At 45.4% G+C, this 288,358-nt stretch overlaps 4 protein-coding genes across 9 annotated transcripts; 1 reads left to right on the top strand and 3 right to left on the bottom strand.

The window, feature by feature from the left end:
* Positions 1–118,586: 118,586 nt before the first annotated feature.
* SPHK2 (sphingosine kinase 2) lies at positions 118,587–202,152 on the bottom strand. The gene is made up of 6 exons (XM_073552088.1): positions 201,996–202,152; positions 193,505–194,226; positions 154,765–154,914; positions 154,581–154,675; positions 132,154–132,269; positions 118,587–123,394 (listed from the first exon to the last, which is right to left on the bottom strand). Exons 2-6 carry the CDS (start codon positions 193,917–193,919, stop codon positions 122,383–122,385), a joined length of 1,788 nt encoding a protein of 595 aa, XP_073408189.1. The 5' UTR covers positions 193,920–194,226; positions 201,996–202,152; the 3' UTR covers positions 118,587–122,382.
* On the top strand, positions 202,153–235,415 carry RPL18 (ribosomal protein L18). Its single transcript, XM_073552095.1, has 7 exons — positions 202,153–202,286; positions 205,881–205,967; positions 206,047–206,154; positions 211,665–211,763; positions 229,584–229,707; positions 233,749–233,818; positions 235,293–235,415. Exons 1-7 carry the CDS (start codon positions 202,284–202,286, stop codon positions 235,366–235,368), a joined length of 567 nt encoding a protein of 188 aa, XP_073408196.1. The 5' UTR covers positions 202,153–202,283; the 3' UTR covers positions 235,369–235,415.
* Positions 211,854–218,390, bottom strand: LOC141055091 (uncharacterized). The gene is made up of 3 exons (XM_073552047.1): positions 217,333–218,390; positions 215,999–217,117; positions 211,854–211,963 (listed from the first exon to the last, which is right to left on the bottom strand). Exons 1-3 carry the CDS (start codon positions 217,532–217,534, stop codon positions 211,854–211,856), a joined length of 1,431 nt encoding a protein of 476 aa, XP_073408148.1. The 5' UTR covers positions 217,535–218,390.
* A 372-nt stretch (positions 235,416–235,787) lies between the features above and the next one.
* Positions 235,788–285,794, bottom strand: LOC141055122 (uncharacterized). 6 transcript variants are annotated; one of them, XM_073552089.1, is made up of 5 exons: positions 285,579–285,794; positions 277,925–278,078; positions 277,536–277,795; positions 265,730–266,257; positions 235,788–238,752 (listed from the first exon to the last, which is right to left on the bottom strand). In XM_073552089.1, the coding sequence occupies exons 1-5, from the start codon at positions 285,669–285,671 to the stop codon at positions 238,228–238,230; spliced, it is 1,560 nt and encodes a 519-aa protein (XP_073408190.1). In that variant the 5' UTR covers positions 285,672–285,794; the 3' UTR covers positions 235,788–238,227. The 6 variants fall into 6 exon arrangements, with proteins under 6 accessions (XP_073408190.1, XP_073408192.1, XP_073408191.1 ...); XM_073552091.1 differs by having other exon boundaries at positions 265,730–266,254; XM_073552090.1 differs by having other exon boundaries at positions 277,536–277,792.
* Positions 285,795–288,358: the final 2,564 nt, after the last annotated feature.

The following is a 288,358-nucleotide window of genomic DNA, read 5'->3' as shown; positions in this document are numbered from 1 at the left end:
CAGTGGTGTCATTCTTACTTAATCATGACAGATTGATCTCCAGCCCTGTCCTCATCAACACCCACACCTGTGTTAATGGAGCAATCACTGAAACGATGTTAGCTGGTCCTTTTAAGGCAGGGCTGCAATGATATTGAAATGTGTTTTGGGGGATAAAGTTTATTTTCTAGGCAAATATTGACTTTGCAAGTAATTGCTGTTAAGCTGATCACTCTTTATAACATTCTGGAGTATATGCAAATTGCCATTAGAAAAAATGAAGCAGTAGACTTTGTAAAAATTAATATTTGTGTCATTCTCAAAACTTTTGGCCATGACTGTATCTCAAAGGCAGGACTTCTACTTTGAAGCTGAGCAGAGAATCAGACTGCAACTAAAAAAGTGAGGCATAGTTGGAATCAGTAGGCCTCACCCTACATTACACTATCCTCAAAGTTTCCCTTTTAGGTAAAATAATCACATAGTATTCTATATCAGCACTTTGTAATAGATAATTTTTCACATTTGTGCAACATAAGCTTTGCAATAATTCTATATAATGGAAATGTTAAATGCTTACCAGAGTCATGCAGAAGGAACTGCTGCTGGATACCATCAATATTGATCCCCTGGAACTCCTGGGGAATAACAAGTTGATCAAGGGTTTGGGGCAACCTTGGAATATTGCCAAGTTGCCTTGATAATCGTATTGTTCTCTTCAGTGATGCTTTCTTTGGGAGAAGTGCTACAACATTAGAATGGGCTCCTGAAATGACTTCTGTGAGAATCTGTGGTGGTGTCTCCTGTGTTGTCCTTGCCCTGGTGAGCGCCTCATTGACAAGTCGGTTTGCTTCAGGTCTTGCTGCTTGTGCTGCGAGGTTGTGGGGATTGGTTACTTGCAAGTCAACTGTTTTTCACAGACCAAGATGGAATGGACATCGTCAGCCGTCCGTTTGGAAAATACGTAAATGTGATTCTCGTAGACCAACTTGTTCTTCCCACGTTTGGATAGAACTGAATTCATACTTGTAGAAAGTGAATTGCTGTGGAAGCTGACTGATGTTTTGTGCTAGTGCTAGTACACCTCTCTCTTTGTAGAGATTTTAGATACTGCTATATTCTGATGTAAAGATGGAATAAAAGTTAGTCTAATGTAACTTGCAGGACACCTGACATGAAAACTGTTACATCTGCAACAAAACTTGCAAAAAAGCAGCTCAGTGCTGGGTCAGGTAAAAGTTCATAAAATGTTTTGATTTTAGAGTGGTTTACATTCCCCACCTAAATCAGGCCTCATTCACACTACATTTTTTGAATCCGTTTATTTTTTTCATGTTATGTTTATGTAACACAAAAACGTTTCAGAAATGTTTTGGAAAATGTCTTGTTAAAATTGTGGCAAAATGCTCTGACACTAAAATGCAATCAGTTGTGAGGTTTACAGATGGAAACAGTTGATTTAAAATGTCACAAAAGTGCAGCACTCTATACAGTACTTTTGTGACATGTGAATTGATGACGGATGGGAATTCATGAACCACAAGGACAAACTGGCGAAACATCCAAACACAAAATTCTGGGGGCAAAACAGGGTACACACATCCGGGGGCAAACTACCGGGGAGAACTGCTGGGGGCGAAACATCCGGGGGAGAACTTCCGGGGGCGAAACATCCGGGGATGAACTGCTGGGGCGAAACATCCGGGGGTGAACTGCCGGGGGCAAAAAATCTGGGGGCGAAAAATCCAGGGGCGAACTGCTGGGGGCGAAACATCCGGGGGCGAAACATCCAGGGGGGCGAACTGCTGGGGGTGAAAAATCCGGGAGGTGAAACATCCGAGGCCAAACTGCTGGGGGCAAAATATCCGGGGGCGAAAAATCCGGGGGCAAACTGCTGGGGGCGAAATGCTGGGGGCAAAACTTCCTAAAACCGATTATTTTGGGGAGGAGGATGCTTCTCAGGGGGCAAGAGAAAATGTGGGCGTGCCAAGGTCAGGTACAGGGTTTGTGCATGACTGGAGGGATGTGGATTTGACAGAAAGTGCTCCTCCACCCACCACTGGCAGTGCAGCATTGACACCTTGAACATTGGCCCACATGTGTGATTATGCCTTGCAGATCCTAAAAAGGGACCCCCGCATTGCCAAAATGATGAGGGATGACGACTACTGGTTGGCCAGCATCCTCGATCCACGCTATAAAGGCAAATTACACAACATCATGCCACAGGAGAACCTCGAGCTAATATTGGATAACAAACAAGCAACTCTGGTAAACCGTTTGATTGAGGCATTCCCAGCACACAGCAGCAGAGCTGGTTCTCCCATGAGCCTTAGTGGGCAAAATGGAAGAGGTGTTCGTGGTGCACACAGCCGAACTGGCGTTGGAGACAGGGGTTTCCTGACCATGTTGTGGTCTGATTTCTCAAGTACTGCGCACACGACAGCTAATACAGAATCGATTGCAAGTGACTGGAGACAGCAGTTGTCAACTATGGTTACAAACTACTTCTCCCATATCGAGGTTCTCCCTCACAGGTCATTCCCCTTTGATTATTGGGCCTCAAAACTGGACCCCTGGCCTGAATTGGCACAATATGCCTTACAGGAACTCGCTTGCCCTGCTGCTAGTGTGCTATCTGAAAGAGTCTTCAGTGCTGCTGGATCAATCCTGACAGAAAAAAGGACCCATCTGTCAACCCAAAATGATGATCTAACCTTCATTAAAATGAACCATGCATGGGTTTCAAAGGATTTCGTCCCACCTTCCACTGATAACACATAGGTTACCAGAAAAAAGGCTTGCTTTTGTCCTCCTCTTCCTTGGACTTCTCCAATTCCTCCATTTGCAGCTGCTGAAAGTCCAGCCTACACATCAACATATGCCATTTTTTAATCCTCCCTAACTGGGCTGCCCCCCCAAGACCGGGGTCACCACCTGGTGCACCCGCCGGGGTTACCACCTGTCGCACCCGGGCAAGTGCTGTTGCCCTGAACAGGTGTGTGTCCCCACCCTTGGGTGACGGCACTGGCACAGGGCCTCTCATAGTACAATAAAGTGTCTCTGACGGTGGGGGGGGCCCACTCGCCGTCAGACACACTGGCGTACTATGAGGGGCCCTGTGCCAGTAACAGCGCCCATGAGTGGGTCCCTCCTGCTTGCTCAGGGACACAGCACTTGCAATACTTACCTCTCCCTACTCCACCGCTGTGTAGTCTGGCCAGTTAAGTCCTTCACAGGGACGGCCACTACAAATTTGGTGTACTGATCGTTGATGGTTAAGATGTAGCTATGTCCTGTCCTGCTGGCCTCTACCTTCAGATTACCAATGGCTACCATTTGTAATAGGCGTCAACTCACAATCGGATGCAGTGGTGCTTTATGATCTCCTTTCAAAGTTTTCATAGTCACAGACGTGTGACATTCCTGCCACCATTTTTCAATGTCTCCTCTCATGGCAATCCAATAGAATCCCCTACGGCCTGTGGCTTCTGTGTTTTGCATTCCAAAGTGACCAGACAGATCCTGATAGGCAGTGAGGACCATGTCTACAGCTCTTCCTGTGATCACAATTTGATGGAGACGAGTAACGGTGATGGGATTGACGCTACTGCGATATAGCAACCCTTTCTTCACTAATTTCCATTTTTGCTGTATCCACAGTAAAAGTAATTGAAGGTCAGCATCGCCTCTGCAAATTCTCCTGGGAGGTTTTAACGTGATTAGTAATTCAAACATTTCTGAAATCACTCGACTTTCTGTCTGTACTTTTATCCATCTAGCTTCCTGTAGCGGAGAGTCTGGACTGGCTTACTGAGACTGAAATATATACAAAGATTTCAAAGTACCCCAACACTGTATACTGGTGTACGTTTCAAATACATTTCCCTTTTTCTCATTTTTATATTCTGGTGTAATCCATACTGAGCCTGTGAGAGTTTGTGTCTTACTCTGGTAAAATATAAGGAGATTTAAAATGACACCAACACTGTATGCAGCTGAACGCTTGTAAAACATTACCCTTTTTCAAGTTTTTATATTCTTGTCTAATCCATACTGAGCCTGTGATTGTCTTTGTCTGAATCCTGAGTTACAGATGGAGATTTACAATTACCCCTAGACTGGAAACACCTGGGATCTGCTAATACAGTACCTTTTTCCTACATTTTGTATTACGGTTAAATCCATACTGACTGATTGATCGACCAAGTAATAGAAGACAGAGATGCCCATATGAAAGGTTCTGCAGCCCTGAGACCACATTCCAAAGCCCGGCTGGACTCAAAGAAACCTGCTTCTTCCGCATCCGGGGACAATTACCGAAAATGCTACCACTGTGAACGAGATAAAGAATCAAAAATGGAATTCCTAATACCTGCCACCTGAGAAGCCGTCACATGAGCATTAAGCGATAAACAAGTCAAAATTAACTGCCACAGGACTCGAATCAATGGAGGAGAGGACGCTGTCAAGCTGTTAATGGAACAAACATCTCCCACGTTGTCACAATTAAAACGGATCCTTCTGTCCCGAAACTCCTCCTTCCATAGGTTCACAGCCACCAGCATAGGCAAAATATCCAACAAAGCAATATTCCTAGCAAGGCCCAGCTGAAAACACTCCTCAGGCCACGCAGCTGCGCACCACATGCCCCTAAAATATGACCCAAAAGACACTCCATCACCCGCATCTGTGAATAACTCCAAGTCATCATTTACAACTGCCTCCTCCATGAGCAAAAAACGTCCATCGTATTGCTCCAAAAAATAGTCCCACAATTCCAAATCAGCCTTATTTTCACTGTAAAGCCGAACAAAATGATGCGGAGCCTGCACTCCCGCCGTAGCGCTCTCCAACCGCCGAGAAAAGACCCGACCCATTGTAATAATGCGACAAGGAAAAAGTCAAATTCACAAGTAGTGACTGCACCTCTCTCAACGACAATTTCTTCAACCGTCTTGCCTGAGACACCTCATCCCGCAACGCCTTTACCTAATCCTCCGTCAAACGGAACTCACATTTTACCGAATCAATCACGATTCACAAAAGCGATAGGCACGTACAAGGCCCCTCTGTTTTACCGGGAGCAAGCGGTACAACAAAACGCTTCGCCACCCATTCCACCGCTCTAAGTAACCTCTCCCAACAACCAGAATTAGCCGGACCGATACACAATCATCCAGATAATGGATCAAGGAATCAAAAGCCGACACTTCATGGACAACCCATTCGAGAAAAGAACTGAATGCCTCAAAAAACGCCCACGACACCGATCAACCCATTGTCAAACACCTATCAACCCAAAAAACACCACCCCAGTAACACACCAACAACTTAACACTATCCGGATGAACAGGGATCAACATAAACGCCGACTCAATATCCGTTTTAGGCAAAAGTGCCCCCTTCCAACATTTCCGGACAAACTTTGCCGCCTCATCAAATGACGTAAAAAGCAAAGAGCACAGCTCTGGGTCAATTCCATCATTCACCGATCTACCACGAGGGAAAGACAGATCAAGAATGAGCCTGAACTTATTCTGCTGTTTCTTAGGCACTACACCCAGGGGCGAGACTACCAAATCCTCAAACGGAGGATCCCTAAATGGCACAGACATCCTTCCCAACTTAACCTCCTTCCCCAACTGTTACGACACCACCTCAGCATATTGATCAGTTAACCTCAGATTGTTAATCACCCGTGGTATCTCAAAAGGAGGGGCAGGAATTTTAAACCTGTCACTGAAAATGGACAACAACAGTTCCGACTTAACCCCATCTGGAAACCTACTTATATAAGGGACCATCACGACCAGTTTCACTGGCGTCTCCCCCTTTGGAATTAGCACTCTCTGCTTCTCCTTTCTACTTTCTAAAGCATCTGGAAGCACCAGGCGAGGCACCTTTGCAATGGGATCAAAGGTGCTTGAATATGCAGCATTCTAGCCCCAAATGTACACTGGCCATCATTCAAATGGCAGCAGAGACCCTGCTTCTGGCTGACCGATTGCCCCGACTGACCCCCTTGCCCCTTGTCCACTGCTTTGTGCATTTGACAAACCGGCCCCCCCGCGCCCCCAGGAAAGGAATAGCCGAACTTAGTCGGCGTCATAACCTTGAACCACAGACGTATGTCTTTCTTGTCCCACCGAATTGCCGGACGAACTGCCTTCCTATGCCTAAACTGTTTGTCGTAACGGAACAAGCCTGAACCCCCTACATCCTATAAGCCTACCCAATCGAATCCAAACAACAAAAAAGAGAACAATTCTCAGGCGCCTTCTCTCCAACCATGCTAGCCAAAATATCGAATGCCTGTAGCCAATTAGCTAATCTGTGCGAAATCAATCGCCATCTCTGGTTTTCCTCCTCCTCTTTTTGGCTATCATCCTTCTTCCCTTTGTCAAAGTTCAACTTTTCCAAAGGAAGCAGCAGTGAGAAAAATCGCGACATATTCGTCCTTCTATATCTTTTCCCGCACCTCCTCCTTCTTACGATTAGCGCCCAGTGGGCCCTCAAAGCATACATATACCTCTCCATGCACCCTGTCATCTACATGGATCCGACATTCCTTTTCCTTCTCAGTCTGAACCGAAACAGACACAAGGTCAGTTCGGCCAACTGACACTCCGGTAACCGCCCCCGACAAACTGGTCCCTCGCTCCTGTGACCCCACCCAAGCGGCTAAATGCGCCGGGGGCATTCCAAATCCCTCCATCCGTGCCAACAAATCATGCATGGAAGCCAACATCTCCCCCAGCCCCCCAATCCATGAAGGAACTTGGTCCACAACTCCCTGACCTAACGCCACCGGCCGGCCCCCCAACCCACTCCCGACCGCAGGGGACCTCACTAGAGATGAGGACAAACAAGACATGGAGCCATACTCACCGGGCTGCAATGACGCTGTGACTCCTCCAGCCACCAATCCCGTATCCCACTGTGCGTCGACTCCGGAGCTTCCCCTCAGACCCTCTGTCCCCAGAGGTCTGCCATCTTGTGAAACAGGCTTTCTCGATGCCGCCGCCCTTCCGGGGAACTCCGCTCTGGGCTCTTTGCTTCTCTGGCCCCCGCTGAGGCAAGTGGGCTGCACAGCCACGGGGGCTTCCGCCTGCGGACACCCACCACCGCCTGACGCATCGTCCATGCTGATCCACTGCCGTTGTTCCGGTCAGGGTGCCTGAGGTACTGGGTATAGCTAACAGCCTTGGGCGACGGGGGCTGCTGCCCAACGACCCCCCTCTGGGTACCTCCCACCGGCGCCCCAAGAAGAGGAGGCAGACCACCCGGCTTCATGGCGGCCTGCCGTGACGTCATTGTTCATAGCCGACCCGGCCCCGCCTCCTGCTCTGCTCGGGGAGAAGGGCTTGCAACTGCTACTGGACCCAGCCCGGCTCATGGATTCCTCCCAGCCTGGGGCCGGCCCGCACACTTACCAGCAGGCACCCGACCCTGAGGGTCCCTGGAAGGGGCTCCGTCGCCAGCGCTGGGTCCTGGGATCTGTGTCGGGGGATAAACGCTCCATGGCTCTTGACCCCCGCCTCGCACAGGAAAAGACACCAGTGGCCGACCCGCTGCTTCCACCGATGATCCCTGATCCACCCAGCAGGCTGCATCGCGCAGCTTCTCCAATCCAGCTGATATGGACTCCATGCCGTCTGGGCATGGGACAGTCTCTGCAGCTCGTAGCAGGAACTGAGGTAACCACCCCATAAGCCCACTTCAAATACCCCACCTTATTTCCATACTCCACCCCCCAGGGACAGGTAACCCCCTCCCTCCAACCCACTGTCATGTGGGACTCCATTTACACCTCTGGGGAGGGGGGGATTTGGCTCACTCTGGCCCCTGTCTATAGGGAGACACTGTAAACAGAAGTTCTTATGTGCTTGTGCTGAATGCAATTGTTGGGTACAGTTACTGTGCAGTGACAGAGGAGGATTTTCTTGTGTGCAGCAGTGCTGATTATTAGCCTGCCTTATAGGAGTATTGCTTGTGTGTACACTGCTGTGCAGACTGCTTTTTACACAGCACTAATACTTTTATTCTTTTTTTCTGCACAGTGAACGAAGGTTCATTATTTCCCACACCGTATAGAGCTGTACGCTCCTCACACAGTACCGTGTCCCAGCTGGTATCACAGAGAAATGCATGCTGACTATCTTTATGTGACTCCGGAAATATAGGGCGATTTACATTTTCACTTATACTATATACACAAGGTATCTGCTGATAGAGTACCGGTTAGGCGTCAGGTTCCTGCCACTGCACAGCAGGAATCCAGAGCCTTGCACCCAGCGGTCTCCCATTCTTCGACCGCAGTGGAGCCTGCTCTGCAGGTTCGTCGGTCCCGGCACTCTGCCCAGGCCAACTCCGTGGGTTTGCTTGCTGCTGCCACCTCTGGCACAGCTATGACAATGCATGCTGCTCAGCAGCGAGATTCTACAGGTACTAAGTCCTCATGTCGGGCCATTGAGCATGCCCGTGGAGTGACCTCCCATTGGAGATCGAGGCTCACATGCTCAGGTCCTGCTCGTGTTCGGATTGGCCCATTCAAGAAGCCAGGAAGGTCCCAGACGCCCCCGTGGCTATAAAAGGTTTGCATGGCTGCTAACCCATGCGCTAGGATAGACTGTATTTACAGAATATAAGGTGTGAGAGATGTATGCACGTATGAATGTATCTGGTGACTGACTCATTATGAAACCCATACCCTTAGTACCCATGTGTTGTGCAGCCTAGCCTGCCAGCGCCCAGGCTTAGGTGTAGGTAGGTCAGGGTTTGAGTCAGACATTGGTCCTCACCAGTGATCCAGCACGCCTCAGTGCACGTGCTCCACACTCCACTGCCAGCGTCTTTAGCGGCGCTCGTGGCAGTGACGCCGCGTGCTCAGTGGGCCTAGAGGGACTCTAACCCCGTGTCCTTGGGGTAGCGTTCTGTGGCCGTACACTGTGCGCTCTTTTAGCCGAGCTCTGTGAGCACAAACAGGCTCCAGCGTTTATGTTCAGCGGTAGTGCGTCTCTGTGAAGCAACAGAGTCCGCCCCCGTACACACCGGGTGATAACCCGCGTGTGTTTTTATAGTATACCGCCATATAGCATCCGCCATTACTGAGCAGCAGGTTACCACCCCTGCACGGTGGACCCCGGGCTGCGAACGCACCTTATACCATCTTTATTATTTGGTGCGTTCCGCCAGCCCTAACAGTACCTTTGTTCTAATTTTTTTACTATGGTATAATCCTTATTGAGTGAGTGTGTGGGGTTTAGTCCTTCAATATATACATAGATAAAAAGTTTACCCTATACTATATACACCTCCTATCTTGTGATACAGTACTTTTGATCGACATTTTGTATTACGGTCAAATTCGTACTGAGTGAGCGTCTGAGGGTGACTACGGAAATATATACGCAGATTTAAATTGTACCCTATAATATATATACACTTGCTATCTGCTTATCCTGTACCTTTTTTCAACATTTTGTATTATGCTCAAATCCAGACTGAGTCAGCGTGTGAGGGTGACTCCGGAAATAGATCCCGAGATGTAAAATTTGCCCAACACTGGATACAGCTGTACGCTAATGATACAGTACCCTTTTTTGCTATTTAAATTCTGGTGTAATCCATAATGAGCCTCTGAATGTCTGTCTGTAACTACAGAAATGTATTTGTAGATTTAAGATTACCCCAGCACTGTATACAGCTGTACGCTTGTGATATCTTACCCATTTACTGCTTTTTATATTGTGGTCAAATCCATACTGAGCCAGTGAGAGTCTGTGTCTGTCTCCTGAAATAAATATGGAGATTTATAATGTTTAAACAATACTATATCTACCTTATATCTGGTGATACAGTACCCTTTTTCTACTTTTTATATTCTTGGCTAATGCATACTGGGACTGAGAGCGTCTGTATCTGCCTCCTGAAATGTCTACGGAGATTTAGAATGTTTAAACTATACTATATATACACCTTGTATCTGGTGATACTGTACCCTTTTTCAACTTTTTAGATTATTGTCTAATCCATACTGAGCCTGTGAGCATCTGTGTCTACCTCCTGAAATACATACGGAGATTTATAATGTTTAAACAATACTATATCTACCTTGTATCTGGTGATACAGTACCCTTTTTCTACTTTTTATATTCTTGGCTAATGCATACTGGGACTGAGAGCGTCTGTGTCTGCCTCCTGAAATGTCTACGGAGATTTAGAATGTTTAAACTATACTATATATACCTTGTATCTGGTGATACTGTACCCTTTTTCAACTTTTTAGATTATTGTCTAATCCATACTGAGCCTGTGAGCATCTGTGTCTGCCTCCTGAAATACATACGGAGATTTTTTCAATTTTAAGTATACTATATATACCTTGTATCTGTTGATCCTGTACCCTTTGTGCCCGAAAGTCATCCCCCACCCACCACTCTAAGTGCATCATTGACACCTGGAACATTGGCCCACATGTAGGATTATTTATTGCGGATATTCTTTTTATATTATGGTGTGATCCATACTGAGCCTGTGAGAGGCTGTGTGTTACTCTTGAAATATACACTCACTGGCCACTTTATTAGGTACACCATGCTAGTAACGGGTTGGACCCCCTTTTGCCTTCAGAACTGCCTCAATTCTTCGTGGCAGAGATTCAACAAGGTGCTGGAAGCATTCCTCAGAGATTTTGGACCATATTGACATGATGGCATCACACAGTTGGCGCAGATTTGTCAGCTGCACATCCCTGATGCGAATCTCCCGTTCCACCACATCCCAAAGATGCTCTATTGGATTGAGATCTGGTGACTGAGGAGGCCATTTGAGTACAGTGAACTCATTGTCATGTTCAAGAAACCAATCTGAGATGATTCGAGCTTTATGACATGGCGCATTATCCTGCTGAAAGTAGCCATCAGATGTTGGGTACATTGTGGTCATAAAGGGATGGACATGGTCAGCAACAATACTCAGGTAGGCTGTGGCGTTGCAACGATGCTCAATTGGTACCAAGGGGCCCAAAGAGTGCCAAGAAAAAATTCCCCACACCATGACACCACCACCACCAGCCTGAACCGTTGATACAAGGCAGGATGGATCCATGCTTTCATGTTGTTTACGCCAAATTCTGACCCTACCATCCGAATGTCGCAGCAGAAATCGAGACTCATCAGACCAGGCAACGTTTTTCCAATCTTCTACTGTCCAATTTCGATGAGCTTGTGCAAATTGTAGCCTCAGTTTCCTGTTCTTAGCTGAGAGGAGTGGTACCCAGTGTGGTCTTCTGCTGCTGTAGCCCATCTGCCTCAAAGTTCGACGCACTGTGCGTTCAGAGATGCTCTTCTGCCTACCTTGGTTGTAACGGGTGGCAATTTGAGTCACTGTTGCCTTTCTATCAGCTCGAACCAGTCTGCCCATTCTCCTCTGACCTCTGGCATCAACAAGGCATTTCCGGCCACAGAACTGCCGCTCACTGGATTTTTTTTCTTTTTCGGACCATTCTCTGTAAACCCTAGAGATGGTTGTGCGTGAAAATCCCAGTAGATCAGCAGTTTCTGAAATACTCAGACCAGCCCTTCTGGCACCAACAATCATGCCACGTTCAAAGGCACTCAAATCACCTTTCTTCCCCATACTGATGCTCGGTTTGAACTGCAGGAGATTGTCTTGACCATGTCTACATGCCTAAATGCACTGAGTTGCCGCCATGTGATTGGCTGATTAGAAATTAAGTCTTAACACACAGTTGGACAGGTGTACCTAATAAAGTGGCCAGTGAGTGTATATGTAGGTCGCAAAATGACCCCAACACTGTATACAACAGTACACTTGGGATCTATTCCCCTTTTACTGCTTTTTATATTGTTGTGTAATCCATACTGGGCCTCAGAGCATCTGTGTCTGCCTCCTGAAATAAATACGGAGATTTTGAATGTTGAAACTATGCTATATATACCTTGTATCTGGTGATACTGTACCCTTTTTTACTTTTTCGATTGTTGTCAAATACATACTGGCCATGACAGCATCTGTGTCTGCCTCCTGAAATATATACGTAGATTTAGAATGTTGAAACTATACTATATATTCCTGGTTTCAGGTGTTAAAATGAAACACCACGCAGGGCTGGGAGTTACTCAGTACCGGGCCTTTCAGGCTCTTTTAAGGAGGAAGTATGTCACAGTGGTGACTGGGACCAGGTGCGTGGCCCTGGGTGTCCAATAAAGATGACAGTTCAGATGAGGGGGAAGATGGTATGATAATTAATTTGGAAAAGGGGGATCGTGACGCCACCCTTGGTACTCGGCTAGGGTAGCTGACGCTGCAATGCAGATCCTCTGGGATGGTGTTAAAGCAGTCAAGATGATGAAGCTCTCCACGGGCAGAGCTGTATCCCAGGGCAGTTGAGATGGTGTTTGTGAGCCGTTGACGGTGATGGTGAGTGTAGCAGGTGAGTTGTAAAAGACACCAAGGACACAGTTGGGTGCAGTTTCTGAGTTTTTCCTCAAAAGTTTTGTGCACAAGATGACCGCTTGGTACTGTGTCCTCCAAGGGAGGGGTCCGGCAAACTCCAAGGTAGATCAGGAATGCCTGTTCAAGACTCCTCCTTGTGTATCCTTTCAAGTCCGTGTCTCTGCGCTGATCTCTCCCTTCCTTCCTGCTGTGCGCCTTCGCAAACAGTGTCCCAAGCCGGCAGCCACGGATCACACCGGGCGACGTGGGTCAGGCCCCGGGGTCCTTTATTCCAACTGCTACCTTTTTGAGTATTGAATGCAGCTGCGACTGAGGCACTTAAAGTTACCTCAGCCTCCATCTTTCTAGCTGAGCACTGTATTTCTCCACTACCTTCAGGAGCCACCTTCCCCAATGAGGCCTGGTCCTTCCTTCTCCAGAAATGGGCTTCACAGGTGGCTTATTGCACTTCCCGTGCCCCAAGGACCCCTTCCTTCCAGTCTAGGAGCTTGGACAAGATGTTTCTCTCTTCTCTGACCCTCAGCCCTCTCACAGCAATCCTGCTCTTACTCTGTCCTGTCACCGACTGACAACTCTCTAGAAAGATCCATTTACCTCAGACCAGCTCCTCCCACCAACTGTCACCTTGCTCTCTCTGATTGGATGCCCACAATCACTCCACTACCTAAGCTCTTCCCACTGTACCAACCTTCCACACTAACACCCAACACCCTTTCCTAGTCAGTCTGGGATGAGGCCATCCTCCCGCCGGGTACATCCAGAAAGCACTGACTAACTAGTGTGTGTGTTGAGTGCAGGGTTAGGAGTCCTTAGTGGTGATCCCTCCTTACCTGAGGGTGGGATACCACATCTTTGGATGAGGTGCAGTACCTCTGTGGCAAACGTACCCTCAGGGGAGCCATAGTACCTTTTCTCAACTTTCTATATTGTTGTCGGATCCACACTGGGCCTGAGATCGTCTGTGTTTGCCTCCTGAAATGTATACGGAGATTCAGTATGTTTAAACTATACTATATATATCTTGTATCTAGTGATACTGTACCCTTTTGCAAATTTTTATATTATTGTCTAATTCATACTGAGCCTGTGACCGTCTGTGTCTGACTCATGAAATATATACGGAGATTTGCAATTATCCCTAGACTGTATAGAGCTGTCCACTTCGGAAACAGTACCTTATATCTGCTGGTATTTTGAGTCCATTTTCACAAAAATTATTAAGTATGGTGGAAGAGGCCACGGACGTGGGTGTGGGGGGCCAGCTGGTACTGATGGTGGTGGTGGTGCATCTGCTTGTAGTGCCAAAAGCACAATAGCAACTAAGGCAGGAGGTGTTGAGCCTGCATCATCGTCTGGCTCAAGAAGGCCTTTAAGGCTCCCTTTTCTGGGAGTAGGTAAACTGCTTTTAAAGCCGGAGCATCAGGAACTGGTTTTGCCTTACATTGCCGAAACAGCCTCCAGCTCTATCACCTCCTCTTCTGAAGTTTAAAAAAATACAAGCACTGAGACGTCAGTGCAGGCTTCTGGTCAGGAACCACCCCTTTCCTTGTCTCCTTCACCCCCACCAAAAGTGAAGGATGCGTCAGCCCACACTTCAGATTACTCTAAGGAGCTCTTTTCACATGCCATGCCTGTGTTATCAAGTGAAATCCTGAATTCCCCAGTCCAACATGAATCGGAGATGAGTGCCCTGATGCACAGCCACTGCTACATGATTCTGCTGGTACATTCATCACACAGCACTACATTCCCCTCGCACTATACAAAGCCAGAATGTGACACTGATGAAATTCAGGTGCCCCTTCCCGCATACTATACCACCTTACACGGTGACACAGAGGAAGGTGCAGATGAAAGTGTCGGCTCCCTGAGCAGGTGGGGGGTCATATTCGTGCGCGACGGCAGTGACACAGGGCCCCTCACTCATAGTACGCAAAAGTGTCTCTGCCAGTGGGAGGGCCCACTCACCGTCAGACATACTGTCGTACTATGAGGGGCCCTGTGCCAGTGCCGTCACCCACGAGTGGGCCCCCCATGCTTGCTCAGGGCCACAGCACTTGCAATACTTACTTCTCCCTGCTCCACCTCCGTGACGTCTTCCGCCTTTCCTGACAGTGACATTCAGGTTAGAGAGCGCGATGACATCACGTCTGTATGCCCTCTACCGAAACAGTACAAGTGCAGAGAGCTTGAAGATGGCAATGCTAAGGAGTCCTGAGTAGAGCAGTGCCCATCGAGGAGAGGTATTTAATTTTTTTAAATGTTGGGAGCATTTTTTGGGGAGCAATATACACTGGAGAATGATATATGGGGCCTATCATACACTGGAGCATCACTCATTTGGCCCATCATATACTGGAGCATTCCAAATGGGTGACATCAGACACTGAAGCAGCATTTACGGGGCCCATTATACACTGGAGCATTAGAAATGGGGCCCATTATATATGGAGCATTATTTGGGCACATAACACACTGGAGCATCGTCCATAGAGACCATCATATACTGGAGCATTCCAAATGGGGGACATCAGACACTGGAGCAGCATTTACAGGACCCATTATACACTAGAGCATTAGAAATGGGGCCCATAATATATGGAGTATTATTTGGGCCCATAAGACATTGCAGCATCATCCATGGGGACCAACATATACTGTAGCATTATGTGGAGCTCATCATATACCGTATGGAACATTATATGTGACCAATTATTCTGTATGGAGCAATATATAGGGCTCATTATTCTGTATGGCGCACTAGGTGGTGGCCATAATACTGTATGGAGTAATATACTGTCCGTTTTTTGAGCTATTGTAGAATTTAAAATAGATGTCAGTCATGTCATGTAAGCAGTGAAGTATTTTTCATTGTACTATACCTATATTTCTGTGCCGTATCGGAGCATTATGAATTGTGGTATGTGTTAACCGCTTCCCGACCGCCCACTGTAGATAAACGTTGGCGCTTGCTGGGCTTTGTGCAGCGCCGACTTTTATCTACTGTCGGCGGTTTTGTGCCCCCCGGGACCCCCACATACCTTACAACGCGGGGATCCCAGTGCATAATGCATGCTGGGACCCCCGACGTCATCGAGACCTGATTGGTTCAGGTCCTGATGACGTCAGCATCACAGCAGCCAATGGGAGCGATCGCTGGGAAAGCTGCTTGTTTCCCGGCGATCTTACTCATTGTAACGCGGCTTCTCCTCTGATCTCAAACTGACAGATGATTAGAGGTGGAGCAGCGTTACTGTGTGACTAGATCGCTGCCTGGCACAGCTGATCGCTGCCTGACACAGCTGTGCCAGGCAGCGATCTTGTCACACAGTAACGCTGCTTCCCCTCTGATCATCTGTCATTGTGAGATCAGAGGAGAAGTCGCGTTATTATGTGCCAGGCAGCGATCTTGTCACATAGTAACGCTGCTTCACCTCTGATCATCTGTCAGTGTGAGATCAGAGGAGAAGTGGCGTTACTATGAGTCAGATCGCAGGGCAGCGATCTTGTCACAAAAATAAAAAAAAGTAAAGAAAAAAAAAGCAGGTACACAGGTTAGGGCTAGGGCTAGGGTTAGGGTTAGGGCTAGGGTTAGGGTTAGGGCTAGGGTTAGGGCTAGGGCTGGGATTAAGGTTATGGGTGTGTTGGTGTTAGGTTTGTGGTTAGGGTTATGGTTAGGGCTGAGATTAGGGTTAGGGGTGTGTTGGGGTTAGGGTTGGAATTAGAATTGGGGGTTTCCACTGTTTAGGTACATCAGGGGCTCTGTAAATGCAATATGATGCCCGCAGACCATTCCATCAAAGTCTGCATTTCAGAACGTCACTACTTCCCTTCCGAGCCCCACCGTGTGCCCAAACAGTAGTTTTCTCCCACATATGGGGTACCAGCGTACTCAGGACAAATTGGACAACAACTCTTAGGGTCCAATTTCTCCTGTTACCCTTGTGAAAATAAAAATTGGGGGCTAAAAGTTCATTTTTGTGGAAAAAAAATGATTTTTTTATTTTCACGCCTCTACATTATAAACTTTACTGAAACACTTGGGGGTTCAAAGTGCTCACCACACATCTAGATAAGTTCCTTGGGGGGTCTAATTTCCAAAATGGGGTCACTTGTGGGGGGTTTCCACTGTTTAGGTACATCAGGGGCTCTGCAAACGCGACATGACACCCGCAGACCATTCCATCAAAGTCTGCATTTCAGAACATCACTACTTCCCTTCCGAGCCCCACCGTGTGCCCAAACAGTAGTTTTCTCCCACATATAGGGTACCAACGTACTCAGGACAAATTGGACAACAACTTTTGGGGTCTAATTTCTCCTGTTACCCTTAGGAAAATAAAAATTGGAGGCTAAAAGATCATTTTTGTGGAAAAAAAATGATTTTTTTTATTTTCACAGCTCTACATTATAAACTTTAGTGAAACACTTGGGGGTTCAAAGTGCTCACCACACATCTAGATAAGTCCCTTGGGGGGTCTAATTTCCAAAATGGGGTCACTTGTGGGGGGTTTCCACTGTTTAGGTACATCAGGGGCTCTCCAAATGCGACATGGCATCCGATCTCAATTCCAGCCAATTCTGCATTGAAAAAGTCAAACGGCACTCCTTCCGTTCTGAGCTCTGCCGTGTGCTCAAACAGTGGTTTAGCCCCACATACGGGGTGTTGGCATATTCGGGAGAAATTGCACAAAACATTTTGTGGTTCATTTTCTCTTTTTACACTTGTGAAAATAAAAAAAAATGGTTTTGAAGTAAAATGTTTGTGAAAAAAAGTTAAATGTTTATTTTTTCCTTCCATATTCCATTCATTCATGTGAAGTACCTGAAGGGTTAATAAACTTCTTGAATGTGGTTTTGAGTACATTGAGAGGTGCAGTTTTTAGAATGGTGTCACTTTTGGGTATTTTCTGTCATATTGACCCCCCAAACTCACTTCAAATGTGAGGTGGTCCCCAAAAAAATGGTGTTGCAAATTCTGTTGTAAAAATGAGAAATCGCTGGTCAACTTTTAACCCTTATAACTTCCTAAAAAAAAAATTATGTTTCCAAAATTGTGCAGATGTAAAGTAGACATGTGGGAAATGTTATTTATTAACTATTTTGTGCGATATCACTCTCTGATTTAAGGGCATAAAAATTAAAAGTTTGAAAATTGCAAAATTTTCTAAATTTTCGCCAAATTTTGATTTTTTTAACAAATAAGCGCAGATCATATCTAAAATATTTTACCACCATCATGAAGTACAATATGTCATGAGAAAACAATGTCAGCATCAGTAGGATCCGTTGAAGCGTTCTAGAGTTATGATCTCATAAAGTGACACTGGTCAGAATTGAAAAAATTGGCCCGGTCACGAAGGCAAAAACAGGCTCGGGTGCGAAGGGGTTAAAGGGCGCAATGACACTCTTTGGCCCAGGGCACACGAAAACCTGGCGCCAGCCCTACCCCCCCACAACTTTAGCCAAATAACCCCCAGTTTTCAATGCGTAACTATTATTGTAAAGTAAATTAAGTTTGACAAGCTTAAGTAATAAGAATTGATGTGGTTGGCATTGAAATGGGCATTGTAGGTGAGTTTACTGTTCTCCACTCCCTGCCGACTTTGATTCCCCATTGACTTGCATTGTGTTTCTTGTGTCAGTCGGACCCCGACTTTTCCCTATAGTCAGCCGATTTCGTTCGACCCGACTTTTAAGAAAGTCGGGTTTCATGAAACCCGACTCGACCCGAAAAAAGGCAAAGTTGCTCATCTCTAGTGGTCATAACTCTGGAATGCTTCAACAAATCCCAGTGATTTTGAGAATGTTTTTTCTTGGCACATTATAATTTATGATAGTGGCAAATTTAGATTGATATATTTTGCGTTTATTTATAAAAAAAAATATCAGAAACTTGACAAAAATGTAAAAAAAATTGCAATTTTCAAACTTTGAATGATTATCCCTTTAATCCAGATAGTCACACCACATAAAAACATTAATAAATAACATTTCCCACATGCCTGCTTTACATCAGCACCATTTTTAAAACGCTAATTTATTTTGTTAGCTTTTTAGGAGGTTTAAAAATGTAGCAATAATTTTTCATTTTTTCAAGGAAATTTACAAAATTTATTTTTTTGAGGGACCGATGGAAGTTTGAAGTGACTTTAGGGGTGCTATATATTGGAAAACCCCAAACATGATACCATTTTAAAAACTGCACCCCCTGACATATTGAAAACTGCTATCAGGTAGTTTAATAACCCTTCAGGTGATTTTCAGGAATTAATGCAAAGTGGTATAGCCGGAATGAAAAAGTGTTTGTTTATCACCTAAATGTCACTAACTTCTGAATTGGCCGCTGTAGCCGGCAGACTCTAAGGCCGTTATTTGGCCATGAGCTGCTATGGCAAACATCAGGATCACACAATCATGATCTCGGTGTGTCAATTAGATTGAAGTGCAAGCCCCCACAGTCTATTAACCATTTATTTGATGTAGTCACTTTTGACAGCAGCAACTAAGGGGTTAAACAGATATGGACGGTAACAACACCGATCATTTGTGATACAGCAAGTTGTCAGCTATAGTGGACAGCTGACAGCTGCTGGATTATCACCTGTTTGTGGATGATATTCCCTTGTATCTCAGGTCAGTAAATATATGTATTGGCTGTCATGAAGGGGTTAACCATCATTATTAATTATTATTTTTTAAGTCTTAGTGGTGAAATCTACAACTATTGTCCAGACGTGGGGTCACATAGGAAACCTAAATAATGTAAGACTTTGGTCTCATTCTTATTGCATCCACTTGGGCTGAAAGGTGGCAGATGCGGTTTAACAATGATAAATGTAAGGTTATATACATGTGAAGAAGGAATAAATATCACCATTACATGCTGAACAGGAAACCACTGGGTAAATCTGACATGGAGACGGACTTGGTTAATGATAAACTTACCTGGAGGGCAGCCAGTGCCAGGCAGCAGCTGCCAAGGCAGACAGGATCATGGGGTGCATTAAAAGAGGTCTGGATACACATGATGAGAGCATTATACTGCCTCTGTACAAATCCCTGGTTAGACTGCACATGGAGTACTATATATAGTTTTGGGCACTGGTGCTCAGGAAGAATATAATGGAACTAGAGTGAGTACAAAGGTGGGCAACAAAATTAATAAAGGGGATGGGGGAACTACAATACTCAGAGAGATTAGCAAAGTTAGGATTATTTAATCTTGAAAAAAGACGACTGAGGGGCGATCTAATAACTATGTATAAGTATGTAAGGGGACAATACAAATATCTCTCCTAGGATCTGTTTATGCCAAGGAAGGTGACGGTTACAAGGGGGCATTCTCTGCGTCTGGAGGAGAGAAGCTTTTTCCACCAACATAGAAGAGGATTCTTTACTGTTAGGGCAGTGAGAATCTGGAATTCCCTGTCTGAGGAGGTGGTGATGGTGAACTCAGTCGAGGGGTTTAAGAGAGGCCTGTTTGTCTTCTTGGAGCGTAACAATATTGTATCTTACAGTTATTAGCTTCTTTAGAAGGACGTATATCCGGGGATTTATTCTGACGGAATATTGGCTGAACTGGATGGACAAAAGTCTATTTTCGGCCTTGCTAACTATGACTATGACAATGACTATGACACTTATCAGAGAAATGCACTAGTATAATCTCTGAATGTCTCTACGAGCTGATAATGAATATTACATTATATGACGAGCCATCTGTAATCAGCAGTTCACGACATGTGACCTTTTTGACCTTTTGGAAATTGCACAATTTAGATGTCTTTACTTAGGTGTTGTGGATTGTCAATGTCCCTTATATATACAGCTCTGGCAAAAATTAAGAGACCACCACATCAAAACCCTGTCATGGGCAGCCCATTCTCCAGACCTGAACCCCATTGAAAACCTCTGGAATGTAATCAAGAGGATGATGGATGGTCACAAGCCATCAAACAAATGAGAACTGCTTACATTTTTGTGACAGAAGCAGTGTGAAAGACTATTGGCAACATGCCAAGACGCATGAAAGTTGTTTTTAAAAATCATGTTTATTCCACAAAATATTGATTTCAGAACTCTTCCTGAGTTAAAACATTAGTATTGTTGCTTCTAAATGATTATGAACTTGTTTTCTTTGCATTATTTGAGGTCTGAAAGCACTGTTTTGTTTTGTTTTTAATTTTAACCATTTTTCTTTGTCAGAAAAAAAATACAAAATTTATTGCTTGGAAATTCACAGACATGTTGTCAGTAGTTTATAGATTAAAAGAACAATTTACATTTTACGCAAAAATATACCTGTAAAGAGAAAAATCAGACAAACTGAACATTTGAAAGTGGTCTCTTAATTTTTGCCAGGGCTGTATGTATCTGCATGTGAAGACGAGGTGTGATACCCCAAGGTGTGCACTCTGTATGACTAATGAAGGATTAAGGCCATCGCTAATTAATCTTGTTCTCTGTTTGCATCCTGTTTTTTGGTGGACAGTCCACACGCCCAGTATCTAAAGAAGCAGAAGACGCAGGTGAAAACTCTAAATAACGTTGTCGGTGAGAACAGGATAAAAAAAGATAAAGATAAAAAAAAATTAAAAGATACACTTGTTCTATGAACGTTCCACTGGACAAAAATGCCATCTCCACTGTTCAGAAAAAAAATGTAATGTGAAGGTTTGGGAGCCGTACTAATAGAGAGAAAATAATGTATCAGCCCATATGTACCAGTCCTCCATAGAGCAAGCCCTAAGCCCTGCATAGAAGATAAAGGTAGCGTTCAATGAAAACATGACTTGTACTGCCATCTGCTGGAAACGTAACCTATTACATGAGCGTATACATATCGCATTAATCTTCATCCATTTAACTGCAAAAGAAAAAATGGTTGGAAAATGGAAAAAATGTTAACATTTCTTTATTTTATTGATAAATTCATTAAAACAGAAGCACGGCAGGAAGGAAAGTATCACATCAAACCTGTATGATCTTATTCATAACATACAAGTCCAATGCCAACAAATCATTAAAAACTTGTTTCCATCCTCGATTGATGACATCAGAACATTAACTACATGAAATGTAAAATTTACGTTGAACTATCACAAAAAGAAGGAAACAAACTTATGAATAAATATACATTGATTCATAATGAAAATTCAACCATGAGGAAATCTAGTATATAATTTCATTAACTGTGAAGCCTCTTTCTTTCGAAGGAACATCCTCCAATCACCTCCACTTTTGGGTTATCAACCCTTTTGAATCTAAAAAGGCAAAAAAAAATCTCACTGCTTATATGATTATTAGCACCTGAAGTATTGTTATCCTTTTCTTATTAATATCAGCCATTCTGCTTCTTAGTTTCCTGTAGTCCACCCTATGTACATTGCATCACATTGTGTATGCCACGTGTGTAGGGTCGCAGTTGATGAATAATTGATATGAAATGTTTTTAGATTATTCATTATGTATAGTGGTAATTTTAGTGCCATATTTGCATTTGTTTCCACCACTTTTAAAAAATCCCACTTGGGACAACCAGGGATTTGGAAGAGCTACCTTTAAAAGGCTTGAGGACACTAAATTCGCCAGAGATTTGCCTTTCTTGGTGACAACTCCAAAGCCTTGTTTGAGATTATTTTGTAATAATTTTGGCTCAAAATAGGATTATATTTTAAAATGACTCTTTTGGTTGCATCATATCGTTTACAGAAAATAATTTGTTATTGCATTTAATCTGAGTTTAATAATACATTGTTTAGAAAAGAAGAATGTGTCAGCAAAATTTTGGTCCATATGGTATTGCACAGATTGTGTGTTTGGGGTGACAACTGTCAGCCTTCAACATAATTTTGGCAAAACAGGTATGAATTTTATGTTGATTCCCAAATAAGAATAAATCCAAGATTGGAATTTGATCAGTGAGGCCAGAATTGGTAAATCATAAAATTGTAATGATTATCATTTATATGAAAAAATAATATCAAGTGGGCACCATCATATAGTGACGAGAAAAGTAATACCTCAGGGATCACTAAAATACATGTTTAATGAGTAAAGAATGAGGTAGAGAAAGACCATGCATATATTAAGGATCACCATAAAATACAAATAAGTATAACAAAAAATAATGCAAATAAATATTTTATTGTTCACAAAACAGAAATAGGATACAATACACAATAGTAAAAACACTTAAAAAGGGACAAACAAAGCCCCTACAGATCAATACAGGATGATCAGTACAAATACAACCACTGGCTTCTAATACTTGATTAGAGAAACGATGAATATTATATATAGAAATGCTGCTAATATAGCCCTGACTGAAACAGGCAGATATAATCCATTTCCACCGGGGGGGTTAAATTCTCCGACGTCCCTGTTCTACCCTATACTCATATACACCACAAGGGGAAATAGTATGGTGGAACTATAATCATATAATATTTCAGCAGAGAGAACCCCCTACTGCAGTCAGGATTCAAATATACTGAATAGGGAGATAGCCTGAACTCAATAAGGTGGAACAATACGTCACCACAGACCAGTCCTGTCAGAGAAAAGGAATCAGTCGCCCCCATCATGTAAGTGCAGCCAAAGTGGTGTATGATGACCCACGTGTTCCGACACTCTTGTACAGACGTCTCACCATCAACCCGCACCATAAGTATATCATCCATGAAACCTTACCAGACTAATTGATCAACAAATGGATTGGTTGTAGATGAGATATGTGAAGAGCTGGCCACAAATTAAAAATTATTGGACCAATGCACGTAGAGCGGAGACCACAGCTCTAAGGGATGCAGACTTTTTTCAGCACGGAGCACCGCTTATGATGATCTTGTTGTGTTTTATTAGAGATTTGCTTGCTGTGTTTTATTTGCGATTTGATTGCTCGTCAGATTAAGTGCACTAATTTCAGCTGGAAAGTGTTCAACTTCAGGATTCAATGTTTCCATTCAGTGACAGTAAGCAAAGGAAAATGTGCAGGCTAGATCTTATGTGTATCTAAGGCCAGAAACGAGATGGGTAAAACAATCATTCCATTACTATTGAAGTGGTATGTGCACCATTTCTGGATCTCTAAGCAGGAAATAAGAAGTAGATGGTGGGTGTGGATCGCCCACCAGGGCAGTGGGGAATACTCGGTACCAGGCCCCTTCTTAAAGGGGCACTGTCACGGCAGCGATGACCCGGTCCATGGCCCTGGGCGTCCAATAAAAGGGGATATTTACAGGGGAAAAATAAAGAGTTTGTAAAGTGTTCGTGACACCACCTGTGGTTTCTGGTCAGAGGCAACCAGCACTGCAGTGCAGATCCTTTGCGACTGATGGTGATGCAGCAAAGTTGGTATAGCTCTCCACATGCAGAGATTTGTCCCAGGGCAGCGGTGATAGAAAAAATGTTGTGTTTGGCAATGGTAGATATAGCATTTCTGAGTAGGTGTTGTAGAAAGAAATGGGTGCAGTTCCAAAGCTTTACTCACAGTTCTGGTGCACACAGATGCCCACTTGGTGCTTCGTCCTCCAGTTGAGGGGCTCAGTCAACTCCCAGGCAGATGGAGAACACCTTTCTAGCACTCCCTTCAGTATGTGCCTTTCTTGGCTGTCTCACTGTGCTGGCTTTTCTACTCCTCTTCCTTCCCAACAACTCACAGTCAGTGTCCCAGGCCAGCAGCCACGGACCTTGTTGGGTAACATCCTCATTGCGTTCCCTTGCTCCCTTATGGCTGCCTTTCCGGAGAAGATAACTGTGGCTTGTAGCTAAGGTACCTAAAGGTGCCTCTGCCTCCAGCTTGCTATTTGAGTCAGATGATATCTCCACTAGGCTAGGGGGCTGGTACCCCTCTGCGACCTGATCCCTCCACCCGACATTGTCAGCGTGGAACGAGCCCCACAGGCAGTATGGACGCTGCACATTGACTCTAGGATCCCTTCCCTCTTCAGGGAGCTTCCTTCTGTTTCTTTCCTTCCTGCAACTCCTCTGACCAGGAGCTGCTTGACACACACATCCGTTCACCTCTTTCTTCACCTCTACGGGAAGACTCTCTAACTCTAACTCTACTCTCCTGGTCTGAACCTTCAAACTCCACCCACCTCCCAAAACCCTTTTCCACCCAGGCAGGGTTGAGATCCTCCTCCCGTAGGATCCATCCAGGGTGCCCTGCTGCTCTAGGGTGTGCGTATGGTGCAGGTATAAGAGTACTGTCAGGTGTCTCCACCTTAACTGGGAAGTGGGATACCACACCTCTGGATGAGGTGCAGTACCTCTGTGGTGACTGAACCCTCAGAGGCGCCACAGGTGCACTACTAGTAAAGTTGTAGGATAGAAGTAGGGTGTTGCATCCTGCATGAGGCACAATGTATACAGCTCTGGCAAAAATTAAGAGACCACTGCAAAATTTTCAGTTTGTCTGATTTTTCTCTTTATAGGTATGTTTTTGAGTAAACCGTAAATTGCTCTTTTATTCTATAAACTACTGAAAACATGTCTTCAAATTTCCAAGCACTAAATTTTGTATTTATTTTCAGAAAATGAGAAATGGTCAAAAGAACAAAAAAATGCAGTGCTTGCAGACCTCAAATAATGCTAAGAAAACAATTTCATAATCATTTAGCAACAGCAATGCTAATGTTTTAACTCAGGAAGAGTTCTGAAATCAATATTTTGATTGACCTAGCTGTGTGGCATGGCACATTGCCCTGCTGGAAAAAACAGTCCTCAGAGTTGGGGAACATTGCCTTAGCAGAAGGAATCAACTGTTTTCCCAGGATAACCTTGTATGCGGCTTGATTTATATGTTCTTCGCAAATATTAACCTGCCCAATTCCAGCCTGAAGCATCCCCAGATCATCACCGATTCTCCACCAAATTTCACCGTAGTTGCAAGACACTGTGGCTTGTACACCTCTCCAGGTCTCCGTCTAACCATTAGACAACCAGGTGTTAGGCGAAGCTGAAAATTAGACTCATCAGAGGTTACCTTACTCCAGTCCTCTACGGTCCAATTCTTATGGTCTTTGGCAAACTTCAGCCTGGCTCTCCTTTGCTTCTAATTGATGAAAGGCTTTTTTCTACCTTTACATGACTTGAACCCTGCCTCTAGGAGCCTGTTATGAACTGTTCTTGCCATGCACTTCACCCCAGCTGCCATTTATTTTGTAGGTCACTTGATGTCATCCTGTGGTTGCTGAGTGACATTTGAATAAGATGATGGTCATCCCGGTCAGTGGACAGTCGTTAACGCCCTCTGCCGGTCTGTAGCTTTGTTGTCCCCAATGTCTGCTGCTTGACCTTGTTGTAATGGACTGCCATCTTAGAAATTTTAAGGATGGAGGCAACATGACGCTTACTGTATCCCTTTGCTAGTAAAGCCAGAATTGATCCCTTCTTTTCCTCACTCAAGACTTTTCTTTTCAACTCCTTTGGCATGGTTAAAAGTTATTTTTTCATTCCTATTACTTTTGGGATATTACTAGCACTTGTTTTGCCATCCAGCTTGTCCTAGTGCAAGAGGATTGTGAACACCACAGCAGGGTTTTTTATACTTTCCTTCGTTAAATAAGATTTGGTTCAGGTGATCACCTAATCAGAAGCACATTAAGTAGAATGAGGTGTACTCTGGTTGGAATTCAACTGCCACTGGAATGGAATGGCTGTCAGACATGTAGAGAAGCTGATTTTTATAAAACTGTGCAGTGGTCTCTTAATTTTTGCCAGAGCTGTATATATTGGCTACAATTGTGATTTCTCTTTCACAGATGTTGTGACATACTGTACTTCACTTGCCGCAATAGCACACTTTCTGTGCTATGCATGGTAGGCCATTTACTTTATGGATAAGATATATTTAACAACCCTATGTTATTCCAATTCTAATGTAGATAATCTGTACATGAAGTTGTTTGGTGATTGCTTTTTTGAGTTGTTGTAGGGTCGCACACAATTACATTTGTACACACATTTATGCCACTACGGCTGGGGTCACACTAACCGACGATAAATACGGTCCGTACTTTCCATGCGTAATACGGAGAAATGTCCCCTAAATAGTGATCTGTATGTCATCCGTAAGCAAGGTGTGGTCACGTATTTTGCACATGTAAGCATCAGTATGTTATCCGTATGGCATCCGTATGGCATCTGTATAGCAAGATTTTCTCGCAGGCTTGCAAAATGGACATTTATCGGTTTTGAGGCCTGCAAATTATTTAAATCATCAGCCTCCACCCTATTTATTGGCTCAGTAACAGGTGCCTGCCTCCCATCTCTCCATTTTTGACCTTGCCTTGTCTTGGTGTGTTGTGGTTGTTTGCCCAACATGACAGACACACTTAGTTTCAACCCTACTGAGCAGGTTCTCTTCAACTGGCTTTTGTCACGCCGCTTTGGGCATCCATACCCTGTGATTGTGGATCCGAAGAGGAGGAGACGAATGTGGGTCCATCCGCTTTTGAGGTAACGCCTCACAAAAGGTCATTTCCAACGGCTCTATTCTTCTCTGTGGACTCATCCGGAAAAATTCTTCCAATATTGTCACATGAGCCTGGACACCTTAGATCTACTTTTGGAGACAGTGCGCCCTGAGATCACGTTTCAGGATAACAAGATGTGCAAAGCTATATCTGCTGAGGAGCGACTTCTACTTACATTACGGTATGTATTACTCAACCATATTCTCTATCTTCATGATGTTTCGCTCAAAGTATGTTTCTTTTATTATTTTTTAAACATTTGTTGCCCTCATCTTTGGCCAGATATCTTTTACATCTCATACCAGATTGTTATGTTTAGTATTAAATGTCTAGCATACAGGCATTAGTATTCGAAAAAGGTGTTTTTTTTTCACAGATTTAAAGTGATACTGTGTTCTATTAATATAGCTCTTATTTATCTATTGTTTTCATACCTTTTTTTCACCTTTTTGTTGTTATTCAGCTTCCTGTCCACTGGCATGTCCTATGCCGCACTCCATCATGAGTTTCTCATTGGAAGATCTACCATTTCGGGCATAATGAGGCCTACATGTAGTGAAATATGGTCAAGACTACATCAAGTCATCATGCCCGAGCCCAGGATGGAAGACTGGTTGAGGATCTCAAGGGCCTTTGAGGAGCAATGACAGTTTCCAAATTGTATTGGGGCCCTGGATGGTAAACATATCTCCAGGTCCAGATGAACTACACCCCAGAGTACTGAAGGAGATAGCAGAAGAAATTTTTGAACCCCTCTCCATAATCTTTGAAAATTCTTGGAGAACAGAAGTCCCAGAAGACTGGAGAAGAGCAAATGTTGTTCCTATCTTCAAAAAGGGGAAGAAGGTGGACCCAGGCAACTATAGGCCGGTGAGTCTGACTTCTATACCAGGAAAGATCTTTGAACAAATTATTAAATAACATGTATGTCAGTACCTGGATAAGAATGAAGTGATTAAACAGAGTCAGCATGGGTTTGTAACTAATAAGTCATGTCAGACTAACTTAATTTCCTTCTATGACGGAATCACTGATTGGGTGGATCAGGGAAATGCTGTAGATATAGTATATCTTGACTTCAGCAAAGCATTTGATAAAGTATCTCATACAATCCTTATTGAAAAAATGACTAAATATGGAATGGACAAGGCAACTGTTAGGTGGATTCATAACTGGCTTAGTGATCGGACCCAAAGAGTGGTCGTAAATGGCTGCACATCCAGTTGGAAGAATGTCTCAAGTGGGGTACCACAGGGCTCTGTCCTGGGCCCTGTATTGTTCAACATCTTTATCAATGATTTAGATGAAGGAATTGAGGGTAAACTGATTAAATTTGCTGATGACACAAAGCTAGGAGGGATAGCTAATACTAGAGAAGAGAGAGAGGATTCAAAAAGATATAAATAAACTGGAGAAGTGGGCAGCAACTAACAGAATGGTTTTTAACAGGGAAAAATGCAAAGTACTACATCTGGGCAATAAAAATGAAAAAAGCATATACAGAATGGGAGGAATAGGGCTAAGCAACAGCACATGTGAAAAAGACTTGGGTATACTAATAGATCACAGACTGAATATGAGTCAACAGTGTGATGCAGCAGCAAAAAAGGCAAATGCAATTCTAGGATGTATTAACAGAAGCATACAGTCTAGATCACGTGAAGTCATTATTTCCCTCTACTCCTCTTTGGTCAGACCTCATCTGGAATATTGTGTCCAGTTTTGGGCACCACATTTTAAAAAAGACATCAACAAACTGGAGCAAGTTCAGAAAAGAGCGACCAGAATGGTGACTGGTCTGAAAACCCTGTCTTATGAGGAAAGGTTGCAGGATTTGGGAATGTTTAGTTTGCAAAAGAGAAGACTGAGAGGAGACTTAATAGCTGTCTACAAATATCTAAAGGGCTGTCACATTGTAGAAGGATCAACTTTATTCTCATTTGCACAAGGAAAGACTAGAAGCAATGGGATGAAACTGAATGGGAGGAGACACAGATTAGATATTAGAAAAAACTTTTTGACAGTTAGAGTGATCAATGAGTGGAACAATCTGCCACGAGAAGTGGTGAGTTCTCCTTCAATGGAACAGAGGCTGGACAGACATCTGACTGGGATGATTTAGCGAATCCTGCTTTGAGCAGGGGGTTGGACCAGATGGCCCAGGAGGTCCCTTCCAACTATACGATTCTATGACTCAATGTTCCGGGTGCGTAAGCCGCCAAACTCAGGCTCACAATTCTTCAGTTATAAGCAATATTTTTCTGTTGTTTTGTTGGCTTTGGCAGACACTGAATACAAGTTTATTATTGTAGACATTAGGGCCTATGGAAGGACGGGAGACTCTAAAGTCTTCAATACTTCCATTATGGGTCGGTGGCTACGCACCAACCAGTTGGATCTACCCCCTCCATGGCAGCTACCAGGCTCAAATCAACAGTCTGTCCCTTATGTCTTTGTGGCCGATGAGGCTTTTCAATTAACGCGCCATGTAATGAGGCCATATCCCCGCCACAACCTGGACCATTGGTGCAGGATATTTAACTTGTGTCTATCACGTGCCCGGTGACTGGTGGTGTGTGCCTTTGGTATTCTTTGTGCCAAATGGCGTGTTCTCCAGTCAGCCATTCTGCTGAGTGAATAAAATGTCAATGAGGTAATCAAAGCATGTGTGGTCCTACATAATTTCACCAGGATTCATGATTGCTCTGCCTCTGATGGTGTGGTACGTGTGACGGACAATGTGTGCAGGGCGAGAGCACAGGTCAATCCTACCCGTCGTCCACTCTCTGGTCTCAAAGTGCGTGCGTTACACCAATTCTTTTATGTCACCTGAGGGGGAAACTTCATGGCAAGAGCATGCTGTTTCTATGTCGTAATTTTTTGTTTTTTGCCTTTGTGAAAATATATACTGTAAATTATAACCCCTTATGCATCTCCAAATTCAGATTCAGGTAGGGTGCCATGATGCTGTACTCCGCGGAGGCGTACTTCCTGGATGTCTGGAGCGCTTTTTGTGCTAATTAGCATGTCTAAGCTTCCTGATAATTGCTTGGACCATTTTCTCTCACATGCCAAAGTCGTGCATATTTCTCGCAAGTCACATGTGTGGGGTCGATGTGTAATGCGGTTTTTGCGCACCCATAGACTTGCATTGGCGTATTGCGGGCGGAATACTCAGACAATCGCAGCATGCTGCGATTGGCATGGACCGTAAAATACGTGCAAGAAATATACGGCTGATGGGAGCTACCCCATAGAGAATCATTGGTCCGTGTGCAATGTGTGGTTTTTACGCCTCTCACTCGTCCGTATTTCTCTCTAGTGTGACCCCGGCCTAATACTGTTTTACATACTGTGCATTTATGCTCACATGTACCTCTATAAAGAAGTGACATGAGTCACCCTGCTTTTTGTCTACCATTGGATCTTATTAACTCCCATTTAGTTTACCATTTTTTAGTATCCCATTCATTGGCTGTATTGTATAACAAGGAGTGTTAAGCACATCACATCCTGTGTGGGTTTTTATGTGTGTTTAATTGTCAGTAGATGTAATAAACTTGTCATTTTTTGCTACTGAATTATTCCAAGTGTGTGCATGTAAAGGGCTGACATTGCTATGGACAGCAGAGACACGCTGCCCCTTTAAGAGACAGCAACCCCTTGGCTGATGCGTTGATACATTCTATTCTACCCTTCAAAAGACTGCTTTGGTTTGCTCTTCCAGCTATGGAGAGGGGAGAGGCTGTTTTCCCAGTGAGTGTTTTTGGAGCTGGAAGTCTGCAGGACACTGACGTGAGGAGAAAAGCATGCAGCTTAGAACTGACTGAACTTGTGGGACTGTGTATACCCTTCTGGGGATAACGAAGGTGGTTTTCCTGTGATACTGCGAGGAGCCACAAAGATCTACAAGGAAGGAATTCAGAAGAGGGAGTTCACCGGTTCTAGGAACAGGTTTGGAATCTTCACACAAGGTCAAGACCACGTTGCACAGAGTTGCCAGGAAGACGTCGCATCATCTTGCAGAGAACTGCAGGGGGCCCCCAGGAAGGAACTGAGACACCAACTTTACCATGAGTGTTAACCCCGTGTGCACACATGTTTAGGGCTTATGATAGGCTGCAATAGACAAAGCACGGTATCCGTGCGGCAAGAGTAGCAGTTGTTTTTCCTTTTGAATGAATACACTGATCTGCAATAGTTGGTGCCATTGGTTGGTGACATTGTAAAAGTAGAAATAACAGAACAAAGATAAGGTAGTGAACAGCAGAGTGACAGGCAGTCAGAACAAGCAGGCAGGAGGATAGACAGGGTAGGCACTGGTAATTGGTTGGATGAAATGTAGTAGGGCTGGCAGCAGAATCAGGATAAACAGGTGCACAGCAGGATGACAGACAGGACAGGTAACAACTACAGAGAAAAGTAGAGAAGCAGGTAGCAGAAAGAAATTCAGCAGGTGGACAGAAGAGTGACAGGCAGATAAGGCAGGATAAGCATTTGGACAGCGGGGTGACATGCAGATAGGCAAGACAAGGAGGACAGAAAGGGAGGGAGAGAAGTGGCAGACAGGTATAACAACCATGAGTCCAGGCAGGGTGACAGCACTATGACAGCCAGGGGCAGGGTGACTGCTATGACAGGTAGGGTGACAGTGCGGTGCAGGCAGGCTGACAGCCAGGATGACAGGCAGGGGTAGAGTGACAGTGCAGTGACAGCCAGGGCAGGGTGACAGCGCTGTGACAGGCAGGGTGACAATGCTATGACAGGCAGGGAGACAGTGCGGTGCAGGCAGTGTGACAGCTGGGTGACAGGCAGGGTGACAGCGCAGTGACAGGTAGGGGCACGGTGACAGGCAGGGTGACAGCAGGGTGACAGGCAGGGGAAGGGAGACAGTCAGGGGCAGGGTAACAGCACTGTGAAGGGCAGGGTGACAGCACTGCAACAGGCAGGGTGACAGCAGTGTGACAGGTAGGGGCAGGGTGACAGCACTGTAACAGGCAGAGTGACAGCTCCCTCCCCTCCTCCTGCAATCAACAAGTCAGCAGCGCAGTGATACAGTGCCAGACAATAACAAGTTTGTGCCCCCTCGCATCCCTCCTCCGTCACCTGCAGCAGCACGGAGCGCACGGCTGCCATTACCTTACCAGGGCATGCGGGGCCACATTGCCATCCCCGGGGACGTGGCTGCTGCCGCCTCTGGTGCTCTGCAGCTGCTTTGGGCACTAGGGCAGTTGTGCTGCACCTGAGGGTAATCCAGCTCCTACTTCCTCCATGATCTGCACAGAGCCAGGCAGGGGTTAGCCAGGGACAGCTAGTCAAACCCAGAGAAACGGATGAAGCAGGCTGCAGCAGCCTCCCCAGACACATGGCCAATAAATACAGGCTGGCAGCTCCAGGCGCTCTGCAATCAATTACAGTACAGTGCACTTGATCCGCTGCTCTAGTCTGAATGTCTCCAGTGATCTCAGCAGCTGCACTGTGCCTCCGCGCTTCTCCCACAGAGGAGACGAATTGCTGCCGCGCCGCCCCCACACACGTGCCACCTGGGGCGGACCGCCCCCCCGCCCCCCCCACGCTACGCCACTGAGATTACTCCATGGAGCTGTTTTCACATACCATGCCTGGGTTATCAAGTCAAATCGTGAATTACCCAGGCCAAGATGAATCTGACATGGAGTGCACTGATGCACAGCCACTGCTAGATTTTTCTGCTGGTACATTCACTCAGAGCACTACATTGTCCTCGTAGTGTACTGAGCCAGAATCTGACCCTGATGAAACTCAGTTGCCCCATCCCGCATACTATACCACCATACATGGTGACACAGAGGAAGGTGCACATGACATTGAAGAGGAGGTGATGGATGACCCAGTTGTTGACCCAGATTGGCATCCATTGGGGGTAGAGTGTGCCGCTGCCAATAGCTCAGAAGAGGAGGAGGAGCATCCACAGCGGGCATCGACATTGCAACAGTTGTTATCTGGCAGGCCCGGAGCAGTCCAAAAACGGGTTACAAAAACCCAAAGAATTGAAGGACAGCTTGGCCAGACGGTCAAAAAAGCACAGCGTGCAAGGCCTCAAACTGTCTTCCCTAGTAGGAAGAGTGCAGTGTGGAACTTTTTTGAACAAAATCCTAATGATCAGGCAAAGGTAATCTGTAATAAGTGCGCAAAGACCTTTAGCAGAGGGAAAAATCTGAGAAATTTGAATACCAGTTGCATGCTAAGACATTTATCCACCATGCTCTTGCAAGCGTGGATGGACTACCAAAACTCACCTACCACATGTGCTACTGCTCCCAAAGAAGGTAGTCAGCAACGCATCATTGTTTCCCCCACTGTAAGTCCACCGGTTAGCACACCACCAGCAGCAAATGTTGAGTTGTCGTCGCAAGGGCAAATCATTCAGGGAATCACACTGTTATTGCAACGAAAGACTGAATGTAGGCCATCAGAAAGAAGACCAACTCCATCACCATCATCAACCCTCTCTCAGTCCGCCATGTCCACCGCTACTTCCACCATATCCAGCTCTCAAGTCCAGCTCACCCTACCAGAGACTATGAGTAGGACAAAAAAGTACTCATCCTCTCATCCGCGTACACTGGCTTTGAACACCCACATTGCCAAACTAATCTCATTAGAGATGATGCCCTATCGGTTGGTTGAAAGCGCAGCTTTCCGTGAACTAATGGCCTACGCAGTTCCACGCTATGAACTACCCAGTCGCCACTTCTTTTCTCGCAAAGCCATCCCAGCCCTCCACCTTCATGTGAAAGACCGCATTGTCCATGCACTCAAGCTGTCAGTGAGTGGAAAGGTGCACCTCACATGCATGGTCCAGTAGGCATGGCCAGGGCGTTACGTGTCCATCACTGCGTACTGGGTTAATGTGGTGGATGCAGGGTCCACAGGGGACAGCGGTGGTGGCACAGTGCTGCCTAGCCCACTGTATAAGAAATAGTTGGCTGTAGGTGTTCGACTCTCCTCCTCCTCCTCCTCCAGAAGCGAAAGCTGGTCCACAGAGCGCAGTCGCACGAGCACTGCATCCGCAGTCGACAGTGTTGCAAACAAGGTGTCCCCCTATCGATTAGCTAGTGGAAAGCGTCAGCAAGCTGTGTTGCAGATTATGTGTTTGGGCGACAGACACACCCCGCAGAGGTACTGGCCGACTACTTTCAGCGACAAACTGAGTCATGGCTGGGCAGTCTACATCTTGAGGCAGGCAAGGTAGTTAGTGATAACGGACGGAATTTTGTGGCAGCCATAGCCCTTTCAAAACTCAGACATATACCTTGCTTGGCTCCCACCTTGAACCTGGTGGTGCAGTGCTTCCTCACTAATTATCCGGATTTAACAGGCCTGCTCCTTAAGATTCGAAGACTGTGCTCGCACATCCGCCGGTCGTCGGTACACTCCAGTCGTATGCAGAAGCTGCAGCGATTGCTCCACCTTCCCAAGCACCGTCTAATTATCGACGTTGCAACAAGGTGGAACTCCACCCTGCACATGGTTGAGCGGCTGTACGAACAAAGGCAGGCTGTAATGCATTTGTGGGAGGATACACGGGCAGGCACTTTGAGGGCAGACATGGAGTTGACAGGTGTGCAGTGGTCGAAGCTGAAAGACCTCTGTAAAGTCCTTCAGTGTTTTGAGGAATGCACACGGCTGGTAAGCGCAGACGACGCCATCATAAGCATGAGCATCCCACTTATGCGTCTGCTCATGCAAACTTTGACGCACATTAAGGAGCGGGCGTCTGCAGCCGAGGAGGAAGAGGAGGAGGGAAGCCTTGATGACAGTCAGCCATTGTCTGGTCAGGGAACTGTCGTGGACGAGGTGGAGGAAGAAGAGGAAGAGGAGGAGGATGATGATGGGGATGATTATTTAGGGGAGGAGGATGCTTCTCGTGGGGCAAGAGAAAATGTTGGCTTTGCAAGGTCTGGTACAGGGTTTGTGCGTGACTAGAGGGATGTGGATTTGCCAGAAAGTGCTCCTCCACCCAGCACTCGCAGTGCATCATTGACACCGGGAACATTGGCCCACATGTCAGATTATGCCTTGCAGATCCTAAAAAGGGACCCCCGCATTGCCAAAATGATGAACGATGATGACTACTGGTTGGCCAGCATCCTGGATCCACGCTATAAAGGCAAATTCCAAAGCATCATGCCACAGGAGAACCTTGACCTAATATTGGCTAACAAACAAGCTACTCTGGTAAACTGGTTGGTTGAGGCATTCCCAGCACACAGCAGTGGTGATGGTTCTCACACGAGCCGTAGGGGCCGGGGGCAACTTGGAAGCGGTGTTGGTGGTGGACACATCAGAAGTGGCGTTGGAGACAGGGGTTTCATGACCATGTTGTGGACTGATTTTTCAAGTCCCGCTCACACGACTGGTAATACTGCATCGATTGAAAGTGACAGGAGACAGCACTTGTCAAGTATGGTTACAAACTACTTTTCCTCCCATATCGATGTTCTCCCGCACAGGTCATTCCCATTTGACTATTGGGCAGCTAAACTGGACAACTGGCCTGAATTGGCACAATATGCCTTACAGGAGCTCGCATGCCCAGCTGCAAGTATGCTATCGGAAAGAGTCTTCAGTGCTGCTGGATCAATACTGACAGAAAAAAGGACCCGTCTGTCGACCCAAAATGTGGATGATCTAACCTTCATTAAAATGAACCATGCATGGGTTTCCAAGGATTTTGTCCCACCTTACCCTGATGACACATAGGTTGCCAGAAAAATTGTTTTCTTTGGTCCGCCTGTTCCTGGGACTTGACCAATTTCGCCTTTAGCAGCAGGTGAATGTCCCACATCAACATATGCCATTTTGTAAACCTCCCTAACTGGGCAGCCTCCTCCCCCCAATGGCCAGGGTCACCACCGAGCGCACGCAACCGTGCGAGTGCCATTGCCCTGGACAGGTGGGTGGGCTGACACGTGGGCACGGGCACTGGCACAGGGTCCCTCATAGTGCAATCAAGTGTCTCTGACGGTGGTGGTGAACACCCGCCGTCAGACACACTGCCGTACTATGAGGGGCCCAGTGCCAGTGCCGACGCCCACGAGTGGGCCCCCCTTGCTTGGGCAGGGCCCCAGCATTTGCAATGTTTACCTCTCCTTGCTCCTCCGCTGTGTAGTCTGAGCTGTCAAATCCATCACTGGGACTGGCACTTCAAATTTGGTGAACTGATAGAAGATGATGGTTGAGACATAGCTATGCCCTGTCCCGCTGGCCGGGATACAGCTTCAGATGATCAATGGCTTCCATTTCTTATGGACGTCAACTCACAATGAGATGCAGTGGTGGTTTCTCATCAGCTTTAACAGTTTTCCTACCCACAGACGTGTGACATTCCAGCGCACATTTTTAAATGTGCCCTCCCTCTCATGCCAATCCAATTGAATCGCCTATGGCCTGTGGCTTCTGTGTTTTGCACTCCAAAGTTACGTGTACGTGACAGATCATGATAGGCAGTGAGCACCATGTTTACATCTTTCCCTGTGATCAAAATTGGATGGATATGAGTAACGGCGATGGGATCAACGGTACTGCGATACAGCAACACTTTCTTCACAAAGAAAGGTTTTTGCTGTGTCCACACACTAATTAATTGAGGGTTAGCATCGCCTCTGAGAATTGTGACGGAAGTTGTTCCCGTGATTAGTAATTCGTAGATTTCTGCAATCACTAGACTTTAGGTAAATAATTGTATGCATCTAATTTCCTATTGCAGAGAGTCTGGGCTGCCTTACTGAGACAGAAATATAAATGAAGATTTAAAAATACCACCAAAAGTGTATCATGGTGTTCGCTTGAAATACATTTCCTTTTTTCTAGTTTTTAGATTGTTGTGTAATCCATGCAGAGAGCACGGAGATTTTAAATGTTTAAACTATGCTCAATATACCTGCTATCCAGTGATAATGTACCCTATCTCAACTTTGTACAATCTGGTCTAATCCATACTGGGCCTGAGACCGTCTGAGCCTGCCTCCTGATCGATACACATAGGTTTTTAAACCCCTTCACCCCCAAGGGTGGTTTGCACGTTCATGACCGGGCCAATTTTTACAATTCTGATCACTGTACCTTTATGAGGTCATAACTCTGGAACGCTTCCATGGATCCCGGTGATTCTGACATTGTTTTCTCGTGACATATTGTACTTCATGTTAGTGGTAAAATTTCATTCAAATAACTTGTGTTTATTTGTGAAAAAAACGGAAATTTGGCAAAAATTTTGAAAATTTCGCAATTTTCCAACTTTGAATTTTTATGCCCTTAAATCACAGAGATACGGCACACAAAAAACTTGATAACTAACATTTCCCACATGTTTACTTTACATCAGCACAATTTTGGAACCAAAATTTTTTTTTGTTAGGAAGTTATAAGGGTTAAAAGTTGACCAGCGATTTCTCATTTTTACAGCACCATTTTATTTTTAGGACCACATCACATTTGAAGCCACTCTGAGGGGTCTATATGATAGAAAATACCCAAAAGTGACACCATTCTAAAAACTGCACCCCTTAAGGTGCTCAAAACCACATTCAAGAAGTTTATTAACCCTTTAGGTGCGTCACAGGAATTTTTTTGAATATTTAAAAAAAAATGAACATCTAACTTTTTTTCACAAAATTGGACTGCAAAAGTTATTGTGCAATTTGTCCTGAGTACGCTGATACCTGATTTGTGGGGGGGAACGACTGTTTCGGCGCATGGCAGAGCTCAGAATGGAAGGAGCGCCGTTTGACTTTTTCAATGCAAAATTGGCTGGAATTCAGATCAGACGCCATGTCACGTTTGGAGAGTCCCTGATGTACCTAAACAGTGGAAACCCCCTACAAGTGACCCCATTTTGGAAACTAGACCCCCCAAGGAACTTATCTAGATATGTGGTGAGAACTTTGAACCCACAAGGGCTTTACAGAAGTTTATAACGTACAGCGGTACAATTAAAAAATCATATTTTTTCCACAAAAATGATCTTTTCACCCCAATTTTTATTTTCCCAAGGGTAACAGGACCCTTAAAGTTATTGTGCAATTTGTCCTGAGTACGCTAATACCCCACATGTGGGGGTAAACCACTATTTGGGTGCATGGCAGAGCTTGGAAGGGAAGCAGCGCCATTTGACGTTTTTGGCTGGAATTGAGATCAGACACCATGTCGCGATTGGAAAACCCCTGATGTACCAAAACAGTGGAAACCGCCCACAAATGACACCATTTTGGAAACGAGACCCCCTAAGGAACTTATCTAGATGTGTGGTGAGCACTTTGAACCCCCAAGGGCTTCACAGAAGTTTATAATGCCCGGGCATGAAAATAAAAAAATCGTATTTTTTCCACAAACATGATCAATTAGTCCCCAATTTTTTCATTTTCCCAAGGGTAACAGGAGAAATTGGACCCCAAAAGTTGTTGTCCAATTTGTCATGAGTACGCTGACACCCCATATGTGGGAGAAAACTACTGTATGGACACACGTCGGGGCTCGGAAGGGAAGCAGTGACGTTTTGGAATGCAGACTCTAATGGAATGGTCTGCGGGTGTCATGTGCATTTGGAGAGCCCCTGATGTACCTAAACTATTGAAACTCCCCACAAGTGACCCCATTTTGGACACTAGACCCCCCACGGAACTTATCTAGATGTGTGGTGAGCACTTTGAACCCCCAAGTGCTTCACAGAAGTTTATAACGCTCGGACGTGAAAATAAAAAAATCATTTTTTTCCACAAAAATGATATTTTTGCCCCCAATTTTTTACTTTCCTAAGGGTAACAGGAGAAATTGGACCCCAAAAATTGTTTTGCAATTTGTCCTGAGTAGGCTGATACCCTACATGTGGGGGTAAAACACCCTTTGGGTGCATGGCAGAGCTTGGAAGGAAAGGAGCACCATTTGACTTTTTCAACTCAGAATTGGCTGGAATTGAGATCAGACGCAATGTTGCATTTGGAGAGCCCCTGATGTGCCCAAACAGTGGAAACCCCCAATTCTAACTCCAACCCAAACCCCAACACACCCCTAACCCTAATCTTAGCCCTAACCCTCACCCTAGCCCTAACCCTAACCCTAGCCCTAACCCTAGCCCTAACCCTAACCCTAACCCTAACCCTAGCCCTAATGGAAAAATGGAAATAAATACATTTTTTTTATTTTATTATTTTTCCCTAACTAAGGGGGTGATAATGGGGGGTTTGATTTACTATTTATGGCGGTTTTTATGTTTGGCAGCTGTCGCACGCTAAAAGACGCTTTTTATTGTAAAAATAGTTTTTGCATCACCACATATTGAGAGCTATAATTTTTCCGTATTTTGACCCACCGAGTCATGTGAGGTCTTATTTTTTGCGGGACGAGTTGATGTTTTTATTGGTACCATTTTCGCGTACGTGACATTTTTTGATCGCTTTTTATTCCGATTTTTGGGACGCAGAATGAACAAAAACCAGCGTTTCATGAATTTCTTTTGGGGGAGTGCGTTTACAATTGATAAAGCGGTTTTATTCTTCGGGTCAGTACGGTTACAGCGATACCTCATTTAGGTCTTTTTTTATGTTTTGTCGGTTTTATGCAATGAAAACTATTTTATATAAAAAATAATTTTTGCATCGCTTTATTCTGCGAGCTGTAACTTTTTAATTTTTTTGCTGATGATGCTGTGTGGCAGCTCGTTTTTTGCGGAACAAGATGACGTTTTCAGCGGTATCATGGATATTTATATGCGTCTTTTTGATCGCGCGTTATTACACTTTTTGTTTGGCGGTATGATAATAAATCATTATTTTTTGCTTCGTTTTTTATTTTTATTTTTTAAGGGGTTCGCTAAAGGGGTTAACTAATAGGACAGTTTTATAGGGCGGGTCGTTACGGACGCGGCGGTACCTAATATGTGTACTTTTACTTTTTTTTTTATTTCCAAAAAATGGATTTATTTGGGGGAATATTTTTTCTAATTTATTTGGCGATTTTTTTTTTATTTATTTATTTTTTAACTTTATTAAATAGTCCCAGGTGGGACATCACTGTCCTGTGACAGATCGCTGATCTGTCACATCACAGATCACTGTGACAGATCAGCAATCTGTCACAGGCATTGAAGAAGACTTCCTCTTGCCTGCGCTTTGCATGCACTGAGGAAGCCAGCTTCCTGCAGGCCCCCGAAGGCCCCCGTCGCCATCTTGGATTCGGGGGCCTGCAGGAAAGGAGCCCCCCGCAGCAGCGCTGCACATTGCACTGCCGTGGGGGGCTCAGGGAAGCACGGAGAGAGCCCCCTCCCTGCCGATGCTTCCCTTTAACCCCCGGTACACCGCGATCGTGTTTGATCGCGGTGTGCAAGGGGTTAACGTGTCGGGGGCGGTCCGTGACCGCCCCTGACACATTGTGCCGGGTGTCAGCTGTGATAATCAGCTGACACCCGGCCGCGATCAGCGGCGCTCACCACGTGGGCGCCGCTGATCGCGGTAGACGTACTATTCCGTCCATGGGCATAGGGGCCCGGGTCCCATGGACGGGATAGTACATCTGATGTCAGAAAGGGGTTAATGTGGAAACTATGCAACATATATACGTGTTATCCGGTGAAACTGTACCCTTTATCAACTTTCTCGAATCTTGTAAAATCCATACTGGGCCTGAGAACGGCTGCAGAGCTGTTAAGCAAGCTACAGCACCTGTGGTTTGGACACGTAATGTTTTGCATTTTTTCTGGAATGGCGGTTAGGCAGAAATTAGGAATTGCTGTTGACCTGCACTTACTGGGAAATCATCGTTCACGGCGAATTATTGGAATCCCAGATCCCCATCACTAACGGTGTTCAGCGGGTTATCTGCACCTGTAAGCGACAAAAGATGGTCCTTTCAGTGTAGCGCGCATGTAGCCCCGGACATGGAAGGCCATGATAGCCCTGTTATTGCTCGATTGCATGTGCCAGAGCCTCACGTATCCCTCTAGTAAGCTTTACGCGTATCGCAGGGACATGCCGGAGTCTCGTTCGTTAACGGAATAAAGCTGACAAATCGCTAGCACAACTACAAACGGACATACCATACCACACACACACAATCGACAAAGCTTTCAATGTGTGCATCTTTTTTTGAGGTGGCATGGTTGTGGTTTCCCGGGTGGAGTCCAATTAAGCCGCAGGCTCCACTCCTGGTGGTGCCCTTTTGGACATTCCTTTAAGGTTCAGCTTTGCAATAATACTGCTCCCGGAAAGCAAACACTTTGGCTTCATGGACGCTGTTTGGAGGTTCATGGGAATAACGCCGCCTGATCGCCAGTTGCCATAATTTATTGGTGGGAAGTACGACGGTATATGATCGTGTTCGTTTTCAGATTTTGTTTTTTTGGGTTTGGTTTTTACATTTTTAGTCCAGACTTTCTGGACTTCATAAGGGCATGACAAGCCTTGATCTGTGTCTCCTCCACCTCTTTTGTAAATGTAGTTGACCTTTTCCATATGTTATTTTTGGCTTCTGAGCATTTTGTCGGCTTTGGGACACCTTTTAAGGTGTTTTGTAATTGTTTTGTATGTGTTAGTATGTGTTTGTGTTTGCCTGCCATTGTTTTCAGTGTGGTTCGACGAACATTCAATGAACTTGCCTCCTGTGCGACAAACCAAAACACTAGCGGGGTGGCTCAACACTACTCATGATATATAGACGTACATTGTTAATGTTTAAACGATGCTATATATACCTGTTATCTGATGATACTGTACACTTTGTCTACTTTTTATATTCTTGTCTAATCCATACTGAGCCTGGGAGTGTCTCTGTGTGACTGATGGAATATATATGGAGATTGACAATTATTCTTTGACTGAATAGAGCTGTACGCTTCTGAAACAGTACCATATATGTGATGTTATTTTGTGTCTATTTTGTGCTAAATTTGGAAGTTTGGTGGAAGAGGCCGCGGACGTGGGAGTGGGGGGGCCAGCTGGTGCTGATGGTGGTGGTGCATCTGCTGGTAGTGGCAAAAGCACAATAACAGCTAAGGCAGGAGGTGTTGAGCCTGCGTCATGGTCTGTCTACGGAACGTCTGGAAGGCTACCTTTTCTGGGAGTACATTAACCGTTTTTAAAGCCGGAGCATGAGGAACTGGTTTGGGCTTACATTGCCGAAACAGACTCAAGCAAATATGCCCTCCTCTTCTGAAGTTTCAAAAAATGCAAGGACTGAGTCGTCAAGTGCTGGCTCCTGGTCAGGAAGAACCCCTTTCCTTGTTTCCTGCACCCCCACCCAAAGTGAATGATGCAGCAGGCCACACTTCACATTAGTCCATGTAGCTCTTTTTATCATACCATGCATGGGTTATCAAGTCAAATCGTGAATTCCCCAGTCCAAGATGAATCTGACATGGAGTGTGGGTGGCCAGACAGGGCAGTGGGGTTAATCGGTACCGGGACTGTGTCTCCCTGGGATGTGTCACAGTGGTGGTGACCCGTTCCGTGGCCCTGGGCGTCCATGCAAAGGGGTGAATTACGTTTATAGGTGAATGATACGTGACGCCACCTGTGGTTTCTGAGTAGATTGACCAGCGCTGCAGTGGCGCTTCTCTGGGACAGAAGTTGTGGTGCAGCTAAGATGTAGAAGCCCTGCACAGGTATGGCCATTGTCACAGGGCACATGAAAGAGTTGGTAGATGGTGTGCAGTGCAGGATGTAGCAGAGCCGTGCGCCAGGCGCAGGAGAAAGAGGACAGACACAGTCGTGCAGTTCCTTTACCTGTACTTGGTAAGTGCCATCCAGGACCCAGAGTACAGATGGAGAAGGAGTTGGTCAGCCTGGAAGCCAATTTGGAATTCTCTCTCTGCAGATAGGTAGTGTGGCCTCCGTTCTAGCACTTATCCGAGGTACTCGCAGTGCTGAGTTCAATGAAGTTCCCCCTGTTGACTCTCTCTTGGAACTTTCTCGTATGGCAGGCAGCCGTTGCCTTTTCCTTCTGGCTCCCACACGTTGCTGCTGGGGCCTCTGAGTCTTAGTTGGGTACAGAGCATTTACAGCTGCTACTTCCTCCAGTTTCTGCTGCAGGAACGTCAGTGTCCCTACAAACTCTGAGACCGGAATCCGGACCATGCGCTCTAGCTAGGAGTGAGCCTTAACTCTGCTCATCCTCCAGCTCTGTTAGTATATAGCAAATTGGCTTGGATATTTATTGCAGAGGATAATAAAACTTAACTTTTAATCACAAGTTTAAAACCTGTATAGTGAAAAATGTGGTGCCATACATAAAATAATAGTGCCAGTGCAAAAGTGCCAATAAAAACAAGTTGTATGAGACGCCTTATTTTATCCAAATATAGAAGGAATATTTCTCTTTTTTGTGTCTATATGTGACCAGGTATTATTATTCCAGATGTATTAACCATATAACATCTCAACATATAAACCGACACTTTTTAGTTCTTACAGTATCCAATTTAGGAAACTATAACATTTCTTGTTTCCATTTCAAACCTTATAGAACAGTTATAGAGACAAGGCGAATCAATAAGGAGAAAATTAACTCTCCACCTCCAATATATCTATATTATAGCCGCATATTTTAGATCAAAATGAATCATAAAATACACTCATGGAGTACAGTATATTATATTGCCCTTTATTCCACAATATTACTACCTAATAAACCCTCTCATGGTGCATTATTATGACATTATACTCATCTCATGTGTATTAGTCCTATACACCGATGCCTGTATATGCGCTCTTGTATGGGAGGCCCCCACTCTTAGCATATCCTATTGTCTGCATTCATCTGGGCGGCCTTTTTCATACACCGTTCTCCCAACGCGTTTCATCTATTCAGTACTCATCAGGGGAGTTTATGGAGTTCAATCAGACTCATCCTCCAGCTCCCCTTCTCACGTTCACACACTTCCCCTTCCCTTCACAGACTGCTCTAACTTACCTCCTCCCGACCACAGACAGCAGCTCCTCAATAGTCAGGTTCAGAGGTCTCCCTGCTGGCCTGGAGTGGGAAATGTGTTGTGTGTTGGTTTAACTGCTAGAGAGATCCTTCGTTGCTCCCAAGCATGACATCACACTCCCTAGGAGGAAGGTAATGCCACTGTGGCAACCGTACTCCTGGGGGCGCCACAAGTGCACTGAGGCCCAGCCACTGCTAGATGATTCTGCTGGTACATTGACCCAGACCACTGCATTCCCCTCGCACTCTACACAGCCAGAATGTGACCCAGATGAAGCTCAGGTTACCCTTCCCATATACTGTACCACCTTACACGGTGACAAAAAGGAAGGTGCAGCTGAAAGTGCAGGTTCGGCCCACCCGCCGTCAGACAAACCACCGTACTGTGAGGGGCCCTGTGACAGTGCCGTCGCCAACGAGTGGGCCTCGCCTGCTTGCTCTGGATCACAGCACTTGGAAAGTTGAAATACTTACCTCTCCCTGCTCCACCGCCATGACGTCTTCCGCATTTCATGAGTGATATTCTGATCAGAGAGCGCAATGACATCACGTCTGTACGCCCAGACTAGTACAGGGATTCCCTAGCGAGTAGACTTATTTGAGGAGATTTATTTAATTGTTTTCAACGTTGGGACAGCAATTTTTTGGGGAGCACTATACTCTGGAAAATGATATAAGGGGCCCACCATACACTGGAGCATTCCAAAGGTGGACATCAGACACTGGAGCAGCATTTACAGGGCCCATTATACACTAGAGCATTAGAAATGGGGCCCATTATATATAGAGCATTATTTGGGCCCATAAGACAGTGCAGCTTCATCCATGGGGACCAACATATACTGTAGCATTATGTGGAGCTCATCATATACTGTTTCAAACATTATATGGGACCAATGATTCTGTATGGTGAAATATATGGGCCTCATTACTCCGGTGGCCATAATACTGTATGGAGTAAGATACTGTCCGTTTTTGGAGCTATTGGAGAATTTAAAATGGATATCAGTCATGAGATGTAAAAAGTGAAGTATTTTTCATTGTACTATACCGCTATTTCTCTGCCGTATCGGAGCATCATGAGTTGTGGTATGTGTTAAAGGGGCGCTCTTTGGCCCAGGGCACATGAAAACCTTGAGCCAGCCCTACCCCCCCCCCACAAATTTAGCCAAATAACCCCCATTTTTCAGTGTGTAACTAGTATTATGAAGTAAATTAAGGTTGAAAAGCTTCAGTAATAAGATTTGATGTTTTTGGCATTCAAAAGGGCACTGTAGGTGTGTTTCCTGGCCTCCACTCCCTGACGACTTTGCTTCCCCATTGACTTGCATTGGGTTTCGTGTTTCAGTCGGCCTTCGACTTTTCACAAAAATCGTCCGATTTCGTTCAACCCGACTTTTGCGAAAGTCGGGTTTCATGAAACCCGACTCGACCCAAAAAAAGGCAAAGTCGCTCAACTCTAGTCATGAACCATTCTATAAGTGTCAGCAGAGGCGTAGCTAGGGTTTTGGTTCAGGGGGGGCGAAACTTCTGAGTGGGCCCCTAACTAGGTAACTTTGATTACAACTCGGTGACGCCCCTAATAGTGGATGTAGGAGATGACTGCGCTGTTACTGAAAATAATCTCTATATAAAGACCAACATAGATATTACCGCCATATGGTCAGTGGTAAATACCAGTCCTACAAAACATATAAGTGATTACTGCACAGTTATAGTTGGTGACTTACCACTGACGATCTTTCTGATGGAATCGCTCACTTTTCACGTCTTTTCCATCTGGCCCTGACCGACATGACAGCTCCTACAGCAAGAACTCGGCTACAGAGAATACAACAACGACATGTTTCACGTCTCATATTCCAGCCCCATCACCATCTATCCCCAACCTGCACAAACCCCTCATCCTGCTGATACCCCAATGCTGAGCCGCTGCTGCCGTATGTGTTCCTATTACTGCACCTGATACCCCAATGCTGAGCCGCTGCTGCCGTATGTGTCCCTATTACTGCACCTGATACCCCAATACTGAGCTGCTGCTGACGTATGTGTCCCTATTACTGCACCTGATACCCCAATGCTGAGCCGCTGCTGCCGTATGTGTCCCTATTACTGCACCTGATACCCCAATGCTGGGCCGCTGCTGCCGTATGTGTCCCTATTACTGCACCTGATACCCCAATACTGAGCTGCTGCTGCCGTATGTGTCCCTATTACTGCACTTGATACACCAATGCTGAGCCGCTGCTGCCGCATGTGTCCCTATTACTGCACTTGATAACCCTATACTGAGCTTCTGCTGCCATATGTGTCCCTATTACTGCACCTGATACCCCGATACTGAGCCGCTGCTGCCGTATGTGTCCCTATTACTGCACCTGATACCCCAATGCTGAGCCGCTGCTGCCGTATGTGTCCCTATTACTGCACCTGATACCCCAATGCTGAGCCGCTGCTGCCATATGTGTCCCTATTACTGCACCTGATACCCCAATACTGAGCCGCTGCTGCTGTATGTGTCCCTATTACTGCACCTGATACCCCAATACTGAGCCGCTGCTGCCGTATGTGTCCCTATTACTGTACTTGATACCCCAATGCTGAGCCGCTGCTGCCACATGTGTCCCTATTACTGCACTTGATACCCCAATACTGAGCCTCTGCTGCCGTATGTGTCCCTATTACTGCATCTGATGCCCCCTATACACACACGGCTCTGCTCCGCACCCCCTATACACACACGGCTCTGCTCCGTGCACCTTGTACACACGCAGCTGTTCCGTACACCTTGTACACATGCAGCTCTGCTCTGTACGCCTTGCAAACACGAACCTCTGCTACGTACATGCTGTACACATGCAGCTCCGCTCCGTACACCTTGTACACACCTGGCTCTGCTCCGTGCAGTTGTACACATGCGGCTCTGCTCCGTACACCCCGTACACACGCGGCTCTGCTCCATACACGCTGTACATACGCGGCTCCGCTCCGTACACCTTGTACACACCTGGCTCCGCTCTGTACACCTTGTACACTCACGTCTCTGCTCCGCACACCCCGTACACACGCGGCTCCGCTCCATACACCTCGTACACATACGGCTCCATTCCGTACACCTTGCACACACAGCTCCGCTCCGTACACCCTGTACACCCCGCACACACACGGCTCTGCTCCGTACACGCTGCACACACATGGCTCTGCTCCGTACACCCCGTACACACACGGCTCCGCTCCGTACACAAGCGGCTCTGCTAACCCCATACACACGCGGCCCCACTCCTCTGTACACCTCATACATGCATATCTCTGCTCCGTACACCTTCTACACACAGCTTCGCTCTGTACACCTCATACACACACAGCTCTGCTACATCCACCCTGTAAACCCCTCCTGACCCCACACAGAAACTTACTTCACCTCATCCAGCACCATGACAACCAGCACAGCAGAGTCATGCAGCCACTGAAGCCCCTGATCATATGACCCCCTGACTCCGCCCCTCCTGTGACCTCATCACTGGTTCTCTGCACACAGAATAGCCCAGGACAACGACATTGCTGGCTGTGAGGTGGGGGGCCCACTGCTGGCATCGGGGCCCCCCACTGCCTTCTCAGGGTCCCATAGCGGCTGGGCGGCAGAGTAGGGAGATCAATTCTCCCTGCTCTGCCGCAGAATGTAACTGTATGGGCGCACTATGCACGTAGATACAGGTACAATAGTGTAGCTCCGGTGGGGCCCCTCAGAGCGCGGGGCCCGAGGCGACCGCCCCCTCAGCCCCCTGGTAGCTACGCTACTGAGTGTCAGGGTAACCCTCTTCGGTCCTTTTTTCTTAATGGGATACAAAGGGGTGTTGCAGGGGGAAGATCTTTGCACCAGAACTCCTGCCTTAACATACTCTTCAATATCTCTGCTCAGGGCCATTGATTTGGCTAGGCTCAAGGGGTATTGCTTTAAACAAGGAGGAGTGGTTCCTTTTTTCAATTTAATAATGACAGGAGGAATGGGCAGCCGACCCACATCAGTTTTTCCCCTTGCCCAAACAGTGTCTGGCACCAGTCCCATTTCCTCATCCTCAGGCATTTTGGTGTCAGGTGTTAGTTTCACTGCTTTTGTCATATACACCATTGCCGCAATCTTACACAAATGTTTATCTGAGAGGGGACTTGTGACTGTAATACCCTCAGGAGAGTACTGTATGGTGGCCTGGATCGCACTCAGCACATCTGCTCCCAGTAAATTCATAGGGGTATTGTCACTAACAATAAGCTTTGTAAACACCTCTTGGCTATCTCGTAATTTTAGTCTTATTTGTTTAGTCATAGGGGCTTCTGTCACTTGCCCCTCTACCCCCACAGATTCCACAATCTCATTAGTAATCATGTCATTATCAAATCTTTGTGTACCACAGTCCCGGCTGCCCCAGTGTCAATCAAAAATTCTGCCTCTTTCCCTCCCGGCATTGTTACGGTGGTAATCAAGGCAGGACCAGGTCCGGAGGGGACAAGAACAGGACACACATTTGTCACTAGGTTGCCAGTTTCCTAGTCTGTATGTGGAGGAGGTGGAAGATTGGTCTTCTTACTCTCCTTTATAGGGTTTTTGCAATGGTTGGCATAGTGCCCATTCTCAACACAATTCCAGCACCTCACTGTTTCTATGTCCCTAGGTCCCTTGCTACGTCTCCACTGTTTTCCTTGTGTTCAAGCATACATGACAGGTCGTCTTGTCGTCCTTGTTTGCTCAACTACTTTAGCCACCTTAAGGAGGTCTTTCGGATCTACATATCTCCATTCAGGTCTGGCTGTCTGTACTGCGTCTCGTAAGTCTTTGTTAATACCGTCAATGAATGCATTCACCAGTATTCTAACATCAAGTGGGTTTATGCAAATGTACCCCATGTCTGCCCATTTCAGCTGTAACCATCCAAAGTACATCTCTACACTCTCTCCTTTTTGCTGTGTCACGTTAGTCAGGAGTACAGACTGCTCTGTTTGTTCCACTGTAGCCCACTGTTTTAGTGACTCACAGTATGTCTCCCCAGACCGTGCAGATTTATCATCCATGCCCCGAGCTTGATCCTTTGCCACATCTGTATGTGTCTTAATTATGTGTCCTAGTACATCACCTGCCTTTGAACTCACCAAGCTCTCTAGGTCTGCTCAGGTACATTTATATGCCCGCTGTATTTCCTTTATTTGTCTATAAAATGGGAAAGGTTGGTTTTCAGGGTTAGGCAGCTGCTTCAGCAAAGCCAGCTGGTCAGAGGGGCTCCAGGATTAACATACCTGCATCTTTCTTACTCTAGTCACCCTTCTAGGTCCTGATGGGGTTGGTCGTCTGGTGTCTACTGTCAGCTTACTCCTCAAAGGTCAATGACCCCACTACCCACACTATTATGTCAGTTTCTTATGTCACTACATATGATCTTGTCCTGACAGGATTTAGTGCAATTTGCTTTGGTCGGGTTGCAGCACAGGTCACACAAGTAGCTATTCAGTCTGGGTTTGTCTGAGTCTGACCACAGTGTTTACAAGTCCATCTGTTTTGTCTGGGTCTCTGGTTAAACTTTGTCACTCAAAACATTCATAATACACCTTACTTCCATACTGCTGCACATTCTCAAACATCATTTATTCACTTGCTATTTTCTTCCCTTGTCTGTGCCTTTTTGTACATCCAAACATTCTCACTCCGGTATTTTTGCCTTTTTCAATATTGGTTCCACCTGTTTTACTGCTTCCTTTCTTCTTTGTCTTTTACAATCTGCGTAGCGGTGGAATCCCATTGGGAGGCCCTGACTGCACACAGAAAAAGTTGCCCATGGCTTCAACTTTTTCTCCCGACAGCTCACCTTTATTCTGAAATGCCCTCTCAGTGTGCCTGGACCACCTTGTCTTACAGGCCACACATAGCAAGTCAGAACGAGCCTGCCAAGGTGTAGTGGGAAGGCTCCTTGCCTCTCACCCGTTAGACCTACAGGATGTAATGAGAAGGCTCTCTGCCTCTCACCCGTGAGATCAGCTGGCTAGAATAGGAATAGGCCTTTTTCCTTCCAGCCCAGCTCCATGGAACGTGGGAAGGCTGCTTCAACTTAGACAGCTCACCTCTCTTCTGAAATGGTCTTCTAGTGTGCCTGACCTTGTCTTACAGGCCACACATAGCAAGTCAGATTGAGCCTGCCAAGGTGTATCCAGAAGGCTCCTTGCCCTCACCTCTCAACCACAACAAAAAAACCTGCTGACTAAAGTAAAAAGGCCCAGGTGTGATAGGCCTCTAGCCTACTTTATCAGCCGGGCAGTTGGCTACCTCCTTCTGCTGATCCTCAATTTGCTATAAATTAATCACACAACTAGAAGCAGGTTCAAACACATTAATGACCAAACAATCACTTACAATTTCCTTCTAAATTAGGCACCATATTTTACTTTCAACTTCCAACTTCAACTTACAAAATTTCATTACACTTCAATTAAGTACTGTTGCTTTAAAATGCACAAATCTCCTAGCGAGTAGAGTTGAGCGACTTTTGGTTTTTTAGGGTCGCGTTTCGTTTCGTGAAACCCGACTTTTCCAAAAGTCGGGTCGAGCAAGATCGTCCGATTATAGGGAAAAGTCGGGGTCGTCCCGAAACACGAAACCCAATGTAAGTCAATGGGGAATAAAAGTCGGCAGTGAGAGGAGGACAGGAAACACACCTACAGTGCCCATTTGAATGCCAAAAGCATCAATTCTTCTTACTTAAGCTTGTCAACCTTAATTAACTTCATAATACAAGTTACGCACTGAAAAATGGGGGTTATTTGGCTAAAGTTGTGGGGGGGGAGGGCTGGCTGCAGGTTTTCATGTGCCCTGGGCGAAAGAGCGCCCCTTTAACATATACCACAACTCATCATGCTCCGATACGGCAGATAAATAGCGGTATAGTCCAATGAAAAATACCTCACTTTTTACATCTCATGACGAGGCCCATCTATTTCTCCATACAGAATCATTGGTCCCATATAATGTTTGAAACAGTATATGATGAGCTCCACATAATGCTACAGTATATGTTGGTCCCCATGGATGAAGCTCCACTGTCTTATGGGCCCAAATAATGCTCCAAACATAATGGGCCCCATTTCTAATGCTCTAGTGTATAATGGGCCCTGTAAATGCTGCTCCAGTGTCTGATGTCCACCTTTGGAATGTTCCAGTGTATGGTGGGCCCCATCTATCATTCTCCAGAGTATAGTGCTCCCCAAAAATTGCTGTCCCAACATTGAAAACAATCAAATAAGTCTCCTCGCTAGGGAATCCCTGTACTTGTCTGGACAGGTGCTGTAGCTTGCTTAACAGCTCGCCAGCCGTTCTCACGCCCAGTATGGATTGCACGTGATTGCACAAAGGTTAGAAAGGGTACCGTATCCCCGGATAACATGTATGGATAGCGTACACATTCAAAATATATGCCTCAGGAGGCAGGCTCAGACGGTGTTAGGCCCAGTATGGATTGCACGTGATTGCACAAAGGTTAGAAAGGGTACCGTATCCCCGGATAACATGTATGGATAGCGTACACATTCAAAATATATGTCTCAGGAGGCAGGCTCAGACGGTGTTAGGCCCAGTATGGATTGCACGTGATTGCACAAAGGTTAGAAAGGGTACCGTATCCCCGGATAACATGTATGGATAGCGTACACATTCAAAATATATGTCTCAGGAGGCAGGCTCAGACGGTGTTAGGCCCAGTATGGATTGCACGTGATTGCACAAAGGTTAGAAAGGGTACCGTATCCCCGGATAACATGTATGGATAGCGTACACATTCAAAATATATGTCTCAGGAGGCAGGCTCAGACGGTGTCAGGCACAGTATGGATTTGACGGCCCAGATTACACAGCGGAGGAGCAGGGAGAGGTAAAGATTGCAAATGCTGGGGCCCTGCCCAAGCAAGGGGGCCCACTCGTGGGCGTCGGTACTGGCACTGGGCCCCTCATAGTACAGCGGTGTGTCTGACGGCGGGTGTGCACCACCGCCGTCAGAGACACTTGATTGCACTATGAGGGACCCTGTGCCAGTGCCTGCGCCCAAGAGTCGGCCTACCCACCTGTCCAGGGCAACGGCACTCGCACGGTGTCGTGCGCTAGGTGGTGACCCCGGCCATGGGGGGGAGGCAGCACAGTTAGGGAGTTTTAGAAAGTGGCATATGTTGATGTTGGACATTCAGCTGATGCAAAAGGCGAAATAGGTGAAGTACCAGGAAGAGGTGGACCAAAGCAAGCCATTTTTCTGTCACCCTATGTGTCATCAGGGGAAGGTGGGACAAAATCCTTTTGAAACCCATGCGTGGTTCATTTTAATGAAGGTTAGATCATCCACATTTTGGGTTGACAGACGGGTCCTTTTTTCTGTCAGGATTGATCCAGCTGCACTGAAGACTCTTTCCGATAGCACATTTGCAGCTGGGCAAGCGAGCTCCTGTAAGGCATATTGGGCCAATTCAGGCCAGGTGTCCAGTTTAGCGGCCCAATAGTCAAAGGGGAATGACCTGTGTGGGAGAACATCGATATGGGAGGAAAAGTAGTTTGTAACCATAGTTGACAACTGCTGTCTCCTGTCACTTTCCATCGATGCAGTATTACCAGTTGTGTGAGCGGTATTTGAAAAATCAGTCCACAACATTGTCATGAAACCCCTGTCTCCAACGCCACTTCTGCTGTGTGCACCACGAACACCTCTGCCAAGCTGCCCCCGGCCCGTACGGCTCGTGTGAGAACCATCACCGCTGCTGTGTGCTGGGAATGCCTCAAGCAACCGATTTACCAGAGTTGCTTGTTTATTAGCCAATATTAGGTCAAGGTTCTCCTGTGGCATGATGTTTTGTAATTTGCCTTTATAGCGTGGATCCAGGATGCTGGCCAACCAGTAGTCGTCATCGTTCATCATTTTGGCAATGCGGGGGTCCCTTTTTAGGATCCGCAAGGCATAATCTGACATGTGGGCCAATGTTCCCGGTGTCAATGATGCACTGCGAGTGCTGGGTGGAGGAGCACTTTCTGGCAAATCCACATCCCTCCAGTCACGCACAGACCCTGTACCAGACCTTGCCACGCCAACATTTTCACTTGCCCCACGAGATGCATCCTCCTCCCCTAAGTAATCATCCCCATCATCCTCCTCCTCCTCCTCTTATTCAGCCATTGTCTGCTCAGGGACCTCTCCTGGACGAGGTGGAGGAAGGTCATCAAGGATTCCCTCCTCCTCTTCCTCCTCATCAACATTGGCTGCAGACGCCTGCTCCTTAAGGTGCGTCAAAGTTTGCATGAGCAGACGCATAAGTGGGATGCTCATGCTTAGGATGGCGTCGTCTGCGCTTACCAGCCGTGTGCATTCCTCAAAACACTGAAGGACTTTACAAAGGTCTTTCAGCTTCGACCACTGCATGCCTGTCAACTCCATGTCTGCTCTCAAAGTGCCTGGCCGTGTATCCTCCCACAAATGCATTATGGCCTGCCTCCACCCTGCACATGGTGGAGCGGCTGTGCGAGCAGAGTTCCACCTTGTTGCAATGTCGATAATGAGGTGGTGGTTGGGAAGGTGGAGCAATCGCTGCAGCTTCTGCATACGAACGGAGTGTACAGGCGACCGGCGGATGTGCGCGCACAGTCTTCGCACCTTCTGGAGCAGGGCTGTTAACTCCGGATAATTTTTGAGGAAGCACTGCACCACCAGGTTCAAGGTGTGAGCCAAGCAAGGTATGTGGCTGAGTTTTGAAAGGGCTATGGCTGCCACAAAATTACGGCCGTTATCACTAACTACCTTGCCTGCCTCAAGATGTACACTGCCCAGCCATGACTCAGTTTGTCGCTTCAAGTACTCGGCCAGCACCTCGGCGGTGTGTCTGTCGCCCAAACACATCATCTGCAACACAGCCTGCTGACGCTTTCCACTAGCTGCTCGATAGGGGGACACATCGTATGCAACAGTGGCAGCTGCAGATGGAGTGCTCGTACGACTGCGCTCTGTGGACGAGCTTTCGCTTCTGGAGGAGGAGGAGGAGGAGGGTCGAACGCCTACAGCCAACTGTTTCCTATACCGTGGGCTAGGCAGCACTGTCCCACCACCGCTGTCCCCTGTGGACCCTGCATCCACATTAACCCAGTGCGCAGTGATGGACACGTAACGGCCCTGGCCATGCCGACTGGACCATGCATCAGTTGTGAGGTGCACCTTTCCGCTCACTGACTGCTTGAGTGCATGGACAATGCGGTCTTTCACATGATGGTGGAGGGCTGGGATGGCTTTGCGAGAGAAGAAGTGGCGACTGGGTAGGTCATAGCGTGGTACTGCATAGGCCATGAGTTCGCAGAAAGCTGTGCTTTCCACCAACCGAAAGGGCATCATCTCAAACGAGATTAGTTTGGCAATGTGGGCGTTCAAACCCAGTGTACGCGGATGAGAGACTGAGTACTTTCTTGACCTACTCATAGTGTCTGGGAGGGTGAGCTGGACTTGAGAGCTGCATATGGTGGAAGTAGCGGTGGACAGGGCGGACTGAGAGAGGGTTGATGATGGTGATGGAGTTGGTGTTCTTTCTGATGGCCTAGAATCAGTCTTTCGTTGATATAACAGTGGGATTCCCTGACTGCTGTGGTCTTGCAACGACACCTCAACATTTGCTGCTGTGCTAACCGGTGGGCTTACAGTGGGGGAAACAATGTAGCGTTGCTGACTACCTTCGTTGTGATCAGTTGCACATGTGGCACTTGAGGTTTGGTGTTGTGTCCACGCTTGCAAGTGCATGCTGGTTAAATGTCTAAGCATGCAACTGGTATTCAAATTTTTCAGATTTTTCCCTCGGCTAAAGGTCTTTGCGCACTTCTTACAGATAACCTTGGCCTGATCATGAGGATTTTGTTCAAAAAAGTGCCACACTGCACTCTTCCTACTTTGGCAGACATTTTGCGGCCTAGCACGCTGTGATCTTTTGACCCTCTGGACAAGCTGTCCAGCAACTCTTTTGATGTTTGGAACCTGTCTTTGGAGTGCTCCGGGCCTGCCAGATAACAGCTGTTGCGATGTCGATGTCTGCTGTGGATGCTCCTCATCTGAGCTATTGGAAGCAGCACCCTCTTCCCCCAATGGATGCCAATCTGGGTCAACAACTGGGTCATCCATCACCTCCTCTTCTATGTCATGTGCACCTTTCTCTGTGTCACCGTGTATGGTGGTATAGTGTGCGGGAAGGGGCACCTGAGTCTCATCAGGGTCAAAATCTGGCTCTGTACACTGCGAGGACAATGTAGTGCTCTGAGTGAATGTACCAGCAGAATCATCCATCAGCGGCTGTGCATCAGTGCACTCCATGTCAGATTCATCTTGGCCTGGGTAATTCACCATTTCACTTGATAATCCAGGCATGGTATGTGAAAACAGCTCCATGGAGTAATCAGTAGTATGGCCTGCGTCATCCTTCAATCTTGGTTGGGGTGAAGGACACAAGGAAAGGTGTGGTTCATGAACATGAGCCTCCAATGACGACTCAGTGCTTTTACTTTTTACAACTGAAGAAGAGGAGGCGATAGAGCTGGAGGCTGAGTCAGCAATGTAAGACAAAACTTTTTCCTGATGCTCTGCCTTTAAAAGCGGTTTGCCAACTCCTAGAAAACTAAGCGTTCGAGGCCTTATGTAGCCAGACGATGACGCAGGGTCAGCACCTCCTGCATTCGGTCCTATTTTGCTCTTGCCACTACCATCAGATCCACCACCAACACCATCATTACCAGCTGCCAACCCCTGCCCAATTCCACGGCCTCTTCCACCAGCCTTCCTCATTTTTGGTAGAAATGTAGACAAAATCCAACAAACTATATAGTAATGTAAAACAAGGTACAAGGTGTCTATAGGACAGGGGAGATTTAGAATTTCTGCACACACTTGTGGACAGTGGACACTTTTGGATTGTGTGAGGCCCACTGATATCTGAGTGCTATGTGACAGGCTCGATGGCACAGCTGCCTGTGACCAAAGTGACGAGAGGATAATGGAGATTTTGAATCTCTGCGCACACTTTTGGACACTGGACACTTGTGGATTGTGTGAGGCCCACTGATATCTGAGCGCTATGTGACAGGCTCGATGGCACAGCTGCCTGTGACCAAAGTGACGAGAGGATAATGGAGATTTTGAATCTCTGCGCACACTTTTGGACACTGGACACTTGTGGATTGTGTGAGGCCCACTGATATCTGAGCGCTATGTGACAGGCTCGATGGCACAGCTGCCTGTGACCAAAGTGACGAGAGGATAATGGAGATTTTGAATCTCTGCGCACACTTTTGGACACTGGACACTTGTGGATTGTGTGAGACCCACTGATATCTGAGCGCTATGTGACACGCTCGATGGCACAGCTGCCTGTGACCAAAGTGACGAGAGGATAATGGAGATTTTGAATCTCTGCGCACACTTTTGGACACTGGACACTTGTGGATTGTGTGAGGCCCACTGATATCTGAGCGCTATGTGACACGCTCGATGGCACAGCTGCCTGTGACCAAAGTGACGAGAGGATAATGGAGATTTTGAATCTCTGCGCACACTTTTGGACACTGGACACTTGTGGATTGTGTGAGGCCCACTGATATCTGAGCGCTATGTGACACGCTCGATGGCACAGCTGCCTGTGACCAAAGTGACGAGAGGATAATGGAGATTTTGAATCTCTGCGCACACTTTTGGACACTGGACACTTATGGATTGTGTGAGGCCCACTGATATCTGAGCGCTATGTGACACGCTCGATGGCACAGCTGCCTGTGACCAAAGTGACGAGAGGATAATGGAGATTTTGAATCTCTGCGCACACTTTTGGACACTGGACACTTGTGGATTGTGTGAGGCCCACTGATATCTGAGCGCTATGTGACAGGCTCGATGGCACAGCTGCCTGTGACCAAAGTGACGAGAGGATAATGGAGATTTTGAATCTCTGCGCACACTTTTGGACACTGGACACTTGTGGATTGTGTGAGGCCCACTGATATCTGAGCGCTATGTGACACGCTCGATGGCACAGCTGCCTGTGACCAAAGTGACGAGAGGATAATGGAGATTTTGAATCTCTGCGCACACTTTTGGACACTGGACACTTGTGGATTGTGTGAGGCCCACTGATATCTGAGCGCTATGTGACAGGCTCGATGGCACAGCTGTGACAAAAGTGACTAGAGGATAAGGGAGATTGGATTGCTTTTAAAAAAGCAGTTTGCGGAGCAGTGGGTAAACAGCAATGCCAGCGTGTCAGGAAGCCTTAAAAGGCAGCCCAACAACCAACACCACTGATACACCACAATATAGCCTCCCCTTGCACTGCACACACAGTGACTTGTGTGTTGTGCAGGCCAAATCGCTAGCAGCAGAAGCAGTTTTTTTGTCTTCTTCCCTGCCTAACGCTCTCCCTACAGAATCAGCAGCAACCTCTCCCTATACTAAGATCGGCAGAAGTAAGATGACGGTCGGCGTGCACGCCCTTTTATACCCCCTGTGACGCCCACCAAAGCAAGCCAATCACTTGCATGCCCTTCTGAAAGATGGTGGTGACCCGTGCCTATGTCATCACGTTGCCCACAGTGTCCGTGGATCCTGATTGGCTGAAAAAGAGCGCAAAACAAACTTTTGAAACGCGACTTTGGCGCGTAAGTCGCCGACCTCGTGGCCGACCTCATCCTAGGGTCGGGTTTCGTTTCATGAAACCCGACTTTGCCAAAAGTCGGCGACTTTTGAATTTTTTCGACCCATTTCGCTCAACTCTACTAGCGAGTATTTACACCAAGGACAGAAACACAGAGAATCTTGAGCGCAGCTCCATGAATCCTCCCATTAGATACTCAGCAGAGATAACAACGGAGACGAGAGGAGAATCGCGCAGCCTTTTCATTCCCCCCATCAGAATTTTAGAAAAGTAGTGTCCTTCACACTAACAGAATGCAGCAGTCCTTTAGACTTAATCAAAATCAATTTCTACAAAACTCTCAAAATCATGGGATTTCACTGTAAGAGCAGGTAACTGTATAATGTGAGTAACCGAGCCTTGCCCTTTTCTGGCCCAGTACTTCCAGAAAACTCTCCAATGTCATACCACACATAACACGAGCTATATCATTACTCAATTAATTCAATCTCAGGTGTAGATTGAAATATCTGTAACGTACCCGTCCTGGACCTTCCACAAGAACTGGAAAGGTAACAATATTAGGAGTCCATGAAAAAAATCTGTAGGGCTCTGCCCCTTGACTCAGTACCCCTAGAAATCCTCTGCAATCTTCACAGAATGGTGATGATTCAGTCATACGTGCTCATTCAGGGATTTTTTTTCCCTTTCACTTTTCAGTGGTCATTTGATTTTGCAAAGAGAAGATAACAAAAATCCCTTATCTCAATCAATCCACTTAATTCAAGTGAGTTGAATAATGTCCTCTGTCACATACAGAGGACCATTCCTAATGGGAACCCCTCATCAATCAGGAATTTATTTATATCCCTTATACTCAATTACTCATCTCTCATCTCATTCAAAGGTTCTCATAGACATACATACAAGGATTCACACCGCCTGCCTATTTTGCACTTTGAAATTAACACCTGTTATGAAACTACAGCAGTGTCCACTGACACTCTGAGAACACCAAAGCCAACTTCCTAAACAACAAGAACAACAAAAACCACAAAGACCAAAAACCACAGCCCTATACAATTTTCAGCCTCATATGATTTACTGCCAATCCAAAATCAACACTGCACGGAGTCTATCCCAGCTCTGTGCTACACAGTACACCAGTAGACAGCCAGTTAGTGTATTAGTATATTGCCAGAACAGATTGACAGATAATACAGATGACAATTATTATCTTATTACTCTATTATTCAACTCTCATACGGACATACTCACTGCTCACTGGTGATGTGGGTTCTTTTGAACCGTGTTGTACAGCCTTACCCAGAGATATGTAGAGATCCTTAGAGAGAGATTGCCAATGCAAAATCAATGTAAGAATAAAATTTTCTCACCTGCTGCAGCTGCTGGATTTTGCATGTTCAACCTCCCAGGAAGCTCCCACATACGGATTCCGAATTGGCTGGTTTCCACGGCCCCATGTTGGGCGCCAAACTGTTGTAGCTGTTTTCATTCTGACCCAAAGTCAGGCATGCCAGATCACCAGTGAGGCTGAATTAGGAGTTTTACACCCTTAATTTACAAGCGCTTGGAGACAAAGGAGACTGCACACACACACACGTCATGGGCAAATCACTTTATCTGACGTAATGAAACACAAGGCAATCTTTTATACCATTTACAACAATATGTAATTCTATGGAGCTCATGTGGCACCCACCATCACTTCAGGGTCATACCTTGTTTATAATGTACCCAGAACACTTTGTGGCTGACTATTGAGAACATATATGATAAGAAGCGTATTTCCCTTGAAGAGGAGACAGCCAAAACTGCAGTGTCATAAGAATAAATGAAAGGCAAAAGGCAAATGAAGAATTAAAGGCAGTTAGGCATTTAAAGGCAAATCATTAACCCTTCTATATCAATACCGACCATCTCCCAGGGCCTGTCCGCTACCGGCAGGGGGTAAAGTAACCCAGCGGGCCGCTGCCGAGAGGACCTATTCTGGGCGCAAGAGACGCATGCCTGTATATAGTCCCTGACGTCACGGGCCATATGCGGCCACCAGTACGTCCTCGCCAGAAGCTCAGAGGTCCATTTTGTCCCGAAATGTCCACCCACCCTGGACGAATGAGCCCAAGAGAGGACCTCCGGTCGCAGATGGGCAGGGACAAATGTCTTGCCTGGAGGTACTGACTCAAGGGCGACCGAAGCCATGGTCCTCAGGGTCTCAGACAGGACGATCAGCCGAGGCTCCTCCTCCGATGACACCACGGAGCAGGAGAGAGCATCGGCCCGGACGTTCTTCTCACCGGATAGGAAATGGAGGGTGAAGCGGAACTGGGAGAAGAACAAGGACCATCTGGCCTGGTGAGAATTTAGCCGCTGGGCTGTCTGCAAATATACTGTACCAAGTTTTTGTGGTCTGTGAACACCTCCAGGAGGTGTCTCCACTCCAAAAAGGCCAACTTCATCGCTAGGAGCTCCCTGTCCTTGATGGAATAATTCCTCTCCGCCGGTGTGAAGGTCTTGGAGAAAAAGAAGCATGGGTGCTTCTGACCTTGCGTGTACTTCTGGAACAGGACCGCTCCAGCACCGACGGAGGAGGCATCCACTTCCAGAATGAAGGGTTTATCTACATCGGGGCGATGTAGAATGGGAGCACTAGGGAAATGGGACTTAATAGCTGTAAAATAATGCATATCCTGTAAAATACTCAGGACTAGTTACCAGATAAAAATATAGTGGTTTATTTGGATTCTTCCATCAAAGAAAGGTTATTACAGAAAAACAGGTGAATAAAAATAAGTGAAAGAGATATTGTCCATTGTTCATAGCAAAGCAGCATGTATTCTTCTTTCTCTCCGGGATCTCACATGGCAAATGGCGTCTGTCTCTCAGTTCGGCTTCTTCGTAATAAAGTAACATACCAGCTGTTGAGTTATGTCATCTTGCGTCTGTGTCTCATGATGGTGAGGGAAGAAGAAGAGCGACCTCTACAGTTAGCCATGAATTATATACGTCTCCTAAAGCACGTGGTCTCTACATATATGGAGTTTGACATTTACCTCAAGGCTAAACTTAAATATGTAGTGAGCTGACATTTCTACCATGAGCCAAGCTTAAAAATAGCCTATGTCATGTAAGCTAAAGCATTCTACAGAACTGGGTGTAATAAGAAATATTTAACGAATTATTAATATTTAACAATTCCCCCTTTTGAGGGAGACAGACATTAATTGGAACCCTCAAATATAACGATCTTTTTTCTTCTTTTCTTCTTCTTTGACAAAATAATTTAATATCAATAATAATAATAATAATAATAATAATAATAATATTAGATTACCGTTATAAGTACTCAATGACATAATTGATGTGAATTCATGTTATGGTAAGCCGTGAACAATATTCATATAAAATATGTATAATTATACTTCCCTAAGTCTAAATTGAAGCATCTCAGGTCCAGTCATCAACATCTGGTGTCATCTGGTCTTCATTTTGATGTCTTCTGTCTTCTTCTTGGTTCTTTTAAAAACACCGTTTTTCTATAGCATATAGAAATTGTGTTGTGTATCAAATCAAAGTCCATAATTTCAAATGTTAATACGAAAACAAAGTCTATGCAGCTTTAATATCTGTGCAGTGTCATCTTTAAAAACCTGGGCTTATATTGGCTCGCCTTGGATATTCTGGAATCCTCCATCGGTACTGGTCTTTGAACAGGTGTGACGTCTTTGGTCAGCAAAGCAAGGGTTAAAATGACTCTTCCTTGCTAAACATAGCACCATAACCAGTCCTTGTCCTAATGCACAGGACATATGTCAGGGTTGTAGCTTCCTGATAATTACCTTCATTGTTCACCAGCTTTCATCGAAGCTTTTCAGGTGATTGAAAACCTCTGGAACTTGATAAGAACGTGATAACACCGTTCATCTCAGCATCATAGGATCATCGTCCTCTGGTTGTCAGGTTAGACACTTTAATTGTGACTGTCGGTGGTGGATACTGCACTTGTGACTGTCAGTGGTGGATACTGCACTTGTGACTGTCAGTGGTGGATACTGCATTTGTAATTAACACAGTCTATTACTCAGTAATCATAGCTTTGTTACCTTCTGGGACTTCTGGATCGCGGCATTCTTCTTCTTGCAACTGATAAAAATCAATGAAGTTTAGAAATGTGAAAAGTCTTTATTAACATAATTTCAGTATCTTGCTTGAAGTCTTCATTCCCTATTCTATACCAAATCTGGTAATTTCCCTATCCCATAATATCACAGCGTACCATAGCAATCAGTAATATCCATATAATTATTATCAGAATTTGTACCATATATGGATTTCAATATTTGAAATAATAAACGATAATACATTATTATCCGCATTTTTCATGTGATAGAACATTTTTTTATGTCATAGGTGTAATTACCTTTTTCAACCCATAGGTGTCACTGTGTTTTATGTAACCAGTGTTATCATCTTTATTAATAAGGAATATATTCATTATACTAATAATATGTAGGAATGTAAAGCCATGAACCAAAATAAGAATATATGAGTGAGCGAATGAATGAATAAAAGAATTGTTGCATATAACTCAGAAGTGAAACATTTTCCTTAGTAATAGAACCATATAATTGCTATATTTAATGAAGCAATATTCTCAGTAGATATTACTTTACTAAATATTGGTGAAAGAATTAAAAATAATGAAAAATAAGAATAAAAATAAAAATAAGAATAAGGCCTTTATGTTGATGCAGAGTAGTTATGTCTTCAGTAACATATACCCTTAATATTTCCATGATCTGGATTATTTCATAATTGTCATAAACTTGTGTTACCAAAATATTCAAATTATGCAACTTTGCATGTAATTCCTCTTAGTGTAAAGAAATGAATCCTTATAATACTTGTTATTATACCCAATACTTATACCATTGCACCTTATTAATATTTTTTCCTATTAAAATGTGTGAAGAAGAAGTATTAATCAAATGTGATGATGTAGTCAGGATCAAAAACATATTTTCCCCCTTAATACCAAAAAATATTGTTCTATGAAATAATTCATTTATCAAAACCAAAATTAAAAATAATTAATGTATAAATTATGTAAATTTATACTTGCTTATACCATTATTTGTCTGAAGATGTGTAACCATTAAAATTAATTTGAATATCATAAAATTATCCTTTGGAAAAATTAATTTGCATAAACCATTTTGATGTGCGATTGCACTTTGCACTTATCCACAATTAACTAAATCAAGAAATAATAATTACTATAGAAATATAGAAATATATGTTGTATAGATAATATTTCATTATATATCCTAATATTCTAATAATTTAACTGATCTGCATATTTCTCCTAAAGATAAAAGCTTTTGGGGTTTTTTTTCTTTCCTCATTCAGAATCCTGAGGCCTCATACAAACGTATCACATTACTCGCTCAGCAGCTGCTCATACACTCAGTCACTGTCACTCAGACTGTGTCACATATTAACTTTAAACCAAATACCTCACATATGAAGGTGTGATGAATACACGTATTTTAACCCAAATTATCCTAATTATCAATGCATTGTAAACTATTTCAATTTAGTCTCTTAATATTTCTTTGAATATTCCCCAAATACACATGACATAAATATATGTATATGTATAGCTATACTTGACATTTAGGCCTGGAAAAAAAATTCCATTGGTTTGCAAAAGTTGAGACCCCCTTAAAAATTCTTTTCCTAAGGAACAGGGACATAGTATACTGGTATACTTGTATTATTAGAACAAGGTTCAAATTCCCCTGCTGTGGTTGTCATTCAAACCATGCAGTAAAGCACACACCCAGAACATTTTAAAAAGCAATTAGTTATTTCCTTTTAAGGGTTAGATATATAAAATCATGCAATATTGCAACTTCCTGTGTAAATAAAGGCATAAATCCTTGGAAGAGAATTTTTCTCGATTAAGTCCTGCTTTGAAATGAAAATTCTAAGGAAACATAAAAAATAAGGTTAATATCATATTCATATTCTAAATATTATTACTGATGTAGATTTTAATTTTCATTAAAAAATACAGTTCTACTATTTCTACTTCTACAAACACTCTATATATACTGTATGACTATGTATATATCCACAAACCATAAAACTACAGGATTATACTCTATAAAATAATTACATATAACTCACTAATTGTATAACACTGTTACACAATATATATTACTTTTTCTAGCCAATTCCTAAACCCATACTTATTTCTCTGCAAAAAATATCCTGAAAGGTTCTTGCCATTTTAAAGCTGATAGATTCTTGGAGCAGAGTATTCAGTTTACAGGCCATGATGTCACTCACCACCTGTTTCTGTCTGTTAAATTCGGCCATCTTTGTTACAGAAAGAAAATCAGAACTCATCATTTTTCTTAATTCCATTTGTGTCTTTTCGGTGTTCCTTTGCATCATTCCATATGGCTTATAACAAACATGTGATTTTCTTTTTCTTTCTTCGTAGATTTGATTTTGGGGAAATCTCATTTTAGAAGGTTTTGCTAATACAGGCTTCTGATAAGATTTTACTCTGCCTGTCTTTACAAAATTAGCACAATTTACTTTCCTCTCACGATTCTCGTGTTTTCTGGCAAAATCAAGGGATTGCGCACATTCAAACAAAGAATCTTTTTGTGACGCAATAACACGAGATGCAGGATTTAGAAACAAAAATTTGCTTACAAAACTCCTTATGAGGGACGGTGTTTTGACATTCTCACTCAGCATTCTATACAAACGTTCATATATGGACATGAACGTAAAAATACATTCCTTCCGACCAATTCTTAATTTTTGAAGAATATCAATATCTGGATGATTTTCATTTGATGAACAAAAAATGAGAATTTTTAATCTGTCTTTATCAGTTAAATTCTCATGTGTTTCACCAGATAACTTTAAAGACAATCTCCTAGCAAAATTTACAGGGATCCACATTTTGAACAACTGATTCTTCTCCTCGTTAGATAAATCAAATTTATCAGCACAACTTTCAAAAATCTCAGAGTTTCTACAAACATCTATTTTGTTGTCATAAGCAGGAATTATTTGGCATATCTTTATCAAAGTTTTCCTTCGGATTTGGGCCTGTGAGTCGTCTATTTTTAGTGGTACGTCTTTCCCTTGTACGTCCTCTACGTCAGTTCTGAAGTCTCCTCCTACTTCTCCATCTTGTTCCACGTCTGCAAGGTCACCTTCAATAGCTGCTACTTGTAACTGTTTCTCCACATTACAGTGAATCTCGGGAACATCACAACAATCATTTTTAGATTTCTCTGACACAGATCTATGAAATATATCTACCATCTGTAGAATATTTTTTAATCTCTCTCTTTCTCTATTGAAAAACTTAGAATCTAACCTCTGATTCTCGAGTTCACACTCGGCATATAAACTTAACCATAAAACTTCTGAATTAGAATTGTCTACAGACTTAAATTTCAATTTACTCTGCTTAGCAAGACAATTAATGACATCCATTTTATCTTACCTTGAAATGTCTCAGCTTGTTCCTTTGATGGACAACGCTGGGTTCCTGTTGTCTTGGTTTCAGCACGTCTGGCACTTTGGCACTTGTAGTACTTCTCAATCTATCTGGCAATTCTTACTTCTAGGTTCTGTGTGATTCTTGTAAGTAGTGGAATTCCCGATAACTTGCACATATGATTTGACGTTAGCAAAGTCCAATCCCCCGTGTGGGCAAGTTGAGGGAAATCCGCAAAAAAGTACAAAAATTCAGATCTGGCTGGCTCTCCAATGTAAAATAATGCATATCCTGTAAAATACTCAGGACTAGTTACCAGATAAAAATATAGTGGTTTATTTGGATTCTTCCATCAAAGAAAGGTTATTACAGAAAAACAGGTGAATAAAAATAAGTGAAAGAGATATTGTCCATTGTTCATAGCAAAGCAGCATGTATTCTTCTTTCTCTCCGGGATCTCACATGGCAAATGGCGTCTGTCTCTCAGTTCGGCTTCTTCGTAATAAAGTAACATACCAGCTGTTGAGTTATGTCATCTTGCGTCTATGTCTCATGATGGTGAGGGAAGAAGAAGAGCGACCTCTACAGTTAGCCATGAATTATATACGTCTCCTAAAGCACGTGGTCTCTACATATATGGAGTTTGACATTTACCTCAAGGCTAAACTTAAATATGTAGTGAGCTGACATTTCTACCATGAGCCAAGCTTAAAAATAGCCTATGTCATGTAAGCTAAAGCATTCTACAGAACTGGGTGTAATAAGAAATATTTAACGAATTATTAATATTTAACAATAGCGGAGAAGGCCTCGGAGACAGGTTCAGATCACAACTTGGGATTTGCATCCTTCTTGGTGAGGGCCACCAAGGGGGCTACCAAAGTCGAGAAGTGGGGGATGAATTGGAGGTAGTAACTTATGAACCCCATAAAGCGCTGCACTGCTTTAAGAGAATGGGGCTTCTGCCAATCCATCACCGCTTGTAGCTTGGCAGGATCCATGGCCAATCCCTGGGCGGAGATGATATAGCCCAGGAAAGGCAAGGACTCCTGCTCAAACACACACTTCTCCAACTTGGCATAGAGGGAATTTGCCCACAGGAGGTTAAAAACTTTGCAAACATCTCTCCGGTGAGAGTCAATATCTGGAGAGTAGATGAGAATATCTTGGAAGACAGCCGGGGCATTACAGAGCCCGAAGGGCATCACCAGATATTCATAGTGCCCATCCCTGGTGTTAAATCCCATCTTCCATTTGTCACCCTCACGGATGCGAATCAGGTTGTAAGCCCCCCGCAGGGCAAGTTTGGTAAACACTCTTGCTCCCCGTAGCCAATCAAACAGTTCCGATATCAGGAGCAGAGGGTATTTATTCTTAACGGTGATGGCGTTAAGACCCCTGTAATCGATGCAGGGACGTAGTTCTCCGTTCATCTTCTGGACGAAGAAGAATCCCACCCCAGCTGGTGACACCGACTTCCTAATGAATCCTCTTGCCAGATTCTTCCTGATATATTGAGACATGGCCTCTGTCTCCGGGAGAGAAAGGGGATAGACTCGACCCCGAGGAGGCTCAGCACCAGGCAAGAGGTCAATAGGACAGTCGTAGGGGCGATGGGGTGCAAGGGTCTCCGCCACCCTCTTGGAGAACACATCTGCATACTGTTGATAGTGCATTCAGGTTGCTTCCACCGAAGTCCCCGCAGATCTTTCTTCTCTCCCCAAACACTACCTCTGACATCTACCCTCACAGGCCTTACCCCAACCGAGAATCCTCCCCGAGGACCACTCTATATGGGGATAGTGGAACCATAACCAGGGAACCCCTAAAAGGACCTGATTGATACCCTTGGGCATGACGAGGAGGGATATCGTCTCCTGATGATACGGTAGGCCTCCTCCAACAGCCATTAGACGCAAGCATTTTTCTAGCCGCTGTGGGCACTTGTTGGCTGGGTGACCAGACTGCTGGCAACTGTGACAAACCACGGGTATTCGCACGGACTGGGACCTGGATCCCGTGCGAGAATCCCCCATGGGCTTTTGGAGCTCAGACGCCTGAGCGGGAGATTCCAGAGGTTTAGCAAAGCTGGGTGCCAACCTAAACCTCTGCCTACACTGGGACCGCTCCAACCTTCGCTCCGAAAAACGAAGGTCTATGCGGGTGGAGATGGTGATAAGTTCCTCAAGTGTGGCGGGAATCTCCCTGGTGGCCAGAGCGTCTTTTACATGGCCAGCCAGACCTCTCAAGAACACCGGAATGAGGGTCTTATCTGACCATTCCAGTTCTGAAGCCAGCGTCCGAAACTGGATGGCATAATGGCTGACCAGAGACGAGCCCTGCGATAATGCCAACAGCTGGAGCGCGGTATCATAGGTGACTCACAGTCCCAAGAAGACCTGTTTCCGAGTGCCCAAGAACTGCGAGGCACTCTACACTGCAAGATCACCACGCTCCCACAGCGGTGTGGCCCACTCCAGAGCCCTGCCCGACAGGAGTGAAATAACAGGTCCTTCTCCAGGGCTGGATGTGGCAGTGTAATTCCATGAGTCCCTGGATACAGCTGGGGCAGGCTGTCTCACAGGGCCCTTCACAGGCCATCAGTCAGGAGAGGAAAATGGCCAATGGAGGAAGTGGGCAGTCCATGGAGGTGCAGCGCAGAAGGCGTTAGGCCTTGATAAGGCTGCAGAAGGGATCGCCCAACAACGTCGTGCGAAGTCCTTAGGCCAATGGGGAAGAAGGAGAGATTTCCCCAGGAGCGTCAGATAATTGACAAGTCCCATCTGGAGATGCTGTGGCTGGTCTGAGAATCTCTCCAAAGCAGACTGGGTAGGAGGCGTCGATTGTTGATAACTTACCTGTTGTGGGTTTTTTCGGGGTGTGTTGGTAATTGCTAGAAATAGTCAAGGGGGGGGCGCTGATTTATGGGGTCAGTTCTTGTGGTTGCTACAAAGTTTGGCATCTTAGCGGGCTGTAGTTAGTGTTCTGAGGTATCCGAAAGGGGCATGGATAGCCTCTGTGGGTTCCAGGTTGGGAGTTGGACAGGTTGGAATAGTCACGCAGGATACTGCAGTGAAGCAACAGAGTGGTTCTTCGGGTGTAGTGTTGGAAAAAGGTTCTAGTGAGAAAAAGAGCGAGGATGAGGTTGTGCGTTTGGACGATAAGTCCAGGAGTGAGATGTATGTATGCTTTGAGGTCCTGTTGGGGGCGCACTTGAAGAATGAGGTTGGGAATAAGATTTGGAAAGGAGAGTATACTGGAAATATACTCTTTACTGCAGCTAGGAATATTCAATTTGGATAAGGTTAAGCCTAGTGATTCAAATAAGGAAAAGGATGATGAAGAGAAACGTAGGTACTGATTAATTCCGAGGACATTTGGTGAATTGGTTACAGGAGTCCGCAGAATTGGCAAGTGTGATTGGGGAAAAGGAGTCAGAGCACTGTTGTGTTCTTTTCTGGTTATATGGACACGATAGGGGAGGCGTATAAGGTTTAAAGTAGCTTGGCGTGGCTAAGGTACGATGAGCAGTTAAGGCAGAGAAAGGCCATGAGGCATGGCATGCTGTGGGAACATATGAATATTTCCTTATGGATGCAATTGATGGCGGCTCACACATCTCATCCCTTTCGGGGAGGTGCCTAGGGTTCTAGCTCAGCTAGTGAATCCTCGACGACACATAGTAAAGATTTCTATTGGCAGTTTAACAAGGGGCAGTGCAAGTTTGGGGCAACATGCTAGTTTAAACATGAGTGTTCCGGTTGTTGGGGCAGTTATGGTCTCACCAGGTGATTCCAGAGATCAAAGGGAAAGTCAGGTGACACTGGAAAAAGGGAGGACTGCGGCAATGCTTCCATTTTTAAATAGATACCCGGATTCAGAGGCTGCAGCGTTGCTTTTATTTTTTAGAAGGACACAGGATCACATTTGATCCTAGGGAGCCTATTTTTCAGCCAGGAAATTTGAAGTTCGCAAGGGAGCGTCCAGGGATAGTGAGGGAAAAGATAAGCAAAGAAATAGAACTGGGGCACATGGCGGGTCCATTTCGGGTGACAATTTGCAACTCAGAACTGATAACGATCTTGATTTTACAGGTGCTGAAGTGGTGTGAGGTTTGATAATGTACCTAGAGGAATACAGAGCAGTCATCAAGTTCCTTTACTTGAAAGGCCGCACACCAAAGGAGATTTTTGATGAGATGAAAGAGGTTTATGGTGATGATTCACCATCATATGATGTAGTCAAGAAATTGAATCGACAATTCAAATGTAGTTGGACTTCGGTGCAAACAGCTTCAATTCCAGGGTGACACCACTCTGCTATTGATGAATACACCATCCAGCAAGTGGAGGTCGCCATTTTGGAAAATTGCCGCGTAATAATTCGCCATCTAGCCCAAAATGTCAAGATTAGTGTTGGGTCCGTGGAAAAAATCATCCAAGACCATCTTCACATGCATAAGGCATTAGGGCTGGCGGAACGCACCAAATAATAAAGAGATGGTAAGATGTGCGTTCGCAGCCCGGGGTCCATAATGCAGAGATGACAAATGCTGCTCGGTAATGGCAGACAATAACTGGCGGTATAACTAGTACACACGGGTTAACTTCACCCGGTTAATAGGAAGCAGGCCCTGTTGCTTCACAGGACCGTGATACCGCTGAGTGACCACTAGTGTTGTGGTCACAGGACCCTGCCCCAAGGACACGGGGTTAGAGTCCCTCTAGACACACTAGCGTTCGGCGCTGCTACTGCGGTGCCTGGACATACACAAATTAAATATGCACACTAGGTGCATATAGCGCCGCACTGGCGGACGCCACTAACCAGCCTAACCTTATGGCTGGAAAGCGCAATGTTTGCGCATGGCACCACTCTGGCGGTTGCTAACACTCTATGCGGTACGATAGTGCCCTAGTCAGATTGGCACCATCGGATGCTAGCATGTGCTGATGACTGGGAGTACGGTGGCGAATGCAATGCCACTACTGGGCGCAGACCCTAACTCCTTTTCCCTGAACCCAAGCACAACCAGAGAGAGGGGATCATAATGAGTCAGTCGCAGTATCAAGTATCCGTCATCATACACACAAGCCACAAGAGTCTATACTAGCGCATGGTCATGCGGCCATGTGACTCTTTTATAGCAGTGTCCTTCCAGGACCTTTCTAGTGGTCCAATGAGAGCACCAATAGGACCTGAGCATGTGACCTCAGACCTCCAATGAGAGGACTTCCCATGGGCATGCTCAGTGGGCCGAAAGAAGGACTTAGTCCCAAGAGCTGCTCGCTGCTGGCTATTGCAGGTTACTATAGCTGAACCCTGATTGGCAGCAGCAACTAAGCCAACAGCAGTAGACTGAGCTAGATGCAGGGAATGACGTGTTTGCTGTGCAGGCTCCTCTGCGGCTGGAGAAGAATGGGAGACTGCAGAAGGCAAGGCACGGGATTCCTCCTGTGCACAGGCAGGAACCCGATGCCTAACATAAGATATCTGCTCGCTGTGTTCCCCGGCTGCTCAAACCTTTTCAGAAGCAGGAACGAGTCGCATGCTCTCAGGTTCTATTGACGATGTGCCATGATAACCAGGAGGACTTTTTCAACAGACTGAACACACAGGATGAAAGCTGGGTCCATCCATCACTATGATCCTGAGACTAAATTCCATTCAATGCAATGGAAACATCATGATTCACCGCCTGCAAAGTAGACACATACCCAACCCTCGGCAGGCAAGGTCATGCTCACAGTATTTTCGGACCAGCACAGAGAAGTATTCATGGATTTCCTAGAAAAGGGTACCATGATCACTTGGCCATACTATACTTCACTGCTGTGGAAATTTTGGGAGGCCATCAAAACCAAGAGATGTGGCATGCTCACCAAAGGTGGCTGCCTTCTGCAAGACAATGCACTAGTTCACAACTCACATGTTGCCCAAATGGAAGCATGCTCCTGTGGCTTTGAAATTCTACCGCATCCCCCTTATTCTCCCGACATCGCACCATCGGACTTCCACCTCTTTCCAACAATCAAGTTATTTTTGAAGGGTAAGCATTTTCCAGATGATAAGACTCTGATTTCCAAATTCACAACGTTTCAATTTCTACAAGTGAGGGGTTTATAGTTGCTTAAAGAGATGGGAGAAGTCACTAGGAGGCACCTATGTAGAGAAGGCCTTAGAACTGTGCCAAGTTTCATTGCTCTCAGTCCACAGGAAGTGGGTCAGGGGAAATCTTTAATGAACGCCCCTCGTATGTCTCGTTTGATAGGGCATTGGATTTCGTAAGGACAGCAGGGCAGGGGTTTTGATAGCGAAATACGACATTGAAGCGGCTTTTGCCTGCTCCCAGTGCACCCTGACAGTCTTCATTTGTTGGGGTGTATGTGGGATGGGAATTTTATGTTGATCGATGTTTACCCACAGGTTGCTCCATCCCATGTTCCTATTTCAGGGCTTTCAGTTAATTTGTTGAGTGGGTTATACGGAATGTGCCAGGTGTTTCCTTGATAATTCACTACTTGGACAATTTATTTTGTGTTGTTCCTCAGGTTTGATGGCTTGTTTAGTTTTATTGGTAGCGTTGAAAAGGTGCCTTCATTATTGGGTATTTTATTGGCTTCAGAAAAGACTGAGAGCTTGGCTAATGTGATGCATTTTCTTGGCATAAAGATCGATAGTATAGCCATGGAGTGCAGGCTTGCAAAGAAAAAACTGGTTGATTTGCGGCTTTCGGTAGCAACTTTGAGTGGAGCCAAGAAAGTTAGGTTGAGGGTAGTACAGTCTTTATTGGGTAAGCTTAATTTTGCTTGCTGGATTATACCAAGGAGTCAGGTATTTTTCAGGCGGTTATTAATGGTCATGTCAGGGAAGTTTGCCCGGCCCCAATTTGTTCGCATTAATCAGGAGATCAGGGCCAATTTGGAGGTTTGGGATTCCTTTTTAAAGAAATATAGTGGTCCCATTTTGTGGATGTGTAAGAGGAGGGCAGGACAGTAGTCGCAGCCGAGGACACCAGGCTCTGGTGTCCTGACCTCCTCCCACAGAAATATCTCCAGCATCTACTGACATACCTGTTCTTATTGCTGGTCTACGGTCAGGAATTTCACTGCAGTGTGACCCAGCTCTTGCACACTTGATTCCAGTGCATAAAGATGAAATAACGGACACAGATACCGGTTCTGATGCAGAACGTTTTTACTTTCTTCTTCAACGGTCCCGGACACATCAGTTGCATTACAGTCCACACAGCATTCCTCCTGCACTTTCCCTTGCTAACTCTCTGTATCCTCATGTATATTCCGGGGTAGTAGCGCCCTTGGCGGTACCGCAACTTCACTATTGAAAGACTGAGGTCTTTCAATAGTGCATAGGGGATCCCGCTCATCCTTTTTGCCCCCGGATTTGCCAGCTTCAGCCCTATTGAGAATCTGCCACATCGTGAACGTTCTGCACCCTGCACAGCTTTTGGATCATGTTTCCTTCTCTGCTCCTGCTGCTGATGTGTACTGCAATTCCCTGGGTGTTCCAGTCTTATCCAGAACCTGTCTGACTGTGCCCGTGCTTCTTCACTTGAATAAGGTTAAGTAGCTGCTATGTCATCCTGGGCCTAGGGTCCTTGTGGACTTGTCGGGCATGGTCACCCTTCTGCCTATTTCCTACAACCTTCACTAGCTTAAGTCATAGCAGTTCCTCCTACAGTTAACTATGTGTGTGCTCTATTTAAACCTTCTAGAAACTTCCTACAGCTATACCTAATAAGGCCCACTAGTATGCCCCCTTCTAGTGGCCTGCAGCAGTACTACACTTACCCAGTCTATGGAACTATATATTAACAGTGCCCTCCACTAATGAACCCTAAGGATGCACTATCTTACCCTAATCTGTACAGAAATACAATACAGTATAAAAGACATAATGAAGCATAATATCCTACAATATGTACTGTATGGTAACACATAAAATGTGGCAATACCGATAAGACAGTTGGTAATACACAGCCTTGTAGCAGTACTGTGGCATAATCATATTTACACAACATTTACAATATATTATTAATAGGAACATCTTAAAGGGGAGGAGGCATTAAAGTGACATTTTACCCAATCCCCTACAGATGGATAACATGGTGTCCAATGGCTACTTGCAGCTTTACATGGATGCTGCTGGCTCTGGTGCATTCTTTCAGGGGAACTGGGGTGCTGGGGGTTGGCCTGTGTCATAGCAGGCAGAAGGTTTAGTGAGGAACCAAACTCCAGTAGTACCTTATCTGCGTCATTTGGTTTTTTTTTTTATGTGTTTGGAGTGTAATGTGTACGAAATGGCTAGACATGTTCCCGGGGTATACAATGATGTGGCTCATGTGCTGTCTTGTTTTCGGTTTGACATGATTCAATATCTGGTACCCTGGGCAGATGAAGTGGGAGCAGAATGTCACAATTGGCTATGGAACCTGGTAATGGTGTAGTGTTTGAGTAAAGTAGGCTGTTAATTATACCTCATGCCAATGATATCCTTTGGGGTTTGCTTTTTATTATATAGATAACTAGCTGAAGAGCCCAGGATTGCCTGGGCATAGTAACTAACTGTGGTTAGTTATAACAAGTTATATTTCCCCCTCACATCTCTCATTTCCCCCCCCTCTCTCCTCTCATTTTCACCTCACACCTCTCATTTTCCCATCACTCCACTATTTTCCCCTCACTCCTCTCATTTTCCACTCACACCTCTTCATTTTTCCCTCACACGTGCACCACAACTTCCTGTTATGAGCACAGCAGTGTAATCAATGAGGCTCCTCCCTTTCCCTTGATGTCATGCCTCACAGGAGCAACTCCATTCTAGACCCAATGGAGCTAGATGTGGCCTGTACCTGCTGCGCAATGATACTCTGAAGGCGGTGGCCTTGATTGTAGCTCGCAGCGGCTGGGATGTCGCAGCCGGTGAGTTTTGCAGGGTGGCTTTCGAAGTGAATGAGTCTCTGCCTGTGTGCGCTAACAATGTGGGCCATGTGGACGGGGCTTTACGCGTGGAGTGAGTGTGGCTATTTGGAGTGGGTGGGGCTATGTAGAGTGGTCGTGGCTTGATACATACACACACACATACATACAGCTTTATATCTGTATGTAGATAGGTGTTTAGAGGACATTATACAAAGATATATAATGAATTGTGGGGTGGGAGGATGCTGTGTAGAGACTTAAAATTAATTGAGAGTTGAGGTTGCAAAGTCTCTAACAGCATCCTCCCTCATTCCCCAATATATTGTACAGTTGAAACCAGAAGTTACATACACTATATAAAAATTCTTTTCTCAATATCTGACATGAAATCAGAATAAACCTTTCCAGTTTAGGTCAGTTAGGATTTCCATTATTATTATTTGCAAAATGCCAAAATAATGAGAGTGTGTGTAAACTTTTGACTTTGCAGTAATAAAAATGCCTTAACCATTCTCTCTAAGATTACTATGCCTTTAAACCCTTAGCGACAGAGCCATTTTGCAGCTTAATGACCCGGCCAATTTTTACAATTCTGACCACTGTTATTTTATGAGGTTATAACTCTGGAATGCTTTAACGGTTCCCATTGCTTGAGATTGTTTTTTCGTGACATATATTTACTTCATGTTAGTGGTAAAATTTCTTCTATATGACTTGTGTTTAGTTATGAAAAAAAGGAAATATAGCGAAAATTTTGCAATTTTCAAACTTTACATTTTTATGCCCTTAAATCAGAGAGATATGTTACACAAATTTCTTAATAAATAACATAACTTCCTAACAAAAAAAATTTTGTTTCCAAAATTGTGCTGATGTAAAATAGACATGTGGGATATAAGGGTTAAAATTTGACCAGCGATTTTTCATTTTTACAACAAAATTTACAAAACCAATTTATTAAGGGACCACATCATATTTAAAGTCATTTTGAGGGGTGTACATGACAGAAAATACCCAATAGTGACAGCATTCTAAAACCTGGACCACTCAAGGTGCTCAAAACCACATCCAAGAAGTTTATTAACCCTTTACGTGCTTCACAGATACTGAAGCAATGTGGAAGGAAAAAATTAACATTTAACTTCTTTCTGCATTAAATTTACTTCAGAAGAAATTACGCAACAAATTTTGTGGTTCATTTTCTCTTTAACACTTGTGAAAATAAAAAAAATTGGTTCTGAATACGCCGATACCCCATATGTGGGAGTACACCACGGCAGAGCTCGCAAGGGAAGAGCGCCATTTTACTTTTTCAACTCAGAATTGGCTGGAATTGAGATTGGACGCCATGTTGTGTTTGGAGAGCCCCTGATATGCCTAAACAGTGGAAACCCCCAACAAGTGACCCCATTTTTGAAATTAGACCCTTTAAGGAACTTATCTAGATGTGTGGTGAGCACTTTGAACCCCCAAGTGCTTCACAGAAGTTTATAACGCAGAGCAGTGAAAATAAAAAAAATCATCTTTTTTTACTCAAAAATGATTTTTTAGCCCGCTATTTTTTATTTTCTCAAGGGTAACATGAGAAATTGGACCACAAAAGTTGTTGTTCAATTTGTCCTGAGTATGCTGATACCCCATATGTGGGGGGAAACCACTATTTGCGCACAAAGGAGAGCTCGAAAGGGAAGGAGCGCCATTTTGGAATGCACTTTGATGGAATGTTCTGCGGGCGTCATGTTGCATTTGCAGAGCTCCTGATGTGCCAAAACAGTAGAAACCCCCCACCATTGACCCCATTTTGGAAACTAGACCCCCCAAGGAGCGTATCTAGATGTGTGGTGAGCACTTTGAACCCCCAAGTGCTTCACAGAAGTTTGTAACGCAGAGCCGTGAAAATAAAAAAATCTTTTATTTTTCCCACAAGTGATTTTTAGCCCCTAATTTTTTTATTTACCCAAGGGTAACAGGAGAAATTAGACCCCCAAAGTTGGTAAATAGTGGAAACCCCTCAATTCTAGCTCCAACCCAAACCCTAACCTTAATTCCAGCCCTAATTCTAACCCTAACAGAATAAATGAAAATAAATATATTTTCTTTATTTCATTATATTTCCCTAACTAAGGGGGGTGATAAAGGGGGGGTTATTTACTATTTTTTTTATTTTGATCACTGTGATGGGGTTTAACACAGTGATCACAATGTACATTGAATGAATGGAATCTGCAGTCCGGCAGACTCTGTGGGTGCACTGCATATGTGCCCACCATTTTCTTTCTGGACCAAGATGGCGGCGCCCACCGGAGAAAGCAGGAGGGCCCGAGGACCACCGGGAGGTACTGGGGGGGATCGGGGACCCTATTTCTTTCTCTTCTGATGTGCGATCACATCAGAGGAGAGAGAAATTAAATGCAAGATTGAGGCTTTTTTTGCAGTCGACGTTAGGCTGGAGTCACACTAAACGATAGAAAAAAAATCGGTCCGATTTTTACGGTCCGAAATCGCACATGGTTTCTTGACCATGGATCCGTCTGTCATCCGAATTTCCAGCGTTGATCCGATTTTATTCGCATGTAAGCATCCGTTTGACATCCGTCTGGCAATTTTTTATCGGAGCCTTACAAAATGGACAAATAATGGTTTTTAGGCCTGAAAATAATTTAAATCATCATCCTGCCCTATATTTATGGGCTCTCCAACAGGTGTGAGCCTGCTACCTTTGCCATAGAGTCAGTGCTTGGATTTTGTTATCTCTGCTTTGTGCTAAACATGACAGACAGCCTGACTTTTAACACCACTGAGCGTGTTCTTTTCTATTGGGTTATATCCCGATGCTTTGGTGAACAATACCCTGTGATTGTGGATCCGAGGAGGCGTAGACGAATGTGGGTCCATCCGCTTTTGGTGCACAGGATATCTAAAGGCCATTTCCACCATCTCTATACATCTCTGCGCAGCCATCCGGAGAAGTTCTTTCAATATTGTCGGATGAGCCTTGCTACATTTGATCTTTTGCTGGTGATTGTGCGCCCTGGTATCACGTTTCAGAACACGAGGATGCGCAAAGCTATTTCTGCAGAGGAGCGTCTTCTCCTCACCTTACGGTATGTCTTCAAGCAATATGATGATGATATGTGAAGCAGCATATTTCATTTCCCAACCTTGAACCTTATTTATTATTGCCATTTTACATTGGATTTCTTCAACAACATTTCCCAAGAAACATTATATGCTTGTGTATTACTGAACCAAGCCATGGCATGTAATTGAATGTTGATCATGCATACTTTAGCACTGATAGACTTTAAGGCTATGGGCCCACGTAGCATTTTAAAACGCACAATGAAAACCGGACTCCTTCCCAGAAATCGCGCTGTTTTTTCCGCGCGATTTCACTGCGATTCTGTTCGCGATTTTGCCGCGATTTTCTCAAGCACTTTCCAAGTTATTTGAAGCATCGCTTGGAAAGTGATTGACAGGTTGGTCACACTCGTCAAACATAGTGTTTGACAAATGTGACTAGCTTTTTACTATTGAGGCGGCCTATGCGGCATCAATAGTAAAAGATAAAATGTTAAAAATGATAAATAAAAAATCGGGGTATATTTACCTTCCGACGTCCCGCGCTGCCATCCCGGGCCTCAGCGTTCCCAGTGATGCCTTGCGAGACCTGTGATGACTTTGCTCTCGCGTTACTATAGCGATCTCGCGAGACCGCTAGAGTCTCGCAAGACTACGTCATCACAGGACCTTGCCGCAAGGCATTACTGGGAACACTGAGGCCCGGGAATGCAGCGCGGGACGTCGGAAGGTAAATATACCCCAATTTTTTATTCTTTTTTTTTTTACAGGGGTATGGTACCCAGGGCCTGGAGGACAGTCTCCTCTCCTCCACACCGTGGGTACCAACCGCACATGAGACGCTTAACTTCTCGCATGGTGGGCATAGCCACATGCGGGAAGTAAGCGATACTCATGCATTCCTATGGGTGCGGAATTGTGGCAATTCTTTGCGATTCCGCACAAAAGAATGATCATGCTGCGATTTTTTCCGCGATGTGATTCCGCCACGGAAAAAAGCGCAGCATTAGCACAGCATGTGCAGAATGTCATAGGAATGCATGGGGTGCATCATGTACAAGATTTTTAAACGTTTTCGCAGCGTTTTCGCGCCGAAAATCAATCGCATCGTGGGCACACAGCCTAAATGTTATTTAAGCTTTATCTGTTTGTTGGGCTGTGCACTCATGTTTTTTTTTGTTTGCATTTTAGCTTCCTTTCAACTGGCCTTTCATATGCTGGTCTGCATTTAGAATTTTTAATTGGGAAATCAACAATCTCTGGCATTGTCTGGTCTACATGCTCCGAAATCTGGTCCAGACTCCATCATGTGGTAATGCCGAAGCCCAAAATGGCAGACTGGTTGCGTATCTCCCGTGGATTTGAGGCCACGTGCCAGTTTCCACAATGTATTGGAGCCCTGGATGGGAAGCACATCCGTGTGCGTAAGCCGCCGAACTCAGGGTCCCAATTCTATAATTATAAACAATATTTTTATGTATAATATAAACCACCGATATACATCCATTACTCATATAGGTGATAAACCTTCATTTTGGACATTAGAATGACTTAGGAAACTCCACTATACTATAAATCCTACACAAAACACGGAGATATATTCCAAAAAGTATGATAAAAATACATTTTATTGTTACAAATACATAGATAATTGTACAAAATACAGACAAATGACAAAAGTGCTCATACAAGGCACACATGTGGTAACCGCTAGCAACACCCTATATAGCAGATTGGGTAATGTATATATATGAAGCAATGAATCTCAATGCTGCCAATATGTTCATATCATAACGATATTGTATATGCATAATGCATAGGTCACCATATAGAGAAAACAGAGCTATCACACTCCAAAAGATTAATTAAATAAGACACAGTAAAAAGAGTTAATATCATACCCATATAGTAACTGCAGATGAGCGCGGCACTAGAAAGAGCAGCCCCGACGCGCGTTTCACGTGGGCTTCCTCGGGGGGCTGTGTCTGTGTGTTGGACATATGGGCATTTTATGTAGGGGATCCAGGTGTACATAATTCTCAGCGCCATTATCGGCGCATGCGCAGTGTTAAGCAAGACGCCACAAAACAACGCCCACAGCCGCCCATGTGACCGGAAGGCAGAGGAAAATCCCTCATGAGGTCAATGGCCTCCCATGTCACCGCTAGCCGCCGGAGAGTTGAATCATAGGAGCCGCCACACTGGGCATGCGCACACACTGAAGCCGCCATCTTTAATAGGGGCAAAAAAGAGGGCATAGATATCGCAATATATCATGTTGATAAAAACAATAATATAGTGAGCAAAAAAGAAGACATAGATATCGCAATATCTCATGTTAGTAAAAACAATAATAAAGTGAAATCATGTGACTATTATGATAGCAGGGGCCATGAAAAATCACCCCTACTAAACAGACCCACATAAATATAATTATATAATTAAAAGTAATATATATACAAAATTGTGTATGAAAACACAATGTATGTTTTCATACACAATTTTGTATTTAAAAGTAATTTAATTACTTTGAATTACTTTTTGTCTCTTTGCTCTGTCTTCAGAATTTACCTGAGTGCTGATATAGTCTTTTTGAAGTCCTAGCGACTTCAGGGCCTGTTTTTCCTATCAGAAGGTTGGGACATTTTTTGGTAGGGTTTTTTACGGATTGCAGACAGCAGCTTTTCCTTCCTGTCCTTTTTCGTTAGCTTGGGCCCCATCGTTTGCTCAACCTATCTTTCTATCTGTGTTAGTGTTTTCATCTTGCTTCACCGTCATTATATGTTGGGGGCTGCCTATTGCTTTGGGGTCTGCTCTGGGGCAGTTTAGATTTCCCCTTTCTTTCTTTAGGCCTATTTAGTTCTCCGGCTGTGATCGAGGGGTCTAGGGCATCGTAGGAACCCCCCACGGCTACTGTTAGTTGTGGATAGGATCAGGGGTCTGCAATCCGATAGCTACCAACCTCTCCGGTTTTCTGGACTTAGCTTGTATTTTTGTTTTTTCCTCCTTCGGTGACTCATTCATAACAGCGAGGATTATTGGGTGGTGTGCTGGCATCCAAAACGATTTGGAGAGCCCCTCTGGTATGCAGCCTGTACCCATGGGGAATTGCCCTCAAGTACTGTGCCAGACTGCACCCATAAGCCTCCTCCCCATCATCATGAGCAGCTGTGGACAAGTAGTCTAAGACACCTCGGTCAACCTGCATCCTTGTTCCCGAAGCTGCTCCTTCTCTCCTGCGCCTGCCTCGTCGTGGTAGGGCAGAAGGCTATGGAGAGGGATCCAGTGGCATGGTGAGGCTGCTACAGTTGCCCTGCTCATCATGTTGTGCTGCCTGGCTACCAGATTCTGGTGGTGGTGATCTTGGTGGGGGGGGGTGTGTGGCTCTGGGAAGTCCTACAGATGGGCCTGACCCTGCAGCAACATCAGACTCTGGATCTATGATCACCTCAGAGTCGGAACCAGTCTCCCTCTCTGTGAGGTTTGACTTGGTGCTACAATGAGAAAAAAAAAAAATTATATTTTGCATTGATAAAATACAAAGTACAAAACTAAACCCTGCACTTACGGTCGCAAATCCATCACAGGAGCAAGGAAATGTAGGCGGTCGAAGTAGAGGTATTTCCTTAGGTGGTTCCGGCCGCTCCACTACGGGCCCTCAGCTGTCTCTCCCTCCTATATGTGTCCCTACAGCTGTGCCAACGCCTCATCACATCAGACACTACAATGTAAATCAAAACCCAGGATTTCATAAGACCATACATATGGCTATGTTATCAACGGGTTACATATGCTTAGGCACCCATTTTTAAAATTATATGAATACGATTTCTGATGGCTCTACACCAATACTCCAAAAATGAGTAACAGGTTGAGGCCTACTACAAAGGACCTTCTAACCAACCTACTTTAAAATAAAATGTAGAAAAAACCTGTGGTAATGATGTATGGATGCGAACATCTATTATATTTTGATTTTCCAAAAAAATGTATATATACTGGCTAAGATACGGACAAAAAAACAAGAAGAGCACTGCATTTGGTGGCAGAACAATTAGCTAAGGATTGGACTTTTTGGGACAGAAAATCCTAATGGGGCCAAAAGTCAGGGAGGTGTAATTTATATGTTGAAAATATGCACACATTAAATGGCGTAGGAATTTGTTAAAGATATGTGAGCAATGACGCCACATATTGTACCGTACATTGAGCATATTACATTTGGCTTTTTTATTATGTGTCCACATTTTTACAGTCCAATCTATTTTTTGATGGATTATTTAATTTACTAATTTGCTCCTGCTCCTCCCGAGGTCTTGCCGCATAACCACTGAACATATGGGCACAGATTCTTCTCCACGCTGCTTCCTTGCGTGTCCGGTCAGCATAGTGGGGATCTCTCTGGTCCCATAGTTCTGGCCTCTCCTGGACCAGAACTATCAGCATTTCCACATTCACTGGCATGAACATGATGGAGGACTCCGTGGAGGCTTTCTTCGTGGTTTTTTTTATGCTGCAAGTGAAATTTGCATCCCAAAGCTTCCTGCCAATGCCTGATGCTATTTCCTGTTGACCAGGAGATGTGTTGCGATTTTATCGCAAGTCACACGTGGTCCGTTTTTAAGCCAATTTTTAATCGCACCCATAGACTTGCATTGGCGAATCCGATCCGAAAATCGGTGACAATCGCAAAATTGGATGATGGGAGCTAAACCATAGAATAATATTGGGACGAATGCAATGCGATTTTTTCGCTAGTGTGACTCCAGCCTAATAACGGCGATCACAAAAGTGGGGTCGGTGACAAACGATCCGAATCATATTCTCTGGGGCCTCGGCTACCCCCGGCAGCTGAGACCCCAGAGAAAATCCAACTCTGGGAGGTGCTATACACTTTTTCCACAGCGCCGTTAATTAACTTACGCTGTGCTTTAAGTACACCTTTTAACGGTGGTAGTTAAGGGTATCGGAGGTCACTAAGGGGTTTAACAATTCTGGACTGCCTATATGATGTCATGTTTTTGAAAGTTTCTGATTTTCTGGGTTTTTTTTTTTTAAACATCTGAGTTAATTAAAGACACACCTGTGCATGTATTTTAATGCACACCTGAAACACACTGCTTCTTTGTGTAGCATCATGGGGAAGTCACATGGTCATATTGACTGAAAAATAAAAAAAAGTTACGGCTCTGGGAAGAAGGGGAGCAAAAAAGAAAAACACAAAAACTGAAATACCCCAGGTCATCAAGTGGCTAATGGGTGCAGAAAATCTGCAACATCAAAAACTCACCAAAAGCTCATCGTGTGAACGTAGCCTTATAAGAGAACATTTTGATAATTTCGTAAGGTTATATTCCCACTATGAGCTCTTGATGTGGCAGATTATCTGAACTATTTCTGCACCGATCAAGCAAAATAGGTCACTTGCATTTTTTTAAAAATATGCAAAAACTCACCAAACGCACACTGTGGAAACATAACTTTACATTTTGTATTGATATCTAACTTTAAGGCTTTGTTTCCACAATGAGTTTTTGTTGTTGCAGATTTTCTGTGCCATTTCTGCACCTATTAAGTAAAATAGGTTACTTGCATTTTTTTTAGAAATACGCAGCATAAAACAACTCAACAAAAACTAATTGTGGGAACATAGGCTTACCTTTTGTATTGATGTCTAATTTTAAGGCCACGTGCACATGTTCAGTATTTGGTCAGTATTTGACATCAGTATTTGTAAGCAGAAACCACGAGGGGACAATCAGAGGAACGTATGATAGGAGCACGTCCCCACTTCTGTATTATTCACAAACTCCTGGTTTTGTCTTACAAATACTGAGGTAAAATACTGACTAAACACTGAGATAAAATACCGACCAAACACTGAGGTAAAATACTGACCAAATACTGAGGTAAATTAGTGACCAAATACTGAGTTAAAATACCGACCAAACACTGAGGTAAACCACTGACTAAACACTGAGGTAAACCACTGACTAAACACTGAGGTAAAATACTGACCAAATACCTAGGTAAAATACTGACCAAACACTGAGGTAAAATACTGACCAAGCGCTGAGGTAAAAAACTGACCAAACACTGAGGTAAACCACTGACTAAATACTGAAGTAAAATACTGGCCAAAAACTAAAACACTGAGATAAAATACTGACCACACACAAAGGAAAAATACTAAAACACTGAGGTAAAATATTGATTAAATACTGAGTGTGAGGGACGAGGGAGAATCCATTTTGGATTATAGGTTCAAGACATCTCCATCCACTCCTGGAATGTGTCCCCACCCTTGCATTCCCCCAGGCCATAAAAGGCAATGCAATGTTTTCCTTAATTAAAACTCCAGGGACAAGCTCTTTGTAGCTTGGTCCCTACCAATTAGCACAGGGGTGTGAATTCATGTGCAGCTGCAGCCAAACAGGATTTTTCTGAATCAAGCACATGGAGGCAGCATGGCACTATAGATCACAGCAAGGCTCTGAGATATTGAATCTGGAAAATGACCTATAATAACAGAATGCAATATCTCTGAGCCTAGCCGAGCATATTCTCAGAACCGGTATTCATTTCCCCACACGCCCATGTCCGGCAGCCACCTGTAGCACTCTGCGTTATGGATTTATGAAGCATAGCTACCAGGAATTACATACAGTAGGCATATTTAGTCTCTATGCAGAGATACAATCCAGCGGAATCCAGTGGCATTACTGCCATTTCATTCAGAGCTTTGGGCGCATAGTTATTGGCCATCCAAGGTTCTGGACAGAAAATCATACTCTCAGATGTTGGAGGAGAGAGGCTGCACAAGCCCAGGGGCGGGCACAGCGTGTTGGAGAGGGCACCCTAGGAGATATAAGGCAGACCTTCATTTTGGACTGAGTTTTCTACTGGGAAGAGGATACGCTAGCCGATGCAGCCAGGAAAGCCTGTAACTAAGACCTGTGATCAATCAGCGCTTCCCTGTGGGGTCACATGCTACATAACACGGTAATTTCAATCTATACCTTTACCTTTGTACTACACTCCTAACTGTATAACTGTATATTGTTCTTGGAAATATATGCCTGTACATTTCTAGTGTGCCTTTTCGGCAATTAAATATAACATTAATTTTGGGTTGCTCTTTTATCTCGATTAACAAATCCCCACATCAGCAAGCTCCATTGGTTATATTATATGCTACCCCGGTTGGTTTCTGCAGCGATATAAGCCTCTTGCCGGACGGAGCTTATGTCGAACGAGGAACTGGTGGCAGAATACCGTAGTGTGTTAGTGAGGAAGTGGCGCTAAAGAACCGATCCCTGCTGGGTCCTTCTCTTCCCTCCCCCAAGGTGAACGAACTCGACATCCCCTTCCCCTCTGCGATCCGTAACAGATTGGTGGCAGAGTAGTGGGATCGAGATAATAGTGTGCGTGGGATCGCTAATCCCAGACACTAAGGACTAACAGCAGTAGCTTTTGCTGCTAGGTGTCATGATCCAGGACGGGATTTCGCTTTGACCCGTCCTGGTTAGACTATGGGTTAATTGTGCTGCCTCTCTCTGGCAGCAGGAGGCTATTTAGTGCTCACTGGACCTGGGTCCGGTGTCAGTTATACTCCTGCCCTCGGCTGAGTTAAGTGACCTCTTGTATACGTGTGCCTTGTGCCTGATATCTTGCTTGCTTGTTCGGTTGTGATCTGGTTCTGTCCCTGTTACGAGTTCTGCCTGACCCTCTTGTACTGCACTACCTCTCGTGTATGACTCTCTGCTTGTGACCCGACTCCTCTCTGCTCGTCCCCTTGGTACCACGTCGCCCTCTTGTGTATGACCTTTGGCTCTGTCTGACTACCCGTCTGTTTGTCGCTCCTGTGCCTCGTTTGCCCGTACTGCTGTGACCTCTGTTTTGCCTGACTCTGAGTTGTTGTATGGTGTCCTGTCCTATCTGAATACAGGACGCTAAGCCCCGCCCCCTTGCAGTCACATGACCATAGGTCCCGTGCAGACTATTCAGTTTCAGTGTCCGCAGGTCCTATGCATCTTTACTTTCCAGCACTGACTGGACCCTGACACTATTAGCCTGAAGCACGCCTGGTCACCTCTGCTGCCCTGCTCCCCAGGTAACTCTTAGCACTGCTTCTGTACTCAGGACACGTGCACTGGCTCTATGAGCAAGTGCAGTGCGGTGTCTCTGACTCTAGGGTCTTAAGTTCAGCTCAGCACCAGACAGTCTGAGTGCGAAGTACTGCAGGTGTGTGGATGTTTGGGTTGCCGCTGTGTCCATGACCGAGGGCTAAAAAGACTGGCTGCAAGCACTCGAAGCCAGACAAGAATGATGACCGTGGAGCTAGCCCATAATGTGGAGAATGACTGTACTGGTTCTGAAGAAGTGGTGAACCGGGGGGCTCCCACCCGGGCTCCTCAAGCATCTCGCTGCTAGTGCACTACCCTGCCACAGGATAACGCCCTCCTACTGCCCTTCTCCCCAGATAGCTCAGATTGGAGGTTTTCTTTCAAGCTGCCCTGGCGAGTCTCGAGGCGGGGCATGAGGAAGCCTATGCAGCCCTCCTGAAACCCGCAGAGCGCCAGGCAGATCGAGAGGCAGCACAAGCAAAGCGGGAGCGCGAGGTGGCAGAACGCCAAGCAGAGCAGGAGAACAAGGTGGCAGAATGCCAAGCAGAGTGAGAGCAGCAGCTGGAGTTGGCTCAGCAGGTTCTCCTACTGCCCACCACAGCACCTCTGGAAACCAAGACAAACAAGGTCTGAGCAGAGGACTTCCCCTTGCTTTTTGGCAATTAAATATAAAATTAATCTTGGGCTGCTCTTTTATCTCAATTCACGAATCCCCACGTCAGCATGCTCAGTTGGTTATATTATACGTTACCCGGGTTGGTTTCTGACCTGATATAAGCCTGTTGTCAGATGGGGCTTATGTTGAATGAGGCAGAATACCGTACTGTGTTAGTGAGGAACTCTGGCAGTGAAGGCCAGCAGGTTTATATATATATATCCCCAGCCTGGACTGGTTATGTATATCCCCCTCACTGAGAGTGCCTCAAAAACTCGTACCTATAAGGGAAGCCTTTCTGGTGACTATTTGCCCTCGGTGCAGTTCCCTAACTGACCTGGGGCAAGTCGTAGCGCCAGAGAGCCGATCCCTGCTGTGTCCTTCTCTCCCCTCCCCCGAGGAGAGCGAAGTCGACACCCCCTTCCCCTGTGCGATCTGTCACACTGAGGTAAAATACTGAACACTGATGTAAAATACCGACCAAACACTGAGGTAAAATAATGACCAAATATTGAGGTAAAATATTGATCAAATACTGAAATAAAATACTGACCAAATACTGAGGTAAAATACTGACCAAATACTGAAGTAAAATACTGACCAAACACTGAGGTAAATCACTGACCAAATACTAAGCTAAAATACTGACCAAATACTGAGCTAAAATACTTACGAAACACTGAGGTAAATACTGACCAAACATTGCGGTAAAATACTGGCCAAACATGTAGGTAAAATAATGCCCAAATACTGAGGTAAAATACCTTACCAAATACTAAGGTAAAACAATGACCAAACACTGAGATAAAATACTAACCAAATACTGGGGGAAAATACTAAAACACTAAAGTAAAATACTTGCCAAATACTGAGGTAAAATATTGACCAAACACTGAGGTAAAATACCTTACCAAATACTAAAGTAAAATACTGACCAAATACTGAAGTAAAATACTGATCAAACACTGAGGTAAAATACTGATCAAACACAGGTAAAATACTAACCAAACACTGAGTTAAACCACTGACCAAATGCTCTTTACTTCTTCTGCCAGTTTTAGTCAGGGGGACATACCCAGCCTGTTGCCCAGGTAGGGAGGACATCAGTGCTGGGCTGCCTGCACCTACACACGCAGACTACATCTGCCTGCTACAATCCCCTCTTGCAGTGAGGAATCAAGGCCATTTTTACCTTGTGCTCTGGGTGACAAAAAGCTACAGCCCTATTTCCCAGGAAGGCTTGTGTAACGCTAGCAATAGGGATATTCTCAGGCATGCGCAGTGTCTTCTTGTACATCGTAAGGCTGGAGTGGGCAGAGCTGGCACTACACTTATGGCATCAGAGTCAGTAGACAGCTCCATCCTGCTCATGCCATAGTCCCCCTCCAGGCATTGTCCTCCCCTCAACCAATGTCATCTGGTGCTTGATTGCAGACCACAAACCATTCTGCGTGTGGAGTGTGGCTTTGTGGAGTGGGCGTGGCTCGACACTCACAGTTTTATATATATATATATATATATGTTTATATTGTTATTGTTTATAATGTTCTGCGATGCCATTGTTATGGTTGCCTCAAGTTGTGTGCATAATCTATTTAAATAATTGACTTGTAATGTTTTCATTTCATGTTCTGTCCAGATGTCACCGTATCCCAGAATTCCAAGTGGAGGAAGTTCACCGACCGCCATATTGGGACACCCAAGTGATGGGTGTCACATTATGGAAACTGCTGCTGATACCAACTTATTACGTGGTACCACCAGCGGAACACCGTCGCACCACACACACACACACTAAAGGTACTGTCACACTTATCGCTGGTCGGGATCGCTGGTACATCGCTATGACGCGGTCAGGATCGCTGGTACATCGCTAAGTGGTCACTAGTGAGCTGCCACACAGGCAGATCTCACTAGTGACATCGCTGGGGACGGGGGTCGCTACTTACCTGTCACACCAGGCGATCCTGACGTCCTCCTGCCCGCGTCCACGCGTCGCTCGTCCTCACAGCAGGAAGCGCCGCAGGAAGCTGACGACGAGAAACAGTCCTGAACGTTCTTGCGCGATCAGCGATAACCAGCGGGGGAGCCGGTCGTAGGTAAGTATCAGACACAGCGATATCGCTAGCAATATCGCTATAACGTCACAAGTTATAGCGATATCTCTTAGTGTGACAGGCCCTTTACACACACTGACATTCACACTCTCACACTGCCTCTTGCGCGGTACCACCAGAGGAAACCGTTACTCTGCGCGGGCGCAGCGAATCATTTGCTTGATCCCGGCGCAGATGTGCGACGTGTCTACAGGCAGTGGAAGCCGGTCACATTAAAGGTTTTTACACACGATCGAAAGTTCATTTTCAAAATTTTCTGTGTCTAACCATGTATGGAGCATACCACATCTCCTGGGCAGGGGAGTAAGCAAAAGACAATACTGCCATTACAGCAGGGGAATACAGAAGATTCATTTTGTGAGGTAAAATATTTCACTGACTGTTTTAACAATATTTTACTTCACAAAATGTATCCTCTGTGATCTCCTGCTGTATTGTCAGTATTATCTTTTGCTTCCTCCCCTGCCCAGGAGCTGTGGTATGTTCTGTACACAGTCAGACACAGGGGTGAGAGAGAGAGAGCACAGGGGGGACAGCTCAAAAGGGACAGTACATGAGGGGAGAACACAGCACAGGAAGGAGAGAGACAGAAGACAAGGGGGATAGCACATGGGGTAGACAGGTCAAAGAAGACAGCACAGACGGGAGAAGTCAGCACATGGGGAAAGAGAGAGTGGTTAGGAGGGTGAGCACATGGGTGGGGAGAGATTCTCAATGCTGCAAAGCCTGCCCCCATCGTGAAATTACCGCTCCCTCAATGCGATAGCACCGGGCCTCTATCTAGTATTTAATAAAAGGCTGCTGTGGCCATTTAACCCAAGTCACAAGCAGTCGTGTGTTCATTTAAATGGATTGGTAAGAAAAGGGGCTTTAGGTGAGAATGGTATGCAGGACCATCATCAGGGTATTACTGACCTTACTGGCGTATGGTGCCAGATGAGCAGAGGGGGCCCGCATCAGGCCCCCTCTGTTCTGCTCACCGGGTCCCAGCAGCAGCATCCTGCCACTTCAGTAACTGATCGCGCATCCTCCGACTTACAGTTAAAATCTGTTGCCATGCAGGAGATTCCTCCCGCATGGCAACAGCTAACAACCGCCAGCCAATCACAAGTCGGCAGCTGACGTCAGAGCGAACGTAGTCAACGAATGACATCACCGGGGGCTCAATCAAGTAAGGAGAAACTTTTTTTTTAGTAAAGTCGCGGTATGGGGCATATTATACTGGTATGGGGGTGCATTATAGGACTATGGGGGGTGAAGGAAAGGAGGTGCATTATACTGGCTCGGGGGTGCATTATACCATGGAGTGTGTTACACTTATATGGGCGTCATTATACTTCTACGGGATGCAATTTGCTATGGGGTGCATGACTCTGGAAAGGTCGATTATCCGTGACCTAGCCCTTAGGCTGTGTTCACACGTTGCAGTTTTTTCGCAGTGGTTTTTAACGTGCGACTTTGCTGCGAAAACGCACACAAAAAAAAGCATCCCATGCATGTGATTATGCAAGGCTGCGCTAATGCATCGCGGAAAAATACGCAGCATGCTCATTAATTTGCTGAATCGCGGCGATTCCGCCCACATAGGAATGCATTGTTCTGCTTACTTTCCGCATGTGGCTGTGCCCACCATGCGAAAAGTAAACAGAACATTTGCGGATGGTACCCATGGTCCGGAGGAGAGGAGACTGTCCTCCGGGCTCTGGGTTCCATATCCCTGTAAAAAATAGAATTAAAATTAAAAAAAAAATCGGGTTATATTCATCTTCCGATGTCCCTCGCAGCGTCCCCAGGCTTCAGCGATACACGCGGCAGCTCCCATTCCCAGTAATGCATTGAGATGACCTTTGCTGATGTCGCATCTCGCGATACTATAGCGGACTAGGGAGACCGCGATGTCATCAAAGGTCATTGCTGCAATGCATCACTGGGAACGGGACCTGCCAGCAGCATCGCTATGACGCAGCGCGGGACGTCGGAAGGTAAGAAAAACGCGATTTTTTATTTTTTTAAATTATTTTTAATATTAGATCTTTTTACTACTGATGCTGCATAGGCAGCCTCAATAGTAAAAAGTTGGTCACACTCTTCAAACATTGTGTTTGACGAGTGTGACCAACCTGTCAATCAGTTCTCCAAGCGATGCTACAGATCTCTTGGAAAACGCTAGCATTCTGCAAGCTAATTACGCTTTCAAATCGCTAGTTTTTCCGTGGGAAAATGGCGGGAATTTAAAATGCGATTTTCCCGCAAAATTGAATTCCGGAATTCTCGCGGTAACTTCAGCGGTAATTCCGCTACGTGTGAACCCAGCCTTAATGCCACTCCGTCCTTTCCACGGAGATTCCTCCCCCCCATTAAAACAAAGGACAACAAACCATTTTCTTTGGATAATAATGGTTACAGCAGCCAAATTATTAATAATTAAAAGACACTTGGAGAGGTCCTCGAAGCTACAAAAGTCTTGTGATTTTCCATGGCATTGCCCCTCCCCTCCCAGCCTTACTCCTAGCCACATTTCTTCCAGCTCAGAAGCACCGTGAAACCAAGGGAAGAGGTTGCCTCCACACAGTTAACGTGAACCTAACGTTCCATCACCGGGTATCACCCCAAACCCATGACCATTTGATCCTGACATACCATCTTCTCTCTGGATCTTGTTGTCCAGCTGTCCGTGATCAAAAAGGGCCCCTCACCCCTCGGTCAGTCCTTTTTTTGTCCTTTCCCTGAGACACCACCCCCTTTTACCTATGTCATTTCCTCCCTGCCCTCAAATCAATGCCCCTTAGTTCGTCTTTTGTTCCCCCCCTCACCTCCCAATCGTCACTCACTCCCTTTCCAGTGTTATGCCCGCCTCCCTCTATCCCTGCGTGCTCGTCCGGTGGATACTTTATACTGCTATGGGGTGCTTTATACTACTATGGGGGTGCATTATACTATTATAGGAGTGCATTATACTGCTATGGGGTGCATTACACTACTATGGGGGTGCATTAAACTCCTATGGGGCTGCATTATACTGCTATGGGGGTGCATTATACTATGGTTTGCATTATACTGCTATGGGGGTGCATTATCTAATATATAAAGCTCACGTGTGTGTATGTATGTATGTATGTATGTATGTATGTATGTATGTATGTATGTCCGGGATTGGCATCCGCACCGTCGCAGCTACAGCCCCACATCTGGACCCCGAGAATGTCCTAAGCTATGTTGTGAGGCGAAATTTTAACCCCGCGCGTTCCAATTCACCAAACAATTTTGCCCCTATCTACATAATGTTGAAAAAGTGTGTGCGTATCAAGCCCCGCCCCTCATGTCATAATGGTTGCCATGGCGACGCTGATGTCATCATAGGTTGCAAGCCCCGCTGCTCATTATGATGTCATAACGGTTGACTATGGGATGGAGGATGTGTGATGGGTATATGGGCACTGGACTATGGGATGGAGGATATGTATGACGGGTATATGGGCATGTGTTGTGAGTTCATTTTCCCCTCCGTCACTGAGGCCTGGTGAATTTCCTATTCTAGTGAAGGAAGGTAGTGAGCCTGATTATCAGGCACCTGGGACTAATGAAGACGATTGGCTGAGTGGAGTCACTGACTGGATTTAAGGCAGCCTACGCCCTTTCTGCCCTGCGGGTGATTTCTCTGTGGACTCTTGGACACCAGTCTGATTCCTGCAGCTAAGTTTTCTGTTTTGCCTTTTGCATCTAAGATTTGTTTTTGTTTTTCTTGCTTTTTGGATTCTGCCACTCCCTGCTGGAGTGTGCAGTGTTCCGTGAGCTCTGTCTTCTGAAAGTACCTGAGTGCTGATTTAGTTTTTGAAGCTTAGTTGCTTCAGGGCCATTTTTATATCAGCTTGTTGGCTTTTGTCTCTGATAGGGTTTTGGCAGATTGCAGACAGCAGCCTTCCTATCCGTTCCTATCTAGGTAGTTTTTGGGCCCTGTCTTTGCTCAGCCTGTCTTTCTGTCTGTGTAAGTGTTTTCATCTTGCTTCACCGTCATTATATGTGGGGGGCTGCCTATTGCTTTGGGGTCTGCTCTGGGGCAGTTAGATTTCCCCTTTCCTTCTTTAGGCCTATGTATCTCACCGGCAGTGATCGAGGGGTCTAGGTCATCGTAGGAACCCCCCACGGCTACTGCTAGTTGCGTTGATAGGTTCAGGGGTCTGCAATCTGATAGTTTCCAACTTCTCTGGTTTTCAGGACTTAGCTAGCATTTCTGTTTTTGCCTCCTACGGTGACTCAATCCTAACAGGCATGGCACTATGGGATGGCGGATGTGTGATGGGTATATGGGCACTGGACTATCTATGGGATGGAGGATATGTATGACGGGTATATGGGCATGGGACTATGGGATGGCGGATATGTATGAAGGGTATATGGGCATGGGACTATGGGATGGAGGATATGTATGATGGGTATATGGGCATGGGACTATGAGATGAAGGATGTGTGATGGGTATATGGGCACTCGACTATGGGAGGATATGTATGATGGGTATATGGGCACGGGCCTATGGGATGGTGGATATGTATGATGGGTATATGGGCATGGGACTATGGGATGGAGGATAATTATAATTTGTTATAACTAACCACAGTTAGTTACTGTGACCAGGCAGCACCAGGCTCTTCAGCTAGTATTACTATAAAGGTGCATTACACTGCTATGGGGTGCATTACCATGGGGCTGCATTGTACTATGGGGGCACATTATATTGTGGGGTGCATTATACTGCTATGGGGCTGCATTATACTATGGGGTGTGCTATACTACTATGGGGGTGCATTATACTATGGGGATGCATTATACTATGGGGTGCATTATAGTGTTATAGGGTTGCATTATACTGCTATAGGGCTACATTATACTACTATGGGGGTGCATTATACCACTATGGGGCTGCATTATACTGATATGGGGGTGCATTATACTGTGGGGTGAATTGTACTGCTACGTGGTTGCATTATACTACTGTGGGGGTACATTACATTTCTATGGGGTGCATTATACTATGGGGTGCATTAAACTGCTATGGGGTGCATTATATTACTATGGGGCTGCATTATATATGGGGTTCATTATACTATGGGGCTGTCATACTATGGGGGTGCATTATACTAATATGGGGCTGCATTTTCCTGTGGGGTTCATTATAGTACTATAGGGTGCAGTCTACTTCTATGGAGGTGAATTGTAATACTTTGCGGTGTATGAGGCTATGTGCACACGTTGCAGATTCACCTGCGGGTTTTTCCGCGTGGATCCGCAGGTAAAGTGACATGCGGTTTTCCTGCTGTTTAGCCTGCGGTTTAGCCCTGCGGTTTCACACCTCTACTATGTTAAAGGTGTGAAACCGCTGCGGAAACAGCCCAAACAATTGACATGCTGCGGTTTGTAAACCGCAGCAAAAATGCGTGGAAAAAACCGCAGCGTGAGCACAGCGGTTTTGAAAAGCCATAGGGTTACATGGTACTGTACCATGTCTGCGGAACTGCTGCGTTACCGCAGGGCCAAAACCGTAGCGGAAACGCAGCAGAATCCGCAACGTGTGCACATAGCCTTATACTATGGGTCTAAATTATATTACTATGGTGCTGCATTATACGACTATAGAGCTACATTATACTATATATGACTGTGGGGTACATTATTCTACTATGGGGGTGCATTATACAGCTATGACTATGGGGTATATTATACTATAATGACGACGGGATATGCGTCCCAGGTGATCGTGGAATGTGGACCCACGGGACCACAGGGGGGACCTGGACCTACCCGGACATGGGAAGGTAGCAATCGGGGTCTGTGGCAGCTGAGCTAGTGGACAAGATGGCCATATGCAGGACTAACAGACACTGCACAACTTCAGTTATGAAAAAAAATAAAGTTTACTGAAATAAAGCAAAAACACTGGATTGCGGAATATGCACATCATGAAGGAAACACCTCTCAGGTTGACAGGCGAAGCATGAGGTCATCACGGGTTGACGCATTCCAGGATTTTCTGGCACGGGCATACTAGAATGGCCTCGCTCTTGGGCCTTGGGCGTAGCACAGGCTCAGCAGGAGAACGTCAGACACCGACCTCGAGCTGACTTCAGATGATGGCAAAGGTCATCACGGGTAAGACCCCAGGGAGCCAGCAGGACATCAGAATAGGACTCGGATAGCACAGGTCCAGGAATGTTAGCACTAATGCATCGGGCATAGGCTGGTCAGATCCAGGACTCGCAGGCGGGACCGTCACCGGGGAACAGAGCTGGAAACTCCCAGAAACCATGGAGGAGGATTCCATCCAGGAAGGCGAACGGGACCGGCTTAAGAGCACAACTTGGACCACCAGAACCACGGACTGTATATCTGGACACAGGCTGGACATCAGAACACGGAGAGATATCCGGACATCAGGAACACGGAGTGGACATCAGGAACACGGAGTGGATATCAGGGCACCAGGCGGACACCAGGTGGACATCAGGACACCAGGTGGACATCAGGACACCAGGTGGACATCAGGACACCAGGTGGACATCAGGACATGGATCTAAGATAGAGCACCAGCACACTGACATCTGACTCCGGACATCTGTCAGTGATCGACAGGCTACGGACATCAGGCTGCGGACATCAGGCCACAGTCATCAGGTTCCGGACCACTGGCAGCGATCGGCAGGCTCCGGACATTGGGCAGGGAAGCAAAGGATACGGACATCGGGCGGAGGACATCAGGCACAGCACATCTGGAAGAGGTCATCAGCCACCGGACATCAGGCTCCGGACGAGAGGCCATGGTCATCAGGCTATGGACATCTGGAAGCGACCTAGAAAGGAACCCAAGCGGTCTAGTGCAAACCCCGCTGGGTTGGACTGGAACCGGCAGGGAATTGCACCGAATCCCCAGCTGAGCACAGAATAGCAGAAACTCAGCGAACACACTAGACTCCTACTTCCCAGATGAACCCAGGTTATATCACAACAAGTCAGGTAGCAAAGTGTCACAGTCACTGGGCACAGAAAGACCTCTGGAACATCAGACGGAGGACACAGTTCAGACAGGGACAGGAGCAGATCCAGGATTCAGCAAAAAGACACAATATGGACAGGCCTGGATATGCAGCATCCAGGAAAGGCGATCTGGGTATGATGCCCCCAAAGCAGGCCAAGATACAAGACACAGTTCACACAGTGATAAAGAGCAACAGCTCCCCCAGAACTGATCAGCATCAGAGCAGGAGCTGAACACAAAGACTCATGTGGCGAGGTTCAGGAACTCAATGCGAAGCTCTGGCAACGTCCCAAAGGGGGAGGGAACTTTATATAGGGACTGCCTCTCAGCGATAGGCTGGAGCAGCTATTCTAACACACACCCATTCCTCATAAAAGCAGGGGAGGTGTGGCCGCGCGCACCCTAAGCAAAGCCAAACACAATCAGCGATGCAAAGGACACCTGGCAGGAGCTGAAGCCTGAACACACATGGTAAGTCATGCAGAGTGCAGCAGACCTCATTAACCCATGGGTAGCTTCCCACAGCGACTGCCAGGGACCGTGCGTGCGGGTGGTCATGCAGCGCAGCGGAACCATGCACGCATGTACGGCTATGCAGCGGAGCCGGGCACTGGGCAGCATACACACAGATAACGGACAACAGCATTCCAGCTCATTAGAGGGAAAAGAGCGAAGGGTTAAAGCAGAGATGCAGAGTAACGCCGTAAAACAAGGTCCAAACTTAGCGGCGTTACAACTGTTATTTCTCTTTCCCCCATGACGGCACCACGGAGAGGGATCCGCCCTCAGGGACAGGAAACCTACAGATGAAAAAGGCGATACCTCTCTCCCACATCAGTTGGTTTCCTGTCCCTGACGGGGAACCTACTGCATGTACCTGCAAATCGACGCGGGATGCCGGGGACCAAACCAGTGCGGTAATGGGCAGTGGGGCTCCCTGCCTCGGCTGGGTCGGGACCTTGTTCTGGCTTCCCCCGAAGCACCACCACCGGGGTCGGCGGGCCTTGAGGGTGAGTGGGAAGATGCAGTGAAGATGGAAGAAGTCTGCCGATCCAAAGAAAAAGGTGCTGCCTCCTCCAAGTATAGTGGCGACGGTCACTAAAGGAGAGCCTCACGCCAAGCGCCAGGCCTCGGAGCGGCCAGTGGAGGGTGGCGGTGGCCAGTGGAGGGTGGCGGCGGCCACCGCGGGATACAGGCCTTCTGCAGGCGCAGGGGGGAGGGAGCAGGACGCCAGCATTGGGCACATGTGCAAGCACAGCTCCCTTAAGAAAGGGAGGCGCAGTGCACTGCTGGGATATTCGCAGTGCGTATGCGCGGGCGGCCACTTCCAGTGGGGGCGCAGAGCACCACTGGGAAGGGAAAGCACGCGGTGGCGGCGCCGCGCTCCAAAGAAAAAAAACCAAAAGGGGCCCATATTTAAAATCCCACTGAAGGGGAAAGGAGCAATCACCATGAGTGACAAGCCACAGAACACAGGAGACGCGGCGGCATCCCCCGAAGCAGGGGCAGCGGCAAACGCAAGAGCAGCGCCAGCGCACCTCTTCCCAGCAGCGCAGCAGCGGTCATTCAGGATTGCAGCGCAGCCAAAGATCCACCATGGCGGCACAGCCAGAAGTGGATTCAGCGGTGGAAATAATCCCTACGCCCAAGACAGTATCTCTCGTTCCACAAGGAGGGCGAGTGATCTCCATGAAAGTCCGCTCACTAATATGCGATTATTAATTTCTTTCAGGGGCGTAAATACACAGACAGATCCAACACATGGTATGTGCTATATGCACGGAGGAGCTACCTCCTACGTGGGTGAAAAAGCTCTGTGCGGTGTACATAGGACAGACAATCCAGGAAGAATCCCCGAGGTTTGCTTCAGACCTCAAAACACTGATAAGGACCCAGGTCGAAGATGCCCTTAAGGGCGTTAGAACCTCAAAGAAAAAACGTAGATCCAGGCATAGGTCTCCAGAGTCCAGTGTTAGCGAGTCAGGAAGTGAACTGACTCAAGTAATTCATCATCCTCCCAGTCCTCTTCATCATCCTCAGAAGGGGGACGCAGCTGCTTCCCTATTGAAGAAACGGTGCCCTGGTAAAAGCCGTGAGGACAACTATGGGGCTGGTAGATGAACGCCCTAAGAAAACAGCCCAAGATTTAATGTTCAGTGGGCTAGAACAAAAAAAAACAAAAAACAGAGGGCTTTTCCGGTAAATGAGAAAATCCACTCCCTAATTAAACAAGAATGGAAAAAGCCAGACAAGAAAGTCCTCCTAACACCCAAGAGAAAATACCCCTTTGACGACCCGGCCTGCTCCCTATGGAGTAAAGCACCTAAATTAGACGTAGCTGTTGCAAAAGCTTCTAATAAATTTGCCCTGCCCTTCGAAGACATGGGCACCCTGAAGGACCCAATGGATAAAAAAGCAGAAACTTTTTTAAAAAATGCTTGGGAAGCGGCAGGAGGTGGACTATAACCAGCCATAGCAGCCACGTGCACGGCACGCGCCCTAATGGTCTGGTTGGATCACTTAGATTCCCAAATAAAGGAAAAAGTCCCAAGAGAAACAATGCAAAGATCAGTTTCTGTAATGAAGGGAGCAGCAGCTTTCCTGGCGGATGTGTCAGACTCGACTAGGTTGGCAGCCAGAGCGGCCTCCTTCTCAAATGCCGCGAGACTCGCCTTATGGCTGAAATGCTAGCCGGGAGACTTGCAGACTAAGGCTACTTTCACACTTGCTTTTTTTGTGCTGCGCACCGTGTGCAGTGCAATCGCAATGTGCAATGTGCAATCGCACATAAAAAACATGCGTTTGTGTGCGTTTTTTGCGGGTTTGGGTGCGTTTAAAAAAAAAAAAAATGCATGCTTTTATTGCGCATACCATGCGCACCCACAGACTATAATGGGTGTTTGGCTGTAAAAAAAAGGCATTGCGTGCGCATGCGTTTTTTGGGGGCAAGTCGGACGCACAAAAAATGCAACAGGATGCATTTTGTGCGTCCGAGCGCACACTACAAAAAAACGCATGAGCATACAAACGCATACAAACGCATGTGTATGTGCACCCATGTAAAAGATAGGGAAAAAAACGCATGCTTTTTTTGCGCAAAAAAACGCAAGTGTGAAACCAGCCTAAAACCAAATTGTTCGCAATCCCATGTGAGGGGGAATTTTTATTTGGCCCAACGCTAGACGACATCTTGGACAAGGCAGGGGTCAAGAAAAAATCCTTTCCCGGGTTCTCTAGTCAGTCATACAAACGGCCTTTTCAGAACAGAAGATTTATGCGACGAAGACCCCCAAAAGGGAACAAAGAAGGATGGGAGGATAAAAGAAATAAAAACAAAGGCTTTATGTTTAACAAACCCCCCCCGACAACAAAAAGCCACAATGAAGGTGCTCCCTAGGTCGGGGGAAGATTGTCCTACTTTCTCCAGGCCTGGGAAAAAATATCCGCGAGTTCATGGATACTGAGCATAATAAAGAAAGGTCTGAGGCTAAAATTCAATACCCTCCCAAACAATTCTTTTGTGATAACGCCCCAAAAGACATCACAAGAGCAGCTAGCTCTGCAACAAGAAATCGCGAATCTAAGGGAGAAGGAGGTATTACAAGAAGGCCCCTAGCAGGACAGAGGCAAAGGCTTCTACTCCCCTTTCTTTCTCCACAAAAAGCCAGACGGAACATACAGGGCAATCATAAATCTAAAAAGACTGAACAAGTTCCTGGAAATTCAGCATTTCAAAATGGAGACAATAAAATTTTGTGTTAAAATGCTTACCCCATCGTGCTTCATGGCTGTATTAGACTTGAAAGACGCATATTACCATGAACATATTCACAGAGACCACAGAAAATACCTCAGGGTGGCGGTGACGATCCAGGGGGAGATAAAGCATTATCAGTTCAGAGCCCTCCCCTTCGGGCTAGCTATTGCTCCAAGAGTATTTACAAAGATAATGTCAGAAGTAATGGCCCACATAAGAGAGCAAAACATCCTTATCGTCCAGGTATGGGACTATCTCTTAGTAGTAGGCGTCACCTTTCACCACTGCAAACAACAACTGGACATGGTCATGAGATCTCTACTGAGTCTAGGATGGATGCTGAATTTGCCCAAATCCAGACTCATACCAAGTCAGGTACAGGAGTACTTGGGGATAATACTGGACTCAACCAAACAGAAATGTTATCTTCCGCAGACGAAGATTCAAAAGATGAGTTAAGTAATGTGATAGACAGGCCTCTTATTCCTTATATTTAAAAACTCTATAGAAACAGGGTCTGTTCCTTTTGATTGGCGGCAAGCAAATGTGGTACCAATATTCAAAAAGGGGTGTAAAAGGGAACCTGGAAACTATAGGCCGGTAAGCTTAACATCTGCTGTGGGTAAAATTTTTGAAGGGTCTAAGGGATACCATTATGGAATATCTCAATGTTAATAAATGTTTAACTCCATATCAACATGGATTTATGGAGGATCGCTCCTGTTAGACTAACCTGATCAGCTTCTATGAGGATGTAAGCTCTGAAATGGACCAAGGAGAATCATTGGATGTCATTTATCTCGACTTCTCTAAAGCATTTGACACTGTCCCACATAAAAGATTGGTAAGTAAGATGAGAAAGCTTGGGCTAGGGGAAAATGTGTGTAGATGGGTAGGTAGCTGGCTTAGTGATAGAAAACAAAGATTGATTATTAATGGTGCATACTCAGATTGGGCCAGGTTACTAGTGGGGTACCACAGGGTTCTGTATTGGGCCCCCTATTTAATATATTTATTGATAATCTAGTGGATGGCTTACACAGTAAAATATCAGTATTTGCAGATGATACAAAACTATGTAAGGTAGTTAACACAAAGGAGGACAGTTTGCAACTACAGACAGATTTGAGTAAATTGGAGAATTGGGCTGAAAAATGGCAAATGAGGTTTAACACAGATAAGTGTAAGGTTATGCACATGGGAAGGAGAAACAGATGCTATAATTACTTACTAAATGAGAAACTGCTGGGGAAATCAGACATGGAAAAAGACTTCGGCATCTTAGTCAATAAGAAGCTAAATTGGAGTGCCCAGTGTCAGGCATCTGCCACCAAAGCAGATAGGGTCATGGGAAGCATTAGAAGAGATCTGGGGACACGAGATGAAAACATAATTCTCCCTCTGTACAAATCACTCGTCAGACCACACTTGGAGTATTGTGTGCAATTTTGGATGCCGGTGCTCAAGAAAGACATTACTGAACTTGAAAGGGTTTAAAGGCGGGCTACTAAAATGATAAATGGAGTTGGTTCACTACAATACCCAGAAAGGTTATCAAAATTAGGTCTATTTACGCTCTTCGTTTGGAGGAAAGAATTTCTGCACCAGCATAGAAGAGGGTTCTTCACGGTAAGAGCAGTGAGGCTCTGGAATTCTCTTCCTGAGGAAGTGGTGATGGCCAACTCACTGAATGAATTTAAGAAAGGAATGGATGCTTTTCTTGTGAGTAACAGTATAGAAGGTTACAAATAACATAATATTATAGGTAGATGGTTGACCCAACTAAGGGGAAGGAATTTTTTTCCCTATGGAGAAAACTGGCTTCTACTCTGAGGGTTTTTTGCCTTCCCCAGGATCAACAATCAGAACAGCTGCACTAAAAATAGGCTGAACTAGATGGACATAATATCTTCCTTCAGCCTTCAAAACTATGTTACTATGTTACACTGATGGTGTCACAAATGATAGCTTCCCCAGTCACTACCCTGAGGAAAGCAATGTCTCTATTGGGGTCAATGACAGCCTGCATGCCAGCAGTACAGTGGGCACAAAGCCATACTCGAGACTTACAGTGTGAAATATTAGACGCAGACGGTTCCCTACATGGGAATGGGCCGCCCTCCCAGGGCTGTGGGCTGCTCGGTACCGGGCCCGTTGGTCTCACTGGGAGATGTCACGGCAGCTGGGACCTGGCCCGTGGCCCTGGGCGCCCAATGTAAAACGGGGATGATTGAATGATGGAATAGTTTTTGAGTGGATGATTCGTGACGCCACCTCTGGTGTTCGGCAATGAAGATGTTAAGCCGACGCTGCAGACCGATCCTCTGGGACAGATAGTGTGGTGCAGCAGGGATGTTATAGCCCTCCACAGGCAGAGCTGTAGTCCCAGGGCAGTGTAGGTGAAGTGACACGTAGATGGTGTAGTGTCAGGCGCAGGGGATGTAGCAGTGCTGAGCAGGTTGACGCAGAATAAGTGGAAGACACCAGGGCATGTAGTTCCAAAGCTTTACTCAGTCTGTTGAGGTACAAGGGCCCGCATCCGTGCCGTGTCCTCTGGGTCAGGAGCTCAGCCAATCTCTAGGCAAGATGAAGTACTCCTTTCCAACACTCTGCCAACATGTGCCTTTTCTGAACGTCTCCCTATTGCGCCTTTAGTGAAGTACTCCAGTACTGAGTTACACTGGGGTTCCTCCTGTCAGATGTTCCTATGAACTCTACTCGTACGACAGACAGCTGTAGCCTGCTTCGGGGACTCCTTACTACCTAGTCCCGGCTCACTCACGATGCTGTTGTGCCCCCAAGTCTTGTGAGGGAATAAAGTGGTGACAACTTCTATTCCTCCGGTGTCTGCTGCAGGACCATTAGTATCCATACAACCTCGGGGACCGGACCCCGACCTTGCACTGTGAACTTGGGAAGGGTTCTCCTCTAACCCTATTCCTTAGTCCTCCTTTTCTCCTTATGTTCCGTACAAATCCTTCCTTTCTTATGGAGAGTCAAGCTTTCTATCGTGTCCCTTTCCTGTGCCAGCGGACCCAGGTCACTGAGGTCGGCTGCAGCACTTCTTTCCATCCATCCCACTCAGGGGATCTTCTCTCCTCCTCTCCCTCAGTCACACTGCCTGACTGACCCAATCCTAAACTCTTCCCTCTCTTTTGAGTGCAAACTAAACTCCACCCGCCTCCCAGCACGCTTCGTGTTCCAAGCAGGGAGCCACCAAAGGGTGCTTTGCTACACTGTGTTGTGTGGGAAGCAGGTGTTGGAGCATGGTCAGGTGTCTCCACCTTACCTGGATGGTGGGTTACCACACCTCAGGAGGAGGTGCAGTACCTCTGTGGCGACTGAACCCTCAGGGGCGCCACAGGAATTTAGACAGGCAATTAGACATCTCACCAAACACAATACACTCCTTAACATGGTGGACAGATCCAGCCAATCTAACCAAGGGGGTTCCTTGGGCGTTACCAGCGACAAAAATCCTAACTACAGAGGCAAGTCCCTGGGTGCACATCTAGGCAGCCAGGTGGCGCAAGGGCCCTGGACTCAGGGAAGAGTCAGCTTCCTCAAACATGAAGGAGTTGCTGGCAGTAAAGCTAGCTCTCGCTCATTTTCTGGACTCACTTCGCTCCCAACACACAAGGGTCTTCTCAGACAACCAGGTAGTGGTAACATATCTAAACCACCAGGGGGGCACCAGATCTCGAGCGCTGATGGAGGTAACAAAATCCATCTTTCATCTAGCAGAACACAATCTAGAATCCCTGACCGCGCTCCACATAAAAGGTTCGGAAAACCGAACAGCGGACTTCTTAAGCAGAACATGCCTAAAACAGGGGGAGTGGGAACTAAGCCAGTTAGTCTTCAAGCAGATTGTGAAACTCTGGGGCCGGCCAGAAATAGACTTATTTGCGAACAGTCAGAACCAGAAGTTGGAAACCTTCTGCTTGATCGATCCCCGAGGGGGCCTAGTAGCTCTAGACGCCTTCATGATACCCTGGGATTATCATCTGGCTTATGCTTTCCCATCAATATCGCTCATCCCCTTAGTACGGAGGAAAATACGGGGGGGGGGGCAAAGCGACTGTAGTGGTAATAGCGCCCTTCTGGCCCCGGAGAATATGGTTCCCCTGGCTGAGAAGAATGTCTGTTACAGACCCCTGGGTTCTATCAGAAACTCCAGACCTTCTATCCCAGGGACCAGTGTTTCACCCCCATATAAAAAACTTACACATGACAGCTTTGCTTTTGAGAGGGAACTCCTAAGCAATAGGGGCTTCTCGTCAAACTTGGTAACCACGCTACTAAAAGGTAGAAAGCCAGTAACCACTAAGGCATAAAAGAAAGTATGGAAAAAATTCATGTCAGCATCAGGTTCTGACCCAACGGGAGAAATCCCAATAGAAAAAATTCTGGAATTCCTACAGAAGGGGTTGGAAAAGGGGTTAGCTAACAGCACCTTGAAAGTACAGGTGGCAGCTTAAGAGCTTTGTATAACCATGACTTAGCCAGAAATTGGTGGGTTAGGAGATTCATGAGAGCCTCAAGTAGATCCAGGCTGATCCCTCTACACACCCCCCCCTGGGATCTAATCCTAGTGTTAAACGCACTGACCAAATCTCCCTTCGAACCCCTAGCGGAGGCTCCCTTAAAAATATTGTCCCTTAAGACCTCCCTCCTCGTAGCCTTAACTTCTGCCCGTCGCATTAGTGATATGCAAGCTTTATCTGCCCACTCACCCTTCACTCAAGTACTGGATGATAGGGTAACTCTCAAAACCGACCCAGCCTATCTCCCCAAGGTTCCGTCACAGTTTCATAGGACCCAGAAGATCTCTTTACCCTCCTTCTGTCCCAATCACAAGAACAAAACAGAAGAGGCATCATCCTGGGCGGAGAAAGCCAGCGCTTCAATAGGCCAGATATGTAGAGCTGCCACTTGGTCTTCCCCCTCTACATTTTTCAAATATTACCGTCTAGACTTGACCTCCTCTTCAGATCTCACCTTTGGGAAAAGGGTTCTGGAGGTGGTGGTCCCTCCCTAGATGTACAATCTTTGTAATTCTCTCCGTGGTGCCGTCATAGGGGAAAGAGAAAATTGTAGTTACTTACCGATAACGGTATTTCTCTGATCCCATGACGGCACCCGTACATCCCCTCCCTTTCACACACAGGTGTGCACATTAGAGTTAATTAGCTTTAGTACATAGGGTACCGTTACACATAGCGATGCACCAGCGATCCCGACAACGATATGGATCGCTGGTGCATCGCTAAGTGGTCGCTAGTGAGCTGCCACACAGGCAGATCTCACCAGCGACATCGCTGGGGTCGGGGGTCGCTACTTACCTGTCAGACACGGCGATCCTGACGTCCTCACCCGCGTCCACGCGTCGCTCGTTGGCGCCACAGGAAGTGACCGACGAGAAATGATCCAGGACGTTCTCGCGCGACCAACGATGAGCAGCGGGGGAGCCGGTCGGAGGCAAGTATCACATGCAGCGATATCGCTAGCAATATCGCTGCAACATCACAAAATCGGTGACTTTACAGCGATATTGCAGTGTGTAACGGGGGCTTTAGCCACGCGGTGCCTCTATTAAGCTTAATTTGATTAATTTTGGATTTTTTATAACCATTTGAGTTGCAGCTGGAAGTTGTGTAATGCTCTGTAAACCAACTGATGTGGGAGAGAGGTACTGCCTTTTTCATCTGTAGGTTTCCTGTCCCTGAGGGCGGATCCCTCTCTCTCCGTGGTGCCATCATGGGATCAGAGAAATACTGTTATCGGTAAGTAACTACGATTTTTCTGCAGAGATGAGTCCTGGCTGGAAGAAGTGATGGTGGTGTGTGCAGGATGAAGAAAAGTGAAGATGAAAGACTTCAACTAGAGACATCACAGGTGAGTCAGTGTGTTACCTGTACACTGACAATATACACTGTATACTATACACAGAGCTCCTGCATATAATGTCACCGGTGATCACTGTCTTAGCTGTACACTACAGGGCTTCTATGTTTAACGTCACTGGTGATCCCTATATTACATGTACACTGACATTATATACAGAGCTCCTGTGTGTAATTTCACTGGTGATCGCTATATTACTTGTACACTATACACAGAGCTCTTGTGCATAATTTCACCGGTGATCACTGTATTACCTGTACACAGACACTGTATATATGAAGTACAGATCTCCTGTGTATAATGGCACGTACGTGATATCACTATTGTCATTTTTTTATTAATGATCTGTATTGTAGTATTCAGTCACTATGTTATGGTAATATGCGATCTGGTGATGGTGTGGTGGTATTTGTTCCTTGTATGTGCTATTATACAGTCACTGTGGTAGTAATATGTGGTCTGGTCATGGTGTGGTGGTATTTGTTCCTTGTATGTGCTAATATACGATCACTGTGGTAGTAATATGTGGTCTGGTCATGGTGTGGTGGTATTTGATCCTTGTTTGTGATATTATTGGTCATTTTAAAAATTGAAAAATAAACATATACCTAAATTGTATTGGATATTTTAATAAATGTTTAGTAAGTTACACTAGTGTAGAACCCGGCCAAAAGAGTCTATTTTGTCATTAAAAAATTATTTTGGCCAAAACAAAAGCTGCTGGCTATGGTGAGAATGTGGTGCAGAAGTTGAGTTTTTCCAAGAGAGGGTGGTGGGAGTGTGGAAGATTCAAGGAGGGGAGGCGAAGCTGGGGTGGAGCCTGGACGGAGTCTCAAGGGGGCCCCAAAATTTCTAGTGGCAGCCCAGATGGAATAACTAAATCCCTTCTTGTATTGTCAAGTGCTTTACGTGTATTGAATGTCTGTGGAGAAAATCCTCTTTAGCTGAAGACTTCATCAATTATAAAAGTTTATGCTCAAAACATAAATTCTGCCCTTCATTTTGCCAAGCAAGTCTACTTCACCATCCTTATAAGAAGAAGAGCAGCATCCAATCCAGGTGAGAATAGTATAAATTTATTCAGCCATGAAAAAATGCAACGTTTCAACCACCAAGTGGTCTTTTTCAAGCATATGAAACATAAATGGCGGTCTTATATAGGCCCAGATGGCCAATCAATACCAGATACCCGCCCAATAGACAAAAGACAGCAATAATACATATAAAACATATTAACATACAGTGTGTATAGAAAGGTAATGTAACATATAAAACATCATTAAAAACACTGATAGAAATGACGCAGTGTAAAGAAACATAACTATTCACTTCTCTAGAGAGGCCAATCATCACATCGTATCCGCCGTTGTCCTAGCAACCCCTGACCAATGAATCATAAGCTAACAGCTGATATTGTCAGTCACGGTGCAAAGCCAATTACATCACCCCCTTGAAATCAGCGCCGAAACAAATAGCCAATAATAGTTACCAGCACATAACCTCTTGTTCCCAGCATTCCCGAAACCTTCAGCAGCCCAGAAGAGTTGCTAAAATGCATCGATGCCGTGACATACAAAGGCAGCGCAGGAATGAAAATCCCGCGATGTCATCAAGATCTCACACATGCGCATTAGCGCTAGGCAAATTCATAGAAGATCACATCAACTGCAAATCTCGCGGTGCTATACCATGCTACTCCCGCGTCTGCGCAATCGCGCCTAGAGAATACCATAGTGACCACCGTCACTACACTAGCCGCGCCTGCGCAAAAGCACACAGAGAGTTCAACAAAACCAAAAGAGCGGGCGCAAAATCAGCGCCATCGCACATAGTGGAAACCATAGCAACTAACGTCACTGAACTTGCCGCGCCTGCGCAGGAACACACAAGGCATTCAACACAACCACGGAAAAGGTTACATAACCAGCACCATAATGAACCCCACATTAATGTAGATACCAAACCTCTACACTAACATTTTCAATATAGTGGCATAGAAAGTTCAGCATATAAATACAATTTATCTATAAGGTAATGCTCAGGTCTGGTTGATGATGCCTATGCTGAAGGGTTGATTGACCAGAAACTGCATGATTTTTTGATTGTAGACACCCCGATAACACCAATCCTATATACTTTACCAAAGATCCACAAGGATCTTTATAATCCTCCCGGACGTCCAAATGTATCCGGGAGGGGTTCACTTTTTAATAAAGTGGCCATTTTTTTGGATAAAGTTTTGCGACGGTTTGCTACTTCAGCACGGTCTTACATCATGGATACTAATGATTTTTTGAATAAGATTAAGGATGTGGAGGTTGATTCTGACACAATATTAGCCTCGTTTGATGTAACCTCACTATACACGTCTATCCAGCATGACAAGGGGTTGGAGGCCGTCGATGTGGTGCTTTCAGGCTCTAGCGTGACCCCAGAGTGTGCACAGATGATTCTCTCTCTGTTAGGTTTCATCCTCAGGAAGAATTATTTTCTCTTTGGGGATGATTATTACCTGCAGATTAGGGGTACCGCCATGGGGTCCAATGTGGCCCCGACTTATGCAAACATCTATATGGCGGTATTTGAGGATCGTTTTGTGTACAATTCCAACTTTTGGGGTCACGTTCGGGCCTGGTGGCGCTACATCGATGATGTCTTTTGTGTATGGGATGGGAGTTTGGAGGATTTATGTAACTTTCAAGTTGAGTTGAACAGTGTTTATCCAGAATTGAAGTTTACTTTGACACAATCCCCTACTCAAGTCCAATTTTTGGACACTTTGGTATACAAGGAAGGGAATGTATTGTGCACAGATTTATATGTGAAAGAAACTGATAGGAATAGTCTTTTGCTTTTTAGCAGTAATCACCCAAGGAAGATGGTAGAGTCCTTACCCTGGAGTCAGATGCCACGAGTACGTAGAATAGTTAAGGATGAGAACAGGTTAAATGATAGACTTGATGAGATGTGTGAAAAATTTGTTAATAGGGGGTATCCATTGAGGCATGTCAAATGTTTTAAGGATAGGGCTATGAACTTGTCAGCTGATGATATTTGTCAGAAACGGGACAGGATGTCCGTTAAAAGGGTTCCATTTGTATCTACCTTCTGTCCTATTAGTGATAAAATCAATGGGATTCTAAATAAACATTGGGATGTATTGCGGAAGGGATTACCTGAGATCCCTGAGTTTACTATCAGACCTATTTCATCTTACCGACGTGGACGTAATCTACGGGATACATTGGTAAAGTCCGATGTGGGGTCTAGTAAAATATTGCAACAATTGACATTGGGCCCCTTGACTATGGGTAACTTTCTGTGCCTTGGATGTGCCTGTTGTGGGAATATGATCAAAGGGGATTGTTTTTTTCATCCACATACCGGAAAAAAATTCTTGATTAAGGAGAGATTTACATGTACCTCCAGTTTTGTTATCTATATGATTATCTGCCCTTGTGGGTTGATGTACATAGGGGAAACTACTATGGAAATCAGGGCACGTATTAGTAAACACAAGAGCACTATTAGAACACAACTTTTGGAACTTCCAATACCGAAGCATTTCGTCGACTGTAGACATTCTGTGAATCAATTAAGATTCAGGGTGATAGATGGGGTCCCACCATTGAGACGAGGTGGTGATAGGATTACATTGTTGAAAAAGAAAGAACTTAGATGGATTTCGACCTTGGGTACCCTTCAACCGAAGGGTCTGAATCTTGATTATAATTTGCAGATTTGTACTAAGTAGGTCATATGAGTCTTGATGCATCATCTTTTGGTTTTCAACAGTGTTGATTGGTTTTAATTTTTTGTTTTCTTTTTTTGTTTCTTTAGAAATGATGCGGTGGAGTGACTGGAGGACATGGGGACTGAATTTCCCTGAAGACTTGTTGGTCTATTTATGTAATACCATATTGTTAAATCCCCATGCCCTCTTGCCCTCCTCTTTCTTGTATGAATATGACAATAAAGTTATTGTATGTTAAAATCATTAAATTGGGCTATTTACAGTGTCCTCTATTATCCATATATTTTTTCTGTGTGGCTAATCCTCTTTTGGACAGCCCCCTTTTTTGTATGATGACCTTGTTGTTATTTTTTCAATATGGAATCATATGATGTTATTATGGGTTTGGTGACCATTGTTATTTTAGTGATGGGATCAGTCATGTGATGACCTGAGCATTACCTTATAGATAAATTGTATTTATATGCTGAACTTTCTATGCCACTATATTGAAAATGTTAGTGTAGAGGTTTGGTATCTACATTAATGTGGGGTTCATTATGGTGCTGGCTATGTAACCTTTTCCGTGGTTGTGTTGAATGCCTTGTGTGTTCCTGCGCAGGCGCAGCAAGTTCAGTGACGTTAGTTGCTATTGTTTCCACTATGTGCGATGGCGCTGATTTTGCGCCCGCTCTTTTGGTTTTGCTGAACTCTCTGTGTGCTTTTGCGCAGGCGCGGCTAGTGTAGTGACGGTGGTCACTATGGTATTCTCTAGGCGCGATTGCGCAGACGCGGGAGTAGCATGGTATAGCACCGCGAGATTTGCGGTTGATGTGATCTTCTAGGAATTTGCCTAGCGCTAATGCGCATGTGTGAGATCTTGATGACATCGCGGGATTTTCATTCCTGCGCTGCCTTTGTATGTCACGGCATCGATGCTGTTTAGCAACTCTTCTGGGCTGCTGAAGGTTTCGGGAATGCTGGGAACAAGAGGTTATGTGCTGGTAACTATTATTGGCTATTTGTTTCGGCGCTGATTTCAAGGGGGTGATGTAATTGGCTTTGCACCGTGACTGACAATATCAACTGTTAGCTTATGATTCATTGGTCAGGGGTTGCTAGGACAACGGAGGATGCGATGTGATGATTGGCCTCTCTAGAGAAGTGAATAGTTATATGTTTCTTTACACTGCGTCATTTCTATCAGTGTTTTTAATGATGTTTTATATGTTACATTACCTTTCTATACACACTGTATGTTAATATGTTTTATATGTATTATTGCTGTCTTTTGTCTATTGGGCGGGTATCTGGTATTGATTGGCCATCTGGGCCTATATAAGACCGCCATTTATGTTTCATATGCTTGAAAAAGACCACTTGGTGGTTGAAACGTTGCATTTTTTCATGGCTGAATAAATTTATACTATTCTCACCTGGATTGGATGCTGCTCTTCTTCTTATTGGGATTCCTGCTGTCCGACTGGGTCATTGGACTTTGAGCGTGCATCCCCCTGATCCTGTAAGTGCTGTTTGCCACTTTTTCTATTTACTTCACCATCCTTATCACCACACTATCCAAAACAGCTCTTTGACAAGTTTCACGCTCTGATCACCAACCTCAGAACTGACAATTTAGCCACTTATTTCAAAGAATAAAAATGACCATATCGGACAGGAAATTTTCTCCCCAAAAGCACTTTAGTGATGAGTGAACGTGCTCGGATAAGGTGTTATTCTAGTGCCTTTGGCGTGCTCGAATAACACGTTCAAGTCCCAACAGCTGTTAGGCGATCCCTGCATGTGGGGCAGCTGTCTAAGGCTGGTTTCACATTAGCGTTTTTTAACACAGCGCATCATGCGCGTCCATGCACCATATGCCCCTATGTTTAACATGGCGGGTGCATGGTATAGCGTTTGCACGCGCACGTATGCGTTTTCGTGAGCATGCTTTTTTTGTAGTGTGCACCTAGGCGCGCCCGACGCAACCTGTTGCATTTTTGGGTCCGTCCAACGGCGTAAAAAAAAACAAAACGCATGCACATGGAATGCGCAAAAATAACAGTGCAGTCTATGGGAACGCAGGTGCGCGCATAGACATGCGCACGCCTGCATTTGAAATCGCATACGTTTTAAGAGCTAACATGGCTAAAAACTGGTTAAAACGCATGCGCCTAAAAACGCAAATGCATGCAAAACGCATGATGCGTTTTTGCATGCGTTTCTATTCCGCACGAAGCGCAGCGCTAAAAAAATGCTAAATGTGAAACTAGCCTAACAAGACTCTAGGATAGCACCTGAGAATGCTTGCTCATCACTAATCCTTTTCCCCTCCCACACTTCACCAGGTTCACATTCCATCTTTGAACTAGTCACAGGAGAGGTTACCAGGTTACCTGCTTCTTGCCCTACAAGTTGCACCGATGACCCTATTCCCCCTCACCTCCTACAATGTCTGTCCCTGACCATCCAACCACAATATTTAAGCTTACTCTTTCATCCAGTATCTTTTCCTTCCCTTTTATCAAGTAAAAATAAAACTCACCTCCAGTGCCGGCTCTTCTACAGCTCACGTGTCATTGGTAATTCACACGAACCTGTTTGGCCAATTAGTGGTCAATTCATTATCTTCTCCTTTAGATAAATCAGACATCCTGAGGAAGTCACATGAGCCTGGAGAGAGTCAGTGCCGAAACTATGGGAATGGCGCCCACACTGGAGGAGAGTATAAGGCCACGTTCACATGTTCAGCATTTTCCATCAGTATTTGTAAATCAAAACCAAGAGTGGGTGATAAATACAGAAGTGTAAAAGAGGAAGCACACTGTAGCGCCAAACCATGCAAACATGAAAAATGAATAATGAATTGCATTACTGCATTAGAAATATGAAAAATTGAGAAAGTTTAGCGCATAAAATGGCCAAGTTATGTGTACCTGGAAGCCACGTTAAGGCATTTCTCTCTTTCCAGGTCCCTATTCTATGCCAATCCTCACTAAGACTGTAGTCTCCATCTGATTGGGAACCTATGAAAAATCCTCTGTTGGGACTGAAGTCTATATCTCTGTGGAGGGGAAATGGCCCTGGTTCGATTAAAAACGCCTGCAGCTAACAGGTGGAGTGCTCAAGAAATGCAACAGGATGCATTTTGCGCGCCCGAGCGCACACTACAAAAAAACGCATGCGCATACAAACGCGTACAAACGCATGTGTATGCGCACCTATGTAAAAGATAGGGGGAAAAAAACACATGCTTTCTTTGCGCTAAAAAACAGCGCAAAAAAACGCAAGTGTGAAACCAGCCTTAGCCTCTCTACATGCAGCCCCCTTCTGCGGTATATCACTCCTTTTAGCCTCTCTACATGCAGCCCCCTTTTGCAGTATATCACTCCTCTTAGCCTCTCTATATGCAGTCCCCTTCTGCAGTAAACGACTCCTCTTATACTGCAGAATGGGGCAGTATATAGAGAGGCTATTACTCCTCCTAATCCCTCTAAGTAGAGTCACATTTTACAAACTATCACTCCTCTATACCCCACCTAGATAGGGCCCTATCGTGCAGTACAACACACTTCTCAGACCCATCCTAAAGTACATAATTTCTCGTACATAATTACCCTGTATACATAGTCTAATCCTGCAGAAGATCACTTCATCGGCGTCTTTAAGCAGACTCCTTGAGGTAAAGCTCACCTCTCAGCCCTCTGTATCCAGCTCCCGTCCTGCAGTACATTGCTTTTTCAACTTAATCCTGCAGTACATCACTCCTTAGTCCCTGTAGAGCTCCATCTTGAAGTCAACTCCACTGTTCCTTTCTATCTTGTGTGCTTCTACGGAAAGTAGCAGAAGGCTTGTGTTTGTGTTAGCACGTTGTGCCTATTACAGCATCTCATGTGGTTGTAGTCTTAAACATATAAATACCGGCATAACACACAGGTGACTCAAACAATTGCAGTCTAATAAATGTTTAGGGCTGCCAGGGTATCTGGTACCGTAGCAGCACTGTATTTAACTTAAAATCATCTACAGCAACATTACAATCTGTAGGATGAACAGCGCCTGTTGCACATTCTGATATGGCCACCAGTGAATAAAACATGCAATGCTGTCCTAAATAGTTAGTTCGTGACCAGCCCACCAGTACCTTTGGACACCAAATTTTCATGTTTTGTTCACTAATCTACTTAGCTATAAATTTTGCCTTGCAACATCATCTCACATAACTGTTTAACGCCATATCAGCATGGGTTTATGAGGAATTGCTCCTGTCAAATCAATCTAATCAGTTTTTATGAAGAGGTAAGGCCGGTTTCACATTAGCGCATTTTCAGCGCGCGCACGGCCGGGGGTAGCTCCGCCCCCGAGCCGGCTCTCTGCCCGGCGTGCCCGCCCCTTGCTTGTAGCGCCGCCTACTAGCGGACAGCGGCGCCTGCGATCGGCGCACCCTATCTTTAGCATAGGGTGCGCAGATCGTGCGCAGGCCGTGCGCTAGTTGCGCTTTGACCTGCGCTGCGCACTTTTGACGGTGCGCCGTGCGCGCCAAAATCCGAAGTTTGATTTTGGCGCGCACGGCGCACCGTCAAAAGTGCGCAGCGCAGGTCAAAGCGCAACTAGCGCATGGCCTGCGCACCCTATGCTAAAGATAGGGTGCGCCGATCGCAGGCGCCGCTGTCCGCTAGTAGGCGGCGCTACAAGCAAGGGGCGGGCACGCCGGGCAGAGAGCCGGCTCGGGGGCGGAGCTACCCCCGGCCGTGCGCGCGCTGAAAATGCGCTAATGTGAAACCGGCCTTAGCTATAGACTGGACCAAGGTGAGTCATTGGATGTGGTATATCTTGATTTTTCCAAAGCGTTTGATGAGAATGCTGGGTCTGGGGGAAAATGTGTGTAAATGGGTAACTGGCTTAGTGATAGAAAGCAGAGGGTGGTTATAAATGGTATATTCTCTTAACTGGGTCGCTGTGACCAGTGGGGTACCGCAGGGGTCGGTGTTGGGACCTATTCTCTTCAACATATTTATTAACGATCTGGTAGGTTTGCACAGTAAAATATCGATATTTGCAGATGATACAAATCTATGTAAAGCAGTCAATACAAGAGAAGATCGTATTCTGCTACAGATGGATCTGGATAAGTTGGGAACTTGGGCTGAAAGCTGGCAGATGTGGTTTAACAATGATAAATGTAAGGTTATACACATGGGAAGATGGAATCAATATCACCATTACACACTGAATGGTAAACCACTGGGTAAACCTGACATGGAGAAGGACTTGGAGATCCTAGTTAATGATAAACTTACCTGGAGCAGCCAGTGCCAGGCAGCGGCTGCCAAGGCAAACAGGATCATGGGGTACATTAAAAGAGGTCTGGATACACATGATGAGAGCATTATACTGCCTCTGTACAAATCTCTGGTTAGACCGCACATGGAGTACTGTGTACAGTTTTGGGCACCGATGCTCAAGAAGGGTATAATGGAACTAGAGCGGGTACAAAGGAGGGCAATAAAATTAATAAAGGGGATGGGGGAACTACAATACCCAGAGAGATTAGCAAAATTAGGATTATTTAGTCTAGAAAAAAAGACGACTGAGGGGCGATCTAATAACCATGTATAAGTATATAAGGGGTCAATACAAATATCTCTCTGAGGATCTGTTTATACCAAGGAAGGCGATGGTCACAAGGGGGCATTCTCTGCATCTGGAGGAGGAAAGGTTTTTCCACCAACATAGAAGAGGATTCATTACAGTTAGGGCTGTGAGAATCTGGAATTCCCTGCCTGAGGAGGTGGTGATGGCGAACTCAGTCGAAGGGTTCAAGAGAGGCCTGGATGTCTTCCTGGAGCGTAACAATATTGTATCTTACAGTTATTGTTAGGTTCTTTAGAAGGACGTAGATCTGGGGATTTATTCTGACAGAATTTTATAGGCTGAACTGGATGGACTGTCTTTTTTCGGCCTTACTATGTTACTATCTCTGTCATACTAGAAAAGCATTGCTCATCTCCAAATTGCTCCTAGATGGTTGGGAGAAGTGTTGTGAGTTCATTTTCCCCTTCGTCACTGAGGTCTGGTGAACTCCCTATTCTGGTAAAGGAAGGTAATGAGCCTGATTATCAGGCACCTGCGCCTAATGAGGATGACTGGCTGAGTGGAGTCACGGACTGGATATAAGGCTGCCGACGCCCTTCTGCCCTGCGGGTGATTTCTCTGTGGACTTCTAGGACACCAGTCTGATTCCTGCTCCTCTAAAGCTAAGTTTTCTGTTTTGCCTGTTAGCATTTTTGTTTTGTTTTTTTGTTTTCCTTGCTTTTCTGTATTCTGCCATTCCCTGCTGGGGTGAGCTGAATCTCCTTTTGCCTGTAGCTCTGTCTTCAGAATATTCCTGAGTACTGACATAGCTTTTTTGAAGCCTAGCGTCTTCAGGGCCTTTTTCACTGTCAGTCTGTTGGCTCTTATTTTCATAGGGGTTTTCACGGATTGCAGACAGCAGCCTTCCTGTCCTTTTCTATCTAGTTAGCTTGGGCCCCGTCTTTGCTCAGTCTATCTTTCTGTCTGTGTTAGTATTTTCATCTTGCTTCACCGTCATTATATGTTGGGGGATGCCCATTGCTTTGGGGTCTGCTCTGGGGCAGTTTAGATTTCCCCTTTCTTTAGGCCTATTTAATTCTCCGGCTGTGATCGAGGGGTCTAGGGCATCATAGGAACCCCCCACGGCTACTGCTAGTTGTGTTGATAGGTTCAGGGGTCTGCAATCCGATAGCTGCCAACTTCTCTGGTTTTCTGGACTTAGCTAGCATTTCTGTTTTTGCCTCCTACGGTGACTCAATCATAACAGAGAAGATCTTGGAGGATGGGTAGATAACCATTCTTTATTCATGGCAGAGTTCTTGTGACTTGACCCCTGCCTCCAGGCTGAAAACCCCTCACATATAATTGGTCTCAGGGTGCTTTTCTGTGAGAAAGTTGATTTGAATAAGAGGCAGATTTGCAGTACCATGCCGTGGCCATTACCTGAAGAAGCAGCTCTGGAATTGAGCATTTCCGTCCGACGGAAGCAATAGTGAGAACAGCTGATCGGCGGAGGTGCCGGTTGTTGGACCCTGACCGATCAGACATTGATGACCTAACTTAAATGATAGGTCATGAATGATAAAGAAGTCTCAAGAGCACGGAGCCGATACCAGAAAACAGGCCATTACAGTAGGTGAGGCAGCCAAGGCCATCACAACCTAACAGCAAGATGGGTTGTGATACCAAACAGCAAGACTGGCATCTGCAATGAGAACAAACAGTGCACAGAGAGGGTCTTACAAAAATGACCTGGAGTGGTCTACCAGTGTGCATGTTTTTAAGCAATCAAAATATAATGTACAGGCAGTTCAGATATAGCATCAAGCAACACCACCTTGAGTTCAGGTTCCCTGCCCTCTCTCCCAATTTCTCTGAACCCTGGTTGCTATGCATGTAGAGCCCCCAAATGTCTTTGCTGCACTTCCATTTTACAGTGTTGTTCAAAAGTCCTGCATAGGGTGAAGAAAACTATGTTTCATACTTCTGCATCACTACAGTGAAACTGGTGGAACATATATGGTTTTTGTAGTCCCTCATTGCATGCCACACTCATTTTTGAATGTCCCAAGTGTATAAATTGTTATGGTATGCGCATTTTTGATTTTTTTTTACAGCATAACCATACCTACACCAGTACAGTGTGTAGAATGGTGAACAGGTTTCTAAGTTCATTAACTTCCAATGCAAGTTCACACAGACTTAAATTTTACTTTTTAAGATTTATTATTTATTTAATTCAAAGTCCTGAAAATGGCCTTTTCAGTGCATCTTTAGCTTCTAATACTTTATTGGCCAGCCTTTGCTCTTGAGCACCAGCTTCCATCTCTGTGGCATTGAGTGAACAAGCTTCTGCAGATGTTCACAAGTGATGATGTGGTTCCAAGCCTGTATCAGAGCCTCAATCAACTCACTCTTGGTCCTTAGCTGTTTTCTAGATATCTCTAATGATACCTTGTGCCACAAATTTTCAATTGGATTGAGGTCCGGGGACGAGCTGGCCAGTCAATAGTAGCCACCTTGTTCTTATTTTTCCATTCTGAACTGTCTTAGCTCTGTGACAAGGAGCATTATGATCCTGGAAGATATAATCCCCTGAAAACAGGTGTTGAGCAGAAGGCAGCATTTTCTTATTAAGGATGTCTATGTATTTTTTTGCATTAACTATACCCTCCACAATATGATGCCTTCCAACACCATTGGCTGCCATACAGCCCCAGACCATTACTTTCATCGGATGTTTCACAGAGAAGCTCACTCTGGCTTGTACTCTTCATGTGGGAACCTTCTCACATAAGACTTGCCATCATTTCCTAAAATGCAAAAAGTGCTTTCATCACTAAATAGCACTTTTTCCCACTCCTCCTTCCTCCATTTTAAATATTTCAATGCCCACAGTTTTCGCCTTTGTCTTTGTATGGCTGTCATCAATGGCTTCTTTCGGGCCTTGCACCCTCTCAATCCTGCTTCCAAACATCTCTTCCTAACAGTTGATGTTGTTACCTCAATATTGCACTTTTCTTGCCATTCTCGCAGAAGCTGAGGAGAGGTGAGCTTTCGATTGGCAAGGGATGTTCTTATCAGTACTCTATCCTCTATTTTAGTTGACTTTCTCGGCCAACCAGATTTCAATTCCCGTATTGTTGCAATAATTTCAGGCAAAACTGCTTCAAAAGCTAAAAATATTACAGGGAGAGAATGCAAAATTGTATTCTGAACAAAACCATATATAATAAGTCATATTAGCATCGAAGATAATCAACAGAAAACGTTTAAAACTTGAAAAATCAATTTATCCTATGCAGGACTTTTGAACACCACTGTAAATGGGGTACATGAATTTAAATCCAACACTACAGGTACCTCATACAAAATCAATTTTCATGTCAACTGTCAATTCATATTTGTGGTATACTTGATTGAATGTGGTTGCGGCCTACAGTACGTAGGTCGAACCATACAAACGATGCATGCTAGATTGTACAGGCATCAACAGAATATCCGAAATGGCTTTCTCCTGCACAGTCTTTCTAAACTTTTTTAACTGTGCATCAAAAAAAATCTTAAAACTTTGAAACTAACGATTATTGACCACATACCTGATACTGTGGCTGATCGCTTCAACAGCTTAATCAATAGAGAAAGCTTTTGGATATTCAAGCTTGGCACACTTGCCCCTGAAGGTCTGAATTTAACTATTGATAAAGTGACCAGATAACTTTATTTTCCTTTATCATCAGTGCGTTTTACTTATGTACTATTGTTTACATGCTTTTATTAATTTGCTTTTTATTAATATGGGTTCTCGCTTTTTATTGGTCTTTTTACTGGTCTACTAACCTGTTATTAATTTTTATCTATATTTTTGCTCTTTTTCACATATTTTATACACTTGAAACATGGTAGCACATGCTGTTTTATCTGATGTTTTATATGGGTTGTTTTTATCTCCTTTTTTGATTGTTATATATAATGTAATTTTGCTGCAACATGTGACCATCACTATAACGTGACTGTTGTGATTGGCTGCTTCCATTTAAATACCCCATCCCCTAAGTCATCAATAAACATCCACCTGATGAAGACAGATCCTCAGTTGAAACGCGTTGTGGTTTAACCCCATCTCTTGTCTGAGTCTCTTTCCTGCGCTCCTAAGACCATTTTCCATATTCTCATAAATATAAGTAAAGACCTCTTGGGTTTTATGTATCAGTGCATTCAACACCACCAAGTAGCGCCACAGACTGTATCTATTGATGAGATGGCAGATTGTGTCATGACAGATCTCTTTTCAGAACTGGAGTATGCTATCGGGGAGTTGCCGAACAAACAGGTGGGAGCTATACACACACTAACGTACATCATCACTTGCCATGATGAAATTCATGCAGATTCCTATTTTTATTTTCAGGTCAATTTTGAACCCAATCCTCAACTGTTTCATCATTTTATTTTCCATTGAACACTGATGCATCATTTAGTTTTCGTCAAATTACACAACTGAAAGATTTTCTACTTGAATGTTTCATTCATCAAGGTCCTGTGTACAATTTCAGCGTTACCTTTATTATTTTTTGATCAGTCTACGTACATTGTGTGACTTTTATGACAAAACGACCATCCACAAGAAAATATGAAATGCAACACCGTGGTCATGTCCTCTGCAACAAGTGCTCTTGTGATGGGACTTGATGCTCCATAAAACATGAAGGCCGCGCAGAGGTCTTTATACCTTATAGTTATGTTTAGGAGTTTATTGCAGAGTTTTAAGCAACAATTAAAAAACTAAAACTGTACATTAGCATGGCTTTCACACAGAGGTAGCTAGTACACTTATCTTAATTCTGCTTTGCTGTCATGTTTTGCAATGTGCCATGTATGGAACATGCAGGAATGAAGTTTGCGGTAGAGGACCTCTTACAGATACTTATCCCCTCTTCAAAAGGAATGAAACAAGGAAGCAAGAGTTTGCATATCTTGTACATTGCATTAGCCATATTTTAATAGCAATAATTACCTACCATTGCATTAATAACATTGCAGCAATAAATTACCGAAATTAACAATAAGCCCGGACAGACTTCATATCAGATTCTCAAATTAATCAGATGCATCCTGAGTTTTTGGTCACTAGAGTTTGTTAAATGTAGTGCAAAATGCTAGTCTTGATTTCAGGTTAGCAAAAACGTAAATGCAGTTAATGAGAAAAAAAACAATATAAAAACAAAAACACATTCAGGATTGTATAGTGGGCAGCGGAAAAAAATCAGAACCCTGGTTCCTTTGTGTGGTTTGTTCAATAAAATGCTTGCCGGATCTGGTTCATTGGTATAACATTCTTGCCCATGGCAGCCAGATATTAGCCTACATGTTGAATAAGGCTCATAAGGGTTTCGCTGTGGAGGACAGTAGTGTTGTGTTTGGTTCAGCAAAGAACCATGATAGAGGAGGCCGACATACACTCAGACTTGTTCATACAATCCCAGGACTGTCAATTTCCAGAACAAAGTGGTATACATTGCTGGGTGCAGCAACACAACACGGGATCTGGGGACAGTGCCAAGAACAAAAGACAAGAACATGTGCAAACATCGTCCTTGTCACAGACATCCAGAAGAGGAGCAAGCTTCATTCAGACGCAAAAAAAAGTCCAATTTTCATCAGAATCTTGTCAGTGATTCAGCTTTATAACATTAGCGATTTTTTATTAGGAGTACATGTTCTATCTCAAAATAAAAACACAAATCGAACATCTACAAGAAAACTGATCTCTGAGTGAGGCTCTCTCAGAAGCCCAAGAAGATCTAAGCGGCAATGACCAAGCCGATGCAGGTCAAAAAAACATGCCCATGTGTAGTGAAACCATACAGATCGGCAGCTGTTTAAAAGATGAAGGAGGGAGAGTTATTACAGTTGACTACTGGATATCATAAAATGTGAACATAGTCCTATAGAAGATGCTTCTTACAGCAACAGACAAGGTCCTGGGCTTTTTTTAGTGGCCCACCCTTGTAGAAGGCAAAGCAAACACCCACATGAATCCAACATATTGCTCATCGGTAGAAAACAGGATCATTTGGACAATTCATATCAGGCCCAAAGTGAAGGTTGATCCTTAATTACCATTTTTATGTAATGGCATTAATCAGCACATCATTTATTTTGGCAGTGCGGAGGGGGAGTTAAGGAGCTAAATACATTGTTACATTAAAGGGAAGCGGGCATCTAATTCCTGCTGCCAGAAACACAAGTAGCACCAGCGTCTCGCTGTGTTGTTACAGCCCTGAATGTTGTCTTACTTAAGAACACTGCGGTGTTCCAGAGAAATATGTTTTGAAAAGTTGTCTGGGGACTATGCGGTTTGGATGACAAGTCCCAAGCAGGTCTAAGGCAACTTTTTCCCTGCACTGATTCCTATGACTGACATGCTGATACTTATCAAGTAATGGGCAATCTGGCAGGGAAAAAGTTGCCCCAGATCTGCTTGGGACAGGACTCGAACTTGTCATCTAAGCCGCAAAGTCCCTAGACAACTTTTCAAAGTATGTTTTAACTTTTACGGCTGTAACAACACTACCAGGCTCTGATTAATGCTGCCCATGGTTCTGACAGTATAAGCCTTAAGCCAGGATCAGACTTGAGAGAAACTCACACAAGCCTCGCATGTTAATACCGGCACTGCCGCCAGCACTCAGATTGGAGCGTTCAGCTGCATGTATTTCTATGCAGCTGAACGCTCCGGTCCTGAGTGTCGGCGGCAGTGCCGGACATTGACGTGCAAGATTCATGGGAGTTTCACGCAAGTCTGACCCCGGTCTTATTCAGATGTCAGTGTTTCACATATGAGTGCTTCCGTGTTTTTCATGGATAGCACTTGTAAAGGGACAGTGCTACGTAAACATGGAAACCAGAGGGAGTAATGCTGCACCAAGACATTGGACATGCCAAAAGTGCATAGAAGCGCTATCATTGGCATATACAAGAAAAGTGAATTTTCAGCCACTACACCACTACAATGTATGTTACTAGTATGATTTTTATAAGGGCTAAGTCTTATGTATAGATATTTAAAGAGTTGAAGTTGCATTTTGGGGGTGACTGACTCCCTTTAAACTGCTGGCAGTTCTTGTAATGTCATAAACTGCAGCATTGTGACGTATGCCCTTAACTGATGACTGGTGCCCCTGGTAGTAGCAGTTCGTAATGGTTGTGGTGGCTTTTAGCCCAGAATGGAATATTTTTAAAGAACAAAAACATCCAGATTCTTGAATTTATGTTCAATACCTCAATGTAAGCGCCATGGTTTTCCTTAACTAAGGCATGAAAGATAAGGCCAGGGTAATAACCTACGGTACATACAGGCAAGAGAGTGGAATGCGTAGATCTTTCCCCAAGTAGTCTCCACACAGAGAATTACCTTCATGAGCTGAAACTTCAGCATTAGGTGGAGGCTATCTGCCATTAGCAACCTCCCAAATAACCTGGGACAACCCTCCGAGCAGGAGCAATGGCTAACAGAAACTTGGTGAGGTCAGGAACGTCAAGAAACTCCTCTTAGCGTTCAGATGGAGTTCTTTAAGGGGATTCACTGATCATAGCCTCATAGCAGCAAAAAGGTCCCTCATCTAGACAGCTCTAACAGCTGACAAAAAGGGTCTCCAGAAGGGTGATCAAATATTCCCGTCATGTCAATGTGTCTAAGATTTTCGTTCCTTGCCAAGTCTACATGTACTGATGTGTGGTTCTGTGCTTCACGTGCAGGTTATTGCTGAGGATTACATTCACAGATGAGGAGTGCCATTTGTGGTAGATGCGATCGAGCTGTGCTATGCGTTACTGTAATTCAACAGCCTGACCACACCTGACTACAATCTAACCACTATTGCTATTAAATACATTTGGAAAGGTTCAGCATCTGAAATAAAAATATCCGCTAAAGGTAGGCCAATGAGATCTAGCCAGAAATCACTCTGATGACGAACATACTCCTGTTTTTCTATCGTTTAGATCATGCATCAGCCGAATCATTAATTCTTAGGAAGCTCATAAAAACGGAATACTACGACTGATAAGGCTCTTTCAGCAAGCAGACCTATGTAAGGGCAGTCTAGAAATACATCTTGCCTAAAACGTGATCCTAGAAGATTCTCATATAAAACATAAGGAGCAGATCCAAAGACATGCTCCAGCCAGTGACTAGCACCCGCTATAGCAGTAGTAGGCACATGCCACAAATTAAATTATGCTTCAGTTTCTAGCCCTGTACTTGTATCTCAATCAATGAAAAGCAAAGGAGGAAGAATCTCTGCATTGCACAAAACAATGTGGAAAAAAGCCAAGTTTAGAAAGAGCTCATACGGATTCTGTCAGACCCACTTATAACATTTGAAAGTCCACGGTGTATTTGTGCCTGAACGGGGCCGTACTCCACCCGCTCGCCATCCACTGTCAGAATCCCTTTTCTTGTAAGAGGCTCTAGGCGAAAAGCTCGAACGGGAACGTGGACAAGGTAAGGACATTCAATCTCAATGTGCGTTCCCTTTTCCATCGCCAAAAAGAGCCGTACAAGGGCTGTCCGGGAGATTCCGGCTTTTACAAAGAATAAATGTATTAAACCATCGTCCAAGCAGGAAAATGGCGCAGTAAAGAGATCAGCCCCAAGGTGAGTCTGATACATAGCCAACACCAGAACAAAGTCTTCTTCTACAGTGACCCAGGACTTGGGCACGGGCTGATTAAGGGGCGGTAAGAGATCATCCTCGGGTCCATTCACATGATTATGAGTAGGCGGCTCTTTGTCATTTGGCAATAAAACCTCTTGTTGCATTTGGTCATCAGGAACAGAATCGAAGGTGAACCTAGAAGTGTTCAGTGAAGTTGGCGAACCTGAAGAAGGGGACGTTTCAAAGCTTGGTAGCTCAGCCGTGTCAAATGCAGCAGAGCTTCGCTTACACATGACATTGCGCTCCTCACAGAGACCGATGTCAGATATGGTTCTGTGCAGCTGAGACCTCTTCAGTGAAGAAAGGTTCCCATTAGGAGACAAGGTGATACTTCTGCAGATGGGACGATGAGCATCAAGCACTGGGAGATAAGAGAGCCGGCCTCTGTAAGTGCGCAGGGAAGCCACCCTAACCATTGTGCCTACAGTGAAACGTGCAGATCCCATGTGTCTATACTTTTCACTTTCAATGTCTACGTCTGAAATGAAACCCCAGGCAACACTCAAAAATGAGAAAAAGCGAGCTCCCGCGCAGGTTGTCACAGACACGAGGTCCATAGGCATAACAGTACCACGGCACAGCAGCAAGATACAGTTAAGTAGCAGCTCAGACCCCATTGCCTGGTCAAACCTGGAAGAGATAAAAGTATAAGGAACTTAACAGCTTGTTATGCACACATGTATAATAAGCACATGGCTATGTTTAAGAGGCAAGAGCAGATAAATGCTATCAGCACTAAGGGCACATTTAGACAAGCCAACAGCAGATCGGTGGTCAGCTTACAAAGGCAGAACAGAATTCTACGTGCACAGAAAAACCATTAATACTATGGCCGTACGCAAAAAGAATATAGTCATCCACAGGACAATGTTCTGCCGATGACAATGATATGAATGTGCTGCCGATAAGGATATCAATGTTCACAGAATGTTTCCACATTTGATCAATGCTCATTCCAAATTACCAGGGTTTTAGCTGTGCCCACTAAAAGCCCCCCTAAATTCCCAATTGTGGATTGACTAGAACACTTTAGCATTTAAAATTAGAATCCATCATGGGTCTGATCTTGTCACAAGAATTTATAGGATCTGGATAACAGATTAGTTACTTCTCATATGAAGCCAGACCTAAAGGCCCGTTTACAGTGTTCATATTAAAGGTCCCATACAGACTAATATCTGACACACCTAACCAAATCAAAGGTTTGTCAGACATTACACATCAAAGTCTAAGGGTGTGTACACCCGTTGCGGATTCTGCAGCGGATTTGGCCCTGGGGATCCGCAACAGTTTCTGCTGCGTTGTACAGTATCCTTTTAATCTATGTAAAAGGAAAACCGTAGTGCCCACGGTGTGGAGTTTTCTGTGCAGACTTGCTGTGGATTTAAATCTGCAGCATGTCACTTCATTGTGCGGATTCTGCAGTGGTTTGGCACCTGCTCCATGACAGGTGTCAACCCGCAGGGGAAAACCGCAGGCTAATCCACAGGATTTAGACAAATCCGCGCGGAAAATTCCGCAGCAGAATCCGCAATGTGTGCACACACCCTTGTGTGTGGGCACCCCAGACAATTCCACGTTGGGGTAGATGTCGGTCAAGTATGTTTGAATTCTGACAGCCAATCGCGTTGTTCTCCCGGTGAAAAGCCGCTGGTAGGGATCTCTACCCAGCAGAACAAGCTCTCCCGTGTATGGGAGATCTGGCTGAGATGGCTGCTGGCCAAACGATTGGCTGAAGCATTATTTGGCCAACAGCGATCTAAGCATGGTGGCTCAGTAGTTAGTACTGTTGCTTTGCTGGCTGGGGTCCTTGGTTCAAATCCCACTGAGGACAGCATCTGCAAGGAGTTTGTGTGGGTTTCCTCCAGGTTCTCTAATTTCCTCCCACACTACAATGACAATTGATAGGGAATTTGTGAGCCCCAACGGGGACAGTGATGATGTCTGTAAAGTGATGTAGATATTAATGGCTGTGGAAATTAATGGTGCTATATGGTCACGTAAAATAATAAATCTAAACAAGCCGTCAATCACCCGATGTATATGCAAGATGTTTTTTCATCTAATTATTTTTAAGCTTTTAAAATCATTGTTCTCAGCAGCACATTGTCCTGTTTAAATAGAATATGTGCTGTGGAGAATAAAACACACTATGCGCACAGAACAGTCGTGGTAACAATCATTCTGTGTGTATAGAAGTGCAATTGGCATGTCTAAACAGTCCATTAAACGACTACCAACAAGGGTGAGCAGTTGGACTGTCCGACTGTAAACTAACCGTAAAGGCCCCCATAGTATAGGTGCATTCAAAAGTCTGTGCAAATGGGTCCGAAACTGTACCGGAATGCATGGGTCTGGCTGCGCGTCTCCGAGCCGGAGCATCACAGCCTCATAGAAATATATAAAGTTTGGGCCGGAAGAGCCATGGCCAATGGATGCATTGTGGGCCAATCTCAGAACGTCTGAAAGCACCCTAACGCAAAGTTGACTATTATTGGTCCCACAATGAAACTAAAAGTTTCTTGCCTACACCTTTCTGTCAGCTCTCGCTATCTTTTATTTCCTTATTAATATTACTTGCACTCCCTCATCTCCATCTTTTAATTGTGCCCTCTGGAATCCACGGTCTGCTTGTAACAAGCTTCCTTTCCTACACAACTACTTTCTTAACAACTCTCTTAGGGTGGTTTCACATTAGCGCTTTTTAAGCGCACGCACGGCCGGGGGTAGCTCCGCCCCCGAGCCGGCTCTCTGCCTGGCGTGCCCGCCCCTTGCTTGTAGTGCCGCCTCCTAGCGCACAGCGGCGCCTGCGATCGGCACACCCTATCTTTAGCATAGGGTGCGCAGATCGTGCGCTAGTTGCGTTTTGACCTGCGCTGCGCACTTTTGACGGTGCGCCGTGCGCGCCAAAATCAAACTTTTCGGATTTTGGCGCGCACGGCGCACCGTCAAAAGTGCGCAGCGCAGGTCAAAGCGCAACTAGCGCACGGCCTGCGCACCCTATGCTAAAGATAGGGTGCGCCGATCGCAGGCGCCGCTGTGCGCTAGGAGGCGGCGCTACAAGCAAGGGGCGGGCACGCCGGGCAGAGAGCCGGCTCGGGGGCGGAGCTACCCCCGGCCGTGCGTGTGCTTAAAAAGCGCTAATGTGAAACCACCCTTAATCTGTTGGCCCTCACTGAAACCTGGATTCAGGATTCTGACACTGCCTCTCCTGCTGCCATTTCCTCTGGTGGGTTACAATTCTCCCACTCCCCGAGACCCACAAACAGACATGGTGGTGGAGTTGGCATACTCCTGTCCCCACAATGCACTTTCCAGGTCATCAGTTCCAGCACTCTTATTCCCTTCTTTTGAGGTCCACACCATCAGGCTCTTTCGCCCCCTTTCCCTCAGAGTAGCGGTTATATACCGGCCCCCAGGCTCACCCACCCACTTCCTTGACCACTTTCCAGCCTGGCTGCCGCACTTCATGTCCTCAGAACTTCCAACCCTTATCCTGGGAGACTTCAACATCCCCATTAACAGCTCTATTTCTACATCTGCATCCCAGCTTCTATCACTAACCACCTCTCTAGGCCTTTCGCAGCTTTCAACCTCTGAGACACACAAGGACAGTAACACCCTTGATCTGGTCTTTGTCCGGCTCTGCTCAATCTCCCAACTACTGTAAATAACTCACCGCTTCCACTCTCTGACCACAACATTCTCTCCTTCACACTCCCAAATCCTAGCCCACCCCAGCTCACTTCTACCTACCACACAGTCAGAAATCTACAAGCCATTAACCCTCAGACACTTTCAGACTCCCTATACTCATCACTGTCCCCAATCTCCTCTTTTTCCTGTCCTAATCTGGCTGTTTATCACTACAATGACACTCTTAAAAGCACCCTTGACCAAGTAGCTCCCCGCACCCTCAGAACCTCCAAGCACAGAGTTAAACAGTCCTGGCTCACATCACAAACTCAACTTCTCCAGCGATGCTCTAGGAGTGCTAAACGCCTATGGCGAAAAACCCGCACGCCAGAAGACTTCATCCACTTCAAATTGATGTTAAGAACCTATAACGCTGCCCTTCACCTCGCCAAACAGACCTACTTCACCACCCTGATCTCCTCACTAGCCAACAACCCCAAGAAACTTTTTGACACTTTTCACTCCCTCCTCAGGCCAAAAGCACAAGCCCATGTCACAGACATTTGTGCTGATGACCTGGCCTCCCACTTTACAGAAAAAATAGATAATATCCGTCAGGAAATCTGCTCCCAACCACCAAGTGCTGTGACTCCCATCCCTTCCTGGATCTCCCCTGGCTCACTTTCCACATTTGATCCCATCACAGAAGTCTCCAGACTCCTCTTCTTCTCGTCCGACTACATGCACTACCGACCCCATTCCCTCACATCTCCTCCAGTCTCTCTCTCCAGTCGTCACAACCCACCTAACTACAATCTTTAATCTCTCTCCTCGGGCATTTTCCCATCCTCCTTCAAACACGCCATCATTACTCCATTACTAAAGAAACCCGCTCTCGACCCATCCTGCACAAACAACTACAGACCAGTCTCCAATCTCCCCTTCATCTCTAAACTTTTGGAGCGCTTAGTTTACTCCCGCCTTACCCGTTACCTCTCCACTCACTCCCTTCTAGACCCGTCACAGTCCGGCTTCCGCCCCCTACATTCGAGTGAAACTGCACTCAGCAAAGTGACCAATGACCTTCTGACAGCAAAATATAATGGTGACCACTCTCTGCTCATTCTTTTTGACCTATCTGCAGCTTTCGATACTGTTGACCACCATCTCCTACTCTCTAGGCTCCAGTCACTAGGCATTAAGGACACTGCTCTCTCCTGGTTCTCTTCCTATCTCTCTGACCGCTCCATCAGTGTTTTGTTCTCTGGCTCCACTTCATCTCCTCTTCCTGTCGGGGTACCTCAGGGCTCAGTCCTTGGCCCCCTTCTCTTCTCTCTCTACACAGCCCCAATTGGACAGACCATCAGCAGATTTGGCTTTCAGTACCATCTTTATGCTGATGACACAACTATACACGTCATTCCCCGAACTTACCCCTTCCCTTCTGTACTACAGAACGCCAGTGACTGTCTGTCCGCAGTCTCCAATATCACGTCCACTCTCTATCTGAAACTCAACCTCTCAAAAACTGAACTTCTTCTGCTCCCGCCATCTACTAACCTCCCTAAATTGGGCATTTCCCTCTCCGTGGGTGGTACCACAATAACACCCCAGCAGCAGGAGCACGGTCTAGGCGTTATGTTTGACACCAATCTCTCCTTCACATCCCATATACAATCTCTTGCCGATTACACCTAAAGAACATCTCTAGAATCCGCCCTTTTCTCACCATGGAAACAACAAAAACCCTCACTGTAGCATTGATCCACTCCCGCTTGGATTACTGCAACGCTCTATTATTTGGCCTCCCCGTCACTCAACTATCCCCTCTCCAGTCCATACTTAATGCAGCAGCCAGGATTGTCCATCTGGCTAATCGGTACTCGGACGTGTCCGCTCTTCGTTTAATCATTACATTGGCTGCCCATTCATTATAGGATCCAATTCAAAGTACTTGCTCTCACCCACAAAGCTCCCCACGGTGCGGCACCCCCCTACATCTCCTCCCTCATTTCTGTCTATCGGCCTAGCCAATCGCTGTGCTCTGCAAACGACTTTCGACTAACCTTTGCACTAATCCGTACCTCCCGACTCCAAGACTTCTCCTGTGCTGCTCCTATCCTCTGGAATGCTCTACCCCAAGAAATTAGGACTAACCACAATTTGCATAGTTTTAGGCGCTCCCTCAAAACACATTTGTTCACCGTAGCTTATCACGTTGACTAATCAAAATCATTCTGTGTGTAAGTGTGCGTGTGTAGCCCATTCACTATATCCATCCATCCTTCACTCCCTCAAGATGGCTGGACCTTCATTGTAAATATACAATTGTAAATACACACCTGCACTCTGTATCTCCCTCACCTCATTGTAGATTGTAAGCTCTCACGAGCAGGGTCATCTTATTTTGCTATAATTATTGTATTGTTAACGTTGTTACTTATGGCTTGTGTTTTGAAACTGTTAAACTGTAAAGCGCTGTGGAATATGTTGGCGCTATATAAAGATTATTATTATTATTTCCTTTATAAAAAAAGGCCCAAACTGGATTTTGTGTGCAAAGTCAGCAGAAAGCCCCCTGCTGCATGAGGATGTACTTGTGCCCCCCTTACTTATCACAGTATGTGACCTGATGAGGTTCTGCCTTCTTGATACCAGGATTTCCTTAGAGGTTTTTCTTGCGGTCAATCATTAATAGGTGGGTAAAGTATTATTTCATGTAGTATCTAATATATAAAGCTCAAAGTGTGTATGTGTGTATGTTTGTATGTCCGGGATAGGCATCCGCACCGTCGCAACTACAGCCACAAAATTTGGCACAGTCACACGTCTGGACCCCGAGAGCGTCCTAAGGCCTCTTTCACACTTCAGTTTTTTGCATCAGTCAAAATCCGCCAAAAGGACGGATGGCGGATCCGTTTTAGTACTGATGACAACGGATGCCACCTGTCCGTTCTTTTGACGGATCCGACAAATGAAGAATTTTAAAGGAATCGCAGGAGGGAGGGAGAGGGAGAGGGAGAGAATTTTTTTTTGTCCGGCACCCAGAAAGAATTTCGGGTTAAATGAGTGTCTGGAGGATCCGCCAGAGAAAAAAAACGTTGCAAGCTCCGTTTTGAAATCTTTGAGGATGGTGACTGACAGCAACTTTTGGCGGATCCTCAAAAAAAACGGATGCAACGGACAGCAATCCGTTACAATCCACCATTAATGGAAGTCAATGGGGGAAAAAAACGGATCCTCAAAAGAAAATTGAGGATCCGTTTTTTTTCAAAACCTGGCGGATTGTGACTGATTGTAAAAAACTGAAGTGTGAAAGAGGCCTAAGCTATGTTGTGATGCGAAATTTTAACCCAGCGCGTTCCAATTCACCAAACAATGTTGCCCCTATCTACATACTGGGGGAAAAAGTGTGTGCGCGTCAAGCCCCACCCCTCATTGTGATGTCACAATGCCCCTATTTGCATACTGGGGAAGCAGTGTGTGCGTATCAAGCCCCGCCCCTCATTATGATGTCACAATGGTTGCCATTGTGACGCTGATGTCATCAAAGGTTGCAAGCCCTGCCGCCGCTCATTATGATGTCATAATGGTTGACTATGGATTGGAGGATGTGTGATGAGTATATGGGCACCGGACTATGGGATGGAGGATATGTATGACAGGTATATGGGCACGGGACTATGGGATGGAGGATATGTATATGGGCACGGGACTATGGGATGGAGGATGTGTGATGGGTATATGGGCACTGGACTATGGGATGGAGGATATGCATGATGGGTATATGGGCACGGGACTATGAGATGGTGGATATGTATGATGGGTATATGGGCACGGGACTATGGGATGGAGGATATGTATGATGGGTATATGGGCACGGGACTATGAGATGAAGGATGTGTGATGGGTATATGGGCACTCGACTATGGGATGACGAATATGTATGATGGGTATATGAGCATGGGACTATGGGATGGAGGATGTGTGATGGGTATATGGGCACTCGACTATGGGATGGAGGATATGTATGATGGGTATAGGGGAACGGGCCTATGGGATCGTGGATATGTATTATGGGTATATGGGCACGGGACTATGGGATGGAGGATAATTATAATTTTCTATAACTAACCACAGTTAGCTACTATGCCTGGGCAGCGCCGGGCTCTTCAGCTAGTTACATATAATAACGGGCTAAGCGTCACTCTGTCCGAAGCCTTTATAGACTGCGCAAGCGTGACGCACGTGCGCAGTCTGGCTCCAGGCAGAGTGACGCACCCCCCCAGATCGCGGAAGACTCCACCCCGCCCCCCGCCAGAAACCTTACCGATTCGGTGTGGCCGCAGGGTCTTGCTGTGATGACAGGAGAGGGCGGGTCGTTGCTCCGGAAGCGGCGCATGCGCAGTCCGCGCTTTCCTGCACCATTTTGGGGAAGACACTGCAGTGTGTCTTCAAGACAATGGCTCCGGAAAGAGGAATGCGCAGGCGCCGATTCCGGAGCAACAACCTGCCCTCTCCTGTCATCACAGCAGGCACAAAGGATTTCCGGGGTACACGCCGTGGAGTCAGGAGACGGCGGGTTATGGTGCCGAAATCGGGCGCCAATTACGGCCGCACAAATCCCACACTCCTCAGACCCGGATCGGGGGATGAGGGAGTACCATGCATACCAGGATAGGGGGGTGAGAGGACCATGCATACCAGGTTTGGGGGATGAGGGGGTACCATGCATACCAGGATAGGGGGGTGAGAGGACCATGCATACCAGGATAGGGGGTGAGGGGACCATACATACCAGGATAGGGATGAGGGAGTACCATGCATACCAGGATTGGGGTATGAGAGGTACCATGGATATCAGGATAGGGATGAGGGAGTACCATGCATACCAGGATAGGGATGAGGGAGTACCATGCATACGAGGATAGGGGGGGGATAGGACCATGCATACCAGGATTGGGGGATGAGGGGTACCATGCATACCAGGATTGGGAGATGAGAGGACCATGCATACCAGGATTGGGGGATGAGAGGACCATGCATACCAGGATAAGGTGTGAGGGGGCCACGCATACCAGGATAAGGTGTGAGGGGGCCATGCATACCAGGATAGGGATGAGGGAGTATGATGCATACCATGATAGGGGGGTCAGAGGATCATGCATACCAGGATTGGGGGATGAGGGGTACCATGCATACCAGGATTGGGGGATGAGGGGACCATGCATACCAGGATGAAGAATGGGGTGTCATGCATACCAGGATTGGGGGGGTGAGTGTACCATGCATACCATGATAGGGGGGTGAGAGGACAATGCATGCCAGGATTGGGGGATGAGGGGTACCATGCATGCCAGGATTGGGGGATGAGGGGTACCATGCATGCCAGGATTGGGGGATGAGAGGACCATGCATACCAGGATAAGTGGTGAGGGGGCCATGCATACCAGGATAGGGGGTGAGAGGACCATACATACCAGGATTGGGGGATGAGGGAGTACCATGCATACCAGGATAAGGGGTGAGGGGACCATGCATACCAGGATGAAGAATGGGGTGCTATGCATACCAGGATTGGGGGGTGAGGGTACCATGCATACCAGGTTAGGAATGAGGGGTGCCATGCATACCAGGATAGGAGGGTGGCAGCACATACCAGGATGGGAGACCATATACCAATAAAAATGCTCGCCACCCGGGCTTAGAACGGGTTCATAGCTAGTTACATATAATGTAGTCCTGAGCCTTACCCTGCGTGATAGTTAATTGCTCCAGCTAAGGCATTTCCTGAGCCACAGGGAAGAATTCCAACCGGCATCTTTATTGCATCCTCCCAGTCAGGCCGCTCCATCAGGCCGTTAACAACCTGCAAAGGATTTACAAAGACAACATCCAATAAAACACACAGTGTAATAATAATTTTATTTCTATAGCGCCAACGTTTTCCGCAGCACTTTACATGTATCCATTCACAGGTCTCAGGATGCAGACTAAAGGGGATCCATCAATAAGGTCCCACACACTTTGGGTGGATCCGCCGACATTGACAGCTTCGGCCGACACACTAATGTGTATGGGGGAACGGCCGACTGATTGTCAGGAGTGATATAGATCAGCAGTGACCGATTTCAGACCAACAATAACACTGTTCTCCCTGAGATAAGTGCTGCCGACGTGTCAGTAAATGGCTTCCTTGAGAACACAGGAGCCGAACAATCGCTCCTGTGTGTAAGACAGTCAACTGAATGATCGGCCGAAGTATCGTGCAGCCCACTGCCATCTAATGTGTACGGCCGGCCTAAGATCACCTCCACCCAAACCGCATATATCAGCATGCAAGTGAAAGTCTTCGAAATGGAAATCCATCAACAACTTTATATCTTACTAGAATGCCCGCGGCTTCGCTCGTGGAAAATATGTTAAATTATTGGTTACGTTGTTCATTTGTCTCAGCTCTTTGACACAATTTTGCTTTCTTAGCTTTTCGATGAACTTGCCCAATAGATGGTCGTTTTTTGGGCTGCATTTTAAAAAACGGGTCATAATACTAAGGACTTTCAGTATTCACCTGGCACTGATAAGAGATGTAGTAGGATGAATAGTAGACACAGAGCAGCCCTCACACAGTATTACTATGACCTGAAGGAGCTCACATCTCAGTAATGAAAACCGCCTCACAGGCAGACTTCTCTAGTTGCCCATAGCAACCAATCAGAGCTCAGCTTTCACTTTTCCTCAGCAGTTTCAGTGATGAAAGCTCCCTTTATAGTAAGCAATAATGACAATCTTACTATGAGGCATTTTTCACCTGACCAATATTGCTGCTCAGTAATGTTCATCTGTGTGCGTAGGGTGCCTCCATCTGAGTATGTTTGTGTGCGTGTGTGGTGTGCATACGGTATTTATGGAGTGGTGTTGTGGTATTTGTGGGGTGGTGTTTGTGTTGTGTGTGTCTAGAGTGGTCTGATGTTTGTGTGGTGTTGTGTTTGTGGGTTGGTGTCTGTGTGATGTTTGTATGGTGTTTGTGAAATGTTTGTGTGTTGTGTGTGGTGGTGCGGCCAATTTAGCAGCGACTCTTTGGCGCCGTCGCTATAATCCGTCCCTGTCAGTCACAACTGTTTTCCCCTCAGCACCTTTACCTTCACATTTCGCCATTATATGTATAGGGCCTAACTTTGGGGGCCCCAATCTCACGACGGGGGCACGCTAGCGAGATTTAACGTGCACAGTATTCTGCTTCTGTGGGTGGCAAGGGGGCGTGACAAATTTCACCCAAATCGGGCAAGAACTGTGGATTTGTACAGAGCACGCTACTACAGATTTTGAGATATATAATATATATATATATATATATATATATATATATATATATATATATATATATATATATATATATATATATATATTTACAGTATTTCTAATTAGCGTTTTAATTGATATGCAAATGAGGTGTTAAGATCTCTGGCCCTAACAAAGCACTTAAAAAGGTTGTTCCCTTTTATTAACATTCCACTTCAGGCTCTAGTTTTATGTGAAAACCCCCCAAAACAAACCGATCTATACTCACCTTCCCTTGGTCCACCGTTGAGTCTCCACCACCATTGGCTGCAGTGCTGACTGCACTTCAACAGCGCAGTAGCCAATCAGTGACAGAGAAAAAGCTTGTGTTTGTCCGTGTCAGACAAGCTCTTTAATGGCAGTTTAACTACAATGAGCAAGATTTATCAATATTGCTTAATGGATTGCCCCAAAATAACTGGATCACATATCCAGAGGAGAGGTGATAAGACACAGATTTCTGGATATTACCGCTATCCATTGAGCACAAGAAAAGATTGTCATAAGTCAAAGACTAGCAGACTAATGGGAGTTAGGAGCCGTGCAACAATTGGATGTCACACACAAAGAATTGAGATGACAAATCACTGTCCTACATATTAGAAGTTGTCAGGTTCAGTTATGGAATGAGTCATTACCCAATGATTTTGACCTCCTGAATTCAAATCTGACAATGAAAAATTGTAGTTGGCTCTTGTTTCTACAAGATGTAAGATTTTTCCTTTTATTGCTACATATAATTACCGTATACAATCGTGTATAAGCTGAGATTTTCAGCACTTTTTTTGTGCTGAAAACACCGCCCTTGGATTATACATGAGTCATTGTCCAGAAAGCCAGCAGGGGAGGGGGAGCGACGGAGCAGCAGCAGGAGACGGCAGCTGTGACACAATCACAGATGCAGCCGCCGGCTTCCAGAAGACATTATACTCACCCCTCGTCACTGCATCTCTGTCCTAGCAGCTCTCCCTGTGCCGAGTGGTCACTTGGTACTGCTCATTAAGGTAATGAATATGCATGCGCATCTCCACTCCCATAGGCGTGGAGCACATATTCATTACCTTAATGAGCGGTACCACATGACCGCTCATCACAGGAGAGCTGACACACCGGGAAAACAGAGAAGCAGCAACGGCATTAGGAGGGTGAGTAGGACAGGGGGAGGGCGAGTCATGCCTTTTATGATTTGACGGGGGCGGGGGGGTGGGAGGGTGAGCCATTCATACAACTGGGGGAGCCACACATACCAGGACAGGACGGGGGAGCCACACAGCAGGACAGGTGGAGCCACACACAGCAAGACAGGGATGAGGGGACAATACATACCCGGCTTGTACTCGAGTCAATAAGCTTACCCAGTTTTCTGTGGCAAAATTAGGTGTCTCGGCTTATACTCGGGATGGCTTATACTCGAGTATATACGGGTAATGCATAAAAGTTTCAGTACTGTGAAACATTTTTGCAAATATAAAGATCCAGAATATTTGTTATACTATTTTTCTGATATTTAGAGGAAACTTAGCAACAATTCAAATAACTAAAACATGTCTAAACACTATTGCAAATTATAAACAGTTACAGAAATTGCACTACTACATTCGGTCCACAATCAGTGACAACTCTTTGTCTCTTGTACTCCAGCATCGGATCATTTCTTCCAATTGTCCAACAGTAATCTGCAAGTATTAATGGATTGCATTTTCCTTGATATCTGTTCTCAATAGCCACAATATCTTGGTGAAATCGCTCACTGCTCCACAGTTTAGAGGAAAAAAGTATAGATACAAATGTAAGAAATTAATCTTTAAGGACATGTTACAGGCAAGATCCTCATCTTTTAAAGGAGATTTTCCACCAACTCTTCATAGTTGGAGTTGTGGCCAAAAGTATTGACACCCCTGCAATTCTGTCAGATAATACTCAGTTTCTTCCTGAAAATAATTGCAAACACAAATTCTTTGGTATTATCTTCATTTAATTTGTCTTAAATGAAAAAACACAAAAGAGAATGAAGCAAAAAGCAAAACATTGATCATTTCACACAAAACTCCAAAAATTAGTCAGACAAAAGTATTGGCACCCTCAGCCTAATACTTGGTTGCACAACCTTTAGCCAAAAAAACTGCGACCAACCGCTTCCGGTAACCATCAATGAGTTTCTTACAATGCTCTGCTGGAATTTTAGACCATTCTTCTTTGGCAAACTGCTCCAGGTCCCTGATATTTGAAGGGTGCCTTCTCCAAACTGCCATTTTTAGATCTCTCCACAGGTGTTCTATGGGATTCAGGTCTGGACTCACTGCTGGCCACCTTAGAAGTCTCCAGTGCTTTCTCTCAAACCATTTTCTAGTGCTTTTTGAAGTGCGTTTTGGGTCATTGTCCTGCTGAAAGACCCATGACCTCTGAGGGAGACCCAGCTTTCTCACACTGAGCCCTACATTATGCTGCAAAATTTGTTGGTAGTCTTCAGAATTCATAATGCCATGCACACGGTCAAGCAGTCCAGTGTCAGAGGCAGCAAAGCAACCCCAAAACATCAGGGAACCTCCGCCATGTTTGACTGTAGGGACCGTGTTCTTTTCTTTGAATGCCTCTTTTTTTCTCCTCTAAACTCTATGTTGATGCCTTTGCCCAAAAAGCTCTACTTTTGTCTCATCTAACCAGAGAACATTCTTCCAAAACGTTTTAGGCTTTTTCAGGTAAGTTTTGGCAAACTCCAGCCTGGCTTTTTTATGTCTCGGGGTAAGAAGTGGGGTCTTCCTGGGTCTCCTACCATACAGTCCCTTTTCATTCAGACGCCAACGGATAGTACGGGTTGACACTGTTGTACCCTCGGACTGCAGGGCAGCTTGAACTTGTTTGGATGTTAGTCGAGGTTCTTTATCCAACATCTGCACAATCTTGCGTTGAAATTTCTTGTCAATTTTTCTTTTCCGTCCACACCTAGGGAGTTTAGCCACAGTGCCATGGGCTTTAAACTTCTTAATGACAATGCGCACGGTAGACACAGGAACATTCAGGTCTTTGAAGATGGACTTGTAGCCTTGAGATTGCTCATGCTTCCTCACAAGTTGGTTTCTCAAGTCCTCAGACAGTTCTTTGGTCTTCTTTCTTTTCTCCATGCTCAATGTGGTACACAAAAGGACACAGGACAGAGGTTGAGTCAACTTTAATCCATGTCAACTGGCTGCAAGTGTGATTTAGTTATTGCCAACACCTGTTAGGTGCCACAGGTAAGTTACAGGTGCTGTTAATTACACAAATTAGCATCACATGATTTTTTGAACAGTGCCAATACTTTTGACCACCCTCTTTTTTATGTTTGGTGTGGAATTATAGCCAATTTGGCTTTTGGACAATTCTTTTCGTGTTTTTTCATTTAAGACAAATTTAATGAAGATAATAATACCAAAGAATTTGTGTTTGCAATCATTTTCAGGAAGAAACTGAGTATTATCTGACAATTGCAGCGGTGTCAATACTTTTGGCCACAACTGTATCTGCTCTTGAGTTTCCCAAAAAATTAGTTACCACTAATGTGAATGCTACCCACGCAGCCTTTTCCTAGCCCAGCAAACTGAGAAGCTCCTCATCTTGAAGCAGCTTACGAATCGGAGGTCCAATAAAGACTCCTTCCTTTACCTTTGCTTCACTCAACCTTGGAAATTTATCAATGAGATACTTGAGTGCTTTTGCATTTTTATCCATTGCCTTTACAAAGTTCATTAGGCCCAAATTGATAACAAAATCTTATTTCCAGATAAGAAGAGAAGATGACCTTTTGTAAGGAATTTCGATCAAATCAATCTAAAGGTTGATCACACTATAGAAAAATAGTGATACAGTCTTGAAAAGAGTACCTGGATATTTAAGAATTTAGTAATCCTTCTTCGATATGTAATAAGCGAGTTCCTAACATTAAAAATAGATCAATACGGGCTCATGTTGAAAGCGCGATTAAAAGGACCTAGACAGGTTTGTTTTTTCCCACAAAAAAAAGAATGGTTCTTTTGCATCCCTCAACTGTGCCCAATATAATAAAGTGATCAAAGGGGATTATTTCTGTTACGTAAAGAAACGTACTGGATCCGCACCTTAAATAGTCGATCTCCAAACGGATTACCGTAAATCACGACTATTAGACAAGACGCTTTATGTAAATGAGATTGTTTTAGTATCTACTGTATATACTCGTGTATAAGCAGACCAGTGTATAAGCCGACCCCCCTAATTTTGCCACAAAAAACTGGGAAAACTTACTGACTCGCGCATAAACCTAGAGTTAATGGTGGTCCAAGAAGATGCTCCATAGATAAACCCCCCCATATGCTGCTGCATAAGGGTTAATGCTGCCCCATAAGTTTCTCCATAAAACCCCCCCATAATATGCTGCTGCACTAGGGTTAATGCTGCCCAGTAAGATGCTCCATAAATACCCCATATGCTGTTGCACAAGGGTTAATGCTGCTCCATAAATACCCCCCATAATATGCTGCTGCACAAGGGTTAATGCTGCCCCGTAAGATGCTCCATAAATACCCCCCATAATATGCTGCTGCACAAGGGTTAATGCTGCTCCATAAATACCCCCCATATGCTGCTGTACAAGGGTTAATGCTGCTCCATAAGATGCTCCATAAATACCCCCCATATGCTGCTGCACAAGGGTTAATGCTGCTCCATAAATACCCCCCATATGCTGCTGCACAAGGGTTAATGCTGCTCCATAAATACCCCCCATATGCTGCTGTACAAGGGTTAATTCTGCTCCATAAATACCCCCATATGCTGCTGCACAAGGGTTAATGCTGCTCCATAAACACCCCCCATATGCTGCTGCACAAGGGTTAATGCTGCTCCATAAATACCACTTATTTGCTGCTGCCACAATAAAAAAAATAAAATAAAAAAAAAAAAAACACATACTCACCTCTCCGTCGCTGGGGGCCAGGTGCCGGTGTCCTGAGCCCCCGGCACCGGCGATATTTACCGTTCCATCGCCATCCACCGCTGTGTCTCCCGGGTCTCTGCGGTGACTTTCAGCAGAGGGTGCGCACTGACTACGTGATCATGCCCTCTGACCTGAATGTCACAGCAGGAGGACCCAGAGACAGCGGTGCAGGGCGATGGAACGGGGACAGGTGAATAATGCCCTGCCCCTCATACTCACCCCCTCCTGGCGCACGGTCTTCTCTGCAGCAGCAGCCCCTGCTTTTCCCTCTGTCCTCTGCTTCCTGCATTCAGCTGGTCACGTGGCACCACTCATTAAACTCAAATATGCGCATATTCATGAGTTTAATGAGCGGTACCACGTGACCGCTGAACGCAGGAAGCAGAGGACAGAGGGAAAAGCAGGGACTGAAGAGACCTGCCAGGAGGGGCGAGTATGGTCTCTGACCCCCCCCCCACTCACCCTCCAGTGGGCTGAAAATATCGGCTTATACACGAGTATATAGGGTAAATCCTGTTTCTATCCTATTTGTCCACAGACATCCCAGGGACGCTAATCACGTGTTTGGCGTGTCAGTCATTATTGTAGGAAAATGGATATATTTTCTCATACAATATTTGATATAAGGAGCAAAGAAAAAATTACAAATAAAAAATTAAAAGTGAAACTAACAATCTAATATATAAAGCTCGTGTGTGTGTGTGTGTGTGTCCGGGATTGGCATCCGCACCGTCGCAGCTACAGCGCAGTCTATGCCCCGGAAGTGTGTTCTGCATGTGAAGACTTCCGGGTCATAGACCGCGCTGGAAAATACCGGCGCTTGCGCAGTTGCGATTAAATGCTTCGCCCACAGTCGGGCAAAGCATACTGCGTAGGCACCAGGGGCCTTTACATTGCGCAAGCGCGGAAACCAACGGCGTCTGTGGTATTCACAGACCAAGATTACGTGAAGCAAGCCGAGGAGGTGGGGGGGGGGGGGAGAAGACTCCTAAGCCACGCCCATCAAACTGGACCACAACGATTTGCATGCATCTACAACAAGGTAAAAAAGGTATTCATGCCTCAAAGGTGCGGGGCCGGGGGGATGGTTTGGGGAGCCATGTCATCTGCCGGTGTAGGTCCACTGTGTTTTATCAAGACCAAAGTCAGTGCAGCTGCCTACCAGGAAATTTTAGAGCACTTCATGCTTCCTTCTGCCGACAAGCTTTTTGGAGATGGAAATTTCATTCTCCAGCAGGACTTGGCACCTGTCCATACTGCCAAAAGTACCAATATCTGGTCTAACCCCTTTCCGACTGCTGACTGTGTAGTATATCAGCGGTCGGAATCCCCTGCTTTGAGGTGGGCTCTGGCGGTGAGCCCACCTCAAAGCCGCGACAAGTCAGCTGTTATGAACAGCTGACATGTGCCCGCAATAGGCGCGAGCGGAAATGCCATCCGCCCGCGCCTATTAACTAGTTAAATCCCGCTGTGAAGTGCTGACAGCGGGTATTTAACTAGCGTTTCCGGCCGTTGGGCCGGAAATGACCTCATCGCCGACCCAGTCACGTGATCGGGGGTCGACGTCACGTTGCCTGGACCACTAAAGGACTCAGAGACCTCTATGGTTGTTCCAGGCAGATGGCTTTGAGCGCCGACCACCAGGCGGCGCTCAAAGCACTGCAGCAAATCTGCTACATATGGGTGATCTGCTCATCGCCCATATGTAGGAGAGCCGATCGAGTTGTGCATGCTTCTAGCCTCCTATGGAGGCTATTGAAGCATGCCAAAATAAATTAAAAAAAAATGTTTAAAAATAATAAAAAAAATAAATTAAAAAAACTATAAGTTCAAATCACCCCCCTTTCGCCCCAATCAAAATAAAACTATTAAAAAAAAAATCCCACATACACATATTAGGTATCGCCGTGTTCAGAATCGCCCGATCCATCAATAAAAAAAACCATTAACCCGATGGATAAACTGCGTAGCGAGAAAAAAATTCAAAACGCAGAATTACGTTTTTTTGATCGCCGCGACATTGCATTAAAATGCAATAACGGGCGATCAAACGAACGTATCTGCACAAAAGTGGTATCACTAAAAATGTCAGCCTGGCATGCAAAAAATAAGCCCTCACTTGACCCCAGATCACGAAAAATGAATACGCTACGGGTCTCAGAAAATTGCGTTTTTTTTGTTTGTTTTTTTTAACGCAAACTTCGGAATTTTTTTTCACCACTTAGATAAAAGAGAACCTAGACATGTTTGGTGTCTATGAACTTGTAAAGACCTGGAGCAGTTTTTGCATTTATTGAACCTAGCAAAAAAGCCAAGCAAAAAACAAGTGTGGGATTTCACTTTTTTTGAAATTTCACCGCACTTGGAATTTTTTTCCCCATTTTCGAGTACATGACATGCTAAAACCAATGATGTCATTCAAAAGTACAACTCGTCCCGCAAAAATAAGCCCTCACATGGCCATATTGACGGTAAAATAAACAAAGTTATGGCTCTGGGAAGGAGAGGAGGGGAAAACGTAAATGAAAGAACCTCCGGGGGTTAAGCGGTTAAAACAACAGTACCACTGTGCTTGACAGGCCAGCAAACTCGCCTGACCGTTACCTCACAGAATCTATGGAGTATTGTCAAGAGGAAGATGAGAGATACCAGATCCAAGAATGCAGACAAGCTGAAGGATGCTATCAAAGCAACCTGGGCTTTCAAATCACCTCGCATTACCAGAAAAACACATGAAATAGATCACTCTATTGTTAATGACTCTATATAATATGTGTTTCACTTTTTGTATTGAAGAACTGAAATAAATTAACTTTTTGATGATATTCTAATTTTGTGAGATGCAACTGTATCTAGTTACTCCCATGATGTGGCAATAAATAACCCGCCCTAAATTCAATCAGCGATATATCAATATGCGGTTCCAATGAAAGTGACAAGAATCAATAAAGCAAGACACCAGTAGGAAAGACTATGTATATGCAGCCCTATAAAGCAGGTAAATCCAAAAAATAATAAATTTTATTTCTATAGCGCCGACATATTGCGCAGCACTTTACATTTCAGAGGGGACTTGTACAGACAATAGACATTACAGGTTAACAATAATCACAAACTGTGTTCCAAATTATTAAGCAAAAAGAGTTTAGGAGTGATAAGGTTAGAATTTTTTTGTTTGTCATTTAAACTCATTGATGGTGATGTGTGTCAGGGCTCTTTATATCACTGAAAGCAATTGCAGACACCTGTGCAAATTAGTTTGGCAGGTGTGTCCAAATAAAGGCAAGACTACTGAAGAAGGCTGTTCCACATTATTAAGCAGCCTACATTTTTTGCCAAAATGGGAAAGAAAAAGGATGTGTCGGCTGCTGAGAAGCAGCAAATTGTGGTGTAGGTCAAGGCATGACTACAATCAACATTGCCAAGACACTTCATCGTGATCATCGCAAGAAGTATGCAGCTTATTCCCAGCACACACGTGCGCGTGCTGATAAGGAAAAATTGAGGACTCTTTCCAACAGGCAACTGCGTCAGGTTAAAAAAGCAGCTGCAAAAATGCCTTGTCATAGCAGCAGACAAGTTTTTGAAGCTGCTGGTGCCTCCAAAGTCCCCCGAACAACAAGATGCAGGGTCCTTCAGAGGTTTGCAGTTGTGCGTAAGCCATCCTGTCGACCACCTCTATCCACTGCACACAAGCAGAAACAGCTCCAGTGGGCCAAACAATACATGAAGACTGACTTCCAAACTGTTTTGTTCACCGATGAGTGCCGTGCAACGCTCGATGGTCCAGATGGATGGAGTGGAGGATGGCTGGTTGATGGACACTCCATGAAAACACGGCTAAGGCGCCAACAAGGAGGAGGTGGAGTAATGTTTTGGGCTGGAATCATGGGGAGAGAGATTGTCGGCCCCTTTAGGATCCCTGAAGGGGTAAAGATGAACTCCATAATCTATGTGGAGTTTCTAAAACAGCACTTCCTGCCATGGTTCAAGAGGAAGAACCGTGCTTTCCGCAGCAAGATCATTTTCATGCCTGATAATGCACCGTCTCATGCTGCAAATAACACATTTGCATCTCTGGCTGCTATGGGCATAAAAGAGGACAAACTTATGGTGTGGCCACCATCTTCCCCTGACCTCAACCCCATTGAGAATCTCTGGCGCATCATCAAAAGGAGTGTCTATGATGGCGGGAGGCAGTTCACATCAAGCAACAGCTCTGGGAGGGGATTCTGTCCACATGCAAAACAATTGAAGCACAAACCATCCAAAAACTGACAAATTCAATGGACGAGAGAGTTCAGAAGCTTCTTTCGAACAAGGGGTCCTATGTGCAAATGTAACATCACCTAGAATAAAGTTTTGACTTGAAAACTGTTTGATTTCATTTTGTAATAAGCTGATAATGCTTATAAATTTCACAACTGACCATTTTTTTGTTCAAAATAAAAATAAAAAGGTTGAAAACTCTGCCGTGCATAATAATTTGGAACATGCAATTTGAGTGTTTATTTTTAAAAATATACTGTTTTCATAGGCAGTTTGTTCAAAAACATTGCAACTATACTAGAATATTAGATGACTGGAAAATAACAATGACTGCAATTCATGTAGGCAATTTAGAGAAAAGATGAGGAAATATTTTTTGCATAATAATTTGGAACACTATATATTTAAATATCAATTTTACATAATTTTAAAAGAATTATGTAAATAATGTAACAAAAATGAAGGACAAAGGACAGTGAATGTGACACACTCACAATATAATAAGGACCGGGGCTAATAAGACCTATTAAAACATTATATTACAGACATAACTGCAATAAAAATTGCTACATCAGTATACAAATAGCATTGGACCAAAAGTAGAGATTAATATATCTCTCTCATTCTAAGTACTGTATGGAATATAAAACATATGCCACTTTGAGAATATATATATATATATATATATATATATATATATATATATATATATATATATATATATATATATATATATATATATATATCTCTATCTAATATATAAAGCTCAATGTGTGTGTGTGTGTGTGTGTGTGTGTGTGTCCGGGATTGGTATCCGCACCGTCGCAGCTACAGCCACAAAATCTGGCACAGTCACGTCTGGACCCAGAGAGCGTCATAGGCTATGTTGTGAGGCGAAATTTTAACCCCGCGCGTTCCAATTCACCAAACAATTTTGCTCCTATCTACATAATGGGGAAAAGTGTGTGTGCATCAAGCCCCGCCCTTCATTATGTCACAATGGTTGCCATGGCGACACTGATTCATCATAGGTTGCAATGGTGACGATTATGTCTTAACGGTTGACATGGTGATGATGATGTCATAATGGGTATATGGGCATGGGACTATGGGATGGAGGATATGTATGATGGGTATATGGGCATGGGACTATGAGATGAAGGATGTGTGATGGGTATATGGGCACTCGACTATGGGATGGCGAATATGTATGATGGGCATGGGACTATGGGATGGAGGATATGTATGATGGGTATATGGGCATGGGACTATGAGATGAAGGATGTGCGATGGGTATATGGGCACTCGACTATGGGATGGCGAATATGTATGATGGGCATGGGACTATGGGATGGAGGATATGTATGATGGGTATATGGGCATGGGACTATGAGATGAAGGATGTGTGATGGGTATATGGGCACTCGACTATGGGATGGCGAATATGTATGATGGGCATATGGGCATGGGACTATGGGATGGAGGATGTGTGATGTGTATATGGGCACGGGACTATGGGATCGTGGATATGTATGATGGGTATATGGGCACGGGCCTATGGGATGGAGGATAACTATAACTTGCTATAACTAACCACAGTTAGTTAATATGCCCGGGCAGCACCGGGCTCTTCAGCTAGTGTGTGTATATATATATTATATATATATTACACACACACACACACACACACACACACACACACAGTTGTGGCCAAAAGTATTGACACCCCTACAATTCTGTCAGATAATACTCAGTTTCTTCCTGAAAATGATTGCAATCACAAATTCTTTGGTATTATCTTCATTTAATTTGTCTTAAATGAAAAAACACAAAAGAGAATGAAGCAAAAAGCAAAACATTGATCATTTCACACAAAACTCCAAAAATGGGTCAGACAAAAGTATTGGCACCCTCAGCCTAATAATTGGTTGCACAACCTTTAGCCAAAATAACTGCGACCAACCGCATCCGGTAACCATCAATGAGTTTCTTAAAATGCTCTGCTGGAATTTTAGACCATTCTTCTTTGGCAAACTGCTCCAGGTCCCTGATATTTGAAGGGTACCTTCTCCAAACTGCCATTTTTAGATCTCTCCACAGGTGTTCTATGGGATTCAGGTCTGGACTCATTGCTGGCCACCTTAGAAGTCTCCAGTGCTTTCTCTCAAACCATTTTCTAGTGCTTTTTGAAGTGTGTTTTGGGTCATTGTCCTGCTGGAAGACCCATGACCTCTGAGGGAGACCCAGCTTTCTCATTCATACAAGGTGTGAATTGTTTCCAAAGGAATTTTAGCCCATTCTTCAGTTAAACACCCTCCAGTTCTTTGAGCGGCGATGGCGGCGGAAATCGACGTCTAACCTGAATCTCTAAAATCGACCATAAATGCTCAATAATGTTGAAGTCTGGGGATTGTGTGGGCCAGATGAGAGGCTCAACTTCATTACAATGTTCCTCGTGCCATGCTTTAATGATTCTAGCTGTATGAATTGGTGCATTATCATCCTGAAAGATGGCGTTCCCCTCCGGGAACAGTGCTTGAACCATAGGATGCACTTGGTCACCCAAAAGGCCTAAATAATCTCGGCTGTCAATTCTTCCATGAAGGGATATCATTGGCCTGGTGGATCTCCACAAAATAGCACCCCAGATCATCACAGAACCTCCGCCATGTTTTGCGGTTGGGAGAAGGCAGTCTGGATGGAATGCTTCTTTCGGCTGTCTCCAAACATACACTCGGCTGGAGGTCAGAAATAGGGTAAACGATGATTCGTCTGAGAATATCACATGCTTCCACTGCTCGAGGGACCAATTCTGGAAGTTTCTACACCACTCTATAAACGCTTGGAAACATTTGTCATTGAGAGCAGCGGTTTTCTGATTGCAGCTCTTCCGTTGAATCCAGATTTGCTTTTTTTTTTTTAAATTAGTTTATTAAGCACCAGGATACAAAGAATGTACAACATACACAATGACTTTTGATAACAGGCATTATATAAAGCACACGTCTCCGTCCATAATAAAATGCAATACAAAGAAATTGCACATTCTTATAGATAAACAAGGTAACATGTATATTTCCTTCCTAGCATAGTAACATAGTTTTGAAGGCTGAAGGAAGACCTTATGTCCATCTAGTTCAGCCTATTTTTAGTGCAGCTGTTCTGCATTGTTGATCCTGGGGAAGGCAAAAAACCCACAGAGTAGAAGCCAATTTTCTCCATAGGGAAAAAAAAATTCCTTCCCCTAAGCTGGGTCAACCATCTACCTATAATATTCGTGTTATTCGTTATTCGATATTTTCCGAGACTTTGTGGATAAATTTTTGATTATCTATCTGGATGATATTTTGATCTTCTCCAAGGATTGGGATTCTCATGTGGAACATGTTCGGACTGTGTTCCGGATCTTGAGGGAGAATTCCCTGTATGTCAAAGGATCGAAATGCCTTTTTGGGGTACAGAGGATTTCTTTTTTGGGATTTATTTTGTCTCCGTCAACTATTGAAATGGACCCGGCCAAGGTACAGGCCATCTATGATTGGGTTCAGCCCACTTCTTGGAAGGCCCTCCAGAAGTTTTTGGGTTTTGCTAATTTTTATCAGAAATTTATAGCAAAATTTTCTAGTATGGCCAAGCCATTGACTGATCTGACTAAGAAGGGTGCTGATGTGTTGAATTGGTCTCCAGAGGCTGTTTCTTCCTTTCAGGAGCTGAAGCGAAGATTCACTTCTGCCCCGGTTTTGCGGCAACCTGAGGTCTCACTCCCGTTCCAGGTAGAGGTGGACGCTTCTGAGATTGGTGCAGGAGCTGTTTTGTCCCAAAAGGATCCTGTAACATCTAAAATGAATCCCTGTGCTTTCTTTTCCCGAAAGTTCTCTCCATCTGAACGCAACTATGATGTGGGGAATCGGGAACTGTTAGCTATGAAATGGGCATTTGAGGAGTGGAGACATTGGTTGAAGGGAGCTAAACATCAAGTCGTGGTCCTCACTGACCACAAGAATTTGATTTACCTGGAGTCGGCCAAACGAATGAACCCTAGACAGGCTAGGTGGGCCTTGGTTTTTACACGTTTTGATTTTGTGGTCTCTTTTCTTCCTGGCACCAAGAATGTCAAGACTGACGCTCTCTCTAGGAGCTTCTTTGCTGATTCTCCTGTGGTGACCAAGCCTGCTACCATCTTAGGCGAAGGGGTAGTTCTTTCTGCCATCTCGCCCGATTTGAGACGTGCGCTGGAAGAGTTCCAGGAGGACAAACCTGAGCGTTGTCCCAGTGGAAAGTTGTATGTTCCTGACCAGTGGAGGAAGAGAGTGATGTCTGAAGTTCATTGCTCTGCATTGGCTGGTCATCCAGGTATTTTTGGTACTAGAGATTTGGTGAGTCGGTCTTTTTGGTGGCCCGCCTTGTCTCGTGATGTCAGGAATTTTGTGCAGTCCTGTGGGACTTGCTCCCGGTCTAAACCTTGTTCCCGCTCTAGTGGGTTGTTGATGCCTTTGCCGGTTCCCAGGAGGCCATGGACCCATATTTCAATGGATTTCATCTCTGATATGCCTGTCTCAGAGAATGACTGTTATTTGGGTGATTTGTGATAGGTTCTCTAAGATGGTTCATCTTGTACCCCTCCCTAAAGTTGCCATCTTCCTCTGAGTTGGTGCCCCTGTTTTTGCAACAGGTGGTTCGCTTGCACGGGATTCCTGAGAACATTGCATCTGACAGAGGAGTTCAGTTTGTGTCTAGATTTTGGAGGACTTTCTGTTCCAAGCTGGGAATTCAGTTGTCCTTCTCCTCTGCTTTTCACCCTCAGACCAATGGGCAGACGGAGAGAACAAACTAGACCTTGGAGTCGTATTTGAGAGGTTTTATTTCCGCTGATCAGGATGATTGGGTTTCATTTTTGCCCTTGGCCGAATTTGCTTTAAATAATAGAGATAATTCTGCCACTTTGATGTCACTTTTTTTTGTAACTTTGGGTTTCATCCTCGATTTTCTTCAGGGCAGGTGGAGCCTTCTGCCTGCCCAGGTGTTGACACTGTGGTGGAGAGAATGCACCAGATCTGGGACCAAGTGGTGGATAAGTTCTCTCTCTCCCAGGAAAATGCCCAGCGGTTTTCCAACCGACATAGGACCACTGGTCCCCAGTTTAAGGTTGGTGATATGGTTTGGTTATCATCAAAAAATATCGCTATGAAGGTGGCTTCTCCTAAGTTTAAGCCTAGATTTATTGGACCTTACAAGATTGTGGAGATTATTAATCCGGTCTCTTTTCGTTTGGCTCTTCCTGTCACATTTAAAATTCATAATGTGTTTCATAAGTCCTTGTTGAAGAGGTTTGTTGAACCGGTAGTTCCTGGGGTGGCACCTCCGGACCCTGTATTGGTTGAAGGTAACATGGAATATGAGGTAGAGAAGATACTGGATTCCCGTCTGGCTAGACGGAGACTCCAGTATTTGGTTAAGTGGAAGGGTTATGGTCAGGAGGATAATTCCTGGGTCTCTGCCTCTGATATTCATGCCAAAAGATTGGTGCGTGCCTTTTATTGGGCTCACCCTGATCGCCCTGGTGGTGTGAATGAGGGTTCGGTGACCCCTCCTCAAGGGGGAGGTACTGTTGTGAGTTCATTTTCCCCTTCACCATTGAGGTCTGATGAACTCCCTCTTCTGGTGAAGGAAGGTAGTGAGGCTGATTACCAAGCACCTGGGCAGGATGATGATGACTGGGTGACGGGAATTACTGACTGGATATAAGGCAGCCAACGCCCTTCTGCCTTGCTGGTGATCTCCCTGAGGGATTCTAGGAGACCAGTCTGATTCCTGCTCCCCAAAAGCTAAGTTTTCTGCTCTACTTTTTGCATTTGTGTTTTGGTTTTGTTTTGCATTGTTTTCCTTGATTTCTGCCATTCCCTGCTGGGGTGAGCTGAATTCCTTTTTGCTCTGTCTTCAGAAAACACCTGAGTACTGATATAGTCTTTTTGAAGCCTAGCGTCTTCGGGGCTTTTTTCCCTATCAGCTGTTTGCTCTTGTTTTGATAGGGTTTTGGCGGATTACAGACAGCAGCTTTTCTATCCTGTCCTATCTAGTTAGCTTGGGCCCCATCATTTGCTCAGCCTATCTTTCTATCTGTGCGAGTGTTTTTTCATCTTGCTTCACCGTCATTATATGTTGGGGGCTGCCGATTGCTTTGGGGTCTGCTCTGGGGCAGTTTAGATTTCCCTTTCTGTCTTTAGGCTATGTAGTTCTCCGGCTGTGATCGAGGGGTCTAGGGCACCGTAGGAACCCCCCACGGCTACTGCTAGTTGTTGTTGATCGGTTCAGGGGTCTGCAATCCGATAGCTGCCAACTTCTCTGGTTTTCTGGCTAGTATTTCTGTTTTTGCCTCCTACGGTGACTCATTCATAACAGGGGTGGTCCTCCCGCTGGTGGTGGTGGCGGCGTTGCCCCAGTCAGGGGTGGTGCTCCGGGTGGTGGTGCTCCAGGCAGGGGTGGTGACGACGGGCCATCCAGTCGTGGTGGTGGCGGCAGCAGTGGGGGGCCAGGCAGGAGCAGCGCTTGGCATGGTGTTGGCGGGGAAGTGTCCAGCTGCACTCGGACTTGGGGCTGTATATTGGTGTCCGGCGTGGCTTGGAAGTGTGGTGGCCGTGCAGTGACATGCAGCAGAAGTAGGTAATGCTGTGAATCGAGTGAGCAGTGGCACCGGTGGAAATGCCACCGCTGACTGCTGCATATACCTACTCTGCTGCATAGCCTGCATAAAAGCATTGCTGCAGGCCTGCATGACAGTCAACTGGAGGTCAGGGGTAAGGTGTTCCGCCATGTCCCGAGCTATTTGGGTATAGAAATGATGCGCTGGTCTGGCGAGGTCGACTTCCAGGCGCTCAAGGAGACCCTTGATAGACTTGCAGCGTTGGTCCAAAAGGAGGAAACCGCTCTCAAGTCTATCGGCGAGTGCCTTGAGGCTACTCTGAAAGACCGAGCTCAACTGAACAAACTCGGGCATGACAGGCCTGTCCGAGGTCCTCTGCCGCTGCTGGCGGGAAGTGCCCACAAAACCCGTGGCAGAGACCTGGGACAGGGGAACACTTGAGCGACCAGCTTCCTGGTCTCCAGATGACTGTGGTGCAGACCTGCAAGGTGCTTCCTCGCTGACGGATGGCTGGGACGGGTCCGGGGCAGCTTGATGAAGGACTGCTTTGGGCCCAGGTTGCAGGGTGCTGCTCCAGGTGCTGTGAAAAGAAAATAAAGAAATTACTACCATAAATTAACAAATCGCCAACTCCTGTGGAATAGAAAAGCACAGAATAAAACACAATACAACTAGAATACACTTACGTTCGGGTGGCAAGGACCGATCTTCAAAATGCCAAGGCACGATGATATCTGTATTTCGTGCCGGTCCTTGCCGCAGCACCACTGCGAACCTGGTTCTCCTGACGGATATCCCTGTTGAAGCGGTCCTTCAGCGAGCGCCAACGGGTTCTGACTTTGTTCACTGTGGGGAAAAAAAAAAATTTAAAAATAAGACTATTCACTGGAGGCCGTGATCACCAAACTGTGTGTGATGCTAGAAACTCCATGGAGTTACTAGCATCACACACAGTTGGGTGATCCCGGCCAAGATCACTGCTGCATCACACTGCATTTAAATACTTACGAAAATCCTTGCGGACCCGGGGAGAGGCGTTATCCCAGCCATCCATCAGCAATTCGGCCACCTCGTTCCAGAGCCGCCGGATCACCACGTTGTTCGAGTGCAGTTGGTGATGGGTGTCCCACAACGGGATCGCTCCTGGACTAGACGGATGAGCTCGTCGTTGTCCAGGGCGAGATCTTCCTCCCGTTGTGGAGGCTAGAAAAGAAAGACAAACATTAATCTTTGAAAGATTTTAAAATGAAAAATATAAAAAATAAAGAAGCCATGAAAAAAAAAATTTTTTAAATGAAAATAAAAGTAAAAAGCATGAATAAAAAACGCAGAAAAAAACCAGCATGAAAATTTAAAAAAAAAAAAAAATAAAAAATGATTACCAAAAAACACAGAAAATAAACCAGCATAGAACTTAAAAAAATCTAACAAAAAAAAACCCAAAAAAAAACAAAGCAGGAAAATTACCAAAAAACATTAAAAAAAAATAAACACCAGAAAGAATTATTTCAATACAGTTCCAAAAAAAAAAAAAAAGAGAATGATTAAAAACCAGCAGAGGAATTAACCCCCAAGAAATGTGAAAAAAATATAGAAGAAAATGAAACAAATAAAAAAAAAATAAATAAATGAAGATGAAAAAAAAAAAAAGGCAGAAAAAAAAAAGGAATGAAAAAAAAAAAAATTCAGTCCGTCTGTACTTACATTCCGTCTTCCCGCCCGCACTTGGCCTTGCTGCTCCTGCTGTTCCTCCGGTGGTGGTGGTGGTGTGGAGGAGGATGAGGTCTGAAAAGTAAACAAAAAAAAATTAGCCACATGTGTATATTTTTACCAATCCATAGGGAAGCATGGTACTCACTTCTTGTGCCTCTCGCCCTGTCCTGGGGACATATTCTTCACCAGATGAAGAACACATGCTGCAATAAAAAAAAAGAGACATAAGTACATAGAAATGTATTGAAAATTCAGCCAGACATTAGGTTTTATACTTACATTGGTACAGCTTGGGGTTTTTGCTGTTTTCAGTCTTGCAGCAGTCTGTAGAGTATTGGGGAATTCCAGTGCCCACACAATCTTTTATCACCTTGGTTTTTGGGAGTGGTTTTCCATTGTCTAGACCACATTCCAGACTTGTTTACCTCAAAAACGCATGCGCACAAAAAACGCAAGCGTGCGCAAGACCATGCGCACGCATGTGTTCCCATAGACTTCAATGTGTTGTTTTTGCGCATTCCGTGTGCAAGCGTTTTTTTGACGAGACAGAGCGGACCAAAAAATGCAACATGTTGCGCCTGGCGCGAAAGACAAAAAACGCATGCGCACGAAAACGCAAGCGTGCGCAAGACCATGCGCACGTCATGTTAAACATAGGTGCGCACGATGCGCTGCGCACAAAAGCGCTAATGTGAAACCAGCCTTACCGTGTTTTGGTGTTTTTAAAGGTTATTAGTCTGGCTTTTTGTATGTGTTTATGCCAATTAATAACTTTTTACATTTTGGCTGTTCCCAATTTTGTGGGTGTAACAGTCACCCACAGCCTGTACACATGGACCATACTGTAATCAGGCACACACTAGCACTCCTTGTCCTGTATCTGGTGGGGGGCATTTTTGTCTTTATTCCCCTCTACAGCGGGCTTCTTCAATACACAAACTTGTAGACAGTCTGCAGACAGGATTCCTGGAACATTCTTAATCCTTGACATTATGTTTAAGGGGGTGGGTGTTAGTATCTCTGCCCAACAAGGAGACTCATCCCAACAGTGGTAGGACAATAAGCCACACGTTCAGTTAGTTGATGCTGTGTGCTTTCAAGGACAAGGATCTGCAGCTGCAGCCAGGTCCTGTATCATGTATGGAGATTGGAGATCATTTGCCACATGGAATTGTGATGTCTCACCCCCTGCTGGCTTTGAGGACTGAATCTACAGACTGTTGTTGTGCGGTGACTTGCGAAGAGCTGGGATCCGAGGCGAGATTCCGGTGACCATGCGTATTGTTAGACGCTGCCACGTGGGACTGTGTTGTGTCCCTCATCTGCTGGATCCATTGAAATCACCCAGGGACTATTTCTATTTTCCTGGTGTCGGATTGCTGGGTGGCGCCCCCGGATCTGCTCTCTTTGTGTGGACTCATTGTGAGAATTACCTTCATTTGTGCTGCCCAGTTCCCTGTTCTAATAAATTTCGATAGATTGTTTATCGTACTAGTGTGTTTTCTCCTCTTTTATATTAAAAGTAATTAGGATTACTTCATCGGAGCTGGAGTTTTTTGATTGGCCACCTTAAGATGATAGAATCCTTTTCAGTATTCTGTCACTACATTTGACCCATCTAAACTATTAATGTGGGGGTACAGGTTATAGGATGCTGAAAGCAGCCCTCCGTGTGTCTAAAATCAGATGTGTTGCTGCTGAGAAATCATCTTTTATCACCTTTATATAAAAGTGACCTCTTCCAGGCTCCGGGGAGCATGGTGCCTGGAGATAACTCTGCAGCCCCGCCCCCCCCCCCCCCCCCCGAAATTATTTAACTTACAAGGGGAGTTGCCAGCGTGATGCGACACGGTTACCACGGTTACCAGTGCGATGTGACACGGTTACCAGTGCGATGTGACACGGTTACCACGGTTACCAGTGCGATGTGACACGGTTACCACGGTTACCAGTGCGATGTGACACGGTTACCACGGTTACCAGTGCGATGTGACACGGTTACCACGGTTACCAGTGCGATGTGACACGGTTACCACGGTTACCAGTGCGATGTGACACGGTTACCACTGTTACCAGTGCGATGTGACACGGTTACCACTGTTACCAGTGCGATGTGACACGGTTACCACTGTTACCAGTGCGATGTGACACGGTTACCACTGTTACCAGTGCGATGTGACACGGTTACCACTGTTACCAGTGCGATGTGACACGGTTACCACTGTTACCAGTGCGATGTGACACGGTTACCACTGTTACCAGTGCGATGTGACACGGTTACCACTGTTACCAGTGCGATGTGACACGGTTACCACTGTTACCAGTGCGATGTGACACGGTTACCACTGTTACCAGTGCGATGTGACACGGTTACCACTGTTACCAGTGCGATGTGACACGGTTACCACTGTTACCAGTGCGATGTGACACGGTTACCACTGTTACCAGTGCGATGTGACACGGTTACCACTGTTACCAGTGCGATGTGACACGGTTACCACTGTTACCAGTGCGATGTGACACGGTTACCACTGTTACCAGTGTGATGTGACACGGTTACCACTGTTACCAGTGTGATGTGACACGGTTACCACTGTTACCAGTGTGATGTGACACGGTTACCAGTGTGATGTGACATGGTTACCAGTGTGATGTGTAAAGCTGTGTACCCATGTGCGGATTGTTTGCGGATTTTATGCATTATTGCCGCAAAAACGCATAAAATAAGCAAGCCATTGAATTCAATGGCATTCCACACATGCTGTGCTAGTGCTGCGTATTTTTCCGCGGCTAAATCACATCGCGGAAAAATACGCAGCTGGCTCATTGTTTTTTCGGACAATGTGCGGATGGTACCCAGAGTCTGAAGGAGAGGAGACTGTCCTCCTGGCCCTGGGTAATATATCCCTGGTTAAAAAAAGAATTAAAATAAAAAAGGGGATTTTCAGCAGCCCTGCTCTGTCATGACAATCCATCAGCGCACAGCGATCACGCGTCAGGGACTTCTGACGCACTTCTGGCTGACACGTGGTAAATGCTGCTGTCAGCGATTGATAGCAGCATTTAACTACACAGCCACAGGTGGATCTGAGATTCACCCACAGCTGTTCGAGGCATTTGATGGCTGATTAAATCATCCATCAAGTGCAGGGAAAAACGCGGGCTCGGCATCAAAGCCCGCATAAAAGGCATGACGTAAATATAAGTCATCGGTCATGAAGGGGTTAAATGTCATTATTGCATATGAAAAGTATTTGGCAACTCACCTCAAAGAGAAGTCCATCTCCAGAGATAACCACTATACCATCCCACTCTTCCAAATTAATGCTCTGCACCAGCTCTCGGGCATGATTTTGTCTTTCTAAAAAGGAAAAAAAACATCAAAAAAGTAAAACGCTATAGAGGCAATTAGAACCGTCCTATAGTAATGATCATAAACTAAAGGTCTACCTGTTTGGATAAGGTTATAGCTGATGTCTGCTTCCGTGATGATGGGCAGGATGTGTGTGTGACACTGCTGCAAGGCGTTGCCCCGTCCTCCACATGGATTCAGTAAAAGCATTAAACGCCGGGGCTTGGGCTGTAGCGTTAGAGAAATCTCTGGAGAAGAAAAAAATATATGAAAACGTAGAGCGAAAAATGGCAGAAATGCAACCAGAGCGCAAAGATGCCAGAGGGAAGGATCAGCTTAAAGAGGTCTTCTACTACAGTGATATTGGGATGGGTCACAGATATCAGATCAATGGGAGTCCAGGCACCTGGCTGTAACCCCAACCAATTAGCTGTTGTCAGCTCCAGCAGGAGCCAGATGTATTCACAACGGAACGCCATAGTTCCATCACACTGCTTAGTAGCCGTTCCCAGGTACTACAGATCTGCTTATTCAAATGCTTAGGATAGGACAGACTGAAAATATGGGGCCTTAGGGTTCACATATTCACTGAAGTCCTGTGTACAGCGCCTTCTGGCCTCAGAGAGTGTAAGGGATCATACTTATCTGCGAGTTAAATGGATGAATGAATCCGATTAAAAAAAAAAAAAAAAAAAACGGATTTTACTCTAACCAATGTTAATCTATGAGTACCTGCTCATCTGCGATTTTTTTCTCAGCTGAAATCAGAGAAGAAAAAAAAAACCAAACAAACATGACACTTGGACCATGCAAGTGCCGTCCAATTTTTACACACCGATGTCCTTTGAAAAGCTAGCAATTAATCTGGCAAACAGTAAAATCACAGCAGGATCCGATAGAATAGAAATAATATATACACATAGAATAGATACAGCTCTGGCAAAAATTAAGAGACCACTGCAAAATTATCATTTTGTCTGATTTTTCTCTTTATAGGTATACTTGAGTAAAATCTAAATTGCTCTTTTATTCTATAAACTACTGACAACATGTCTTCGAATTTCCAAGCACTAAATTTTGTATTTATTTTCAGAAAATGAGAAATGGTCATAATAACAAAAAATGCAGTGCTTGCAGACCTCAAATAATGCTACGAAAACAAGTTCACAATCATTTAGAAACAACAATACTAATGTTTTAACTCAGGAAGAGTTCAGAAATCAATATTTTGTGGAATAACCATGATTTTTAATCACAGCTTTCATGCGCCCTAGCATACTTTCCACCAGTCTTTCACACTGCTTTTGGGTGACCTAATGACACTCCTGGTCCGCGGCGTACCGTCAATAGTAGCAGACCATGCAGCTGCTATGGGGCCCGACAGGTGAGGGGGCCCTCGACGGCCGCTGCGGTTTGGCAGCTGTGCTGACCATGGCCGCACCTATAATGAGGCGATTTACACCAGCTGCTCAAGCGGCAGGCAGCAGCGTGCAGCATTATGCGCGCCTCTACCCGCAGCACCTACAATTTAGCCTCTGCACGCTGATGCTGCGGTCGTGCAAGAGGCTGTAATTGATGCGGTCACAGGAGGGAAGGTGTCAGGGCCCCCCTGATCATGTGACCCATGACTCCTCCCCTCCTGTGACCTCATCACAGGTCCTGTGTGCATCATTCCTTGGTTTATGCAGGACTGCTGTGTCATCGTGTGCGAGCTGTGTGTGCACGCGCCACACGTGTGTGAGCTGTGCGTGCGCGCAACACGTGTGTGAGCTGTTTGTAATACGTGTGAGCTGTGTGGTACGTGTGTGTGTGCTAAAGCAAAAGTTGGCAAAACCTGCCAGTGTTCTACGATTTGGGTGAGGACATTCATTGCATGTGGGCTGGTGAATTTTTTTTTGGTCAGGGCTGCTTTTTAGTCTCAGCCTGGCCCGGTGTACGGAGCCGCGCGTGTGCACGAGGTGCACGGAGCGGAGCCGCACGTGTACGGAGCAGAGATGTGTACGGAGCTGAGCAGCGCATGTGCGAGGTGTAAGGAGCAGAGCTGCACGTGTACGAGGTGTATGGACCCGCGTGTGTGCGAGGTGTACGAAGCGGAACTGCGAGTGTACAAAGGTGTATGGAGCAAAGCCACATGTGTACAAGGTTTACGGAGCGGAGCCGCGCGAGGTGCAAGGAGCAGAGATGTGTACGGAGCCGAGCAGCGCGTGTGCGAGGTGCACGGAGCGGAGCCGCATGTGTACGGAGCTGAGCAGCGCGTGTGCGAGGTGCACGGAGCGGAGCCGCATGTGTACGGAGCTGAGCAGCGCGTGTGCGAGGTGCACGGAGCGGAGCCGCACGTGTACAGAGCAGAGATGTGTACGGAGCTAAGCAGTGCGTGTGCGAGGTGTAAGGAGCAGAGCCGCACGTGTACGAGGTGTACGGAGCAGAGTCGCACATGTGTGAGGTGTATGGACCCGCGTGTGTGCGAGGTGTACGGAGCGGAACTGCGAGTGTACAAAGGTGTATGGAGCAAAGCCGAATGTGTACAAGGTTTACGGAGTGGAGCCATTTGTGTACAAGGTGTACAGAGCGTGGCCACGTGTGTACAAGGTGTACGGAGCAGAGCAGCATGTGTACGAGGTTTACGGAGTGGAGCCATGTGTGTACTGAGTGGAGCCGTGTGTGTGCGAGATGTATAGAGCAGAGCTGTGTGTGCAAGGCACAAAAAGCGGAACCGTGCGTTTATGATGTGTGCAGAGCCATACGTGTACAAGGTGTATGGTGGGGAGCATTCATACCTCCCAGTGGGACAGTCCCGATTTTGAGAGAGATTCTGTCCCACTGCCCCGGCAAAGTAAGAGCTTACTTTTCCCGCTGACACAGGAGTACACGGCGGACCCCCGCGGAGTACTTTAAAATTCGCACGTGACGTTCTACCGGAAGTGATGTGCTAGAAGCTGAATGGAAATTAGGTAATTTCGGGAGAAGATTGTGACGGAACCATGGAGGCTCTTCGGGAAGGTTTCAGATCCATCACCGTGTCCTCCTCTAACAGCGCGGACAGCAGGATCGCCTTGGACTCGGGGTTGCCTGCCATGTAAGCGGATCATGATATGTCCTGCATCGAGAGGCTCAGGTGGGCACTACAGTGGGAGCCGGGCTGCTATAGTATCTTTATAGAATCTCTCTAATCTTTTTTTTTTCCCTCTTTTGTTTTTTTCTCTGTTTCTTTCCTTCTTTCTCTCTTTGTTCTTTCTGTTCTTTCATTTCCTCAGTACCAGTCAGTGTGCCCACAGTACCAGTAGAACAAGAGGAGTAGGAAACTAGGTGGCACTGGTCATATTGAGCCTCTCATACTTTTTACTGGTGTATAATCATATGCCCTGCACACCCCCATAAAGTGGGCCAGCCCCATAAAACAGAGTACAAACAAATCACTATTACTATCAGTTCAAGTGGACAATTATATACGTAAAGTTAATGATGTCCCTGTGCCAAGCTGTCCGGAGGATCAGAATACACTGAGGAGACCAGAGCAGCGGGGTTTGGGGAGAAGAATTATATGGGGCCCATTATACCGTATGAAGTAATATATGGTGCCCATTATGCCGTATGAAGTAATATATGGTGCCTATTACAATGTAGGAAGTAATATATGGTGCCCAATATACTGTATGAAGTAATATATGGTGCCCATTATACTGTATGCAGTAATATATGGGACCCAATATACTGTAGGCAGTAATATATGGTGCCCATTATACTGTATGAATATATGTGGCCCATTATACTGTAGGCAGTAATATATGGTGCCCATTATGCTGTATGAAGTAATATATGGGTCCCATTATGCTGTATGGAGCATTATATGGGGCCCATTATACTGTACGAAGTAATATATGGGGCACATAATACTGTAATGGAGCATTATGTGGGGATAGGGGATGACTTTGTTGTGGATCCGACCGTTGGGACCTCCATGATCCTGGGAAACATAGCTTTGAAGAGCACCATGTAAATGGAGCTGTGGTCAGTCATACGCACTGTGGTGCCATTCACATGTGGCTCTTCAAATAACTCCTTAAAGAGAGTGATGAGGGGTCAACAAAGTATAGCAAAAATTCACTGATCGGGGTGAGGAGTGTTATAGTTTGTGGGCTGGTGGGATTTGTGTGGCAGGGCTGCATTTTTGTCCCAGTCTGGCCCTGTGCCAGGCCTACCATTGCGATTAATGACCCTTGTTCTGGATACTTCTCTGTTGTTCTTCTATGTGCGTGTGATGCCGCTGACATCCTTGTGTTTGGTCACTTTTTTTTTTTCTATTTATCTAAATCAAAATGTCCACTACTGTACTCCATTTTACAGGATAGATATGAGAATTTACTTTGTGTGTGTGTGTGGGGGGGGGGGGGCGTCATTTTGCTGTTCGCCTCAGGCAGCAGAGAGGCTAGGTTCACCCCTGGTGCCGACAGTACTCTCCCCTTTAATTAAATGTAAGCAAATGTATACCCCCTGGTCCCTTGAATCTCCCCTTTCCTGGTTTCCTGGTCAGTTGTTGGCTGGTCTCTGGCTGGATTTGCATAAGAACGCCACGCCTCCTGGCAGCCAGAGAGCAGCACACGTGCATTGCAGGAAGCAGAAAACATTCATGAGCCTCTCTCACTCAGGGAGAGGGACACACACAAGACGGTGAGCCCAGCTGGGGGTGGACTTTTTTCGTTAAATGTGTCCCTTCACTGTGCTGGCAGCCTGGCACTTTACATTTACAACGGCTCTTGCTGCACTTTGCACCTTACAGAGGGGGGCCCAGCTGCACGCACTGTGGAGGGGGCCCTGCATGCACGTGTGTGTGTGTGTGTGTGTGTGTGTGTGTGTGTGTGTGTGTGTGTGTGTGTGTGTGTGTGTGTGTGAGATATATATATTTTTTCTTCCTTTTTTTTGGCATCCAGACTTTTGCTATGGAGCCCCATAATTTCTATGTACGCCCCTGCTCCTGGTACAAAAATTTAAGCAGTTCTTTGTTTGATGGCTTGTGACTATCCATCTTCCTCTTGATTACATTCCAGAGGTTTTCAATGGGGTTCAGGTCTGGAGATTGGGCTGGCCATGACAGGGATTTGATCTGGTGGTCCTTCATCCACACAACGATTGACCTAGCTGTGTGGCATGGCACATTGTCCTGCCGGGAAAACCAGTCCTCAGAGTTGGGGGAACACTGTCTGAGCAGAAGGAATCAATGGTTTTCCAGGATAACCTTGTATGCAGCTTTATTCATTCGTCCTTCGCAAAGATTAACCTGCCCAATTCCAGCCTTGCTGAAGCACCCCCAGATCATCACCGATCCTCCACCAAATTTCACAGTGGGTGCAAGACACTGTGGCTTGTATGCCTCTCCAGGTCTCAGTCTAACCATTAGATGACCAGGTGAAGGGTAAAGCTGAAAATTAGACTCATCAGAGATTACCTTACTCCAGTCCTCTACAGTCCAATCCTTATGGTCTTTGTCAATCTTCAGTCTGACTCTCCTTTTCTTCTCACTGATGAAAGGCTTATTTTCTACGTTTACATGACTTGAGTCCTGCCTCTAGAAGCCTGTTACGAACTGTTCTTGCGATGCACGTCACCCCTGCTGCCATTTGCCATTCCTTTTGTAGGTCACTTGATGTCATCCTGCAGTTGCTGAGTGACATTCGAATAAGATGACGGTCATCCCGGTCAATAGAGAGTAGATTTCGCCCTCTGCCGGTCTGTAGCTTTGTTGTCCTCAATGTCTGCTGCTTGACCCTGTGGTAATGGACTGCCATCTTAGAAATTTTAAGGATGGCACCAACATGGCACTCACTGTATCCCTCTGCTAGTAAAGCCAGAATTGAGCCCTTCTTATCCTCACTCAAGATTTTTCTTTTCAACTCCTTTGGCATGGTTAAGTTATTTTTCCATTCCTATTACTTTTGGGATATTACTAGCACTTGTTTTGCCATCCAGCTTGTCCTATTGCAAGAGATTGTGAACACCATAGCAGGTTTTGTTTTACACTTTCCTTCTTTAAGATTTGGTTCAGATGATCAGCTAATCAGAAGCACATTAAGTAGAATGAGGTGTACTCTGGTTGGAATTCAACTGATACTGGAATGGAATGGCTGTCAGACATGTAGAGAAGCCGATTCATATAAAACTGCAGTGGTCTCTTCGTTTTTAACATAGTTTTGAACATAGTAACATAGTTTTGAAGGCTGAAGGAAGACCTTATGTCCATCTAGTTCAGCCTATTTTTAGTGCAGCTGTTCTGCATTGTTGATCCTGGGGAAGGCAAAAAACCCACAGAGTAGAAGCCAATTTTCTCCATAGGGAAAAAAAATTCCTTCCCCTAAGCTGGGTCAACCATCTACCTATAATATTCTGTTATTCTTAACCTTCTATACTGTTACTCACAAGAAAAGCATCCATTCCTTTCTTAAATTCATTCAGTGAGTTGGCCATCACCACTTCCTCAGGAAGAGAATTCCAGAGCCTCACTGCTCTTACCGTGAAGAACCCTCTTCTATGCTGGTGCAGAAATTGTCTTTCCTCCAAACGAAGAGAATGCCCCCTTGTTCTTGTCACAGTCCTTGGTACAAACAGTTCATTGGAGAGATCTCAGTATTGCCCTCTGATATACTTTAAGTCTCCCCCAAGTCTTCTCTTTTCTAGAGTAAATAGACCTAATTTTGATAACCTTTCTGGGTATTGTAGTGAACCAACTCCATTTTAGTAGCCCGCCTTTGAACCCTTTCAAGTTCAGTAATGTCTTTCTTGAGCACCCAATACTCCAAGTGTGGTCTGACGAGTGATTTGTACAGAGGGAGAATTAGGTTTTCATCTCGTGTCCCCAGACCTCTTCTAATGCATCCCGTGACCCTATTTGCTTTGGTGGCAGCTGCCTGACACTGGGCACTCCAATTTAGCTTCTTATTGACTAAGATGCCCAAGTCTTTTTCCATGCCTGATTTCCCCAGCAGTTTCACATTCAGTAAGTAATTGTAGCATCTGTTTCTCCTTCGCATGTGCATAACCTTACACTTATCTGTGTTAAACCTCATTTGCCATTTTTCAGCCCAATTCTCCAATTTACTCAAATCTGTCTGTAGTTGCAAACTGTCCTCCTTTGTGTTAACTACCTTACATAGTTTTGTATCATCTGCAAATACTGATATTTTACTGTGTAAGCCATCCACTAGATCATTAATAAATATATTAAATAGTGGGGGGCCCAATACAGGACCCTGTGGTACCCCACTAGTAACCCTGGCCCAATCTGAGTATGCCCCATTAATAACCACTCTTTGTTTTCTATCACTAAGCCAGCTACCTACCCATCTACACACATTTTCCCCTAGCCCAAGCTTTCTCATCTTACTTACCAATCTTTTATGTGGGACAGTGTCAAATGCTTTAGAGAAGTCGAGATAAATGACATCCAATGATTTTCCTTGGGCCATTTCAGAGCTTACATCCTCATAGAAGCTGATCAGGTTAGTTTGACAGGAGCGATCCTTCATAAATCCATGTTGATATGGAGTTAAACATTTATTAACATTGAGATAATCCATAATGGTATCCCTTAGAAACCATTCAAAAATTTTACCCACAACAAATGTTAAGCTTACCGGCCTATAGTTTCCAGGTTCCCTTTAACACCCCTTTTTGAATATTGGTACATTTGGTTGCCGCCAATCAAAAGGAACAGACCCTGTTTCTATAGAGTCTTTAAATATAAGGAATAGAGACCTGTCTATCACATTACTTAACTCCCTTAATACCCGAGGGTGAATGCCATGAGGCCTGGTGATTTGTCAATTTTAATCTTGCTAAGGTGGTTCTGCACTTCTTCCTGGGTTAGGCAGGTAATACTTAATGGGGAGTTTACATTATCACTCTGCATTTCCCCTGGCAAATCCTTTTCCTGTGTGAACACTGTTGAGAAAAAAGTATTTAAAACATTTGCTTTTCCCACATCGCTCTCTATGATTTCACACTCATTGTTCTTTAAAGGGCCGACACCATCAATTTTAATCATTTTACTGTTTATATAATTAAAGAATGGTTTGGGGTTTGTTTTCCTTTCCTTAGCAATGAGTCTCTCAGGTTCCACTTTTGCTAAATGTATTTGTTTTTTTACACATTTTATTTTTTTCTCTATAACTTTTTAATGCTTTTTCATTGCCTTCTTGTTTTAGCTTCTTAAATGCCTTGTTCTTGTTATTTATTGCCCTTTTTTACATCGTTATTTAGCCACGTTGGTGTTCTCCTGTTCCTAGCCCTTTTATTTCTGTACGGTATGGCTAGCTCGCAGTGGGTGTATGAAACATTTAAATATTTCCCATTTATTTTCTGTGCTCCTATTTGAGGACATTGTCCCAATCAATTCGGCAAAGGTCCTCTCTAAGCTGATCAATCTTTGCTTTCCTGAAATTCAGCGTTTTTGTAACCCCCTTCCAGGGCACCTTACCGAAGGACAAGTGGAATTGTATTATATTGTGGTCACTGTTCCCTAGGTGCCCATCGACTCGTACGTCTGTTATTCTATCTGGCCTGTTGCTTAAAATTATGTCCAGAAGGGCTGTCCCTCTAGTTGGGCCCTGCACAAGTTGTGACAGATAATTATCCTTGGTCACTGACAGAAATTGGTTTCCTTTCTGAGATACGCAGGTTTCAGTTTCCCAGTCTGTCGGGGTAGTTGAAGTCCTCCATAATAATCACCTCATTGTGATTTGCAGCTTTGTCTATTTGTTTCAATAATACATTTTCAGTGGTTTCTGTTATATTTGGTGAGTTATAACAAAACCCTATTACTTTTCTCTCCTTGTATCTCCACCCATAGAGACTCCACCTCTTCATTTCCCTCTTGTATATCTTCTCTTAGTGTGGGCTTTAAAGTGGACTTTATATATATATATATATATATATATATATATATATATATATATATATATATATATATATATATATATATATATATATATATATATATAGACAGACTCCACCCCCTTTCCTTTTTTTACGATCCCTCCTAAACAAATCATATCCTTGCAAGTTAGCCGCCCAGTCATAGCTGTCGTCTAACCATGTCTCAGTTATTCCTACTATGTCGTATTTTTCCTCATACATTACCAACTCCAGATCTTCAATCTTATTGGTCAGGCTTCTTGCGTTGGTCAGCATGCAGGAAAGAAGTTTTGCTTCAATTTTCTTAGCTTCCTTCTGAGTACCCTGTCTTGGGTCCTCTTTACCACATCTAGTATCCTTGATTAGTTTGTCTTTCTGCTGCATGTTCTTGTCTGCTGTTTTTCCTCCCATCCCCTCTTCTAGTTTGAAGCCCTCCTGATGTGTGGCAAGTCTTCTGGCAAATGTGTGTTTCCCAGGTTTTGTGAGGTGTATCTCATCTCTTGTGAGAAGTCCATCGTAGAGGTAATTCACGCCATGGTCCAAGAATCCAAATCCTTGCTGCCTGCACCACCGTCGTAGCCAGTTGTTCACCTCTAGTATCCCATTCCATCTTCTGATGCCATGGCTATCAACTGGGAGGATTGATGAGAAAACAACCTGTACGTTCCGTTCCTTTATTTACATCCCCAGAATTTCAAAGTCTTCGCAGATAGTTGGTAGGTCATTTCTTGCCGTGTCGTTTGTGCCTACATGTATCAGTAGGAAAGGGTAGTCGTCTTAGGATTTGAGGATAGTTGGTATCCTGTTGGCCACATCCTTGATTTTTGCTCCTGGGAGGCAGCATACTTCTCGTGCGGTTATGTCCGGCCTGCAGAAAGTTGCCTCCGTGCCTCTTAGTAGTGAGTCGCCCACAACTACCACTCTTCTTTTCTTTCCGGACCCACTGCTTGTTGCTCGTGAGTGTTTTTGAGTGTCATTTGTTTCCGCTTTTGTTGACAGAGTAACTTTTGTTGATAGTGTGTCTTCTCTTGTAGATACGGTATCATCCTGAGCTGTGCCATTTTCGTTCTCCAGCATGAGGGCTTCATATTGGTTGCTAAGCTGTGTGGGAGGTGATGACCACTTGATCCGTTTGCTTCTTTTCGTCACATGGCTCCACTTTTCAGCCTCTGTATGTGCTCTGAAGCTTTTCTCACTTTCCAAATCCTGAATGGTTGCTTCTGCTTCATCCAAGAAGTCCTCATGTTCTTTAATTACCTTCAATGTTGCTATTCTTTCTTCCAGTCCCTGCACCTTTTCCTCTAAGAGGGCAACAAGTTTGCACTTCTGACAGGTAAAGTTTTTGCCAGAGCTGTAGATCTAAGGATATCAGTCACACATATAATCAGTGCAGTACTTGTGTAGCTAACTGTACAAGTTTTCTTTATACTACTTTCTGAAAAAAATGGTGCAGGATCCCGACATTTTATTAACTAGCAGAGAGAAAACGGACAGCTGGGGCAGATCTTTATAGCCTGGTAAGCGGATAAGTCCCATGGAGGTTCAGTCTATCAATATCAGCTCACAGCTGTATACTTAGCCTTTACTGGCAATTAAAATGGATGGACGTCTCCTCACCCAAAAATGAAGTAGGGTCCCCCTATATTTATCAGCAAAGGCTACACAGACAGCCTAGGGCTGATATTAATAGCCTAGGAACCAGCCATGAATATTTGCCCCGTCCCACACTAAAAACCATCAGCTGAGACGCCCCATAACTAGCATCTCCATAAGATGCGCCAAATCTGGTACTTAGCCTCGCCCTTCCCACTTACTCTGGTGTGGTCACAAGTGGGGTGATAGCTGGGGGGGGGGGGAATTAAAATTAATTAACTATCTTCCTCACCAGTCTGCTGAGAAGATAATCCATTTTCCCCACGACAGGTCTAGTTCTGCTACATTTAGATGGCAAGAGACATTGCAGCATGATGCGACTATATAGCCTGTCATCCAGCAGAGACACTGAGCTTTGAGTGTTTGCTCAGCTCAATGTATCGCAGTGAACTCCTTTCACCTCATAGACGTCACTGAGTGTGAGAAAGTTCTCACGCTTGAGGGGCCATCATAAAGGTCCTGGGAGTTCACAGCCCATTAACTCAGTAACCGTGTAAAGTACAGCGTGGCACTACTACAGGGAGCACAAGTAGGTTACCCAGACCCAAGTGAATAATAAAGTAACTTGGCACTCAACTGAATGATCCTTTTTGAAAATAAGTTTTTATTGTGGCAGTCACAAAGGACGTTTCGGCCTACAATTGGCCTTCGTCAGTCTGCCGGCTGCTGCAGATGATGAAGTTAATAGTGGAGAATTATATAAGATCCTATTACAAGGCAGTGATTTTGGAGGTTACTGCAATGACCAACTGTCTATAACAAGTGTAGTGCTCTGGTGAATCCGGGAGAAATTGGAACAGGCAATGGAGCTTAAGTCTCTAGGGGCTTTATGCCTGTAAAAGTTTATGCCTGGTGGGTATGGGTTAATATCTTTTGATACTTGAACCAATTAATGTTAGAGAAAAATAAATTTCTTAGAATCCTAAGAGGTTAATGCCTGAGGCACTTTAACAGTCTTGTATTAGTAGATCAGGTTACATGAACACGTGCAGGTGTAGTGCCTGGGCGTATGGACCTGGACGCAGTATCCGCTGCTAGCCCCGTATCAAAAGATATTAACCCATACCCACCAGGCATAAACTCTTACAGGCATAAAGCCCCTAGAGACTTAAGCTCCATTGCCTGTTCCAATTTCTCCCGAATTCACCAGAGCACTACACGTGTTATAGACAGTTGGTCATTGCAGTAACCTCCAAAATCACTGCCTTGTAATAGGATCTTATATAATTCTCCACTATTAACTTCATCATCTGCAGCAGTCGGCAGACTGACGAAGGCCAATTGTAGGCCGAAACGTCCTTTGTGACTGTCACAATAAAAACTTATTTTCAAAAAGGATCATTCAGTTGAGTGCCAAGTTACTTTACTATAATTAACTCCGTAACATCATCACGAGCACCATTAGAACTTTACCCACAGCGCGCGCGCTGATGTGAGAGAGTTGAACGGAGTTCATTGGCTATCAAGTCCCAGGACCTTTCTGATTGCTCCGCAAGCATGAGAACCTTCTCACGCTTGCAGTGACGTCAGTAGGGTGACAGGAGTTCACAGTGAGACGCTGAGCAAACACGCAGAGCTCAGTGTCTCTGCTGGATGGCAGGCTGTATAGTCACATCATGCAACAATTCAGCCTGCTATCTAGATGTAGCAGAGATAGACCTGTTGTAGGACAAATGGATTATCTTCTCAGCGGACAGATAAGGAATAGGGTTGTTTATTTTAATTCTGTTACAGGAGACATTGGCTTCAGTGGACTGAGCGATGACACGAGTACGGTTTAATTTAGATTCATTAAGGGAGAGTCATTCTTTCAATTAAAGGACTTCATTCTGGGTGTGTTTTTTATACAATATCACTATGGGCTTTGCAATCATGGGCGTCTTATAGACACCTCTCCATTACTAACCTCTGGGCTTGATGTCACCTGACAATGAAAAGGTGACATCAACCCCCCCAGCTAACACCCCACTTGTCACCACACCAGGGCAAGAGCGAGGCTAAGTGACAAAATTGGCACATCTTATGGATGAGCCTTTTCTGGGGTGGCTGAGAGCAGATGTTTTTAGTCAGGAAGGGGGAAAATATCCATGGCCCCTTCCTAGCCTATTAATATCAGCCTGCAGCTGTTTGCCTAGCCTTTGCTGGCTATACAGGGGGTCCCTACGTCATTTTTGTGTTTAGGGTCCCCCTTTAATAACCAGTAATGGATATGTATACAGCTGAGAGCTGATATTTATAGCCTGGGAAGGGGGTAATAACAATGGAGCTTTTCAGGATATGAGTATCAGCTGTCAGCTTTCCCTCTGCTGGTTATGAAAATTACACGTAAGCACACGCCATTTTTTTTTTCAAAAAAATAATTTATTAAATACATGCACAGTAAGCTGCACACACACTCTACTAATTATATAGGTCACTGACATCTTTATGTGTATCTATTCTATGTGTATACATCTATTCTAACCAGTCACACTATAATGTTACTGAACACGGCAGATGAACTGCCAGTTTTCATCGATCTAATGAAAAAGTGTGTGTGTGTCAAGCTCCGCCCCTCATTATGATGTCATAATGGTTGCTATGGCGACGCTAATGTAATAGGTTGCAATGACGAAGATGCTGTCACAATGGTTGCCATGGTGACGATGATGTCTTAATAGGTTGCAATGGTGACGGTTATGTCAACAGTTGCCATGGTGATGATGATGTCATCATGGGTATATGGGCACGGGACTACGGGATGGAGGATATGTATGGGTATATTGGCATGGGACTATGAGATGAAGGATGTGTGATGGGTATATGGGTACTCGACTATGGGATGGCGAATATGTATGATGGGTATATGGGCATGGGACTATGGGATGGAGGATGTGTGATGGGTATATGGGCTTGATCGAGTCATCAGAAAAATGCCATTACAACACAAATGCCAAAAAGAATCTCGCCTACAAAACAGCACAGAGACAAGCCTCAAAACTTCTGGAACAAGGTAATTTGGAGTCATGAGAGCAAAATTGAACTTTTTGGCCACGACCATAAATGTTACATTTGGAGAGAGGTCAACAAGGTCTATGATGAAAGAAACACCATTCTTACTGTAAAGCATGGAGGTGGATCGCTGACGTTTTGGGGATATTTGAGCTACAAAGGCACAGTAGACTTGGTCAAAGTTGAAGGAAAGATGAATGCAGAATGTTATCAGCAAATACTGGAGGCAAATTTGCAAACATCAGCCCGAAAGCTGTGCATGGGATGTACTTTGACGCTCCAACATGACAACGATCCAAAACACAAGTCCAAGCATTTACCGGAACTGGAGGCTTTTTGAGAAGAACTTTACCATCTGAGAAAATAAAGAACCTCATCCACAACTGCCTCAAAAGAATTCAAGCTGTCATTGATGTTAGAGGGGGCAATACACGGTATTAACAAATGGGGTATGAAAACTTTTGATCAGGGTAATTTGCATGTCTTAGGTTGTCATTATGATTTAAAAAGAGAAAACAATACTCTGACAATAAATGGCTTCACCCAACTACTAACCATGAGTGGAGAAAAAGTTTTGCTGTTATCACATATATTCTCTGAAAAAAGGCCAAGAAAGCAAAAATTATGCCGGGGTATGTTAACTTTAGAGCACACATTGTATAGGATTTACTGTCTTCGGCTCAAGGAGCTGAACTGATATTGATTTTACAGTGTCAATTTTATGTTCATCGGAGGACATCTCCTCCTGATTTGACAACATTTCAACTGTATCTATAGGTATAGTCAGTTCAGTAGGACCAACAATAGGAAATGGGATGAGTCATTTATTAGTAATGGCTCATCTGAAGAAGTTTTAATATGAAACATGCGTTGAGGCGGTGGAGACCTGTCTTATTTTACATCCATGTAAGTGTTGCTATCTTGCTTGTATAGATATATACACAGTATATGTGTATTGAAGAATATTTCCTTGGAAAAATGTGTAAATGAGAATTATTCTATGCAAAAGCTCATGTTAAAGTCATATGGCAATCAGAAGTAAAATCAGTCCTCGCATGAAATATCACATGACACTAGTCCTACTTTTCCAGAGCAAAACTGGAATTTTTTTTTTGTTCAAAGTGATGGGTACGAGCCTTAGGCCTCTCTCACACATTAGTTTTTTGCCATCAGTCACAATCCGTCTTTGTTTGAGAAAAACGGATCCAGCAATTGATGCTGCTGGATCCGTTTTTTTCTCATAGACTTGTACTAGCGACGGATGGCCGCAAGTTTCAACCGTCAGAAATTCTTTGTCCGGCGGACAGAGACAACGGACATAGGAACGTTTTTTGTCTACGTCGAAAAGTCAGACAGCGACGGATCCAGCACTATCCGTCGTTGGCTATAATGGAAGCCTATGGGCGCAGGATCAGTCAACGGATTCCGTTTTTAAAACGGAGCATGGCCGGAATAATTTCTATTCCTTTAATTTAAAAATCTCTCTCCCCCCAGAGGCACAAGGGACAAAGTTTACCTCAAGCTACAGTTGCTGTGACGGATCAAAAAAAAAAAAAAAAAAAAAAAAATCATCATTTTTACACAATCTGCACAGGATCCATTTTTTCCTACTTTGACGGATTGTGACTGATTGGAAAAAACTGATGTGTGAAAGAGGCCTTAAGAAAGAGGATGAGTTTTTTGCCATCAGTCGCAATCCAGCAGTTTTGGAAAAAAACGATCTGTCGCAGATTGTGAAAAACTGCTGAAATGGATCCGTTTTATCGCTGGATCCAACTGCCTACCTGGTAATAATTGGAGCATGCCCAGTTTAAAAAAACGGAATCCGTTGCTGGATTCCATAATTTGACGGACAGCAACGGATCCTGCGCCCATAGGCTTCCATTACAGCCAACGACGGACGGCACTGGATCAGTCAATGTCCGACTTTTCGACGGAGACAAAAAACGTTACTTTATCCGTTGTCTCCGCCCGACGGACACAATTTCCAACGGACCCAATGAACAACGGACGAAACGTGGGGCCATCCGTCGCAAATACAAGTCTATGAGAAGAAAAAAAAAAAACATGGATCCAGCATCAGTCGCTGGATCTGTTTTTTTCTAAAAACGACGGATTGCGACTGATGGCAAAAAACTGATGTGTGAAAGAGGCCTTAGAGAGAATTTCTCATCTAGAAGCGTTACAGCCTTTCCGAAACTTCTCATACTTCTGTAATACAAACATCATATGCACACAGCTCAATAACGAACATTTAATTGCTTACTTTCTTTTAAGCCAACAGCTTTTCATTCAATGTGCATCTGTCATGAGACAAGACATGCACCAAAAAAAAAAAAAAAAAAAAAAAAAAAAAAAAAACACATAACAAGGAACTGAAGAATAGAGAAGAGCAGTAGTACTAGTAGTAGGGATACGCTGCCACACAGCAAGACCCAGATACAGGAATGAAGGAAGAGCCACATCCAACCCCCGGTGACTCACGCTGTTATTTCAGCATATATGGGTGTACCGAACATCACCTTCTCATAAACGCCCTTCCATCTGACATCTTTTCAGAAAATGGTTAATAAATTATCACTCACTAAAGTTGGTATACAGTTTCTCCTTACTCAGTGGCACAATGTCTTAAAGGGAATCTGTTACTAGGTTTTTCTCTATATTCTACTCTAGGAAACAGATGTGAAGGGTTAATACTAAAATCAGAGCTGAAGTTTCGTTTTATCCATTCTCTGAAGGTTTCGTTTCTTTATTTTTGTTGCTGTAAGAAATTTTTGTAATTGGTATGGGCTGTCATGAAACCAGACTGTTCCCATCAGGTGCCAGATAAGTGAGGCGGGAGTGTAAAACTCTGAAGAATATGCCATTATACTACTTTCTACGCTATTTAGGTACGGACATATATGCAGTTCCGGTTTTCTTGCAATATTATTGGCTTACAAAGTGAAGCATTACCATGATGTTATTACAGGAAAGATGTATATCTTTGTACCGTGTTAGCCAGTAGATAAAAAATATTCAGAATTGAGAGTCCTCAGTGGTTGATACCTTTTAATGGCTAACTGAAAAGATGGTAACACATTGCAAGCTTTCGAGACTACTCAGGTCTCTTCTTCAGGCTAGACTAAACTGTATTAGTCTAGCCTGAAGAAGAGACCTGAGTAGTCTTGAAAGCTTGCAATGTGTTACCATCTTTTCAGTTAGCCATTAAAAGGTATCAACCACTGAGGACTCTCAACCATGATGTTATTGGTAGTTGAGAACCTTGCATAATTAAGCAAAATATTATAAAAGTGACTAAAATAAAGGAGCTTAGTGATCTGTCTCGATCCTCCCGTACAGAGACCCGTCTCCGTGTGGTCATTTGCGTTGCTAGCAACACTGGAATAATTTGGACATCACTGGCTCAACCGTGAAGGGTTAATTTAGCCCTCCCTAAATAGCTACCTCGATAGCTGGCCGCCCAACGTGGGGCCCCCGAATAGGGACGCCTCTGGCCCCGGAGGACAACAACACAAAGGACCCTCGGAGCAGACAGGTGCTGGAAAATTGGAACTGATCATCCCCCACGACAACCACAGTAAGTTAGCAGTTATACTGTTCAGACTGACCGTTGGTGTGGTTTTCCTGTACTTGTTGCTGCAAAGAGGATCTGAGGTTTGTCCCCGTGGTGGGGTGATTCATGGGTGGAATCATAGAGGTGCAGTCCCGTTGGGGGCCCAGTGCTCGAACCGTACTTCATAAGGGACGGACACCCCGGATTGACCAGTGATTGTGGCTCTCTTTATAGTCAAAATATCCTGAAATTCTGAATTCACTGTTAGAGTCAGGCGTGGTGAGGTGATCGAAGACAAGGTAGGATACGCAACTCAGGTATATATAGATATATATAACCAGAGGTGTCCGGAGGGATAGTCTGAGACGCCCTCATCCTTTCACTGAGTACCACGTTGAATCTTGTGCTTCCCAGAGGGGGATTATTGACCTTGTGGAACAGACTGATATGGCCACTCCAGATCTGTGCACAACTGAAGTAAGGATATTTAGCTCTAAATGAGAGAATCCGTGGAAGGTGTGGCTTGGCACATGAACTGTGTGACGAAGGTGTTCGGAAGAACAGAGAAAGTGAATTCTGATTGTTTCTGTTACTGCTATGTTGAAGAAGGAAAAATTGTCTATTATGACAGGGACGGGATGTATTGTGGTTCAAGAAAGTGACTGTGGTGTGAGAATTGAGAAAGTGATTAAAGAAGAAACTGATATCGAGACTAATGTGTCAGGCAGATAAATAGTTAACAATGATTCGAAAGTAGAGGTCTCCCTGCTAGAGGATAATTGTACAAGGAGACCGGGAGACGCTGACGGTACCTATTATCAGCCACCGCCGCCAGCCTCAGTCCCTGTTATGCCTAATATTGCTAGTGGTTATGAGTATCCACCCCTTCCAGATCCAGAAAAAAAAAAAAGTTTTCAGAAGACTTTAACCAGCTCTGTATCAGCAGGGAAAGAAAAAAAAAAAAAAAAAAGCGCAAGCTAGCACCTGCAGCTGCTCCAGTTCTCCCTCCAATCCCGGCTCCCCCTCCCACATCGCCCCCACCGCAGCTCGTTCAGTTCGTAATCTCTCCCACATGTCCAGTAAATTTACTAGGGGCAGATTTATTATCACAGTTCCGCTCCGGAATACAATTCCAAGATGATGGTTGGATGGCTCTTACGTTATATAATCTCTATGTAGATGAAGACAGTGAGGAAATCTGTATTTTGCATGCCTTTCCCACAGTTATGCCACAAGGGGCCCAAAATAGTCCCAACCAGTTTTCAAAAAAAAAAAAATAATATGAGCAGGTGTCTTTTGCCATTGTTAGCCTCCTCAAGCATCTGGCAGCACTGAACTGTCGGGTTTCGGCCTCGGGACTTCAGTTCTGCCTTGGTCAAGTGATATTCTTGGGTCACTGTCTCCTTCAGGGTGCCAGACACCTCACAGAAGAAAGAAAAATAGCTGTCAGCTCCCTTCCTTTCCCAAAAGATGAAGCTGAACTCCAGCGTTTTCTTGGACTATGCACTTATTTTTGTCAGTGGATACCGGATGCATCCCGCATAATGCAACCCCCTTCACAATGCCTTGAAAGATGGCATAATGAGCTACAAGGAAAGATGGCAGTGATGAGGATTACCTCCAACATGATTGTTCCCAACTTCTGACTGAAGAAACAGCTACTCCACCAAATGTCAGTGAGAATTCACTCCCAAATCCTGATCTGGTGTTATACACGGATGGTTCAAGATATGCTGATGAGTTTGGTAGATTCCACACGGGATATGCTGTTACCACAGAGGACATTGTAGTGCACGCAGCTGCACTCCTGCCCTCACAGTCAGCACAAGAAGCAGAACTCCAGGCTCTGTCTACTGCATGTACTTTGGCCAAGAACAGACTGGCTAATATATACACGGACTCACGGTATGCATTTGGTATTGCTCACGATTTTGGGGCTCTATGGGCCAGTCGAGGAATTATTACTACTGACGGAACCCCAGTGAAAAATGCTGAAGCTGTTAAAACCCTCATGGACTCGATCAAATTATCTATTCAGGTGGCTATTATCAAAGTTAAGGCGCACGGTCCTAGGACCAGTCCACAGACTGTTGGCAACACATTTGCTGATATGCAAGCAAAAGCCGCCGCTCTCTTACCTGTTGAACCAACCATACTAGCTATGGTGACCACACGCTCTCAGCGTAAACAGTTACAAGAAGCATTGATCCTACAAGAACCTGAGGATCTACAACAGACTGAAGTTTTCTGTCGGACCCTGCGAGACCACTTAATGACGATGTAGAGAATGTCTCCAAAGGATGAGGTGAAGCAATGGAAGACTGATGGGGCACGTATGGATAATGGTCTCTGGGAAAAGGACCGACTCGTGTGTCTCCCTAAGCGGATGTACCCTGCTATGGGCACATGGGCCTACATAGAGGAAAGAATTAGGCCCTCGCACTGGTGCAAAAATTCTACTGGGCCCCGGTTCTCCAGTTGGCCGGAAGCATTCCCAGTTACCAACATGACTGCAAAAACCACAGCGAAGAAACTGGTGATGGAAGTTATATGCAGATATGGGGTTCCAGAAGTTGTGGAAAGTGACCAAGGCCCGGCCTTTTCCTCTCATGTGTACCAAGAAGTTCTGACAATGCTTGGATTACACCTTCCCTTTAAGATTGAATTAGGTATATGGGGTAAAGGTGAAAAAGAACCTTTCCAAAGCATGCATCCAAGTGAACTACAAAAGATCCTAGAGGAAATGGAGATCAATTTAAGCAGGATATTTAGGACCCATCCTCCAATGTATAGGCTTGCGAAAACACAAGTTCCACTTGAAGTTAAAAGCAACTGACATTTTTAACCCCTTAAGCCCCAAGGGTGTTTTGCACGTTCATGACCGGGCCAATTTTTACAATTCTGACCACTGTCCCTTTATGAGGTAATAACTCTGAAACGCTTCCATGGATCCCGGTGATTCGGACATAGTTTTCTCGTGATATATTGTACTTCATGTTCGTGGTAAAATTTCATTCAAATAACTTGCGTTTATTTGTGAAAAAAAATGGAAATTTGGCGAAAATTTCGCAATTTTCCAACTTTCAATTTTTATGCCCTTAAATCACAGAGATGGCACACAAAAAACTTGATAAGCAACATTTCCCACATGTTTACTTTACATCAGCACAATTTTGGAACCAAAATTTATTTTTGTTAGGAAGTTAAGGGTTAAAAATTGACCAGCGATTTCTCATTTTTGCAACACCATTTTATTTTTATGGACCACATCACATTTGAAGCCACTTTGAGGGGTCTATATGATAGAAAATACCCAAAAGTGACACCATTCTAAAAACTGCACCCCTTAAGGTGCTCAAAACCACATTCAAGAAGTTTATTAACCCTTTAGGTGCGTCACAGGAATTTTTTGAATATTTAAAAAAAAAAAAAAAAAAAATGAACATTTAACTTTTTTTCACAAAAAAAATACTTCAGGTTCAATTTTTTTTATTTTACCAAGGGTAATAGGAGAAATTGGACTGCAAAATTTATTGTGCAATTTGTCCTGAGTACGCTGATACCTGATATGTGGGGGGAACCACTGTTTCGGCGCACGGCTGAGCTCAGAAGGGAAGGAGCGCCGTTTGACTTTTTCAATGCAAAATTGGCTGGAATTCAGATCGGACGCCGTCACGTTTGGAGAGCCCCTGATGTACCAAAACAGTGGAAACCCCCCACAAGTGACCCCATTTTGGAAACTAGACCCCCCCAAGGAACTTATCTAGATATGTGGTGAGAACTTTGAACCCACAAGGGCTTCACAGAAGATTATAACGTACAGCGGTACAATGAAAAAAATCATTTTTTTCCACAAAAATGATCTTTTCACCACCAATTTTTATTTTCCAAAGGGTAACAGGACCCTAAAAGTTATTGTGCAATTTGTCCTGAGTACGCTGATACCCCACATGTGGGGGTAAACCACTATTTGGGCGCATGGCAGAGCTTGAAAGGGAAGCAGCGCCATTTGACTTTTTGGCTGGAAATGAGATCGACACCATGTCGCGATTGGAAAACCCCTGATGTACCAAAACAGTGGAAACTTTTATATAAAAAAATTATTATTTTTGCATCGCTTTATTCTGCGAGCTATAACTTTTTTATTTTTTCGCTGACGATGCTGTATGGCGGCTCGTTTTTTGCGGGACAAGATGACATTTTCAGCGGTACCATGGATATTTATATGCGTCTTTTTGATCGCGCGTTATTGCACTTTTTGTTCGGCGGTATGATAAGTCATTTTTTGCTTCGTTTTTTATTTTTTAAGGGGTTCGCTAAAGGGGTTAACTAATGGGACAGTTTTATAGGGCAGGTCGTTACGGACTCGGCGATACCAAATATGTGTACTTTTGTTTTGTTTTTTTATTTCCAAAAAATGAATTTATTGGGGGAGTATTTTTTTTTTTTTTCTATTTGGCGATTTTTAAAAAAATTATTTTAACACTTTTTTTTTTACTTTATTACATTGTCCCAGGTGGGACGTCACTGTCCTGTGACAGATCGCTGACAGATCACTGTCCTGTGACAGATCACTGTGACAGATCACCGATCTGTCACAGACAGTGCAGCAGGCTTCCTCATGCCTGCGCTTTGCAGGCACTGAGGAAGCCAGCTCCCTGCATGCCCCCGTCGCCATCTTGGATTCGGGGGCCTGCAGGGAAGGAGCCCCCCGCAGCAGCGCTGCACATTGCGATGCTGTGGGGGGCTCAGGGAAGCACGGAGGGAGCCCCCTCCCTGCCGATGCTTCCCTTTAACCCCCGGTACACCGCGATCGTGTTTGATTGCGGTGTGCAAGGGGTTAACGTGGCGGGGGCGGTCCGTGACCGCACCTGACACATTGTGCCGGGTGTCAGCTGTGATAATCAGCTGACACCCGGCCGCGATCAGCGGCGCTCACCACGTGGGCGCCGCTGATCGCTATGACGTACTATCCCGTCCCTGGGTATTAAGTCCCATGGCACATGGATGGGATAGTACATCATACGGGATTAAGGGGTTTATCTGCTTCTGCCGCTCTGTATCCACATTCACAAGTTGAATGGGCAACTCTATTCTGCTCAGATAAAACTACATTTCCCAGCAGCACCCTGCTTCTCCTCAGTGCTTCATGCCCATCCCTCTCTCCTATATAGAGCAGACAATCCCCACATCTTTAACTGTCTCTATTCTCTGACAGGAATATTCCAGGACACTGACATACTTGCCTAATAATTGTGCACAGTGTGAGTATTTTGACCAAATAACATGGTGAGAAAGAGCGATACACATTAGGCCTGTTTCATATCTCCGTCGCCGGCGGTCAGTTGAAATCCGCCAAAGGATGAGAGCAACTGATCCTTGACGGACGGATGGCAGCGGAGTTGTTGAAGGAAGGATCCGCGGGAGAAGCGACGTGGCGTAAATTAAAGCAACCGCGAGTTGGATCGAGAGCAGTCGGCCGGGAGGTGGATCGAGAAATTCCGGGATCAAGAGCGGTCGGCCGGGAGGTGGATCGAGAAATTCCGGAAGCGAGACTGTGCGGACGAGCGAAAGAAAGAGCGAAAGAAAGAATTTTAGCGGCTCCCGGAACGGCATTTATGGGTTAATGCTCAAAATAGCAGACCGTCAAAGCAAAAAAAAAAAAAAAAACGTTGCTAGGTCCGTCTCATCCGCCCGGGATCCACTAAAATCTTGGCGGATCCGTAAAAAAACGGGTGGGACGGACGAACGTCAGTCAAGATCCGCCAATAATGTAAGTCTATGGGGGAAAACGGATCCGCCCATTTTGGCGGATCCGTTTTTTTTAAAAAAAACTTGGCGGATTTTGACTGACAGGAATATACGTAAGTGTGAAACAGGCCTTAATTGTTTAAGTTTGAAAAGAATCAAACGTGACGCGACCAGGAAGCAATTATCCTCCAGTGCTGTCATATTCCAGATCTGCAAACTCCCTGCAGGGCCCAGAAATACCATCTGGTCCTTCAAGAGTCCCTCTCATCAATCTATAAAACATTCGAAAAATCTGTCATCAGATATTTCTTGGCCCAGTCGTGATGTCCTCACTTCTGTGTCTTGCTCGTAGGGGGTCGACTTTTAGCCTCCTTATCTCGGCCTTGACTCTGAGCACTGAAAACTTATACTTTTGAACGACACCATTGGTTTTACCATGTCGGACGGTAAGAATAACAAATATTTTTTATTTTAAATTCTATTTTTACAGGGATATGGTACCCAAAGCGCGGAGGACAGTCTCCTCTCCTCCGGATCGTGGGTACCATCCGCAAATGTTCAGCTTACTTTTCGCATGGTGTGCACAGCCACATGTGGAAAGTAAGCAGAACAATGCATTCCTATGGGTGCGGGATCGCCGCGATTCTGCTAAATTAATGAGCATGCAGCGTTTTTTACCGCGAAGCGATTCCGCCGCGGTATAAACCGCAGCATTAGCACAGCATCGCGGAATCCCATAGGAATGCATGGGATGCTTATTTTTCGCGGCGAAATCGCGCGGATAAAACCACCGCGAAAAAAACGCCACATGTGAACGCAGCCTTAAGTTCAAGGAAACCAGTCACCTCTCTGACTAGTGTCTGGGCGGCTGTGGTTGGTGCTTTCCAGAGGGTTGACCATTAACAGATCAAGAATAGCTTAATTACTCACCGATAACGGTGTTTCTCGGAACCCATAACAGCACCACGGAGAGAATTTCAGAGAATGGTAGCTTAGGGAGGGACCACCGCCTGAAGGGCCCTTCTCCCGAAGGTCAGGTCAGACGTAGAGGCTAGATCTAAGCAATAGTAACTGAAAAAGGTAGAAGGTGTTGACCAGGTGGCCGCCTTACAGATCTGCTCTAGTGATACCTCTGATCTTTCTGCCCATGAGGTCGCCATTGACCTTGTAGAGTGAGCTTTTAGACCCTCCGGGATGGTATTCCCACTGGATGAATACGCCAGGGCAATCGACTCCCTTATCCACCTTGCTAGGGTACTCTTGGATGCCTCGAGTCCCTTCCGAGGTCCCTGGAAACACACAGAGAGACCCTTCCTTCCTACATCCCTTGGTGGCCTCTAGTTCAATAAATAGACTACCTTCACATCCAGGGTGTGACATTTCTCCTCTCCCCTATTCCTAGGGTTTGGGCAGAAGGAAGGAAGGACCACATCTTGGGACCTATGGAAGTGTGTCGACATCTTAGGTAGGTACGCTGGATCAGGTTTTAATATGACTATCGTCCAGGATTTTAGTGAACGTGGGTATTGCTGACAGAGCTTGAATATCGTTCACTCTGAAAGCGGATGTTAGGGCCACTAAAAGTATAGTCTTTAATGATAGGGTTTTTAGGGGTGCTGACTGGATGGGCTCGAATGGGGGCCCCGTTAGTGCAGACAACACTAGGTTTAGATCCCATGACGGTATTTTCTGGGTGGTTATTGGCCTAGACCTGGCTGCGGCCCTCATAAACCGTGCCACCCTGCCACATCCAGGTTATAAAGGGCACCTAGAGCCGCTATCTGTACCTTCAATGTATTAGTTGCCAGCCCCTGCTCTAACCCTTTTTGCAGGAATTCGAGAATTTTGTCAATTTGGACTCCATCATGAACCCTTACCCCGGAGCTGGATAGAAATTTCCTCCAAGTTCTACCATAGGCCCTGGTTGTGATCGGTTTCCTACTCTTTTGTAGCGTGGAAACCAGGTTTTCTGAGAAACCCCGGCCCCTCAGCAGTGCCCTTTCAATTTCCATGCTGTTAAATGGAGGTTCACTGCCCAAGGGTGTAACACGGGACCTTGGGACAGAAGGTCGGGGAGATCTGGTAGAACCCAGGGGGTCGGTTATTGACAGTATTCTCAGCCAGGAAAACCAAGCTCTTTTTGGCCAAAATGGGGCTATTAGTATCATTCGTGCCCTGTCTTCTCTGACTTTCCTTATGACTGCCGGGATTAGAATGGGCGGTGGAAAGGCATACATTAGGCCCTGCATCCATGGAAGCATAAACGCATCCAGGGTCCTGAGATTCCCCCTGGGGTCTAGGGAACAAAATGCTTCCACTTTGCTTTTGTGGTCAGCAAACAGATCCATGTCCGGGGTTCCCCACATTTTTACAATCTTCCGAAAAATGGACTGTTTTAGAACCCACTCCCCTTGATGTAGCTGGGTGCGACTTAGAAAGTCTGCTGTCTGGTTTTCTGCTCCCGTATGTGTAGTGCAGATAGGGATAGTAGTTTTTTCTCGGCTAGTGTGAATATTTCGGAAGATGTGTTCATTACTGTTCGGGACCTGGTTCCCCCCTGATTTATGTAGGCCACAGTCACTCGATTGTCCGAAAATATTCAGACATAATGTCCCTTTAATACCGGTAGAAAGTGTGTTAGGGCGTAGCCTACTGCCAGCAGTTCACTTTGGTTCGAGGAGGCTTCTAGTTCCTGACCTCCCCATTCCCCCTGAGCCACCCTGTTGCTCATGAGTGCTCCCCATCCCTTGGGACTGGCATCCGTGGTGATTAAGTGTGTGACTTATCACCCAGGGAATCCCTTTTGATAGGTTGTCCGTTTCCCCACCAAGCTAGGGAACGAATAGTTTTGGAGTCTAGTGTAACGTGACCTTCCAAGTGACCTCTTAATGCTGACTGTTTGGCTAAAACATCCCATTGGAGATCTCTCGTATGTAGCCGCGCCCACTAGACCGCCGGCAGGCAAGCGGAGAGGGACCCCAATAGTGACATTGCTTTTCTTAGTGTCATGGAAGAGTTCTGCGTTGCTCTTGCTACCATCTGAGCGATCCTCTCCTTTTTGTGGTCTGGCAGGTAACACTCCTGGGTGTTTGGAGTCCAGTGTCAGGCCTAGGAACTCCTGGACTTTTCTGGGCTACAGCCTTGATTTTTTTTTTTTTAGGAGCCATCCGAGGTTTAGAGTGCCTATCACTCTGTCCCTCTGTCCCCTGCATCTTTGGGCCGAGTTGCTCGCTTTTAAAAAGTCGTCCAGATATGGGACTATTAGAAAATCTTGTTCTCTTAGGTGAGCCATCATCTCTGCCACTAGTTTCGTGAAGATTCGCAGGTCTACCAAGATCCCAAATGGCAGGGCCCTGTACTGAAAATTCCCTTATTTTGCCTCCTATGGAGACCGCAAGTCTGAGGTATTCTCAGGAGTCTATGTGGATGGGGACGTGATAGTAGGCATCGCTGAGGTCTAGTATTACCATGAAGCAATGTGGAAAGAGAATTTTGATGGTCAACTTGATCAACTCCATTTTGAATTTCTCGTTTTTGACATAATCGTTCAGTCTCTTTAGATTTATAATTGTCCGGAAGGTACCATCCGGTTTGGTTATTAGGAAGAGAGGCGAGTAGAATCCTCTGCCTTTCTCCCACAGGGGAACCTCCTGGAGGACTCTTTTGTTCAACAGGCTTAGGACCTCTTTTTTGAGGGCTTCTTGTTCTTTTACTGATGATCTTAGTGGGGTCACTACATATTTTTGAGGTGGGAGAGAGAGAGAAAGTCTATCCTTAACCATAATCCTATCAGATTTAATAACCAAGGATTGTCCAATATTTTCCTCCAGGCTGGGAGAAAAAAAGCTTAGGCTCCCTCCCACCCTGGGCAAACAGTCACTTGGAGGGCTTTTTGTCTCGGGACGAGTTACCAAAGAACCCCGTCTCTCCTTCTGTCCCATTTCTGTTCTCTCGGGGGTCTCCTCTGAAATTTTTTTTTGCTTCGAAAGGACCTTTTAAAGCCTGTGGGGCCTGTAGAGCCTAAATTTGGGAATCCTTTTTGTCCCCAGCCTTTTGGAAGATCTCATCCAATGTCTCTCCAAATAGGAATTTCCCCTCACAAGGGATGGAACATAGTTTCATCTTAGTCTGTAAGTCCCCAGGCCAACATTTAAGCCACAGCGTTCTTCGGGCTGCGTTTGACAGGGCTGCCGTTTTGGATGACAACCTTACCAAATCAGCCGAAGAGTCGGCTAAGAAGCCCACCGCTCCCCTTATCACGGGAATGGATTCCAGGATCTTCTCCCTGGGTGTACCTTCCCTTATCTGCTTCTCTAGTCAGTCCACCCACACCATGAGGGCTCTGGAGGTACAAGTTGCCGCTATCGCTGGCCTAAGATTTCCTCCTGCTGATTCCCAGGTGCCCTTGAGGAAAGTATCTGCTTTTTTGTCTAATGGGTCCTTTAGAGTACCCATATCCTCAAAGGGGACTGCAAATTTTTTCGAGACTTTGGCGACCGCCACGTCTAACTTCGGGGCTTTGTCCCAGGACGTGGACGCTTCCTCGTCAAATGGGTATTTTCTTTTAAGGGAGGGAACCGTGGAGTTCTTTCAGTCTGGTCTCTCCCGTTCTTTATTTTATCAGGCCCTGTACATTCTCGTTTAGCGGGAATACTCTGCGTCTCTTTTGGCCTAGTCCCCCGAACATTATGTCCTGGACTGATCTATCTGGCCGAGGGTTTGCTACCTCCATGGTAGACCTTACTGCTTTTACTAACATGTCTACCTCATCCAGGAGAAAGCAATGACTACCCTCTGTTTCCTCATCTGAGGATGACGAGTCGGTGTCTCAAGTATGTGATGTAACTTCCCCCGACGTCGAGGCCTCTGACTGGGAGGCTGCTAATGTGTCCCTTTTCTTTCCCCTCTCTTTGTGTTTTAGGGATGAAAGGGCACTTTGAAATTCCGATCGGATTACCGCTCTAAGATCCGAGGCGTAATCCGGGGTTTCAACACAAAGAACTTCCTGTATGCAGGAGTCGCAGAGTTTTTTATCCCAAGCTGCTGGTAGCGGCCTGCTACAGGTGGGGCATTCCCTGTTCTTTGTCTTTTCTTTCTTCTTTCCCTAATAGGGGAAAGAAGTCTATCATAATGGGGGACATTCACGTAGATCACTTACCCCATTATGCGCGGTTGCAAATACTGGTTCGGGAGGTGGATTCGGATCCCTCACGGGCTGATCCACAGGAGGTGACTTGCTCCTCGCAGTCGACTTGCTCCGCTGCGCGGAGTGGCTACAGGATCGGCCTTCTCGCCCGTCCTGTTCTTTTTGCCGGCGATGGTGCCTGTGCTGCTGCATTGGCTGCTCCTCGTGCTGGTCGCTGTCCTCCATGTCTATAGGACGCTTCCAGCAAGGAGCAGCTCCCACGTTCTTCTTTTCAATCTCCTGGGCCCTGACGTCACCTCCTCCTCCCAGCCTGCCCGCTGTGCCCCGGGGAGTGCGCAATGCGCATGCGCCGACCGCGGGCACCCGGAAGTAGTCATTCCATTTCCGGGGCAGCACCATATTGGTACACCTCTGTACCGCGCGCTGCCCCCTCGGGTACCGGCGTCCCCCCAGCCCCATTCTCCTTTCCGGAAAGGCGGCTCGGTCCTCTCCCGCCCCGCTCACCCTGTACAGCCCCTCGGCTACAGCGGTGGCAGCTTCAGGCACCGACCCTGCCACGGCAGGGGCCTCCCCGCTGCCAGGACTACGAACGGGACAGCCCAGGCTCCTCATCAAAGGTAAGCTTGCCGCAGGATCCACGGGTCACCTGTCAAGGACAGGAACCCAACTGGGGGCAGAGGAGAGGTGTCGCCTTTTTATCTGTAGGTTCCTGTCCTTGATGGGCGGACCCCCTCTCTCCATGGTGCCATCATGGGTGAGAGAGATACTTAGAAGACTCCTTGGATGGATCTTGTGACTTACTGAAAGGGTGGCTATATTGGTCACTGATATTTTCCTGAAATGTATTTTTGCACATTTTGCATTGTTGGGTTAATATTCTCAATATGAGTAAAAAAAAAAAAAAATAAAAAAAATTCTTATTTCTTGCAAAATAATTCTACGCACACAGATATTCTAAGAAAGACAAAACAGCACTTTTACTTTCTTATACCATCAGGTTTTATTAACCTTGTGGACTGACCGTCAGCACTGAAGATGTTCAATAATAAAATTATTGTATATACTTGTGTATAAGCCGACCCCCCTATTTTTGCCACAAAAAACTGGGAAAACTTATTGACTTGTGTATAAGCCTACGGTGGAAAATGCAGCAGCTACTGGTAAATTCCAAAAATAAAAATAGAAAAATATTCAGGATTGAGAGTCCTCAGTAGTTGATACCTTTTAATGGCTAACTGAAAAGATGGTAATACATTGCAAGCTTTCGAGACTACTCAGGTCTCTTCATCAGGCTAGACTAATACAAAATCTAACACGGTACAAAGATATACACTCACTGGCCACTTTATTAGGTACACCATGCTAGTGACGGGTTGGACCCCCTTTTGCCTTCAGAACTGCCTCAATTCTTCGTGGCAGAGATTCAACAAGGTGCTGGAAGCATTCCTCAGAGATTTTGGACCATATTGACATGATGGTATCACACAGTTGGCGCAGATTTGTCGGCTGCACATCCCTGATGCGAATCTCCCGTTCCACCACATCCCAAAGATGCTCTATTGGATTGAGATCTGGTGACTGAGGAGGCCATTTGAGTACAGTGAACTCATTGTCATGTTCAAGAAACCAATCTGAGATGATTCGAGCTTTATGACATGGCGCATTATCCTGCTGAAAGTAGCCATCAGATGCCTGTTCTTAGCTGAGAGGAGTGGTACCCAGTGTGGTCTTCTGCTGCTGTAGCCCATCTGCCTCAAAGTTCGACGCACTGTGCGTTCAGAGATGCTCTTCTGCCTACCTTGGTTGTAACGGGTGGCAATTTGAGTCACTGTTGCCTTTCTATCAGCTCGAACCAGTATGCCCATTCTCCTCTGACCTCTGGCATCAACAAGGCATTTCCGGCCACAGAACTGCCGCTCACTGGATTTTTTTTCTTTTTCGGACCATTCTCTGTAAACCCTAGAGATGGTTGTGCGTGAAAATCCCAGTAGATCAGCAGTTTCTGAAATACTCAGACCAGCCCTTCTGGCACCAACAATCATGCCACGTTCAAAGGCACTCAAATCACCTTTCTTCCCCATACTGATGCTCGGTTTGAACTGCAGGAGATTGTCTTGACCATGTCTACATGCCTAAATGCACTGAGTTGCCGCCATGTGATTGGCTGATTAGAAATTAAGTCTTAACACACAGTTGGACAGGTGTACCTAATAAAGTGGCCAGTGAGTGTACATCTTTCCTGTATCAAAAATAAAAATAGATACCAATAAAAGCAAAATTGAGACATCAGTAGGTTAAATGTTTTTGAATATCCATATTGAATCAGGAGCCCTAGATAATGCTCCATACAGTTCATGATGGCCCCATAAGATGCTCCATACAAAACACGCCCCATATAATGCTGCACAAAGGTTAATGATGGCCCCATAAGATGATCCATAGAATATCATCCCATATATTGCTGCTCCATCAAGGTTATGGCCCCATAAGATGCTCCATAGATTATGCCCCCATAGGGTATGTACAAGCTGCGGATTCACCTGCGGATTTTTCCATGCGGATCCGCAGGTAAAACCGCAGGTAAAGTAATCTGCGGATTGGCCAGCGGTTTTCCCCTGCGGTTTGACACCTGGCCAATGGAATAGGTGTCAAACCGCAGCGGAAACCGCAGAAAGAATTGACATGCTGCGGATTTCAAACCATAGCTTTTCAGCAGGGAAAAATCCGCAGCATATGCACTGCGGATTTGAAATACCATTGACTAACATGGTACTGTACTAGGTCTGTGGAACTGCTGCGGATCCGCAGAGGCCAATCCGCAGCGTGTGCACATACCCTTAGATGCTCCATAAAATGCTCCATAGACTATGCCCCCATATGCTGCCCCCCATAAGATGCTCCAAATATTATGCCCCCATATGCTGCTGCTGCAAAAGAAAAAGAAAATGCCAAACTCACCTATCTTTGCTGGGGGCCAGGTGCCGTCACCCCTCGCTCAGGACCGGCACCTGAGATATTCACCTGTCCTGGGTCCATCGCTGCTCACCGCTGTCTGCTACGTTCTGTGTCAGTGACTGTTCAGCCAGCAGAGGGCGCAGCGTGCACTAACCATGTCATCGCGCCCTCTGCTGGCTAAACGTCACTGACAGGACGCAGCAGACAGCGGTAAGCAGCGTGGGAACGGAGACAGGTGAAAATCGAATATACTTATCCCCTCCTGGCGCGGTCTCTGCAGCTCGGCTTCTCCTACTGTCTCCCTTCCTTACTTCAGCGGTCACGTGGTACCGCTCATTAAACTCCTAAATATGCGCATATTCATGAGTTTAATGAGCGGTACTACGTGACAGCTGAAGGAAGAGACCGTAGGAGAAGCGGGGAGGGGCTGCACAGAAGCATCGGGGGGGTCAGTATGATCTTTGACACCCCCGCCGACCCCCAGGTAATATGACTTGTGTAAAAGCCGAGAGTGAGACTTTCACCCCAAAAATAAATGGGCTGAAAATCTCAGCTTATACACGAGTATATACAGTATTCAACAAAACTACAACTTGCCCAATACAGTATTCATCAAAACTACAAGTTGCCCAATAATTCTGCTCAGTGTACTTACATATACAAGTATTAATAAACTTTAGCAGAGAAAAATAAAAAAATTCCTAAAGCTCGTTATCTTTGGAAATATGCTTTCTATCTGGGGAGCAGACAGTCACAGCCAGGCAGCCTTGCACTTTACCCTTGTTTTTGAGATTAGATAATCTATCTGAAAAATGAACGTTTACATATAAAAGGAGAGATCCTTCTTTCAGGTTGAAGAACAGATCGGTGACCTGACTCTACTGTGGGTTACAGATCGATTATTGCTAATACAACCGCTATATTTCCACAGGGAACCACTGAGATTCGGGTAATCCCGCGATTCTGGAGACATCAGACCCTCAATATTGTTCAGCAAGTTCAGTCTCACGAGATGAGCTTTAGCAAGGCTTTCTTTCAGTCACAAAGGGCAAAAGGGTCAATGTATTGCCTTGACTGAATGGCTGGCAAAGTCCCTTGTTGGCGTCTCTGAACAACCCATCCGTGCCACTCACCTACAGCCACCTGGCAGACAAGACAAACACCCTCAAGATATCACCGCGAGTGTACAGAGAAACAGGGCACATGCATAGTCACACTTCAATCAGTCTATTTGATTTGCAGACAGCGCTTGGCAATTTGCTAGTCCCCCAAAAGCAAATAAGTTACTGAAGACTTTGAGACCCCCATTTTTGACTGGGGACCCAGCAGGTCACAATTCATTCAGTATACATTTATCACCACACTGATTAGGTCACAGCAATGCGTTCAGCCCCCTCAAAAATGCACTAAAGAGCAGCACTCCAAGCCTGTGGGAGTGCAGAGAGTTGCAGCAACACACCACACCAGAGGGAGTGCAGAGAGCTGCAGCAGAGATAGCAACACATCACGCCGGCGCGAGTACAGAGAGCTGCAGCAGAGACCGCAACACACCACAACAGAGGGAATGCAGAGAGCTGCAGCAGAGTCAGCAACACACCACACCAGAGGGAGTGCAGGGAGCTGCAGCAGCGACAGCAACACACCACACCAGAGGGAGTGCAGAGAGCTGCAGCAGCGACAGCAACACATCATGCCGGCACGAACGCAGGGAGCTGCAGCAGAGAGAGCAACACACCACACCAGAGGGAGTGCAGGGAGCTGCAGCAGAGAGAGCAACACACCACACCAGAGGGAGTGCAGGGAGCTGCAGCAAAGACAGCAACACACCACACCAGAGGGAGTGCAGGGAGCTGCAGCAGAGACAGCAACACATCATGCCGGCACGAACGCAGGGAGCTGCAGCAGAGACAGCAACACACCACACCAGAGGGAGTGCAGGGAGCTGCAGCAAAGACAGCAACACACCACACCAGAGGGAGTGCAGGGAGCTGCAGCAGAGACAGCAACACATCATGCCGGCACGAACGCAGGGAGCTGCAGCAGAGACAGCAACACACCACACCAGAGGGAGTGCAGGGAGCTGCAGCAGAGAGAGCAACACACCACACCAGAGGGAGTGCAGGGAGCTGCAGCAAAGACAGCAACACACCACACCAGAGGGAGTACAGGGAGCTGCAGCAGAGACAGCAACACATCATGCCGGCACGAACGCAGGGACTTGCAGCAGAGACAGCAACACACCACACCAGAGGGAGTGCAGAAAGCTGCAGCAGAGACAGCAACACACCACAACAGAGTGAGTGCAGAGAGCTGCAGCAAAGACAGCAACAAACCACACCAGAGGGAGTGCAGAGAACTGCAGCAGAGACAGCAACACATCACACCGGAGGGAGTAAAGAGAGCTGCAGCCGAGACAGCAAAACATCACGCCGGTGCGAGTGCAGAGAGAGCAACACACCACACCAGAGGGAGTGCAGGGAGCTGCAGCAGAGACAGCAACACATCACACCGGAGGGAGTGCAGAGAGCTGCAGCAGCGACAGCAACACATCATGCCGGCACGAACGCAGGGAGCTGCAGCAGAGACAGCAACACACCACACCAGAGGGAGTGCAGGGAGCTGCAGCAGAGAGAGCAACACACCACACCAGAGGGAGTGCAGGGAGCTGCAGCAGAGACAGCAACACATCATGCCGGCACGAACGCAGGGACTTGCAGCAGAGACAGCAACACACCACACCAGAGGGAGTGCAGAAAGCTGCAGCAGAGACAGTAACACACCACAACAGAGTGAGTGCAGAGAGCTGCAGCAAAGACAGCAACAAACCACACCAGAGGGAGTGCAGAGAACTGCAGCAGAGACAGCAACACATCACACCGGAGGGAGTAAAGAGAGCTGCAGCCGAGACAGCAAAACATCACGCCGGTGCGAGTGCAGAGAGCTGCAGCAGAGACAGCAACACACCACACCAGAGGGAGTGCAGGGAACTGCAGCAGAGACAGCAACACACCACTCCAGAGGGAGTGCAGAGAGATGCAGCCGAGACAGCAACACACCACAACAGAGTGAGTGCAGAGAGCTGCAGCAAAGACAGCAACAAACCACACCAGAGGGAATGCAGGGAGCTGCAGCAGAGACAGCAACACATCACGCCGGCGCGAGTGCAGGGAGCTGCAGCAGAGACAGACAACAACACATCACGCCGGCAGGAGTGCAGGGAACTGCAGCAGAGACAACACCACATCACGCCTGTGGGAGTGCAGGGAGCTGCAGCCGAGACAGCAACACATCACACCAGAGGGAGGGCGTGCAGGGAGCTGCAGCAGAGACAGCAACACATCACACCAGAGGGAGGGAGTGCAGGGAGCTGCAGCAGAGACAGCAACACCTCACACCAGAGGGAGTGCAGAGAGCTGCAGCAGCAACACATCACACCGGCGCGAGTGCAAGGAGCTGCAGCAGAGACAGCAAAACGTCACACCAGAGGGAGTGCAGAGAGTTGCAGCAGAGACAGCAACACACCACATGAGAGGGAGTGCAGGGAGCTGCGGAAGAGACAGCAACACACCAGAGGGAGTGCAGGGAGCTGCAGCAGAGACAGCAACACACCAGAGGGAGTGCGGGGAGCAGTTTCAGAGCACGAATCTAAATTGCTTCATTTGCACCAAAATTCAGTACTGCACTGATCAGATAGATGGCATATCCCAACACTTTATAACACTTTTTTTAAGTGGACAACTCCTTTAGGGTATGTGCACATGTTGCGGATTCTGCTACGGATTTTTCCGCGCGGATTTTGCTAAATCCGCAGATAAAATGACCTGCGTTTTACCTGCGGATTTAGTGCGGATTAGCCTGTGGATTTCCCCTGCGTTTTGACATCTGCGGATTCCTATAATGGATAAAAAACAAATCTGAACTGAGAAAGTAAGTTAATGTGTATGCACAATGTAAGTGCATATTAACACATGACCATTAACCAGAGAAAACAAAAAGCAAAAAACACAAAAATCCTGAACTAAAAAGTAAAAACTATACTGCAAATAATGCATAAAGGGTAGTAATAATAATAAGGGTATTAAGTAAACATAATTTTGATCAAAATAATGTACAAGCCATCCCGCCACGTCACGGCAACCCTTGTGGGACAGTCCCTACTCTAGTATTTAAAACCTTTTCACTTGCCAAGTGACGTGAATGTGAATAAGGATCGAGCGGCTGAACCACTAGTAACAGCTTAGGCCAGACTGGATGGCTTTCCCAGCTCAGAAAAAGGGCGGTCACACCCATATATGCACTGAATGCACAATGAAATGAATAAAAAACATGGTCATGTGTTAATATGCACTTACATTGTGCATACACATTAACTTACTTTTCTCAGTTCAGATTTGTTTTTTATTCATTTCATTGTGCATTCAGTGCATATATGGGTGTGAACGCCCTTTTTCTGAGCTGGGAAAGCCATCCAATCTGGCCTAAGCTGTTACTAGTGGTTCAGCCGCTCGATCCTTATTCACATTCACGTCACTTGGCAAGTGAAAAGGTTTTAAATACTAGAGTAGGGACTGTCCCACAAGGGTTGCCGTGACGTGGCGGGATGGCTTGTACATTATTTTGATCAAAATTATATGTTTACTAAATACCCTTATTATTGTTACTACCTTTATGCATTATTTGCAGTATATTTTTTACTTTTTAGTTCAGGATTTTTGTGTTTTTTGCTTTTTGTTTTCTCGGATTCCTATAATGGAGCAGGTGTCAAAACGCTGCGGATCCGCACAAAAAAATTGACGTGCTGCGGATTTAAATCCGCAGAAAATCCACGCGGAACAATCTGCAGCATGTGCACTGCGTTTTTCATTTCTCAAACTTTAATGGTACTGTACAACGCAGCAGAATCTGATGCGGATCCACAGCAGAATCCGCAACGTGTGCACAGACCCTTATTGCTCACTGTTGTGAGCTCATCTGTTCATTCACCTTTTGTGTCCGAGGATCTCCCTCTTCTGGTGAAGGAAGGTAGTGAGGCTGATTTGGATGAAAGAAATCAAACACCTGATCAGGTGGATTGTGACTGGGTAACAGGAACTGCAGACTGGATATAAGGCAACCGACGCACCCTTCTGAGTGGCTGGTGATTTCTCTGCTGGATTCTTGGAGACCAGTCTGATTCCTGCTTCCTAAAGACAAGTTTTTGCTCTGCTATTGAATGTATCAGTTTTGGTTACCTTGTTTTTTTGAGTTCAGCCATCCCCGGCCGGGGGTGTGCTGGATTCTTATTCCTTGTTCAGTGTTCTCTTTTGCTCTGCTTTCAGAATATTCTGAGTGCTGACATAGGGTTTGAAGTCTAGTGACTTCAGGGTCCTTTTTGCTTATCAGTTGTGTTGGTAATATTTTAGCAGGGTTTTCTCGGATTGCAGACAGCAGCTTTTCTGTCCTGTTCTTTTTAGTTAGGTTGAGCAAACGATGGGGCCCAAGCTATCTTTCTATCTGTGTTAGTGTTTCATCGTCATTATATGTTGGGGGCTGCCTATTGCTTTGGGGTCTGCTCTGGGGCAGTCAGTTTTTCCCTTTTCTTTCTTTATGCTTATTTAGATCTCCGGCTGTGACGATGTGACTAGGATCATCGTAGGAACACTCCACGGCTACTGCTAGTAGTGAGATAGGATTAGGGGTCTGCAATCCGCTAGTTTCCAACCTCTCTGATTTTCTGGGCTGAGCTTGTGTTTTGTTTTTTCCTCCTCGGTGACTCAATCATAACAGCTTACCCTACATTACATATTAATTATAGGTGTCAGCAAAAGTCACAACCCAAGGAATTTTAATAACATTGTGGATCACGAGCCATAATTACATATTAATGATATAACCGCCACTTTCTTTACATGGCACTGCAGGTTGCTGCAGATTAAGTATTTCTGTACCACCAGGCAATAATAGCTAGGCATCAGACGAGATGACCTGTACAGACCACACTGTTCCGTCAGTCGCGTGTGCTCGGGGAACTCAAAGAATCTGCTTTTTTCAAAGATGAGAATACGAGTCCTGGGCTCCAATCCAGAAGAAAGAGCACATCAATGCCATGTTCCACCCAGAGGCTGATTCAAAACTTCCCACGGCCCAAAGATTGCTTGCAGGGAAAGCTGGGTCAGCATAAGCGATAGCAGATGAAGTCTGAATAGATCCTTTATGAATACTTTATCCAAACAACCTATTGATTTATAAAAATCGGTCAACATAGATACAGTACATGCATACATACACAGTACATGCATACAAACAGTACAAGTGAACATACATACAGTACATCAAGATAAAGCTTGTTATTTGAAGGGGCTTCAATGAAATGTTATACATAAAGACAGACTGAATTATGTCGAGTTGCATTGTGTCAGAGTCCAGGCCCATGAAGACAAGCATATAAATTGGTCATATGCCATCAAATTTTTAATCGTATAGCACACTGACCCATGTTTTTGAATTGGGCTGTTCAGATTAATGATTTTTTTCATGGTCCAACTGTCCGTGAAAATAAAAACGCAGCACACACCACTTACATCCAAGTCTCAGATGAGACTCACACATTCAAGTCTATGGGAGCGAGAAAAAAAATATATTAGATCCCACATGAAACAGAGTGGCATCTGATTTTTACAGATACATTGCTACTAACACTAGAAAACTGATAATTTACATGTTTTAATGTAGTTGTAAAACAGCACACAGACGTAAGAAACAGACATCTGCAGAAAATTTGAGAAAAAATTGTCCAAGTTTTCTGGATGAAGCTTGGAAGATTTTTCATACGCTCGTCTGCAGGCACCCTAAATGGTAGCTGTTTGGGAGTTTGCCTATATGTTATGCTGCCTGAACTGGTAACTAGTTCCCTTTAGACCAAAACCAGGAGTGGATTCTAACACTGAGAAAGTATAATGGAATTATTATTTGCACACACTCTTCTGTTTTTTTATTTAAAAGCTTTATACCACTCATGAATATAGCCATTTCCTGTGTGAATTTAGTCCATTCTCACATTATAGCAATTAGCAGAATACATAGCAGCATAGGAAGAAATAAAGACTCCCATGGATCCACCCTGCTTAGCTACACCCATGAACTAGTCTCATTACAGCATGCTCTGAGAATTACCACTTCCTAGGAGATTTGGTAGGCCTGACGACATTAACTTCATAACAGCAGAAAGAACTATGAGGCAATGACACGGCAGAATGTTACCTACCAACTGTCTGTTACTATGGGATTATACTTGGCAAATCAAAAAGCAGGCCATCCTGCCAATACGGAATATGGATATGACAGCAGCGCTCCATAGGGAACGTTATCATATTTAGTTTTCGCTTAAGTGCCAACAGTGCTGCCATGAGGCCCTGCCTCTGCCCAGCATTAGAACAATGCTTTGCATTAAATGGTTTGTCCAGTCTATGCAAAGTCTGCAGTCCCTCTATGTGACTGAAGACTCCTGAGTCATGACAGTGTGCACACTCTCTCCCCCCCGATTCCCCGTGCGAGTGAGCGGTTACGTGACTTTGCATACTTGATGTTAAGTGCTGAATGGTCTCATACTGCTTCTCAAACCAGGAGAGAATTGAAAGAAGCTGGATGAGACTAGTAGGCTTGTGACCCACCATGTGTACGAGGCATACAGGGATTCGGGACAGTGTGCGAATCAGCAGGCTTCAATTACAAAGAGGGACTACAGACTTTGCTTCTTAAACCAGGAAACCCCAATAAACTCCATATTGCACTTAAGATAAAAATAAGATCTACAGATTCAGCTAAATCATAGTGAAAGGCTTATTAGACCCCTTTTATAGCACAGAAGAGATCCAGCTGGACAGAACCCAATTTCAGCCGTTACCTGTATCACTTGAGATTGGCACTCCTTGAATAAGACACTTTACTGCCGTTGCCCACTTTTCAGCAATGACTTGGTTCTGGTCATAATTTGAAGCTTCGTCCACTCTAAAAGTATGCACCATCCTTTGGCGGGTACGTGCTGAGCCCATTGCAACTTTCTTCTTCTTCAATGGATATGAATAGATTGAAAAATAGGCATAAACCTCACTGGAGCCACGACTGCGCATGGTATGACATCCCACCATGTCAAGGATGGGTAGTACTGTACGCTGGTCATCCTCAGGTTTAGGAACCAGTCTCTGGATGTGGAGGCCTGTAGGTGTCAGACTAAGTGCATAGCGAATACCTTTGGATGGGTAGACCCCAAATTCTCCATGGAGTAGGGTTTCAGATGACTGCTTGTAATCTTTAGACATTTTACAAGGGTAGTACGTGGTCGTGGTCCAACAGTGCAGATTCAATCATACATTCATGTAAGGAAAGCAGAACAAGTACATGAAACGTAGACTGGGAATGCATAAAGGCAGGATTGCCAACAGTCACAGCCACGAGCACGTGGTAGAAATCCTTGTACCCATTATAGTTTCTGGCTATTATAACTAGAAATCTTGCCTGTGAAGCTGTCTATATAAAAAATGACTAAGTCAACTTAGAAAAATACCACGCTAGGCCTTTAAAGTAATCCAGAGCTTTAAAGTCTTGCAAGTCCATTCAGGTGAAAGGCTGTGGGGGGAGAAAAAAAAAAAAAAAATTATAAGCATTTAAAATACACCGTGACTAAACTATCACCTTATCCATAGACTACATGAAGAAAAAGTGCATACGAAATAAGCAAAATTAAGACCCTTATTAAAAGGAGTAAAAGTTATTTAGTAACCAGTCCTAATTATCTATGCAGTGATTTCTAAATGTATTGTATTGCCTCGTACGAGTGCTGTCCATGGTTTTTAAAGATCACACGCGTACTACATATGATATTCTATGGGGCTGTGTACTTATCCAATTTTTTCCTCAAACCAAGTGGTCTGTGGGAAAAAAGGGAGGCATATCAGATTTTGATCCAAGGGTTTGATAAAAATCAAGTCTGTGAATCTTCCAAAAGATGTAAGTCTGTGGATCTGTGAAAGAAATAGGACCACACTGATGACATGAGAGTGGTCCAATTTTCACTGACAGAAAGGAGAAGCTGGAGCTTTTTCTGTTTCTCTGCACTTCCGTGAATAACTGTTGCCACCCTGATCAGAATAATTATTATTTATTTATACAGTCATATGTTAAAGTTTGGGCACCCCTATTAATGTTAACCTTTTTTCTTTATAACAATTTTGGTTTTTGCAACAGCTATTTCAGTTTCATATATCTAATAACTGATGGACTCCATTATATTTCTGGATTCAAATGAGGTTTATTGTACTAACAGAAAATGTGCAATCAGCATTTTAACAAAATTTGACCGGTGCAAAAGTATGGGCACCTCAACATAAAAGTGACATTAATATTTCGTAGATCCTCCTTTTGCAAAAATAACAGCCTCTAGTCGCTTCCTGTAGCTATTGAGTTCCTGGATCCTGGATGAAGGTATTTGTGACCATTCCTGTTTACAAAACAATTCCAGTTCAGTTAAGTTTGATGGTCGCCGAGCATGGACAGCCCGCTTCAAATCATCCCACAGATGTTCAATGATATTCAGGTCTGGGGACTGGGATGGCCATTCCAGAACATTGTAATTGTTCCTCTGCATGAATGCCTCAGTAGATTTGGAGCAGAGTTTTGGATCATTGTCTTGCTGAAATATCCATCCCCTGCGTAACTTCAACTTTGTCACTGATTCTTGCACATTATTGTCTATTGACTGTGAAAGTAGCAACTCACGTCATCAATCCCATTTCTCTATACTTTCTGCTGTAGAAGTTAGGGACACATGTGTGGCTGCAGCCAGTCACTGGCTTAGGCTTATCGTCACTTCAGCCACTGTTCAATTAAACAGCATTTGGTACGTGCCAAAAGGAATTTGCAAAATGTAGCAGGTGTGTGCACATAGTAAGTATTTGCTGAAAACAAAAATGTGTATCGGCAGGAAAAACGTGTTTTTTGATGATTTTTAGGCTTTTTTTGTTAGTTTAGAATGGGTGAAACACTGCTTTTTTAGGCTAAGCCTTTATTAAAAAAATAAATAAAATGAGGAAATGGACACCCTTTAATATACCGTAATCAGTATACAACTAAGATGGTAGCTCCAGCCCCAGGTGACATTTCTTCTGAGATCAAAAGTGGACAACTTATTGGCTAAACAATCTTGAAAATCCCAAGTCCATTCTGTGTAATTAACCTTCAGACTTCTCTTTATGGTGTTGGCACTCTGGTATTATGACACAGGATAAACAGGTAATTGCAAGATAACCGAAAGAATTATTGATGAGGATTATTAAGCCTAAAGTCTAATAACAGCACATTCTGTACTGAAAAGGGGGCTCAGGACAAAACACAATGTAATATGTTTCCCTGATCAGTCAAGACTAACAGCATTCTCAAGGGGGGGAAGTTAGGGGATAACCTCCCAATCGCCAGGGGTTCGACCACTAGGACTCCCATCGACCCTAAAAATCTGAAGAGCTCAGTGTGAATGGAGCGACGGTCGATCATGTGCCCTGCCGGACAATTTATTCTTTTGGGGGTTCTGGCGACCAGATAGTGCAGCGCTGCACTATCTCCAGTGGTCTTAAGACCAATTACAGATCCAGTCACACGGGGCTATTCAGAGCTCCAGTATTTGGGATTGGTGGAGGTCCCAGCGATCAGGAAGTTATCCCCCCATCAAAGACAGCAGAGACCTTCTAAGTCATAAAGTGAAAGACAAAGCACACAAGTATTCACTATCATACGTTTACGTCCAATAATAGAAATGGCAGGTGACGTATACGCATATCTCGCTTTAGTAGGGAAACTATATTCTGAGACACTGTGGCCAGTGAAACATCTCCAGGAAAAATCAAACAAATAGGACACCACAGCACACACTCCGTGTAGAAAAGCCTTCTTCAGATTGTTTTTTCACACAACTGATTGCATGCCTAAACGTACATACATCCTGGCTCACAGCGGCGGGAGACCGGAGCGGGTCAGACGTGTGATTAATGTGCTCATGATGACTCAGTGCTGAAATCACAGTAACCTATTGTCACACCGGGGTGAAGACGGGGCATAAACACATCGTCAGCATATGTTATTCGGCAACAAAAAACGTGGTTGTTACACAACGTATAGACCCGAACATACTGCAAAGAGGAACCTGCAGAGATCCTCATGGACCAGACAGAGCTACTGACTCATTAGACCTCTGCGCACACTGCAGCACTAGGAACAGGAACTCCATTTCACAAGGAGCAAAAAAGTTTATTTCCGAAGGCATTCTGGAAAAAACATTTTTCAATCACTCAACTTAGCATTGTAGACAGAGGTTCTCCAGAGCCAATGTGATGTCTGTGGAGGATGAGCCAGTGCTACAAAGATGATTTCACTTACTCAACATAGAGCCAGTGCAACCTCTCGGCTTGGTGTTCAGACAGCAGGTCCATAGCAGGCAGTCTCGCTCCAGACGGGCGCAAATAGCAGCAAAGCCCAGATGTGAGGATTTGTCAACCAAATACTGGAAAACATGTATTTGGAAGTCGCCTTGCTACACTTGTAAGGAGAGCTTTAAACTAGAACAACATGGGAAGGGAAGCAAAAGACCAGAAAAAGCCATACACCTGACAAATGCTATTGAGAACTCTGCTATTAGAAGTGGAAAGGAAGAACAAAGACAAAATAATCTAACTAATACAAATATTGGAGAAAGAGAAACCAATCACAAACTAAAATGTTTCTATACTAATGCACAAAGCATGGGCAACAAACAAGGAGAATTGGAACTACTAACACAGGAAAAGAAATATGATGTCATTGGAATCACTGAAACTTGGTGGGACGATACACGTGATTGGAATACAAGGCTAGAAGGATACAACTTATTTGCAAGAAACAGACTTGATAAACGAGGAGAGGGTGTCACATTGTATGTTAGAAACGCGTATATCTGCACAGAGATTGAAGCTTCAGAGACTGGGAGTTCTGTGGAAACTGTTTGGGCAAGAATACAAGGACAGAACAATGGAAAGGATATCATTGTAGGCATTTACTACAGGCCGCCTGTGCAAGCTGAAGATATGGATGAACTCTTTATGCATCAAATGGCCAAGTTCTCCAAAAAATATGACAGTTGTCATGGGAGATTTCTTATCCTCTCTTGCCGACAACTTTATCTTCCAAAAGGTAGGGGAGAAAACAAGGGGAACTGCTACCTTGGATCTAATCCTTATAAACAGGGAGGAAATGGTTGAGGAGGTAAAAGTGGCTGGGACCCTAGGAGGTAGCGACCATGCTATTTTAGAATTTTGGATAACTAGAGGAGGAAGACCTGTGAAGCCTCAGACGTCAAGGTTAGATTTCAGAAAGGGAGATTTTAAGGGATTCAGAAAGAATTGGAGGGATCCAATGGCTGGATATCCTTAAAGACAAAAATGTCCAGGAAGGATGGGAAATCTTGAAAAATGAAATTCTCAAAGCACAATTGTTAACAATTCCGAAAAGAGGGAAGAATAGGAAGCATTTAAGGAAGCCAGGATGGATGAACAGAGAACTTAATCACATGCTAAAAAGGAAGAAAAAAAATGTTTATAAAATGGAAAGAGGGAGGCATATCTAAAGAAGAATATAATGCTGCCTGCAGAACCTGCAGGGCACAAATCAGATTATCTAAAGCTGACAATGAATTGAGGCTTGCAAGAGATGTCAAAAGCAATAATAAAGGATTTTGGGGATATGTCAAAGTAAAAGAAGTCAAAGATGCTATAGGATTTTTACAGGATGAAAATGATGAAATGGTAAGACAGGATGTTGAGAAGGCCGAACTTTTATATTCCTATTTTGCATCTGTTTTCTCTCAGAAAGGAAATGTAACATCAACTGTTCTTCACTGTCCTATTAAGGGAATAGAAGAATCCAGGATATCTATAAACAGAAATATAGTGAGGAAACACTTAGCTAACCTAAATGAATTCAAGTCTCCAGGTCCAGATGAATTACACCCCAGAGTACTGAAGGAGATAGCAGAAGAAATTTTTGAACCCCTCTCCATAATCTTTGAAAATTCTTGGAGAACATGAGAAGTCCCAGAAGACTTGAGAAGAGCAAATGTTGTTCCTATCTTCAAAAAGGGGGAAGAAGGTGGACCCAGGCAACTATAGGCTGGTGAGTCTGACTTCTATACCAGGAAAGATCTTTGAACAAATTATTAAACAACATGTATGTCAGTACCTGGATAAGAATGAAGTGACTAAACAGAGTCAGCATGGGTTTGTAACTAATAAGTCATGTCAGACTAACTTAATTTCCTTCTATGACGGAATCACTGATTGGGTGGATCAGGGAAATGCTGTAGATATAGTATATCTTGACTTCAGCAAAGCATTTGGCAAAGTATCTCATACAATCCTTATTGAAAAAAATGACTAAGTATGGAATGGACAAGGCAACTGTTAGGTGGATTCATAACTGGCTTAGTGATCGGACCCAAAGAGTGGTCGTAAATGGCTGCACATCCAGTTGGAAGAATGTCTCAAGTGGGGTACCACAGGGCTCTGTCCTGGGCCCTGTATTGTTCAACATCTTTATCAACGATTTAGATGAAGGAATTGAGGGTAAACTGATTAAATTTGCTGATGACACAAAGCTAGGAGGGATAGCTAATACTAGAGAAGAGAGAGGATTCAAAAAGATAAATAAACTGGAGAAGTGGGCAGCAACTAACAGAATAGTATTTAACAGGGAAAAAAGCAAAGTACTACATCTGGGCAATAAAAATGAAAAAAAGCATATACAGAATGGGAGGAATAGGGCTAAGCAACAGCATATGTGAAAAAGACTTGGGTATACTAATAGATCACAGACTGAATATGAGTCAACAGTGTGATGCAGCAGCAAAAAAAGGCAAATGCAATTCTAGGATGTATTAACAGAGGCATACAGTCTAGATCACGTGAAGTCATTATTTCCCTCTACTCCTCTTTGGTCAGTCCTCATCTGGAATATTGTGTCCAGTTTTGGGCACCACATTTTAAAAAAGACATCAACAAACTGGAGCAAGTTCAGAAAAGAGCGACCAGAATGGTGACCGGTCTGCAAACCCTGTCTTATGAGGAAAGGTTGCAGGATTTGGGAATGTTTAATTTGTAAAAGAGAAGACTGAGAGGAGACTTAATAGCTGTCTACAAATATCTAAAGGGCTGTCACATTGTAGAAGGATCAACTTTATTCTCATTTGCACAAGGAAAGACTAGAAGCAATGGGATGAAACTGAATGGGAGGAGACACAGATTAGATATTAGAAAAAACTTTTTGACAGTTAGAGTGATCAATGAGTGGAACAGGCTGCCACGAGAAGTCTTCAAACAGAGGCTGGACAGACATCTGACTGGGATGATTTAGCGAATCCTGCTTTGAGCAGGGGGTTGGACCAGATGGCCCAGGAGGTCCCTTCCAGCTCTACGATTCTATGAAATTGTTGAACAATAAATGCAGACTGACCAGCCTAACATGGGGCAAAATGTAAAAATCACAATAAATGAGCAGATCCCCCCCCCCCTGTACTGGAACAGTGAAGTCATCTACTGTGTACAAAGAACAACTGACAAGATCGGGGGCTCACAGACCGGAAAGACAAGAAACACATAAATTACCCCATGGCGCATATATATATTTACGATAAGATTCTGAATGGTTGTTTAGTCACTCCCTGCAGCCCCTGATACCCAGTGTCACTCACCCTCCACAGAAAACCCCCCCCCACACCCAGTGTCACTCACCCTCCACAGAACCCCCCCCCCCACACCCAGTGTCACTCACCCTCCACAGAACCCCCCCCCCCACACCCAGTGTCACTCACCCTCCACAGAACCCCCCCCCCCACACCCAGTGTCACTCACCCTCCACAGAACCCCCCCCCCCACACCCAGTGTCACTCACCCTCCACAGAACCCCCCCCCCCACACCCAGTGTCACTCACCCTCCACAGAACCCCCCCCCCCACACCCAGTGTCACTCACCCTCCACAGAACCCCCCCCCCCACACCCAGTGTCACTCACCCTCCACAGAACCCCCCCCCCCACACCCAGTGTCACTCACCCTCCACAGAACCCCCCCCCCCACACCCAGTGTCACTCACCCTCCACAGAACCCCCCCCCCCACACCCAGTGTCACTCACCCTCCACAGAACCCCCCCCCCCACACCCAGTGTCACTCACCCTCCACAGTACCCCCCCCCCACACCCAGTGTCACTCACCCTCCACAGACCCCCCCCCCACACCCAGTGTCACTCACCCTCCACAGACCCCCCCCCCCACACCCAGTGTCACTCACCCTCCACAGACCCCCCCCCCACACCCAGTGTCACTCACCCTCCACAGTCCCCCCCCCCACACCCAGTGTCACTCACCCTCCACAGTCCCCCCCCCACACCCAGTGTCACTCACCCTCCACAGTCCCCCCCCCCCCCACACCCAGTGTCACTCACCCTCCACAGTCCCCCCCCCCCCACACCCAGTGTCACTCACCCTCCACAGTCCCCCCCCCCCCACACCCAGTGTCACTCACCCTCCACAGTCCCCCCCCCCCCACACCCAGTGTCACTCACCCTCCACAGTCCCCCCCCCCCCACACCCAGTGTCACTCACCCTCCACAGTCCCCCCCCCCACACCCAGTGTCACTCACCCTCCACAGTCCCCCCCCCCACACCCAGTGTCACTCACCCTCCACAGTCCCCCCCCCCCACACCCAGTGTCACTCACCCTCCACAGTCCCCCCCCCCACACCCAGTGTCACTCACCCTCCACAGTCCCCCCCCCCCCACACCCAGTGTCACTCACCCTCCACAGTCCCCCCCCCCACACCCAGTGTCACTCACCCTCCACAGTCCCCCCCCCCCACACCCAGTGTCACTCACCCTCCACAGTCCCCCCCCCCAACACCCAGTGTCACTCACCCTCCACAGTCCCCCCCCCCACACCCAGTGTCACTCACCCTCCACAGTCCCCCCCCCCACACCCAGTGTCACTCACCCTCCACAGTCCCCCCCCCCCCACACCCAGTGTCACTCACCCTCCACAGTCCCCCCCCCCCCCACACCCAGTGTCACTCACCCTCCACAGTCCCCCCCCCCACACCCAGTGTCACTCACCCTTCACAGTCCCCCCCCCCCACACCCAGTGTCACTCACCCTTCACAGTCCCCCCCCCCACACCCAGTGTCACTCACCCTTCACAGTCTTCTGTACATACTGTCACTCTCCTCACAGTCCACCAACTCCCAGCGTCACTGCTCTGTACCAAGCATTACTCTTACTCACCACCTGAAGCGCGAGCATAGTATCCCCGTCCCCACACAAACTACTCACCCACTGCAGACCGTGACATGCAGAGCATTACACGCCTGTGACTGAGCACAAAGCGCCCTATGTCCTCCTGCTGCCGCCTCCGACTCCCACTACTTTGACTCAGCTTCTACTAAAACAGGAAGTGGTAACTCAGTACTTGTACAGTCCTCCGACCATAGATAGGAGGGGAGAGACAAGCTGCTCTGCTGGCGCACAACTTCCTGCCGCTGGGATTTCCCATAAGCCTCAGCGGTTTACGCTCCTCCTTCCTTTCCTCCCCGAGAAGCCGCTGATGTTACAGTCGCCATCATGGTGAGAAACCTAGCTTGGTTGTTAAGCCGCCTCCATCCCGTTGTTTGCAGCTATTTTCGCCCGGTGTTGTGGCGCCATGGGCCTAATCTTATCAGCGGGTTTCCGTCGAGACCAGTATCGAACGAGAGGCCGAGTCTGACGTTAGATTAATACTGGTTCTGTTGCCGCTGTCCCGGCCGTGCCCCGAGCAGTGAGGCAGACGTGTTGCCGCTGTCCCGGCCGTGCCCCGAGCAGTGAGGCAGACGTGTTGCCGCTGTCCCGGCCGTGCCCCGAGCAGTGAGGCAGACGTGTTGCCGCTGTCCCGGCCGTGCCCCGAGCAGTGAGGCAGACGTGTTGCCGCTGTCCCGGCCGTGCCCCGAGCAGTGAGGCAGACGTGTTGCCGCTGTCCCGGCCGTGCCCCGAGCAGTGAGGCAGACGTGTTGCCGCTGTCCCGGCCGTGCCCCGAGCAGTGAGGCAGACGTGTTGCCGCTGTCCCGGCCGTGCCCCGAGCAGTGAGGCAGACGTGTTGCCGCTGTCCCGGCCGTGCCCCGAGCAGTGAGGCAGACGTGTTGCCGCTGTCCCGGCCGTGCCCCGAGCAGTGAGGCAGACGTGTTGCCGCTGTCCCGGCCGTGCCCCGAGCAGTGAGGCAGACGTGTTGCCGCTGTCCCGGCCGTGCCCCGAGCAGTGAGGCAGACGTGTTGCCGAGCAGATGGCACTCTTTCCTGCCCGGTACTAAGCGCACATGAAGCCTCGGCTGTGCTGGACCAGTAAGCGGAAGCTCCATCCCAGTGGTGGCAGAGCGGAGGCAGTCCTGTGCCTATCACCATGTGCCTTACACGGGACTGCAGGTGGAACATGATTGTGTCTCCTCAGTGTGCAGACTTGGAGCGCCTCCAATCATTGATGTGTAATGTTTCATATTAGTCATCTTTGTGTATAGCGGTTAGGAAGAGTTTTAGTATGTCGGTCCATGATTGAGGGGTACAGTAAGGGGAAGCTTTGTACCTATGGCCTAGGATTGGGGGTACAGTAATGGGGAAGCTTTGTACCTATGGCCTAGGATTGGGGGTACAGTAATGGGGAAGCTTTGTACCTATGGCCTAGGATTGGGGGTACAGTAATGGGGAAGCTTTGTACCTATGGCCTAGGATTGGGGGTACAGTAATGGGGAAGCTTTGTACCTATGGCCTAGGATTGGGGGTACAGTAATGGGGAAGCTTTGTACCTATGGCCTAGGATTGGGGGTACAGTAATGGGGAAGCTTTGTACCTATGGCCTAGGATTGGGTGTACCGTAATGGGGATGCTTTGTACCTATGGCCTAGGATTGGGGGTACAGTAATGGGGACGCTTTGTACCTATGGCCTAGGATTGGGGGTACAGTAATGGGGACGCTTTGTACCTGCAGCCTAAGATGGGGTTTAATAAGTGAATGCTATACCTATGGCCTATGTATGGTGTGCAGTAAGGGGACGATATACCTCTGGCCTGGGGTACAGTAAGGGGATGATATACCTATGGCCTAGTCCTGGGAGTACAGTAAAGGGATGCTATGCCTGCTTCCTAGGTCTGGGTGTATAGTAAGGGGAAGCTATACCTATGTATTGATAACATCAGAGACAGTTTTGGTCAACAACCACCAGTGCCCTTCCTCCTACCTGCCCTCCTCCCCCCAAACCAACTTTTCCACCATTACAGAAGATCGACTCTCCACTCTACTTTCAAGATCACATCTCACTCCCTGTGCACTTGACCCGATCCCATCCCACTTCATCCCAAACCTCACCACAGTCTTCATCTCAACCCTAACCCATCTCTTCAACCTATCACTAACAACTGGTGTTTTCCCCTCAAGCTTTAAACATGCCTCAATCACACCTATCCTCAAAAAGCCCTCTCTTGACCCATCCTCTGTATCTAGCTATCGCCCTATATCACTTCTCCCCTATGCCTCAAAACTACTGGAACAACACGTCCATCTTGAACTATCCTCCCACCTCTCCTCTTGCTCCCTCCTTGACCACTTGCAATCCGGCTTCCGGCCACACCACTCCACTGAAACTGCCCTAACTAAGGTCACCAATGACCTACTAGCCGCCAAGGCCAAGCGACACTACTCTGTCCTCCTCCTCCTGGATCTGTCCTCTGCCTTTGACACAGTGGACCATTACCTATTACTACAGACCCTCTCCTCTCTTGGTATCACAGGCTTGGCCCCATCTTGGATTGCGTCATGCCTAGCAGACCGGACATTCAGCGTTTCCCTTTCGCACACCACCTCCTCACCTTACCCCCTATCCGTCGGAGTCCCGCAAGGTTCAGTCCTAGGGCCCCTGCTCTTCTAAGTTTACACCTTCGGCCTCGGACAGCTCATAGAGTCTCATGGCTTTCAGTATCACCTCTATGCTGATGACACACAGATCTACATCTCTGGACCAGATATCACCTCCCTACTAAACAGAATCCCTCAATGTCTGTCTGCTATTTCATCCTTCTTCTCCGCTAGATATCTAAAACTTAATATGGACAAAACAGAATTAATCATCTTTTGCCCATCTCACGTGCCCCCCCCCCCCCCCCCCCCCCAACAGACCTATGCATTAAAGTAAACTGCTGCCCACTCTCTCCAGTCCCACAAGCTCGCTGCCTCGGGGTTATCCTTGACACTGATCTCTCTTTCAAACCACATATCCAAGCCCTTTCCGCTTCCTGCCGACTTCAACTCAAAAATACCTCGCGGATCCGTACATACCTCAACCAAGAATCTGCAAAAACCCTAGTCCATGCCCTCATCTCCCGCCTTGACTACTGCAACCTCCTGCTCTGTGGCCTCCCCTCTAATACTCTCGCACCCCTCCAATCTATTCTTAACTCTGCTGCCCGATTAATCCACCTGTCCCCCCGCTATTCCCCAGCCTCTCCCCTCTGTCAATCCCTGCACTGGTTCCCCATTACCCAAAGACTCCAGTTCAAAACCCTAACCATGACATACAAAGCCATCCACAACCTGAGTCCTCCGTACATCTGTTACCTAGTCTCCCGGTACTTGCCTGCATGAAACCTCTGATCCTCACAAGATCTCCTTCTGTACTCTCCTCTTATCTCCTCTTCCCACAATCGCATACAAGATTTCTCCCGCGCATCCCCTCTACTCTGGAACTCTCTACCACAACATATCAGACTCTCGCCTACCATGGAAACCTTCAAAAAGAACTTGAAGACCTACTTCTTCCGACAAGCCTACAACTTGCAGTAACCACCGATCCACCAAACCGCTGCACGACCAGCTCGACCCTCGCCTATTGTATCCTCACCCATCCCGTTGTAGATTGTGAGCCCTCGCGGGCAGGGTCCTCTCTCATCCTGCACCAGTCGTGACGTGTATTGTTTAAGATTACTGTACTTGTATGTATTATGTATACCCCTCCTCACATGTAAAGCGCCATGGAATAAATGGCCTGGGGTACACTATGCCTACGTCCTAGTTCTGAAGTCAGCGCCCCTCTGGCCTTTTACTACAGTGCCAGAATGGCAGAACGACGACGCCACATAGGTGGAGGCGAGGCCTCACTGTCTATTATACTTGCTTGACATATTCTTTTCCATTGTTACACAGGGTATAGATATCCGCCACAATAAGGACCGCAAGGTGCGTCGTAAGGAGCCCAAAAGTGAGGATATCTACCTGAGGCTTTTGGTTAAGGTCAGTACTGTGTGTGTGTTCTGGCCATCTCCCATTACCTCATTCTGCAAAATTACATCGCTTTCTTCTCATTTTTCAGCTCTACCGTTTCTTGGCTCGTCGTACCAACTCCAGCTTTAACAGAGTGGTCCTGAGGCGTCTGTTCATGAGCCGTACCAACAGGCCACCCCTCTCTCTGTCCCGCTTGGTAAGTACATGGTTGCTTCATCAGATACCAGTGCTTGTAATCTGCCCTTCCTAGGCAATCAGCATGTGGGTGGCTCATTATGGCTATCACAGGGGACACCATGGCTGCCCACACATGAAGGGAGTGGTGTTTTGCTACCCATGGGTGAAAGTTGCCAGAGATGTTTTCCTGCATGTTTCCCCTCATGGCAGGTCAGAGTGTGGTGTGGGTGTTCATGTAGGGTCAGGGCTTCCTGCATAGGGTTGATTTCTGGGTGTAATAAGTTGGTGTTGATGGACTTGTCACTGGACAGCTCGTCTGTTAAACTTCCATGGGTGATATCTTGTTGTACAGTTGGGGTCCAGCCGCTGCTACCTGCACCAGTCGGTAGAAGGGGACACCTTTATTGTTACAAAATGGAGCATCAGTTCACATGTTTGACCACTGCTCCATACGTACCCAAAGGGGCTGCCTATTGATGTGCCTGGCTCATTCTTGCCGCCATGTAGAAAACAAATGGAGCAGTTGTTGGGCATACACACTGCTGCTCCCATTTCGTAATGGGTATAATAGTGCCCTGTCCAAATCTGTGCACCTCCCAGTGGTTAGGACCCCTACGATCAGCATGATAGCATCTATACTTATGATGGGTGTTAAAGGGGTTGTCCGGGCTTTTCACATAATCTCAGTGCATATCTGGGCTGCAGAATTGTGACAATAAGTAATTTACCTTCTGTGGCCAGTTTGCAGGGTTTCCAAGATATTCTCTTGCTTGTAAGAAAAACGTCCGGGGGGGGGGGTGTGTTCTGGCATTGAAATGAGAACTGGTCGCTTCCTCCTCACTAGTTTCACTTTCCATAGATCACTGTTCAGTCTGTGTCTGGGGGAGGAGCAGCTGGGTGGTTCTGCTCTGAGGACTGAAGCTGCTAGAGGGGGGAAGATTTGTTACCGTGTGAGGAGGGATAGGCTTGTTCATGTGGTCGGGGAGGGCCTGTAGCTCTGGAGGGTGGGGTTGTTGCTATAGAGGGCATGTTTTTAGTAGAGTAGGAGGAAACGACCAGTTCTCATTTCAATGCCAGAACATCCTCCACCCCCCCCCCGGACATTTTTAGAGATCATATCTTGGAAACCCTGCAAACTGGCCACAGAAGGTAAATTATTGTCAGCATTCTGCATCCCAGATATGCACTGAGATTATGCGAAAAGCCCGGACAACCCCTTGACTTGTTTTTCATGGATAACCCTTAATGCAGCAACGTGAAATATCTCGTTCTCCTCGCCTTCCTGTCCTCACTGCGCAGGTGTCAATAACATGTCCATAGTGACTGCTCTCACTGACGGCAGTGATCACATGCAGCCCCTGACAGGATGCTGCTGTGGATAGTGATCATGCACTAGTGAGGATGTTTGTTTTTTTTTATGCCCTGAAAACCCATTTTAATTTTGTTTCCTAGCTATACAGCAAATTTTGTATGACTCCTTTTGGCAGTGACTTAAAGGGGTTGTTCAGCACTAGTAAAAGCCTTTATACAGATTTGTCTTCCCTGCACTTCTAGTTCATTATTGTACTATGATTACTCCTAGTGTCCTGTTTCTTAATTGGCTGCAGGTCATGAGGCTACATTATTTATTCAGGCTCTTGGAACTTACTGATACCAAGTTTGAATATCTCATGAGTGTTAGGCTAAGTGCACACGTAGCAGAAAATTTCTGCTGGAAAACCTGACTCCCTTCCCAGAAACTGCGCTTTTTTTTCTGCGCGATTTTTGCGCGTTTTTTATGCGTTTTTCCACGCGTTTTCTAAACGCATAGAAATAACCAGAAACGCGGAAAAATCCGTGAAATTAATGAGCATGCTGCGTTTTTTACCGCGATGCAGTTTTTTCGCGGTTAAAAACCGCATCAATGTGCACAAAAAGTGCGAAATGAATGGGAAGCTTATTTTTCGCGGTTTTATAGCTGATTTATTGGAAACTCCGTGGTAAAACCCGCGAAAAAAATGCTACGTGTGAACACAGCCTAAAAAATAGCGGTAAAAACTCGCAGAAAACAACGCGTGGTTTCTGGGAAGGGAGTCAGGTTTTCAAGCAGAAATTTTCTGCTACGTGTGCACTTAGCCTTATAGGGATCCAAACGCAATATTGGCCATGACGTCTGCTGTCTATCATTTTCAGTTTGTCTGACTTTTCTCTTTATAGGTATATTTTTGAGTAAAATGTAAACTGCTGTTCTATTCTATAAACTACTAACAACATGTCTTCGAATTTCCAAGCACTAAATTCTGTATTTATTATCAGAAAATGAGAAATGGCCAGAAAAAAACAAAAAATGCAGTGCTTGCAGACCTCAAATAATGCTAAGAAAACAAGTTTGTAATGATTTAGAAACAACAATACTAATGTTTTAAAGGGAATCTGCCACCCCATTTTTGACTATCAGCTGCCAGCACCGCCATCAGGGGCTTATCTACAGCATTCTGTAATGCTGTAGATAAGCCCCAGATGTAACCTGAAAGATAAGAAAAATGAGTTAGATTATACTCAACCCAGGGGCGTCCGATGGGTGTTGCGGTCCAGCGCCTCCCATCTTCTAACAGTGACGTCCTCCTCTTTGCTGCCTCTCGTGACGCAGGCACACTGCTCTGCCCTGTTGAGGACAGAGCAGAGTCCTGCAGGTGCCGGGAGAGGTCCGGCGCCTGCACACTGCAGTATGCTGCTCTGCCCTCAACAGGGCAGAGCAGTTCGCTTGCGCCGGAGCCACGACAGGCAGCAAAGAGCACGTCACCGTTAGAAGATGGGAGGCGCCGGTCCGGACCACGACACCCATCCGACCAAAAACTGGACCCGGACCGCCCCTGGGTGAGTATAATATAACTCATTTTTCTTATCTTTCCGGTTACATCGGGGGCTTACGTACAGCATTACAGAATGCTGTAGATAAGCCCCTGATGGCGGTGCTGGCAGCTGATAGTCGAAAAATGGGGTGACAGATTCCCTTTCACTCAGGAATAGTTCAGAAATCAATATTTTGTGCAATAACGCTTTCATGCGTCTTGGCATGCTTTCCACCAGTCGTTCACACTGCTTTTGGGTGACCTTATGCCACTTCTGGTACAAAAATGTAAGCAGTTCTTCTTTGTTTGATGGCTTGTGACTATCCATCTTCCTCTTGATTACATTCCAGAGGTTTTCAGTGGGGTTCAGGACTGGAGATTGGGCTGGCCATGACAAGGATTTGATGTGGTGGTCCTTCATCCACATTGATTGACCTAGCTGTGTGGCATGGCACATTGTCCTGCTGCAAAAACCAGTCCTCAGAGTTGGGGAACATTGCCTGAGCAGAAGGAATCAACTGTTTTTCCAGGATAACCTTGTATGCGGCTTGATTCATACATCCTTCACAAAGATTAACCTGCCCAATTCCAGCCTTGCTGAAGCATCCCCAGATCATCACCGATCCTCCACCAAATTTCACACTGGGTGCAAGACACTGCCTTGTACGCTTCTCTAGGTCTCCGTGTAACCATTAGATGACCAGGTGTTGGGCAAAGCTGAAAATTACTCTTAAGAGTCTCCAGTCTTGTATGGTCCAATCCTTATGGTCTTTAGCAAACTTCAGCCTGGATCTCCTTTGCTTCTCATTGATGAAAGGCTTTTTTCTAGCTTTATATCACTTGAGCCCTGCCATTACGAGCCTGTTAAGAACTGTTCTTGCCATGCGCTTCACCCCAGCTGCCATTTGTCATTCTGCCGTTGCTGAGTGACATTCGAATAAGATGAGTCATCCCGGTCAGTAGAGAGTAGTTTTTGCCATCTGCCGGTCTGTAGCTTTGTTGTCCTCAATGTCTGCTGCTTGACCTTGTAATGGACTGCCATCTTAGAAATTTTAAGGATGGCACCAACATGGTGCTCACTGTATCCCTCTGCTAGTAAAGCTAGAATTGAGCCCTTTTCCTCACTCAAGACTTTTCTTTTCAACTCCTTTGGCATGGTTAAGTTATTTTTTCATTCCTATTACTTTTGGGATATTACTAGCACTTGTTTTGCCATCCAGCTTTTCCTATTGCAAGAGGATTGTGAACACCACAGCAGGGTTTTTTATACTTCGCTAAATAAGATTTGGTTCAGGTGATCACCTAATCAGAAGCACATTAAGTACAATGAGGTGTACTCTGGTTAGAATTCAACTGATACCGGAATGGAATGGCTGTCAGACATGTAGAGAAGCTGAGTCTTATAAAACTGTGCAGTGGTCTCTTAGTTTTTGCCAGAGTTCTTTGTGAGTGACTGTCTGTGCATGCTGAGCATTGACAGGGGTTCGCTTATGATTTAGGCAAAGACTGTGAGCAGTTCATATAATCTGCTTAATAAAGTGCAGGCATGAGGCTCTTCATTGTGGATAACAACCCCTGTAACTGGCCATGGAGCAATATCTGACCATATGACGCAGGAAGGTTTATGTAGAATCCATAGATCCCTGATTTCCTTTTGCCCTCCCCCGCTGCCATGTTGTAGCTCCGCTGTGACATTCACCGCATGTACATAGAAGCCTCTGTTGTACACACCTGTGCTGCATATGCTCGACCTAAATGTGATCATTGCCGCGATCTATCATTTGTCACAGTGAGTCTTGTTAATGGCTAAGGCTAGCTTCACACTAGCGTTCTCAGGCGCAGGGCCGCCGCTTAGCTCCTCCCCGGCCACATCCTCCTAGGATCGCATGACGTTGCATGTGATCAGCGTACCGTATATTTAGCGTTGGGTACGCTGACCGTGCGCTGGTCTGATTTTACTGGCGCTGCGCCCAGCGCACAAAAATGCAACACGGTTTTTTTGTGCGCTGGGTGCAGCGCCAGCAAAATCAGACCAACGGAGGGAGGAGGAGCTGACCGGAGGGGGTGTGGCCGGGGCGGAGCTAAGCGGCGGCCTTGAGCTGCGCCCCATAACGCTAGCGTGAAACTAGCCTTAAATACTTATTTTCTCATGTTTTGTTACGTTGTCTGTAATGATTTCTTTACTACTGAAAAGTATATTTTTTAACTTAAAGCACCACTTCAACTGTATTTTTTTCTTATTCTACTGTGACATGGTGTTTCAAATTTAAGTCCCCTACCCTCATACCTGGCGTCTTCCCCTTCTATCGCTGCTGCTCCGATCGGTCTCCGGCGGTCTGTGACTTGCTGGCTGCTCCAGTGTTTGCTGGAGGTCACTCTTCAATTCAGGTCTATGGGAACCTTGCTGTGGCCCTCATGGATACATTCAGAGCTTGTGACTGTTATCTTCTGACTGACTGGAAGTCAGGTGGCGCTGACCGGAGCGGCAGTGGAAAAACTGGGAAGATGCCGGAATGTGAATTTAAGGCTGGGGGCTTAGGTTTACAGCACCAATTCATCAATGAAAATGCTGGAGTGGTGCTTTTTTTTTTTTTTCTTTAAAGGGAGAACCTGTGACAACTGCAGTGTAATCTTAGGACAGACCAAGGATTGAACTACTTTTGTATCTCAACCATTAATGAATTCTATTTCTTTATAGATTCGCAAAATGAAGCTCACTGGACGTGATGGCAAAACTGCTGTGGTGGTCGGGAGTATCACTGATGATGTCAGGATTCAAAATATCCCCAAACTGAAGGTGCAGCGTTATTTCTGTACTAGTATATTTTACTGTTGACAGGTTTCAGCTAGGTCAGTTTACCAGTCCAAAAAAAACCCAAGTCTGACTTCAGGAGAATTTCAGCTGGAGCTGCAGGTGGGAATTGGTGTCCTCCTGTGGTGCTGCCCAGACTGGCAGTGACAAATGGCTCTGTAGCTTGTATTTGAGTGCCATTTTTCCTGTGTATATAAACACAGACCTACTGACATCTTGAAAGGAGTTACAAGCAGGGCTGTGGAGTCGGTAAGCCACAGTTGCGACTCCGACTCCTGGATTTTATCAGGCTCCGACTCCGGCTCCGACTCCTTCATAAATGGCCAATTCATAACAACAAATTTACTGTTGTAAAATATTAAACATCGTGCTTATTCAGTTTCTCACCATCATATAAGTAATCAGACCACTTGGAGCAAAAACTACATTTATTAGAATACAATTAGAATATAGCAAATAACTTTTATAAACTTTTCTAAACTGTAAGTAAATATGCAATAAACACTTTTATGCAGTTAATAAGAAGAAATCTATAAATTTGTCCTCAGAAAAAGTATTGCCTCTGTCAGATCCTCCTTCATGGATGCCCTCAAATCTGATCTAATTATTTTGAGAGCAGAGAACAACCTCTCTACACTAACTTGTGTTGGTGGCAAAGCAGTAACCACTCGGGCAACATCTCTGACAATGTCAGGATACAGAGGAATCGCTTGTTGCACTGTTATTTTTGATGAACGGTCAAATTTCTCAATTTCTTTTAGTGCACATGAAAAATTCTGCTGAAATGTACTGGCTGTGTTCCTTGATGGGGATGACTCTTCTATGCGGGAACGCTTTGCACGGTCCTTGTGATCCAAATATTTTTCGAAATTAAATTCTTCATCAGTCGATGATGAGGGTGAAGATGTGGCAGGACGACCAAATTCTTCTTGTTCCTCCTGACTGTTCTGCAACCCTTTCATCCTTACTGCTATTTCAAACAGAGCTTCTTTTCCTTTACTTAGCTGTTGATCATCTAGAAGAATCCGATGCATTGGGTCTACATAAACAGCTGCCAAAAGAATGTTATTTTGTAATAGTAGCTCCTCTCTCCGTTTCATTGATGTAGCAATGCCACTTGCAATTAACCCTCCTCTTTGGGACAGGCGAAACATCAGGTTCTTCCACTCCTTTAAGAAAATACCTGGAGTTAAGTCCTCTGCTTGTAATTTTTTAGTCACTGTAAATGGGTGCTCTAGCAATTTTTCCAGCTCAGTCACCTGATACCACTGACTTTCATTTAGCGTCAGATGAGGGTTATCAATGTCTACAAGAAAGGTTTTCAGTTCAGCCAAGCGCTGAATCATTAAGTAAGTACTGCTACATCGTGTGGCTTGATCAATAATTGCCCCTTTTCCAGCACGTCTCTTCAAAATTGAGTCAACTTTAGGGGTTCTGGCAACAGTAGCCAATTTTCTCACCTTGCCAATCAGTGCAGCAGCATGTCCTTCTTGCAGACTGTCTCTTATAGCCAGCTGTAGCGTATGCACAACACAGCGCATGTGATGAATGAAAGAACATATTGACACAGTTTCAACAAGATCATCTAAACTATGATGTTGCTGTTCATCTGAAGCAACTTCAGTTTGCTCCTCAGTTACAATACTGTGTTCCTCTATTTCAAACATTTCTGTGTCTGTGGACCCAGAATGTTCTCGCTGCTGGTCACCATCATTACTCTCATTCATTAGCTTAATAGTACTTATCATATTTGAAGCATTGTCAGTTACGACAGAAAGAACTTGCTCTTTTTTAAGTTCATAGTCTTGCAGAATCTTTTTCCACCAAGACCTGGAGAAACTCACTGGTGTGATGAGCTTTGATGTCTTTTACTGCCAATGTCTTGGTAACTATTTCATTTTTGTCACAAACAAATCGGACATTGATGGCAAAATAGTTCACTCTGTGACGTGTGCAGGCATCCGTTTTAAGAAACAGAAAGCGTCCCTTGAGAGTTTTTTTAAGTTCTTCCTTTTGTTTAACCCCTTCACGACCAATGACGCCACATAGGCGTCATGAAACCTGGTTCAAATCTGACCAGTGACGCCTATGTGGCGTCATGACTTCAAAGCCCCCCTGCGGGTCGGGTGACCGGGGTCACTGAAAGGTCACCCGACCCGCAGATACAGGGGGCTTTGTAAACACGTGGCTACGATCGCTCTGATTGGCTGTTAAAAGTGAAACAGCCAATCAGAGCGATAGTAATATTTCATCAATGAAAATTGATGAAATATTACAATCCAGCCATGTCCGATGCTGCTGTAGCATCGGACATGGCTGGAGACACCGATTCCACGCCCCCCCCCCCCCCCCCGCAACTGAATGACAGCGGCGATCTGCCGCCGCTGTCATCATCTGCCCCCCTCCCATTCCCTCTGCTCCCCGGCCATCCTCTGATCCCCCCCCTCACCCCCCCTGTTATCCTGTTACCCATGTGAAAATGAAAAAATTGATGCTAAAAGAAAATCTTTGTTGGAAAAATTAAAATGTCCATTTTTTCTTTCCACATTGCTTTAGTTCCTGTGAAACACCTGAAGGGTTAATAATCTTCTTGAATGTAGTTTTGAGTAGCTTGAGGGGTGCAGTTTTTAGAATGGTGTAACTTTTGGGTATTTTCTGCCATATAGACCCCTCAAAGTGACTTCAAATGTCAGGTGGTCCCTAAAAAAAATGGTTTTGTAAATTTTATTGTAAAAATGAGAAATCGCTGGTCAACTTTTAACCCTTATAACTTCCTAACAAAAAAATATTTTGTTTCCAAAATTGTGCTGATGTAAAGTAGACATATGGGAAATGTTATTTATTAACTATTTTGTGTCACATAACTCTCTGGTTTAACAGAATAAAAATTCAAAATTAGAAAATTGCAAAATTTTCTAAATTTTCACCAAATTTCTGATTTTTTTGACAAATAAACGCAAAAATTATCAACCTAAATTTACCACTAACATGAAGCCCAATATGTCACGAAAAAACAATCTCAGAATCGCTAGGATCCGTTGAAGCGTTCCTGAGTTATTACCTCATAAAGGGACACTGGTCAGAATTGCAAAAAATGTCCTGGTCATTAAGGTCAAAATAGGCTTGGTCATGAAGGGGTTAAAAGCTTCTTCGATTACAAATTTTCTAATACTCTCTCTCTCTCCAGAGAAACACCAAGCTTGCGGGCCATTTCCCCATTCAGACACACAAAAGCTGGTCGTGAAAATAATGAAATAGGCACACTATCCTTTACAACAAGCTCTAGGGTGGATTTGATTTAAATCACTAGTCAGTAAGGCTTGATTTAAATCAGTGATTTAAATCAAAGTTTCTACCTAAACTAGTTCTTGCTACTTTAACATGCAAGTAGATGAAGATTTTTAGAATCACTTTTTATATTACTTTTTTCTCCCCAGTTTAATGGGTTAATCATTCATATTTGGACACCACTGTTCTGTTGTACTTGGGAAGGAGAAAAATAATCCTGACCTTAATAACAATTTAAATAGATTTATTCAACTGAAACAATAACAACATTACAGCATAAGTTATTTGCTTAAACAAACATCCATGTTTGTTAACTAATTTGGCTAAACAAAATATATATATATTTTAAGAAACTTAGACTGTCAGCCCAGCCGACACATGAAAAACTTAAATACTACTGTCCCTGCTGTCCTCTGTAGCTCACTTGTCGTCATCTTCATCATCTTCTTCTTTGTTCCTATTCATAATCTGGAAAAGAAAAACCAGCTTTCCTGCTTTATTGGGTCCCAACCGATTTCTCAATTTAGAATGAATGAGTCCAAAGGAAGAGAATATTCTTTCAACGCCTGCAGAAGAAGCTACTGCTGTTAAAAGTGAAATCATTACTTGAACAGTCTCTAAATACAAGCGCTTAAGTGACTTCCACCAGTTTACTGGTGTGACCTTCCTTAAAATATCTTCAGCAAACATATATTTCTTGAATGGTTCCCCCTTAGCTCTGAAGTTTATTATAGTTGGCATTAAAGATGGATGATTGCTGGATACCCATGTCATAGCTAACTCCTCTTCCTCAGCACTTAGGTTTTGACCCTGATATTGGATATTGACAATATTTGCCAAAAAATGAGCTGGAGTCAGTGCTTGTCCCATTCGTTTGTTTACTGCTTGTAATTTAATTCTGTCCATGTGTAGTTCTGTTTTTAAGTGTTCACTCAGTTCCTTCCAAATTTCAACAGCATCCGCAATAAAACAGCTATTTTTCTGTATTTTGTTTAAAGCTTGAGAGATGGGTTTCAGGAAGCTCAGCATATGTTCAACATTTCTCTTAAGCCCAATGTTGAGGATTTTGGCCGTGACAGTGCCATCTATTTTATCTCGATTTTCTTCACAAAGTGTCATCAGAATAGGCCAGTTTTTGATATACTGCTCAAAACAGTCCACCACAGAGTTCCATCTAACATCTTGTGGGAGCGTTAGCTTGGTTCCACCCATCCTTTTCAGAGCTGCTGCAGCAAAATGATTATTACGGAAGTATTTAGCAATTTCAACAACATTAGCCTTTATTTCTGGAACACTTAAGTCTTTGGCTAAGAGGTGCAGCAAATGAGCACTGCAACCATATGTTATTAGCAGCTTTGTATTCCCTCCCTGCTCTTCTAAATCTCTTCTCATCTTGGATACGTTTGCAGCATTGTCAGTGACCAAACTGCGTACTAGACATTTGAATTTTTGTTCACATGTCGTTATAGCTTTTACTGCCACTTCTTGTAAGTATTCTGCTGTGTGTGCATTTCCTGACGTATCAGTTGTTTGTGCAAGGAAGACTTTACCTTCTGTTATACAAGCACATACAATAGGATCATTGTGGACATTACTCCACCCATCAATACTTAGGTTAACAATTTTACCCTCCAGAGCTGTTGCACATTGCTCCATTTCTCTGTCATACACTTGATCCAGCAGTTTCCCTGCAACATCAGCTCTGCTGGGTGGACTGTATCCTGGTCTCAGTGACTGAACCATATTAATGAAATGTGGGTTCTCAGTCAGATGGAAAGAAGAGTTCGTTGCATAAATAAACTTGGCAATTTTTTCATCAATCAACTCTTTTTCTAATCTGCTAGTTCTTATCACAAACCTATCTATGGTGGTTCCAGGAGGTAAAGGTTTTTTCTTCCTTTTGGGTGATGGTGATATGTGGCTGTGGGTGTCTGATGATGATGATGCTGCTGCTGCTAATGAAGCACTATCCTGGATGGATAACTCTGAAACTGTAGAACAGGATGATGGTGATCTTGGAGGTGGATAGTTTCCAGAATCCATGAATTCCCCTAAACAAAAAAAGTCAATGCTGTTATTTTATTGTTTATACAATTTCTGCTTATTGTACACAACGCATCACTGCCCCTGCCCCAAAAGGAATATTTGTTTTTCTTCATAACTGTACCAAATGACAGTAACATGCAGTAATAATAAGAAATATAATTTTTCTCACACATGACAGTTCAGTCTTTAGAAATAGGATTCAATAAGAATGTTTACCAACCTGAAGATCCTGCCTGTTCAGAAGTGTTTCTTTGGTCATCTTCATCACCGCACTTCTCATGATGTTGCCTCATTCGCGCCACCAGGCCTTGCATCTCTTTGTTGCATCGTTTGCATTTTGCACGCATGCCTGCCTTACCGATAGGCGAAGGAGCTTCATTAAAATATTCCCAAACTGGGTCTCTTTTACGGCCTGCTGCCATTATAAGGAAAGAATGTAATAAACCTCAGATCGTACACACAAACAGATCCAGACTTGTCTGTCTGTGGCTATGCTGCAGTATTGTGCTCAAAGTTTCACTTTCATTTTCTTGTCTGCTTGCCCTTCCTCCTCCTCACACTTAGATTCACATTCTTCTTGTGTTGTGCAGATCTATTTCACTCCAAACAATCAGAAACATATTGTCTAACTTCTTGGACTTGGCACTGAAGGGGTTGATTCTGTATTCATAGGTTTGTAGAACAATAGGATTAAGGTCTTTTTCTCAACTCTGTTCATGTTGTAACATTTTTGCCGTGAAGAAGAGGCTGGGACCTCTGCGGAGTCAAATTCAGTTTTGAGAACTGCGTAAGTAAAGCGAGCGTCTGTGATAATATAGGAGAGAAAGTGCCCACTAATCCTACAGAAACCTCTGGAAGAGCATGGCATTGTGAATGTTACACATATACAGCCTTTATTCTACTGAGTTAAACAACTCAGCTTTATCTCATGATGGAAGAACCTTTGGATGGTAAAATATTTTCCTCAAAAAGCAGTTTATTGAAAAAAATCCGATTTAAATAAAAAAAAATCCGATTGAAAGCAAAAAAATCCGATATTTTTTTTTTTTTTTTTTTTTTTTTAAAAAACATTGATTTTTATCCACCCTGACAAGCTCTATGATCTGTTTTTTAAATGTATCTGTCATTGTCACAGTAACTTTGTCACTGACAAAATATCTTGCAACTGATGGCTGCAAAGTTCTCTGCTCCTTTGTTTGGCTGGAAGAGCTGGGCACTGGTTCATTGGTTTGGATGCAGTCTTTCTCATCCACTGCTTTCAATACTTCTGGATGAAAGCGCTGTAAATGTCTCTTTAGATTAGAAGCTCTGGTAGGAGCATTTTTATCTTTGCCTGAATATGCACTCATCTTGGCTTCACAGCATTTGTTTTTCGTCTGGATCATTTGTCATACACTGACAGACATAATGTTTTCTATCTTGAGTGATGGTGAAATGTTCAACTACAGCGGATTTAATGTGATGCTTCTTTGACATTCTCAGGTTTTTAATTCTGCATTCACAATCCAAATGACAATTGTTTTTCCTAAAAACAATTGTACAAAATTATTGCCAGGTCGTACAACTGATATAGTGGTCAGTAATACTGTTATTATTCCTCATGTACTCACAGTTAACTGATGCAAAGTTTGTTGAAAGGATAATACTTCTTACAGTCTTCCTCTTCTGAGTAGCAGGCAGCTGTGAGATGCTTGGAAGACGCACACCTAGTATGATCTAGTCTAGAGGAGGAGCTTTACTACTAAGAATTTGCAACACATTTTCACTTTCAGTTTCATACATTGTAAGTAGGGGGGTTGGGGCAGCATGAGGTTAACCAAGTATAAGATTAGATAAGGGCAGTGGAGAACAGTGACACACAAGAAGTAAGAAATGTCTCTTATCTCCAGCAGAACTGCTTATCACTGTTGTTCATAGTTTGATAGAACATATATATTTGAGTAACATTTATAAAATTCTCCTGAAAGTTCAATTATGAAATATTAATCCATTTTTTTTAAAGCTGGAGTCAGTACATTTCTACCGACTCCGACTCCAACCAAAACTAACTCCGACTCCACGACTCCGACTCCACAGCCCTGGTTACAAGCCTGCAGGTCTGCTCACTCTGCGAGATAGAAGTGCAGGCTGGTTGAGACAAACCTGTTTGTCAGATTTATACAGGTGCTAAAGCAGTACAATTCACTTTTATTCTGGCTCACACTGCTCTTGGCATTAAGGGCTCCACATCCCTTCATTCCCCTCTGCCCTTGAGTGACTGCTTCCCGACATCCACCATGTTGGTTGGGTGTCTGGTGATTGGTGAGCTCAGGAACTGAACTCTGATCACGACGACATTGGGTGTAATAGTACGCCGATGCCAGACTCGCCTGTTTGGTGCGGGCTGCAGCACTGAGCCCGCACCTTTCTGGGCACATGACAGCTGATCTAAACAGCTGACATGTGCCGGCAACAGCCGCGAGTGGAATTGCGATCCACCTGTGGCTGTTAACGAATTAAATGCCGCTGTCAAGCTTACTTGATCTTACTGGAAGTGCGTCCTCACGCAGTCCAAAAGACATACTGATGGGGGGGGGGGGGAGTAGATTGTGAGCCCCATCGGAGACAGTGTCAATAATGTCTGTAAAGCGCTGTGAAATTAATGGCACTATATAAATGAATAAAATAAATATCTCTGGCTCACAGAGTGACGACAGGGGTATTAAATTTTCTCTTACAAAATTATCTTTATGTTGAGACCATGTCTGTGGGCTACTGGGGCGCAGAACCTATTTCTCCGTTTTCTGAGGAACCTACTGGCTGCAAAACGCTGCCGGCAGTAGCTTTAGTTATACAGATTCTGAAAATATATTTTTCCTGTCTCCCGGATTACTGTGTGCTATGAAATTCGACCTGGAATAGACAAAGGAAATCTAAAGCTTGGAGGGAGAAACCACTCTAGACTGGTCTGGGTAATTAACTTCCCGCACCATGATGGGCTATGCCCTTCAAGCCTTTGAACTACCACTGCGTGTAAACACGCAGTGGTAGTTCAGTGCAGACAGCTGTCTGACAGCTGAGAGGCACGGCAAGGGGTGCAGGGACACTTGCAGTCGTTCCCTACATCCTGAATGCTGCGGTCAATCTGACTGAGCGATCACAGTGCGATTGGGCAGGAAATGCTGAAATTTCAGCATCTCCTGCCCTGTAAGTGTGGGAGCTCAGGGCTGCCAGTGGCTGAGCTTCCTGCACTTACAGCCAAGAGCGGCGTCCGCGCTGCCCGTGGCTGTTAACCCCGAGTGCTGCGATCGCAGCGTTCAGGGGGGAGGCAGAGGGTCGGGGGCTCCCTCTGCCTCAGATCGGCATCCCCTCGATGTAATCGTGAGGCCCAACCTGTGCCATGATGACCCGGGGTTGTCATGACAACCCCTGGGTCATCCAGCTATGGAAAGCCTCTGAGAAGCTTTCTCCATAGGGTATAATAATTGCAATGCTGGAGCATTTCAACATATTATAGCTGCAACAAAAGTGAAAGTCCCATAAAGGTAGTAAAAGAAAATATTTAATAATAAAAAAATCCCCTAAATACACTTATGTAAAAAATAAATAAATGAAAAAATACACGCTTGGTATTGCCGCGTCCGTAAAAGTCCCATCTATAAAGTGTCACCCTTGGTAACCCCTTCAGTGAACGCCATAAAAAAAACCAAAGTAGCAAATTTTACTTTTTTGAAGCGGTATCATCATACCGCTTGGAAAAAGTGTGATAAAAAGAACTAATTGTGGTAAATATAGTATCACTGAAAGCGCCACCTTGTCGCAGAAAAAACGAGTCGCCATACAGCTCCATCAGCGGAATAATGTTATAGCGCTCAGAATAAAGTGATGCAAACTGCCAAAACATAACAAACGATATAAATGAGGTATCGTTGTAATCGTAGTGACCCGAAGAATAAAGCTGCCATACTAATTTTACCACACACAGAACGGAGAAAAAAATAATTCCTGAATAGCTGGTTTTTGTTCATTCTGCCTCAACAAAAATTGAAATGGAAAGCGATCAAAAAAACGTTATGTGCCCGAAAATGATACCAATAAAAACGTCAGCTCGTCCCGCAAAAATCAAGCCCGCACATGACTGTCGGCCGAAATATTGAAAAATTATAGCTCGTTAATCATTTTTGTGGGGAAAAATGATTTTTTTAATTTTCACAGCTCTACGTTATAAACTTCTGTGAAGCACTTGAGAGTTCAAATTGCTCACTACACATCTAGATAAGCTCCTTTGGGGGTCTAGTTTCCAAAATGGGGTCACTTGTGGGGGGATTTCTACTGTTTAGGCACATCAGGGATTCTGCAAACTCAACATGACGCCTGCAGACCATTCCATCAAGTCTGCATTCCAAAACGGTGCTCCTTCCCTTCCAAGCTCTGCCATCCACCCAAACGGTGGATCCACCCCACATATGGGGAATCAGCGTACTCAGGACAAATTGCACAACTGTTGGGGTCCTATTTCTCCTATTACCCTTGTGAAAATAAAAATTGGGGGTGAAAAGATTTTTTTTTTTTTTTGGTGGGAAAAAATGATTTTTTTTAATTTTATGACTCTACGTTATAACCTTCTGTAAAGCCCTTGGGGGTTCAAAGTGCTCACCACACATTTAGATAAGCTCCTTGGGGGTCTAGTTTCCAAAATGGGGTCACTTATGGGGGGGGGGGTTCCACTGAGGCACATCAGGGGCTCTCCAAACGCAACATGGACTCCGCTCTCGATTCCAGCCAATTTGACATTCAAAATCTCAAATGATGCTCCTTCCCTTCTGAACAATGCCGTGCGCCTAAAGATTGGTCTTCCTCCACGCATGGGGTATCCGTGTACTCAGGCGAAATTGCACAACAAATACTGTGGTTCATTTTCTCCTGATACCCTTGACAAAATAAAAAAAAATTGTGTCCAAAGAAAAATTTGGGGGAAAAAAAGTAAATGTTAGTGTTTTTTTTTTCCTTCCATATTGCTTCAATTATTGTGAAGTACCTAAAGGGTTAATAAGCTTCTTGAATGTGTTTTTGAAGGGGTGCAGTTTTTAGAATGGTGTTACTTTTGAGTATTTTCTGCCATATAGACTCCTCAAAGTGACTTCAAATGAGGTGGTCCCTAAAAAAAAATAAAATGGTTTTGTAAATTTTGTTGGAAAAATTAGAAATCGCCGGTCAAATTTTAACCCTTAACTTCCTAACAAATTTTGGTTCCAAAATTGTGCTGATGTAAAGTAGACATGTGGGAAATGTTGTTTATTAACTTTTTTGTGACATATCGCTGATGTAAGGGCATAAAAATTAAGTTTGAAAAATGCAAAATTTTTGCCATATTTGTTTTTTCATATACGCAATTCATATCAAAGCAAATTTAAGACTAACGTGAAGTACAATGTCATGAAAAAATCTCAATCAGCGGGATCCGTTGAAGCGTTCCAGAGTTATAACCACATAAAGTGACACTGGTCCGATTTCAAAGTTAAGGCCTGGTCATTAACCTACAAAGTGGCTTGGTCCTTAAGGGGTTAAAAGGGACCATACTGCTGAAGGGAGAGGGGATAGAATTTCACAGAGGCAGAAGTCGTGACTTGCAGCTGCATTGTGAAGCTCAGTGTTAGGGCTCATACTCTCTTGCGAGAGACTCGCACGATTCTCGTGCGAGTCTCTCACATGAAAACCCGGCACTGCTGCCGGGACTGGAACGTGCAACTGCATAGAAATACATGTAGCCGCACGCTCCGGTCCCAGTGCCGGGTTTTCATGTGAGACTAGTGCGAGTCTCTCGCAAGTGAGTATGAGCCCTTTCACTGCATAAACCAAATGGGGGTAGGGCAGCAGGAGCATGGTATGTGTACCTAGGGTATTAGGAAATAACTCATGTTTTCCTGACATAAACATACACATAGTTGGTATCGCCACGTTCAGAATCCCTGATCTATTAATATGAAAAAAGAATTAACCCGATTGCTAAACTGTGTAATGAGAAAAAATTCACAATGCCAGAATTGGGTGGGTTTTTTTTTTTTTTTTTTTGTATTACATTGCAATAAAATGCAATAACGGGCGATCAAAAGATCGTATCTACACCAAAATGGTATCAAAACTGTCAGCTCGGCACGCAAAAATTAAACCCTCACCCAGCTCAAGAACACGAAAAATAGAGACGCTACAGGTGTCTGAAAATGGCTTTTTTTTTTTTTTTTTTACTCAATACATTGCAGAATCATGTCAGGTCAGCTTTAGCCTTTAGTGTACATGGTAAAAAAAAAAAAAAAAAATTGTTTTTTTTTTTTTTTTTTTTTTTTTTGCAACTTTACCCGCTTTCCAGTACACAATATGTTAAAACCAATGATGTTGTTCAAAAGTACAACTTGTTCCGCAAAAAATAAGTCCTCACATGGCCATATTGACCGAAAAATATAAAAAAGTTATGGTTCTGGGAAGAAGGGGAGCAAAGAACGAAAACTCAGACTGAGATACTTGTAATTTCCAGTACATTGTATGGTAAAGTGGTGTAATCTAAAGTTACAAGTCTTACAAAAATAAAAATTCAGATTTTTGAGAGAAGAGAAAACAATCAAAAACATGAAAACTGTCCATTGGTGGGAAGGAATCGCAATCTCTTAAGCAGAACAAAGGCTTTTTACAGCCTCCATATTGAGAACCTGTAGCATTTCAGCCTTAGGCTGGGTTCAGACGGCCATATGTCATGATCTGTATATTGGACACTGGTTTCACAACCAGGATTTATGGCCTTGTTGCACAAACTGTACAGAGCGACCTTTAATTTGCTCTATTTTTTTCTAGCATTGCTTGCGATCTGTGAATGCAGCTGGTCTGATCTAAACCTTTAACACAGGAATTTAGTATATTGAATTTTTGTTTTTATTCCTCACTTCCTTACAAGAGTTAACTTTTTTCTTTTTTTTTTTTTCCATCTGTAGGGCATATGAAGGCTTATTATTTGCAGAACGAGATGTAGTTTTGAATGCACCCTTCATATTGCCATATATTGTACTAAAAAAATGAAAAAAAATCCATGTGCTCTGAAATTGCAGGAGGAAAATGCAATTACCATTATTTTCTTTTATTTTTTTGATATTAATTTCTTCAGGCCAGTACGATAAATGGCAATGCCCAACGTCTCCATTTTTAATTTAGTAATGGAAAAAAAAATGTAAAATTTGTTGGGGAAAAAGTCAGCTTTTTGAAACTTATACCAAGTCCATGGAGCTGTGTGAGGGTGCTTTTTTGTGCCCTTAACTGACCTCTTTCATTGATATCATTTTTGAGCTACATATGACACTTTGATAGCTTTTTGTAGTATTTTTTTAAGGAGGGAAGTAATTCTGGTGGTTCAATCTTCTGGCATTTAAAGAGGTCATCCACCTCCTTTTTTTAATTGACTTATTTTATGATGGGTTATCAATGTCTGATTGGTCCGGGTCTGGCACCTCTGCTGATCAGCTGTTCATGGCGGCCGCTGGCCAGGTCTTCTCAAATGCGGAGCTGCTTTGTCTTTTGCTAGTGTATGTGGCAGGGTACTGCACATCCGCCCCTATTCAAAGCAATAGTAGGTGAATGTGCAGTACACTGTCACCACAAGCAGCTGATCGGCGGAGAAGCCAAGTGTCAGACCCCAAACGATCAGACTTTGTTGAACTATCCTAAGGATAGGTCAATAAAAAAAGTAGTGGACAACCTCTTTTAATGTATGGTTTCTACAATTACCGTATTTTGCGATTTATAAGACGCATCAGATTATAAGACAAACTCCAAATTTTGAGGAGAAAAATAGGAAAAAATCTTTTAATAAAATGGTGGTGCTTCTTACAATCCATTTATCTTATTGCTTACCGGGGGTGGTGGCTGCGGTGAAGCGGGGTCACAGAGTCACTGATGCTGCGGACCCAAGACTGGGAGAAAGGGGTGTTCAGATGTGCAACATTGTGGCTGTTCGGTGGTGCGGGGTCTCCGACGATATTTTGTGAAAGCCCGGAGCCCCCGTACTTCCATGCTTTACTTTGCGGTGGACCCTAGGAAAGTGGCCATCGGGGGCGGCACATGCGCAGATGGAGATCTTGGTGCCGAGATCTCCATCTGTGCATGTGCTTTCCCCAGCAGCCATTCTCCCGGAGTCCACCGCAATGTAAACCATGGAAGTGCAGGGGTCCCGGACTTTCACAAAATGTCGGAGGAGCCTCTGCACCAGCGACCACCCGCAGTGTTAAACCTCCCAACACCACCTCATCCTAGCCTGTGTCCTTCAGCAACGCGCCTCTGTTGCCTTATCCAGCAGGGACCCTGCTCCACCGCGGCCGGTAAGGTATATTTGAATTATAAGACGCACCCCCATTTTCCCTCCAAATTTGGGGAGAGTGTCTTCTAATCAAAAAAGTACGGTATGTATTTTTATTGGTCTTTTTTGAAATGTTAAGATGCCAGATGATTCCCCCCCCACATACTTAAATTTAAATCCGTGATTTTTCTGATTCCCCCCACCACGCCTTTTTTTTTTTTTTTTTTTTTTTCCTCCTCCAAGACAACTTTATCTTTCTGTCCCCATAACCGTATGAGGGCTTGTGTTTTTTGTTTTTTTTGTGGGACGAGTTGTATTTTTGAATGGCACCATTGATTTTGCCATATAGCGTACTGGAAAATAGCCAAAAAGTGCTGTGAAGTTGCCAAAAAAAGTGAAAGACCACAATTGTTTTCTGGCTTTATTTGCCATGTTCACTATATGGTAAACCTGACCTGGCAAAATAATTTTTCACCTCAGTACAATTATGATTACGCACATACCCAGCATATGTTTTGTCTTGTTTTTTCTTTACCTCCACTCTCAAAAAAAAAAAAAAAAAAAAATCAAAACCCAGTATCCGTTATGGGTCTCAAAAACCCATAACGGATACTGGGTTTTGATTTTTTTTTTTTCTCATTATGCTGTTTGCTGATCGGATAAATTGTATATATTGATCCAATATTAACGCAGCTGGATCAAATATGTATTTCTTTTAAATTGTTTTATTTTTGATGGGGAAAAAGTGGGATGATTTGAGGTTTTTCATATTGTACTTTTTTTTTTTTTTTTACATTCTTCAAAAGTCCCCACAGGAGACTTGAAGCTGTGATCATCTGATTTCCTGTGACACAAATAGCAGGGCTTCACAATCTTCTGTATGAACGAAGGCCACAAACCTGGCTGTCATGACAACCCATTGGTGCCCCGTAATCATGTGACAGGGTAGCTGATGATGGGTGTTATGGATGACGTGCTTAGGTCCGGCGCTGTTTTTCGCTTCTCTCCTTACCAGAGCCATAACTTTTTTTTATTTTTCCGTCAATATGGCTATGTGAGCACTTATTTTTTTGTGGGATGAGTTGTACTTTTGAACGATACCATTGGTTTCACCATGTCGTGTACTAGAAAACTGGGGAAAAAATTCACGTGCGGTGAAATTGCAAAAAAAAAAAGTGCAATCCCACACTTGTTTTTTTGTTTGGCTTTTTTGCTAGGATCACAAAATGCTAAAATTGAACTGCTATTATGATTCTCCAGGTCATTAAAAGTTCATAGACACCAAACATGTCTAGGTTCTCTTTTAATCTAAGTGGTGAAAAAAAATTCCAAACTTTGTTACAAAAAAATTGCGCCAATTTCCGATACCCGTAGTGTGTCCATTTTTCGTGATCTCGGGTTGGGCGAGAGCTTATTTTTGCGTGCCAGGCTGATGTTATTATTTATACCATTTTGGTGCAGATACATTCTTTTGATTGCTTGTTACTGCATTTTAATGCAATGTCATGGTGACCAAAAAAAAAAACCCCCGTAATTCTGGCGTTTTGACTTTTTTTTTTTTTTTTTTTTTTTTCTCGCTACGCAGTTTAGTGATCAGGTTAAGCTGGCACAACTCGATCGGCTCTGCAACATAGAGGTGATGGTCAGATCGCCTCTATGTTGTAAAATTGCTGACTTGCTGTAAGCACCAACCACTGGGTGGCGGTCACAGCAGTCCGGCACTGACAACCATAGATGTTATGAAAGGGTCACAGAGGATGATAGCAGGCCCATGCTAAGCCACAGAAAAGGTGAGAGGTTGATAACTAAGATTGCAGACCCCTGATCCTGTCCACACAACTAGCAGTAGCCGTGGAGCGTACCTACGATGATCCTAGACGCCTCTGCACAGCCGGAGAGCTAAGGCCGGTTTCACATTAGCACATTTTCAGCGCGCGCACGGCCGGGGGTAGCTCCGCCCCCGAGCCGGCTCTCTGCCCGGCGTGCCCGCCCCTTCCTTGTAGCGCCGCCTCCTAGCGGACAGCGGCGCCTGCGATCGGCGCACCCTATCTTTAGCATAGGGTGCGCCGATCGTGCGCAGGCCGTGCGCTAGTTGTGCTTTGACCTGCGCTGCGCACTTTTGACGGTGCGCCGTGCGCGCCAAAATCCGAAAAGTTTGATTTTGGCGCGCACGGCGCACCGTCAAAAGTGCGCAGCGCAGGTCAAAGCGCAACTAGCGCACGGCCTGCGCACGATCGGCGCACCCTATGCTAAAGATAGGGTGCGCCGATCGCAGGCGCCGCTGTCCGCTAGGAGGCGGCGCTACAAGGAAGGGGCGGGCACGCCGGGCAGAGAGCCGGATCGGGGGCGGAGCTACCCCCGGCCGTGCGTGCGCTGAAAATGCGCTAATGTGAAACCAGCCTCACTAAGCCTAAAGCAAGAAAGGGGAAATCTAAACTGCCCCGGAGCAGAACCCAAAGGAATCGATAGCCCCCAAACATATATTGTCTGTGAGACCAGATGAAAACGCAAACGCAGGCAGGAAGAAAGACTGAGCAAACAATGGGGCCCACACTTAACTAGACAGGAAAGGAAAGACACTGTCTGCAATCACGCAAAAAACACTGAAGTCGCACGACTTTGCCCCTACTATATCAGCACTCTGGTATATTCTGAAAGCAAAGGAAAAAGAGACCAATCTAACAGGGAACAAAACAAACTGGCACAAGCAGTAACATATGGGCGGTAATTCAGCACAGCCCCAGCCGGAGCTGGCTGACCCGCACAAAGCAGAGACAAAACCAGATCAAATGCAAACAGAGTAGCAAATGAACCACTTAGCTAAACATGCAGGGACAGAGCAGGAGACATCAGACCTCAGGAGGCACAGGAAGAAAATCACCAGCAGGGATAGAGGGAGTCGGCTGGCTTAAATCCCAATCTGAAACCCCAGATCTCCAATCGTCTTCCTCATTATCAGGTGGCAAGCCTCTGTCAATCAGATCAGCTCCACTACCTCCAGTAACCACCAGAGGGAGCCCAGAAAGAGAACTCGCAACCCCTCTCAATCTGACCAGCTCCACTACCTTCAGTAATCACCAGAGGGAAGCCAGAGAGAGAATTGATAACACATAGGTCTCCTGGAGACCTCAGGTTGTCATGCCGACACACTGGTGACCCGAGATCATGTGACGCGGGTCACCGGTGTGCATATTTCTGGCATGAGCACCATTTAAATACCGTTGTCAGCATTTGACAGCGACATTTAACTAGTTAATAGCCGTAGGTGGATCTCTATTCCACCCACGGTTATTGCGGGCACATGTCAGCTGTTCAAAACAGCGGGCACATGTCAGCTGTTCAAAACAGCTGGCACATGTCAGCTGTTCAAAACAGCTGGCACATGTCAGCTGTTGAAAACAGCTGACATGTCCCAAGAAAGATGTGGGCTCACCACCGGAGCCCACATCAAAGGGAGTGTGTCCGACATATGCCCGATGTTGGAAAGGGATTAAAAAATGTTGCCAGGTGCCCGCGGCTGTTAGCGGCACTTGATGGCTGATTAAATCAGCCATAAATTACAGGGAAAGATGCGGGCTCAGCGTGTGAGCCACTGTCAAAGGCAGTGAAAGGGTTAATGGACTTGAACCGTGTTCAGTCAAGGAATTGAAATGTCTTAGGCTAGTTTCACATTAACATTTTTTAGCGCTGCGCTTCGTGCGCAATAGAAACGCATGCAAAAAAAAACGCATTATGCGTTTTGCATGTGTTTGCGGTTTTTAGGCATTTTAACCAGTTTTCTAGCGATGTTAACTCTTAAAACACATGCTATTTCAAACGCAGGCGTGCTCATGTACATGCGCACGCCTGCGGTCCCATAGACTGTAATGTGTTATTTTTGCGCATTCCGTGCGCATGTGTTTTTTTACGCTGTTGGACGGGTCCAAAAATGCAACAGCTTGCGTCAGGCGCGCCTAGGCACACACTAGAAAATCTGCATGCGTACGAAAACGCATACCAACGCGCGTGCAAACGCTAGACCATGCACCCGCCATGTTAAACATAGGGGCGCATGGACGTGCACGATGTGCTGCGCTAAGAAACGCTAATGTGAAACCAGCTTTAGTAGATTGAAGAGCAGATGTCTCACCAGAGCTTTGTTTTATTCCACCTAGGTTTGTGCTCTGAGAGTTACCAGCGGGGCCCGCAGCCGAATCCTTAAAGCAGGAGGACAAATCTTTACTTTCGACCAACTGGCACTCGCTGCCCCTAAAGGCCAGAACACTGTGCTCCTTTCGGGTAAGAAAAGAAATGAGTTATTGCGGTTTAGTAAGAGCTGCTCTGTTCTTCAGATTGGGAGGCGAGCACTGACGCTGCATTTACACGTGTACCTGTAGGGCGTGTGCACAATCCATTGGGTTATGCACCAGTTCTATTCTTTAGTGGTCTGCTTATTTTAGGAGATCCTTCTAACAAATATGTGTGAATGTTTTGGACATTCTATAAAATACTGAATTTTTTTTTTTTTTTTCTTCTGGTTGGTAAGAAAAAAAATCACATTACAAGCATTTTACCTGTATGGTAAAACGTATGTCTTGACTGGACTTTTACAGATGTAGCAGTACCAAATAATTTTTTTCTATTTTTAATTGATCCCTAGTTCTATATATTGCAGTACAGTTGGGCAATTTAAAGGGAATCTGTCACCCCATTTTTTGAGTATAAGCTGCCGGCACCGCCATCAGGGGCTTATCTACAGCATTCTGTAATGCTGTAGAAAAGCCCCCGATGTAACCTGAAAAATGAGTTGTATTATACTTGCCCAGGAGCAGTCCGGTTTTGGTCCGATGGGTGTCGCGGTCCAGCCTGGCGCCTCCCATCTAATGGTGACGTCCTTTTCTTTGCTGTTTGCGTGGCTCCTGCGCAGGCGCACTCCTCTGCCCTGTTGAAGGCAGAGCAGAGTCCTGTAGTGCGCAGGTGCCGGGAGAAGGCCAAGGGCCTGCGCACTGCAGTACTCTGCTCTGCCCTTAACAGGGAAGAGCAGTGCACCTGCGCAGGAGCCGCAACGGGAAGGAAAGAGGACGTCACCGTTAGAAGATGGGAGGCACCGAACCGCCCCTGGGTGAGTATAATCTAACTCATTTTTCTTATCTTTCAGATTACATCGGGGGCTTTTCTACAGCATTACAGAATGCTGTAGATAAGCCCCTGATGGCGGTGCCGGCAGCTGATACTCAAAATGGGGTGACCGATTCCCTTTAAGTGGCCATTAGTGATTGATTGGGCATTTAACTGGCCATGTATCACAACCAGCATCTGCATTGTGCAGAGCTACACTTACTACTTTTCCATAAATCAGTGGGATAGGAAAGGGTTAACAAAATTGTGCTCAATAGCATAAAGCAGAATTGAAGAAAAAATTGGTTTATTAGCTGTAAATAGCAGATTGCTGAGCTTCTGGATTCTGGCAATGTGAAACCTTGATACTGATATGACATTTGATCTCTGGGAGGCTCCACAGCTTCTCAACCTGTTTCTTGTGGAGCTTAGGCCTCTTTCACACTTCAGTTTTTTGTGTCAGTTAAAATCTGCCAAAAAGGCGGAAAAGCGGATCCGTTCCTAACTGATGTGAACGGATGCCACAGGATCCGTTTTGTGACAGATCCGCAGAATGAAGAATTTTAAAGGAACCGCTGGCCGAGAGAGAGAATTTTTTTTCGTCCGCCAGAAAGGATTTCAGGGTTAATTTTCTCCCTGACTTCCTTTCTCCAGCAAGCACAATGGAAAATGTGGATCCACCAACAAAAAAAAAAACATTGCAAGGTCTATCCAAGCATGCCGGCGGACGAAAAAAATTTGACGGATCCAACGGATGGCCATCCGCCAGTAAATCAACTCAATGGGGAAAAAGGCGGATCCGTTTTTTTTTTAAAACCTGGCGGATTTTGACTGATGGTCAAAAACGAGAGAGAGAATTTCCTCAAAAGAAATTTGCGGACCCGTTTTTTTCAAAACCTGTCGGATTGTGACTGATTGTAAAAAACTGAAGTGTGAAAGAGGCCTTACCTGGATGGTGCCTGCACCACACCAGACATGACAAAGTGATGCCTGTGCCTCCCCATCAGTGGTGCACTTATACAGAACATACTGATCTATTCTCATGTCTCCCGATTTCTGATCACATACAATCAGGCACTTAGAGTGGTTGGACAAAATAATGGAAACATCAACAAAAGTTAGTTTAATATGGTGTATGTCCACCTTTTGCGGCGATTACAGCCTCAATTCTCCGAGGTATGGATTCATACAAGGTGTGAATTGTTTCCAAAGGAATTGTAGCCCATTCTTCAGTTAAACACCGTCCAATTCTTTGAGGGACGATGGCGGCAGAAATCGACGTCTAACTTGAATCTCTAAAATCGACCATAAATGCTCAATAATGTTGAGGTCTGGGGATTGTGGGGGCCAGATGAGATGCTCAACTTCATTACAATGTTCCTCGTGCCATGCTTTAATGACTCTAGCTGTAAGAATTGGTGCATTATCATTCTGAAAGATGGCGTTCCCCTCCGGGAACAGTGCTTGATACATAGGATGCACTTGGTCGCCCAAAATGCCTAAATAATCTCGGCTGTTAATTCCTCCATGAAGGGATATCATTGGCCTGGCGGATCTCCACGAAATAGCACCCCAGATCATCACAGAACTTCCGCCATGTTTTACGGTTGGGAGAAGGCAGTCTGGATGGAATGTCTTTCGGCTGTCTCCAAACGTATACTCGGCTGGAGGTCGGAAATAGGGTAAACAATGATTCGTCTGAGAATATCACGTTTCCACTGCTCGAGGGACCAATTCTGGAGGTTTCTACACCATTCTAAACGCTTGGAAACATTTGTCATTGAGAGCAGCGGTTTTCGAATTGCTGCTCTTTCGTGGAATCCAGATTGGTGCAGCTCCCGACGAACAGTTTCCGTGGAAACTGGGTTCTGTAGGTGTTCATTGAGCTCAGCAGTGATTTTCGGAGCTGTGGTCTTGCGATCCTCTCTCACAATTCGCTTTAGAGTCCGACGGTCTCTCTCAGACAACTTCGACTTTTGGGCGGACCTGTGCTTTGCTGCAGACGTTTTTCCTTCTCTTTCAAACGCAGTCATTACTTTGGAGACAGTACCTCTTGACACGCCAAGCATACGGGCACTTTCTGTTACACTAGTGCCTGCCATATGATCACTAACAATTTGGCCTCTTTGAAAATCCGAGAGGTCTGCCATTGGTTATCAGGTTTTCATCAATGTTCTTACTATTATGCAAAACAAACAGTTAATTTACATACACATATCACATAACACAAATAATCAACTACAAAACATTACCATATGTCACGGTTTGCATGTTTATAACATGTTCACAGATTATGATGCCAAAACGTTTGGTGTTTCCATTATTTTGTCCAACCCCTGAATGTTGCTGGAGAATCCTGGTCATAATCACCTCTGTGACCAGTCTCCGTCTAAAGGCCCTTTTACATTTAGCGATGCACCAGCGATCCGACCCGGTCAGGATCTCTGGTGCATCGCTAAATGATCGCTAGTGAGCGATCATTAGTTAGTGATCACACAGGAAGATCTCACAGCGATGCAGCAGCGACGCAGCGCATGATACTCACCTTTCTCACACAGCGACCCTGGCATCCGCCCGCCTCCACGCGTCGCTCGTCGTCACAGCAGGAAGCTGACAGCGAGAAATGGAACCGGACATTCTCGCGCGATCAGCAATGGACAGCGGGGGAGCCGGTCGGAGGCAAGTATCACACACAGCGATATCGCTATAACGTCACAAAATCGGTGACGTTATAGCAATATCGCTAGGGATATCGCTATGTGTAAAACCCCCACCACTAGGGGGCACTCACTGAGACCAGACTTGGTTTGAGAAACCTTGCTCTACAGAACGGCATTAGCTGCCATAACCATTTGGCAATAGAACATGTTTACCCGTTGGCAGGAAACCATCATCAGGCGCTTACTGTGACCTGTGCCTTGTACTTTCTGACTTATATTGGTGCACGTACCTCTATACCGGGTACATTGGTGAGTGGTGGAAGCTTACAGTGAATCGTTTCCTGTGTCTTGCTACTGCTGAGCTCCTTATGGTGAGATATGTGTCTAAGCGTTCTCATCGTATTAATGCCATCCAGCCCATGATTTCTGTAACCAATGCTAAGGGCTACGATGTGAACCGCAACTAAACGAGACTGCTGCCAATGTCTGTACATGAACCTTATTACAAGGCAGAAATGATTCTATCATAACAACCATAAAATGTATATTTTTCATCTGTTAGGTCCCCGTAAGGCACGGGAGGTATACAGACACTTTGGAAAGGCTCCTGGTACCCCACACAGTCACACCAAGTAAGTGGACCACCCTACTATTGTTACATGAAGAGATTGCATGCTCCCCTATATCAGGCTGGACAGCCACTGAGGCTCATTTATAGGCCATGCACGATACTTTTGGTTAGATAATTTCCTCAACTAGTAGCCCTATAAGCAGTAATGTCTCCACCCCCATGGTCAGATCAGGCAGGTGTGGAAGTGGCCACATACTGACTGCTATCTGCAATGCCTTTGAGAGTACCGGGCCATTAGTTCTAGAGATCTTCGTCCTAGGGCTGGGGGAGGAAGTCAGACTTCTTGTATGACTGTCTACTTATATTCAATGGTTTAGAGAAGGTTTGTGGAAGATATCAGGAACCTGTAGGGGGAAAAAAATATCTGCTGCTAAGAGGATGAAACTGCAGCGATTGTCCAGTGCCCAGTGGTGATCATGGCTATTGTGGCAACTTGTAGATGCAGGAATCGCCGCTCTACACTGAGAATAATAAACGTGGTAGTGAATATTGAATACGTACTAGTGGTATCAATAATTCCAGTATACTCACTTGATGCTAAAGTTGGTGTTGGTATGTATTCATGAAACCAATAAAGTGCAGGATATGTTCATCAGCGGATGGATAATGCTGGTGAAATAGTAATAATGATATGATATGTAGTTGTTGCACACGTTAAGATGCTCTATTTAAAGTTGGAGTACTTACGCGTGACGCTAGGTGACTTATGATCCCATTTAGGTAGATGCGTGTGGGGTTGGCACAGATGGGACTAGTGTCCAGATAGGCTTTTGAGAAATGCTATTTAGGATGGCAAGATCCTTAATGAATAAGGTGCTTGGATATGTGCAGCGCTCTAGTTTCTGCTAGCTGGCATCTACTTTGAGGTGCAGCATGCAAGCAGATTGAAAAGGTCACAGTCCAATGGATCAGTAAAGGCACTCTGATATAGCAATGTGCATATAAATGTTCTTACTAGTTAAATGGTTATGCTGGTTCCTGCCTATGAATATCAGGTCGGTTAATGATTTTCACTTATTGTGCTGAGTTGTGCAGCGTGTAGCTGGAGGAGAAATGATAACAGGATTGGGTGCTGTGAGACAGTGAAGATGTCTCCTCTGAAATGTAAAGTGCTGCGGAATATGTCAGCGCTATAGAAATAAAATTTATTATATTATGCTGGTGTTCAGTCAGTGCATGGAGAGAGGAGGATGGGGAAACACCAGCATCTCGCACGCTCCGGCGCTGAGGACGTGGTGTGAGGGGGAGGAGCTGCTGTGACATCACTATGTAGCAGGGACAGGTGCGCGAGAGGACACAAATCCAATGCGTCTCGAGGGGTTTCTCCCTTCTGTCAAGGCTGACCAGTCCCCCTTACACATGGAGTTGTAACATTGGGGGCTCTGCATACATGGCTGTTTGTAGCTTGGTTTTGTTAGTGGCTGGTATATGCAGTGGTATCAGTTTGTGTGCTTATTCCTTCTTTTTCCTTCCAGGCCTTATGTTCGCTCTAAGGGTAGAAAGTTTGAACGTGCCAGAGGACGCAGAGCTAGCAGAGGATACAAGAACTGAGCTCGCTATGCTTTTTGCACAATAAAGATGATGTCTTCACAAACCAATTTTAATTTGTGGTCACAAATTTGTAAAAGCGTCCTCTAATAAGTCATCCATAATGGCTTAGAGAAGATCTCACTGGGTTTAACAGTATGAACTACAAATGACACATCTTGAGTCTGATGAGGCTAGTGTACTTAAGGGTTGTCCCACAAACTAAATACATTTTAGTTAATTGATCTTACAATAAAAATTAAGTTCCACAATTGGATGTTTGTTTTTTTTATGTTACTATCCCAAGATAATCTTGTATATGTGCCCCTTTTTCCTGGCCGTGTCTGACTGTACAGGGACATGGTCTGATTATATCACAGGTCCTGGGCAGGAGAGAAAGCAAAATAGAGTTTACAGACAGGACAGCACAGGATTACAGCTGATTCTGTGGCATAAAACAATTTTTAATGAGGTAGGGAAACATTTCTTCACGGTCATTACACAGTACACAGCAGTGGCACATTTATAAGTTTCTCAGAACAGAAATATTTTTTAACACATCCAATTATGAAATGTAGTTTTATTCCAGGATATATTGATTAAAATGTACTTTAATAGGAAAATGCCTTAACTTAAATTGCAGGATAGGCAGTAGCACCCTACAAACAACTATCCAGTCTATATTACTGGAAGAGATGCTCACAAGAGAAAAATTTAACTGGGGACAGTTTATAGGATACAAAGGACATGACAGATTCCCTTTTATCTTTGTCACCTCTGTGATACAGCCACATTGTAGATTAGCTTCTGAAAAGATCTTTACAGTGTTCCCTGCGCCTATGCAGACAATGAATGAAAAGTATTGGTCTTTTTAAAAATAGTTTAGCATACTGCTAACATGTGTTTAACTTAAAAATTACCAATCGCGGGAAAGGGACTGCTGCATTATTGTAAGCTTTTAGTCTTCATTATTAGTCTATTTGGTACTTTGGCTAGGTCATTCACGCAAATGGGACAAAGCCACAGGACCAGGCAAAACCACAACTAATGTATGGTGCTGTGCCTGTGGTAAACAATGAAAGGGATTTAATCCCCTTTTGTTTTTTAGCTGACCGGTGGGGGAAGCCTCAAGTGGGACTCAACACCAAGCGTACTAATGGCCTATCCTAATGAAAAATCTGTTTAAGGGTATGTTTCCACTAAGCGCATTGCCTGCGCTTTGGATTGAGCGGAAAGCCTGCTCTGCCCAAAGCCCCACCCCCTTCTGTACGTGCGGTGATTCCGGATGTGACTGAGTGTCTCCATAAGGTAAACAGACATGCGGCGCGTCTTTAGACCACAGCATGTCCGGTTTTGTGGGTGTGTCACCCGCGTATTAGGACGCATAATGGAGACGAGAGTTCATAAAATCCCCTCCACTATGCTGTAACATCTGGACGCTGCGGATTAAACGCTGCGGCTGTACACAGCGTTCAATTTGCAGCAAATCCGGATGTAATACGACCCTTGGAAACATACCCTAAAGGGGTGCTAACAGAACGACTGAGTACTGCCACCTGGTACTTCCCCCAAACCCCCCCGCACCCAGTATTTCACACATAGGTGCGAGTTCTATTCGTTCACGTCTGAATGGTCTGTGCAAAATTGTGGAGACATGTTGGATAGTCAAAAGAAGTGCCCCAGCGTAGACTAGTTATCAGCCTTTAATTTGGATACATATTTAAAAATCCATGACAGACACAGCATGACCATGTCAGATCTTAATTCAAGTGTTAGATCAAAATCTGCAACATAAGTATGGCTCTATTTTTCAGACTACTAGATAGAAGGTAGAAAGAAAACCATAACTAACTTAGATCACACTGAACCATATCACAGAAACTAGGGTGGTTTTTCTCTTAGGTGAAATAAAACAGATGACAAAGTCCTAAGCATGTGAAAAGAGGTACCCCATAAAGTTACCCTAAAATAAGTATTGTAACAGTAACCTAGTTAGCAAGGCCAAAACAAGACATTCGTCCATCCAGTTCAGCCTATATTCCGTCAGAATGAATCCCCAGATCTACGTCCTTCTGAAGAACCTAATTACTGTAAGATACAATATTGTTACGCTCCAGGAAGACATCCAGGCCTCTCTGAACCCCTCAACTGAGTTCGCCATCACCACCTCCTCAGGCTGGGAATTCCAGATTCTCACTGCCCTAACAGTAAAGAATCCTCTTCTATGTTGGTGGAAAAACCTTCTCCAGACGCAGAGAATGCCCCCTTGTGACCGTCACCTTCCATTGTATAAACGGATCCTCGGAGAGATATTTGCATTATCCCCTTATATACTTATACATGGTTACTAAATCGCCCCTCAGTCATCTTTTAACTAGGCTAAATAATCCTAATTTTGCTAATCTCTCTGGGTATTGTAGTTCCCCCCCATCCCCTTAATTTTGTTGCCTGCCTTTGTACCCGCTCTAGTTCCATGATATCCTTCCTGAGCACCGGTGCCCAACACTGTACAAACAGAATAATGTAAAGGGAGAACTGTGCATTAAAGGCGTTCTAAAAAGGCATGGCCTATTGTTATAATAGACCAATATTCGATCTGTGGGAGTCTGATAGCCGTGTGATTGCTGCAACCTCTACAATCAGGTTCCAGGCTGGTCCATAAGAAAAGCTTTGTATTGTATAGCTATTCACTTGTAAGGGCATCACCAGACTGGTGCCACATATGGATCATGTGTCCCAATTCAGATATTGGAAAGGTAACAGAGAGAAGTGCTGTGCCCCTTCCTACAGCTGATCAATGAGACCCCGCAAAGCACACGTCTCAGATCTGGTGCAGTGAAGAACTTATGCCCGTTCATTTATGCTGAGCCTTTTAGGATTGATTTATGAGAGCCCCATTGGATCATGAAGCAGACAAGCCAAGTAACAGCAGATCACCCAGGCTCTATCTACTTGTGCTTCCATATTCTGGGGATATATACACTTTAAAAAGCGAAAATTTAGAGCTTTGTCTATGACACTCAAGATACTTAAAACCTGTCTGCTCATCTCCTTCTGCTGAGATGACAGCAGGGTGGGAAAGTTTTGCATAAAATCTGGTAACTGTAATTCTGGTCGTATCCTTTCGTACATCTCTTCTTGAGGTTGGCCATCCATTACTTTAGTAGCTATTCCAAAAGGTAAGCTTGATGAAAAAGTGATGAAGCCATTGGAAGAAGCAATGGCATAGCCACGTCTTAGATAATGATTCCTGGAGGGATGGCTGGGAGAAGGCTTAGCACGGTCTTTGGCTTGTACTTCAAAGAATAGGTCTGTACAGTCCATTACTGTACAAGTGAGGCCTTGGCACTGCACCGTTCTCTTTGGTTCAAAGAGTTCCAGATAGCGGGAGCTGTACAATATGGGTATCTGGAAAGAAGAATACACTGTTACCACAACTCTACCAGACCAATCACTGAGGAACATGTACAGATTCTAGCACTTTGTAGAAGTGATGACATGGACTTTTATTAAAGGGGATGTCTAGGATTAAAAAAACACATTGGTTCAAACGAGAAGTGGCGGCATATCTAAAAATCATTACAGAGTCCTGCTCCATCCACTCTCCCTACCATTCGTTTGCCCGTGTAAGTGGTGCTGGGGCGTCATAAGATGGCAAATGTAGTTATTCCAGAAAACTGGCATATGTACATTATAAGATCTGCGTCACTGCCGTCAGTTTGGGACTTGGATGTCATCACTTGCCTCAGCTCCCTGTCTGTACAGGGCTGGAGAGTTATACATAGGTTTACTATATTATATACACACATGGCTATGCCAAATTTATAGGCAGTTGTAGAAAAAAATGCAGCAGCATAAGAAGCTTTCAAAAATAGAGTTTATCAATGAAAAAAAAAAAGTGTGCTATGGCAGAGAGCACAGTGATCACTTTCTCATGTATTAAAAGTACGGGCCAGTCACAGATCAATGTGCACACTCGGCCATAGCACAGACAGCTATAGTCATCAGTGCTTATAAGGCCTCGCTTACACCAGTGTACAGGCAGACTGCTATACAGTCCTCAGTGCTTGTAAAGCCTTTCTCACACCAGTGTACAGGCAGACTGCTATACAGTCCTCAGTGCTTGTAAAGCCTTTCTCACACCAGTGTACAGGCAGACTGCTATACAGTCCTCAGTGCTTGTAAAGCCTTTCTCACACCAGTGTACAGGCAGACTGCTATACAGTCCTCAGTGCTTGTAAAGCCTTTCTCACACCAGTGTACAGGCAGACTGCTATACAGTCCTCAGTGCTTGTAAAGCCTTTCTCACACCAGTGTACAGGCAGACTGCTATACAGTCCTCAGTGCTTGTAAAGCCTTTCTCACACCAGTGTACAGGCAGATAGCTATACAATCATCAGTGCTTGTAAGGTCTCGCTCACACCAGTGTACATCCTACAGACAGATATACAGTCATCAGTGCTTGTAAGGCCTCGCTCACATCAATCTACAGACAGATATGCAGTCATCAGTGCTTGTAAGGCCTGTTTCACACTTCTGTTTTTGTCCATCAGTCAAAATCCGCCATTTGTGCAAAAAAACGGATCTGCCATTTTTTTTGGCGGATCCGTTCTTTTCCCCATTGATTTGCATTACCGGCGGATCTTGACGGATGGCCATCCGTTGGATCCGTTTTTTTGCGTCCGCCGAGATGCCTGGACGGACCATGCAACGTTTTTTTTGCTGCAGGATCCGCATTTTTATTGTGCGCATGCCCGGAGGAATGAAGTCAGCCGGAAATTTAACCCTGAAATCATTTCTGGCGGACAGAAAAAATATTTTCTCTCTCTCTCTCTCGGGCAGCAGTTAATTTAAAATTCTTCATTCATCGGATCCGTCAAAAAAAGAGTCCGGTGGCATCCGTTCACATCAGTTAGCAACAGATCCGCTTTCCGACATTTTGGCGGATTTTAACTGACACAAAAAAACTGAAGTGTGAAACAGGCCTAAGGCCTCGCTCACACCAGTGTACAGTCTACAGGCAGACAGCTATACAGTCATCAGTGCTTGTAAGGCCTTGCTCACACCAGTGTACATCCTACAGGCAGATAGCTATACAATCATCAGTGCTTGTAAGGCCTCGCTCACATCAATCTACAGACAGATATACAGTCATCAGTGCTTGTAAGGCCTTGCTCACACTAGTGTACAGCTTACAGGCAGACTGCTTTACAGTCATCAGTGCTTGTAAGGCCTCACTCACACCAGTGTACATCCTACAGACAGCTATACAGTCATCAGTGCTTGTAAGGCCTCACTCACACCAGTGTACAGTCTACAGGCAGACAGCTATACAGTCAGTGCTTGTAAGGCCTCGCTCACACCAGTGTACAGCCTACAGACAGCTATACAGTCATCAGTGCTTGTAAGGCCTCGCTCACACCAGTGTACAGACAGCTATACAGTCATCAGTGCTTGTAAGTCATCAGTGCTTGTAAGGCCTCGCTCACACCAGTTTACAGCCTACAGACAGCTATACAGTCAGTGCTTGTAAGGCCTTACTCACACCAGTGTACAGCCTACAGGCAGATAGCTATACAGTCATCAATGCTTGTAAAGCCTCACTCACCAGTTTACAGCCTACAAGCAGAGAGCTACAGTAAGTGCTTGTAAGGCCTCGCTCACACCAGTGTACAGTCTACAGGCAGACTGCTATACAGTCCTCAGTGCTTGTAAAGCCTTTCTCACACCAGTGTACAGCCTACAGGCAGATAGCTATACAATCATCAGTGCTTGTAAGGCCTCGCTCACATCAATCTACAGACAGATATACAGTCATCAGTGCTTGTAAGGCCTCATCAATCTACAGGCAGATAAAGCCTCACTCACCAGTTTACAGCCTACAAGCAGAGAGCTACAGTAAGTGCTTGTAAGGCCTCGCTCACACCAGTGTACAGTCTACAGGCAGACTGCTATACAGTCCTCAGTGCTTGTAAGGCCTTGCTCACACTAGTGTACAGCTTACAGGCAGACTGCTTTACAGTCATCAGTGCTTGTAAGGCCTCGCTCACACCAGTGTACATCCTACAGACAGCTATACAGTCATCAGTGCTTGTAAGGCCTCGCTCACACCAGTGAACAGTCTACAGGCAGACAGCTATACAGTCAGTGCTTGTAAGGCCTTGCTCACACCAGTGTACAGCCTACAGGCAGATAGCTATACAATCATCAGTGCTTGTAAGGCCTCACTCACACCAGTGTACATCCTACAGACAGCTATACAGTCATCAGTGCTTGTAAGGCCTCACTCACACCAGTGTACAGTCTACAGGCAGACAGCTATACAGTCAGTGCTTGTAAGGCCTCGCTCACACCAGTGTACAGCCTACAGACAGCTATACAGTCATCAGTGCTTGTAAGGCCTCGCTCACACCAGTGTACAGACAGCTATACAGTCATCAGTGCTTGTAAGTCATCAGTGCTTGTAAGGCCTCGCTCACACCAGTGTACAGCCTACAGACAGCTATACAGTCAGTGCTTGTAAGGCCTTGCTCACACCAGTGTACAGCCTACAGGCAGATAGCTATACAGTCATCAATGCTTGTAAAGCCTCACTCACCAGTTTACAGCCTACAAGCAGAGAGCTACAGTAAGTGCTTGTAAGGCCTCGCTCACACCAGTGTACAGTCTACAGGCAGACTGCTATACAGTCCTCAGTGCTTGTAAAGCCTTTCTCACACCAGTGTACAGCCTACAGGCAGATAGCTATACAATCATCAGTGCTTGTAAGGCCTCGCTCACATCAATCTACAGACAGATATACAGTCATCAGTGCTTGTAAGGCCTCATCAATCTACAGGCAGATAAAGCCTCACTCACCAGTTTACAGCCTACAAGCAGAGAGCTACAGTAAGTGCTTGTAAGGCCTCGCTCACACCAGTGTACAGTCTACAGGCAGACTGCTATACAGTCCTCAGTGCTTGTAAGGCCTTGCTCACACTAGTGTACAGCTTACAGGCAGACTGCTTTACAGTCATCAGTGCTTGTAAGGCCTCGCTCACACCAGTGTACATCCTACAGACAGCTATACAGTCATCAGTGCTTGTAAGGCCTCGCTCACACCAGTGTACAGTCTACAGGCAGACAGCTATACAGTCAGTGCTTGTAAGGGCTTGCTCACACCAGTGTACAGCCTACAGGCAGATAGCTATACAATCATCAGTGCTTGTAAGGTCTCGCTCACCCCAGTGTACATCCTACAGACAGCTATACAGTCATCAGTGCTTGTAAGGCCTCGCTCACATCAATCTACAGACAGATATACAGTCATCAGTGCTTGTAAGGCCTCGCTCACACCAGTATACAGTCTGCAGGCAGACAGCTATACAGTCAGTGCTTGTAAGACCTCGCTCACACCAGTTTAGATCCTACAGGCAGATGGCTATACAATCATCAGGTGCTTGTAAGGCCTCACACCAGTGTACAGCCTACAGGCAGACTGCTATACAGTCAGTGCTTGTAAAGCCTTGCTCACACCAGTGTACATTCTACAGGCAGACAGCTACATAGTCATCAATGGTTGTAAGGCCTCGCTCACACCACTGTACATTATACAGGCAGACAGCATCCAGTCATCAATGCTTGTAAGGTCTCGCTCACACCAGTACACAACCTAGACACAGACAGCTATAGTCATCAGTGCTTGTAAAGCCTTTCTCACACCAGTGTACAGCCTACAGGCAGATAGCTATACAGTCATCAATGCTTGTAAAGCCTCGCTCACACCAGTGTACAACCTACAAGCAGAGAGCTACAGTAAGTGCTTGTAAGGCCTCGCTCACTCCAGTGTACAGCCTACAAGCAGAGAGCTACAGTAAGTGCTTGCAAGGCCTCACTCATACCAGTGTGCAGCCTACAAGCAGAGAGCTACAGTAAGTGCTTGTAAGGCCTCGCTCATACCAGTGTGCAGCCTACAGGCAGACAGCTATAGTCATCAATGCTTAAGAAACACAAAAAAACTGAACTGGAGTAGACTTGAATGCGTTTTTTTCGCGGTAAACGCATCAATGTGCACAAAAAGTGCAAAATGCATAGAAATGAATGGGAAGTTTCTTTTTCACGTTTTTCCCGTGGATTTTTTGGCAAATCCGCGGGGAAAACCGCCAAAAAAAAAAACCCGCTGTGTGTGAACACAGCCTTAAGCTGGGTATCCTTTTGGGACCCAGAGACTCTGCCACTATACACACTACAGTAGGTAGGTTTTACTGTTAGTGCAGTTACTGTCTCAAATGGGTACACCTTGCCATGGTGGGACAGCTTTATACTTTTTTGATCAAAACAGTGTTTACCAAGTACCCTATGTTATTTAATGTACTTGCTTTTTTACTTATTTTCATTAGGGTATATACACACTGTTTTTTTTTTTTGCTTTTGCAGTCATCAGTGCTTGCAAGGCTTCGCTCACACCAGTGTACAGCCTACAAGCAGATAGTTATACAGTCATCAGTGCTTGTAAGGCCTTGCTCATACCAGTGTGCAGCCTTCAGGCAGACAGCTACAGTCCACTCCCGTCTTATCCGCCATCTTTTTGATAACTCTCTTCTCGACCCTCTCCAATCTGGTTTCCGCTCTTTACACTCTACTGAAACTGTCCTCACTAAAGTCTCTAATGATCTACTAACAGCTAAATCAAATGGTCATTACTCCATGCTAATTCTCTTGGATCTCTCTGCAGCATTCGACACTGTGGATCATCAGCTCCTCCTCACTATGCTCCATTCCATTGGCCTCAAGGACACCGTTCTCTCCTGGTTCTTCCTCCTATCTCTCTGACTGCTCCTTTACTGTATCTTTTGCTGGCTCCTCCTCCTCATCTTCCCCTTACTGTTGGGGTTCCTCAAGGATCAGTCCTAGGCCCCGTCCTCTTCTCTTTGTACACTGCCCCTATTGGTCAAACAATCGGTAGATTTGGTTTCCAGTACCCAATTATATGCTTCTTCTCCTGACATCACGCCTGCCTTTCTAGAAAACACCAGCGATTGTCTAAGGCTGTGTGCACACGCTGCGGATTTTGCTGCGGTGTACAGTAGCATGATTCCCTATGGGAATCAAAAACCGCAGTGCAGACGGTGCGGAATTTTCCTCGCGGATTATCTGCGGTTTTCAATCCGCAGAAAGAATTGACATGTCAATTCTTTCTACGGATTCCCCTGCGGTTTGCCATCTCCTCCATTGAGGAGATGAAAAACCGCAGGGCAAAACCGCAGAGCAATCCGCAGGTTACAAAATCCGCGCGGATGAATCCGCACCTAATCCGCAGCGTGTGCACACAGCCTAAACGCTGTGTCTAACATCATGTCCTCACTATATCTGAAACTGAACCTGTCAAAGACTGAACTCCTTGTGTTTCCTCCCGCTACTAATGTACCTATACCCGACACTGCCATTTCATTGTGTGGTTCCACTATTACTCCCCAGCAACAAGCCCGTTGTCTTGGGGTCATACTTGACTCCGAGCTTTCCTTTGTCCCCCACATATGATCACTGGCTCTCTTGTTATCTGCACCTCAAAAACATTTCTAGAATTCGACCTTTTCTTACTTTTGACTCCGCAAAAACGCTTACTGTTTCTTATTCATTCTCGTCTTGACTATTGTAACTCCCTTCTTATCGGTCTCCCTCTTACCAATCTCTCCCCCCTCCAAACTGTCTTGAATGCTGCTGCCAGGATCATATTCCTCGCCAATCGTTACACTGATGCCTCTACCTTGTGCCAGTCATTACACTGGCTACCCATCCACTCAAGAATCCAGTACAAACTTATTACCCTCACCCACAAAGCTCTTCTTGGCGCAGCACCACCATACATCTCCTCCCTTGTGTCCGTATACCACCTTACCCGTGCCCTCCGTTCTGCTGATGACCTGAGGTTAGCATCCACAATAATCAGAACCTCCCACTCACGTCCCAAAGACTTTACATGTGCTGCGCCAATTCTTTGGAATGCACTTCCCTAGTCAATACGATTAGTCCCCAATCCCCACAATTTTAAGCGTGCCCTGAAAACTCATTTATTCAGACTGGCCTACCGCCTCAACATATTAACCTAATCTATCCCTGTGTGGCACAGCCAAAAGTTTTTACCATAACCAGATTCCCCACATCATGTTCCCACATGCTTTATGCATCCATTAGCCCTCTGTGTCTGTACTGTTACACACTTAACATTATGGCTGGTCCATACAATCAGGGCAACTGTTACCACCCACCTTTCGTGTCTACCTTTTTCCTCATAGACTGTAAGCTTGCGAGCAGGGTCCTCATTCCTCTTGGTATCTGTTATAATCTATGTGATTATTGTTATGCTGTAATGTCTATTGTCTGTACAAGTCCCCTCTGAAATGTAAAGTGCTGCAGAATGTCAACGCTATAGAAATAAAATTTTTTATTTATTATCACTGCTTGTAAGGCTTCACTCACACCAGTGTACAGCCTACAAGCAGAGAGTTATACAGTCATCAGTGCTTGTAAGGCCTTGCTCATACCAATGTGCAGCCTTCAGGCAGACAGCTACAGTCATCAATGCTTGTAAGGCTTCACTCACACCAGTGTAGTACAGCCTACAAGCAGAGAGTTAACAGTCATCAGTGCTTGTAAGGCCTCGCTCACACCAGCTGAGATTCTACAGAACATCACTGTGCCTGCAGTGCAGTCATCAGTGCTTGTAATGCAAGGATGAGAAACATTTTTTCTGCCAAGAGCCATTTGGATAATTGCACCAGCATGCAGAGGTTGTACCAAATTATCAACTTGAAAATTACCCTGCTACATTTGGTCAAACATTTAACCCCTTCACTACCAAGGGTGGTTTGCACGTTAACTACCGGGCCAATTTTTACAATTCTGACCACTGTCCCTTTATGAGGTCATAACTCTGAAACGCTTCCGTGGATCCCGGTGATTCTGACATTGTTTTCTCGTGACATATTGTACTTCATGTTAGTGGTAAAATTTCATTCATATAACTTGCGTTTATTTATGAGAAAAACGGAAATTTGGCGAAAATTTTGAAAATTCCGCAATTTTCCAACTTTGAATTTTTATGCCCTTAAATCACAGAGATATGGCACACAAAAAAGTTAATAAGTAACATTTGCCACATGTTTACTTTACATCAGCACAATTTTGGAACCAAAATTTTTATTTGTTAGCAAGATATAAGGGTTAAAAGTTGACCAGCGATCTCTCATTTTTGCAACACCATTTTATTTTTACGGACCACATCACATTTGAAGCCACTTTGAGGGGTCTATATGATAGAAAATACCCAAAAGTGACACCATTCTAAAAATTGCACCCCTTAAGGTGCTTAAAACCACATTCAAGGAGTTTATTAACCCTTCAGGTGCGTCACAGGAATTTTTTGAATATTTAACAAAAATTAACATTTAACTTTTTTTCACAAAAAAAATTACTTCAGGTTCAATTTTTTTTATTTTACCAAGTGTAACAGGAGAAATTGGACTGCAAAAATTATTGTGCAATTTGTCCTGAGCACGCTGATACCTGATATGTGGGGGGGAACCACTGTTTCGGCGCATGGCAGAGCTCAGAAGGGAAGGAGCGCCGTTTGACTTTTTCAATGCAAAATCGGCTGGAATTCTGATCGGGCGCCATGTCGCGTTTGGAGAGCCCCTGATGTACCTAAACAGTGGAAACCCCCCACAAGTGACCCCATTTTTGAAACTAGACCCCCTAAGGAACTTATCTAGATATGTGGTGAGAACTTTGAACCCACAAGGGCTTCACAGAAGTTTATAATGCACAGCGGTACAATTAAAAAATCATATTTTTTCCACAAAATGATCTTTTCACCCCCAATTTTTATTTTCCCAAGGGTAACAGGACCCTAAAAGTTATTGTGCAATTTGTCCTGAGTACACTGATACCCCATATGTGGGTGTAAATGACTATTTGGGCACATGGCAGAGCTCGGAAGGCAAGCAGCGCCATTTGACTTTTTTGGCTGGAATTGAGATCAGACACCATGTCGCGTTTGGAAAGCCCCTGATGCACCAAAACAGTGGAAACCCCCCACAAATGACCCCATTTTGGAAACTAGACCCCCCAAGGAACTTATCTAGATGTGTGGTGAGAACTTTGAACCCCCAAGTGCTTCACAGAAGTTTATAACGCCCAGGCGTGAAAATAACAAAAAAAATTTTTTCCACAAAAATGATATTTTTGCCCCAAAATTTTTATTTTCCTAAGGGCAACAGTAGAAATAGGACCCCAAAAGTTGTTTTGCAAATTGTCCTGATTAGGCTGATACCCCATATGAGGGGGTAAAACACTGTTTGGGTGCATGGCAGGGCTTGGAAGGGAAGGAGCACCATTTGACTTTTTCAACGCAGAATTGGCTGGAATTGAGATCAGATGCCATGTTGCGTTTGGAGAGCACCCGATGTGCGCAAATAGTGGAAACCCCCAATTCTAGCCCTAGCCCTAGCCCTAACCCTAACCCTAGCCCTAACCCTAACGGGAAAATGGAAATAAATACATTTTTTTAATTTTATTATTTTTCCCTAACTAAGGGGGTGATAACGGGGGGTTTGATTTACTATTTATGGCGGTTTTTATGTTTGACAGCTGTCGCACGCTAAAAGACGCTTTTTATTGTAAAAATAGTTTTTGCATCACCACATATTGAGAGCTATAATTTTTCCATATTTTGACCCACCGAGTCATGTGAGGTCTTATTTTTTGCGGGACGAGTTGACGCTTTTATTGGTATCATGTTCGGGCATGTGACATTTTTTGATCGCTTTTTATTTCGTTTTTTGGGACGCAGAATTTACAAAAACCAGCGTTTCATGAATTTCCTTTGGGTGGTGCGTTTACGCCGTTCCGGGTGCGGTAAAATTTATAAGGCAGTTTTATTCTTCGGGTCAGTACGGTTACAGCGATACCTCATTTAGGTGGTTTTTTTATGTTTTGGCGCTTTTATGCAATGAAAACAATTTTATATAAAAAATAATTATTTTTGCATCACTTTATTCTGCGAGCTATAACTTTTTTATTTTTTCGCTGATGATGCTGTATGGTGGCTCATTTTTTGCGGGACAAGATGACGTTTTCAGCGGTACCATGGATATTTGTATGCGTCTTTTTGATCGCGCGTTATTGCACTTTTTGTTCGGTGGTATGATAATAAATCATTATTTTTTGCTTCGTTTTTTATTTTTATTTTTTAAGGGGTTCGCTTAAGGGGTTAACTATTGGGACAGTTTTATAGGGCGGGTCGTTACGGACGCGGCGATACCAAATATGTGTACTTTTATTGTTTTTTTTTTTTTTTTATTTCCAAAAAATGAATTTATTGGGGAATATTTTTTTTTTTTTTTTTTTTAATTTATTTGGCGATTTTTTTTTAATTATTTTTACTTTTTTTTTATTTTTTTTTTTACTTTATTACAATGTCCCATGGGGGACATCACTGTCCTGTGACAGATCGCTGATCTGTCACATCACAGATCACTGTGACAGATCAGCGATCTGTCACAGGCACTGCACAGGCTTCCTCATGCCTGCGCTTTGCAGGCACTGAGGAAGCCAGCTTCCTGCAGGCCCCCGGAGGTCCCCGTCGCCATATTGGATCCGGGGACCTGCAGGAAAGGAGTCCTCCGCAGCAGCGCTGGACATTGCGCTGCCGTGGGGGCTCAGGGAAGCACGGAGGGAGCCCCCTCCCTGACGATGCTTCCCTTTAACCCCCGGTACACCGCGATCGTGTTTGATCGTGGTGTGCAAGGGGTTAACGTGTCGGGGGCGGTCCGTGACCGCCCCTGACACATTGTGCCGGGTGTCAGCTATGATAATTAGCTGACACTCGGCCGCGATCAGCGGCGCTCACCACGTGGGCGCCGCTGATCGCGATGACGTAATATTCCGTCCATGGTAATTAGGTCCATGGTCACATGGACGGAATATTACGTCAATTGTAGGTAAGGGGTAAACTAACTCGCCCTGAAAGTGTTGGCTGGTCAGCTTCCCCTTGGTATGGCTGTGAGGTTAGTTGGTAGTGATGACGTTTCAACTCATAACTGCTTTTCTAGATTTGTCTCGGTCTGGAGCGCAGGTGACCGTTTGTGATTAGTCTTGTAAAAAAAACCAAAAAAACTCTGAACAGTAAGGCTAAGTGCACACGCTGCGGATTGGTCTGCGGATTTTTATCTGCGGAACCGCAGGTAAAACCACCTGCAAATTGGCCTGCGGTTTATCACCTCTACAATGGAGGAGATGGTAAACCGCAGCAGAATCCGCAGAAAAGAAGTGACACGTCACAAAAACACATGGATTCCATACTTTGCTGTTAATACACAAACTATGGGAAAAAGTTTAAAAAATGCAGGATATCCATGGGGTGTCTCAATATACCTCTATATGGAATACCCCTTCCCTTTCTAATCTCAGTCACTTGGAGGGTTTTGAAAGTTAGGGTCTGAAGAGGAATACGTAGATTTGAACATATATTGGAGGGAGATGGAATTAGAGATGTTACTTCTTTACGTATGGAATTTGGGATTCAGAATTTTACAAGTATGTACAAATTAGACATGCGTACACCAAGCAGAAAGTCTCATAGCAGGAAAACCCATGCAACAGAATGAGATTATACAGCGTATTGAAAAATCCACAGGAACAGCTGGGATGATTTCTCATTTATATTGGGACATACTGCATTTGGTGCTTCTGAATCATCCTGTACGTGTGAAGGAGGGGTGGGAGTGAGATATTGGTCCTATTGAGGACAATTTATGGTCAGAAATATTAGAAAGAGTTCCTGGACTCCCGCTGGGAGAAGCCCATCGTTTGTCACATTTATATGTAATTCATCAAGTTTATCGCACTCCCAAGTTTTTATTCGATATTGGAGTTAGGCCCGATCCTCTTTGTCCAAGATGTCAAATGGACACAGCCTCCCTACTGCACATGTTATGGTCGTGTCCAAATCTTGAAGCGTTCTGGAGAGGAGTAATAGGGATAATTAATAGTGTATATTCGGTTGAGCTGAGTAGAACCCCCTTTGTATGTATCCTAGGATATATAGAAGACTTGCCAACTTAAGAGGTTGGGAAGTTGGCTGTATCTAGAATACTCTTTATGGCCAGAAAATTAATAGCCCAGTACTGGATTTCCCAATAAACCCCCTCAATTGCAGAATATTTAATCAAAATTAACTGGCTAGTTAATTTGGAAAAAGGAATATATCGCAAGAGAAATTCTATTCTCAAATTTGAAAAAATATGGGCATGTTGGATTGATTATTCTGGTCATGCGTCGAGAGAACTGACCAGGTTAAGGTTGGGTCTATCTTAACACAAAGATATAAAGTTGGAATAAGATTTGACTCTGACAGAGATTATTACATGATAATTCGATCTGGCTTACAGTAAGGAGACTTCAGAGATATATACATATATATATATATATATATATATATATATATATATATATATATATATATATATATATCTATCTATCTATCTATCTATCTCTTTAACTGAGACTTATATTAACCTGTTTTTGTGATCTTCCTTTGTACTATTGTAACAATTTTGGGTGCGGCACTATATGTAATCAGCTATATCATTTTACCATTACGGTATTGTTTGCATTGGGATTGTAAACTGGGGGGGGAGTGGGGAGTGGGGTTAGAGGTGTATGTACCTCTATTGCGGGTTGTTGTGTTACTTTTGTCTTTCCTTTTTGTATTGAAAATCTCAATAAAAATTACTTTAATTAACCCCTTAATGACAGCCAATATGTCTTTTTACTGACCTGAGATATAAGAGAATATCATCCCCACACAGGTGACAATCCAGCAGCTGTCGGCTGTCCACTGTAGCTGACAACTTCCTGTATCACAAACGATCAGTGCTGGCACCGTCCATATCTGTTTAACCCCTTAGTTGTTGCTGACAAAAGTGACTACATCGGAAAAATGGTTAAAAGATTGTGGGGGCTTCCGCTTTAATCTAATTGACACACCGAGATTATGATTGTGTGGTCCTGATGTTTGCCATAGCAGTTCATGGCCAAATAGCGGCCTTAGAGTCTCCCGGCTATAACGGCCAGTTCAGAAGTTAGCGACATTTAGGTGGTAAAACATTTTTTCAGTCCTGCTATACCACTTTGCATTAATTCCTGAAAATCACCTGAAGGGTTAATAAACTACCTGACAGCAGTTTTCTATATATCAGGGGATGCGGTTTTTAAAATGGAATCACTTTTTGGGGGTTTCCAGTATATAGCACCCCCAAAGTCACTTCAAACCTGAATAGTTCCCTCAAAAAAATAAATTTTGTAACTTTCCTTGAAAAAAATGAAAAATTACTGCTACATTTTTAAACCTCCTAAAAGGCTAACAAAATAAAATAACACTTTACAAATGGTGCTGATGTAAAGCAGGCATGTCGGAAATGTTATTTATTAATGTTTTTGTGTGGTATGACTATCTGGATAAGGCCTGCTTCACACTTCAGTTTTTTGTTTCAGGTAAATCCGCCAAAAAGGCGGAAAGCGGATCCGTTCCTAACTGATGTGAACGGATGCCACCGAATCCGTTTTTTTGACGGATCCACAGAATGAAGAATTTTAAAGGAACCACTGCCCGGGAAGGAGAGAGGGAGAGAGACTTTTTTCTGTCAGAAATGATTTCAGGGTTAAATTTCCTCCTGACTTCATTCCTTCGGGCATGCGCTGTATAAAAATGCGGATCCTGCAGTAAAAAAAACCTTACATGGTCCGTCCAGGCAACTCGGCGGACGCAAAAAAATTGACGGATCCGCAAAAAAACGGATCCAACACCATTCCTACTCTAAAGCATGGCAGTGGATCGCTGAGGTTTTGGGGATGTGTGAGCTTTTTAAAGGCACAGGAAACTTGGTCAAAGTTGAAGGAAAGATGAATGCAGCACGTTATCTTCAAATACTGGTTGCAAATTTGCATTCATTAGTCCGATACCTTCGCATAGGATGTACTTGGACGTTCCAACAAGACAACGATTCAAAATACAAGGCCAAGTCGACCTGTCGTTGGCTACAGCAGAACAAAGTGAAGGTTCTGGAGTGGCCATCTCAGTCTCCTGACCTCAATATCATTGAGCCACTCTGGGGAGATCTCAAGCACACAGTTCATGCTAGACAGCCCAGGAATTTACAGGAACTAGAGCCTTTTTGCCAAAAAAGAGTGGTCAGAGCTTTACCATCTGAGAAAATAAAGAACCTCATCCACAACTACCACAAAAGACTTCAAGCTGTCACTGATGTTAAAGTGGGCAATACAAGGTATTAAGAAATGGGGTAAGTGAACTTTTGATCGGGGTCATTTGAATGTTTTGGGTTGTCAATGTCATTATGATTTAAAAAGAGAAAACACAGTAGTTTGACAACAAATGGCTTCACCCAACCACTAACCATGAGAGGAGAAAAAGTTTTGGTGTTATCATTCATATTCTCTGAAAAAAGGTCAAGAAGGGAAAAATTCTGCCGGGTATGTAAACTTTTGAGCACAACTGTAGTAGACACCGAGAATGCTGTATATACACACACATACACATCACAAAGGAGACAACGAGCCTGCTGTTTGCATGTCACATAGGAGACAGACACTGTGTATACACCACATAGGAAACACAGACTGCTTTATACATATCACATAGGAGACATCAAGACTGCTGTAAATACAGTGGGGAAAAAACAGAGATTAGACCTACCGGTAATGTTATTTCCAGGAGTCCATCCTGACAGCACCATGGAGGTTGTCCTTCCTTTCATCCTTATAGGGCCAGGAAATGCACGAGAGGTTAAAAGGTCCCCTCCCACTCCGACACTCCAGTGATTTTTCCAAGTACCACACCAGTATGGATGCCATTATTATTTATTGAGATTTTATACAAGCATATCATTACAAATACAAATCTTTGGGAGGGAACTACCAGTGCTGTCAGGATGGACTCCTGGAAATAACATTACCGGTAGGATCTCTGTTTTCCAGGACTTCCCTCCTGACAGCACCATGGAGAATACCAAAGTAGGAATTCCTTAGGGTGGGACCACTGCTTGCAGTGCTCTATGACCAAAGGTCGTCTGGCTAGCTGCTAACGTGTCCAAATTATAGTGTCTACAGAAAGTGTTTAGAGTAGACCAGTTGGCGGCCCTGCCTATTTGCTCTACTGAGGCTCTCGCCCTCTCTGCCCATGACGTTGCTATCGCCCTAGTGGAAAGAGCTCTAAGCCCTTCTGATATAGGTAATCCCTCAGCCTCGTAATGCTGAGGAGATATTTGACTTTATCCACATTGCTAGGGAGTGTGTAGATGCTCCTTATTTCTACCCCCATATTGGATAAACAATTTTGTGTCCTGTCGCCACTCCCGAGTGGCCTCTAAATAGCCTTTGACCGCTCGTTTGACGTCCAATGAGTGAAAGAATCTTTATCGTTTTTCGGGGATGGGCAGAATGAGGGTAGGACTATCTCCTGGTTTAAATTTTGGGGAGATGCTACCCTAGGGAGGAATCCCGGGTTCAGTTTTAGTATTATGCAGTCGTCAAATATCTGAATGTACGAGTTCTGTACTGACGGCCTGGATCTCACCCGGCCGTTTGGCTGGGTTGATGGCTACCAAAGGACTTTTTTTTGTTTTTTTTTGTGCGAGTTTTGTGACAGCTATTTCTGATATCGGCTCGTATGGGGTCTGCATAGAGCGTTAAGTACCAGGTTTAGGTCCCACAGGGAACCGTTTTCCTTAACGAGGGTCTCAGTCTCTGGCTGGCCTTTGCAAACGCGCTATCCATGGATGAGAGGCCAAGGAGGAATCAAAGAGAGTACTTCAAGCTGCTATCTGAACTTCCAGGGTGTTTGGACTCAGACCTTTATTAAATCCTGCCTGGAGGAAGTCAAGGATTTGAGGGATATCTGGGCGAGATAGGTCTATGGGGGTACTACCACCTTCTGAGCAGAACTTCCTCCAAATCTTACTATAAATTGCACTCGTAACGAGCTTACGGCTGGCCTACATCGATGAGATCACTTGGTCAGAGAGGCCTCTGGATTTTAGGATCTCCCTCTCAGGATCCCTGCTGCCAACTGTAGGTTCTCCGGATCAGGGTGCAGAACTGGGCCCTGGGAAAGCAGGTCTTCTGCTGTTGGTAGATGGAGTGGCCCCTCCTGAGCCATCTTCTCCAGGAGGGGGAACCAACTTCGCCTGGGCTGGAAGGGTACCACAAGCATTTCCCCTGCTCCTTTCTCCTGGATCTTTCTGAGGATTCTCGGTATTATAGCAATGGGGGGGAAAGCTGTACAGCAGTCCCCCCCCCCATCTCTGATTAAAGGCGTCGACCCCTCTGGTTGGTCCACTGGATTGAGGGAGAAGAATCTCTGTAGCTTGGTGTTCTTTTTTGCCTCAAAGAGGTCCAGCTCGGGGTTCCCCACCGATGGCACAAGTCTATGAATATCACCTCTTTCAATTCCCACTTGGTGGCTCGGACTTCTTGTCCGCTCAAATAGTCGGCTATGTTGTCCCTGGAGCCCTGTAGGTATACCGCTAATATGGAGCGAACATTGTTCTCCGCCCAAGTGAAGATGCGTGCCGCCAGGTCCTGACGCTTCCCGTGTCCTGGGGCCCCCTGGTGGCGTAGGGAAGATACTGTGGTTACGTTGTCTGACATGGGCTTTATATGTTGGCCCTGTAGACTCGACCGGCTTCGCTTTAGTGTTTCCCAAACTGCTCGTAGTTCTCTGTAGTTTCAGGACTGTGGACTGATGTTTCCGGGCCCTGTTTCTTGAAGGTACCCTCCTTCCAGATGGGGTCCCCATCCTTTCCTGCTGGCGTCCGTGACGATAGTCATGCGTGGTGATAGGATCCAAAGCACCTTCTTGTGACTGGTCCATCACTTCAGAGATGATTCTAGGGCTGGGGACGGCCGAATTTCTTTGTCCAGAGAGGTCTGCCGTCTGTCTCATTTTGACCGGATTTCCTTGTAGACTTCTTGTGTGAGCCTGGCTCCACTTTATTCAGGGTATGCATGCTGTCAGGGTATCTAGGACCTTCATTGAAGTACTTATGGATATTCGATCTTGCCATAGCTGACGAACCCTGTTCCTGATGGGCCTTTTTTCCTTCTTCCGGTAAAACGAGATTCTTGTTTTGGAATCTAACGTGACTCCCAGGAATTTTTCCCGGGTACCGGGCTGCAGGTCTGACTTGTTTTTGATCAGGATCCAACCTAGGTTTTCGAGCGTGGCGATTACCCAGTCGAGTTGTCTTCTTAACTCTGATGCTGAGCGAGATATTACGAGGAAGTCGTCCAGGTATGGGACAATGATTGCGCCATTTTGTCTTAAGTGTGCCACGATCTTGGCGACCAGCTTCGTAAAAACCCGGGGTGCTGAAGCTAGGCCGAAAGGAAGAGCCTGAAACTGAAAATGGTAGTATCTGCTTCCTATTTTTAGTGCGAACCGCAGGAACCTCTCTGAGGGTGAGGGTGGATGGGAACATGATAGTATGCACTCTTAAGATCTATTCTGCACGTTGCGGCGTTCTGATCTATCCGGAGGATGGTGGTTTTAGGGACTCCATTCGAAACTTTTGTATCGGATCCATTGGTTTAGTGGTTCCAAATTTATAATGGTCCGACTCTCCCTCGAAGGTGTTTTTTTTTTTTTTTTGAATAGTGGCCCTGGCCTCTCTCGGTTCCTGAAACCGGAACCACTACTTCTGATCTTAGCAGATCTTTTACGTCTGCCCATATAGGGTCTATAAGGGTTTTGGGCCGGGGATTTGTAACTACAAACCGTGCTGGTGGGGGAGGGGTTATGAATTCGAGGCTATAGCCTTGGGAAACTGTGTTCAGGATTCGCTGGTTCTGGGAGATGAGCCCCATGCCTCCGAGAAGTGCTTGAGGCGACCCCCGACTGGTATGGCGTCATTGTCTCCTGCTCCAGGAACTTTGTCCGGACTGAGAAGGGGGACTCTACTTTTTCCCCCCTTCTGGTAATCGCAGCGAGCTGTGTTATGAATGAGTCACCGAGGAGGAAAAAACAAAAAGCAAGCTAAGCCCAGAAAACCGGAGAGGTTGGTAACTAGCGGATTGCAGACCCCTGATCCTATCCACAACAACTAGCAGTAGCCGTGGAGCATGCCTACGGTGGTCCTAGACGCCTCGTCACGGCCAGAGAACTAAATAAGCCTAAAGAAAGAAAGGGAAAATCTACACTGCCCCAGAGCAGACCCCAAAGCAATAGACAGCCCCCCAACATGTATTGTCGGTGAAACAAGATGAAAACACAGACACCGGTAGAAAGATAGGCTGAGCAAACGATGGGGCCCTCGCTAACTAGAAAGGACAGGAAAGAAAAGCTGCTGTCTGCAATCACGCAAAAAACCCTGACAAAAAGAATGTCCAACACGTCTGATAGAAGAAGGCCCTGAAGTTGCTAGACTTCAAATCACTGTATCAGCACTCAGGTATATTCTGAAGACAGAGCAAAAGAGATCAACTGATCAGAGACAAAATGGGGATTCAGCCCAGTCCCAGCCAGGCCTGGCTGAACACAAAAACTAAGTAAACCAGACAAAAACTCATAAGAACAATAGCAGAGAAAACTTAGCTTTAGGAAGGCAGGAACCAAACTGGAAACCAGGAGCCATAGTCAGGAAAAATCACCAGCAAGAAACTAGGGAGTCGGCTGCCTTAAATCCAATCAGAAACTCCTGATGTCCAATCGCAATCCTCTTCCTCAGGTGGCCGGTCTCTGCCATTTAGATCAGCTTCATTACCTCCCTTCACCAACAGAGGGAGTCCAGATAGAGAACTCACTACTCCTGTCAGCACAGCCAGCTCCTTAACCCTCACCAGAAGCCAGAGGCAAACCCGAAAATGAGCTCACAACAGAGCTGATTTCCCTTTCCTTCTATATTCCTGCCTTTCGAAAGGACGGGACCTCTGAAAGTGGAAAAAAAAAAATCTTTGTTTTTCCTCGGGAACCCTTTTTTAATGTCAGTGGCATTCTCCAGTATTGTATTTAAGACCGGTCCGACTATCTTCCCGCCTGAGAAGGTATGGCATCTAACTTATTTCTCAACTGGTAAACCCCTGACCAGATCTTCATCCATATGGCTTGACGAGCCATCTTGGATAAAGAATTATTCCTGGCCGCAAAAACGCACCGATTCGGCTGAAGCGCCCACCAGGAATCCAGTTGCAATTCTCACAGGGGAAGGTCCTCTAAGAAAATAGAATTAGACTTACCGGTAATTCGGTTTCTAGGAACTTTCCACGACAGTCACCTTGGAGGATGTCTCCCTGCCCTAATGGGGGACAGGAAACACAAAGAGGTTAAATAACCCTCCCCTTCCTGCTACCTCCAGTGTTTTTTCTTGACATACTAGAATGAATAGTTACCACCAATAGAGCAGGAATCGTCCGGTAAAGATATTAGATAGGGAGGGAAATTAGTGCTGTCGTGGAAGGTTCCTAGAAACCGAATTACCGGTAAGTCTAATTCTATTTTCTCCAGTCACCTTCCATGACAGTCACCTTGGAGTTAAACCAACAATAATTTTTAGGGAGGGACCAGGGCTTGCAGAACGCGTCTGCCAAATGTTAGATCCCTTTTAAAATTCAGTCTGTAGTGTCTGGTAAAGGTGTGTACAGAGGACCAGGTGGCAGCTCTGCATATCTGCTCCAATGACGCGTTCCCTCTTGCTGCCCATGATGTAGCGACTGATCGAGTGGAGTGGGCCATTAGCATCTCGGGAGGAGAGAGATCTCTTGATGAATATGCCAGGGAGATGGACTGCTTGATCCAACTTGCTATTGTGTTTTTTGCCACCTTCTTTCCCTTATTCCGTCCTGAATATTGAATAAACAGGTTCTGGTTGATTCTCCAATCCTTGGTTAGTTCAAGGTAATGGAGAACCACCCTGCAGACATCCAGGGTGTGGAACTTTTCTTCCTTCGTATTAGAAGGATTTGGGCAAAATGAGGGCAACACAATGGAAGTCTGACACCACTTTGGGCATAAAGGAGGGGTCTAGGCGCAGTACTAAACTGTCTGAGTTGAGCAAGAGGTATGGTTCTTGTACCGATAGGGCCTGTAAGTCCCCTACTCGTTTAGCAGTGGTGATTGCTACGAGAAAGACTGTTTTGAGTGTGAAGATCCTTAATGAAATTTCTGACAGGGGCTCAAACGGGGCCTGTGTTAGGTTATTCAGCACTATATTAAGATCCCAGGGGGAACCCGACTAGGAAGTGTAGGCCGTATTCTGCTTGCAGCGGTCATGAATCGTTTAACCCAACGGTGTCTGGCTAGGTCCTGGTCAAAAAAAGAACTAAGGGCAAATACTTGTACCCTTAGTGTGCTTGGTGTAAGTCCTAGCTCTAACCCTTTTTGTAGGAAATCTAGGACTTGGGCAATATTGGGATGGAAGGGGTCAGGGACCTTAGGTAGACACCTGGAAGAGAATTTCTTCTATATTTTGCCGTATATGGCATTTGTTACCGGCTTTCTACTTCCTCGAAGGGTCCGGATTACTTCATCCGATAGCCCTTTGGCCTTCAGAATGTTGGCTTCAATAACCAAGCTGCTAGATTCAATTTGCTGGGGTTTGGGTGCAGTAAGGGATCCTGGAAAAGGAGATCGGTTTTTTGGGGTAGAAGCAAGGGACCTTCCAGGGCCATGTCCAACAGGGCGCTGTACTAGCTTCATCCTGGCCACATTGGAGCCACCAGGATTGTCGTGACCCTGTCTGATCGGATTTTCTGCAGCGTCCTTGCCAGCATAGGGATCGGTGGAAAGGCGTAGGCCAGTCTGAAGACCCATGGATGGGCAAACGCGTCTGTCCCCCGTGCTCCGTACGTGGGACCGAGGGAGAAATAGGTTGCTGTTTTTGCGTTTTGAGCATTCGCAAATAGGTCGACTTCTGGATCTCCCCATCTCGAGGTCAGAGACTGGAAGACCTCCTGATTCAGACACCACTCTCCCGGATGGACGTCTTTCCTACTTAGGAAGTCCGCCTGGATGTTTTCCAACCCTTTCAGGTGTACCGCATAGATGGATAATAGGTGCTTTTCTGCCCAGAGGAAAATTCTTGTTGCCACTGTCTTCAGACTGGCATACTTCGTGCCCCCCTGGTGTCAGAGATATGCTACCGTGGTTAAGTTATCGGAGTAGATCTGAACGAGATGGTTCTGGATAAGGGATGAAGCGGCTTTTAGTGCTTCTTCCACGGCCTTCAATTCCCTTAGATTCGAGGATCTGGTTCTTATGTTCTGGGACCATCGTCCCTGGAAGTAAGACTCCTCCACCACAGCTCCCCAACCTCTCAGACTGGCATCGGTACAAAAGTATTTTCAGAGGAAGCTGGTCCCAGTTTATTCCCCGTCTCAAGTTCCGGTAACTCAGCCACCACAAGTGGGCCGATTTTACATGTCCTGGAAGTGGAATCCATTTTGACAGATTGTTTTGATACATCCTTGCGTTTACCAGGACGTACGACTGAAGGATTCGCGTATGTGCCTGTGCCCAGGATACCGCCTGAATACACGATGTCAGGGACCCCAAGATAGACATGGCGTCCCACAGAGTCGGTGCCCATTGTTCTCTGAACCGGATAATTCTCTGACGAAGGTCTGATTGACTATCCTCGGGAAGAAAGGACGTCCTCTTTTCCGAGTCTAAGAGGATCCCCAGGAATTTTTTCCTTGGTGAAAGATGAAGGTCCGACTTCTGGAGATTCGGGATCCAACCTAGGGATTTGAGCATCTGTAGGGTCTTTGATACGTCCTGGTTCAGCCGGGATACCGATGGAGCGACAATGAGCAGATCGTCTAAATATGGGACAATGCATATTCCCTGAAGACGGATAGAAATGACTGCTTCCCTCATAATTTTCGTAAATACTCTTGGTGCCGGGGATACGCCAAATGGGAGGGCGTTGACCTGGAGATGGCTGATCCCCTGGTCGTGGGAGACCGCGAAACTCAGGAACTTCCTGTGATCCGGATGAATTGGGACATGGTAATAAGTGTCCCTTAGGTCTATCGTAGCCATCAGCCAGCCCTGCCCAATAAGAGGGATTGCCGATTTTACTGACTCCATCTTGAACCTCCGGTATCTGATGAAGCAATTCAGGGGTTTCAGGTTTATGATAAGCCTGTGCTTTCCGGAGGGCTTCTTCACCAGGAATAGGCGGGAGTAGTGTCCTCTGCCTATTTCCTGTTGAGGTACATACGAGATCACTCCTTCCCGTAATAGATCTTCTATCTGAAGAAGTAGAATCTTTTGGAGACTTGTGGACTGTGCAGGGGTGACTCTTAAACAGTGGGAGGGGGGGGCGGGTGTTCGAACTCCAGTTTCAGCCCAAATTGTATAGTATAGAAAAACCAAAAAAAAACTGAACTGAAGTAGACTTGAATGACATGCATGATGTAAAAGTATGTTCACACTGGCCATAAAAGCAAGCAAAACCAAAGGAAAAACAATGTGCGTAAATACCCTAATGAAAATAAATAAGTAAAAAAGCAAGTGCATTAAATAACATAGGGTACTTGGTAAACACGATTTTGATCAAGTATAAAGCTGTCCCACCACGGCAAGGTGTACCCATTTGAGACAGTAACTACACTAGTTAAAACCTACCTAGTGTGAATAGTGGCAGAGTCTCTGGGTCCCAAACGGACACCCAGCTTCAGAGGGACTATAAGTAAACTACACAGCTCAGTAGATAGGCGGCCACACCCTATTTGTACTGAATACAAAAATGCTGTATAGTATGCAGGATCCAGTGGTTCGAGGTCGTGGCCTGCCATTGGGCGAAAAAACTGAGTGAGTCGACCCCCTACCGGGGAGTCAGTTTGTCCGGGGGTTGCTGTTACTGAGGGACAAGGATGTTCTTCCCTCTACCACCCTTTGGGTAGCTCCATCGTCCCGTCTTGCCTTTCCCTCTGAACTCCTTCTGGGAGGACTGCTCTCGTGGGGGACGAAAAAATTATCTCTTGGCGATTCTCTGTTCGGGTAGCGATTTCTTTTTGCCGGAAGCCTTCTCGAGGATGTAATCCAAGACTGGCCCGGACACGTGGTGCCCCCGGAAGGGGAGTTTTGTCTTAGAGGTGATGTCACCTCCCCATGACTTACAGTACAGACACATACACTGCACTTACCTGGAGTCTGTGGCCCCATTGTATGGGTGTTGCAGCGTTGGTCACTTCGTGCCCCTCCTTCCTCCTGGTCCATGGGGAGGAACCTGTCGCCCGACCCCTGCTTCTATTGCGTTCCCCGAGTGTCCGGCGTGCGTCCCCATCCCGGGAAACGCTGGAGGACGCGAACCGGAAGTGAACGCTGATGTCACTTCTGGTCAGGAGCCCGCCCCCTCCGACGCGCGCGCGGCCCCGATACAGCAGCGTGGGAAGGAGTAGGAAGCCGGGGAGCTAACTGGAGGATCCCGGCCACACTACACTGCCCCGCTTTGCCCCGGAGGGCGCGGGAGGGGCGGACAAGTCCCGAGTCACATCGGGAGGTGGAGACGGGAGCAGCGACATGGAGGAGAGGCGAACCCCCCGATCTCGGCTGCCCAGCGCTGTAAGTATCTAGGCGCTCCACTCGCTGGCCACGGCAGCCCCTCTGTAACCTCTTCATGCCCCACTGGGGGACAGGAAAAAACACTCGAGGTAGCAGGAAGGGGAGGGTTATTTAACCTCTTTGTGTTTCCTGTCCCCCATTAGAGCGGGGAGACATCCTCCAAGGTGACTGTCGTGGAAGGTGACTGGAGAAATCACCTCTATGAGTTTTCCCTGTAAATTGGTGCTCTAACTGGTCGATCATAGATGCATGGATCTAGCGACCGATGTGCCCTGTTTGTCTTCATAACCGCCACAGAGGTCTCCCAAGCCCTCTTTAGGAGCCCGTCGGCCTTCTTGTCCATGGGTTCTTTGGGACTAGAGGAATCTTCGAAGGGAATTGAAGTCTTCCTTGACACCCTGGCCACTGGGGTGTCGATCTTAGGAACTCCATCCCGAGTGTTAACCTAGTTGACGGTAGTGGAGCCTAAAGTCTCGAGGGACGACAAGCCGCTTCTCAGCGTCCTCCCATTCCTCTAGAATCATTTGTACGGATATGGCGACTGGATATCCTCGTCCGATGACTGACCGGACTCCCATCCTGGCTGCTTAGCGGCTGACACCTGACTAGCGCAGTCCCGCTCAGGCTAACGGGGCCGGCCTATTAGTATGGGATGACTAAGAAGGTAGCAGTCCTGGGATGGAGGTCTGGACTTCCTTTCTGACCACTGTGCGCATCCCAGCGAAGAAAGAGGCCTGTTCTCCCCTGACGATCCTGAGGTTAATTTGCTGGCACAGATGGGCATTTTATTAGATCTGCCCTGATGCTGCAGGAGTCGGTGCCGTCTTTTGCGCTCCACTGGACGCCCGGCGGAGAACCCCCCCCTTAGGGGGGTGCCGCCCCGGACCATCTGACGGGAGGAGTTGGCGTTTGGACCCCGATCCCCCTGGCCCGTCGGTAAGCTTCTTCTTGCTGGATGCCGCGGCTATCTTCCTCGTGTCTATCCTTACAAGGACAGGAAAAACACTGGAGTGTGGAAGTGGGAGGGGACCTTTTAACCTCTCGTGCATTTCCTGTCCCTATAAGGATGAAAGGAAGGACAACCTCCATGGTGCTGTCAGGAGGGGCGTCCTGGAAAAAAGTATTTAGTCAGCCACCAATTATGCAAGTTCTCCCACTTAAAAAGATGAGAGAGGCCTGTAATTGACATCATAGGTAGACCACAACTATGAGAGTCAAAATTGAAAAAACAAAAAAATCCAGACAATCACCTTGTCTGATTTGGCAAGATTTATTTTGCAAATTATGGTGGAAAATAAGTATTTGGTCACCTAAAAACATGCAAGATTTCTGGCTCTCACAGACCTTTAACTTCTTCTTTAAGATGCTCCTCTGCCCTCCACTCATTACTTGTAGTAACGGCACCTGTTTGAACTTATCAGTATAAAAGACACCTGTCCACAACCTCAAAACAATCACACTCCAAACTCCACTATGGTGAAGACCAAAGAGCTGTCGAAGAACACCAGAAACAAAATTGTAGCCCTGCACCAGGCTGGGAAGACTGAATCTGCAATAGGCAAGCAGTTTGGTATGATGAAATCAACTGTGGGAGCAATAATAAGAAAACAGAAGACATACAAGACCACTGATAATCTCCCTCGATCTGGGGCTCCACGCCAGATCTCACCCTATGGGGTCAAATTGATCACAAGAACGGTGAGCAAAAGTCCCAGAACCACACAGTGGGACCTAGTGAATGACCTGCATAGAGCTGGAACCTCCGTAACAAAGGCTACCATCAGTAACACACTACGCCGCCAGGGACTTAGATCCTGCAGTGCCAGACGTGTCCCCCTGCTTAAGCCAGTACATCATGGGCCCGTCTGAAGTTTGCTAAAGAGCATTTGGATAATCCAGAAGAGTATTGGGAGAATGTCATATCGTCTGATGAAACCAGAGTAGAACTGTTTGTTAGAAATAAAACTCGTAGTTTTTGGAGAAGACAGAAAGCCGAGTTGGATCCAAAAAACACCATACCTACTGTGAAGCACTGGTGTGGCAACATGCTTTGGGGCTATTTCTCTGCCAAGGGACCAGGAAGACTGATCTGTTTATATGAAAGAATGAATGGGGCCAAGTATCATGAGATTTTGAGTGCAAAACTCCTTCCATCAGCAAGGGCATTGAAGATGAAACGTTGATGGGTCTTTCAGCATGATAATGATCCAAAGTACACCACCAGAGCAAGGAAGGAGAGGCTTCGTCAGAAGCATATGAAGGTCCTGGAGTGGCCTAGCCAGTCTCCAGTTCAAAACCAGATAGAAAACCTTTACAGGGATTTGAAAGTCTGTATTGCCCAGCGACAGGCCCAAAATATCACTGCTCTAGAGGAGACCTGCATGGAGGAATGGGCCAACATACCACCAACAGTGTGTGCCAACCTTGCGAAGACTTACAGAAAACGTTTGACCTCTGTCATTGCCAACAAAGGATATATAACAAAATATTGAGATGAACTTTTGTTAATAATAACCAAATACTTATTTTCCACCATAATTTGCAAAATAAATCTTGCCAAATCAGACAAGGTGATTTTCTGGATTTGTTTTCTCATTTTGACTCTCATAGTTGTGGTCTACCTATGATGTCAATTACAGGCCTCTCATCTTTTTAAGTGGGAGAACTTGCACAATTGGTGGCTGACTAAATACTTTTTTCCCCACTGTACATCATATAAGGGACACAGAGACTGCTGTGTACACATCAATGTGCTGAATGTCTGCGGCCAGAGGAGGGTGCCAAGGCGGCAGCAGGCATTCAGCAATGTAAGAAAAACAAATTAAGTGCACCCCCTTTGGCAAACCAGTGCCCTAAGCGGGTGTCTAGCCCTCATCCTGGTCCCGCTTTGCACTATTGTATAATAGCATTTAAATCTAACCCAGGTGTTCATATGGGCGCACAATGCCCCCCCAACTTCATGACATGATTGAAAGTAGACTACGTGACTTCCCCTGTGATGCCCAGCTACAGGTCAGGCATTATAGCAGCCTGCAAGCTTTACTATACAATGGCGGTATATAGCACAAGCAATCAAATGATCGCAGGTTCAAGTTGCCTATGAAGACTAAAGAAAAAAATTTAAAAAAAAATAAAACATTAAAAATCACATCCCATTTTCTCATTAAAAAACACAGAAATGTAAAAAAAAAAAAAAAAACTATCTAGAAACATCTCTTTTTTTGGTATCACGACATCCAAAATAAGTCAAATATGAAATTCACTTTGTTGGTCGAGTAATGCTGCAAGACCTCACTAACACCAGCATATACAGACGAGTGCTATCTCATGATTTGTCAGATAGCATTCGGACCAATGATCATCAATGGGGCAGTGCAGATGGATGATTTTTTTCACTTAAAGAATTGGTTAGTGAAAAAATATCACAGCATGTTGCGATTTCACTCTGAATTCAGGGGCCACTCACCCATTCAAATATATGGGTGTGTCGAAAATATCAGACTGCACTCGAAAGACATCTGAGTGCAGCCCAATATCCGTTGACTCAAAGAATGGAGAAAGAGAAAGCTTGTTCAGCAGCTTCTGCATGCCGTGTGCTTTGAGTCTCTCATCTGAGTATATTGAGAATAAAAACAAGTCATGGCTGTTTGAAAAAGTGGATGATCAAATGAATGCGCAAAAACAAAAAATTGGCTGCATTTTTCCGGCTTTGACCCAAAAATACTATACCAGAATCTGTCTAAAATACACTTTTCGACCTGTCCTTACCTGGGTAAGACGTGCATGTAAAAGTTCTGTCCAGTTTAACCAGTACCGAGAGACAGTGGACTCAGAGACTCTAAATCGAAAGGCTAGGTCCTGGAGAAGTAACCCTAAGCGCAATCTGGTGAGGACAAGGAGCAGCTGATCTTCTAAACATAAGGCACTCTGAGGTCCCACTTCTGTTTTTTTCCAAATTCTGCCAGTACAAAGTTTTTGGTCTGCTGTAATAAAGCCAAGGAACGCCATGAGATGACTGTAGCTGTCAAAGCCTGTATAAAAGCGCACCCATTTGCTCTCATTTTTAATGCTGTTCATACATAAGCTGGAATTTTCTTGGTTTTGCTCCTGGTGCTTCACTTGCTGACCCAAGTACAGGACTGTCCCAGAACTTCTCTCCAGCTGCTCCTCCAACTCCTTATTTTTCTTCTCCAGAATCTCCTTCTCACAAGTCAAATTCCGAATTTCGGACTCCAGCTCAGTAATCTGTTGGCCCATGTCAGACAGCAACATCCATTTCTCATTCTCCCATTTCTTCTTTAATGTTAGAACAAAAATAGATAAAAGCAGGTAAAAATGTAGAATAAAAAATAAAATAAAAAACAGTAGAAGTAGTCTTAGCAAAAATTTACAGCAAAACGTGTTACGCGCTGATCTGTCACAGATGACACCACATACAGGTCCTTCTCCACAAAATTAGAATATCAAAAAGTTAATTTATTCCAGTTCTTAAATACAAAAAGTGAAACTCATGTATTATATAGAGTCATTACAAACAGAGTGATTTATTTCATGTGTTTATTTCTGTTAATGGTGAAGATTATGGCTTACAGCCAATGAAAACCCAAAAGTCATTATCTCAGTAAACTAGAATACTTTATAACACCAGCATGAAAAATGATTTTAAAATCCGAAATTTTGTCCTGCTGAAAAAATGTACAGTCATATGTTAAAGTTTGGGCACCCCTATTAATGTTAACCTTTTTTCTTTATAACAATTTTGGTTTTTCCAACAGCTATTTCAGTTTCATATATCTAATAACTGATGGACTCAGTTATATTTCTGGATTCAAATGAGGTTTATTGTACTAACAGAAAATGTGCAATCTGCATTTAAACAAAATTTGACTGGTGCAAAAGTATGGGCACCCTTATCATTTTCTTGATTTAAACACTCCTAACTACTTTTTACTGACTTCCTGAAGCACTAAATTGGTTTTGTAACCTCATTGAGCTTTGAATTTCATAGTCAGGTGTATCAAATCATGAGAAAAGGTATTTAAGGTGGCCACTTGCAAGTAGTTCTCCTATTAGATTCTCCTATGAAGAGTGGCATCATGGGCTCCTCAGAACAACTCTAAAATGATCTGAAAACCAAGATTATTCAACATAGCTTTTCAGGGGAAGGATACAAAAAGTTGTCTCAGAGATTTAACCAGTCAGTTTCCACTGTTAGGAACATAGTAAGGAAATGGAAGAACACAGGTACAGTTCTTGTTAAGCCCAGAAGCGGCAGGCCAAGGAAAATATCAGAAAGGCAGAGAAGAAGAATGGCAAGAACAGTCAAGGACAATCCACAGACCACCTCCAAAGACCTGCAGCATCATCTTGCTGCAGATGGTGTCACTGTGCATCGGTCAACAATACAGCGCACTTTGCACAAGGAGAAGCTGTATGGGAGAGTGATGCGAAAGAAGCCGTTTCTGCAAGCACGCCACAAACAGAGTCGCCTGAGGTATGCAAAAGCACATTTGGACAAGCCAGTTACATTTTGGAAGAAGGTCCTGTGGACTGGTGAAACAAAGATTGAGTTGTGTAGTGTTTACGGTGAAACTACGTCAGAGAGTGGACCCTCTGGATCGCGGATCCGGAGCCCCTGGGCCGAGCACGCCAGGTGAAGACCGACCCCTATACAGGGATCGTTTGGGGCAGGGCCACAGAGGACGGAGGCGCGACAGCCGGAACCAAGAGGGACGGCTCCACGGACCTAAGGGGGCTCAGGAGACGGAGGACAGAGATACAAACGGGGACCGGAGGCACAGAGGGAAGCACAATACGGGAAATGGCAAAAGGACGGGCCAGGACTGGCAGGAGCCAGAGGAGAGGGGCACAGAGGATAGAAAGGAAGCAGAGCCTGGACAGGCCGGGGAAGGGCAAGACAAGGGGGCCGAGTACGGCAGGGAGGCAGAGCCTGAGAGCCCTGGCGGAGAACAAGGCAGAAAACAAAGAACTACAGGGATACTGTAGTGGCAAGAGGGTGCAGATACTACACAATCATCAGGCGTCCTCCTAACAGCGAGGACGCCTGAAATATACTAACCCCCGGAAGTGCGTCCACAGTCCAGCCCCTCAGCGCCGCCCACCGCTGGAGAGAGAGAGCGGGAGGGGGCGTGCACGTGGTAGGGGGCGGGTGTCAGGAGCCGCAGTGAGGACGAACGTGCGACGGGCGCGCGCCCGGACGGGAGCGCGCAGGTAAGGGAACGCTGCGGCGCGCGCAGCCGCAGGAGGGGCATCGGCGGGCATAGCTGCCGATGTCACAGTACCCCCCCCCCTTACATCCTCCTCTACTAAAATTGGCCAAAAATCTTTTCAGAATCCGGGGAGCGTTGATGTTTTCTCGAGACTCCCAGGACCTCTCCTCGGGGCCGAAACCCTCCCAATCGATAAGAAAAAGGGTCTTACCCCTGACTCTTTTCATAGCCAAGATGTCCTTGACCTCAAAGACGTTGTCCGAGATAACAGGTGAAGGAGGGACGATGGAAACTGGTTGGAACCGATTCAGGACTACGGGTTTCAAGAGCGAGACATGGAAAGCGTTGGGAACCCGGAGCGAAGCAGGCAACCTCAGCTTATAAGCCACTTCATTAATGCGTCCAATCACTTCAAACGGCCCAATGTATCGAGGACTCAACTTGTAGGAGGGAACTCTCAGGCGGATATGTCGAGTTGAAAGCCAGACTTTGTCACCTGGATGGTATGGAGGCACATCCCTTCGTCTTTTGTCTGCATGTTTCTTGATTCGGTTGTTGGCAACCTTGAGCGCTTCCCTGGTCTCCCTCCAAATCCGCGAGAACTCCTTTGCGAGGGAATCAGCTGCGGGCACTCCCGTAGACGTGGAAAATGGTAACGGAATACCTGGGTTTTGACCGGTTACCACAAAGAAAGGAGACTTGGAGGTAGATTCGCTGGGGTGGTTATTGTGTGAGAATTCAGCCCAAGGTAGGAGCGCGACCCAATTGTCCTGATGGGCGTTGGAGAAGTGGCGTAGGAAGGTGGTTAACACCTGATTAATTCGCTCCACTTGCCCGTTGGTCTGAGGATGGTATGCGGAGGAGAAGTCGAGAGATGTACCCATAAGCCGGCAGAGGGCCCTCCAGAAGCGAGAGGTGAATCGGACCCCCCGATCCGACACAATCCTCTGAGGAAGACCATGCAACCTGAAGATCCGGTGGATGAAGATCTCAGCCAACTTCGGGGCGGACGGCAGTCCCGGTAAGGGAACGAAGTGGGCCATCTTGGAAAAACGATCTGCTACGACCAAGATGGTGGTACATCCCGCTGAGCAGGGTAAATCAGTCACAAAATCCATGGCGATCTGTTGCCAGGGGGCCTCAGGAACTGGCAAAGGGTGGAGAAGACCGGCGGGCAGAGCCCTAGCCACCTTGTTCTGGGCACAGATTGTGCACGAGGCTACATAGTCCGTCACATCCTGGTGAAGCGTGGGCCACCAGTAGTACCGGGACAGCAGCAAGAGAGTCTTCTTAGCCCCAACGTGTCCAGCAACTTTGGAGGAATGCCTCCAGCGCAATACCTCTGTACGTCTGCCTTGAGGAACGAAGGTTTTACCAGGCGGAGAAATAGAAAACTTCACAGGGGCCACGGTGATCATCTTGGTAGGCTCGATAATATAGGATGGGACTTCATCCCTCTCCGATGACTGTAACGACCTGGAAAGGGCATCGGCCTTGAAGTTCCTATTACCAGGTCGAAAGTGAAGTTGAAAGTCAAAGCGGGAGAAAAACAGGGCCCACCTGGCTTGCCGGGCATTGAGTCTTTGGGCAGACTGCAGGTAAGCCAGGTTCTTGTGGTCCGTGAGGATGGTGAAGGGATGTACAGCCCCCTCGAGTAAATACAGCCATTCAGCCAAGGCCATCTTAATGGCAAGTAGTTCTCGGTCTCCAATGGAGTAGTTGCACTCCACAGGCGAAAAGGCTTTAGAAAAGAAGCCGCAAGGAACCAGCCGTCCGGATGAAGCCTGCTGGGACAGGACCGCCCCCGCTCCAGTGGAGGAGGCATCTACCTCTAGGACGAAGGGCCTGCTGGTCACAGGCCGATGCAAAATGGGTGCCGATGCAAAAGAATGTTTCAGTGCCAGGAAGGCATTTTCCGCTTCGGGGGACCAGCTGTTGGGCTTCGTTCCCTTGCGAGTCAAGGCCGTGATGGGTTTGGTAACCGAAGAAAAATGAGGCACGAATTGCCGGTAATAATTTGTGAAGCCAAGGAACCGCTGGATGGCTTTTATCCCCACTGGACGGGGCCACTTGAGAACCGCACTGAGTTTTTCGGGATCCATCTTCAGACCGGAATCGGTGACGATATAACCCAAGAAGGGCAGCGACGTCTGCTCAAAAAGGCATTTCTCAATCTTGGCGTAAAGTTGGTTCTCTCGAAGGCGATGCAAGACCAAGCGTACGCTCTTGCGATGGGAGGGCAGATCAGGCGAAAAAACGAGAATGTCGTCTAGATAGATGACCACACAGGAATAGAGTAGATCCCGGAACACCTCGTTGATAAATTCCTGAAACACAGCTGGGGCATTGCAAAGGCCGAAAGGCATGACTAAGTATTCGTAATGCCCGTCACGGGTATTGAAGGCCGTTTTCCATTCATCCCCAGCACGGATCCGGACCAAATTGTAGGCCCCTCGCAGATCTAACTTTGTGAAGATTCGAGCTCCTCTCAGCCGGTCAAAGAGCTCCGGAATCAACGGAAGCGGGTATCGATTTTTAACGGTGATACTGTTTAGGCCCCGGTAATCAATACAAGGCCGCAGTGATCCGTCTTTCTTCCGGACGAAGAAAAAACCTGCGCCCGCAGGAGAGGAGGACTTCCGGATAAACCCCTTGGACAGGTTTTCATGAATATATTCCGTCATGGCAGAGGTCTCGGCAGGAGAAAGAGGGTACGTTCTACCTCTGGGAGGAACAGCTCCGGGAATCAGGTCGATTGGACAGTCATAGGACCGGTGCGGAGGCAGGGAATCCGCTTCCTTCTTGCAGAAAACATCAGCGTAGGCGTGGTATGGAACTGGAAGACCCGGGAGATCCGTTGGTCTGGGCTGAGAATGGGAACGAACAAGGGTACGCAGACAGTTTGCATGGCAGGTGTGCCCCCAGCGCAAGATCTCCCCGGAACGCCAGTCGACAACTGGCTCATGCCACCTAAGCCAAGGTAGTCCCAAGAGAATGGCGTGGGAAAGTTGAGGCAGGACGTAAAAGGCAATCTTCTCGGAGTGAAGTGCGCCAATTTGTAGCTTTACTTCAGTGGTAACCGTGGTAATGAGTCCAGGCAGAGGTTTGCCATCGACGGAGGTGATAGCTCGGGGATTACTTAAAACGACCACAGGAATCCGGAGTTTGTCAACCTCTTCCTGGCGGATGAAGTTGCCTGCTGCGCCCGAGTCCACATACGCCTCCACGGAGCCACGCCCCCGACCTGTAATAAGCAGAGCTGAAAGGGTAAGTGGAAGAGAGGGGGTCTGATCACCTAGGGGGCCCTCTCCTACCTGGCCTAGGCGGATGCGTTTCCCGGTCTCTCAGGACAAGTGCGTACGAAGTGATTGGCCCCTCCACAATATAAACAGAGTCCCTTAGTCATCCTCTCCTTGCGCCGTTGTTCGGATAGCTTGATGCGATCCACCTGCATAGGCTCGGGAGCAGAGTTACTAGGGGGAGCAACAGCGCGAGGAATGGGAGCTTGGTATAATCTAAAGGGCCTCCTCTCCCTGGCTGACTCTCTCGCGCGTTCCTGAAAACGCAGGTCAATACGAGTAGCCAGAGAGATGAGATCTTCTAGGGTAGTAGGGAGATCACGCCCGGCCAACTCATCCTTAATTTTACCAGAAAGACCTCTCCAAAAGGCACCGACCAGGGCTTCATTATTCCACCCCAGCTCCGAGGACAAGGTCCGGAACCGGATGGCGTATTGCCCTACCGTAAGGGACCCCTGACAGAGGTTAAAAAGGGCCTCTGTAGAGGAAGCAAGACGTCCGGGTTCATCAAACACCTTACGGAATGTTTCCAAAAAAAACTCTGGATATTAGTCACCACCGGGTCATCCCTCTCCCACAACGGATTCACCCAAGCCAATGCCTCTCCCTCAAGGTGGGACACTATAAAAGCCACTTTAGCACGGTCCGTGGGGTATTGTTGGGGCAGAAGATCAAAGTGCAATCTGCACTGGTTTAAGAATCCCCTACACAATTTTGGGTCCCCACAGTACCTAGGCGGCTTTCCAAGACGAGGAGGAGGGAATGAGACGGCGTCCCGAGCTTGGGTAGAAACGGCCGCAGAGGACTGCAAAGAAAGCAGCCGATCATCCACGGACGCCATATACCCCAAAATGTGAGATTGCGCATCGCGCTGCTGCGCGAGCTCCTGCTGGAGGCTGACTAAAAGAGGTGTATGCGCTGGGTCAGCGGTTTGCAGAGCAGAGAGCCGGGAGTCCATGGACTTCATGAATGACATAATTCGGGTCCGATTCTCTCTTAAGAAAAGCAGTTCTTTTTGGGTGTCAGCCGCGGCACCGGCGGGGTCCATGGCCTGATGATACTGTAGTGTTTACGGTGAAACTACGTCAGAGAGTGGACCCTCTGGATCGCGGATCCGGAGCCCCTGGGCCGAGCACGCCAGGTGAAGACCGACCCCTATACAGGGATCGTTTGGGGCAGGGCCACAGAGGACGGAGGCGCGACAGCCGGAACCAAGAGGGACGGCTCCACGGACCTAAGGGGGCTCAGGAGACGGAGGACAGAGATACAAACGGGGACCGGAGGCACAGAGGGAAGCACAATACGGGAAATGGCAAAAGGACGGGCCAGGACTGGCAGGAGCCAGAGGAGAGGGGCACAGAGGATAGAAAGGAAGCAGCGCATGGACAGGCCGGGGAAGGGCAAGACAAGGGGGCTGAGTACGGCAGGGAGGCAGAGCCTGAGAGCCCTGGCAGAGAACAAGGCAGAGAACAAAGAACTACAGGGATACTGTAGTGGCCAGAGGGTGCAGATACTACACAATCATCAGGCGTCCTCCTAACAGCGAGGACGCCTGAAATATACTAACCCCCGGAAGTGCGTCCACAGTCCAGCCCCTCAGCGCCGCCCACCGCTGGAGAGAGAGAGCGGGAGGGGGCGTGCACGTGGTAGGGGGCGGGTGCCAGGAGCCGCAGTGAGGACGAACGTGCGACGGGCGCGCGCCCGGACGGGAGCGCGCAGGTAAGGGAACGCTGCGGCGCGCGCAGCCGCAGGAGGGGCATCGGCGGGCATAGCCGCCGATGTCACAAGTTGTTTGGTCATACAAAAAGGCGTTATGCATGGAGGCTAAAAAACACAGCATTCCAAGAAAAACACTTGCTACCCACAGTAAAATTTGGTGGAGGTTCCATCATGCTTTGGGGCTGTGTGGCCAATGCCGGCACCGGGAATCTTGTTAAAGTTGAGGGTCGCATGGATTCAACTCACTATCAGCAGATTCTTGACAATAATGTGCAAGAATCAGTGACGAAGTTGAAGTTACGCAGGGGATGGATATTTCAGCAAGACAATGATCCAAAACACTGCTCCAAATCTACTCAGGCATTCATGCAGAGGAACAATTACAATGTTCTGGAATGGCCATCCCAGTCCCCAGACCTGAATATCATTGAACATCTGTGGGATGATTTGAAGCGGGCTGTCCATGCTCAGAGACCATCAAACTTAACTGAACTGGAATTGTTTTGTAAACAGGAATGGTCACAAATACCTTCATCCAGGAACTCATTAATAGCGACAGGAAGCTGTTATTTTTGCAAAAGGAGGATCTACCAAATATTAATGTCACTTTTATGTTGAGGTGCCAATACTTTTGCACCGGTCAAATTTTGTTTAAATGCAGATTGCACATTTTCTGTTAGTACAATAAACCTCATTTGAATCCAGAAATATAACTGCGTCCATCAGTTATTAGATATATGAAACTGAAATAGCTGTTGCAAAAACCAAAATTGTTATAAAGAAAAAAAGATTAACATTAATAGGGGTGCCCAAACTTTAACATATGACTGTATGTTCAGTGAATGTACTCAGTACTTGGATGGGGCTCCTTTGGCATCAATTACTGCATAAATGTGGTGTGCCATGGAGGCGATCAACCTGTGGCACTACTGAGAGGTTTATGGAAGCCCAGGTTGCTTTGATAGAAGCCTTCAGCTCGTCTGCATTGTTGGGTCTGGTGTCTCTCATCTTCCACTTGACAATACCTCATAGATTCTTTATGGGGTTAAAGGGGTTGTCCGGGCCTTTCACATAATCTCAGTGCATATCTGGGCTGCAGAATGCTGACAATAAGTAATTTACCATCTGTGGCCAGTTTGCACGGTTTCCAAGATATCATTCTCTTGCTTCTAAGAAAAACATCCAGGGGGGGTGTGTTCTGGCATTGAAATGAGAACTGGTCGCTTCCTCCTCACTAGTTTCACTTTCCATAGATCACTGTTCAGCGTGTGTCTGGGGGAGGAGCAGCTGGATGGTTCTGCTCTGTGCACTGGGGCTGCTAGAGGGGGAGGATTTGTTACTGTGTGAGGAGGGATAGGCTTGTTCATGTGGTCAGGGAGGGCCTGTAGCTATGGAGGGTGGGGTTGTTGCTATAGAGGGCATGTTTTTAGTAGAGTAGGAGGAAACGACCTGTTCTCATTTCAATGCCAGAACACACCCCCCTTGACGTTTTTCAGAAGCAAGAGATGATATCTTGGAAACCGTGCAGACTGGCCACAGAAGGTAAATTACTTATTGTCAGCATTCTGCTGCCCAGATATGCACTGAGATTATGTGAAAAGCCCGGACAACCCCTTTAAGGTCAGGTGAGTTTGCTGGCCAATCAAGCACAGCGATACTGTTGTTTTTAAACCAGATATTGGTACTTTTGGCAGTGTTGACAGGTGCCAAGTCCTGCTGGAGAATGAAATTTCCATCTCCAAAAAGCTTGTCAGCAGAGGGAAGCATGAAGTGCTTTCCTGGTAGACGGCTGCGGTGACTTTGGTCTTAATAAAACACATTGGACCTACACCAGCAGATGACATGGCTCCCCAAACCATCACTTATTGTGGAAACTTCACACTAGTCCTCAAGCTGCTTGGATTGTGGCCTCTCCACTCTTCCTCCAGACCTTGATTTCCAAATGAAATGCAAAATTTACTTTCATCTGAAAACACCACCTTGGACCACTGAGCGACAGTTCAGTTCTTTTTCTCCTTGGCCCAGGTAAGACACTTCTGGTGTTGTCTATTGGTCATGATTGGCTTGACACAAGGAATGTGACACTTGTAGCCCATGTCCTGGATACGTCTGTATGTGGTGGCTCTTGAAGCAATGACTCCAGTAGCAGTCCATTTCTTGTGAATCTCTCTCAAATTTTTGAATGGCCTTTTCTTAACAATCATTTCAAGGCTGCGGTTATCCCGGTTGCTTGTGCACCTTTCTTTTTCGACCACACTTTTTCCTTCCACTCAACTTTCCATTAATATGCTTGGATACAGCACTCTGTGAACAGCCAGCTTCTTTTTCAATGACCTTTTGTGGCTTACCTCCTTGTGGAGTGTGTCAATGACTGCCTTCTGGACATCTGTCAAGTCAGCAGTCTTCCCCATGATTGTGGAGACTACTGATATAGACTATGGAATCTTTATAAACACTTAGGAAGCCATTGCAGGTGTTTTTTGTTAATTATTCTAATTTACTGGGATAATTACTTTTCGGTTTTCATTGGCTGTAAGCCATAATCATCAACATTAAGAGAAATAAACACTTGAAATAGATCACTATGTTTGTAATGACTCTATATAATATATGAGTTTCACTTTTTGTATTGAAGAACTGAAATAAATTAACCTTTTGATGATATTCTAATTTTGTGAGAAGAACCTGTATATACATAAGATAAAAGAAAACATGGCAAAAATTTCACAGTCCGCAGTGTAGATCAATTTACACCTAGAACGCTTCCATAACATGGAGATGTAATTCTTTGACATCTTACACTTAGCAGTAACTCTGGGATGTTGCAGATTTATTTCATGCAAATCCAAGCAGAAAATCTGCACCGTACGCATTCCCCTAATTGAGAGGGCAACACACATGATCTCTGCCTTTCCAGATTACCAATGGGTGAACAGTGAGACAGAGATCTATATTATATACTTTCATTATGACATGAACCCTTTGTAAAGGGAAGCCATAATCAGAAAATTACCTATTTATTGAATCAGGTTTTGTTTTTAATTTTTGACTTTTTTTTTTTTTTTTTTTTTTTTTAGATATCACAATGTGTATTAAAGGGGTTGTCCACTACTAGAACAACCTCTTTTCATGCTCCACACTTGGCCCCTATAAAATAGTATATATTCACTTTCTAGCAGTGTCAACACTTGCGGTCCCTGGGCTCAGGTGTGGTTATTGTGACACGTGACCCAGGTGCCCAATCAGCGCTGGCGTCACTGGCCCCGCCTTCCAACAAATTGAACACAAAGAGAAAGTCCGATCAGCTGCAGCCCGAACCTCTTCATGTTAAATTTGTCCGAAGGCGGAGACAGTGACGCCAGAGCTGATTGTGACACATGATCCCCAGCGCCCAATGACCAAGCGGGAGCCCAGGTGCCGACACCGCAGGAACTGTCACGGCACGGAAGGGGAGTATTTTTAAATATTTTTATTTTATCGGGGCCAAGCATGAAGTATGTGAAGAGGTTGTCCTAGCAGTGGACAACTTCTTTAAATATAAAAAATAGAAATCTTACAATTTTCATACTGGTCAATGGGTTTTTAGGCCCATACTTGCTTGTTTCAGGAAACGATACATGTACTGTACGTTAGCCACAATGATCAGACCCCAACCCTAGCTTTTGTATTGAAGCATCTAATGAGCATGTACAAAGGAAGGGAGCAGCGTCAACTGTGAACGCCTACTGTGTTATTAGTTGTTGCAATCCTGCCTCTGCTGATAAGAAAACTCCTATAAACGCTTCCTGAAAGGACAAGCAATACAAGTCTGAAAAAGCCCTAGTGTCCAGTGTAAAAATTGCAAGATTACATTTTTTTAAAGATATTGATATGAAAAAAAGCCTCTTTTTTAATTTATGTTACACAAAAACCTGGTTTAAACAAAAGGTAATTTTCTGATGACAGCTTCCCTTTAAGTGCTCAAACGCCTCAGATTATGTTGGCACTGTGCAACCTAGTGGTCACGTGACTTTGTTCGAGAGATAAGTTTTTTTTAATTCTGTCTGGGCCAACTAAGCAATTAAACAGGCTTGGTCCAGTAATGGTGACTTGCAAGCCTTGGGACTGGCTGAATCTGACAGTGTGACCCAGATAGGGGTGGCGAGTCCTGCTGTAGAGGCATGGCACATGTAACCTGGAGACCTAAGACACTACAAGAAATATTAACTTCCTGTAAGAGCAATACAGTAGTTAGTGTGTCAGTTGATCCTTGGTGGCCGCCGTGGCGCACACACATTAGTGACTACAGACAATGCCAGCACCCGTACAGCAGTGGCCTGAAATTACCTGCAGTTGATGAGACTGCATCTCTTTGGTGTCCAGTACGTCTTGCAATGACTGCAACATCTGGCTCTGCTGATGAGTTGTCGTCTTCAGTTCTCTCACCATCTGTTTCAAGAGCTCAGGGTCATCAGGTACACAGTATTCGCCATGGTCATGTACAATCAACTCATGCCTATCTCCTACATCTTGGATTTTTGCCTCATTTGCTTTCTCCATCAACTCTGCAGCTAAAACCAAATCACCAATGCTGGACTGAACTTCTGCTGAAGGAGGAAACATGGAAAGACAGTTTAAAATGGACCCTTCAGATCTACTGACAGGTATATTCCTTCATTATTGACCTGCACATATATTCATGTTTAGCAACAAAATCATTAACATCTGGTTCTCACCTACATCCTTCCGGATCCGAGGAGAAAAACGTGCTCTTTTTCTATTACCGATTCCATCCTTCTTTCTCTTGAATGCCTTAAATGTCTTTTTCTTTGGCACAGATCTGTTGTCCACACCATCTTGAATAGAAGAAATGCTGGGTATTGCACTGTCCTAATGGATAATAATGACACCAATGAAAGGAAAAATGCATGACCAGTCCCCCCTGGTGCTGTGTTATTCATCCCCCAAACATCCCCTATACAATACAGGTAAATATGACAGCTCCCGAGCATGTGCAGTCCCCCCTGGTGCTGTGTTATTCATCCCCCAAACACCCCCTATGCAATACAGGTAAATATGACAGCTCCCGAGCATGTGCAGTCCCCCCTGGTGCTGTGTTATTCATCCCCCAAACATCCTCTATACAATACAGGTAAATATGACAGATCCCGAGCATGTGCAATCCCCCCTGGTGCTGGGTTATTCATCCCCCAAACATCCCCTATACAATACAGGTAATATGACAGCTCCCGAGCATGTGCAGTCCCCCCTGGTGCTGTGTTATTCATCCCCCAAACATCCCCTATATAATACAGGTAAATATGACAGCTCCCGAGCATGTGCAATCCCCCCTGGTGCTGTGTTATTCATCCCCCAAACATCCCCTATATAATACAGGTAAATATGACAGCTCCCGAGCATGTGCAATCCCCCCTGGTGCTGTGTTATTCATCCCCCAAACATCCCCTATATAATACAGGTAAATATGACAGCACCCGAGCATTTGCAATCCCCCCTGGTGCTGTGTTATTCATCCCCCAAACATCCCCTATATAATACAGGTAAATATGACAGCTTCCGAGCATGTGCAATCCCCCCTGGTGCTGTGTTATTCATCCCCCAAACATCCCCTATATAATACAGGTAAATATGACAGCTCCCATGCATGTGCAATCCCCCCTGGTGCTGTGTTATTCATCCCCCAAACATCCCCTATATAATACACGTAAATATGACAGCTCCCGAGCATGTGCAATCCCCCCTGGTGCTGTGTTATTCATCCCCCAAACATCCCCTATATAATACAGGTAAATATGACAGCTCCCAAGCATGTGCAATCCCCCCTGGTGCTGTGTTATTCATCCCTCAAACATCCCCTATACAATATAGGTGAATATGACAGCTCCCGAGCATGTGCAATCTCCCCTGGTGCTGTGTTATTCATCCCTCAAACATCCCCTATACAATATAGGTGAATATGACAGCTCCCGAGCATGTGCAATCCCCCCTGGTGCTGTGTTATTCATCCCCCAAACATCCCCTATACAATAAAGGTAAATATGACAGCTCCCGAGCATGTGCAATCCCCTCTGGTGCTGTGTTATTCATCCCCCACCATCCCCTATATAATAGAGGGTAATATGACAGCTACAGAGAATGTGCAGTCCCCCAGGTGCTGTGTTATTCATCCCTCAAACATCCCCTATACAATATAGGTGAATATGACAGCTCCTGAGCATGTGCATAAAGATTATTATTATTATTAATTATTATTATTATTATGTGCAGTCCCCCCTGGCGCTGTGTTATTCATCCCCCACCATTCCCTATACAATAGAGGGTAATATGACAGCTACAGAGCACGTGCAGTCCCCCTGGCACTGTTATTCATCCCACGGCCATCCCCTATACAACAGAGGGGAATATGACAGCTCCCAAGCATGCGCAGTCCCCCAGGTGCTGCGTTATTCATCCTACCATCCCCTATACAATAGAGGTGAATATGACAGCTTCCGAGCATGTGCAGTCCCCCTGGTCCTGTGTTATTCATCCCACAATCCCCTATACTATATAGGTGAACATGACAGCTCCCGAGCATGTGCAGTCCCCGTGGTGCTGTGTTATTCATCCCACCATCCCCTATACTATATAGGTGAACATGACAGCTCCCGAGCATGTGCAATCCCTCTGGTCCTGTGTTATTCATCCCACCATCCCCTATACTATATAGGTGAACATGACAGCTCCTGAGCATGTGCAGTCCCCCTGATGCTGTGTTATTCATCCCCTGACCCATCCCCTATACAATACAGGTGAATATGACAGCTCCCGAGCATGTGCATAAAGATTATTATTATTATGTGCAGTCCCCCCTGGCGCTGTGTTATTCATCCCCCACCATCCCCTATACAAAAGAGGGTAATATGACAGCTACAGAGCACGTGCAGTCCCCCTGGCACTGTTATTCATCCCACGGCCATTCCCTATACAACAGAGGGGAATATGACAGCTCCCAGCATGCGCAGTCCCCCAGGTGCTGTGTTATTCATCCTACCATCCCCTATACAATAGAGGTGAATATGACAGCTTCCGAGCATGTGCAGTCCCCCTGGTCCTGTGTCATTCATCCCACCATCCCCTATACTATATAGGTGAACATGACAGCTCCCGAGCATGTGCAGTCCCTCTGGTCCTGTGTTATTCATCCCACCATCCCCTATACTATATAGGTGAACATGACAGCTCCCGAGCATGTGCAATTCCTCTGGTCCTGTGTTATTCATCCCACCATCCCCTATACTATATAGGTGAACATGACAGCTCCCGAGCATGTGCAATTCCTCTGGTCCTGTGTTATTCATCCCACCATCCCCTATACTATATAGGTGAACATGACAGCTCCCGAGCATGTGCAATTCCTCTGGTCCTGTGTTATTCATCCCACCATCCCCTATACTATATAGGTGAACATGACAGCTCCCGAGCATGTGCAGTCCCTCTGGTCCTGTGTTATTCATCCCACCATCCCCTATACTATATAGGTGAACATGACAGCTCCCGAGCATGTGCAGTCCCTCTGGTCCTGTGTTATTCATCCCACCATCCCCTATACTATATAGGTGAACATGACAGCTCCCGAGCATGTGCAGTCCCTCTGGTCCTGTGTTATTCATCCCACCATCCCCTATACTATATAGGTGAACATGACAGCTCCCGAGCATGTGCAATTCCTCTGGTCCTGTGTTATTCATCCCACCATCCCCTATACTATATAGGTGAACATGACAGCTCCCGAGCATGTGCAGTCCCTCTGGTCCTGTGTTATTCATCCCACCATCCCCTATACTATATAGGTGAACATGACAGCTCCCGAGCATGTGCAGTCCCTCTGGTCCTGTGTTATTCATCCCACCATCCCCTATACTATATAGGTGAACATGACAGCTCCCGAGCATGTGCAGTCCCTCTGGTCCTGTGTTATTCATCCCACCATCCCCTATACTATATAGGTGAACATGACAGCTCCCGAGCATGTGCAGTCCCTCTGGTCCTGTGTTATTCATCCCACCATCCCCTATACTATATAGGTGAACATGACAGCTCCCGAGCATGTGCAATTCCTCTGGTCCTGTGTTATTCATCCCACCATCCCCTATACTATATAGGTGAACATGACAGCTCCCGAGCATGTGCAGTCCCTCTGGTCCTGTGTTATTCATCCCACCATCCCCTATACTATATAGGTGAACATGACAGCTCCCGAGCATGTGCAGTCCCTCTGGTCCTGTGTTATTCATCCCACCATCCCCTATACTATATAGGTGAACATGACAGCTCCCGAGCATGTGCAGTCCCTCTGGTCCTGTGTTATTCATCCCACCATCCCCTATACTATATAGGTGAACATGACAGCTCCCGAGCATGTGCAGTCCCTCTGGTCCTGTGTTATTCATCCCACCATCCCCTATACTATATAGGTGAACATGACAGCTCCCGAGCATGTGCAGTCCCTCTGGTCCTGTGTTATTCATCCCACCATCCCCTATACTATATAGGTGAACAGACAGCTCCCGAGCATGTGCAGTCCCTCTGGTCCTGTGTTATTCATCCCACCATCCCCTATACTATATAGGTGAACATGACAGCTCCCGAGCATGTGCAGTCCCTCTGGTCCTGTGTTATTCATCCCACCATCCCCTATACTATATAGGTGAACATGACAGCTCCCGAGCATGTGCAATTCCTCTGGTCCTGTGTTATTCATCCCACCATCCCCTATACTATATAGGTGAACATGACAGCTCCCGAGCATGTGCAGTCCCTCTGGTCCTGTGTTATTCATCCCACCATCCCCTATACTATATAGGTGAACATGACAGCTCCCGAGCATGTGCAGTCCCTCTGGTCCTGTGTTATTCATCCCACCATCCCCTATACTATATAGGTGAACATGACAGCTTCCGAGCATGTGCAGTCCCCGTGGTGCTATGTAACTCATCCCTTGACCATCCCTTATACAATATAGATAAATATGGACACCTTGATATCTGCAATCCGATGTCTTTTTCCTCAGAAATCAACCTTTTTCTTAATATAGCAAAGCGAATTACATATATTTCCCCAGCATGCTACCAGATTTAATAAATACTTGAATTGAATCAATTATTGATAGAAAATAGTTGTTCTACGCAATTGTACATGAAACATTAAAGAAAAAAAAAAGCGTACACTGAACATACTAAAAAGACTTTTTATTCATACATCTAAAGACATTACATTACAAAAGTCCAAAAAAGTACCAATAGTGCATGGTTATGAGCCCAAAGGACCAAACAACAAGCGGCACTAAAAAAGGAGCAGGTAAAAATTCATATAATCATAGACATTAGTGTTCGTAAAGATGTTGTCGTCAGGGGGAAGGCACGCCGCCGAAACACACGTTGGGGAAGCGGCACCATCACTGGAGCTCCGGTATGTAATAATTTAGGCGATTTATGTGGTTTCTAGTTAGCGGGTCATTTTCTAAATAACTCCTATATATAGGAATGATGTGTAACTAAGTCTGCTGCTATCTGGTGGTGTAACCATTATGTCAATTATTTTTGAATGTTATTTATGGTTACAACATCTTTACTACCACTGATGTCTAGGATTATATGAATTTTTACCTGCTCTTTTTTAGTGCCGCTTGTTGTTTGGTCCTTTGGGCTCATAACCATGCACTATTGGTACTTTGTTGGACTTTTGTAATGTCTTTATATGTATGAATAAAAAGTCTTTTTAGTATGTTCAGTATACGATTTTCTCTTCTTTAACTTTTTCTTATTAACTTATTTCTTATTAAATGAGCTGTTAAGATCTATGGGCCGGACATACATCTCCTTGAGACACCGCCTCCAGAGATTATTTTACATGAAAGGGATTGTTAGCAGTGAGACATGTAATGACTGAAAGTCTGCTCTCCTGATATACATGTCTCACACAGGTAACGCTGTCTTCCATTTGTAGGCATTGTTTTTTCTATGTATTTCCATGTAAAGACTTGTTTTTTGAAGTTGTATATAATACACTGTATGATTTTTCTTGGCTTTTATGCTGTCCACCATTAGGCAGAAATGACATGATTGCTTTATTTCTATGGATCAGCACAATGAAAGCATTTTCTTACTTTTGCACAACAAAAACAATTGATTTGTGTCGTTGCTTTCTATCACCCATAACATTGTGTGTTCTTTCTAAGGTCCTCATTTTTGGGAGCTGTACAAGGCTTGTTTGTACATCTTAAAATGGTACAAATAAATTCACTAAGGTGATCACTTTTTAATCAATTTTTGGGAAGAGGCAGGTTAAACAAAATGATTATTCTCCGGACGCTTCACTGCACCATTATGTTCCCAAATTTGGATATTGGATATTAACACCATTCGCTTTTCTTGATTGACAGTACTCACTTGGTGAGAGTGAGCGCTGTCAAAATTAATCCCTGTTTCGGCGCTTACACGCTGACACACACACACACAATGTGGCTGCGGGTGTACTATGACGCCACGCTACCTCTTGTCAGTTGCCACACGTCACAGTGCCCCTTCTTCCTCTGGAGCCAGGCTTCAGAGCGCACAGCAGCCACATTGTAAGCACAAAAGCACTGACACTGCATCAGAGGAGACCAACAGGTCACCACCACTAACCTCCGTCAGAGGAGACCAACAGGTCACCACCACTAACCTCCGTCAGAGGAGACCAACAGGTCACCACCACTAACCTCCGTCAGAGGAGACCAACAGGTCACCACCACTAACCTCCGTCAGAGGAGACCAACAGGTCACCACCACTAACCTCCGTCAGAGGAGACCAACAGGTCACCACCACTAACCTCCGTCAGAGGAGACCAACAGGTCACCACCACTAACCTCCGTCAGAGGAGACCAACAGGTCACCACCACTAACCTCCGTCAGAGGAGACCAACAGGTCACCACTAACCTCCATCAGTGGAGACCAACAGGTCACCACTAACCTGCACCCCGACCTTACCTTACACTGACTACAGTGCGATCATATCATATCAGCCCATTTATAATGCAAATTCATGTAGTAAATACGCAGTGATATTTTTTCCTTGCAATCTATGTATTCAAATCCCTAGTGCAGCAATGTGCCTGGGGCTGAGAGGAGTGCTGCTGCCCTTCCCTGGGGCTGAGAGCAGTGCTGCTGCCCTTCCCTGGGGCTGAGAGCAGTGCTGCTGCCCTTCCCTGGGGCTGAGAGCAGTGCTGCTGCCCTTCCCTGGGGCTGAGAGCAGTGCTGCTGCCCTTCCCTGGGGCTGAGAGCAGTGCTGCTGCCCTTCCCTGGGGCTGAGAGCAGTGCTGCTGCCCTTCCCTGGGGCTGAGAGCAGTGCTGCTGCCCTTCCCTGGGGCTGAGAGGAGTGCTGCTGCCCTTCCCTGGGGCTGAGAGCAGTGCTGCTGCCCTTCCCTGGGGCTGAGAGGAGTGCTGCTGCCCTTCCCTGGGGCTGAGAGCAGTGTTGCTGCCCTTCCCTGGGGCTGAAAGCAGTACTGCTGCCCTTCCCTGGGGCTGAGAGGAGTGCTGCTGCCCTTCCCTGGGGCTGAGAGCAGTGTTGCTGCCCTTCCCTGGGGCTGAGAGGAGTGCTGCTGCCCTTCCCTGGGGCTGAGAGCAGTGTTGCTGCCCTTCCCTGGGGCTGAGAGCAGTGTTGCTGCCCTTCCCTGGGGCTGAGAGCAGTGCTGCTGCCCTTCCCTGGGGCTGAGAGCAGTGCTGCTGCCCTTCCCTGGGGCTGAGAGGAGTGCTGCTGCCCTTCCCTGGGGCTGAGAGGAGTGCTGCTGCCCTTCCCTGGGGCTGACAGTAGTGCTGCTGCCCTTCCCTGGGGCTGACAGTAGTGCTGCTGCCCTTCCCTGGGGCTGACAGGAGTGCTGCTGCCCTTCCCTGGGGCTGACAGGAGTGCTGCTGCCCTTCCCTGGGGCTGAGAGCAGTGTTGCTGCCCTTCCCTGGGGCTGAAAGCAGTGCTGCTGCCCTTCCCTGGGGCTGAAAGCAGTGCTGCTGCCTTACCTGGGGCTGAAAGCAGTGCTGCTGCCTTACCTGGGGCTGAAAGCAGTGCTGCTGCCCTTCCCTGGGGCTGAGAGCAGTGCTGCTGCCCTTCCCTGGGGCTGAGAGCAGTGCTGCTGCCCTTCCCTGGGGCTGAGAGCAGTGCTGCTGCCTTACCTGGGGCTGAGAGCAGTGCTGCTGCCTTACCTGGGGCTGAGAGCAGTGCTGCTGCCTTACCTGGGGCTGAAAGCAGTGCTGCTGCCCTTTCCTGGGGCTGAGAGCAGTGCTGCTGCCTTACCTGGGGCTGAGAGCAGTGCTGCTGCCTTACCTGGGGCTGAAAGCAGTGCTGCTGCCCTTACCTGGGGCTGCAGACATCTGTGCAGGGCGTCCCCAGCAGTACAGGGAGGCGCAGCCTTTACAGTTGCCAGCTCATTATCGCCATCCGCCTCCATGTTCCCGGTAGCCGCCTTCACTTTACTGCAAGCACAGACTCCTCGATGGTTTACGTCGTATATTTTGTTACATCGGCGACCAGCTGCGATTTAAAAACCGGAAGTGTGTATCAGCCTCTCTTTAAAAACAAAATGGCGGACATGAACCTGCCCTATTGCCGGCACTATGCCAGTAAGAAAGATGGCGCCGTCGTGCTATGGAGCTGGCAGAGGGGACAGAGTGCACTGGGTTGTGTCTGATCGGAGTTGGTTTTTTGTGATTCACATTTTCCCAACTCCGATCTGACGTTTCAGTGCTGAAGTGGACGAAGCTGAAGTTGGTTTCTTATTCGTTCAGTTTCTTATTCGGGCTGAAGTTGGTTTCTTATTCGGCTAATTTTTACTTTCTGCTTTTTTCAGGTTTTTCAATAAAAATAAAACATTCTAAGTATATTATAATATGCAATCATGTGTCCTTTAGTGAATACACTTAAAAACAGATAAAAAAAAATAGAAGGCTGGCACAAAAATGGGCATCAAAGTGGGCACTGAGGTATGGTATTGAAGGAGTTAAATGGCTTTGTGCCACTGATCTGACACCTGATTTACAAACCTTGTGATGCCCCACATCAAGTTCATGTCAATCCAGCCTGGCACAAATGGGTTCTGGGCATCAAAACTGGCATCAAAGTGGGCAGATAACCAATTTTTACACATGTGAATAATTAACAGCTAAATTTAAGGGGTTAAATGCCTTTGTGCCACTGATCTAACACCTGATTTACATACCTACTGATGCCCCACATGAAATCCATGTCTCTCCAGCCTGGCACAAATGGGTTATCGGCATCAGAACTGGCATCAAAGTGGGCAAATCACCCATTTTCACAGATTTGAATAAGTAACAGCTATTCTGAAGGGGTTAAATGCCTTTGTGCCACTCATCATGTGGGGCATCAGTAGGTATGTAAATCAGGTGTTAGATGAGTGGCACAAAGGCATTTAACCCCTTCAAAATAGCTGTTACTTATTCAAATCTGTGAAAATGGGTGATTTGCCCACTTTGATGCCAGTTCTGATGCCGATAACCCATTTGTGCCAGGCTGGAGAGACATGGATTTCATGTGGGGCATGAAAAAAATATTTCAGGTTCAATTTTTTTATTTTACCAAGGGTAACAGGAGAAATTGGACTGCAAAAGTTATTGTGCAATTTGTCCTGAGTACACTGCTACCTGATATTTGGGGGGAACCACTGTTTCGGCGCATGGCAGGGCTCAGAATGGAAGGAGCGCCGCTTGACTTTTTCAATGCAAAATTGGCTGGAATTCAGATCGGACGCCATGTCACGTTCGGAGAGCCCCTGATGTACCTAAAGAGTGGAAAACCCCCACAAGTGACCCCATTTTGGAAATTAGACCCCCCAAGGAACTTATCTAGATATGTGGTGAGAACTTTGAACCCACAAGGGCTTCACAGAAGTTTATAACGTACAGCGGTACAATTAAAAAATATTTTTTCCACAAAAATGATCTTTTCACCCCCAATATTTATTTTCAGAAGGGTAACAGGACCCTAAAAGTTATTGTGCAATTTGTCCTGAGTACGCTGATACCCCACATGTGGGGGTAAACAACTATTTGGGCGCATGGCAGAGCTCGGAGGGGAAGCAGCACCATTTGACGTTTTTGGCTGGAATTGAGATCGGACACCATGTCGCGATTGGAAGACCCCTGATGTACCAAAACAGTAGAAACCCCCCACAAATGACACCATTTTGGAAACTAGACCCCCCAAGGAACTTACCTAGATGTGTGGTGAGAACTTTGAACCCCCAAGGACTTCACAGAAGTTTATAACATACAGCCATACAATTAAAAAATCATATTTTTTCCACAAAAATGATCTTTTCACCCTCAATTCTTATTTTTCAAAGGGTAACAGGACCTTAAAAGTTATTGTGCAATTTGTCCTGAGTACACTGATACCCCACATGTGGGGGTAAACCACTATTTGGGCGCATGGCAGAGCTCGGAAGGGAAGCAGCGCAATTTGACGTTTTTGGCTGGAATTGAGATCGGACACCATGTCGCGTTTGGAAAGCCCCTGATGTACCAAAACAGTGGAAGCCCCCCACAAGTGACCCCATTTTGAAAACTAGACCCCCTAAGGAACTTATCTAGTTGTGTGGTGAGCACTTTGAACCCCCCAGTGCTTCACAGAAGTTTATAACGACCGGGCGTGAAAATAAAAAAATCTTATTTTTTCAACAAACATGATCTTTAAGTCCCCATTTTTTTTATTTTCCCAAGGGTAACTGGAGAAATTGGACCCCAAAAGTTGTTGTCCAATTTGTCCTGAGTACGCTGACACCCCATATGTGGGAGAAAACTACTGTATAGGCACACGTCGGGGCTCGGAAGGGAAGTAGTGACGTTTTAGAATGCAAACTTTGATGGAATGGTCTGCGGGTCTCATGTTGCCTTTGGAGAGCCCCTAATGTACCTAAACAGTGGAAACCCCCCACAAATGACCCCATTTTGGAAACTAGACCCCCCTAAGGAACTTATCCAGATGTGTGGTGAGCAAGTTTATAGTGTCCGGGCATGAAAATAAAAAAATCGTATTTTTTCCACAAACATGATCAATTAGTCCCCAATTTTTTTATTTTCCCAAGGGTAACAGGAGAAACTGAACAACAACAGTTGT

This window comes from Dendrobates tinctorius, unplaced genomic scaffold, assembly GCF_039654945.1.
Source record: "Dendrobates tinctorius isolate UK_male_01 unplaced genomic scaffold, ASM3965494v1 ptg000184l, whole genome shotgun sequence".
NCBI lineage: Eukaryota > Metazoa > Chordata > Amphibia > Anura > Dendrobatidae > Dendrobates > Dendrobates tinctorius.
This window is presented reverse-complemented; position numbering and strand designations above follow the sequence as displayed.

Coding starts and splice junctions, on each gene's coding strand:
- SPHK2 (XM_073552088.1), bottom strand. CDS start 193,919: ATGTCTAAAGATTACAAGCAGTCATCTGAAACCCTACTCCATGGAGAA. Junction 154,915..193,504: donor GCCAATCTCAAGTGATACAG/GTAACGGCTGAA, acceptor TTTCTTCTCCAG/AGATTTCTCTAACGCTACAG. Junction 154,676..154,764: donor CTATAACCTTATCCAAACAG/GTAGACCTTTAG, acceptor TTTCCTTTTTAG/AAAGACAAAATCATGCCCGA.
- RPL18 (XM_073552095.1), top strand. Junction 205,968..206,046: donor ACCTGAGGCTTTTGGTTAAG/GTCAGTACTGTG, acceptor CTCATTTTTCAG/CTCTACCGTTTCTTGGCTCG. Junction 233,819..235,292: donor ACCCCACACAGTCACACCAA/GTAAGTGGACCA, acceptor TTTTCCTTCCAG/GCCTTATGTTCGCTCTAAGG.
- LOC141055091 (XM_073552047.1), bottom strand. CDS start 217,534: ATGGCAGCAGGCCGTAAAAGAGACCCAGTTTGGGAATATTTTAATGAA. Junction 217,118..217,332: donor TGAACAGGCAGGATCTTCAG/GTTGGTAAACAT, acceptor TTTTTTGTTTAG/GGGAATTCATGGATTCTGGA. Junction 211,964..215,998: donor TGAAATTTGGAAGGAACTGA/GTGAACACTTAA, acceptor TTATATACACAG/GAAAAATGGCACTCAAATAC.
- LOC141055122 (XM_073552089.1), bottom strand. CDS start 285,671: ATGGAGGCGGATGGCGATAATGAGCTGGCAACTGTAAAGGCTGCGCCT. Junction 278,079..285,578: donor ACAGATGTCTGCAGCCCCAG/GTAAGGGCAGCA, acceptor ATTATCCATTAG/GACAGTGCAATACCCAGCAT. Junction 277,796..277,924: donor TCGGATCCGGAAGGATGTAG/GTGAGAACCAGA, acceptor TTCCTCCTTCAG/CAGAAGTTCAGTCCAGCATT.